General features: G+C 41.3%; 3 protein-coding genes and 1 long non-coding RNA gene across 11 annotated transcripts in view; 1 reads left to right on the forward strand and 3 right to left on the reverse strand.

Annotated features, from left to right (window-relative positions):
• dph6 (diphthamine biosynthesis 6) overlaps positions 1 to 540 on the reverse strand; it is a 56452-nt gene extending 55912 nt beyond the window's left edge. For both annotated transcript variants that reach the window (XM_004540357.4, XM_076877475.1), the window contains exons 1-2: positions 409 to 540; positions 1 to 47 (exon numbers count right to left, since the gene is read on the reverse strand). The exon at positions 1 to 47 is cut by the window's left edge and continues 45 nt beyond it. In XM_004540357.4, the coding sequence (XP_004540414.1) occupies positions 1 to 47; positions 409 to 431 (70 nt within the window). In that variant the 5' untranslated portion in view covers positions 432 to 540. The remainder of the gene's footprint in view (positions 48 to 408) is intronic.
• An 11722-nt stretch (positions 541 to 12262) lies between these two features.
• Positions 12263 to 93988, reverse strand: LOC105941153 (uncharacterized). The gene is made up of 4 exons (XR_001167777.3): positions 93943 to 93988; positions 93744 to 93810; positions 93219 to 93348; positions 12263 to 13526 (listed from the first exon to the last, which is right to left on the reverse strand). It is a non-coding gene; the product is annotated as an uncharacterized LOC105941153 (long non-coding RNA).
• Positions 93989 to 94082: 94 nt separating this feature from the next.
• On the forward strand, positions 94083 to 144893 carry cdin1 (CDAN1 interacting nuclease 1). Of its 3 annotated transcripts, none has more exons than XM_004540358.2 (12): positions 94083 to 94189; positions 94465 to 94565; positions 104489 to 104534; positions 105550 to 105614; positions 106421 to 106481; positions 109505 to 109577; positions 116748 to 116827; positions 117204 to 117253; positions 118677 to 118744; positions 120002 to 120067; positions 120229 to 120334; positions 143557 to 144893. In XM_004540358.2, the coding sequence occupies exons 1-12, from the start codon at positions 94187 to 94189 to the stop codon at positions 143723 to 143725; spliced, it is 888 nt and encodes a 295-aa protein (XP_004540415.1). In that variant the 5' UTR covers positions 94083 to 94186; the 3' UTR covers positions 143726 to 144893. The 3 variants fall into 3 exon arrangements, with proteins under 3 accessions (XP_004540415.1, XP_004540416.1, XP_076733728.1); XM_004540359.2 differs by having other exon boundaries at positions 94083 to 94169; XM_076877613.1 differs by having other exon boundaries at positions 94118 to 94260.
• Positions 144894 to 158555: 13662 nt separating this feature from the next.
• Positions 158556 to 238046, reverse strand: meis2a (Meis homeobox 2a). 5 transcript variants are annotated; one of them, XM_004540365.4, is made up of 14 exons: positions 237892 to 238045; positions 236739 to 237590; positions 236010 to 236236; positions 234275 to 234416; positions 233939 to 233989; positions 233495 to 233545; positions 232831 to 232980; positions 224587 to 224701; positions 204278 to 204423; positions 184397 to 184473; positions 165879 to 165937; positions 164095 to 164184; positions 163555 to 163652; positions 160283 to 160423 (listed from the first exon to the last, which is right to left on the reverse strand). In XM_004540365.4, the coding sequence occupies exons 2-13, from the start codon at positions 236748 to 236750 to the stop codon at positions 163594 to 163596; spliced, it is 1179 nt and encodes a 392-aa protein (XP_004540422.1). In that variant the 5' UTR covers positions 236751 to 237590; positions 237892 to 238045; the 3' UTR covers positions 160283 to 160423; positions 163555 to 163593. The 5 variants fall into 5 exon arrangements, with proteins under 5 accessions (XP_004540418.1, XP_004540419.1, XP_004540417.1 ...); XM_004540363.4 differs by having other exon boundaries at positions 164095 to 164205; XM_004540361.6 differs by lacking the exon at positions 163555 to 163652 and having other exon boundaries at positions 158556 to 160423; positions 164095 to 164205; positions 204278 to 204420; positions 237892 to 238046.
• Between the last annotated feature and the right edge of the window lie 6288 nt (positions 238047 to 244334).

The raw sequence follows: 244334 nt of genomic DNA on the forward strand, positions 1-244334 counted from the left end.
CAGCAGCAACACACTGCATCATGTTGTAGCAGCTGTCTTTGCCCCCACTGGAACACAACATAATAAACAGACACAGAGGCTAAGCTGACACACACATTATCATGGGTGCAAAGTTTAGCAATGTGGGAATGTGGTGCACCATATTTAATATCCAGGGTTGGAACACAAGGTTGTGGATGTACCGGGTGAGTTCTGGTGCACTACTCTCACAGCATGTTACAGCCACTCTATGCCACTCTTTCATTCGTCTTCAAACCCTTAGGCAATAATTCTACACCTGCATGGGTGTCATATTCTTGGTTTGAATTAACTCATATAGATACATCAGCATCCGTAGCTTACTGCTCTGCAAGCACAAATCATCAGTGACAGACCTGTGTGACGGTTAAAGCGGCAAGCTGCGATTACCTTATTAACGCAACCACTTTCATCCTGTTAGATTTCGTTTTTGAGCCTAAAAGCACCACAAGTATTGAGTACAATGTGATAACACCGCTTAGCAACCGGCGAGCGTACACAAAAACATGTGGAAGCCAGACTTCCGGGTTGTTAAAGGACCCTCGTCATTCGACTGAGGTGCCCTCTAATGTGCCTGACAGAAAATCCGTAACACCGCTCTCTTTCTTACTTACATTATTGAAATGTAAGGTTTGTTAACAGTTGCTCCTTAATAATTCAAATCTTTAAAAGGAAAAGGAAGTATAACGGTAGTTGTTCAACCAATAGTGGATAAAAGATATTACACTGAAAGACACCAAGAAAAGAAATAAATAAATAAATAAATAAATAAATAAATAAATAAATAGATGTTATTTATGTGCTTAAAGTGCTTAAAAGAGGGTAGTGCTGAGGGATATTACCAAGCCTGTTGGTCAAAGGTTTATACTCTGTATGTTCAGTTAGTGCTGCATATTCCCATCACAGTGCAAAGACATGCAGCAAAGACTTACTGTTTCACTGTGTTAGGTGCTTCCAGGGTGTACATAAGTTACAAAGAAAGAGTGTGTGTGTTTTTTAAACATATGTGCAATGGCATATTATATATATATAAAAAAAACGAGTTTGACACGTCTACTTTTTTAAAGATATAGCTGAAAAAACATTAAAAAAAAGGTTTATTTACACTGTTGCTACTGCTTGCTGTATTATAACGTAATCAAAGTGGATAGGCACTGCAACTCTATTGACACGCATCCTTTGCCTCTTGTGTCTCAAGAGAGGGCCTAAAGTCCATGCACTGGTATTCACACACAGGTTGTGCTTTCCTCTGAGGGAGCCCTATTTTGCTCAGAGGAAAGCCTTTGATGCTCCTTTTGCTCTCTGTTGTTGTGCCAGAGCAGAATAATTGCACTGCTTTTGTGTGCTTCCCTCACCTTCTACCCTTAAGCAGGCCAAAGGCAACTGATTCTGTCTGAGTGTACAAAATTGAGAGAGACGTCTCTTCATCCCCTTGCTTTTTTTTTTACTAGGTTCCCTCTTTTGTTTTTGTTTTTGTTTGGCTGTATTCATCCTGAATATATAGCAAAATCTACAACCTGCAGATGAGCTTCGTTTATGTTGGGGTGCAGACAGTATAGGCTGAATGGAAGGATTTGTTTTCTAATGGAGTAATATTTTCTTATGACATGTTCATTCGATTGTTTTGGTTTTTTCCCTCTATATTACATAAGATGATAAAAGATGTAATATTTGGTCACTTAATTTTTTGTAATTTCTTTCCTTGTCCTTTATTTATTTATAACAATAAAAAGAATTGAGTTGTATTCAAGATATAATATAGCTGAGCAAGTTACTCAGTCCCCAGTCTAGTGTACCAAAAATATGCACAACAAACAAGTGCCTGTATATCTGTAGAATTAATATTTCAATATTTTGATCTTATAGGAAATTTCAGTTGAAAGGATGAGTGATATGGTTTTAAAAAATGTTCCTTTGACATGTTTGTTTGAAAAATGTCCTCCTCCTGGCCTCCTGGAGAGCCAGTCACATCCTTCTGAGTCTGGTTGTCCTTCAGTTTTGTAAACTCATTAATACATCACCTGTGTTTTCCAATTGTGCGGGTTATATTTAATATTAAAAGTTCTCAGCCTGTGGTAATTTCCATTAAAGCCCATAACATAGGACTAATGCAAATTTTGTCGCTTATCACTTTTAATTTATGTCGTTTATTACCTAGACAAATAAAGAGGTGTGTTGTTCATGTTTTATTTGTGGCAGCATTTTGCTGACGTAAAAGAGCGTTTTATGTCCATATTGTTGGTGTGATGGGGATAAAAAGTGTTGATGGATGGCCCAACTGAGACACAGCCAATGGACGTGAATATGAGACGCATAAATATGAAAGCAAGGCAGCAGGAATCAAATGACACCCTTGGCCTTTTCTTAAAGGAGCATGTGCATATGACAGGTGATTTACACAGACACACAAACTAATTTTTGTCGCACAAGGACACAAAAACTTTGGGTGTAATGAGAAACTAAGGCCTCAAATCACAGGACAATAAATTGAGTGTCAGAACAGGCCAGCCAAGGTTGCAGGCTGAGTGGCCAGAATACAAACACACAAACACACTTGTGCACCACATCATGTATGGAAGCAGAGAATGCTTTTTTTTTTTTTTTTGAATAACAGTTGCTGTAATGCTTGCAGGATATTTATGCATTACATTGAAAATAAAGAAAATAAATAAATTGTACATAGTAAATAGTAGTACATTATATTTATCGATAAAATATTAAGTTGAAAGGTAAAAATGTAAGTAAATGTAATGTAAGATTAGATCTTACCAGTAAATGTTAACTCTAAAGAGAAAATTGGTTTTACTGCTGACAAAAAACACAAGGTTGTACAACTTGTGAATAAATGTGCATGTAAGTGCCATGATAGCAATAAAAGGAAACAATAAGATGCAATAAAATACCTAAAAAAATAATAATAATTTATCACACAATATAACAGTTATTGTAATCATTTATACTCTGTATTTTTCAGATGTAGCGCAAAAATACTGGATTCACATGCTGTTGACATCTAAAATTAATTTTAAAATGACATATAAATTCTGTTATGTGAACAAGTATTTACAACACATCCAAAGTACATTCATCTGAGGGCCATGTTTTGTTTTGTTTTGTTCAGTTGGTTTTATATCAGGGTTGACTCTTTTTAAAGAGAAATTAAATATTGGGACAATTAACAAAACCTGTACTAATGACCTTAAAACAGCCTTAATTTTAGGTTCATTTTTTTAGAGGCCTTTAATAAAATAAAACCGTGTGAGCAATGTTTGGCATCGTTCTTCTCAAAGACAACTTTCTGTTTCAGCTCAAGAAAATCGACTTCTCTGTTCTGACTCTACACCAAACATAAATTGGATGTGAATGTTACTGTAATTTGGAATTAAGTTTCAACTAAGCCACAAACAAAGTAGGGCACAAATGAAGCTATTTGCTTGAAACATCCAGTTTCCTCACGTTATTCTAAACTTTTGTGAATTAACAACTACCCAAATGTCAGAGATTTATTTAAGTCATTCTTCTCTATAGAAAACTCCTGTTACGTATAGGTGAAGTTTAACAAGCACCGGTGGCCGCCAAATGTTTTAAAGTACTGGTAAATTTGCTCTCAAGTGAGCAATGGTTGAAAGCAGTCCTGTGTATTCTTAACTCTACACCACTCTGGTGTTGTCTCCATCAGGGGCTCATTTTCCAAAGAACTATCAACATAATGATACCTCTTTAGGGCCTAACCACATCCAAATCAGTTAGTAAACAACCCAAACGGGGATCTGTACACATTTTTACAGACAATTAACTGTTATCACGAGGGGCCCAAATGGATTAGTAGGCTCATTAATGTCTGAGGCTAATCGGTCCTTGATTGGAAATGCGAGAGAATGTGAAAAAAAAAAGTCACGGTTTGATCCAAATCGTGTTTGATCATGACATTGTCCTGAACAACCCCCCTCCTCCAGTCTGCAAACGCTAATTGAGTTTTTCCCCCAAGTCTCCCAATGAAAATTTAGCTGTTACCCCTGTTCCATTTGGTTTCTACATGACATAAAGCATTAAAATGGTTGAAACATGTTTTGCCCAATAAGATGCTGCACTTTTGTGAGCGATCCAAGATCATTTTGCTTAGAGCTGTTATTCGGTCTTCAAAATAATAAACATCTTTGCGCAGAAAAGTGGCTTTCACAGGCGTTTAAAGTGGTGCTTTTATCTCATATCTCAACTCAACCTGAATGCAGTAATATGTATATAATGCTTCACAGAACAAAAATAAATAAATAAAAAATAATGACAGTTATACTCCTAAGAACCTTTACTGCGTTTTTAAGGATCATTTAGCAGCAACAGAACTGCAAGTTCAGAAATTTGCTGTTATATCGTCACAGTTTATATTTTTATTATTATTATTAAACAAGACAACATGGCTAATGTGGCCTTTATTTGGGGCATAATGATGCTTTCAGTTAGATGGTAATGTTTTGTAATGGCATGGTGATTTTTAGTAATGTTTACCTTGTTCAGCGTGTTAGTCTAGCTTCTTGAAACATGAATTCCTAATTAGCACTGAATACATACCAAAGGAGCATTGTTAAAGACTAATAAATAGTGAACCCTGAAATCACAGCTCTCTTGTTAGGCCTCTACATTTATCATCATTATTGATCTGGGTAGGCTATTTAAAAATAGACATTATACTTGAGTCTGGATGTATTTTTGTATTAATCAAGGGTTAAAAGTAGATGAAAAAAAAATCACTATCCCCTGATCCATGCAGCCCTGTAGAAATGGAAACTTTCCAATAGCCAAACCAGCCAACCATCCCTAAGTACAAATGTAATTTCCTGAATATTTCTCCTTGATTTGAAATCGTCTTGCCCTACTTATAGCATCCTAGAGTCAAATTATGGCTTCAGTGGTTGAAACTTGTGAAGCTTCAGCCAAAAGGATGTGGCCCATTTAAGTATACCACCATTCAACTAATTTTGAAGCAGCCAAAGCAAACTGCACATGCTGCTATCACCTGACTCTAATGCTGCCTGGCAATGGTCTGCATATGGGATCTTCAGCCTAATGGTTCACAGAAACTATCTCCTCCTAGAAATCAAAACCAGGGGACATCAAACCTTAAAGCTGTGCCATACAAATCCAATATGGATATCCTGAAACAACAAACAAACAGATAAATATACTGTTTTTCTGTCCTTATGTTATATATCGAGGTGAGCAAAACATATAAATTCTGTTTTTGTTGCTGGCCGGTGTGTTACTTAAATACTAAACTGTGGATGGGATGCTATAATTAGCTAGTCTGCTCTCTGATATACAATCCTCAGACAGTTTCCATCTCAGTCGACAAACATAATCCTAATCCAGGAAATATCCTGCAATCAGAGTATTGGAGTTGACATCAGAGGTAGCCACAGAGGCGATTCCCACACACTCCTCCCATAGCTTCAAAGGTCTTCCTGGGCCTGTTATGGGTTTCCCTCGTGATGAAGTGTGACACTCCACAAACACAAAAGCCCCAGCCCTCTCGTGGGTCTGCTTTGCTTTTCTTGGATCACTCCAGTCAGACCAATGCCAAGTCAACTTGGCGGTTGTCAAAACTGGCCTCATATCTCTGTGGAGTGTGCGTGGTGCCTTGTGCTGTCTGCATGTATGCGTGTGGTTATGTGTTGAGTGTGAGTAGATAGCTTGTCACAGTGGCAGGGCCTAGTTTGCATGTCTGTGTGTGGTTATGCGTGTTTGCTTCCACCTTGAAATGATGTAATGTGCAATCAAAACCACCTCTAGGATTGCAGTGGGAGTTGCTGGTTTTCCAAATAACTCCATAAGACTAGTCCTTGAAGGCAAATTTTCTTTTGGCTTTTCTTACATTAGAAAAATCAAATATAACTACAAAAAAATACACAGACAAAATATTAAGCGGTTCATTTTTATCTCAAAATAATATTCTATTGTTTAATGTTGGAAGAAAATGTTTGGCATAGAATAAGAATGGTGTTAGTGGAAGGCATCATGGAGAAAACATCTTTAAAAAAATTGGGAAAAATTATAGAAATTAACAGGATACTCCAAATTATCTCTGAAAACTGTGGAATACAATCTAAGAATAAAAGGCACTGTACATCAACACCAAAACATCCCCACCTTGAAGCACGTGTAGGGAGCATCATAGTTTAGCTTGAGCTGCTTTGCTACCTCAGGGCCTTAGGAATGATAGCCCTTATTTAATATGTGCTCAGGAATGATCTTACCTTTTACAAAAATGAGTGTACACTCAAAATCACCATCAAAGTTTTGACACCTGTACACTGGCCAAGTTTGTTCTTACTGCCACACATTTGTTTAAAATCTGCATAAAATCTGCATACAGCCACACTGCCATTTCTTTATATGGAAATACCCTTTCCTGGAGGTGAGGTGCATAGAGTGGTGACGATAAAAAAAAACCTACACTGTTGGAGGCAGAAAGAAAGAAAGTTAGACTGGAGAAACTTTAATAATGTTGTCTGAGGAAGAAGCGAGAAAAAATACAAAAAGTTTCCATCGGAGTGGCAGGCGTTTAAAATAAATAAAAGATAAAGTAAAAATGACTTGGGCTTAAATTACAGGGGTACTAAATATTGTTTCCCCCTGATATATTCACTGTGGCTCAAATACTTACCTGACGCTTAGGAGATGATGGGTGATGTAACATGACAATGACCTAAGGCACACAACTAAATCAACAACAAAGGGATTTAAAAAGGACAAAACTAATATTTTGAAAAGGCCACGTCAGAGTCCCGACCTCACCTAAACTCAAATGTTGTGGTGGGACCTCACGAGGGCTGTTCAGTCAATACATCCCAGAAATACAGATGAACCAAAACAGTTTCATTGGAATAGATGGTTTAATATTTCTGCACATTGTTGCTCAAGCTCTCATAAAAAGCTACAAATGATGGAGGCTTTTACCTCTATATGTTATTAAATTCAAGTGTTCACTTAGCTTTTCTGCACTATGAAGAGTAGCTAAATGTATTCAATAAAGACATAAAAATATGAAAAATGTGTGTGTTCATAAATGAATGTGTTTAAAAACACCCCTCATGCTTGCCGGTTGCCTTTCCTTTACATTTTGTTGTCTTACCTTTCAGCAAATTTCTCTCTGCTCTCCTTCCATTTCCCTCTGTCCTGCTCCCATTCTTTAAACTGTTCCCACATTTTTATTCATCCACCACCCACCTTTCTTCCTTGCAGTAAGATGTCATTCGTGCTGAATGGCTGGCCTCAGCTAAGTCAGACCAGGAAACTCGCTGCCAGAACACAGCGAGCTCTGATCTGCCATTTGTCTTGTGGTTTTGAGTCTAGGATATTTGTCTAACCTGCTGTCCAATGTCAACACTCACTCTAAATACCCTCACTGCTGCATGAAGTGGACTTCCTTAGGGAGGATAAGGATTAATGTTTGGTTGGAGATGAAATTGAGAGGGAAGAAGAAGAGAAAAGAAGACAGAGAGGACTACTACTGAGAAAAGAGGCTCATCAAAGCAAGGACTGAAATGTATGGCAGATGACAAGAAGAGCCATACCACTCAATCAATCTGCAGATAAAAAAGTTTCTGAATAAAAACAAAACCTGTTATATAGTAGTAGCTTGAATTTTCTTTGTTTTTTCTCCATTTCTCAGACACCCTGTGTACACAGGGGGTTAACCAATTTAAAGCCATGACAGACTGAGTGTAAAAAATAGCCTCCGATCATTCAGAACCATTTCTAAACCTGCGACTAACCATAAATAACAAACAAAATCCAAGGCCTCCCTCCAGCATTAACGCCAGCATCACCAGATGAGAAACTGTCGGCTAGATAGGAGATGACCTCAAGTTTACAGCCTAAAACCTGTTGATCCTGAGCGATTGATTGTCACCCGTAAGCAAGAGCCAGCGCCTCCATCAACCACCATCTCAGCAGGAACAAGATGAATTCTAGCAGCGATTCTGCCATGAGAGGCACATCAGTGGCCTGTGCCTTTTCTTTTACGAGGAGAATTCCATACACTGGGCCCAATATTCCTGGTTACTGGAGTCTGGTGATTAAAGTGTATAAAAAAGGGGGCAGGCCCACTAAAAGGCAGTGATTTAGTGAGCTGTCACCCCAGTTCAGATGGGGCAACAAGTTCAAATCCTCGCAGGAGGGTTGTAATGAAAATGAAACAAGGAATGAGACAGTGTTAGAGGGGAGAGGTTGAATGGCTCGAGGGTTGAAGGGTTAAGGAGTCTGAGGTGTTGGTAGGAGACATGCGGCCATCTGGAGGCTACTCCTGAGCAACAATGAATACTTGCGTATGCAGGTTAACTTCAGTAACATAGTTAAAGTTTACGATAGGATCAAATATATATATATATTTTTGCAACATTTTCACTGATTTACCAGCTCTATCTATTTTACTGTGGTATAAACATCAACAAACTAGTGTCATCATCCTATGAAACTACACCAGCTGTTTTAAAGAAAATAATGTTGACCAGTGTTGTTGACATATGACCACATTAGTTTCTTTTCTTAGTTGGCTTACGTTTGTACTCAGTGTTGGATTTTTGGCATAATTTTGTATTAATGTAATTAGTGTATAGCTGAGATATGACACTGATAAACATTTTTGACTGAATACAAGTCTTTATATAGCCAATACATGTCTACAAAAGTGTATTTTAAACCTTATGCTGTGATTTGGCATGCAATACAGAATTGAATCTAAGGACCTTTAAAGGAAAAGCTCTGGGCACTGCATAATACAGTATTCATACAGCTGCAGCCAGCAGCCTTGGCGAGATAGTGAATAATAATAAAAAAAGGTCTACCTCCATCTTTGTGTCATTTAGGCCTCAACCAGTGTTAATACACAATGTGGTATCTCACCCGTACAATGGTGTTAACACAATTCTAACATCGTAGACTGAAAAGAAGAGATTACTGAGTTTCTGACCTTTCGCTAACCTCATCCTGACCTTGTAAAAACCCTGACCCCGTCATTTCCACCCTTACAGGATTCATCTGCTAGCTGGACTGCCTGCCTCTGGGAGTGACGTTTGATTCCTTCAAGTACCAGCCAGCTATAAAAGACACATCCTGATGGGCCTTCCTCTGTTGTGTTTAATAGCTGTCTCTCTCCCCCTCCTCCTCCATCCTGACCTCCGCCACCACACCCACCCTCAGCCTCTGCTCTGGCCCTTGGCTAACCTCTTATATTCAGGGTTCAGGGTCAGGGCAGCAGACTCCCAGCCAACTGGGCGGTTGCCCAGAGGAGCTGATGTAGCCGTGAGCAGCAAGAGAGACGTAAGAGACCCAGGGACCCCTCTGATGTTCCTGAGAGTTTCCAAGAGGGAGCGGCTGCAGTGTGTTTACGACATCTTAAAGTTAGGGAGGGAAGGAACGCTGCACAGGCTTAGACAGAGAATGACGAAAGCGCAGCGCAGTGTATAAATAAATGTCATGTAAAAAGAAGAATGTGACTCTTGTTGCAGTCAGACATCTGAATGAAGGCAGACAGAAGAATGACACACAGTAATGGTTTCCTTGATGTAGTTCAGCAAAGGTTCTTTTGTGCGTGCATTGTCTTGCTCTTCATTGCTGTCACATCTTTATTTGGAGCTAAACGTCTAGAAATGGACACCAAAGATAAACAAAGAGGTGACTGTTCTTCAAAATTCCTGGCAAGGTGGGCAGATTATTTTCAGGAAGCAACTAAATCAGGGCATAGTTATTCTTATGAATCTAAGTGTTGTGCTAACTCCATAGCAGACTATGAACACTCTGCTTTTACTCATTTCCACTTAAGGAAGTCTCTTCTGGCCTTGAGAGCACCAGCTTAGAAGTCTGGTTTCTGTTGCTTTCTAATGCAGGACAAAGGGAACACAAATACGCACACTTAGTCATCTAACACTTTTAGCATTACGTGCGTGTGAATCTTTGACATTTTCAATTCATATTTACATTTCTTTTGGTTCCTCTGGATATGAAATATAGCCCTGCTGTTGTTTGTACTTGTAACCCACTTATTTCCTAAGTAACTATTGCACAATGGACTACCGTAATAGATGTAAATCAGTAAAGGAATGTCTTCAAAAGTAAAGATGATGACAGTACAAACAATAACATCCACAAAGCCTTCTTGCCAAAATGAAATCTTTGGAATAACAAATGTTGGCTGCTTATGGCTCTCTGATGGCTTCATTTTTCACTCAGGATAACGTGCTAATTTTTACTGCTCAATGTCCTCCACTCAGCTTGTGTCACTAAGTCATAAGCCTGCTGCTCCTGGCTGATATATGGGTCCACAAGATGATGTCAGCGAAAAACACTTTCAATAATTGCTATGATTAATATTCTCAACCTTCCAACACCTTCCCTTTTCCATCCAGCCACATATCTCCACTAAGGTTCATCTATCAGTCTGCTCTCAATCTGTTTAAGTCCTCTGAGTGATGCATAGCATAGTGTAAATTCTATGTTCCAGTGCACCTCTGTTTACATTTATTCAAATTATGAATTGATGATGCTCTTGTGTGCAAAATTGTCAATGGTTAAAGGTAGCAAAGTAAAATATTTACCATTTAATTGTTTTTAAAAACATTTGTAAAAGGAAAATTTCCCTTCTTCTCTTCAGGTTTCACGTCCCCTATTATTCTTTTGCTTAAAAACGTGTAAATTGCATAGATAGGTGAACGTTTGCCAACACTTATTTTGTCTGTATACTGGATACAGTTGCGTAACATCATGCAGCTGGCACTAGCAAGAATAAGTGTGGAAAACAAACAGGACGGGTTTCCTTTTGGCCGGCTCACTAATTGTTTAGGAGGAAAAAGGTGAAAGAGATATGTATAAACAGTGTAGGGCTTCCAGGGAGTTGGGAGAGGCCTAGAGGGCCTGGGACAGTAGCTGACCTGTAATATTCACTATATACACTGAGGAGTCAGGTCTGCCTTATTCTGTCTGGTGGCGTCAGAAAAAAATAAACTTTTGCTTCCTCATTGGTGACGGACAAATTTGTACTCAACTGGGAAACACTTCCTGTAGATACTGGCTTTGAACATCTCTGGTCGTCCAGAGAATACACTGTCAACTGCCAAATTAAAGGAAAGCCCGACTTAAAGTGTCTCAGTAAGATATACTAGCTGCCAGAAAACTGCTTCTATATACTTTGGCTTAGAGTCTATGAGCCTCGGAAATGATCATTACTACTTTTTGTTTGTTGTTTTGCGTTGACATGCTTTGTAGTACATTTATTCTTGTGCATTTTGCTCCCGTCAAAACAAAACATCTTGGCCTGAACTCCTCCATAAGTGTCAAATTGGTGATTTCCAGGGCCACATATGACACCCAACCAATGATTCACTGACCTCTCATTCCCCATAGATGGGAGGCATTGTCATTTTGGAAAAGACCACTTACATCAAGATATGTTTTATCGGGATAAAAGGCGATCCCTCAGGGCAACTTTGTATTGATTTGCAGTGAGCATCTCCTCTAAGGAGATAAGTGAACCCAAACCACGCCAGTAAATTAGTCCCCACAGAACAACAAAGCCACCAGATCCCCTCACTGAGGATTTTTAATTTTAAAACTACAGGGTATGTGTGTATGTGCGTTCACTGTTTTATCCTTAAATCGTCTTGCATACTACTTGTTCATACGCTACTTCATTGTCTTTGTGAATCCCAAAAGTGATGATCATAAAAAAGTAATATGGTCATTGCTGGAAATGTGTCTGCTCCCAGTATGAATAGGATCTTTAGACAATGATGTTCATTGTAACAAATTGATATGAGTCAATTAAACATCTATTATTAACCTCCTATGGTTCACTGTCAATTATCTGTCCCATTAACTCTGTAATACTGTAAGCAGTATGTGTTTAATACTAAGGAGATCCAGTATGGCTCATCTAATCACTTATGAAAAAATAGCCTTAAATAATGACTTTTAATGTCAATTCAATTTAATTAGATTTAATGAAATAGTTAAGGTCTTTATAGCTCTGTTCCTGGTTCTTAGATCATTTATTTGAATAATAAGGTACACTTATATCGATTAGTCATAAATTTCCAACTTTTACTCTAGTGTGTTAAGAGTCTTTTTAAAGATAATATTATTGCCTACTTCAAAGATGATGGGGAATTTCTTTTAAAGGTATTTCTTAAATCGATGAAGTTAATACAAAGGGAACTTGCTGAAAAGCACCACAATCACCGCCACGTGGGAATAAAGCATTTTTATTGCAAGCAGCATGTGCAAAAATGCCTTGCAATTTCTTCCATGCTGCTTGCGTGTCTGTTGCATGATGCCAGTTCCTGTCATGTTCTTCTTGATGTTCATCAACAAACCACTGTGCTTGTAACAGGAAATCATTTTACAGCTCCACTCACAGAGTCCTATTTACACAAACTCCCCCGAAACACTTAAGGCAGGATATTTGATTGTGAGTAGACTTTTCCGTGCTGTTTTCCCAGACCTGCCTGTCACCATGGGTTAAGACCTAAACACTTAAAAAAACACAACTTACAGAACTGCTTGCATAGTTCAATAAAAAATAATAAATTTAAATGTTAATCATAAAAACCTGCTAGTCATGAGAAACAGCTCTGATGTAGCATAATGCCATTGTTTTTTGGGGGTTTTTTTTCCAGCAGTGTACTGAATCATGTGCTATACCTAGTGCATTAAGGCACATTGCATCGGGGTTCAGGAAACAGGCCACACCGTAAAATATTCACAACACAATGATATTCAAGGATATTATGTTAAGATTCAATTCTTTTGCTATTTGGAAATGAAACCATGCTAACTACAGAAATCCCAAATACTAGCTAGTTTGTTGCTGGCATCAAAGTCCTGGGCTGCCAGGGACATGCTGTCATCTGACTCTGGTGAATGGACTGCAACTTGTAACACTTGTGTCTATAGTTAGTGCCTGGACATCCTCTGTGTGGGAATAGACTGGCAATGTCCCTGTGGCAAAGTCCCTGCCAGCCATTTTCTTCCTAATGGCCCTTCCCTGAGAGATTTATGATCCACAGATAAAGAACAATTAGAGAAAAGGAAATACAAACATTTGTAGCTCTCCAAAGAAAGGTTTACACTTACAGAAATACCATTTTTGAAACTGAAAGTCTGATTTGAAACTGCTGATGGTCTTATTCATTAGATGACTCGGTTGCACGTACAATGCCAGGTTCATTCAGGTGTCATTTAACAGGTTGCCTCATTACATCTTTTCCTAGTCTGTGGTTGTATGCTGTGACTGACATGTCCTTTTTTGTTTGCTCACCTTTGTTTATCTGCCATTAACGCTGACATATCTAATAATTGTGTCACTTCGAGATATATGGCATTATGGCAGAACATGTTTGTTACAGAGGTTACCACCCCACGAACAGTTCAACTGGGGCCTCCGCATGTCTGTCCACTCAGGAAGTGAAACAGGATATACTTGTAGTCATCCTCCAAGACACCAGGAACCTGAAGTCCTGAAACACAGAGAAGGGACATAAGACCACGTAACACGGAGGGTCTGAAGTGAAGGGGAAAAAAGAGGAAATGAAAGAAGTTTTTGTGAATAAAATTATAGATTCAAGATTAAATCCACAGTATGTTGTCCTTTTTGGTAGACAACATCAAAGAGCATGTATTAGTCATTGCTTATGCTCCTAGACTGTAGACATGCCACTAGAACATTGGGAATAGCATTTATATAGCATTGTTGGCTACAAGCCACATTTAACAGTATTCATACAATGCTTTATTCTATATACCTTATCTATCACATACCAAAAGGCAATTTACCAATGGTTGAACTGATGCCAACTAGTGAAAGCCTGCTAAAGTCGATGAGCTTCCTGTTGTGCAAAATAGAAAAAGGCCACATAAAATTCAGCAAGTCGTCCAGCAGTATCATACAAGACATGATGTCAAGAACTTATGGACAGTAGCAGCCTTTGGCCTTGTGATTTTAGTTGAGACTGGTTGGATTTCAGTCATATTTTTTTAGTGACCACTTACAATGTATTTGTAAAGACACGTTTTTCGTGCACAAGTTCCATGTGTTGGATCTTATGCACAGCATTCACCGTAATCAGGAATTATGCAGATTCCCATAATGATACTAAATTTGTACTAAGCCCTTGCATCTTTTACTCCCTTTCCTCTCTGTGTTGGCAGTGTCTGACATATTGCTCAGCGATTGTGTTCTTTGATTGTCCATGTTTAATGGCAGCCTCCATCTGCCAGCCCCGTGTGTCTGCAGGGTAGCGGTCCGCGGTGCCCCACATTAGAGTCTGTTGGCGTGGGCCCCAGGCACATTCCGCTTCTGGAAGTGTGATTATTGAGGCCTGATTACAATGTCTGCGACCACGATAACAAACCAACACTCACTGAGTTCTTGGCAATCTCATTGCCAAACAAAACGGCTGGAGAATTAATGATGCTTCAAACTCGGACAGGTTTTTTAGTGCTGATAATCTGGATCCAGGGTAATTTGAAACAATTTGTGGCATATGGTTTGGTTTTACAATTGTCCAGCAACAGATATGAAATCTGTTGGACTGAGAATGTTACAGCACCCAATAATCAGATCCATTCAAGTTAATTTAGGGTAACTGGATAAACAAACACAGCAGTTGCACAAATGAATAAAAAGTTAAGAAGAAGAAAATAAAATGAATGAAAGGAAGATAAATTAAAAGAAAAGGATTATAGGAATTTCTAGGATCAGGCATTCATCAAAAAAACAGTAGATCTGTCTGGTTTGGATTTTGTGGAGGCTGTCTGTAGGGTGGTTAAAACACACTGCTGTGGAGAGGAACCGGAGAACAGAGAGCATGCTGCTTAGTGTTTGACACACACCTGAAAGCCCCTCATGTTCTCCTTCTGTAGAAATGCCTGTGGTGGTCTCCAACTGCCTGCTAGGTTTTGAGGGGTACTGATTGCCTCATCCCTGCCTCCAGGCAAAACTTCGTCCTTATCACTACCTCCTCTCTTTTCTGTTTTTCTATTCTACTTCTTCCCTCACTCATCAGCTTCCTCTTTTGCTCAGTCTACTCTCACTCTCTCTTTTCTTCTCTGTTTCTCACTCTCTTCATCCCCTCAGGGCAGCAGGTTCAGGTAGAAGTCTATTGCGGCGATCACAGCTGATAACCTGTATTCTGGACAGGCGGGCCACATGGGGCCACACCTTGCCCGAGGATAGGTCCATCCATGCTGGGGGCAACATAGGCACGGGGGCCGGGGGGCTAAGGCCGGGGGCTAGGTCTAAAGTCGGGGTTGAGAACTTGAAGTGAAGCAGGAGCAGGGGGGAAGTGGGCTGGATGCTGGGATGGCAGCTGCAGGAGCCTGAAGGCCAGGGCAGGCGAAAGGGAATGCAAAGAGGGGTGAGGGGTAGAGCTATAGAGCCTGGACAAGAGGAAAGGGTCAGCGTTAGTGACAGGAGTTTGCGTGGTCTATCTGAAGCACTACTGAGGCATGGTCGAGCGGAGCTGACAGGTGAGAGAACAGCACCACCCCTAATGATGCCAGTCAAGGTGCCGGTTGGTGTGCACTCCACTGTGAGGTGAACTTGATGGGCTGGTAGAGGCAAGAGGTGAAAGAAGGTGAAGTGAGAGCTGGATACTGTGGAGAATTACACTTTATAGCTTATAGCCTTCTGTGTGTAAAGCTTTTGTTTATATTGATGTTGCTTCAAATCAGATCAATTGGACACTTCAACCTAGCTGTTTTTGCAGTGAAGCTACTGCGCTGTAAAAGCACCGTATAATTATTACTAACTGCTGGCATTACAATCCCTTTATGAGCGTATGTGCGAATGCGCACGCATTCACATTTTTTTATTTGAAAAAACTGCAAAATCTAGTCCTGGAGTTACAAAAATCTAATCAAATCACTAGACGGTCTCTAGTGATTAGATTCTCCATCCACAGAGTAATAATGCGTTTTTATTCACTTAGCTGGCTCCACAGGATAAGACAGCAGGCCATGAGTCTGCTTCCACTATGGTCTTGAAAATAGTACTATGTCACTTTAGTTAGAGACCACAAGCTGAAGTAGCTGGTCAGAAGGTTTTGTGTGCAATCCTATTTGTGCCTTTGTGTACATCTTTAGGAGCGCACACGCGCGCCTTTGTTTTATAATCATGCGTATTGCAGATGCAGGACTGTGTTGCAACGCTCCATCTGCTTGGCTGCCTGGATTGCCCTGTCTGTGCTGCTCTGATTCCATCACCTTCAGTGGGTTTGTGGGTTGGAGAGAGTGGGGAGTCGATTGGAGGGGGGGAAGGAATGGCGATGGTGGAGAGTGTACACAAAAAGTCACCCTGAATCTGCCAGCTGATTAATCAAGGGTGATTCGGCAGCAAGTACAGCCTACCCGCTCCTTCCTGGCTAGTCCGTGTGTATTTATTTAGAGTAACCCGTGGCCAGTCACGCCTGACCTCAAACCATCAGGAACAGCCACGGTTGCGCCCAAGCATAAACAAAAAATGCGTAATGAAAGTAAGAGGACAGGGGACGGGGTGGTGTGGTGTGGGGCAGAGATGAAGGGGAGGGGGAAAGAACGGCGGGCAGGCTCTTTTTCTTTTCTCAGAGATAGGGATCTTAAGCTTCACAGCAGAGCTCATGGGTCCAGACACAGAGCTGAAATAGCTGCCTGTGTCCCGGTGTTTACTTCTCAGCTGACATGGGAAGGGAAATCATTGACCTCTGTCAGATCAACCAAAGTCCATCCATCTTCCAGGCTAAAGGTATTTTTTTGTTGGGTATCAAATAGCTGATGGTGAGTGGGAAACCTTCCCTCTTGCATAAAGACTTAGTCTTAGCTCCACAACTGGCTGCATTTGTGACAAAAATACACAAGTTTGCTGTGCTTTTCTGCTCCCGTTTCTGAATTTGCTCAAGTTCATATTGGGTTAAAAGCATCAAGTTTGATAAATTTCATCATCTTAGCTGTGATGTAAGTAGCAAGGCAAGCAGGAGAACAGAATCAAACAAACTCCAAAGATGGAGCCTCTATGGAGAATTATTGATCGAACATGAAGGTTAGCCAGAAGTCTGAGAAGGTTGGCTCTCAGTGGTCCCAAGTGGTGCAAGAGGCCCAAATCTCTCTGTCTTTAAGTGCACAAAACATAGAAAAGAACAAATACAGCGGATGGGTGAGAGGAAGGGGAGAACAATATAACACACTCTCAAGTCTGAGAATGTGTGTTTTGATGAAGCACATAAAGAATAGTTATTGTTTTAAAAAGTATTTCAGAAAGTATCCCAAAATTCATTAGTGCATATGATTTAAAATCATTCACCGACTCTGTGTTTACATTGTGTTTACATTTGAAGTTTTCAAAGTTATTTTAAAGGCACACTGGAAGCACAAGTCAGCCGTGACAAGGTCAGCATGTTTACCAACCTCCTTGTCCTCTTTGTCTGCCTCTTTGCCTTAGTAAGTAATCTGCATGGCACATGTTGATCGTCCAGGGGAGGCAGAGTGGCATTTCAGCTGAGCAGGTGGAAGCGGGCAATGCACCACCTGGTGCTAGGAAAAATGGAGAGGTGAGAAAGAGCACGGCCTTCCAGCACAGCTTGTTGGGTTTTGACCCACTACAACTCTCAATCTCCTCGCCAGAACATTTTTTTTCTTTGCTGCCATCACATTCAGATCAGCCACACAGCACCTGCGTTACTGAAGCACGAGGGGGCCTGTCTCCCGTAGAGATAAACAGAGAATGGGAGGATGGAGGATGAAGGGAGGGCAGGAGAGAAGGAACATAGCGGTAAACAACAGCACCTTTGGTCCTGCATCTGTCTGAGCCTGGCATCCTACAGTGTGTGACAGTTAGAGATGCACGTGTTACATTCAACAATCCCTGGCATAGATGTTGAGTCATCCCAGATGGCCATCACTTTTTTCCTCCACTCTACTTGCTTCTCTTTCTCTTCCTCTACCTCAACATTGCTTTTACCACCTACTGTCAACAAGGGACAGCCACTGAGGTGTGATTTTGAGTTTTGCTTTGGGTAGCATAACTGGTTATTGCAGAAATTCCAAATAATGTTTTTTGGCATTTTATGACTGGAGGAAGATAAAAACCTGTGCTTCAACAGAGGGGACAAAGAAGGATGATTAACCCTCTTTAATAAAACGTCTGACATAATCATGCGCATGCCAGAGGTAAAGAAGAATGCACTGTCAAAGTTAATACCCCTGACAGCTTCTCAGCTCTCAATGACAAAATAGAAGAAAAAAAAAAGAATAACCCTTTGACTTTCGACAGTTGGATTTAGAATTCGACTTGACAGATGCTATGCTATTCCCCACATATTGAGATGGGGAAAAAAATATGAAAATGCATTATTAATTCCACAATGCGAATAGCCAGTATACACAGAGTGCAAAGGAAGAGTAGGCAGGCAGGCAGGCTGCCGAATGTGCCAGCCAACGAGTGAACGAGCAACTCTAACCTTGAGCTTTCACCATCACTGTTTGACATCTCTGAAAACATGTTCTCTTTTTTTCCAAGTGTGGGTTGTCAGTAGCACTGTCACTGGCAGGGAGAGGCGACGTTAAGTAAAGAAGGACACATGTGGCTCCGTCAGGAGGAGGGGTCTCTGTAAAGTCACTCACACAGCTCCTGTCACGGTTAAGTAGACAGGTGCTTACTGTTAACACCCCACTAATATCTTTATGCATATTTATGAATCCCCCTCCCTTATAATACTTGCTCGTTAATGTCACAGCTGCCAAATATTGACTATGACTTTCTTTTAAAAAGCGCATAAATAAAACAGCTTTTAAAGATTCTGACCTGCTTAAATACATCACTTTTCCTCTCCCTTTGATCAGTAAGCTTTTCATTATTTAAACCTCTGTGCTGCTTTATAGTTTTGCCACTTCATCTGCTGCAAATATGCAATATATCTTCATTTAGAGTGGGTATCTATCCCTTCATCTAACGTACCCACATTTAATCCTCCCTCTTTTCGCTGCGTATAAGTGTGGTCAGAGACGTCTAAGTGCTCTCATTATGGGAAAAGTTTGCAAGAGGGGCAGAACTTGCTGCTGGGTCTCATCAGTGAGAAAGAGGGAAATGGCTTTTTGGTCTCTGAGGATTTGTATGCTGATTGCTCTTGCTCCATAAGCAGGCCTTTCTATTCCCATGAAAACTTGGCCAAGAAATGCAACGTGCTGCGTATGGCAGGAAGCGCTTTGACGAGATGTCTACTAAACTGGACAAGTTACTGCTTTGCTGTGAAATCCTAATCCAACCCAAAAAAAAGGATCTGAATTTCATCTTCCTATTACAACTTCTTTGGGGTTCAAACAAAAGTCTTGACTAGAAACTCTGTATGGAGAAATTCACCTATACCCATTATAACCCACTAAAAAGCCTTTTCTTGCAGCAGAAAGGTGTGTTCTTTTAAAAGCATCAAAAATGTAAATTTAATATTTTAATTCTGGATTAATGTATGACATAAAAATCCTGTTCGGATGTCGTTAAAGACCATTATTTTACAATTTCAGTCAATGGCTTGTTAGAAGTTTTTAATGGTGCTTTTAAGACTGCTATGTGGGGACATGCTCGCAATGTCAAGTATGGGATGTTACTATGTGCATTCTGGCAATAAAATGGATACATTTGATGTCTATTACCTTTCCAGGTGATTGGCTGTTTGCCGAGTTCCAAGCATTTGCTTGAATTGTGAACTTTTTTGTCTCTCCCATTGTTATCCAGAGTGGGTGTTCAAGAACAGTCTTTCAAGTTTTGCCAAGATTACTAAACAAAGGATAGATGAAGCAGCCATACCAACAGCCTGGTACTTCTTCTTTGCATCACATAACCAATGAAGAAATATGAAAGATCACCCCACAACCACTGGCCCTCATGAGGACCTCCTGTTAGCAGTTAACCAGTGACAATACAGTAGCATAATAACATCACCAGCTCTGACACCCAGACAACATGGACAGAACTCGGCTCTGTAAATCCTATGGCACATTTTTAATCTAGCTGGGGTGGATTCAAATTGCCCAATTAAAATCTGCGGTCCTCTTTTAACCAGAACACTTAATAAGCAATCCGATTGTTCAGTCTGACGTCACTAGCCGTGTCTGGGTCTAAACTCCGCTGCAGGTCCATATATCAAACGATCACTGTGGCATTACTGAGAGTTGAAAAACTGTCTAAAGTCTTTCATCTTTAATAAAATGATCAGCGTTCTGCTCTACCAGGTGTAACAATTGAGTTTAACATCCAGGCATCCATGAAAACGGAATTTATGACATTTAACGGAGTTAGAAGTTAGCAGGGAGTTAGCTCGCTAGCTTCTATCTAAATACAATATAGCATGTCCTGGCTGCGGGGTTTTGGAAACAAATTCAAACGTACAGCTCTGTTATCACTTCCAGCATAAATGAAGACAGAAAACTAAACAGCAGTGACGTTTGTAGGGTTACTGAAGTTGGGCTAGCTGGTATATAATGATGTGCTACGTGACCGCTAGCGACACAGCCATGTTAGCATAATATAAACAAGCTAACTTTTTTTCCACTCGATAAAAGTTAACGTGAGTGCTCTTGGTGGTCAGGAACAAATGTAATCGCATGGCAGGATGCTGTAAAAGGACCAAACTTCAGCCAGGAGAACAACTGAGATAATCTATCCACAATACGAGGTTAGTCATTCATATACTGCTGCATGGGCTGGGCTGTAGTTACATCCTAAGGTTTTAAAAACTGAGCTTAAATAAATGATTAGTGGTAATAAAAGCCGAGGGAGGTCAACAGGGATCACTGACTGTTTTAGGAGCTTTTTGAGATCAAATAGAAGAAAATACAAAACATTAAACATGTTAACAACACAAAAGCCATATTAAACGCAGACTACTTTAGACCCGGAAGTAGGATTCATCGCGTCATCACTGAACAACCGGATATTAAGCATTTGTAAACAACAACATATCAATTGTTTGAAAATGTGCAAATTTAAGACTTCCTTTGGGATTTATGGCAAATGTGTCATGAAGCTTGGTTGATTCAAGTAATGATCAACCAAACATGAAGCCTAAAAGAACAGACCATTGATCACGGATGGATAACCTACCGTGCGATATATTATCATGCACAGAGTGCCCATATTCAAGCCCGCACTAATTTAAATTCTAAAGGGATTTTAGTTTGCCTCTTCCTGTCTCTAAAAGTAAACAAATTAGCCCTGTGGAGCCATGGGTGGGGTCAGAGGTCAGGCCTGACACGAAGGCAGGGTGTGACAGGCTTAGGCCACTTGGACTTCTCGCCCGAGGAACAGATGTTAGTGGCGGCAGTGTGATTATCACCACGGCGACCGAGGAACAGGAGCAGCGGCCCTTGGATGGATGCTGGTAATTACCCAGGCTCCCCTGGGAAGGAGATGACACGTGCCCGCCACTCCTGGAGATCACAGGGGCGTAATTAAAGCCGCAGTACCAGTTGTTAATAGGGCAGCCAGTAAAGGTAGCAGAGGATGAGGGGAAAGAGAAAGCAAGAGGAAGGGAAACGAGGGGGGTCTACTAGAGGATTGTCTCTCTTTTGTCCTTTATCTTGCTTGTTTTGCACACTGTGACCTTCCTGTATGGCATTGGATTCCACAAAAAACTGTTTATTACAATAAGGTTAAGAAAACCTCACCAAAAATATATGCTGAGCTTAATAAAAATTTCGCAATTTCGAGGTGAACAAAATGTTATTTTGTGTCCTGTTGACCAAAAGGAAAAATGGAATACATTCCAACACTTTGCAAGAATATTCAGCAAATTCACTTCTTTTTCAGAGTCACAAAAACAAACTTTGTGGCACAGAAAGAGCTATAGCTTCAGTCATGTTCAGCCAAAGAGAACAAAAAAAGGTTTACTGTACAACAAAATTGTCACAAAGTCACCCCAAGACCTCTGCTGGCATGCAGGAATCGCTTTAAGTGCAGCCGTAGTGTTTGCTAGTGACAGGTATGTTTTTGTCTTGCTTGGCAGCGTGTGATGCAGAGATTGCCCACGCAGAGCTCTTAAAAGCACCATACAAGACCCCAAGTGTCAGAGCACATCACCACAGCCTTTTAGAGCCACAAAACCCACTGACAGCACCAAAATGGCCTCTCTTGCTTTTTTTGTGCTCCAGTCGGCTTCTTATAAATGACCACATTCAACCCCTGTATGGCTCTTGACAGCCCTATGAATTCTTCTTCCAGAAAGGACTGGTTCCAAAAAATACACATTGCTTTGAGGGCGTGGGTTGGGGCATTCTGTAAGTGCGTTTAGACTTTGTGTGAACAACTTAAAGGGTTTTCATCTTGATAGTAAGTTCTTCTTTGGATGTCAAAGAGTTGAAAAATTGTTAAATTGGAAATTGTTAGGGCGGGGTGGGGGGGGGGCAAGTGCAAAGTTGCCAAAACATTATGGCACACTCCTGAAACATCCAGTGGATGAAAACTGGATTTCAGTGCTCATAAATGACCTGATACAAATGAAATGTGTGATTCTAGGCAGCTTCTTTAATTAATTACACTCTTTGTGAAGTTATGCCTGTAGTTAACATGAAGACCTAATCATCTTTGCCTAACGTACCATCTCTGACCATTCAGAGAGCTCTCCACTGGCAGAACAAGGGGACTGTGGCGATAATATGTAAGTTTGCCAGTCAAGTCTGTCTTCCATAGCAGAGGGGAGTCCCAGAGAGAATTAGCCATGCTGAGCTCGACACAGAGTACCCCCACAGATAAATGGCAAGGTTCTGGCAGGACATATTTTTGGGATCAACTCACTGACCCCAAAAAAGTGATGTCTGCAAAATGGGCTCACCAGGGACAGGGGAAAAGAAGTAGCCATTTCTACACCTGTTAGAGCCAATGTCAGCCAATGAACCATGATCTTTCAATTACTGTCGTTTAGCTCAACTCAACTCAAAGAGAAGAGATCCACCAGGGATTGTTTGTCTAGCAAGAAGCTGCCAAATCATACATATAGCTTGCCAAGGCAAAGGTATGGATAAACCATCTTTATTCAAGCAAAATGAACAAATCCCTAAATATAATGTTCCAATCTTTATCCTAAATAGTTTTCATTTTCATTTTATTTTTCATTTTTTATTTAGACCACCACTGATGTTACAATGGAAACCCTTTCTCTTTTTCTCTTGCTGTATCTCTCTCTCCTCTCTTTTCTCTGCGGTAACATTCACACATCACACATTGCGAATGTCCACATGCTTTTTGTTTCATTGAGTGTGGTGTTGTCAGTGTTTCATGACTTATTCACTCATTTTGTCCCACGCAGAACATCAATATTTAATAGGGGATGGAAGCAAGTATTCCCTTGGCTTACTAAAAGATTCGGTGTGCATGCACAACAAAAGCACGCACAGTATGTGAATGCATATGTGAGTATGTTGTCTGCTGGGGCAAAACTGCTTATGTTCTCTGCTGTCTTCCTGTGGTGAAGAACAAATATTGTCTATGTTTTCTTCAGGATACAATATTTCAGTCTGTGGGAAGACAACACAAAAAGCATAAAAAGTAATAATCCAAATTTATATAAATTGGTAACTTTATTTGCTATTAGATGTGGATTTTGACACATTACATATCAACCAATTGGACCTCTTATTCAATTCAGGGTTGCATGGGGGATGAAGTCTATTCTAGCTGTCATAGAGGTGGGGTAAAAATGCAAGTTACATCTGGACCGGTTACCAGCCTATCACAGTAAACTAAGGGCAAAATCTAACCTCAATTATTAGACACTTATGTCACATTTCACATCCTGTGTTTTTTATTTCTTCATTTATTCAGAGGATTTGACACAGCTGCCCATTTCATTTTGGTGGCCAGACCACACAATACTGATTTTTCAAATTACCTGTTAACTAGAACAGTGTATCCACTTTGCTCTGTTTTCTTCCCCTTTGATCATGTATATGAAGGTGTGCCTCAGGGTTCCGTATTAGGGCCACTGCTCTATATGCAGGTTTTTGGTTAATTTTGGGGGGTATTTTAAAGGCATATTTATATATTGTTCATCCTCTTTTGTAGCATAACCCCTTGAGTTTGCTTTGATAGCTTTTCATCTATTTTAAGTTGACTTAAGTATTGTTAAATGAAGACTAATCCACACTAATTATATGGTTATTTTGAATCTTTCTGAGAAAAAAACTGCTCAGCATATATAAGTATTTAGGTATTATTACTGTGATAGACCCAGGAAATGCCTATTGCAAAATGGAAACAGAGGTTTTCTTTCCTGTACTTGAATATCAAAATAACTTCTAATTATTACTATTTTTATTTTTAGCAATGCCCTTAAATAGTGGTTATTTCAAGGAACACAAACAGAAACTAATATTTTAATTCCAAAATGATTGCTAACTAAAGAAATTGTGAAACTATAATTACTACATTGTCCACATCTCCTCAGACCTGACATGGGCTGCCCACATTCAGGTCCAGACCAAAAAGGCTAGGCAGCGCCTGTATCACCTACGACAACTGAGGAAGTTCAGGGTCTCTCCAAAGATCCTCAGGATTTTCTATACAGGCGCTGTGGAGAGCATCCTCACACAGAACATGACATCGTGGTTTGGGAACAGCTGTGTGAAGGACCAAAAAGCTCTCCAGAGAGTGATCCGTACAGCAGAACGCTGCTGCAGGATTGCTCTCCCCCCCGCTTCAGGACACCTACACCAGGAGATGCCGGACTAGAGCAGCGCAGATACTGAAGGACCCGTCCCATCCTGGCAACAAACTGTTCCAACTTCTGCAATCTGGTAGAAGGTTCCGCATCTTCCGGGCAAGGACAGAGAGACTCAAGAGGAGCTTCTATCCCCAAGCCATCCGGGCCCTAAACACACACACCCGCCCTCTCACATCATCTATAATTGACTGAGACAGGACACTCTTCCAGACACTAAACCAAGGCACAATGTACATTTCAAATTCCTTTAATTTTAAATATGTTTATATTGTCTATCCTGTAAAATAGTCAGATGTCTATTCATATTAAAGTACAGAATTCACCTGCTTGCTGCTACTACTGCACATTCACCCAATGTATATATATATATATATATATATATATATATATATATATATATATATATATATATATATATATATATGTTCTTCCATGTGACAAATAAGGAACCTTGAACTAACCTGTCCTGTAACTGTGTATGTGAACACTTTTCAGCATGGGGACTCTTTTAAAATTCATATTATGTATATGAAACACCTATAAATAAATATTTACCTCCACTGGTTATCTTCCAGTACAAACTTTAAAAATTGAAAAGCAGAATTTTTAAAAATTTGATCCATCACTGGGTTTAGTGAGTCAAATCAGTGCGTAAAACCTCATCTATTCAAAGGCCAAGCGTGACGGCATTAACATACTATGTTACTTGATTAGCTACCGATCGGTAGAGTCCTACAGCTATATCAATTCCACAGTTAACACTCATCAAATCTAATCCAGGCTGGAAATCCCTGTGCAACTTGCTGTCATATACCATTGACAGGTTGCATCTAAACTGATTTGGCAACCTTTTGTCTTCCCTAATCTGGTCAAATCAATGGAAACATCCACCCTTGATCAGCATAGGGGGCTGGGATCAATATAAATATTGATCAATAAGTGGTACTGGATGCACTGGGAGGTCAGCCATTCCAAGTGGGGTCGAGGCTAATCAGTTTAAGTTACCCACAGGCAGAAAACGAGGGCTAAGCGAAGTTTAAGTAGTGACCTGGCCTGCAGAGAGGGTCCCTGGCTCCTTCTGTGTCATGAAAGCAGGAGAATGAGGGAGGATATATGAATCAAATGAAAAGACTTTAATGTAATATGTCAGATTATTTATGCATGGTGCCACTTTTACTCTCACCTGTGCTTAAATAGCTGTTGTCCCTGTCTGTATAAACCACCTAGATTACTTCTTTTAAAAAACAAAACATCAGCTTGTCAGATTCTAAAAACAGACAGCACTTTCATTAGTGTTTAGGTAACGCAGTTGTCACCCTGACAAAATCTAACGAACTTTTTATCTATTGGTGAAGCGCATATTAATTAGCTACCAAAACACTGAAGCTTTTATTTTCTAACCCATTCATCCATTTTCTATGACAACATAAGCTGGCTCCTTTGTTTGCTTTAGTTGACTACTTTGGCCTCTAGAGGGCTTTGGCCCTCACATTCTTCCTGCCTGATTATATTAGTAAAAGATTCATACTTAAAAGCACAACACTCGCATTTGGAGGAATCTGACACACATTTAAAACCTGATGTGTATAACAGAACACAGCGGCTATAGTCAGGCTAACAGATTAGATGTGGCACTGATGAATGAGACATGGCCATGGTGTCGACACACACAGAGACACACACAAGCCTTCGGGGGGGTAATTAACACAGGGTTAGTGACTCTAACTAAAACCTGTTCCTACACAACATGCTTTAGCAAATTCTATGAGCTTTATATTTGTCTTGAAGTGATTGTTTTACAATCACTCACCAAAAGTCACATGACATGAATAATAAAGTGCCATATTCTTTAGAGTTAAAACACAAAGACCTTATAAAAGAAAAAGAAAAAAAAAAGATGCAGGGACCACGAGACAGACACAGAGGTATTAGTGAGGAGGAAAACAAGAGCATGGTGAGTTGTGCCAGAGCCAGGGCAATAAATGACCTTTTCAGAGAAAGCCCCTTACGCAGTCTTGGGCCAAGGTACACTTTTATTTATAGAAGGTATTTATAGAAGCGATTTTCCCGAGGTTATCCTGAGCAAAATGCCAGTTCTCATTACCAGCCGGGTCCTGCCTGTGCCTCATTTTACGGCTGGATGAGCCCAGGCAGCGGGGGACCCAGCATGCAGCCCAGGGTCACCTATTAAATCCTCATGTCCAAGAGAGCACCGTCATGCACTTCTTGTTCTACACTGGGTGGGGCTTTGGAGCAGCAAGAATAGAGTGAGTAAACGGGTGGCCAGGTGTGTGTACGCAGGTGTGTGTGCTTGCTATTGTGCAGAGAGTGATTTATTAAGGGAGTATGCCATTAGTACTTGAGTTTGCTGCTATGTACCTATTGCATTTTTTTTTAAGGTTCTGATGATTGCATTTGAAATCTGCCACATGTTTTTTTATGTTCAAAATGTGTCACGCTAACAAAACTAGTTAAATATATTTTAATTTAGTTGCACTGGTTCACAAAGGGTATCATATCTGTCTACAAAAAATTAATGAATTGCCAACAAGAAAACATTTATGCACGCATCTGTATCCATGAGCCTGATTCACTTCCTCTGCATTGTTTCTGAGTCTCCATGAGAGTGTATGTGAGTGTCAGTGTAAATGAATGTGTCTCTCATCAGAGCAGCTATAAGTCACCCTGGCGAAGCACTTCAGGCCCTTCTGGTGGGGCCTGGGAGCCTCAGCATGGGGTCATCACAGCTCTGGGGCATAGAGAGCATTGAATGTCAACTCAAAGACATGTACAGGTTCCAGAAAAAAGAAAAAGAAAAACTACACTGATGACAGTAAAGAACGAATGCCAAATTATATACTGTCAAAACAAAAAGTTGGAAGCTAACGATTAAGACTTATTGACCAATATACGGAAGGATGACACTGCCAACAAAACTACTTTCATATTTCTCAGTGTGCTTCTTTTTCATGTAAAATAAAACTACAAAATAGACGACACAGCAAAAGAAAAAAGAAAAAAAAGAAAGAAAATAGTTTAACACACCTGCACATTTTTCTTCTCATCTGTCTCTGAACGAGAGCAAAAGAGTGGGGAAGGTAGAGCCTGGACAGATACGGTATGGTACATGGACAATAGAAACCCTGGGGAATTGTGCAATATTCACAAAGAGCAGCATCAAAAGAATCTTCTGCCCCCACATTTTAGTCTTGAGGGATTTCAGTGCTGCAAGAGAATCAGATGTATAAATCAAATTACTTTAAAATTCAGATAGAAAAACGACCTGCTTACCTTAATGCGTATTTCCTAAGACATTCTGTACTTGGTGAAAATGTATTAATAATGCCTATCTACTGAAGACAGCCCCCTCTTTACTTAGCAATAAATAAAGAAATCTGATACTTTATCGGTAGAATCATAAACAGTGTAGGTTTTCTATCAGCTGTATTTTCTCCTAGAAAATAAAAGTTATTCCCATTTTTCCAGATATTACAGTCCTCAGCCTCACACATGTGCTGCTTATTTGGTGCAGAGTTGTGAGGCTTTCAGGTGACACACCATTTCACTGGATCATGACAAGTTAAAGCAATGATGGCAATGTAGAGGACACACACAAAAACACTTGTTTTTTGTTTTTTTTTTACCATTATGATACCCAGAATTTTCGGTGGTCCCACTTTGTTAAAAAAAAGCCCCAAAAATACAAAAACTAAAATGCCATACAGGTAAAATCAAAGAAATTAGAATTACAAACATCATTTAATTTTATAAACAGTATTTTTATTTTTATTTTTTTTTATTTGTTAGCTTATCCAACAATGTTGGAGTAGAAAAAAGGAAGTCAAGTAAAAAGATTGAGTTATTTTTACATACGCTTCGTGTGGGACCATACAATGAAATGTTTCACTCTGTAGACATCGCCTCTTGTATTAAAGCCTTGTGGAGGTTTGTGTGTAGGAGTGATCAAGTCACACAGATTCAGTCTGACAATGGGACCAACCTAGTCGGTGCAGAGAATGAGCTGCAAAAAGCTGAATCTCTGAATGGAACCAAAATAAGATTCAGAAAGCGATGCTTAAGTGAGGAGTTTGAAATTGCGTTTGAATCCTGCAGCTCTTGGCAAAGTTTGGGAAAGACTTTTGCTTTTATTGGATAGTGGAGCAGTGAAGATAGACAGGAAAGTGTGGAGAGAGAGAACGAGCGAGAGAGAGAGCGGTTGATGACATGCAGCAAAGGGCTTTGGGTCAGACTCAAACACAGCCTGCTGCACTCTGGCCATGTGGCCTGTGGTCACCTGGTCACCCACTGATGTAAAGTGCCACCCAACTAAACAAACAGCTTTTAGTATGTTAATCTGCCAATAAGCTAAAAACAAACAAAAACAAAAAAAACCAAATAAAGGCTCTAAAGATTCATACTGTAATGCATAATTTACTTTCTGTAGTCATGGCAAGCTACCACTTACTTCTTACATAAAAATTCAATGTTTGATTCACTGTAATGTAAATGGTTGGTGATAGAAAATACTCCACTTTAGTGCCATAGGCTAACTCCCTGTTTATTCTTCAATAAAATTATCACATACCACCTAGCCAGAATTATAGATGACCCTATTATTTACTTTCGACTGCATTGGCAAGACCATCACCATTCTCAAAGTCACAGCTAATGAAAAAAGATAGTTATCAATCTATAGACTAAGTAATAAAGTTGTAGGAATTTCCATTATTGTGCTGAAAGATGTGTATAACTGAACGCTTATTTTTGGTACATAGTTTAATTTTATTTGAAAAAGGTTTTAAATTTATTCATTGGTGTTACCATGTTTGGAAGAGTGTACTGGTACCACTTTTTCAAAAATAAGGATGATGTGCAAAGCTTTAGTAACTACAGAGAAGACATATAAGACGTATCATGAGGCTATGGGAAAGAGTTGCTGAAGCTAATTTAGAACTGACGTGATGATCAGCAGGCAGCAGTATGGCTTCATGCCGAGAAAGAGCATTATGGATGTGATGCATGCTTTGGGAGATAGAGAAGTATAGACAAGGTCAAGAGTTGCACTCTGTTTTTGTGGATCAAGAGAAAGCATCTGATAGAGTGCCAAGAGAGGAACTGGTACTGCATAAAGAAGTCAGTAGGGTGGTGCAGGACATGTATGAGGATAGCAAGATACTGGCAGGAGTGAGAGACAGGTTCAAGATAGGGGTGGAATTACATCAGGGATTGACTGTGAGCCCCTTCTTTTTTGCAGTGGTGATGTACAGGTTGTCAGATGAGGTCAAACAGGATTCTCCATGGACTGTGTTGTTTGCAGATGACATTGTAGTCTGCAGTGAGAGTAGGAAGCCGGTGGAAGAGAGTCTGGAGAGGTGGAGGCATGCACTGGAGAAAAGAGGAATGAAAGTCAGTAGAAACAAGACAGATCACATATATGTGAATGAGATTAAGAAAGGTATAACAGTGAAGATGTTAAAGATTTCAGTTAGGAGTGACAAGGATGAATGAGATTAGAAACGAATACATCAGTGGGCCATCACAGGCTGGGCAATTTGTAGAGCAAGTTCGAGAGACAAATCTGAAATTGTTTACACATGTGCAGAGGAGGGACAGTGTATTCGCTGGGCAAAGGATGTTGCATATGAAGCTACACTATCATACAGAAAGAAAACAGGAAGACCACAAAAAAGACATGCAAAGTCTGCTAGGGATAAGGTGAGACGGAGGCAGATGATCTGCTGCGGTGAGCCTAGTGGGACCATCTGAAAGAAAAAGAAGAAGCAACAATACCCTTGTTTCTTCTGTCCTAGCAAAGACATTGCCAAATGGTAATTACACACTTTCAGAAGTGTGGCATTGCACAGGGGGCACTGAAGAGCAAACATTAACACACACTTCACTCACACATTTACAGTTCTTGCTATCTTGTGTACCAAGTGAAAACTGCAGGAGGCACAAGCACACTTTTGAGTCCAGGAGACTCTTGAACTTGTTTAAAAAGGAAATGTATTGTGGAGGGGCCTTGAATTTGGACTTCACAGAGGAGTTGCTCCATATTATTGGTTTTCTCCCTGGACCCTTCAACATTAGAAATATAAGTACACACACACACACTCACTTTTGTAACTGTTACAGATGCTTGATGGGCAAGAATCAGTAAGTTTCAGAGTTGGTTTCAGGCCTCTCTTAGCCATTTTAATTCTTCTGGTCATTTTGCTTGTGTGATTGTGATTGGATGACTTGCACAGAAGGACAGAAGGAGAGAAAGAGTCTGGCCCTAAGCCAACCTATATTTCAAAGCTTTATACAGATTACAGTAGAAGATGTCTAATCTGTCAGTTGTCATTTCCTCCCACTGAGGAAGAAATCTGCCCGGATCAGATCTTATTTATTTCACATGGGGGGTGGAATTCAACCACACATTTGACATAATCTTTATCTTACTTCTTGGCCTCATCATCTCACTGGTAGGACTAGATTGGTGCTTGTCAGAGCTTGGCTGTTTTCCCATAGTTCTATAACCCCCCCAATGTCTGATTGGCTTTTAGGCTTTACTGTAGGGTTGTAATTCTTTCCATCCCACAAGGCTATACAACACTTAGCATGAATGGAACAGTTCCAGAGGAAAGATAGTTCATGTGAACTTGCCTTTGCCAGTTCTAATACTTGGAAGAAAGATTTTGCCAGCCAACGTTTAAGCAAAAAAAAATGAGAGCGAGGACATACTAGATTAAAGACTTGGTTGATACAAAATGTACTTTTATCTTACAAAATGGGAACTAGTTTCAATAGGATTGCACCACAATTCAATAGTATGTTTGTTAACCCATTCACACACATGTCCATACAGTGTATCATCTACCACATTCACACACTCACATACCAAATGACATATCGGGGAACGTCTGGGGTTCAGCATCTTGCTTAAGGATGTGAAAAGGAGAAACTACGAAAGACTCACAAGCCTTTAATGCCCTATAACTCCAAAACTACAGCTATCCATTTTCTTGGCAAGGGCATTGTTTTTATTGGTGCTCAATCTAGTTCATCACTATCTTTATTTTATGCTAAAAACTTGACATAGATCCTTCACTGATTCATGAATAGTAGGTGTGATATAGCGATGAGTTATTGACCATATCTAAATACAACAGAACTAGAATTCAGTCTCAAGAGATGGAGCTTTTTTTCTCTGGCGTTTAGAATGAAGAAAAAGATAGCTATGCAAATTGAATCCCAGACACGTGGTCTGAGAGTATGGCTGCTGCTCTGACAATACATTATATTGACAAAGCATGACATCTTCATTCATATGATCCTTCCTGTGAGTCTCACAGAATTAGTTAAAATCTCATCAACCACCTCCATCATTTGGGTTTTTGACCATCAAGGACAGTCCCTGAAGGTGAGACCCACCTACCAGGATGTGCACCCAAATACCTTTCCATAGCCACATAATTCCAGGCATTCCCAGTGTTTGGAAGTGAGGGAGCAAGGTCTGTCCCCCAAGGCTGTTTGCCTGCCTGTCTGACATCATAGACTGTGGCATCTTCTGATCCGCCGGCGCAGAGAGACGATCTGACAGGCTTAATTTACAATGTCAGGCCTTTCAAAACCATTTCCCCCTCATGCTGACAGCAATCCTGCATTTATAAATTAGCAGAAACATTAACCTTTAGACTGATTATAACGTGTTCTGAGGGAGGCAAATTAACTTCCATTTGTTAATGTCAGATTTGGGGTTCAAATGGTACCGAAGAAAATGAAGTAAGGAGATTGAGAAGATAATGTGATGCACTACGTGTCCTAGAATGAAATGTTTTGTCAGCTTTTGATGATGAATATGATATTGTTTTTGAGGTAATGTGAAGCGTGTTGCAGATAGGTGAGGCTGGATAATTGCAGTCACGCTCCCATCCCATGCGGCACAAAGGTCTTATTGTTTTTAGAAAACACGCAAATATTTTTTCATTTGACAAGATTTGACCTTATGCAACCTTAGACTGAAAATGCAGAAATTAAAAATAGAAAATGTGCAAGTTAAAGAAAGACTATAATTCTGCAGATGCGATCCACTTCACGGGAACAATGCCAAATTAGATAAATATGGAATCTTCTGTTCGTTATTAAAATGGTGCATTGCTGTTCAGTTACATCAGTGTAATTGCTAACTTGTGCCTATCAAACCCAGAAAAGTCTTCACACATTGGCATGTAACAGCTTGTCATGAGAAACTGTTGCAGTAATATTTGCGGCTATTACCCTAATTAGAGGAAAGCACACAGATGGTGTTGTTTCACAAACTCACAGACTGAGAATCAAAATGTCATCACTGCCAAAATTAGTGATGGTCTGAGAAAAAAAACGACATCGCTCTTTCTCACAGCCCAGTTTGCATTTTCAAAACTTCTTTCTTCTCTCCAAGTGAAGCTGACATTAAATGGCCTTTCTTCCATGATGAAAAAACAGGGTCTTTAGTGGTGAAACAATGGTACTTTGGTACCATATGCTGCATTTAAACGCTGTAAGACAGCTGTGAATCTGAGTGTTCCTGGATGTGGGCCAGCTCCCAGAAGAAGCCCTCACTGGTTGGAAAATGTTTCCAGTGAGAGCAGGAAGAAGCCACTTTTCATGGAGCAACTTCCAGATGCAGGACACAGAAGATGAGTGTCTCTGTGTGTCTGAAAATTTTTCCATGTGTGCTCCAGTAGTGTACCACATTGTAGAGCACTTCTACGTTGATATCTTTAACGAAGCAAGCAAAAGAGGTCCATTTTTTTGCAGGTGGATAATATAATTGATTTGATTTTACTCATTTACTTCACATTTTTTATTTTTTTTTTGGCTGAAGCTTGTGAAATCTGATCTCTTTAAATGTTACTCGGCTTTGCCTATGCTTAAGTATCAATCACTTTTTAAAAACTTTTTTTTTTTTTATCAAGAAAGTGCATTTTTCACCTTTCAGAGAAAACTGAAAAAGAATATCTTGTATTTCTGTTCAGCCACACAGGAGGGGGTAGGCAGTTATGCTGCTGTACTGTTTCTGACTCTGACTTTATTACTTACCCCCACAGAAACTGTCTGTCAATCAAATCATGCTCCTTCACAGACTAGCCCAAGGGTAGAGTGCTAGTGCACCTTCACAACAATGTTACATTGTTCACTACATATAGCATATCTACCACAGAGAGGCACAGAATTCAATAAGGAGACCATAAGGTAAGATGATCCCCTTTGTTAAAAAAAATGCTGAGGATTTTATATTGGTGAGGTGAGCTTTTATGTGATGCTTGAAAATGGTTATGATGAGGTGAGAAGTTTCCAATAACTGTATTTTGCCTTCAGCAGGGATTAAACTGAATCTATGCCCAATGCTGGAATCTCAGATTACAAATCCCGCCAAAGGGCTTTTCAACTCATCTCTGTCATTCCAGAATAATCTCCTCACATAATACATGTTTTTCAGCGATTTTATGTCTTAAACATAAATACAAGGCCTTTTTTTTACTAGACATTTTGCAGTGGCTTGTTCAATAGTTTGGGATTTGTGAGAGGACTTTGTGTGAGATATTATCAAGTTCTGACAATTCTCCTTATCTTGTTTGGAAGACATTTGTGTTTGTTTGTTAGACAACAAAAGGGAGGAATTGAGGCACTTCTACCACCTATGAGCAGAAGGTCTAATAAGTAATGCTGCAGGTAGATGGAGAATTAGAACTGAAAGAGAAAAAAAATGTGTGAAAGAAAAAGAATGGGATATTTTCACTGGGAAACAGGTTGACATCAGATTCACTCCTCAGAGCTTTAATAAAATGTGCTCAGTTAGCCCCTTCTCATTACTATACTATGAGTATTGACTTTGGCCTAGAGTCATGACCAGATAAAATGGTGTAAGGCCTTGTCCTAAGTGATTACTCTGAATTACAAATCTGTCTGCATGTAACCCAATACGACCTGTCTGCTGAGCAGTTTAACTGGCAAAGAACACTTCTTCTACACGTACATAAACACTTACAACTTGAACCCACTTACAAGGGGTGGCTATTTAAGAGCATGCATGGACACGAGGGCGTCATGTACACCTTAGGACACTGAAATACACACATCCTGTATACAAACAAAAACACACAAGTGGCTTGAGGAGAAAAGGGTTTATTCATCAGCTAATGATTGCATGAGCACATGAACACACACACACTTTCTCTCTGCTATCTCACAGTCACACTCAGTCACCCAGTGTTGGTATAGTGTCTGGTCCTGACAGCTGAGTTTTAATTGGCCAGGGTGGTGCAGCATGGGCCGCTGTCATGCAGCTGGCAGTTTGAGGGGTTGTGGGACAGGCCCCACTGTGGGGGCTGTCAAACGGCCCACGGTCTCCACGGGAACCCCCACCGTGGGTGTCCCGCCTCATTTAGGAGCGTGCAGACAAAGCGCCAATTAAGAAGGGCTTTAAACAATCAAACAGAGTTCCTCAGGGCCCACAGACACTCCACAGGGCACTAAGAAAGACAGACAGACACACATTTCCACGGCTGATAGTGCACATACACACCAACATAGACAAAGATTTTTTTTTTTAAAAAAAAGGTAAAAATAGACTGATCATGACTTGATCTGAAGACATATTTAATGCTTGTTCACAGGACTGTGCAAGAGAACCTGTGCGCTGGCATTCCTCTGAGGTAAGCTTGAAATGAAATGGGGCTGACAACAAATTAATCGAATTAAACTGAGTATTAAAATAAAACGTAATAGTAGATGTGTTCTGCAGAAGGCCTCATAATAGTCCTTTTTCCTGCTTGTAGAATATTTTTTACATTTTCAAACCCAGTTCATAACTCCAAACAATTATTTTGGCAAGAGAAAACTTGCTCGAATCACAAAAGGACAAACTCTTGCATCTGGTTGTGTTTGTTTGCCTCCACGGAAGGAAGCATCACTGACTGATATTCCCCGCTAAACTGATGAACCCTGCATTTTTAAGAGCAAAACAGTGTCTTTAATGTATATCTCTGTCACTCCCCTCCTTTTGCCCCATCCTCTACTATGAGCTTCCATATGCCACTTCCATATGGCCCTGCACCCTCTCCTGACAAGCCTATGGCTAAAGCCCATCCATCATTCTAGGGAGTGCACTCACTTGTTATCAGCTCAGGCTGGCGCTGGGGAGTAGGTAACACAGATGAGAATGGGGTTGGGAAAAACAGAATTCAGGCAAAATGCCCGAGTCCCTCCTAAAACTATTTTGTCTCTGAACAGAGCATCTATTGGCTGCTGATATTTCATTTAGGATTTTTTTTTCCTGCCCCCTCTGGTGATTTGAAAGACAGATTTCAGAATTTGAGGATGAAGATGGAGAAGGAGATGTTGTGCTCCAACTGCTGCTTTCTCAAGCCTCAGTGTTCAGGGAGAATGGGACCATAATGCAAGTTGTCCTGGAGGGGGAGATACAGGCATGCAATCGAGCTGGAGCGCTACAGAACACTACACCATACTATGGTGGAGAAAAGAGCAGAGACATGGTCTGCACCTCAGTAAAATGAAGCGTATGCTTGCATATTCTTTTAAAAAAAAAAGAGTTGATATTAAAAATAGATTATGGCTATATTATCGACAACAATAATAACAGTAGGAAGACGAAGAAAAAAAAGAACTAAAGGAATCTGAAAAAAATAGATCACCCTTCCTAAACTGTAGAAAAATAAACACTGTCCTTAAGACCAGATGCTGCCTGAATTCATGATGTTTATCAATGCTAGTATAAACATGGACCACAGACAGTTTACATTTCTATTAGAGAGAGCATGTTCTGCGCTCTCTCAGTATTAGAAGAAAAATATATTTTCAAGTGCAAGTGGGTAGAAATTGAAGCCTGTGTCTGCATCATATTTTAATTATAAAAACATTTCTGGAAAAAGACATCATAGCAAGAGTGGGATGTTTATGAAAAGCACAATATCCAACACACAAAACATTTCTGTATTTTTTTTACATGCGTGAGTAGTATTTTTTATTTTTTTTTAACATGAGTCAAGTGGGGCTATAAGTGTGCCTGATGCATATGTTCCAAATGAGAAAAAAAAACATCTGGAAAGAAGATAAAGAAAAAGACATCTCAAGAATATGAGCACTGGTGGCCGCAGGTGTAATGACATTCAAACGCTGATAGAAATCAGCAAACACTCTGCAACATAAAAATGAAAAGCAGCTCCATATACAGGCAAACAGTGGAGGAAAAAAAATCTATCGTTCTATCCTCTGGTGACAAACAAGCACCTTGAAACTACAGAAAAGGTGTGGAAAACAAGGGAAAGGGTGAGGAAGACGATGCAGAGATAACAAAGATGACAAGGACGAGGTGGAAGTGGAGGCATAGTGGCCATTATGTGGTATCAGTGGTGCCAGACATTCTATCTGGAGGACCACGTAGCCTCCATGTGCTTGTATGCCATGTATGTGGTCACACTAGTAGTCTGCAGGGTAGCAAGATGAGTAATTTTAAACCCCATTAACAATCACCATATTTATTTATGAGGCTGGGGTTGGCTTGGTATATATTGTTGCCCACACTTTCTTACTTACAATGAGTCCAGAGGACAGATGATCCTTGTCTGAGGCTTTCTCAAAGGAAGAGAAGCCTCACTTCCTTGTAGACACTGTGATAGCATGAATTATTGAGTGGGTGCAAGGAAAAGAAGGAACTTAAGTGTAATATGTGGCCTTGTTATTGGCTTCCACCTTTTGCAACCTTTCAGCTTTAATTAACATTGTGGGGATAACGTGGGGGCCGGTGTGGAGAGTGCAGGTTGGCAAGTAAGTAGATGCCTGACAATAGCAGTGTTAGCAATGCAAAAAGCATGTTTGTCTATGTGGGTGTCCACGAGGAGTAACGATGTTCTTTTGCTTTTATGTTTATAGGAAAATTGCTGTCAATAAACACACATCTGGGGATATTCTCTCCATATTTTCTGCACGTTCCTGTCACTACTTCATATCAATTATAGGGTCAAAAGGATCATGGATTAGCTCATGTTTTTATGACAAAGGATGGTTCTTATCCCAAACATGTTGTTGAAATACGCCTGTGCCAAATACCTCTGCATCAACCCGATCATAAAACAACAGCCTCATGCTCATCCTCTTCTGCTGTTAAGGTCAAAAACTTTCCCCAGTCAAACACTCTGTGCCTTATTCTGCCCATGTGTCTCCAACAACAAGTGCTCTCAATATGGTCACCTCTCTTCACGCTCCCTGGGTGGGACATTGTACCATCGCCCCCCGATAACTTCAAAAGAACCCATAGCATTGCGCATAACTGACAGTCGGGCAAAGAGGCGGCCTGATGTAAATAAACACGAAGGCATTTTACCATCAAAGAGGCTTAACTATTGTTGTGGTCAGTGTCATCTCACGTGTCATGTCGGATGATGTGAATGGAGTGCGTTGGTTGTTTTGATGTACAGTGGTGCTTTTTATGACCTCTTAAAGGATTGCGGAGAAGGGGGTGTGCGCTCAACCACACTGCTGAAACTCAGTCGATCAAAGTCAAGTGTCAAAACAGTTGGGTGATATGGTATCAGTGAGTGTTTCTCTCCTTAAAACCATAGAGAAAAGCTTTCGATATATTTTAGTGGACTTTTATTCCTGAGAACCACAGATAAACAACATACTTATATTTTTTAGCTGGTCCACTGAAGATGTTCAACTGTAAAACAAAGTGTGGTAATATAAAGTACTGAAAATACATGATAAAAGAAGCAAGAATAAAAACGCACTCACTTGGATCTCGAGTCAAAGTAGAGAAACTATAAGATATACACAAAACACATTCTACGGCATTCAAGTTCTGAAAGCACGGTCCGGGCTTCCTGCTTTAGGCTGTCATTCAAAGAGTTTGTATTGTAAGCAATTTTTCTTTTGCCCTCTTCCAGTTTTCTTTGTGCGCCACTGGCGACCATCATAAGAAAACACCTTTGTTTATGTTTTCTCTCGCGCAACCGCCTCTTCTCCCTTTTGCCCCGTTTCTTCAAAAGATGTGTCATCTTTTTTACGTGATAGATCTGGACCTGCAGGAAAGCCCTCCCTGTCCAGCTGTTTTGTTCTGCGGGCAAAGTCTGGGGAGAGTGATGGGGGGTCAACATGGGGGAGAGGGAAAGAGACAGAGGGGAAGTTAGAGCTGTGTTTGAAGGGCTTCTCCTTCTTAGCTCCTATCATGTTAGCCTGTGTGTGTATGGGAGGGAGAAGGAGAAAGAGAGAACCGGGGTCTGAATATTTCCACACGGCCCTCACAGCAAAGGCATTTCCATAGCAGGTGGTCTGGCTCAGCCGCCATCTGGAAGCCTCGATGGCCAGATAACCTTCGCTATTTACAAACCCCAAACTTTGTTTAGACAAACCCTCTAAAAGCCATGTGATGGCCAAAAGAAACTTCAGGCTCACTTTTGTTTTTAACCATTGAGACCTGGGAAAAGAGAAAGTCATGCTGAATTTCCCCAAGACACAAAGAACTGGGAATATGTAAATAAATAGTGAATTAGAATAAGATTCTGTAGATACCTCTCAGATGTCTTGCATACCAGAAATCAAAGCCCATAAAGTGGAAATTCATGGGGCTGCACATGAAGTAGTTTCTTATTATATCCCTGACAAAGAGTAAAAATAATCATTTAATTTACATGCTATTACATATCAGTCTTTCTCTTCCGTGATATGGGAAATGATCCGGCAGGGAAGTTAAACAAAGAAAAATCTGTCATTTTTAAGACGGTTTTCCTAAATCTGAATTTCCTTCTGTTCTATTTGCATGTCTTTCTTATTCTGAGACAACCTGGCAAGAATGCAACAGATCATTCCAAATTATGGTTAAAAAAATCTCCACCTCTAATTTCACTGCCAGATCTCCCTACGCAACAAATTATTTTCATAGACTACAGCAGGTGCAGAGCTGGTTCAGGAGTTTTGTTAAAAACTAGGTCATTTGCATTGTAGACAAACCTGAGTTCAACACTCTTTGAATTTAGTTTGCACATTTTTTCCCCCCATGCAGCACTCCTCCTTCCCAGTGATTGGGAGTGTAATACAGGCCGACTGCATTAAAGCCATTTCCGCTAAGTGAAATATGTGTCCCATCAGTGCGGCTCATTCATTATTTATCCGTTTGCTCACATCTGAAACAAACCTGGAAAAAAACAAAGCTGTTTATGGCCCTGTGGGTTGGAGGAACACTCACTGATGTCATCCAGGGGATGTGCTGCATGCTGATTTATTCGGAATGTTATTAACCTTTCCCTCCCTGGAAGGTTTGCATCACCTCGAAGTAAGCAAGAAAGGTAGAATACTGAAAGAGGAAAAGTGAATCGAGGATTGGGTTGCTTCACATTGTTTGGGTCAATCTGGGCAAACCCTGTTTTTTCAAGTTCAAAGCAGATAGCATGTGGTTTTTCACTGTCCTGTGAGTAATTATGGATGGTAAAATAAAGTCACTATGATATTGTCATAACTGAGCAAGCAGCTGTGGATGATTTCCAGATGTCCTTTACGCACAAATGCATTTGCTACAGCAATAAAAATACTTTTGATTATATTTTCATTTTAAGAATAGCTGGAGCTATCATTGCAACTGGAACAAAGGCACATGAAAAGCCAGAGGAAGATCAGAGGGACATGATCAGAGGTCGGGATTCCAGGAAAATGGCATTATTGATAGAATTTTACTACGGGTAAGAGAAAGGGAGAGCTTGAGAGGGAGAGAAGGACTTCGGCTCTCAGTGTGCTCAGAATTTATCGCCTGATTGCAGGAGCAAGCAAGGAAATTAAGCGATAAGAAAATCAATTGAATACTCCTGGATCCATATAAATGTTCCTAATGTTCAAACTTCCCAGTAAAAAGCACAGAATGCAGCAGGAGAGGAGGGGTGGGGTGTGTGTGTGAGGGGGGGACTTGGGAGAAGTAAAGGGTTGCAAGAGAGGATGTGGGTGGGTGGGTGAGTGGGGAGGGGTCGAGGGGCGTGGAAGAGAAGGTCATCAATCACATCTGGGTGACACACAATGAAATCTGACCGCAGCCCAAGATGTTTTAATACGGCATCCATTAGAGCCCTCAAATAAATTGCAATTTGGAAAACAGAACATAATACCAGCCAAGTTTTCCTCATCCATCTTGCAGTGTGTCATGTAATGTAATTGCGTTGTTAATTTATCCAAGAATTTCCTTGGTACACCATTTCATCCGCATTGGTTAATTTCCCTGTAGAGTATATTTTCTCCCTTTCCCTCAGTCAGCCCTCCCCTCCTCTAGCTGTATAGCTAGCGGGGCAGAGTAATGTTTCTGCTTAGCATGGCATTAGTCGAAGGGCTAATCAAAGCACTGAAGTCTGTGACACTTTATCAATGCCTGGCTGTGCGCCGGCCAACCTTGCTGTAGTGCAGATCCAATCAGGCCTCCACTGCCTGTCATTATGTCTCTGTGACAGCAGGATCACTCAAAAATGCCCGTGGATTACATCAATATTATTGACAGAGTCTGGGGCATTTAAAGCTGGGCAGCAGCAGCAAATGCATAGCAGGGGGCTGACACTTCCTGTGTTTGGGCCGAGGCATTACGGCAAGCTTGGGGGACCGCGAGAGTGGGAGAGATGTATGAGCAGAGCCAGAGTAAATACAAAAATCAATGCAATGCCTAAAATGAATCAGAGGAATAAGACAAACAGATGGTATAATGACCCATTGTTAACTTTGATATGTAAAATTGCAACTTCCCAAGCAGATCTGCCATGCTTAAATGTGCCCTTCCCTTTATATTTTGAATAATTCCCAATAACAATGACAAGACAAGCACCTGGGTGGTTTAGCTGTCAGTGGTAATGGGCTAAAGACTTGTTAATGCAACAATAAAACCCTAGAAATTTTCTTCATTCCTAAAATGGTTCAATCTTGATAGGGGATTGGCAAGTTTTGACTTCACTTGACAGATGCGTGTCATAATATCCACAGGTGTGGACCCATGTCTTAGTTAGAAGGATGCCGCGGATGGTGCACGGAGGGAGACTAATATAGGCCTTCTTGTGTCTGAGAAAAAACTTGAGTGTTTTCATACCTCCTGTCACCTGAGTGAGGGTCTTGAGGGGAAGGGGCTGGGAGGTGACAGCAGAAATTGCCCTGTGGGGGGAAAAGGACTGGTGGGAGTGGGATACCTTTGTCTCTCTCCTGGCAGAGTCCTGTATGTATATATCTCTCACATCAGACCTATAAGGGTAGACAGAGAGTAAGGAAGAGAGCACGAAGTCTGATATGATCAAAGGATGACAGGAGAGTTAGAGGAGGAGAGTCGACCAAAACAAAGGCTCATTCTAAAGTTCCCTGGTGCTGGGTTCCTTACTATCTGACAGAGAGGGAGAGACATGGACTCCACCCCTCAGGCAGAACTCATTTCTACTTGGACACATCACAGGCAACCCTTATTTGATTCATCTGCATATTTTACAGACAAGGAGCATTCACTCAGGTCCAAAGTATGCACATATGTTCTGAAGAATTGCAAAGTTCCATGAGTTCAGGAATTTAGACCGTACTTAGAACAAGTAGAAGTTCAGTTATGTACACCCATTCAAATGCTGTAAAGTGACCCATTTGAGTGTAGAGTCCCATTTTGAAGTGTCAGTTTGGCTCATCACCATCTGTTTTAGGTTTTTATTCATATTTTTAGAGTCAGAAATGCCTTAACCATAGGTGGCCGAGTGCCACATTGCTAGCTTACTTAGCAAAGTGCTTTGTATGAGTGCATCACAAAGACCCAGATACCTACTAAGTAGTGATAAGTTACATCAAAATAAAATGTTCATTAATTTCTTGGATGGTCTGTCAGTACATGTAACCACACTGCAAGCCATAAAAATTGCATGAAAACTTCTATAGAAGTGTTTGTAAGTTACTAATAATAATAGAGGGTCTGGCACTTTCAAGATCCAGAGGTTGCTGCTTGTACAGTATATAAAAAATCTTTAGCAGCTATAGATGCATATAATTCTGTCAGGAGAATATTAAGAACAAAACAGGAGGTCAAGGAGGAAGGATTATTGGACTTGCATTAATCGGGTGGATATAAATAAATGCCAACTGCTCACTAGTTTAACACATTATTTAAATAACAAAAATATTTCAGTGAAACTGCATTTACTAACTAACTATGTGGAGGAGTATCGGGTACAAATTGTACCACTTCCTTCTAAAATGTTAAATAGAAATATCAAATAAACAGAATAAAACACTGAAGAAAGTATTACTTTACGACCAGTGGCTGCACAATCAGAAACATGCAAAGAGTGAGTGTGCAGCTGATCTGCTGATGTCTATTTAACTTGAAATTTAAATTCTGTTTCATAACTCACTTCATGGTTTAGCTGAGCTGTCTTCCCCATGTTCTACAAATATATCATTTATACTTCAGTGGTTTACACAGAGAAAGTCACTATTTTCAGATAAATCAGTGAAATAATGACAAAACCTTGCATGCATGTTGAAAAATTGCAGCCCTCCAACCTTACAAACCTCAAAGCCAAGGCTGCAGAAAGACATATTTATTTTCATGGTTTTGAGACATATAATCTGATGTCATTGTGTGGATTTGGCTTAACCCCTGGTAGAACCTCAAAATCCCATCCTTTCGTGAACCTCGGGACCAAAAATGGTCCCGCCCCAAAAGTGCTCTAAAAATGTTATATATCAATATTTTTTTCTACTTTAAATTAGTCAATCTTTTAAAACTACTTCTGCTTAAAATATCCATGTCAAGTTTTAATTATATTTTCATTGTTTTAACCCTTTAAATCCCAGTTTTATTACATGAGCGCCCTGTTTTTTTAGCCCCAAAAAACAAAAAACTTGAATATTTTCCAAAAAAAACATTTGAGGTAATATTCAATTGTTATTATAATTAGGCCTTTAGATGGACTAAAGATTGGCACCAAGAGTCATTTCGATCGCCTTTTATTTTTTTTCCAGGAGCGCATTTCATAAAATGCACACTATCGACCACGCCCAAAAAGTGCAATAAAAATATTAAATATTAATTTTTTTTTCACTTTAAATTGGTCAGTCTTTTAAAACTACTTCTCCCTGAAATATTCATATAAAGTTTTAATTATATTTTCGTTGTTTTAACCCTTTAAATTACAAAAAAACTAAAAAAAAAACTAAAAAACTAAATATTTTCCCAAAAAAACATTTGAAGTAATATTTGATTGTTATTATAATTAGGCCTTTAGATGGACTAAAGATTGGCACAAACAGTCATTTCGATCGCCTTTTATTTTTTTTTTCAGGACCAGAAAATGGTCTCCAGGCGGCAAATGCTTCTCCTCTAGCCCGGAATCGGTGCATGCTCCCGGGTTGACTCGCGACGATGACCGGGGCATGTTGCGTCGGACCCCTTTTTCCAACACACACATCCGGTACCACGTCACAACAAATACGTCATTTCCTGTTGATTAAAAAAAAAAAATCCAACCTCAAACGGTCCTGGGGCCGAAAATTGTCCCGCCCGATCAGCGGGCGAAGCCGCTGCAGCACGCCGGAAAAGAGGCGTCATTTCCCGCAGGTCTCTTTAAGCAGCCCGCTGTTTTCCAGCCCCGGGTCAAATGTGGAGCAAGGGCACCACCCGGTGGACAAATAAAAAAATTACAATTCTAAGGCCTCTTCTCCAAAACAAAAACGAAACCTAAGCCATCACCCAGATGTTAACGGTATAAATCCTGCAGTGAAAAATAGCGTTTATAAAGGGTTTCAATGGGCCACAAATCGGCCACGAGGTTCGATAGTGGATGTATGCCTTTTATTCAGCCATTTAAGCTCATTTAAAAAACTCCGACTGAAATTTCAAAATAAAATGGGAAAAAAATACATGTTAGAAAATTTGGCTATACTCCATTAAACACAGTGGAAATGGCGTGGAATTAAAAAACGCAAAGGCCACGAAATGGTCCCAGGTTCTACCAGGGGTTTAACCGAACATATACATTAGAGAAATGGTTAGACTTTTGAAATCAGCACTGAAACACATGGAAGTTTTCCTTCAGAGGCCTACATCTCGGCAAGGAACTGCAGTGTTTAGGCAGTAATCATTTGATTCAGTTTTGATTTTGCATTGAACTAATTTCTTCCGGAATTAGATTTTACACATTACTAGAGATCAAATACACATTATACTTTTAAACTGTCACATCCGGAAGATTTAAAGGAAAACCAGAACACCAAACATCTGGTTTCACTGATTTAGAAGGTTGGATGATTTTCTTTAGGTTTTTTTCCCCCCTGTTTGCCAGCCCAGTATTGAACATCATCTTTCCTGAGGTGGAGAACTGTGAGAACTGAGACTTTTATATCCAGCTACAGCTCCGATCACTTTTTCTTCCACATTTTTCTTTATAAGAGTAAATGATGTCTCAGGAGGAAGAAAACAAGGAAGAGTTACTTGGCCCTCCAAATCCCACACTCTCATACGAAGCATACCATTAAGAGGTGTGGGGTCCTTAAAATCTGCTCTCTGTCTATTTCCTCTCACAGCCTATGTGGCTAAAGACGTCAGAGGGGCAAACAAACCCTTGTATGTCCGTTTCCATTCTGACAGGTAAAATAAAAAGTTGACAGCACTGAAATCAAGCTTGGCCCTGAGACAAGGTATCCTCCGCTGTTAGTCCAGTCTAGGGAAAGATGAGACATAAATTAGTAATAGTTCTTTTTGTGTCAACTAGACAATCACTCCTGGTTGTCGACCCATTGGTGTGTTTACAGGAAGCAAGTGAAACACATTCACCGTCAGTCTAAAACTTAACAATATGCTCAAAGTGGTTGGATGAGGAAGGAATCAATAAAACTTGCTCACTTATAAGGCACCAAGGTCAGTGGCAAACTTCACGTGTCTGTCCACTGTTACACTGCTACATCTACTTTCATTTGTCTTCTTCCTCAGTCTGTTAGGTAAAATAAATGGGTCTATGTTCTTCTTAAAAGAATACTTTATAGTTGGACTCGTATAAACTCAACAGTACATTTTGTTTCTCAGCTATCGACTGCTTCATAGATGGAGCTATTTGTAATGCAGCATCCGTGGTACATTTTGTTGGCCTTTTGCAGGCTTCATTTTTAACCATCAGGCTTTCATGACCCCTTAAATCTTTCTGTGGAATTCTACAGGCTGGTAAAATTGTTATGACCTCTTTATCTGTTTTATGGACTCCCTGGTCATTTCAGATGGGTAAAAATCAATGCCATTTTTGACCGAAATCAATCGAATTTACTGGTGGTAATTTGAACATGTAGCCGTGTGATACAACAGAATTGTGGACTAGAAGACCATTGATGGGGCGATTTCAGCCCAATCAATAAATACTATAGTTGAACTTTAGACTTTAGACCTTCTTTACCCTGAAGGTCCCTGTACTGAGAACAGAGACACAACTGCCACTAGCTTTTAAATGTTACCAAGTATGGACAATCAGTGCAAAGGCCATTTGATACTAACTTTGAACTGATTGTGGTGATTTGAAATCTTCAGAAATTTGAGAAAGAAGAACAAGGGCTTAAAACATTTTAAAGGAAAAGATGCTAAAAATAGCTACAACCTTAAAAATCTTCATTAAAAGAATACAATTATAAATATGTCTGAGCTTATATTTAATGATAGTTTGCTGAAAAAGTCATTTAATTTGGATGTACTGCTTCATAGAAGAAGGAATACAGCATCTTTTCTTTGACAAGACATCACTGATTGTTTTGTTGTGAACGCCACATCCTGGTAATCCCGCTCTACCTCTTGCCGTCACTGCACTGTCTAATGATGCACAGATTGACACAATAGCCCCTCCTCCTTTCCTTTCCCCCTCTCTGCCATCTGCATGAGAGATCCTAGCACACAGAACTGCTTCTGCATGTTCTCTTAAATGTGTCTTCCAGGCTGGGAGAATAAGGGATTAATGAGATAGATTTATCTTTTCTGGTAATACACTCGCCATTGTTTTCTCCATGCATGTCCTAAATGCATCTCAGAGTGGCTTGGAAGAGAGCTGCATCATTGAGTCCCATAGATCAGCAGTGAGGCTTTCTTTTCCACATTCCCATATCCATTTTTGAGAAATGAATGTATCTACGTATACATATAAAATTCACTTAACATTTAACCTGTTAAAATATAGTGCCTTTTACACAGGGAAGCTAATAATCTACACTTTTATAGTGCATTGAAGTTGATCCAATATGTATAATTACAAGAGACAAATTACATAGTTGTATATATCTATTTGCCAATGTGTTAGTATTAATAATGGAACGTATCCTCTCCTGTTCATTTTGTCAGTCACTGCACTTATTAGAAAGAGCATAAATAATTGGATACAATTATAGAGAAATTAGTTTTGAAATGCTGTTCTGATTACCCTTCAATCCATGATTGTACAGTTTACTGAGACTACACACATGAACTCATCAAACCGCAATCTGATACAACCTAGAGCTATATACATATAGACAATTATATTGTCCTTTGGAGAGTAGTTAAAAAAGGCTAAGAGTCAATAATGACGTACATGTTCTTATTTGGTTTCATCAGAGCTTTTGCCCGCACTTGGAAATTGTTTTGCTGCACTGCCTCAAGGATGATGTAAATTAGGTAAAATTTTGCATTACTGCCGCACAGATGAATATGCGAAAGCTTTATCTTGGGGGACAATTACAGCATTTATGTAGATTGTCAGTGCAGTGCCCATTTACACTTAGAGGTATTTGTTTTAGAAAAATGGTAAAAATTTTATTTATATTTATCTTTTGGGAATCAAGATTAGCGTTATAAGTATTGCATCAAAATGCAATTAAAATATAAACTCATGTCCACATGTCACAGTCTATCAACAGAAAAGCACAAATCCTTCTTAGGGCACATAGCATCTGTTTGAATGCCGGTAGTCAGCTGCTAATAATAAGAAGACATGCACTGTAATTATCAAGGCATGAATCACACACACTGTCCTCCCACTGAAATGCAATGCTGCCTGGGTGGCAAACCAGAGCAAAATACACAGTGACCCCAGAAACTAGTGGTTGATCTGCTAACAGGTGAAGACCCAGCTTTCAGCACACCACAGATCAAGTTTCTGAAGAAACCTGGGGTGGGTGTGAGAACACTGATGGGTGTTCAGGCTCCACATTCAAAGTGTGAGTATTTTTTTTCCCAAACTGCAGTGACCCAGGCCAGATCAGGCACACATTTAGTCCATGACCTCACAGAATGAATGGCAAATGTTTTGGAAATCCACAGTGGATGATTGGGTCATATTTAAATGCAGCTTTACAGTTAACTTTCTGAACATTTAAAGCAGTGAAGTATGTAGTTGTTGGTATTTTGGTGTCCTACTGGAAGCTTCCTAAGTGAGTAGCTAAGGGTTTTCATAATTATTGAGTTGGAACTTGGCATTTGTTCTTGCCCTTTTTGTCAGACTTTAGAGTAAAATGAATGAGACTGTATAGACTGTATATCATTACAGCCCCCTAGACTTGCAGTCATCTGAAAATCATATTTACAATGTACGTTTTGTTTATTTTGTCTCCTCTTTATGTCCTATAAGCTTGGTGTGGAAAGATAGCCATGTTCCTGTTTAATCCCTTGTCTTATGTTTTGAAGGTGAAGAGAAAAGACAAGGCTAAACCTGCAGAACAAGCAGCTACCACAGAAACAAATGAGCGATCACTCGACTTGATGACTTTAGGCCCAGTGTCACAGTAATGTGCGCGGCTGTCTTAACTTGAAATGGCAAGGCAACTGAAGAGGGCTTCCTCCCATGAATCCCTTGCTCCACTCCACACATGCACAGCCATCAGCAGGTTAATTAACTGTGAAAGCTGCTCACTTGAAACCTTAAATCACTCATTCAGCGTTCTGTCATGAGCAACCAGCTTAGCCACGCTGACAAGGGTTCCGCCTTGTTTACCCAACACTGGAGACAGAAGCGTGGAGATGGGGAGGGTTGAGATTTAGGTGGTGTGGCGAGGTACTGCACGACGGGCATCAAATCTGGATTGTAATGATGGAAGTAAAATGTCAGTGAGTGATCTAAAACCACATGCAGAAATATACCCCTGGGTGTGACAATAAATGTGTTGCTGCTGTTTCTCATACTCTCCCGGGAAACCAGGAATATGTCTTCTAGTTTATTTTTCTTTTTTGTGAGTTCTTGCCTATTGTGGGTAATAAACATGATTATTATTTAGACATTTGTAAATCTGATTTTATTACAGATTTCAGTGCTTGGTTAAGTACTTTGCTGTCAGAATGAATCTAGGAGTTTGTAATTTGCAACATCAAAGAAGTGAGTAATCACACAAAACATCAAATTCTTGCTCCTGTTTGACACCCTTCTTGCTGTTTGACTTTCTCGTCATTGCTGATTTTTGTACATGGATCTTTTATTTTTGTTTTTTTGTACCAAACATGCCCCATGCAAGGCCGAGGTCATCAGCACTTGACTATTGTTGTAGCATTTAGCAATCTTCCAAGGACTGAAAAGAGTGATGAATGATGAAATGTTTCTGCCAGTGAAAATGCTTTGTCCTGATGACTAGAATCAACTTTCTGGGATTTCCTTACCTGGATTTCTTAACATGCAAAAAATTATTATTGAGCCTCCTTTTTCTTTTTCTTCACATATTGAGATTAGTCTCATCTCTCCAAAGGATAGGATATTTTTATGTACAGTGCAAGTCATAAATAGGGGTACTGCTTTAAAATGCTATAACACTAAGAATTAAATACATAAATACAGTAATAGTAAAAAGAAATTACACCCCCTGTTAGTTCTATTATGTTCTGATTTGCTTATCAGAACATAATAAATAATCTGGTGTTTGATTGGCAGTTATCTTGAAAAAAATGAAGAGGGCTGCCAGTCTTCCCAGGAGTGGACATCCCAGCAGATTTTCCCAAGATCAATCCCCCGAGAAACTGCAAAAAACCCCAAAAGCTACATCTCAGACTCTACAGGCCTCATTTAGCATGTTAAATGTTAAAGTTCATGACAGCACAATAAGAAAAAACGACTGAACAAATATGGCCTGTTTGGATGGACTGACAAATAATCTCTCTAAAAAGAAGACAGCAACTTGACTTAGGTGTGCAAAGTTGAATCTAAACCAAATCACAAGACTTCTGGAATAATTTCCTTTGGACAGATGAGACCAAAGTGGAAATGTCTGGCCATAACGCACAGCACCATGTGAGAACCAAACATGGTAAATCAGCACAAACACCTCATACCAACTGTCAGCACAGCAGTGGAGGGGTGATGATTTAGGCTTGTTTTGCAGCCACATGACCAGGGTACCTAGCAGTCACTGAGTTGACCATGAACTCCTCTGCATTAAGTATTTTAAGCCCATGTCTCACATAGTTGAAGCTTGGACAGAGTTGGGTCTAACTTTAAGACATGTCAAGGGCCAGATTGTCTTTTGTCTTTGGACAGTCTTACAAATAGGTAAACACAACCTGTATGTATAACTTTTCCAAATCATTCTCTTTGTTGCAAAGAATGGTCTGGTAACACAATGTCAAGAACTTCAGAAATACCAAAGTAACTGTAATTTCTTGGGTGGTGTTGGTCTTCTAGGCATCCATCCCCAAGCTGAGCCCTTTCACACCCTTCAGGGTCTGTATTATTCCTGCCTCTATAGGTCATCCATTATATTCAAATGTGTTTGCTTAGGGAAAACTGTGACATACACCTATTTTCCCCCATTAGTCAAATAGCCGTGGCCGTATAGGACGCTCTTTCAGAGCAGACCCAACAGAGAGGTTGTGTTCTTGTCTGCTCATTTCTCCTTTTAACAGGTTGGACATCTCAGAGGCACGGGTTCATTTTGTTCTCACTGCAGGGGTATTGAACTGTAATGGCACCCTGGGGAGGACTGGACTAATATGTAAGAGCTTTCAACAAGAGCAAATATCTGGGACACAGATTTGGATTCACGTGTGCCATGAACAAATTCGTTCATTAATAAAGAATAAGATGAGCACAGAATTACATTTTGAAACGCAGCTTACTGCTGAAGTGATGATAGCACTGACAGGATGACCGGCCCCAGTGTGAGAATTCTTCCCCTCTGTGCATTAGCCTGCCTTTACAATCCTCTGTCCTTTCTTTGAAGCATTACCGTTGAATATGACATCCATAAATCAACTGCCATCCAAATAATCTCATAAACTAGTTTACAGCGTAATTCATGCTCATCAGCATTCTTTGTTTAACATTTATGTTTATTGATAAATGAAGATAGGTTTAAATAATTCAAACCAAACATTAGCTATGAGCAGAGAGATTAATAATTGATGGGGTGTGTGAAGGGCTTGGCCACTCTGGGAATAGATAATATTAGCTTAATGCAGAGCTGTGTGAACAGGGGAAGTGTAATGGACCCGCCGCCTTTAACTGATGATGGTTATTGTGGCCTGAAAGTTGTTACAAAAGGGGAAAAGGGGTCTGCGTCGTGCTGAGGGGGGGAGGGTTGCAGTTTGGCCATAGATTTGGCTCATAGGAGCTGACAGTGCAAATTGTGGTTTTAATAGCAGGAGGTTTACACATTCTACCGAGAGGCCCTAATGGCCAGGCCTGTGCTTTGCGTAAAGGGAGAAAAATGGCCCTGCGCTATTAAAATGAAACTTGAGAAGGTCCTTGCTCTTAGTTTGGTGTTTTCCTTTTTTCCCAGTCATACTCTGTCTCTCCATCACTCATTCTGATCCCCTCCTGTCCATTTCCTGCTCGGGCTCTCTCTTAAGTTTGCCCACACACCCTCAACATGGTGGCTTGCAAAGTGATCTAATGCACTGACCCTGTGTGCGGCAGACAGGCTCATTTTACACAGAAAACTAAGGACCAGACCAGGTTATGTATAAGACAGCCTGAGCCTGTGTGGCAGATGATGCTCAGAGAATGATATCTCATAGATATTGCATTAAATAATAATATATGAATGTCTGAACCACGAATTGGAAACATTCTCTGTCTAAATAAAACCATACAGTACAGCAGTAAAAGGACCCGTTACTGCATATACAATAAAACAATATCATTAAGACACTCTTATCTCTTGTACACAAAAGAAGAATGCAGCAATGTTTGATATTACCCATATGCTTATGTTAATGGCTGCTCAGTGCCTGCAGGTCAGCCTGCAACAAAAGGGCCTTACTCTCCAAGGGATACTATGCTTGTTGTGCCGGGCTAGTAAAAAAAGATGCCGAGAGATAATGTGTATCAAAGGCAGAGGAGGACCCCTTCATTCCATATTGCTATCACAGCAGCATATTAGCATCTAAACAAAGGAAGCAGAATCCCCTGCAGCGCAGCGGTGTTTCATGTGGTCACTCACTGCTTTTATTTATTTCTCAATCCAACACATTTTATGCTGAGTAGCAGAATTCAGCGCACTCCCCTCCCACCCCCCCACCCCTAAAAAAAAAATCCTCTTGTGTTTTCAGCACAAAAGTGTTGAAGTTGCTGCTTCTTCTCTTTTTCCTCTCTCCTTCTCTCTGCTCTCTCACTCTCTCTCTCTCTCTCGTTTGACTTTATTGCACAGCTATGACAGCTGTCATCACTCCTCAGCAGGCTTCAGATCTGCATTTCAAGGTTTGCAAGTTCACAGGTTCACCAGGTTCTGCTTAGGCAGACAACACAGGCAGCCAGTCTCCTGATGAGTCCCTCCCATAAACAATAGGTCATGCATACACTCACAGCAACAGGAAATGCATATAACATTTGCCCAACTATTTTTGGCTCCGTATTTGCAGTACGCTTTCTATTAGATAAAACAGTTTCTGCAAAAGAAGCTAACATGCATTCATATGGCAGTGATAGGTTGCATTATGTCTATTAATCAGGAAGATACATCAAAGTAGAGTATGAGAGAAGCAGTATATTAATAGAAAAACATCTCATATTGGTAGGAAAAAATACATCTTAAAGGATCTGGATTTGAAAGAGGACAGTGAGAGTGCAACTATTAACAGACAAGATTATGAGTGCTGTATTACCTAAAAAATTATTAAATAACATTTTCTAATCATCAATACTAATTAAAAATAAACTTCATGTCAAATTAAGAGACGGTTAAAGGAATTCCATGCATATTTGCATTTTTTGCATACTGCTGCGGTCTAACAAGAGAAAGATTGGTGATTATGCAGTACAAAATAAAAGATTACTGTGATAACATTAAATGCACCTTTGCATTGCACATCAGTTCTTCAAGTTCTTTAATTTTCTTGTCCCATTTTGCCTTTTTCACAGCCAAAATAGGACAAATACATGATGGTAAACTGCTAAGCTCAGGTTAATTAGATCAATTATGTAACAATGCATCTCTGGTGTTGCTGCAGAAGTAATGTAGCAAGTAGTGTGACAAGTTATTTTTCTTAAAGGTAACAAGTAATACTTTAAATTTCGGGGGAAATGTTCCAAAAACTGGTAACAAAATGTAACGATAAATATAAGAACGAGGCTTTTTGCAGCCATAATCACACAACACTGCTATATTATTGGTTTTTTTTTAATTCTATATAAGAAAGACATGTTCATAGTTATATTTTACCAAGCACAATGGTTTCCTGCAGGCTCTTTTGTTTAAGATCCTAACAGCAAATTGTAGGTTATTGTCATTTCCTTTTCAACATTAATCAGCATCTCTAGCTTACAACAAAAGCTAAAGTGTCTCAAAACTATTTCTAAAAGAAAATGTTGCATGTAGCATACAAACATGACAACCACATTTCCAGTTGTTTTAAATTGTTAGACTATTACTTTAACATACTTATTGATATATCTGTGACTTTAATGCTCACAGTCCATCCTAACCAAACTAAACCATATATCTGTTCAAACTTGTACGAGGAAGTGCTTTAAAAATTGATTCCTCTGGGTTTTGGAATGAGCAATCTGAAGCAGACAAGACTCTGGTCTCTTGTTACAGCCTTGACAGACAGACCTGTTTGTTTTTGACCCTGGCTGCTCTCCTCTAATGCTGTCACTGTCAAAACTGAAATGCCCTTTAAGACAGATATTTGACTGGTCAGCTGGTGACCTGCCTTGCAGCTGCTGGATGGATGGACAACATGCTAAGACCAACTCTGCAATTTGCCAGATCTAGCTTTGACAGCAAATTGAAAACGATCAATAATAACCTGTCAGGAAGAGGCAGCGTTTCCCTCTCATTTAGTGATAAAGGTGAGTTTGTGTTTGATGAGTTGCAAGTGGATAGACAGGAGAAGAGCGAAACAAGAGATTGGACACAGATGTAGTTGGACAATTTTCCACTAAATTGGTATAAAAAAAACACATAAAAGTAGGCCATTTTGGTTATATTTCTGTGGTAATTCGGTTGTCCAAGCAAAAGCTGTCTGAGTGATGCCATCATTGTCCTAAGGTTGGTGTATGACCTCTGGGCACGAGGATGACTGTGCATATGTAACCAGGCTAATTTAGACAATGCTCTGAGCAAGCTTTACTCCATAATTCACAGGCTTGGGGTTTTTTTTAACCCCTTTTCCCCCCATCAGACAAACCCTAGGTCTGCAGCCATCCACAACTTCTGCTCCCCAGCTCATCTGGATAGCTGGAGGCCTAGTCAGAGACAGATAATGGACCAAAGGTACAAAGGCGCACATATCTCAATACATGCATGAGAGGAAAGTGCTGGGTCGTTATGGTAGTCTGAGATAGCCCCAGTCTCATCACTTTCTCTGATGTGTGTGTACATGAGTGACATGTCATTGTCCTCACATCGGCCTAAAGCAAAGCTCCTTTGTTATCATCTCTGAATGCATAAACCTTTCTAGTCTGGACCTCAAAACAGAGGACAGGGCAATTAAACACCATGGTGTCGCTTGAAAGAATTTTCTGTGCATTTTTTTCCAGTCCCTTTTAAAAATGATGTCCCATAAAGGAGAACGAATTGCTCCATGGAACTGATGCATTTATTTATGTTTTATTTTGGGGTTGTTGTTTTTTTTAGCTTTTTTAAAAAAATAATAAAAAACATTGATTGTTATAGAAATAACTTCTGAAGCACATTCATTACAAATAAAAATGATAAATTAGACTTCAAGGTAACTATTAATAAAAACCTCTGTACAAAACATGCAAAATACATCAAAGTATTTATTTGGTCTCTCAGCTACAAATGGGAGACTAAAGAAAAAAAAGTCTTGACATGGTATTCCAGACTAAAAGCAAAACTAAAATTTCAGATCACTTCAGCGAGCCTTCAAAACAAACTTCACTGCCATATCGGAGAAATGCTACCACGGTTCCTCTGTTCCTCTGTGATTGTGATGACGAGTCGTTCTCCCAGTTCAGAGCCCTAATGGTGTCTGTGGAAGGAATGTAGAACTGAGTTCCAGGCTGGCAGGGACGTGCTTAGAGCTGCACACTTGTCACAGTATATGATATGAGCACTCCTCTGAACTACAGCCGTTAATAATTTCTTCAAGATCCAAAAGTCTTTTTCTTTTTTTTCTCTCCACACTGTCTTTACAGAACTAGCCACCAAGTCCCTGTAACTATTTCAACACTTGCAGTAGAGAAAGCAAAGAGATGGAACACTCTCTTTGTTTAACTGAAGAAAGTTTGCAGAACCGGTCTCAGAACTTGACATGAAAAGAAGAGCAGTGTGAGCAGTCAGGCAGACAGATAGTCAGGGTGGCAGGCTCTGAAAGGAATTCTGGGTACCAGTTAGCTTATCTAATTGCAAACGAGCACAGAAGTGCATGGACACTCATCACACGCTTGTCAAAACATAGCTGCCCAAGATTTTGCTCTGCTGTTTGCTAAAGATTTTGTTTACATCCAGACAGGCGTTATCTAATTCCACTTTGAGAGGACAATTGTAGCAATTACTCTCAGATAGGTTTGGTACAGCTGGAGAAACAAAAGAATGAAAAGATTTATCAAAAACATCTCTTAGAATTATTGCATCATCCCTGGGCTTTATCTGGAGTCTATGTGCATCAGCTTTGAACAAAGACTTGAAGATATGTGTTTTTTTCCTGATAGTTTAACATCTATGGTAAAGATTAACAGGCTATTAAAAGTTGTGTGTTATTGATGGAATATGATAAAAGAAAGTTGTTAAAGGTTCAATTACAAAAATGAGCCTATAAACACTGAGTAAAATCAAATGATTTCATATGGAGAGAAGTTAATGTGTCTTTGTAGTTGTAGAAAACAAATTTTAGAAAACAACAACTGCTATACCAACCGGTCTGTAAGGCTTCAATCACAGAGACCTAGAAACAAATTGGTGGCTTCAGGGGAAAAATTTGTATTCCTTTGAAATGTGTCTGTGAGTGTTTGTTGGCTGACTCGTCAATCAGAGTGAGTGTACGTGACATCAGTTAGCACTGGGACTTTGGGACCTGCCGGTAAACTTCACCAAATACTTGCAACCAGTGAGGGAACACACATTATTTCCTAGCGTCCCGTGGTTGCTAGGTGCTCGCTAACCATATCTGATGACGGATTCAGTCGTCTGCAGTGAATCTTGGTAGAACCTATGATGTAATCTACGTAAGTGCTCTACACTGTTGCCAGTAGGAGGTGATAATATAAGGTAACATACATGCGAATTATGCATCAGGTTACGCTGAAGTTTAGAGTGCTCTGTGGTTACAATGTAGCTATGGCATAAGTCTCCAGTAAACCTGTGTAACATCAGTCTCCTAGCCTGCTCCCAAGGTCAATACTGACATGCTTTTCGAGCCACTTCAATATTAATACCTTTTTTTAAAAAATTTTTTTTCTTGTTTTAGTTTAGCATACTAGCAGGGTAACATGTTCTAATTATCAAAACTAATTAAAATAATTTTAAAATCACTAGTTTGGAAGTTAGCCTGGTAGCGCTGAGGAAAACATTGCAGAATGGCAATCTGTGGGACCGTTTGAAGAGAATTTTTTCTATTGAAAACTACAAGTGCCACACTCATGGCTGAACTAGAAGAAAAGACAAGGAAAAACCGAAAAATTCCCTGTTATCCTCTGGGTGCTGTGGATAACTGTACCAAAATTCACGGCAAGCCAGTCTAACAGCTGTCAAGACATTTCAGTAAAAGCAGAACATGTCAACCTGCTGGTTAAAAGTTGCTGAAGTATTTCAGTCTGGAGTCTGAAGTGGCCTTCCCTAGAGCAATCCCCTAGCATGGGTAAAAAAAATGGTGACAGGTGTCTTACTTAAAGGAACACTGCTGGTAGTGAGAACTAGAAGAATTTCTGAAAGAACAGGAAGATTAACACAAACACTGAACTTAAGTTGATCTTATTTTCACAATGCTGAGGGAAAGAGAGAAAAGTCTCCTTACACAAATATTCAGGATCCCCTTCTAACACTGCAACTGAATCACAGCACACGTCTTGTGGTTTTTCCAAACATACAGCGCATTAAGTAGACATGTTCTTTTGAATTCAGTGGAACATCCTCACTCACCAGGTGTCACTAGCTGAACGGGGGTCAAAGTTTAAGGAAGGAAGAGGCCATTTTGTTTTTCACCATAGACCTGAAACTGCTGATGGATGCACTTCCTATGTCTTTGCATCCACACACACATACTGGAACAAATGGTGTGACTGTATGCTAATGTTCTTGCTTGTGGCCATGCATTATCTGCTCAACAGAGCAAAAGATTAAAAACAACCACAGATCACTTGTGTTTTGAAGAAAAAAAAAAATATTTGTTCAACAGCATTTTGCACTTCTCTCTTAATGCCACAAGGCATTCGTGTTGAGTAATGAGTCAGACTAATCCCTCATTGGTTTCTGTGGCTTTGAGCATTAGAACATGATGCGTCTCCTCACTTCACTGTAAATGCCTGTGGACCTCTTAATGTAGCCAAATGCCCTGCTGGGTTGGATTGACCGTAATGGATTTGGTCCAATGACAGATATCCCGCTCTCATAAATTGATTTGATCTCAGAGGACATAAAATTAGAGAATTTTTACAATTGAAACATCAATGGGAGATAAACCACAATGGCATGAAGAAAGTCAATGCCTGCTAAACTGGCACTGGAAGAATCAAACATGTTACTCAAGTGACTGGTTATTAAATACTTCTGATCTGCTTTTATCTTAATTTTGTGAGGTCGCTGATTTGTTTAATAGATGAAATACATCTTTCTAATTTAAATCCAAAAGCAGCTGCAACTAGTAAATAAAATTTCTTCCTAACTTTCATTTAAATTATTGTCACTGGAATGTTTTACCTATGATATGTGGACTAAAAATAACATGATGCTAATTCCAACTCCCTTTTTTATTGTTAATGCCGGTATCAACATATTTTAGCATGAAAGATGTGTAATCTATCACAGGGTCTATTTTTAAAATCAGTCACTCAGCCAGAGTCCGATCGCTCATAAATTCAGCATCGAATAAAGTGATCAGATTACATTTAATGCATTTTTTTTGTTTCCGCGGGCCTCGGCTATAAATTAAAACCATCTGAAAGCGTCTAGAGTGCATTTCATTTTGCCTTGATTCATGCGCTGTAATATAACCCCTCTCCGATTCCCTGTGTGGCACAGGACAGCGGGGCGAGTGAGCTGAGTGCGTCAGGAGATTAAAACCTAACCGCGAGATTGGACTCAGGATGTAGGCATCAGATAATATACTAGAGATATAATGAAAGTGCAAACAAAAACCTGGCACAAGAGAAACGCCTGCTCATAAAATCTCTTCTCTCACCATTGTCTTTCTGACAAAAGAGATTCCACAAGCCTGGCGCCCTGCGAGTTATTAACAGTTGACTGAATTACATACTTCAGAAACTTAAGTGATTTGAGTTTTGCCCTAGCTTTTCCATTGCCAGACAGTGTGTGTAGCTGTCCTTATGAGGGCTAAGTACACAAGGAGCACATTGTATGAATGTGCATGTAATTGAAAAACTGACCCATCAATGGAATGAAGGTGTCAGAATATTGTGTTTCCTACACAGACAGGGAGGTCAATGAAGCAACTTTAGCAAATGCAGTTCTGCGAGAGGAGATCATGACGTGTAAAGCTCTTGCACTCTGTCAGTGCAGTGCTGAGCCCCTCTTCTCGACAGGCTTGGTTTACACCTTTGTGTCCTTGTGTGCCCGGCTGCTGTAGTGATAGATTGGTCGTCGCTTCCACGTTGGGAGCAGCACTGAATGAGACGCCTGCCGGACAGCTGTGCTGGCACACACTGCCATCCTTGCTGCCAAGTCGCAGAGCCTTTTTACCCCCTCTGCTCCCTGAACACTGCTCAGTGCTTACCGTCAGCCTCTTCCCTGTCGTGCTTCAATGACAAAACACACGTCAGGCTTTAACAGCTCACTTTGCACTAGCTTGGCGGATCCAGGCCAGCTTTTGTGTTATTGGCAGGGTCGCTGTCTGAGGTGTGTGCTGGGCCAGTGGAGCATACAAGGTCATATTTGGTCTCTGCTGTTCATGCTAATATATTAGATGACTGAGATGATTAGTGCAGACATACGCAGGCTGCAATTTCCCGGCCTTGTGGGAGCTGTTATCATTTTATTTAAAGTCTAAAACAACTTACATTAAACACCTTCCTGGGAGAGGCATTACAGGAGAATCCTGAAGTACCCATCGCTGTCAGGTTCTGAAGGCCTTGAATTGAGATGTACTTTTAGTTACAGTAATTGAAGAAGTTAACATGGAAGATGTAGAGGGGTGTAATATGTGATTAGCATTTTGCTGTGGCACCAGACTGCATTAATAAGAGATGATGAAAAATCAATAGCAGTCATTACACCACTATGCAGGATAAAATATTAACTAGTTTGGAAACTGACCTGAGGAGATTTCTTTTCCTCCAGCAGAGAAGGCTTGATGTGGTTATTGGTAATAAACACCTACAGGAGTGCAAAAGCTAGCCGAGGAAACATCATATCTACCAAAGAAAGGGAAGATGAGCAGTTAACCTTCAGCATAATTAGATCAACCTGGCCTCGTATGTGTTTTTTGCATCAGTCAAGTAAAGGAAGGTGAATGTATTTGAGCAGAGAGAATGATAAGTAATACAAATGCACACTGGCAAATTCAGTTCCTGCATTTGTAGGCATGTATTGACTCCAGACTTCAAAATGTATATCATGGCTTTGTGGAAACATCTGTCAGTGTCATTGTACGGCTTCCCAAATGGCTTTGATCTCTCCAAGCTACTTCAAGTGCGAATGCAGAATCTCTTTCTAAGGCATGTTATGATTGTCTGTATTAAAAGCATAAATTTTAAATGGGAAGCAGATGATGTTATTAACCAGATCCTCCATATTGTTGTTACCATTCTCACTGAGGACTGTAGTCTTCCTCTTTCTGTCTTTTCTGAATAGATTCCCAGTGGAGGGATCGACATGGATTTCACAAACAATTTATCCCAAATTGCAGGAAAATTGACTGCAGATCTTACAGAGAGGACAAGAAAAAAAGAGAGGAACGAGCTTACGATGATCCACAGGGTATTTATTCACCAAGGCTCTCATGGTCGTTCCACAGGGTTCTCTCCTTTCAAAATAACCCACGGCCCCCTTTTCAAACCACCCTCCAACAATCACCACCCCCACCCATTCGTTCGCCGTTTCAAATGTATTAATGGGCCGGAACCTTCCTGGATGATCTTGGCCCTCTCCCTAATGAAAACACTCTGTGGCTGGATCCCAGTGCAGTAATCAGGATCTGGCCTCCAGAGCACTGGAGCATGCAACATGCAGAGCAGGAAGAGCCCCCCAGTGACCCCACACTGTGTCCTTCAGTCACCCCATGTTGCCCTGCGCCCTCTCTGGCCTGGGCCTCTTCTCTTCTAAAGCCCTCAATGCCTGAAGCCACAAGCCAGGACCTATACAGTTTGAGGAGTTTGATAGGCTAGAAACAGCGCCCATTACCGAATTTACTGTTTATGTAATGTCAATGAGGTGTAACGCTCTGCAGTATCACAGTTTTGTAGGCAATTAGAGTTTATGGATATTCAAAAGATTTTGAGTATGTGTTGATATATTATTATCCCGTGGTAAGCTGTTTGTTTCGAGCTCATTTCTAGACAAAATGTTAGACAATATTTACTCTGACATGTATTCAAATAATCTCAGTATGTACCTCAGTGAAGAAAAGTTGTTGTTACATGTTTCAAAATATTACATCATCTTTAACTGTGAAAGCTGTGTATACTGTGCACTCTGCTTTGGGCATCTCTGATTCATCATCAAATCAGAGCCCTCAGCTACCATAAACAGAAGCTAGCCGCATATTGTAAACGGTGAAATAAAAGCCTTCCACTTCCAGGGGAGGTGTCATTTTTAAAGGCTGATCGGGACAAAACAGAAGCAGAAACCATGTCTTGGGCTCTCTCTGTGTTTAGCCTGTCGGTAGCCAGAAAGACTTTGTTTGGTCTGCTTTGACAGGCCTCCTTTAGTCTCCACTCTCTGTCCCCCCAGGCCCCAGCCTTCAGCCTCGAGGTAAGCCCAGCCAGATGTGGCGACCCAGGGTTCTTTACAGCTGCACGTGTAGAGGGGCACTAGAGTGATGGTGCAGTCGCTGGGACGTGCATCATCTGTTTTAACTTGTCTGTCTTCCCTGACAGACCTGCTGAGTGCTGTTTTCATTCCCCTTGGATAATATCTTTTACAGTTTTGCGAAACTGTCAGCAACCTAAAGCGGTGATCCCCACCTACCTGTACTGTTGCCCATCACCCCTAATGACAACCAGACACCCTCAAAGACAGGGCACTAAGGTGCTAACTACCCCACAGAGCTACAGTACATCTCACACACTTCCCAGCTCACATTTTCCAGATAGAATGTAAGGTTCAGTTTATTTAGCTGAAATATCTGTTACGTGATTTTACTGTTGTCTTTTACTTTTTAGTGGGTAGTTTTTCTTTTTTCTACTAGTAAACATGCACCATTTCTAATATTGGCTTTAAAAAGAACTTTGCGCATCGTAGGGGTGTGATAATGTAATAGAGGGTTGATGTCACTCAAACTCAGCGACACTAGATAAATTCTGGGGACCATTTTTGCAAATTGTGAAAAATGCCCCTCTTACTTTGGTTTATGCGAGAGACATTTATGTGTGAGCACTTCTTCAGGGCAATTTATTTGAGAATAAAAGAGGAGCCAGCCTTCACATGTGTTAGTGGAGCGTGTGACAACTACACTATGGTCTGCATTTGTTTTTCTTGGGCTCTTTCATTCTCTCCCTCTGACCTTGGGGGAACAAGGACCAGTGGGCAATTGTCTGGTGTCTCGAATAGTTAAGTCAGACATTTTGCTGCTCTACAAAGAACTGCAGGCCCGCTAACTACTGAAGAAATTATAGAGGAAAAAATAATGAAAGAAAATCTGTCAGATATGAAGAAGTCTCAGCTTTTTAGTGTCAATGCTCAGCCAGGCATAAAATGCTCCATTTAGACCCCTGTTCCAGAAACAAAGCTTTCTGGCACAGCCTCACAGGTAGTGATTGTCTGAGAATGTACAGAAAGATTTCCATGTCTCCCTTGCCCCCTCCTTTCTCCTCCGCTTCCTCCAGCCCTCCCTCTCTCCTCATATAAGACTGTAGCGTTCAGCAGCTCAGCTACGAGTTGTGAAGCAAACTTGGTGAAAAGCAGCAGGAGATGAATCTCTTTAAGTCCCCTTGAACAACATAAAACAGTCTGGGCTTCCATTATTCAGGGGCCTATGCTGCTTGTTTACAGTAGACTGGGCCCCGGTGCACCTGCACTCCGGATGGCCTGACAGCTTGATGGGCCCTTTAATGGTGATTCACTGGCCAGATATATGTGGATAAAAATGGAATTCTGGGAGAGCAATCTAATAAGAAAATAAAGCGCTGAATGGTTGCCATGGCTGTTGGATGAGCTTGTTGGGCCCTGTTCACCAGACCATGCTGGCTGGAAATCAAATCCAAACTTTGATCTTGGGGCTTTATTACATGCTATCACCTCAGCTATGGGTCCCTTCAAATAGAGTGTCACAGGGTCAAGTAGATGGTACTTTAGTTTTACCTTTTAAAACTCAGGCTTTAACCTTGATGCTCTGTAAACAGGAATTCAATCCCAGCGTTGAACATTATTTGGGTGTCTGTGGCAGTGTGCCCATAGTAAACTGTACAGTAAATTCTACACAGAAAAGAAATAAAATATCAGGCTGGTATGGAGCTATGCCAGAAATCTGACTCTAAACATAGCACTCAGAAGAACAGAACAACAAGCCTCACAGAAATCAAAGTTTACTAACTTGATCTCTGGAGGAATATTACTTTCTAAACAAGCAACTTAAAACACAGCCAATTTTATTGTAATTATATTATTATATAATGTATATGATTACATTATAATCTAATTAGTGGATATGATCTTTTGAAGGCATCTGACCCTGCTATTCCCAGCCTTTCGTCAGTGAGATATAAGGTATCCAGAGGCAGTCCAGTCTCTATGATGTTCAACAGCATGTACCCATTAAATACAGAGTGCATGACATGGTGCACGCACACACACATGAAAGGACACACATGAACGCATACAAACGCTCGCACTCACACGCAAACACATATCCAGGATTCTAACGTGAGGTGCATTGATCTCCCTTGTCATATATCATTAATGAGGGTATTAAATCCATGTTTAGGAAGCAGAAGGCTGGCTTTAAGCTGGTTTTGCTGGAGTAATGCAAAAGACCCTTGCAGAAATCTCCCCCAAGGAAGTGCCGAGCTCTGGCTCTCTGGCTGAGGAGCACATTAATGGAGTGATGTCATGGTAGCTCATATAACTTGCTCTGTCCAGGGACAGGGAGAAATTTCAAGTCTCTGACCCATAAAGTGACCCTAAATCAGCAAATGATAACGTGCAATTATTGAAAGCATATGTTCATATAAATACCAAGACCAAAAGCTGGAAACGTTTCTTTTTTGTGAGAAAGAATATTCAGATTGATGATAATGTAGGAAGCAAATAGCATATGATGCATCCTTATAAAAACCTTGTCATACTGTATACCAGCTCTATTGATCTGGCTAAAATTCTCCCCTGCGTGCCTCACCCCTGGGTTATCATCGCATCATTACCATCCGGAGTTTGGAGAGATGCTACAGTATGATATGGCAAATGGACTCACTATTGATTTTGTCAGAGAAAGACAGAATGGCAGATGGAGAGGAAATCAAGAAAGAACATCTGGAAGGGGACAGGGAGAAAAGGGTGTACAAAGGGCCTCAGATGAGAGATGATACAGGAGGATGGGGATTCGCATAATCCTGTTGAAATTTGCAACTGTGCAACGCAGAACAATTTCTGTGGAAGAAATATTTAAAGTCAGTGGACCTAAAATAGGCAGGATATGTTTGTTTCACACTCTTTGTACTTTCATTACACGTGATTTAGAAAAAAGAAAGTCAATTTTTTATCTTGTATTAAAGGAAAATAGAAGGCTGTAGCACATTAGAAAATAGCAACTTTTCTCTGACTAATCCCATTATAAGAGGGAGTCTTCGCTTTGGAGCAAAGCTGAGGTGTTAATGTGATGAGCAGCATGAATGCTGAAAAAAATGGGACAATCCTTCCTTTCGGGAAAGGGATATCCTGAGGCACAGCTATATAGACCTTAAGTGCTGACAAAGAAGATATTGTATTTTTCCAGTAATCCTTTTAAACACCACAAGGCAGAAGCATACAGTTCATTTCAGAGTAATGCTTTTAAATTTCATTGAGGAAAGACTTCTTTTGTGATTTTATCAATCATTTATTACAAGCCTGGCAGAAAAAGGTGAATATTCATATGCATAAAAGTCACAGTGTGCTTCTACAAAGAGAAATACTAAGAAAATAAAATAATCGCAGCAGTTCCTCCTGAATCAGGTCATCCACACACACACACACACACACACACACACACACACACACACACACACACACACACACACACACACGCACACACACACACACACACACACACACACACACACACACACACACACACACACACCAAAAGACCAGTATTTTTTTCTCTTTCTTCCCACTGGCTTGGTTTGTTTTGTTCTGCTTGATTAACCGAGAATGCTTGAAACTGTATGTATTGTTTCCGCACCATGAGCAGTGTCTAAAATATTTGCTGTGCATTAAATACTTTAGCAGACAATCAAAATCCTTTCAGCACTCCCCATTACTGTGAATAGGCTTAAGGGAAAATAATGGGCTGGGCATGCTGGTTTCGGAAAACATGTCAACAATTTATCGTCAGTAGAGTTTCTTGCTGTCAGGTGGAGCTTACTAGGGGCTACGATTAGTGCGGATTTGTGTGATGCACCATAACCTTGACACTGAACTGTAAAACAGCTTCACGCAACATTCCAAAGCACCTGTCAATCACCTCACACCTACAAGGATAAATATCCATCTGCTAGGGCAGCGCTTTGAAAGATGTGTTAAAGTGAGTTCTGTGTAGCTGTTTTAGTTACATCGGGAATATGTTTTAAGATACATTCTTGGCTGAACTTTCTGTTTTTGCACAACAGCGGACATTGTGATGTGCAAAGATCCACTAAATACTCAGGAAGACTGTGTGGTATAGTTATACCTTGAGATGGTACAGCCAGTTGCATCGGATGTTGCCAGGTCCCCAAAGCGAGACTTTCTGACCAGACAGTCTTCTCATTATGACCAGCACAGGTGGATCCTTGCTCTAGTCTGCTCTATTGTTCAGGCTTTGGACACTATGAGACAGTAGAGGTTATGTGAAATGTGAAGGTGGGAGGAAACACATTTTTCAATACATTAATTTTTAGGAAGCATCTTTCACAAATGTCTCTGCTATTAGCTGACCTGTGGGAAGCTGCTGAATGAGTTTCACCCAGCGTTCAAGGTAGGATGGCAGCTTTTAGGAAGGGCAAAGGTCAGAGAGCATTTGCTTTCATAAAACTGGTTTTAATCACTCCTTTGCCACTTACTGCTTAGACTGAACTTTTGGAGAGTGCATGCATGTGTGTGTGTCTTTCTTCTCTACCTGTTCAAATCTGCTAGCTTCATTTGCCCTTTGAAGATATAAAGAGAACTTAGTTTATTTATTGTAAAGTCACTATCTACAGTAGCCAAGGGGACAGCAAAAAGAGCATAAACCACTTAGCAGCTAGAAGTCTTTTTGAATTTATTGCAGGATTTTTAACTGGTCATTTTCCTTGCCAACAACTGCACATACTTTATGCAACATCTCATGGCTGAGAAATACAGGAAGTCTGGCGGCTTTACCGGGGGAAGCTGGAAGTGTTGCAGGGCATCCCACTGAGAGGAAAGATGGACAGAGGTGTGGTGGAGTGGCCAGGGCACCTCACAGGAGACCAAAAAGGATTTCACACCAGTTGTGGCCAATTGTTTTGGCTTATCTCAGAATTTATCCCAACTCCACCTCAGAGGCAGAAATATGGATATAAGAAACCAATAGTTCTACATAACACATCAGGAAGTAAAAATATGTTAATTATTCAAGCTCGCAGCAAAATAATAATAAATGAATTCTCTGGAATGCTTTTATTATTACACTGATTACCATTTGTGTTGTTAACAATAACGAGATTAATACACCGGCCTCACCCCCTGCCATTCCTCCTGGATTGTGGTATTGGCTGGGTGGTGAAGCTGTCAGTCACTAACATGTCTGGACGCATCAACCCCTAATCATCAGAGTTTTAACAAAGTCCCTCACTTCTAACAGCTTAGGATGACTGATACATCACAGGAGCGGGCACCACTGCCTCAACATGCACCTTAATGCAGTATAAGTCTTTCAAAACCGAAACAGGATGACATGGCCACACTCCTAAAGCATGTTTTAGAGACCAATCCTCCTTTGGGTAGATTAAAGAATATATTTTCCTGGTTTGTACCTTGGATTCACAATGTAGAGTTTGACAAAGGCTGGCATTCCCTTTGACATCCCTTCATTTGGTCTGTGGCTCTGTGCCATCAGGCCTCTTGAGGGTGGGAGATGAGTGGCATGGTGAGGTCCAGTACACGTTTGCCTGCTGGTGTGATGCAAGGGCAGTGTTTATGCGACATCATAAATATGCATGTTGCTTTGTGAAGTGCAGGGGCATTTATGACAGTAGAGTGACAGTATTTGCACTTTCAGAGGTCATTTACCTGTCATCTACTGTGACAGTGGGGATGAACAAGGCAGAGGACAACTACGCATCACAACTGATAGGACAGTTTGAAAGGGTTTAAGTGACTAAGGGGACTTAGTTTTAATTAATTATTATGATGTAATGTAACATTTCCCCTAAATTATAATTGCTACCTTACATGTAGCTGAGCTGATCTGCATGAGATGAAGTGTACTTTAAGTATTTATAAAAGAAATCGCAGAAGACATATTAAGACATAGTGTTTTTCTTCTTTGGTCTTTGATTGTTCTTTCTAGCTTGAGGACACTTTTCATAAGCTGATTGGGGTTAATACACTAGCCAATAGCACAATGCTGCACTTCTGTTCCACTCTGCTATTTTTTGGGGGTGTTGCTACTTTGGAGTGTCTACATCAGCCCTAGCCTCAAAATAATGTTTCCCAGACCTGAACACTGGCCCCAGCATGTGGTATCACTTTGATGGAAGATTAGCAAGGCTGATGTCATCAGGCCTTGTGACCTGATGCTTGTCCTGTGGCTGTATAAAAACATTATGAAGATGTCTTGGCTGTGAGGTTGTCCCAGAATTTCTTAAATAATAATAATTTCTTAAAATAAGTAAAATTACAGAATATATTAGGTGAGGCACCCTGAGGTAATGTGGCATAGACACTTGGGCATAGAGACATTTCCATTTACAAAATTCTAATTTCAGACTAGAAGTTGATGAAAAAACATCAACTGTGTGATGTCATCTTATAAGTAAGATTAGGCAGCAATGGTTGAGTCTTTTCCTGGAATGACACGGGGTTGGTCAGAGGAGGTGCTCATCAGCCAGGATAAGCTCTGGATATCTACGCGCCCCCACCTCAGACAGATCACGCGATGTGGAGAGCTATGTCCAAATGAACACAGGTGCTCTGATTCGTCCTGCGTGTTCAAACACAAATCCAGGCCTCTAGGGAACCATGCTATCCTTCCCCAAAGAGCATCTGCCTCGAGGGATCTAATGTCAACAATGAGGGGATGTTTTGGAGCTATGGTGCATTTTATAGTTCTGAGTCAGATGTGTATGGGGTATGTGTATGAGAAAAAAGAGCGCAGGAAAGGGGCATACTGGACACTGGATAAGCATTCCTTTTAAATCACTAAAAAGGTATTTCACAATATTTTTCATGAAGTAAACAAGTAAAAAATAAACAATGTTGACCAAGGGATATTGAAAGTTTTACAAACTGAGTCCTCTAATTTAGACATTGTCTGCATAGATAATGTGTGAAGTTATAACAAGAAAACAGCCAAAAGATTTGCACAAACCACAAAATCATATGTGTCAGTAAGTTGAGAACCTGATAAACCCCATCAAAACCAAACCCTGCTGTGCCGGGACTCACAATAGCTCACTATTTCCCGTCTTGGATACAAGTCTCAACAACCTCCTCTCACTGGGTCAAAGTGCTATATGGCACAAGTCCAAACACAGGCCTACAGTAAATAGAGAGTGTTTCAGAGTGCATAGAGTCTTGCTTCAGAGGGACAGTGTTTGGATAGGCCCTCCTCTGTCTCATGCACATGGACTTAAGTTGAAATAATGTGCTCACATGCTGCATGCTAGATTTATGTACCTGAAAGTGCTGCTCCATCTCCGCAGCTTAGTGCTCTCGGGTCTTTCACCAACATGTAACCTCACATTGATAACTCTGAAGCAACAGCAAACAACTGCTGGGGCACTTGTAACTTGAGTCCATGACAAGTATAAACATACATGATGTTGTTGCCTTTTTTGTCAGTTTTCCTTCCTTCCGTGTTTACCGAGCTATAAGATGAAAAGTGTTAGCCCCTGGCTTTTCCTTGGAGTTTGTCCATTGTCAGTGTGTTATAAGCTCACATGATTAGTTATGTGTGCTTAAATTACTAAAATTCAAGTAATGACAATGCCTATGGCAGAATGAAGTAATATTTATGCATAGTGTTTACTGTACAAAAATATGCAGGGTGGAGGTGGATGCCAAAAAAATCAAAACAAACCTATTTCCTACTTTCCTCTGACTGCTTGGATCTGGGCTGATCTGTCCCTGGCATGAGCCCCAGGCACAGAGAGTGAAGATATACTCCCTAAAATGATCGTCCTGTGCAAGTCTTACACGGCTCAGCTAAAAGATTCATTTGGGCTGGAAGGACAGAAGAAAGGCGGAGGAGTCTGGGATGTTGCAAGTTTGTTTGCGTATGAGTATGTGTTTGGGCAGAAAGGGAGTACGTATGATCAAAAGCAATGGGGAGGCAGGAAATGATGCAAGGCTGTAAAAAAGAAAAACTGCTGGTGGTGCTTATTTTCACTACACTCACCACTAAAAATGGACCAAGGTCTGAGGGCCTGAAAGGTTAGGGCCGATGCCTTGGAAGTGACCAAGCTCTACAAATAGCCCCCCTGCCCCTGTCTAAATGTCATTGTTTGAATTCCATCTGGAATATGGATAGTTCCTACAGGGTCAGGATCCCAGGAGATGGATATTTCCCTCTTGTCCAAATCTACAGAGGAAAGGAAATATTAAACAACTCCACTGCACCTTGATGTTTCTGCAGACCAATTTTTTTTCTGACAGAAATCCTTCATATTAAGGAAACAGACAAGATGCAGTGCATGCTCTTACCATCTCTAAATTCTGCACTGCAGCATTAAAATGACACGGAGAAATACAAACTAAGAAAAATAGAGGATAGTGTAGCTGCACTCTCAAACAGGAAGGTAAGGGGCAGTAGACATCAAACTGTCACTGTCAGTCTATATGCGGCATCTCCATAAACTGCTGGATACAGACTGGCTCAGCATGAGGCCAGGGCCCCCATTCAGCAGAGCGTTCCACTAGAGTGAGCCCAGGGGAGCCCTGGGCCAGGTAAAGTACTATCCCAGTGCCTGTCTTCTGCATCTAGAATCACAGCCCATCTAATGAATGAGACAGAGCACTTCCACCACTGACTCTCGGAGTCATTAACAACCTTCACTCACAAAGATTTATAACTTCATGATAAATGCATGTGTGACTAACTACAATAAAGACACTTCCAAGGATAACAGTTTATTTTTGGTCAAGCATGTGTGTGTGTGTGTGTGTGTGTGTGTGTGTGTGTGTGTGTGTGCCTTGTGTTTGGCAACAGCGGAAAAAAAAAATCGCACCATTTAACAAAATTTGAGACAAAAACAAATTTTGCAGATCATTTCCATTTTATAATGATGTCCTTTGTAGTGTGCACTTTCAAGATAACTTCAACAATTTTCCAAAACTGATATTTCTAAATACATATATTTATATTTATAATATGTCAATCTAATATGAATATATTAAATGTAATCTGTGCTAACATATGAGCTACACCTTGAAATAGAAATAATAGAAATAGCCCTCTACTGACCGTAATAGAAACCCATAAAGTGGATTATATGCAGAATGCATGTGAGGTTTAAGTAATCTGATAAAACCATCAGTTGGAGCAAATCGCCAACAAACTTAAACTGTGTGCAGAAACACACACAGCTGCACACGGGAACAGACGCACGGCACTATCTGGTAAAGAACACAGCAGGTAATCTGAAGCAGTTCCAGGACTGTGCTGCTTAGATGGCTCCATGCCTTGAGGGCCTGCTAAACACTACTCCCTTGGCGAAAGCCCCATAGAGGAAGAATCAAGGAGAAATCAGTGTCTGAGATCATCCAGGCCTACAGCACAGAGAGCTAATAGTAAAGCTAACCCTCACCTGTCCATGAAGACTCCCACCTCCATGTGTGCCGTGAGTGTGTTGTGTGTGTATTTTGCATGATGGAATTGGGAGAATATCTGTGCTTGTGTGTGTGTGTGCCAAGAAAGTCCTTGCCAAAAGCACAGCTGCCTTCACTGTGACGCATGGTTCCATCCCATCTGATCTATCTATCCAGAAAATGAAAAACCCACTTTTTTTTACTCTGATACCACTCCGCTGCTACCTCTCTCTTTCTTTTAATTTTCTCCTCCTTTTTTTTTACTCCATAATTTCTTCCAGTCATGCCGTCTGAATGTTCTCTCCAGACTCACATGGCAGGACAGAACCTGGAGCCCCAGCTCTCCTCTTGGAATGTCATTAATTCCAACATTCCCATCTCTGTCTAAAGTTAGATGATTAGACCGCTCACTTGCTATGGAGTTAAAATATTGTTCTGATGAAAACATTCTGCTGTCTTGTCCTCCTTTCTTTCGCTGCTAGTGTGAGCCAGAGGTTGAGAATAGATCCAATAGAAAGAAGGTAAAACTTGTTTAAAAGCACTCTTTTTATACCCCCAAACATATGCAAACAAATACATTTTTCTGCACATTATATTTCTAATGATACGTATGCTGGACGTTAGTAGAGAATGTTATGATGATACTACTTGAAAAAAAAAACTATTATTGTATAAACTATGATCTTTGGTGCAAGAGATTTGATTGATCATATGCATTTAAGTCTGCAAAGTTGGAAAGAGTGCATACTCAGGATCAAGTGAAGAACAAGTCAGTCACTTTTAAACTCTCACAGGGAAACCAAGGTCAATACAGCATACAAGTCCGATGAATTCGACTCATTGAATATTGATCAGAATGGGGGAAAAGTAAATGATCGATGGGAGAGGTAGAAGACTGCTGAAAATCTGGAGGTCCTCATCTACTGTGAAAAAGATTCCCAGATTATAGAGAAAAGGTGAGAACGTGGTCGGACGGCTCAGGCTACAGATGTTCGCTAATGTATTTCTCAAGCGGCCTTTCATTTTTACTTCTACTACCTTTTTTAAACCTACATAAATTAAAATATGGTTTCAAACAACTTTATTAAGTGCATTCACACAAATTAAACAGTGTCCTTCTGACCAAAGGTTGTTGTGCAATCTGACTCAGGCCAAATGAACAAATAAAAGCCTTTAAAAGAACACCTCGACTCAATTAGGCCTTTTAACCAAACCACGGCAAACAAATCACTTTGTTGATCAATCTCTTCAATAATTAAATGCCGGGCAATAGCTTTTGTGTTTGGCTGCTGTCAATACAACTGAAATTTATTTCTCACTGCCTGTACAGGAAGTCAATTTTTACAACCTTTCGATTTTTGACTGTGAAAGCAAATAATCTGAATGCAGCAGTGAGTGGGGTATTAAACAGTCAGTGGTGTAACTGCAGACGATGATGTCTTTTAAGGGTTTTTTTGGTTTTGTTTTTTCCTGCTGCAACATTAATCAATAGATGAATTTAGATATGCCCTGCAGTGCTAAATCCCATGCACTATGCTCGAGGAATTTTGGTGCACAATGCCAAGATATACAGGATATGAATATGATATAACCATCCAGTAGTGGTACTATCCACTGCAGTAATCTAACATGATGAAATACATCCTCTGAAAGCATTTCACAAAGTTTTCTGCAAGGGTTTGATTGTGTCTCATGCTGTAGTCTCCCTCTGGATGAGACTGTATATCATTATTTTTTCCTAACCTCGGGCTATTTACTACTCTTTACACTGACGAAATAACTTACTTTCAATCGGCAACCCTTGCCCTCTTTGTAAGGTAATTTCCCTGGCTGAGAATGGAGCAACCAGAGGAGGAAGCAAAGGGACAAATTACCCTCTGTGTCTAGACAGGTACATGGGCAACAACAAAGGCTAACCTCTACAGAGAACAGATCTGAAGAAAAGACAGGCACACGGTCAAATCTCTAGGCTGCAACCCAAGGTTTTCAGAATGGCGAAGCAATGTACAGTATTTTTAAGTGCACAAAAGTAAATAATTATAACAAACAGAAATAAATAATAAAGTTGTCAGCCAATGGAAGGAAGAGTACGTGGGGAACATAAATCACACAAGTATCACAATGCAGCACCTCCTTTAGCACAGTCCCTAGAGAGAAGGTCTGGGCAGACTTAGATCCTGGACTCTCTCACAGCTATGTAAATCATACCTGCTGTATTAGACCCTTCAATAGACCCCAACAGCTCCCTCCAGACACTAGTCACAGGTCCCCTGCTCAACTGTTAATTCAACCCAGAAATCACTACAGCCACTGAGCCCGTTGCTCCAAAATAAGTCTCAGAGGAAGTGCTCTAACCCCAACCACAAAGCTCCAGACCTCTAACCTCAGATCCTCCAGGTACATGAGCTCTTAGCTTGAGTCACAGTTGTGATGCTATAGTGGTAAAGTCCATTTTAAAGTTATTCTCAAAACTAAAAATAACATGACGACAACTCTCAGTGCTCAAAAAAATGAGAATAAAGAAACTTGCTGGATTAAAAAAAAGGAATCATAATGATAATGGAAGACATCCATGTGAAGAAAGCCAAAAAAGCTGTTAAAAGCTTCACTTAAGAGGCCATATTTGATCCTTCCAGACACTTCATTGGGAGCCCAGCAGGAGGAAAAAAAAGAGCAGTTGATGGAATGCAGCCATTTGTTTGACCCCGTGGCCGTCTCGGGGAGGAAGGCCGGAGACAGGTAGATATATGGCTAGTTTGTTATTGTGAATTCCAGATCCTGTGATTATCTCTGACTCTCAACCTTCTGGAGTTTTTTAATCTGGGGATTCTTGAGACAGTTCACTTGCAGCCGCTGACGTCGCTTCACGCTCACCTTTTTCTGACCCCCTCTTCACTATTTTAACACTGCACACACAGCACACATATGCAAAAGCTACAGGATTCCCTGTTTAAGAGAGAAGAAAAAAAAAAGAAGTGGGGAAAAAAAGCAGTACCTTACAGAGTCCAGGGCCAGGGTCAGGTTTCGTTTTAATGTCCATGGAAGAGTGTGGGGTTAACAGGAGTTCCCATTCTGCACATACAAGCCTGCTGATGTCACACACCGCTACTTGGAAGCTGGATGACGAGTCGCAGCTTTTTTGCTGCCACTTAAATCGCTTCTCTTACTGCTGATGGGGAATTGGAAATAATGTTAGCTGTAAAAGATGGTGATAGACAAGACAAACAGGAGACCCCCGATAGCAGAGACTTCTAGACAAAAGGAATCAAGTTTCTGCGCCTTTCTCCAAATGAGAGGTGGCTGATTGAAACCAGATAAGGTTAAAATGGAACTGTTAGGTCCAGTAATGAGATTCCCTGAGTGTATGTTTGGATTAGGTGATTACAGAACTTGCCTTCCTCCTTGCAGTCACTCAGACATGCACACTGACACAGTCTGTATGTACAGACACCTACACGTATGCAGGCGCACACTGAGCACTAGGCTATCATGAGGGTAAGAGTTCATGAAAAAGGTGAAATACAACTCTGTCTTCCTGTTTCTATACTATAAGGAGGTGTAGCAGAACAAAAGGGAAATGGGTTATGAAAATAGACACAGCTGGTAGAGCCTAAACAATGGGCCAGCTGGTTCTTTTTGAAAGTAATGATCCTCATGACTTCTAACACTCGTGACAGGGTGTGCAGAGTTACCAATAAAAGTAAAGCAGAAGATGAAAAGACAAGCAAAACTCAATAGAACCCGAGCGTCAGACTAACACCTGCCTATATGCAGGTTAATGTCAGATTTGGGATAAATCCAATGCAGACTGAAGCTCAAAAAAACCCAAATTAACAAACAAAAAAATCCCAATTTTATTTTTCTCCATCTGTGGAAAAATCTGTTCAAATGATCATTTTTTAAATCGCATTTAAGTTTTCCCCCGAAATTAAATCTTTCATTCTACCGACGCGCCTGTAGTACGCAGGGACTCTAGCGAAGTATACTGACATATGTTGAAAGTTTGTTGGCTTAAGTATTTCGATAAAAAATATGGCGTGCATAATTAGGTGATGTTTCCATTTTTTAACTGCTGGGACAACACTGTCAGACAGGCTTGCAGCCGCTCACTTCAATAACGGTGTGTGTGTGCATTGTTCTTTTGAAAAGTTTGTCACACTGACAGCGTCACCAGGGTTTTTGACATCGCCTGTCATGCTGAAGATCTCTGCTGCCTCTGTTGCTGTCACTCCTTATCAGCACTCATTTCTTAAGTTTATGCTTGCAAATATTCAAAAACCATATTACCATACCTAGAGCTGCCAGGGGGGCAGAAATGAAAGGAGGCAATAATCTCTCTCTTTCTTTATCTGCAAGCTATCCTTCAGCAAAGTATTCTGAGCTAAGAATTTTCAGCAGGCTTATATGACTGAGAAGGATATTAATGTTTTGATTGTCATCTTTTTTTTTTCTAAAATGATCCAGCTTGTGTTCTCTATGGCAAACACTCTAAAGTTATTCTTTTCTAAATTATTCTATTTTACCTCAGGTTAAATGGCAATGTCACAAAAGAGCGTATATAAAATTATTAAATACGGCACACAATAGTTTGGGGAGTGTGGGGGTGGCTTACATGCACATTTAATTGCATTACAAGACAAACACTTAGCACCATAATGCAAAATCACAGCAGTACAATTTCACAGTGCTTCCACACAAAAACATGCTGCCTGGCATGCATTTTGGCATATCCATCACAATGCTCCTATCTGCAAGGTGCAGGGTAACCTGATTTAAGGGCAACTTATTGGATTTGTGGGAGGGACTGAGAGGGGTGGAAGGGAGAAAAGAAAAACAAAAGGGAAGGATTAATCACGATGCAGCGGGATGACAGTGCCTACAAAGGCGGCCATGAAACAGTTGCTTGACGAGAGAATGATTGCAGCATCTGCAAGTAACCGGCTGCCACTGGCGATGTTCTTCCTCCAACTCAACTTGTCAGGTGTAATCATTTTGTTAAGCTTAATGTTTTATGCAAATGCACTTGGGGAGAGTTTTGTCAGGGGGCTGGTTGTTGTTTTTTTTTTGTTTTTTTTCCCTCAGTGTGTGATGTATGTGTGGGTATGTATTGTGGTTAAAAGTGTGTATGATGTGGCGTGTGTATGTGAGCATGGGGAGTGGGGTGGAGGTGGTCCATATTTGGCAATGTGTATGTGTGTGTGGTATTGTTTCTTAAGCACTCTGAAAATATTTGCATTCCTCTGAACCCTGCCTGTGTTGCCCTGATTATTTCCTGTATGCATCAGGGTTTTCTCTCACAGAGATCACACAGCTCAAGTCACATCACACATGACTGAAGAGGAGGGAGCCATTGCTCACGAGTGCCTCTGCACTCTTTCAATAGAGAGGAAACAATAAAAGGATCAATGAGGAAAGGAAAGAACTGATATGTTTATACACTTCCTTGGATGTAGATGGCAGCTGATTTTCCACAATCTATAGACTCAAAGCTGAGTATACTGGCATGATGTCGTTATATTGAGTCACATGACCTATTTTTATATTTTGGAAAAAACAGACTTTCAAGGTCAACAAGACAATTCCAACAAATGTCTCCTTTGTCCTTCGTATTAACTGAGGCAATTTTCCAATCACTTTCCATAAATTCAAATAAGACTTTTCTTCCCCATTTCTGTTTATGACAACAGCAATGACAACTATATTGTACTATACTGTATTACCCCAGTCTGTAACAGTTAATAGGTCATACATCTTTCTTAACGGACGCCACTGTAACAGCCTCATGGGACCCGGCAGACACAAACAGCCAGCCACACTAACTCTCCCAAATCAAAAAATGTTTCATCTATAAATAACTAAGGTAATCAGCTCTAAAAACCAGCAGAGGGAGAAGAAATGCATTGGGATGGACCAAACCTAACATGGCCCCCAGGTATGCTTTATGAACTTGCACCTTTTTGTACTTTTATTGAGCTATATCATTTTTTATGGTTCATCACCATCATCAGAGGATCTCATGTGAAGAATCAAAGTCTAATGTCAGTGCAGAGGAAGGAAAGAAGTCGGGCTGAATGCGGTCTTAGCCCGGGGTTTCATTTTCAATCGTCCTTTTTTTTTTCCCCACACATGCCTTAATTCGCTGCCAGATGCAATAAAACGGATGTAGCCTGTGGAAAGCGGGGTGGCTGTCTTATCTACAAGATGATATTCACTGCCTTGCCTTTTTCTCATCACCTTTAAAACTCCCTCACACTTTTACACAGCTGCCTGAATCCTACGGAGCAGGTTCACTCTTCCACGTTCTCTAGTCAAAGACAGAGGAGAGATTGAAATTTACCCATGCTTTAAAACCTCACTGCTTTGAATGAAATTTGACAAATTGCTCATTTTAATTCCCCAAAGAGTATATGCCCCTAAGCTTTCACCCCTCAAGTTTGGGTTACATCTTTTTCATCATTGTCTTGAACTGAAACTGTTTTGGATGGGAAGCTGAATGTTGATGATTCGTGACTTTGAAAATTATTTTTGTGTCCAAAAAGGGAAAAGGCTTTGTGACTTTTAACCTCTGGTTCTGTAGTGCATCTCCCATGTGCATACAAGTCAGAGTGAAAATATTTGAAGATCCTGTTTAAACTGACATGACCTACAATAGGGAATAATAGCACAAAGAGGAAAGGGGGAGATCTAGAAGCTTCGTATAGTTTAGAACTATTTTCACAGCTTTTTTTTTTTAACAGAGAAACTATATCTGGAGCAACCAACTTCCAACTTATAATGCAACTCTACAATAATCCAAATTATGCTAAATGCTAACAGAACAAAAGCTATTTGTTGTTCGGTGAAAATTGATTTAGACATTATTTCTGACGCAGTTTTGACTAACAGCCACTGGACCGAAAGCTCCTGTAAATCTAAATATCGCCAGTGGAAGTTGTGGAGTGCACACTGTTCTGCTTTCTCTTTGAGTTTAGCGATAATATGAGGGTTGTTATGGAGGAAAGGCAACCATGGCAACAACAGATGGCCTCCACGTGCCGTTTGTCTGTCCATTTGTCTTGTCGGCATAGCTCGTGGGGTTTTTCAGAGACTGGACTCAAGGGAAGCAAATCAACCAAGTAAAAAGACATTCAACCTCTGGAATCTTGAATGTGCACTTCTTCTCTAGGCTCCTTGTGTAATCTGTGATGTAACTATAATTGCCTAATGGTTAACTCCACTGATTGTACCACAAACTTTGTATAAAAGATAAATATCGCCACCATTATGTCACAAATTGGTTTGAGGACTGCCGTTTTGAAGTCGCAACTTACCCATTTTTAAATTTTTTTATAAGCACAGAAAAGGAAAGACGGGATTTGACTGAGAACTTAAGGAAAGTGACTATCATGCATTGAAAAAGACCTTAACCTAGAAAACAAGACAAAAACTTTCATAGGAAAGAAGGGTAATTTTTTCAAAGACTTTGACGTAATCAGACTTCTTTTTGCAACCAGACGGTTATTCTTCTATACTGGTAATTAGACAACACAGATTTAAGGCACTGCATTGGATTTAATTTTTAGATGCAGAAGCTAAGCCCATTTCACGATAAAGTCTAAAGATTAATCTAAAGATTAGGACATTAAAGGTGGCTGAAGAACACTGCTGTGAATAATTCTTTTCTAGGCTAAAAATATTGGACAAATTGGACACAGAAAGTCTTCAAAGTGCAATGCAACACTGGACAATTAGTGGCATTTTGGTTGTTTTTTTTCTAATAAAAAAAAAAATGCTAGCAATGTTACAGATCTAACACAGAAAAATAGACAACTTATAACCAATTTAGATCTTCCAATTAACCTAATCCCAGGAATGTTTTTGGATTCTGAGAGGAAGCAGGAGTACCTGAAGAAAACCCATGCAAGCATATGGAGAACATCACACAGAAAGGCCTGGCTAGCTTGTGGATTCAAACCCGGGCCCTTCTTGCTATGAGACAACAGTGCTAAACACTGCACAGCCATTGTGCCGTCTGCTCATAAGTAAGCCAAGGAAAAAACTTCAGTTTTCAGTAAACACTGAATAGTGTCTTAAAATACAGTAATGTGTGCATTTGTGCATCTCTATGTGTGAAAGTGGACCACCAAAACAGAGCAGAGAGGACAAGCAATATTGCAAATGACAACAAAGGACTTCAACACTGCTGCACAGGCAACAATAAAGTGGCATCCATGGGTGCAATTACAGAATTACTAGAGTGGTGTAGTAGCTCTTTCTCATTAGAATATTACCTCTGGCTCCCAAAAAACAAGTTGAACCCCATTAAGATGACCTTCACTGGTACAGCGCTCATTAAAGAATGCTGAAATGCTCTTTTTCATCTGTGGCCGTAATGAGGGGACCGGTGTACATATCAATATTGAATTTTATCAAGAAGGACCCAGGCAGCAATTATAAGGACCTTTTTGAAAAGTTCACTTCTATTATGCCCCTCTACCACTGGTAATGACATTGTGGCCATAATCGCTCCCCCATGTAGTTAATATCAAATATGAAACCAGATATCAGGGGCCCCAGAGACTGTGAGTGCATGCTTTGTGTGTGTAAATGTGTGTGTGTGCCCGCATGTAAGCACTATCACAGTGTAAGCAGGTGCGTCCTTCATTGCATTGTGCCTTTAATCTTTTGATATTACAAGCCATTCATCATTTCATCCTGACACCTTCATAAAATAAAACATACAGTAATTAATTTTGGTAGATGCAGAGACAGAAAAAAAACGTAGACGAGAGGAAAGGATGATGAGAAAATGAGGAGAGGGTTATAGAGACAAGGCTTGAGAGTCCAAAATAAAGATTAGATTTATTATATTTTATGTGTCACATTCAGTGCACATTTTGGATGTGTCAAATCAAAGGAATAGAGCTAATGGAGTTTAACAAAAATTTAATCTACTAATTTTATGCTTGAATCCAGAAATACAGGCGATTTCTCTTCATCAGTATGACTGTATAAGGCTGTGTGACTGCTAGATTCAACCACTGATAAATGTCAGTTCAGAACAAAGATACTGCAACATCCACTCTATTACTTTACATCATTCTCCCCAACACACATTTTCAGGTTCATACTGTAGGCATCTGGCTTGTAAGTAGCTTGATACAAATTTTAGATTAACTATATCAACAACCTTACTCCTGGGCATTAAAGCTAGACCTAAATGTAAATACACAAAATTTTAACTTAAACTGACATTTTTGGATTCTGATACACACATGTACAGAAATAAAAAAGATAAATAAAAGAAAAAACTGCCAACAAAATTTACAATGTGGACCCGCACACTGCGTGCAGTATACAGAATTTTTTTTTTCTCCACAAACTCATTACTCCATTGCAACTTGGTTCTCCCTGTCAGTCGTGGTCTACACATCAGCCTCTATTACACACAACTACGCTCTGAACCCTCTAACACTGCTGCAGACAGTGAAGATGGATGCTTACACGGTGGAAAGTATGAAATTAAAAGGAAGAGTCTGATAAATTGACAGCAGGCACCTCAGGATAGAGAAGCATGAGATGGAAAGATCGACATGACTTGAGTGTGGAGCGTCGGGCCGCTGAGGAGAGGCTGATGGATATGCAGTGGGGTAAGATGTTTGGCTGTGAAATTGTTGCTGTGTTGTGTGTTCTTTATTTCATTTGAGATTTGCATGTTTTTACTGCATACACTTTCTTTTCCACTAGGCTAGATATTCTTCAATAAATAAATAAAGAAACAAACAAACATAAAACTGAAATGCCTGCAGAAATTGCCCTAACACTTAAGCAAGTTTAACCCTTTTTTGATACAAAAGTAAAGAACACGACAAAAATATTTCATGCCACTTTAACACAGTTTTGTAAGTAAATTATTTACTTTTTATTTATTGTGGTTGTAGTAACTTCTGGAAAGTCCTTCCTTAAGATATTAAAAGAGTGATTTTTGATCAAAAAATTATTTATGGATTAAGTCACATATTTCCCATATTTTTTCCCCCACCATTACAATTTTTTTAATGGTCTTCACTAACTAGTGCTGTGCACACTCTCTTCCAGGCTGAGACTCTGGCTCACTTCCCAGCACATGTGTGTTAAAATTTAAGTGGCAACAACCAAGACATTACTGTAACTAATTTCCTTCGACCTCCACTTCTCAGAAGCAAATGTTGAGGATGTAGTGGCCTTTCGAACTGGCTTTATACCTCCCTCTTGCCTTCCCTTCCTCTTCTAACAGTGGTAAAGTCCCTGCACCCCCCTAACCCTACGCTGCCCGGCTGCTCACCCCAGCACAGGTGTTTCCCATTGCCAGTCACAGTCTCTCGCCCCAACACCAACATTGTTTTAAGGCAGAGGACTCTGGGCTCCTTCCAGAGACATCTGACAAGCCCATGTTTATCTGCACGCATAAAACCGCATGCATCGCAGTGTCTACTCGCTCAGCCTCCAGGGACAACATATGGTTTCAACATTAGTTCATCCCACTGAATGAAGTCAAAGAAAAGCTGTAAGGCCTTTGGTGGAAGAGGGCTGAAACGTGGGAGAGAGGATGAGTGTTAGCATCATCCACTGTATACAGTAGCTCTTTCACAAATGCTATAGAGAGCAAGTGCAGTGCGATTAGGCTGTTACGATACCTGCGTTAATGGGGGCGGCATGCATGCAGTCATCTTGATAATTTAATTTGAGTGTGCCCTGAGGTGGAGCAATCTTTATTTCATCAGCTCAAAGCAGTTTATTTCATTAAAATGTCTTCTTGTCCATCAGTAAGAACCTGTTCCTTTTGAGATAAGCTGGCAGAGTTCATCATAATTGCAAATGTTTGCCCATAATGTAAAGACCTTGTGGGGTCTAGTATTCTTTGAGATGAAAAAGGTTGCCATGCATACAAATCAGGACAAGTGACAGTAATTCCTGCCAACATTTTCGATTAGTTGCAATTCATAAAAAAGTGTCAGAGTTGCTCTCACCTGCGGGGCTTTGTAATTTGGCCGCACAGTTTCCTTTAAAACTCTGCTTTCCTCTCCATATAGTTTTCTCTAAAAACTCCCAAACAAGTCGAGTTCATTTTATTGAACTTAAAACAATTAGGTATGAAAATGAGTCCCTTTGTGCCATCATCTGTAATTTAAGTTTCATACTTTTCCTCACTCCCACGCATTTCCAGTATGTTAATATACACTCGTACGAGCACACGCTCAACTCTTGCCTACACCCCTCCCACACATCGCGGCGTAGCCGCTGAGAGGGACTAACTGACAGAGATTGCTGGTAATTCAAGCCAACATGATTGACTTTGTGATCACTTTAAAGTCCCAACTGGTCTTTATGCTTTCAAGAAATGCCAAAAGTTTCCAGCACAAAAGTGGCAGGGAATCAGGCATGAAGGAAACAAGAGGTAGAGAAACTGTACAACTGCTTTCACTTCAGAGCCCACCTCCCTCATTCCTTCTTCCCTGACTCTTTCCCCCCTTGGTACATTTAATGGCATAAAATTATGGGCCTGCAAGAGCGACAACAACTGTCTAGGTTTAAAGCATAATACGTTGACAGATGTGACACGGCCATTTTCTCCTCCTCCATTAGCGTTGAGACGTGGCCACCTCCTTTTGCTCTTAAAGAACCAACCACCGTGGCAGGCTATAGTTGTCAGACGTCACTTCCTCTGTCATTAACCGCCGACACACTGACTGCTGCTGCTTTCATACTGACAAACAGAAAAAAAATATATCAAGGAGTCTTAAAGTATTTCAAAAGTAGTTTCTCCTTATTGTTACATAAATTCACATTAATCACAAGGGGGACGTGATTTCAAAACCGTGCCCCCTAAATGCACAAAAAAAGTATGTTTGTTACTTGGGAGGAGTGCAGAAAGGATCCCGACCATGAAATCTGTCCACAGAACAAAGGATTCAGATTCTAAAAACTGCATATCTCTTATCCAAATATGGCGGCCACATTCTGTACACTGTGCCTCGGAGAGCCAGAGAAGAGAAATATGATTTGGATAAACAGGAAGAGGATTATCATTCATAAGCTTCTGAAGAATCTCAGTGGTGAACGCCAGGTTAGCTGAAACCATAAATAAACAAGATCTGTACAAACAGAGTTTTGGTGTCGACTGTGCCTTACATAATAGCTTCGCTATTCTACAACTGTGTCGAAGCCAAGGTCTTTGTATAACTGATACCCTGTGCTGGTTTCTGACTGGTCTAAATAACCTATGACACCTCATTAGCTCTCAAGTTGGACACTCAGCATCATATTATTAATGGTGACATTGAAAATAGTAGCCATATTAAAGACCTCGCACTTAATGGTGCTGGTTTTGATTAACATCGCCTAAACTAAAGTGGCAGTGAGGTTAATGGGAACTTTGAACACACTTTTAATACACACGCTTTAATACGACATGCTTATTATTGGCCTTGCACACAAACATGTATACACACACACACAGATACGCACATATTTTCTCTATCTTTGCTCATATTGTCTTGGTAGGGGGGGTTGGGTGGTTATCATAGCATATGTATTATAGCACAGAAAATAAGTCTGAGGGACTCATGAAGCTGCCGCTGACTTGTCTGTATGAGCCTCATTAGGGACATTGATGGATGGGCTATTGCCACCACTGGGCTCACCAAGAAAAGCTCTGGGTATTATTAGTGTTTGTGTGTTTCATAAACTGACACTTAATTACAGGTGCAAACTCATACAACATACATTAATGAGTGTATGGCCCACTGAGTTTAATGCAGCCTGGATACTTAAAAGAAAGAACAAATGCAATTTAACACTGTGATGAAGAATTGGCCATATTATACAACATAAGGAAGGACAAATTATTGGTTTTATAAAATTGTAAAATTATTAAAAGAGGAAATTAACCTAAAATGCTTACACTGGAAAAATGAATAGCGCATAACTAGTTGTTTTTAAATATATGATAAGGGTTCACCTTGTGTCTTGTGTCTTGCTTTTACCTTCCAAAAACCACAGAAAAACTGTATAATTTAATTAATTCTATTAAAAATCACAGTTTAAAAACTAGATCACTGCGAATATGTAAGAAAGCATTAACTTAAAAATAGAATTAACTTCATAAAACAGTGTTTTTTCATTTACTTATGTTGCAGTGAACTCAATTCTCTTCTTTTTCACACACGCAAAACTGTAGTTGTGTATCAGATTTACAGCTGATAGTTTACTTTTATACCAGAGGAGGTCATACGATATGATATTTTCTGTTTCCCAAAATGGCTTCAGCCAAGAGCCCAGACATATAAAACATACTCCTGACAGCGATACATTTCATGTGATGACACTACTCTGAAACAATCCTGATATTGCCTTTCTCTGTCATAAACAAAACCTGACCACAGTTCTGCTTGCTGGTGTGTGTTTGTGCACTGCTGTCAATTTGTCCATCCGGTGTACGAATGTGTGGAAGGGGAGGAAGAATAGAGGAAGAATGGCAGAAGGACATGGAAGGGAAAACTCTTATTCTCAGTGGCAGAGTAAGTAGATGGGTTCACTCTGGGGAGAGCAGTGCGGATGGTTGTAAAATGCACAACTCCATGGTAACTGAAGGAGATGGTGGCTCTTCTGAGAAAAGAAACAAAGCGAGAGAAAGGGAGGGAGACAGGAGTGAGCGAGGAGCGCTAAGAAAGAAAGGAGGAAGGAAGAGTGAAAGAAGAAAAAAGAAAGCAGGAGGAAGGGAAGTGAGCAGACAGACAGAAGGGGATGGAACAGACATGGCGGGGGGGGGGGGGGGGGGGGGGGGGCACTCTGGCAGGTGCTTCATCATCTGCTGAGGCATTGTCAGGCCGCCCGTAAACAGTCATTGGGCTTCTCGAGGGAGCAACCTTCTTCATAACTAGCACAGGTATAAATCTGCCTCTTAGCCACTAAATTAGACACATTCTTGAGAGAGTCTCACTCTGCAAGTGCTCCACAAACCTGAGGGAAAAGGGAAGACAGAAAATTAAGGTAATCCACCGAGAGCAGTAAACGAGGTGCATGAATAAGGTATAGCCTGTGTGAATTTAACCAGATGGCCACTTTGATCCATATGAAAAATTGTTAATGTTTTCTCAAGCAAAAGCTGTTATGAATAGATTCTTTACACTGAGCAAGAATTAATTTCCCCACCAACTCAAAGAGCTGTCACTGCATCACATGTAAGTGCCTGCTGAGGCTCAAAGCCCAGTGCCAAGTCCAAGTCTGCACTCTGTCACTTCTTCACTGTTTATCCTTCATTAAAACTCTAAAAACAGTGACACACCTTTTTTTTTTTTTTTTTTTGGATCAATGAACTTTTTTAACCTGTAACGTGGTGACACTTGGATATCACTGGCAGGGATTAGTAATGGGGGGAAAGGTCAAGACAAATGAGCCTTCTGACCATATAAAGTGTCTACTCGTCTGTGAGAATCCCTGTCATTCATCCTAAAAATAGCGGGATAATATTTATATATGCCCATATTTCATTTGATAAAAGGCAATATTATTAAAGTCTTTATCGAGAACAATAATATCCTTTAACATAACATGTAATGCTCCCAGCTAAAAGGAGTTTGTTGACATGGTGTACACTTACATACCACGTCTCCTCATCGGCTGCTTTGAATGAGTTTTCTGAAGTTCAAATTTGTCATTGGGAAAAACCCTGCAAACACGAAACTAAAGTGTGTTGCTATGTGTTGTAACAGGATACTAATCTCCAAAACACTCCATATATATATTTGCTAAAACATTGCCTCACTCGCAACGTGTTTGCTTAAATAGCACTTCACTTAGTCATGTTTTCAAAGGGTATTCTATGAGTCAGATGAAGGGGAAAGTAGGTTAATGTTAAGACATTTCAGTACAAAATAATGAAAATGTCATTTTAATAATCATGTAATTTACTATAAATTTGATAAGGAAAATTAACTTTTTTGTAAAATGAGTATAAACAGGAAATTAAACAACAAATGAATAGCTTAATAAAAATTTGGGGTATAAAATTTTTTTTATACATTAAAAAAAGGCTTAATGCATGATGTAATTAACACTTTAACTACAAAACAATGCATGAGTCTGTGTTTGCAGTCTCAGCCAAGGCTTTGTCAATCGTCCAGTTTAGGGTAACTGTTTTACTAGTTCCCCTCTCACTGAGCTCTCTAAAAAAATAAAATCCCCGCAGGACTTTTTAACATTCTAATAAAACGATTTTACAGAGTGGCGTGGGTGTGAATTTTGGGGATGATGCCATGAAAAAAACATGTGAGCACAGGATTGTTAGTGACTGAAAGGAAGAATAAAGGGAAGGTGTTGAGCATATTTAACTCATAAATCATGACGACACCGTATCACACAAGCAAGTTACATTTAGTTCAATTATGCAGGGCAATGTGAAAGTGATGCACTCTCTATATGTTAAAACTGCTCTGCATTTGGTTAAAATCGTTAAATATATTGTTGTGAAAGTTTTATATATATTTATATAAACTCTAGAATTAAGTGAAAAAATTGTATTTGATGTTTTTTTTTTAAATTCACATTTCGTTTTTAAGATTTATCCTTTTGACAAATCACACAAACAAAAGTGCATGCTAAATTAACACAGCCATAATCAACCTTTGATACAATAAGCCTTGTGCTGACAGAAATAATCCACTGGCCACTTTCTCAATGAATAATTGATGCCCATCTTAACGGACTAATGAATGAATGTGGTTTGGTTTTGAGTGATAGCCCACTCATTGGAAAGCTATCCCAGGAGGGACGGGGCACTGGAGACGGAGGTGCCATCCTCTATAACCTGTATAATTGGTCATTTGACATGAGTGACTTGACTGTGTGTGTCCATGCACTGCCAGTGGAGGCTGACCCCTTTACCCTATTGTTTATTAGCACTGTTCCAGGTTATCACACCAATTAGAGCTGGAATAACAGTGATCAAGAAAGCAAAAACAAAAAGTATAAAAATGCATACTATTATCTGCGGGAATAGGAGATCAACTCGGTGATGGCAGGCATAAGAGAGTACTCTTTTGACCTGACTAAAAATAATTCTAAAACAAATAAATAATCGAGGAGTAATTTTAGAATCATGAAATAAGCGACAGATGCAAAAAAGGGTTTTTGTTCTATAAAGGTTCCCGCTGCGTTGCTCACTTTAAAAACAACAGCGTGGAAAGGTGACAAAGCTCCAAGGCTGTTCCCTGTATGCATTTGTGCTGGGCTTGTCCAAACAATCATACTTACATTTTAGCACTATTATACGCACACCCGATTTCCACAGGTCTGATAACATTCTCACTGCCGTTTTGGTGTGGCACTCTGACTAAACAATACCTTATTGACACGAGCTCTGGCCTCACAATAGCCACAAAACATCAGGGTTCCTGTTTTTGTTGACACTGTTTGAGCCCTCCATTGAAAGCAAAGTCACTGTGGACACAGCAATGCATAATTGGAGCTCCCTGTCATACAATACTGCAAATCAACCCTTTAAATGTTTGAGCATGATAAGGCAGAGAGAAGGCACACAGAAGGGGAGCAGGACAAAGACAGGGGGAAGTCAGGTGAATGGAAGTGTGGAAAGTTGATAGAAATGGAGAGTTAAGGGATTGTGGACTCGAGCACCACTAGGGGACAGTAGTAAGTCATGGACGGCAGCAGAAGCGCGCGTGTATGTGTGTGTGTGTGTGTGTTTGTGTATGCATGTTAGTGTGTGTGCGGCAAACAGTGAACAAAAGACTTTCTTTGTTGCACTCTCAAATAATAAAAGAATTCAGAAATAGCTACTTGACTGCTTTAGAAAAGATCTTGACAATGCATTGGCCCATAATGCACAGGAACAGCTCCAGATTTACATAATCATATGTAATGTAAACCACTACGAGGCTCCACAGCCAACAAACAAACTGACTGGGGAGAGGGTGAAACAGAGAGAGAGAGGGATCCACTTTCCCCTATGGACTTATATACTCACTTAAAGTACATTTTGCTTCATGCGCTCACAACAGTAGCACAACGTTTGCAAATTTTGTGGACACGTGCGCTGATGACAACAGAAAATACGCTTCTTGGGTAAAAATCACAGACAGCGAGGCAGCTATTTTGTTTGCATTTTACTTAAAACTATTTAATCATTGCAGTTTGCTAAGAAAAGAAAGACAGTTGAGTGTTTTTTAATCCACTGCAATAACAGTTAAAATAACACAAATTATATCTGTTTAAAAAAAGTCTGTGTTTTAAAGGCACATAAAAATTGTGGAACCTTTTCTTTGATCACGTATCCAGATGAATGGCCAAATGACTCGATGTCATTACTTGTGGTATACCTACTTATATCTGGTTTCTTTGTGTGTTAAAAGTCATTTGTTTGGTAGCTGGTTTAAACTGGAGAAGTTAACACCTCCACGTACCTCTGACGTTAGATATAACTGTCAAGAGGGAGCCTGTGTTTCTTTTTTGCTATGGTAACCGAAGACGTATATTCAAAACACGCTGCCTCCTCCTCCTTCTTCTCCTCCTCCAGCAATTAAAAGCAGAACAATAACAATATTCACAGATGACAGTGGCGTCTGTACAGTAGTTATGCCCTTCGTTAGTCTCAAAATGTTCCTCATGAATTAGTTAAGTCTGTTAATTGCACATTTATTGCACTCAAGGCCACGGAGAGAAACACTAAACCGCTCTCGAAAAAAAATAGCAGTTAAACACGTATAGGAATCATGAAAAATGAATCAAGCTTTTAAATTAAAGCTTAACATTGTGTGTGTTTGTATTTTGTTTTTTTAGTCCTACAAATTTAATTTACTTGCTATTTTATCTTTCAGGATAAAATGGAAAATTCTCATTGATCTAATCAAAGGGGCTACATTCACAATTATCATATTTTACTTTATTAAAGTTAATGACGTTATTAAAAAACAAGCATGCTTCACTGCTTGAAAATTAGCGATGGATAAACAATAAAAGGGAAATTCTGGAAACTTTATTTTGAAAGAAAAACAAACAAAAGTAACAGGCCTAATTATTCCAGTGCCTACATTTTGTGTTAAGTGCTTCCAAAACATCACGGTTACGATCATATTTCTTCAGAGACAAGAAAATAAGGCAAATATCAGAATCATCCGGCAGCATAATCTCTTTGTGTTTACACTTTATCATCGCCTTTTCTGATCTCTGGCGTGTTTCATTATGGAGTGATGTTTGAGTGACACTGTGCCGGCTGTCACAGCCATGTGCTGAGGTTCCCTCTCATTTCCAGCAGCAACAATAATAATGACTATTCTAGTGCTAGCCCCACTGTTTGTGTTATTGTTGTGGGGTGTCAGACACAGGCCCTGACGTTTGCTATGCTATCAGCAGGAGTGTACAAATACAAACACATTTGCCTGAGTTATTGACCTTTATCTCCCCACTTTCTTGACAGCCTTCTCCAGTTATTGACAATACAAACACATGGGACGGCGCATAACCTTTCATTTACAGAGCACTTTCTCTCTTTTTGTCTCTCTCTCTGTCTCCCTTGTTCTTCCTTTCCCTCAGTCTGCGCCTCTCTGCACTTGCAATTTGTTTAGATAAAATGGGGGCAGACAATGGTACTGCTCATTTCTGCCATTTTTCTTTCACTCCAAATTTCAGAGGATAATATCATTAGACTGATACAATGGCTGCTATTCAGCCTTAGATACACAGATATTTCAAGTATTCAATATAGTTTTGACATGCTGACATTAGGGGAGATTGTTGTTTCCCTATTTGTTTGCTTACAATGATGTTGATTCCATCATAAATCTTGGGTACCTAAAGCAAGATGTTTGTCTTTATGATGTTCAAATTATCAGTGAAATATATGTGGTCGGTAAAGTGAAAACACAAGGAATAAGCAAAAAGATGTACAAAAATAAAAACTGGATTTGAGAAACAAATATTTACACTGTAAATAAGGAACGTTAAGTTTTTACACTGAAAAGTATACAGTGAGCAGTTTTATTAATGCAAAATAAAAAACAACATAATTATTCTGAAAATTGAACTGAATCCACTAACCCATAATAAACAGTACAATTTACTGCATCTCAATACAGCATTGAATAACAATGGTCATAAAACCACTAGTATTCCACTAATGATTCTCCTCCAGGATTTATTGTGTTTTTCAATGTGTGTCCTCTTGCATTTCAGCGTGAAAAATAGCGTACATAAAATACGGGTGTCCCCACCAGTCGGCCCTCTGCAGGTACTTCAGAGCCCCAAAATTAAATTTTAAACAATCCAGACCAGTGTTTGGTGACCATGGTTAATCATCAAGAAACAAAGACATCAAACAATATTTGATAATGAGAAAAATGCCTCCAGGATATTAGGGGATGGGGGGAGAGCACAGCATGAGCCTCGTCAGCAGAGCTAGGTAGAGAGGCCAGACCAGACACAAGCCGCATTCACGTGTCTGTGTGTGGTGATGGTGGGTGTCTGTGTGTGCGTGTGTGTGTGTGTGCCTCATACACAAAAAAACACTTATGCACGCACGCACACATCATGGTGTGTCGCACACACCAACGCTTGTACACACACACCTCGTATGGACTAGAAATAAAAATTTAAAAAGCCACTTTTTTTTTTCAAAGTTCCTGACGAGATAATTAGAATTCAGTGTATGGAGCCATTGGTGAGATTAGAGCGTTGTGAAATTGTGCTTCATTTTGAACTTCACTGCATCACGCCTCAACCCAATTATCTACAGTTAAAATGGCTTAGTGAGGCTCCAAACTGTGACTGACAAAAATACAGAGCAACCTAAAAAGTTTTCTTTATAGATAAAAGTAATTACGTTGCACCATAAAAAAGCTAAATAGCTAGACTTCTATTTTCTCTGAAAATACATGCAACGTTCAAATCACACTTTGACATCTATTAATATACATTAAGAGGTTAGTGATGGAAAAATATTTTATTATTTTAAATATTCAAGTTTTTTTAAATCGTATATATTTTTTTAAATTAGGAATTTATGCTTTCAGTAATAGATGCAGATCCAGAATGGCTTCATTTTCATCAGGCCAGTATAATTAGTCCTAACTAAAATAAGAAGTTGGGTAGCCAGGAAGAGGGAGGGAGGGGAAGTGGTGTTGGGTAATGAGAAGAAAATGTTTTTTCCCCTCTTCCTCTGTCATACTGTTATTGGGTTATCCTTGATTGACGCAGCGTTAACGGCCGGGCCAAATCAAGGCAGATCCAGCAACCTAGGCCGAACGGCAGCATGTGCAGCCACCTCGGTCATGCAAATTGCACTCGGGCAGCCCGTTGACTATGATTAATGAGTTTGGGCTGCAGCCTTTGTTTCCGCATGCAGCCGTTTAGAGTGAAATACAATCCCAAAATATTATGAATCTCCTATTAATCCAGTAAATTTGCTCACATTGCACATGTTGTTTTGGGCGATTTACAGATTTACAGCCAAATGTGTGTGTGTATGTTTGCACATATGTGTGTGTGTTTGTGTTAAGGGGATGAGCACAATTGTATTTAATTACATGTCCTCTAATTAAATTCATTAAAAGATAATAAAATAAATGAAAGAAACAGCTTTGAAAGCTTAGGTGAAACACATGTGTCTTGTCTCCCATGATGTAAAATATGGATGTGGGATTTTCAGGGGCAGTCATGCTGTACAGGGGGGATGTATGAATCCGATACCTTGCTAATACTACAGGCATTTCCTGGTTATGGTTTGCCTCATGTTTAAACTGTGATTTTTAGAGCTAAGATCCCAGACTCCCTGAAGATTGGAGAGCAATTCTGTGTTGCAGGGGAGTGAAGTCACTGGCTTCAGTAATGGAAAAAAAGGAACATTATGACAGTAATGCTGACGATCTAGTGTAACAAAATGCTCTCTTTGTAACGTGAGTAATATCACTAGATATGGTAAGGAGGGACTATGTGTAAGACATGGGAGGGCTTGCAATTTCCTTAAACTATGTGATGAGTAACGGAAATTACACAGCCTCACAAATCTTCAATTCATTGTCAGATACTGTTGATAAAAAACACTTCTTATGCATGCACGCATTTTCCTCTTCTCCACAGATACACACTTTCCCTCTGCTGCCAGCAAAATGTAAATGTTTTCCAGGCATTAAGGTATATAAGTGCCATTAGTGGAACAGTGCTTAGCACTACAATGGTGTGCCGAGAGCAGTGGAGCAGAGATCAGTGCAGCATCTCCTGGATATCAGAGGGAGACATCCTTTGTAAATTCATCTCCTACTGTGAGACGGCTTCACAGCTGGTTAGCGACACTGGGTGTACAACTGCCCTGTTTACACGCAGTCTCCAAAGCACTCATCTTTCACCCGGTATCTTTTCCCTGCATCCTCTCCATCACCTCGCTCTCTCTTTCAGCTCTAATCACAGCCTGCTGTGGCTTTCTTAGCCATCAGTAAATGCATACAGATATAAACTTATTCAATACAAAAATGTGTGCTTACACACACACATAGGAGTACATAGAAGGGCAAGAGTAGACACCTGCAAACAACAAAATCTCTGATCCCCTAGCTTTTGAAGCCATTACAATACACAGCCTTCCAACCCCTTCTCTGATTTTTATCATTTTATACCATTGCATTACACTGGTCCTTTTATACCTATTACACACACGGCTCCCCACCAAAACCCCTGATCCTCTGATACCTAGATGGGTAAACTGCTCCTCCTGCCCCTGACCTCAGCCCTTTGTAGCAATCAGACCAGACTTCCTCAGTTGCCCTGATCTTATCTAGCTATACCAATCCCACTACACAGCTCCCTTTTGTAACAGCTACAGAGCGCTGAGCCCTTTCAGACCCAGGCACTATGCCGGTGAACACAGAGCCTAAGACCTCAGCTCATCTCAGACATCATACTACACTGCCCAACAACAATGACTGCTATTTTCTGACACAGCACAGGTCAGATAGAGCCTTTCTGCTCACTGATGCATTGTTCACTCAGAATGCAGAAAACCAAAAGAATGTTTGACTCAGCCATAGAAGAGACTAATATAATTATACAGGCATACAGGTGATAATACAGATTAAAAATAAATAAATAAATAAAAAATACACATTTTGAGTCCTGTTATTTGTGACAGCGATCATCTTTCATTTTTTATTTTTTTAGGAAAATAAAAATCAAACAAAAATGAACTGAAGAAGACAAAAGATTTAAAAGAAAATCTATTAGTGAATGAGCTTTAGCACTATTCCACAGAGACTAATTATACAGTAATGCCATTGTAAAATTATATTGATCTCAAGGGATGTATTTGGTCTTAAAGAATTACTCCAATCTTACTGTTGTTTAAAACAACCAATTTTTAACTGTTAGATTCATAATCATTAAAAGACACACAGCTTCAAGTTAGAAATGTTACAGAAAGCAAATGTTTATCCTTCAAAGTTTCACAGTTGTTTCTTCTATACAGCAATCCATTTGAATTTTTTACGTCTAATTTATGTCGTGCAAATTGAACCAATATACCTTTACTGCTGAGAGAGGATGCTGGTGGATACTGGGGGAGCCCAAGACTGGAGATGACCCACAACATTTCCCATAGGAGGTAATTGTGGAGTCAAGGGGTAACAGATGTCATATGACTCTCATTGAACCACTATAAAAAGGTGAGAAAATATATTTAGACACTTTAATTTCAATTACTGCGCTAAATACGGAAAATAAGAATTTTTGAAAAACGATGGACTCAGCTATAAAGATACTGCGTCTTCAGTTCTTTAAAATGTAAATAACTATTTTTAAAAATAAATCAGAAGTACAAACAAAAGAGCCATGTGTCTGAAATCGCTGCATGAACCCTTCGCTTTACATGAGACTGAGTGTTGCGGTACAAAATATAAACTTTATGGTCAAAGCTAAAAACTATTTGTTTCAGCCATCGTTTTTTTTTTTCATCCCCAGTGAGTGCCATAAATGTAAACGCAGAACCAAAACCATGGCTAGAAGTGTGTTAAATCTGTCACGCTATTAGTGAAACTGTAGTTCACATACGCATTAGGGAGGCGTTCCCTTATTTCTCCCAGTCACCGTGCCTCTATTTCTCCATTACAACCTTTCCCTTAAAACAAAAGAACAAAAAACATAAGCGTTTTCCCTAACAGCACAGTTCATGTATTCCAGAGCCGCTGGACTGCAAAATACTTGAAGAATGTAACAGGAGAGCCTGTATCTTATCATTACTAATACCTACTCGTTTTTGCGTGCGTCGTTAACAGCCGACGAGAAGGCAGTTCCAGTGACCAACACGTCTTAGCTAGGCACCGCCTTCGCGCTACAAAGTAACCAATCATCTGTCGGCATACTCAGCTCCTTGGATTCTTCTACCAATCAACTCGGTGTTCACATGAAAGTAACCCCCTTCAACTTCCTAGCGGGAAGCAGCTATCGGGGACGGTACTAGGACTGCAGGAATTAAGAGTAAAGATCCCTTTTTCATGGTATTTATTGCTTTTGAGCTATTTTTTGCAGCATGTTGCACACAATAGACATGAAGCCGACTAATACCTTGGTGAGACCGAAGGTTTTACGTTATGATATGCCCTTAGTGTTTCGCAGGTGTAACATAAAGCTAGGTTTGGTTAGCGGTGCAGCTACTAAAACAGTAAAACAGCTGTTTTTGACAGCTGTCAATGACCTGACACCCTCGCAGGTCGCGTTGTCACAACTTTGTGCAGAAGCATGTGTTGATCAGATTCTCTTCCCCCCTTCAAAGATGAGACTGTCCCGAGCAGAATATAAAGAGATAGTGCGATGGACTGAAAAACTGAGACCTACACGCCGATGCATGAAGATACTGAAGGACAAGTTTCCAAGGTGAGTGTGTACACACTGGATTGCATTCAGTGTGTGTTTCCGTTGCATTTGCCAATTGACTGTTACTGTACTCCAAGTGCATATTAATGTCTGACATAGAAAGTAAACACCAAACTGCTGCGTATGAGCATCAGTTACCACACATTATAAAACAATGAGTCAAGACCAAAAGAAGCCCAAACAAGATGTCTTTGGATTATTGGAAATTAATTAATGTATCAGAAAGCTTGTTTATTTAAATTATATTGTTATCATCTGAGTACAGCTCCCCATAGCCAAGTAATCCCCCTCCCCCCCTCAGTTTTATCTCCTATTTTTCAGCATTTGTGATCCTATTTAATTCACTTGTTAAGATCACTAATTAATTCCACACAGGTTTCTGTATTGGCTTCCACCACAGCATTAGCCAGCGTTTTGCCATGCAGGTCCTGCACATCCAGAAATCGAAGAGAGAGGTTAATGGTTGTATTTGCCTTTCTCCTTGACACTGAAGGCCCTCCTGTTATTGACTGTAACATGTGTAATCCCCCAAGGCCTCCAGGACAGCATGGCTGATCCCGTCGAGGTCACTTACAAAGTCGCATGTATTTGGAGCTTCCTACTTCCATTGTGCCCTAATCACCAATCTAGAAGAAGGTATCAGGTCCCCAAAGGGGATGCCATGGAGTTTCAGTTTGCCTTTGTTCTCACTGTCAGCATTTTACGGAATATGTCATGCATATAAAATGCATCCAATATTGCTCATGTTTAAGCACTGAAACACTGAAGTCTGTCTAGCGTTTATTTCTTTTTTGTATTCTCACTCAAACTGCCTTTAACAAACATACCAAATGCCATCTTTTGTACTGGAGTGTAATAATTAAATGAAAACACTGCACCGTTTTCATTCCAGTAATTCTTCACAGTCTTCCTCTCCCAGAGGTGCTTGCTCTTTTGTTTAGTCTTGCTGGTTATTATTTTTACGTTCACTATAACCAATCTCGGGGAGGCCCTTGCTCTTTAAATCCCTGAGTCTCGTCACTGGGCCTGACAGACAGGCACGGCAGCAGTGTTTTCACAGTCTGCGAAATTATTCTGGTTGTCCAATCAGCTGAGCTGGGCTCTGGAGGGTTAGTGATTGGACTGGCAGGAAATCAGGCTCTTAAGACATAACATATCGACTAGGCCATCCATCATCTCTTAGCATGCGCTCAGGCACAGCAGTCAGCCACCCCCACCCCACACACCCCCTGTCCCCTTAGACTGTGTGGGAGCCCTGCCATTGCGTAAATATTGGCCAGGCTGGGCCTGGCAGTGGTTGGGTTGGAGGGGGTTTGGGGCTTTATTGTGGACAGGCTTGGACTAAGGGGATGGGCAAGAGAATTGGTTATTACAGTCAGGAGAATAGACAGTTGCATTGATACCAAATCATTTTGCAATATACTATACCTGTTTTCCAGGGGATGGAAACTGTTGAATAAATTGTAAATTCATGTGTTGTTTACAAGTATAATAGCAGAGGCATGAAGTTTATTTAGATAGTGATATTATTTTGCTACCCTGTAATTGTATTTTATTCAGGGTTTCTCTTTGGCCAACATAGCCAGAGCCAGCACTGTAATAAATATATATATTTTCAAACCTCATTTTGTTAATTGCAATATTATTTACTCAGTTAAAATCAATATTGAGTAGAAATGGCATGAAATGCACATATTTCTGTCAAAGAAAGTAGCACAGTCAGTGCCTTAATTGTATGCATGTAGTTAACCACTAAAGGTTGACTTTGAGTCAGTAAACACCATATAGTTTTCTTTTATGCTACATTAATCTGATTTATCCAATAAGTATATGAAAATACTTCACAGGTGAGCGTAAAGGCATCCTACTGATGTAATATATTTAGGTCTAGGGAGTTATTAGTTACTGACTTTAGGTGAAATCATAAATGATTTGATGGTCCTCTGTGGTCATTTTACAGTTCTGCTCTGGCTGAATTCATTTTTTTATGCAATTAAAGTTAAAATGTATTAATAAAAGGAGTTGATATAAAAAGGATCTTTCATCATATATTATAGCTACAGATCTACAGTAGATAGATGTTGACTAGGTTGAAAAAAATCTTTATTTGTTAAATTTCTTACAGTTCTTTCCCCTTTAGTTGTTTTTTTTTTTTTAAATTCTGTTAAAATAATCATTACCCCAAAGGATCTGAATGCTGTATAGAGTTCAAAATCATTTCATAGTCATTGCTTTTGATTGGGAACTTAAATGGAAGAGAATTTAAACTTGGAACAAAAAGATTGTTATAGGCCATTTCAAGGTAATTTCCACAGAGAGTCTGTCGGTCTTTTGCTTGTATTATGAAAAGCGTTTGTGGGAGGAGAGAGGGAGTGTCCTATAGACAGACAGAAAGAGAAAGATTGTGATGTGGAGTCCCTCATCTGTAACGGCTGCATAACACAGATGTTGGGAGTCATCTGTCAGCCTGGCCTCTCTTGCTGGGCCCGAGCTGCTCTGGGGGGAAAAGAATTGGACACGGTGCTGTCACTTTTTACCCCCACTCACAATGGAGGGACATGCAAATATCAACCCCCGTTCTTGCCCTCTCTTCTTTGCCCTCCTCTTAGCCAGTCGTGGTGTCCTGTCTACTATCTGGACTGTGGCTAGGCAGAAAAGGGGGATGGGGGGCCGATCGCAGGCTGGTGTGGGGGGAAATGTGACATCAGTCCCATCAGGTCCTTCTCTTGCCACATATTAGAATTGGAAATGATGGGCTGCTCTCTCAGGCCTTGCCTGTCTTCCCATGGGTCTAGAGGGGACCCCAGTCCTTCTACCACTTGTCCCCCGAGAGAGTTGGTGCAAGAAGGGCAAGATAAAGAGGGAGGGAATGTGAGAGTCCTCTGTGTCCTTCTGTGCTATATTATGAATGAATTGGGATGTAATGATCACCCCCCTCTTTAAAATGCCATTCAGCTCCTTATATGGCTTTCACAGTGATGAAAGTAAAAGAATGAGCAAAACGGGGCAGATGCGGCTGATTTGCAAAAAAGAAAAGCTTAAACAGTAAAGTGTGAAGCATCTTTCCCCACTAAACACAATCAGCACCTCTCTTTTATTCACACACACACATACACACACGCACAGACACAGTTCCCTGGTGAGGAGTCCCTGAACGTTTTTCGAATCGGGCCCTAATGTGCCGTTTTCATCAGCACTGAGGCGGGCTGCAATATGGTGCTGGAGCTCGCTCTGGGAATATGAATGTTGATTAAGCATGCGTTCAGCCTTTTGAAATTCTGAAGAAGTGTCAGAATAATGGATGTTGAGCAAATGTCAAGCATTTGTTAATTTCTCTGTTATTTGGGGTTTATCTAGCATGATCTTTGGAAGGAAAGCGCAGGGCAGGGTTGTTGTGGCATGTGCCATTGATATGATGATTTCTTGGCTACACTTTGTTTTTGATGGTAATATCTCAGCTCAGCATGAAGCTCAGGGAATTGCTCATTGATTATTTATTGTAGTCATATTGTTTACCTCTTTACATGGCGGTTAAAGTTAAGGATTTGATAACAGGTATAATATGGTGGAGAAAAAAAACATTAAATATCGCTTTTTTTTCCCAGTGTGTGGTATTTATTATTTGTTCACAGCTTTCAAGGGCTCATTGCCCACATTTTAGGTATATCAAAGTCTTGGCATATATGTATTAAATTCCTGGCTTGTTTCTCAGTTTTAACTTTGATTTCTATGATTGTCCCTGTGGAATCAACTGATTTTCTCTTTCCAGCTGCTGTGCTGTGAAGGTAGAACTCCACAAGTATTTTGTAGGCTGGAAGTGGCAATGACATTACCCAGAGACTGATCAAGTGCAGAGCCTGTGGGGCCAGCCCCGACAGCTTCCAGTGCATGGCCTCACACTTCTGGCTGCCCATATTGAACAAAACACAAACTGGCAGTTGGGGCTTAGGGGTACAACCCTTGAAGGCTGGCTAAATAATTCCACGCCTTTATGTGGTTAGATGAGCACTGGAAGGGTGAAGGGATGAATGAAGTGTTAGCAGAGAGAAGGTGTGGAAAGAAGAGAAGCTGAGTATACAACTTCATGTCAGGCTAAGGAGTTCATGAATAATAGATGTAATCAATTACTTGATTAGGAAGCAAAGGAATGGCTACTTCCTTCTCATATCAGAGGGATGTTGTCCAAGCACATTCCATAGAGTGCAAAGCCTTTTTGGCTCATTGGTCTAAAAACAAAGAGGTAAGCAGCTTGTTTTTGAGTTAGGCCTGATAGAAATTACATGGTCCCTTATCGTGAAGGTTAAAAACTGCATTTACTGGAGCGATAGACTGAGTAGGTCAATATTAGTAGAGTAAAACTATTGATATGGTACTCTAAGAATAAGAGCAGCATCTGCTGTACTGTATGCTAGTGTCAGTAGTAGTGTTGTCACTGAACCCCCCCAAAAAACATATGTACTCTGAGGGAAACCTACAGTTCAGCTGGGCAGTTATATCAGAGTCTCTAGCCTGGGGTTCTCTTTGCATACTGGAATCAATTGCAGACGAAGAATGAAACAAAATTGCCCAGAATGGTACAAGTTCCCCAGCTGCGCTTGGGGGAATAGGCAATTGGTCAGTGTAATGTGTTTCTTTGCCAGACCAGTGGACACTCGCCACTTGACGGATAGCATGAACCTCATTTTCTGTTTTCCATGAGAGCTTGCAGAAGCAGCAGTGACAGTAATTATGCTTTAACAATGGCAAAATACTATAGTTATAGCACGTCTTTGCACAGACGGAGTGGTGAAGATCCCTTGCTTTCAGGAGGAATCACAATTAGAGTGGTGATTGTAAAGGTTTTCTTGCTCTTTTTACCGCCATTATATAACAGCTCTGACAACTCAGGGCACCTCAACAGACAGAAATTTTAAAGATTGTAATAAAGTAAAGGAAGCTCAGTAGGGGTCATATTGTGCCTCTGCTAAAACCATTTCTGTCCATGGTCCCCTACAGCCTTGTAGGTTTGTATGGCCTGCTGCGGTAAGATTGTTGGGGGTGGGGGTTTCTTCACAGTACAAACTGGTGAGTCTTCCTTCAGATGGAGAAATATCTTGAAAATATTGTTTAAAAGTGACAAAAAAATTGCACAAAAATTTCTATAGCTTTCTAAAATGCAACAGTCATTATGTTAATTGTGCTTAAAAGGAAAAAAAAGCCTTTATACTTGTTTTTGCAGAACAAAAATTGCAAATATTTAAACTCTAAACACGTGCGCTCATTGTGCAAGTATTTGTTTGAAGCTAAATGACACACTGAGATTTGTGTTTGTTTCTATCCGTTGTCAGAATATATCACATTTATACATTAATGTATAAAGATTTTTTTTTCAACTCATTTGTTTGGCTGCTGATGACGCTAGGCTTAGCTGAGAAACAGATGTTAGCATTTTGCCTATCAGCATGTGTAATTAACAACATTTGCATATCCAGCGTTTTAGCCCGTATTCAGCTGTATAAAATACTGATCTATAGCAAAGTAAGTGCTTCATATAGTATTGTCAGCACTCTTGTCTGAATGAGGTGTTTTGATGGTAAATAAACCTAAATATGTGAAAAAATAATGGAATTAAACTTCAATAATAATGTAATGTAGTATAGGTGTAGAATTTAAACTAAGCCTTATCCTCTCAGATTTCCTTGCACAAAATATTTCTTCCATGTCATTCCCTTCTGAAAATTGTTTCATCGCCAGCAGTAAAAATATGTGCTATTAGACAGTTCCATGCCCTGAAGAGTCACACCATTCAACACACTCTGCATGCAGATCCACCAAATGCTAAATACTGTCGCAGCATATGATACCAATGCCATTAGCCAGGTGGCTTTCATTACCCAAATTACAGCTATTGTTTATAATTAATTATTTGTAAATAGGAAGTTTCCAAATATAATTGATAGTTTGAATTTCCCTCATCTCCTATTAATTAGGTTGATGGGAATTTCAAGGCTTTTCACTGTGTTCGTGTTTAAGGCAATGATACAGCCTGAATGCACAAGAAAATAAGTTAATGCAGCACTCAAACTTGAATTTATCAGATTCACAGCCACTGGGTAACCTAGCTTAATAGAGCCTGAAGTACTGACCAGACAGCCATACCAGTTCAGTGACAAAGTGAAAGTCCCTAATTGTTTTTAATTTAATCTGCTGCTTTACTATTTTGGGTGCCAGTGCATATTAATGCTCTGTCTTATGTTGTAAGGAAGGGTAATTAGGTTGAGAGTGAATGATTCCCTAACCACTCTTCTGTCTCCCAACCTTCTGTTTCCCCATGTTCTAAATTATATCCGAAAGGGCAGATTTTTTATTTTCTGCTTTTTACATAAAAGCCACTGTAAGTGTGCACTGCAGTGTCACAGACTCTTGTCCGTGGCTCTTCAAATTATATTTTGTGTGTTCTTTGTTTGATGAGATTGATTTTTTTTTTTTTTAAGTAAGTGAAACAGCGATCAATGAACCCATATGTTGACCTTGGCAAGTGCATTAAAAAATAGCTTTCTTTATTTACACAATTCACAAAGGGCTCACGACTTCCTAGCTTTAGTCACAGAACTGTTTTAGGCTTCACTTTAGGAAGACAAGTGTCTAATATATGTTATTTTAAATATTCGTAGTCATTGTCAGTTACAACCACATCACCAAGAGATATTTAAATATTAGAAAAGGTGGAAAACCTTGTTACCTTATCATCTTATTTCAAAAAAATGTTCAAAGCTGTTTTATCATATCCTAACATTTCCATGTGTTGCATATTGACACTAAGCATTTGGCTGTGCGTATCATGTGTGCAATTCATAATAAAATGCAAGCTACAGGATTTGTTTAAGGCTAACAAAATACAGTCAGAAATGCAGCTGGTTTTAGAATAGTTAACAAATTGGGTTCATTTTTATAACCACTGAGACAGGACAGAGTTTCACAAATGCTTGTACTGTGTGGCAATGGGATACATGAATTATAGTAAAAATGTAATACTCCTGTTCAGTAGGCAGATCAAATCCTCGCTGTAAGATGGCAATTGGCTACATATTTTAGCATAAGGTGAGCTTACTGCGCCCAAGAGAGGACAGGCTGGATATACATTAATGTAAAGTCTGCAATAACTTATTGTTAATGTCTGTTAAATAAAAAAAGGGGGATTATAGCAGCATAAAACTTGACAGACTCTATAAAATGCAAACAAGTCTTGGTTTTAATCCAGATATCTGCATTCAGCTCTTCATTTTGCCCCTTTTTAATGTTTTTCCTTTTTTTTTTTTTTTAACTATTTCTTCACATCTCTAATTAGTTTAGTTCGAGTCTTGTTTTTGTGTCAATCTGCTTGAGGTAAAAATGAAAACACAAGTCCCCAAAGTTCTTAGTGTTTTTGAAACAGATATGTTTTCATAGATATTAAGCGTCGTTTATGTCCCTTTAAAGTTAACAGGCTATAGATTTAGCAATTAAGCAGTAATCATGCTCATTATAGAGAGTAATCCATTTAAAACGTAACAGATGTCTGGTCCGACAGGGGGATCATGATGGTCCCATGCCAACAATAAGGCTGTAATACTGTCGAAATGCTCAGGTGCAAGGTTGAAGTGTGGAAGAAATTTTTTCCCTCCCTTAAGTGTCCACATGTTGACAGTTGACCATTTAATGGCCCACTTAATTGCGGTGGCCCCTTCACCCCTAAGCATCATTATAAATTAATGCTGAGGGGGTAGACAATTTTTCCCCTCACACTCTGAGAACTTCCTTTGTCGTCTTCTTTACTTTTGTAACTTTGTGTGTGATGAGAATCGGGCTGCTTTAACATGTGGTGCTCGATTACACCAAAGTCTAGTATGTTTGATATGTGTGAACACTGTATACTGCCCCACGGGCATGGTACGATGATTTGTGTCCTGCTTCTTGATGAAGAGCCAAACTTAGGAGTGCACGAGACATACTTGAGTATCGTGTGCATCAGATGAAAAAATCTGTATCAAACACATGAGATGAGGTTTGAAGGATTGCACGACTGTGTGGACCGTCTTCATTTGCACACCCAAAACAAAACCACCAGTGACGTGAAATACTGCTCAACTTCGGAATACTTCAATAACATTATCAAGTTGTTAGAACTGTTGTGTCAGTAAGATTTGGTGCATGTTTTATTTTGCATATGGTGGTTGGGAAATAAGCAGGGAATTGAGGGGGGGGGGTCGCAGTTGTTCTTGGACAGTGTACAAATTAATTGTACCTAATGTGGAAGTATCCTTAGCTGTTCTTCAGCTACAGGATTAAAATTGTTTAAAAGTGGTGTCTAGGGATCCCAAGAGGACTTCTTTGGTTCATCATAACAGGCTGAACTATTCCAATGGTTAAGATGCTTTCTTTAAAAAATGGTCACAGACAGACATTCCAGACAGAAATCAGGATTTGACATTCTTCTGGCTTTGTTTGCATGTCACAAGGGTATTTTACGGTTTCTAGTGATTGATGTCGGTGTCCTGTGTAGACTCAATATTTTAATACAGATTGGAAGCTTCAGCTTCTCATGAGTATTTACATACCATTCCCAGGTGACTTGTAATGAAAAGTCCATTAAATTTAACAATCAAGTGTACTGAGTGCAGTATATGGAGACATAAAACCACTTGTGAAAATTACGGAGCAGTTTGTGGGTGTGTGTGTATGAGAGCACACATGTTTCTTTTTTTTTTTTTTTTTGTGATATGCAAGCTGAAGACGTGCACAGTCCAACTCCTATAATTTGTGTCACTCATTTAAATATCTGTAACTCTAAGGACACAATGGCAGCTAAGGTGGGTATCGAATGGGCTGCAAGTCCCTGTTGGAACTGTCTGTTTTCCGGGTTTGCCTCTTTGCCAGGTGTTTGACATTGACTGGAGCTGGAGATAAATGTAGCTTATGGCAACCCATGGAATTGACTGACTCTCGGGAGTCACATATAGTGAAAGTTTCCATTTCAAAGCCCATCCGTTGCAGTGGGAATGATATAGAACGGTCCATATGCTATCAAAGAAAGTACTTTTTTTTTCTTATGCGTGTCTACATGTTGTCATACACAAAAAAAGACACTCACAGTAGTCATCCACTTTGCACATTAAAGTAAAAAGCATACACTTGGGTCAACATGTTTCTTGGAGAAGAAGAAGATTTTCATAAAAAATGTTTTTACACCACAACAATGGATTCACAATAAGACAATCCAGATATGATTGTGTAGCATTTCAGCTTTAATTTCATGGGTTTACCTAAAGTATTATATAGGAATTACATCCACCATTTCCACAATTGGTCATTTTTCACAAGCTCAGAAATTTAGCATTTGGTTATGTCCAACTGTTCCAGCTTCCACATATTTATAGTCATGCTAGTTTATCCACTTACTTTTAAACCTATGAAAACTATGACTGTAATTGCTAGTGAATACCACGCTTTACTCACTAGTTAAATATTGATCTGTGTCAATTATTTGCATAGATATAAATTTCTCTTCAATTTTGTTATCTTTAGATTGGTTGGAGTTTTCTTGCCATCGTGTTACTTTATAATAGCAGACTCTGCACTTGAATTAAGATTAGTTTAGCACTTTCCTGGAGAGACAAAGGATAGAGGAAGATGCTACGTATTAATGACTAAATGAAAAAAACAAAAATGAGCTATATTTTTCTCATCTTTCATACCCCACACAGCCTCCCTTTTTTTCTTCCCCCACACCATCGTAGCAGGAATCCTTTTGTCAGAGGTGTTCATCTGGAACAACTTTGCCACACTTGTTTTCATGTTCTTTTAGATTACAGGGCAGCTGGCCCCAGCTTTGAAGCTCCCTTCTCCCTTTGTCTCTGTGCAATGCACTCTGGTAATTAACTTTGTCCTTCTTTTATTTGTTCCAGTCACTCGCAGTCCACTCTTCTGAGCATCTTCTCCCTGGAGTACCAGGTTAGAAGTTTTCTTCCTTTGTGAGCCCTGACAGGTGCCTAATTGAATGATGAATGTCCCTTTATTTCTTTGTAATTGAACTGCCAGCTTTCTGATTGGTTTGGAGGATGTCCCCCCCTCACCATACCCCCGTTTATTTCGCCCCACACCACCACCCCCTCCTCCTTCTCACGTTCACGTTGAGGGCCTTTGCCTGCCTGAGCCTCAGTGGATGTCTGCCAAGCCTTCCCATCCATCTGTCTAATAACATCTAGCCCCTGCTTATTTGGTGGACCTGTAATAAATTATGCTAAACCATTATTATTCTGACAATAATAATTTCCCCGTGTAGTGCGGCTGTGTGTGCTAAATGTTTGCTGACTCGCACTGTCACTGCTGCTTTCCACGGCTGACAGTGGATGATGATAAATGGCCACTGCCGCCAGTGGCAGAAGGCAGCACAAGCAGAAAATGGAGTCATTTATCATCCCACTGACAGGTGTCAGTCACACTGCCCGTCTCTGTGGAATTACATTTTTTTGTGTGTAGTAGTTTTTAAATAAGTTGTTTTTAACCAGTGCTCTTCCGCTATATCCCCTGTTCTCCTTCTTCTCGGCAACGATGGCAATTGAATTGCATAGAAATGTCAGGGTGTGAAATGTGGAATAATGTCATTGTTTGATCAAAAAAGGAGAAGTGAATACAGGGTTTGAATCAAGAAGGTAGATGGAGATAGCTGGTTTGAACGAGAGTGCCTTGGCACAGTTTGACCCTTACCAATATCATTGAAATTAAATTGCTGCTGCAATTGTTCATAAAGAATAGAGCATGGAAGAGAAGCCAAGGGTGAACAAGTTAGCATTTTAGTCAGGTCAACCGGAAATGGAAAGCACTTTGTGCCTAAAAATAGTACTAACTTAAGAGCTGTATCTATGCCTATGTGTATGTATCTGTGTGTACGTGTTAATTGTTTTAGCTATTATGATTATTATGCCATTAATCTTCATTTTTCTTCATATTATTATTACATTTAAAGAAATGGATCAAAAGGACATTCTCAAGACACCATGTGCCGGATGTTATTGAAAGCTACTACCAAAGGTATTGTGTTTCCGTGCTTTATATTGTTTTGTTTTCTTCTGTTTTCTTTCTAGATCGTTCTCCTTCTTTATCGTTTTCTCATCTCTCTTACTGTTTTTCTTCTTCCTTTAAATTGTTCACCGACCCCTGTGTGTGGCCTCCATGACAATTATAATCTCTTACAAACAAATCACCACCCACAGGATTCATTCCCGACCCCCACTTGCACCTGCTAGGCTAAAGCTCTGTTCTCCGTGTCAAACTGAAAGCAGGAAAGTAAATAAATAAACCAACCATTGGACATTTGCCTTACACACAGGCTTATGATGGGATGATTATCTGTAATTCAATGAGCATGGTTAAATTTAAAAAAAGAAAAGAAAGAAAGAAAGAACTGAAAACAGACTGTATTGGGAAAAGCCTCTTTGCATATTGCAATTAGCCTTTATCTAGCTTATTAGGCCACTGTTCTGGAGAAAATAAAGCTGGATAATGCACTTCTAATCTACTTACAACAACAAACCTCTGAGATGATCTGGGTAAGATCTGAAGTGTGTTGCAGGTTTAGCTGGCGAGGGAAAAAAGGCTTTTTGGGCGGCAGGGGTTAACTAACTATCATATGCTTGTCTGGCTTCTTGGAAATTTGAAGCCCTTCAAGCAGTGCTGTTTTAACCACACGGAGCCTGCCATATGCCACCCAGGGCAAAGTCATCTGGGACATTAGCATGTCTTGGCTAGCCCGATCTAGCCCCCTTCTACCCTTCTGTCTGCCTTTGTGGGTCATGTTTTTTTTTTCACTACTCTTGTTATTCTTTGTTATAATGAAGGTATCTGAGTGAAGCCAAGGCACAGCCTACTGCTCCTGTCCTGCTTGAATTGGCCAATGAGGTAATGGCATAACTTTTTTTTTTCTGTCTTTTTACTTGCCAATGAAAAACACATCTGAGTTTATCCTTTATTTTTTCTATAAATGGATAGATAGCAGTTGGCTGCAGTTTTTGATTTTCTTCCTTGTCTGTTAGTCATTATCAAAATTGGTAAAATGGTTGGCTCAATTATCAATTATTTAATGTAATTAGCGCTCGGCTCCATTAAGCAGATGTGAAAATACTTTTTCTGTTTTATTATGTAATTTTCCAAATTGCAGTTGAGGCAGAGTTGATACAAACTGCGGACAGGTGAGACTGGGGTCATTAGTTAATTCCTCTCTTTATTATTTGATCTGTTATTTTCTTTGCGAGTTCAGTGAAGAATTTGTAGTCTTGTTGATGTAGCAGCAATTGTTTATGTGCAGCTTAAATCCATGTCATTCAGTGGTACAAAACTCAGGTAGGTTGGAAATTCATGCTGTAAGAAACCTGTTTCTTTCAGAATTTAAGTGATCACTTATATTTATTATATTTTAAACCTAGTTAGTAAATGTTTGCTATTTTTAGGGTAATGCCAAACTCTTGTTAAGTGTTCCAAAATATAAATCCAACTATACTATAGTCTCAATACACTACATCTTAGATGGTTACATTACTTCTTACTGAATGAATGAAAATCTTTGCATTCATTTTTTGTAAGTTCACGACATTTTTCGTCTTACAGATTATAAAGGAAGAGAAAAGGCCCGATAACCTTTTTAAACATTTAAATTTGCATTTGAATTTTGATTGGCGCGTGCACTAGGCAATGAAATTCGAGGGTCTCTTAATCTAAAATCACAGTAGTTCACATGCATCAGTGGTACCTCAAAGCCAACTGCCATTATTCATTCTCCGTTTAATTGACGCTTGATTTTTTTTTTTTCTTGAAAGGATCCAATTCAGCTAAGAGATAACTGTCTATGAACCATTTAACTGTCATCTTAATATGCTACTTAACATTTAAACCAAGCACTCATGGTCTCCCAGACTGCTAATTGATGTAGTTTCATGTCTTTATGAGACAATATATCTCCAACAGAGGAAAATGATTAACAGTGATGAAAACTATTCATAGATATTTTTTTGCCCTTAGAAGAAGCTCATGAAACAGAGATGGACTCAACATTCACTGTTTCTATCTTTATGGGAATTTTATGCAAATATTACTTGAATATGGCATTAGAACAGGTGCAGTTGTGCTGCACTGTGCGACCCATTTTGGTTTACAGTTTGATAAAACCAGAGTTTTAATAAAAACGAATTCTTTTTAGGCTCTGTGATTCTTAGTCACATGTTAAACTCATGAAGGTATGTGTTATGACCAGGGAATGAAGATGGACTCATGATTAATATGAAAATTAGGGAGATGCATGTACCTCAACTAATCAGGTAGTCTTTATTCAGGCTGAGCCTGCATTGGTAATGTTGCCATTTTTCATGTGTCAGCTCTGATGCAGGTTACCAAGAATCTGATTTTCTCTGGTTATTCAGGGTTCGATGGTTTGAGTTGTGAGCCGGCCAGGAAGCACAGAGAGAAAGGAGGGAAGGGAGAAAAGAAAGTGAGGGGAAATTAGAAGAATTAGAGAGAAGAAAGAAAGCTACTGTAACTGCAGGTTACAAATGCTAAGTCAGAGTCAGTACTATCAGAGGTCTTAATGAAGATGTAAACTCTTTGCTCACCCCTTAATTATTATAGACATGTTAAGCTTTTTTTTTTTTTTTTTTTTTTTACTAGCTGCCTTCTTAGTGCAATATTATGGAGATGTTAACAAATACTACTGTGGGTAAAAAGACATTGTTTAGACAGAAGCATCTCTGCTCCCAGCGTTACAAGGAAGCATCACAGAAAAGATGAAACACTCCATTCTCACTGCAAGCTGAGGGCAAATTCACTTTTGGTCCCCAATTATGCTAACAAGAGGAAAAATGATCTTTGGCTGGAAGAATGTTGTTTCGTAATGAGCTGGCTAGGAATGGCAAAGTCTTCAAGCAATGTTTTAATTCCCTCTATACTGAGTAAGCTGTGAATTTTAGTAGTGAATGACTTAATGCATCTTCTTTTATTCGCCGTATATTGTTTGAGCATTGGCCAAATGTAGACCTTGGAAAAATATATCTTATGCTAATGCACCCATATATATTTTTTGTCATGCTGTTCTTTATAATAACTGTTGTATTTTTTTAATATGTTAATAAAACATTGTAATAATAACAACAATTTTAGTATGTAGGAATGTATTGCACTGATCAGAGAGACACATTCACCATCAGTCGTTCGTGCTCTCTTACCTGTCAACTTTTCTCCTTGCACTCGACCATAAACACTGCTCACCTCTAAGGTGTGTTTGTGTTCAAAGAGTGCTGCTGCCATAGGTTCTTTCCTTCCTATTAAGGACTACATTCCCACCATCCCTCAGGTGTGTCCTATTGGTTCCTATAGTTTTGCCTTGGTGATCATTCTATGATTAAAGCTCTCCATTGTCTCTTGCCTGGGCACAGTATGTGCTGCTTTTTCTTTCAAGATGAGAGACTCAGGTTGTCTGTTTGACAGAAGGAAAGGCAATTCAGCCAGGTAGCTTGGCTGTGTAATAAGCGATCTCTTGTTCCTGTGGGAAAGGTTGATGCAAAGCAATGCTTTCAAAGACCAATTTGCACGCGGATTGTCAAAAGTAAGGTCAAGGTTTTGAAACGCAATAATATAATTTAGAGCCATTACGATCATTATTATCTATGTGACATCAGCCAAAGGTAAACTGGCTGTGCAATTTCAATGTCGTAAGTCTTAGGCTCTTTAAAATATGTTTGCACTTCCAGCTGGATATATGGGATTTTTTTTCTCAAGCAATTCTTCAGAGAGGAATATAAATTCCACCATCTTTTAAGTGAATATTAATTCCTCATTGATAGTAAAGTCTGTTTTTATTTAAGCTGCTTGTCTTTTCTGTTGATTTTTTTCTTTCCTTTTATCTTTTTTTTTTTTTTTTTTAAATCTGTGTAAAGGTGGATCTGTCTCCTGCGCTGATGGCTCGTATCATCCTGGACAGGTTTCTTCAGGGCCAGGATGGTGGAATGCGTGAGTAACACTTTTCCATTTCTCACTCTGTCCTTTCTATCATTCTCCCCATCAGTCTTAATTGTAGCACTTTGTCTTTTTAATCCCTTTCTGTTTGAGTCCCAATTCCAGTCTAGCTGCTGTATTTTCAGCCTGTCAAACCCTAATGAGAGATAGACCACATTTAGTAGTAGCTGCATCCCAGGGCACATGACTGGCAATTAAGTACTAGGAGGACCACCCACCTCTCAACTGCAGTGTGGATCAATGGTAGCTCACCTCATCAGTGTTATTTATAACACCCCTGATTTCTTCCCTCAGCCTCCTTCATCCCCCAATGCATCCATCTATCGCTAGCATTCTCCTCTTCTCTCATTCCCTTCTCTTCCTCGCTGCCTGCTGGGGTCTGCAGAGGAAATTGAGTTGAGGGAAGACTGTGGCAGAAAAAGCAAACCATTTCTAGGTAGTGCTGATGGACACACTGTGGGAGAACAAAATTACAGACACAAATATTGTTGTTGAATGTGTCAAAGATCTTTTCCAGAAATTGTGGGAATTGTTGCCCATGTGTAGTCTGGTTAGTGTCTTTCTCCTGTATTTGTCCAAAATTCCTGCGTTTTACCAGTTTTAGTCACATTGTTAATTTATAACAAAAAATAAACAACTCCCCCTCCTCTCCCCTCCCATCCCCACACTCTGGAACTTCCAGTATCACACATATGCATATTATTTTAGTGGGTCTATCCCGAGGACTTTCTGTCTGTGCAGTAGTCACTACTTTGAGAGCGAATCACATGATGTCAAAAAGACGTGCTTCCAATTTAATCAAGAAAGAGATTAAAATGGATGTGTGTTATTTTCAACTTCGCCACAGCACAGCCATTTGTCAAAGTCAAAGATGTGATTGCTTTGGACCCACCGTTATCCGCTGCCTGTCAAAATACTAGTCTGAGCTGCTTGTAGAACAGGGCATTCATCCACAAGCACTATGTCTCAGATAATGGCACACTGCATCTGTCCATCTCCATACAGTGAAAAAATGTTTTATTATTGCTAAGAATAGATTTGTACCAGATGAAATGTTCTAGAAAATCCTTGTTTAATTTTGAGCAGAGTTACAGGCGTACAGCATCTCACTTTTTTGGATGCTAGCAAATAATATCATGCTCCTTCAAAGAATAATTTCACATGCAATGCATGTTGTAAATATTTGCATAATATATTATCTAGTGAAATAGATAATATAGATAATATATATATTTAATATATATATATATATATATATATATATATATATATATATATATATATATATATATATATATATATATATATATATATATATAGTGCAGTAATTTGTTTCCACAAAGAAACAATGCAAGGATAATTGTCTTTCCTGACAATTAGCTAACAGGTTGGTTCAGTGCTATTGGCAGGCATATCTTTCATCCTCCCTCCAGCCTCGGACAGATCTCCAGTGTGCTTGTGTGTATTTGGGTGTTTTAGTCAGACTCTAGAGGAAGGGCAGGCAGGCTCACTGCAAAGATCAATAGACTTCTAAATAAGGGACATTACCTCCAACAGGGTGAGTGGCTTGCCTTTGCCTACCATTGTCATTGTTTTTTTTTTTTTTATTCCTCTTCTCTTTCCCCTTGCATTTAAGAGACACATGAATGGGGCCTTTGGGACTATGGAATATATGTACAATCACTAGTGCCGGATCAATACAGAGTTTTAAATTGTTTTTGTACCTTCCTAGTGTGTGGGGTTTTTTTTGGTTTGCTTTTTGCTTGCTTGTTGCAACCCCCTATCCCCCACCAATCCCACATCGTCCTTCCCACTAGCTACCCACACTGCCACACCTCAACATGACAACAGCACCAGCAAACTCCATCCCCCTTCCTTGAAGCAGAAATATTGGAGAGTGTTTCAGTCAAGCAAAGTGAAAGACTATCTGGTGATGCTTGTACATGAATCAATACAGTCAAAGCAGTTTTATTATGTATTGAATGCAATATCAACATCCATAATGGTCTTTGCTTCTTGTCTTTTGAAGCTGGGCAATAGGGAGGGTCACTTGTTCACCCAAATGACACAGCTTTAGTATATACACCAGAATTCCTTGCAGGGTAGTACTTTCTTTGTTTTTCTTTCCAGACTTGTATCCAGCTTATGTGTCAGGGTTGTGAATATGATAGAAAAGTTTTATGAAACTATTAATAAATTTAAAAAAAAACTTTTTTTAAGTCAAGTGGTTATTATAAGTCTTTTTATTGGTTAAATCTATGTCTGTGTTGTTTATATAAATATACTGGATACTATATTTCATTTTATGAAAGTATACATAATGATAATAAAGCAAAATTGTATTGTTTTTAAATATTCAGTAATCTTGAGGAATACATTTTTAAATGATTACATTTTTTGTAAATATTTATACATTTTCAAATATTTCAAATAAGTGATTGAAAAAAAAAAATGAAGATAATAATTTCACTGAATTTCAGTGAGCATGAATGTGCCAGCTCCACACAGAGAATCCCTCGCTGGCTGATGGATTCAAGTCGAGGACCTTCTTGTGAGGTCACAAGGGGTCATGCCTGCCAGTGCATGGGTCCTCTCATGTACTCCAGCTTCCTCTTACAATCCAAAGATGTGCATCTTAGAGTAACTGGTGATTGTAAATCGGGTATACATGAGAATATGAGCATGAATGGTCATCTGTCGCTGAGTTAGCCCTACGATTGACTGTCAACCTGTCTAGGGTGTGCCTCATTTCACGCCCTGATACCTGGGATAGGCTCCAGTCCCATCGCAACCCTGAATTGAATAAGCAGAAGAAGATAAATGAATGTGTGGATGGATGGAATTGCAGTGAATCCCAATAACGACAATTACTAGAGCTGAACTAACAATTGTGCATTTTAAAAGGTTTGCATTAACAGGAGTGGTAGGGACAGATCTCATGAAAACATTATTATAGGCACAGCTAACACATCTCAGCCCAATGAAAAGTTCTGTAAATGAAAGTATAACACTGCAGAGAGCTATACTGTCATTCCTATTCTGTATCATTAGATACAGGATGGTCGTATCTAGTAGTAGATTCAAAGTCACAGCAAAAACACTGGGGGAGCCAATGCTCTGTCTTCTCCCCCTCCTGCTATCTCTTCATCTTTCTTTCTATTCCTCCTTTGACAGGAGTTGATGTGCCTCTAGATTTAGACATACTTTTTGAGGAGGCAATTTTGCTAGCTATTTGACCTTTTCCATTTTCCCAAGGCCCAGCTCCAGATTAGATTGCTACTCCATGTTTTGTAACTATGTGATTCGACCGCCTTTAAGATTTATTGTCACATTCCTTTACAGAAGCCTTGTACGCAAGGTTATAAATGTCCCGTGTTTGATGTTAACACTGTGAGAATCTTAGTGTCTACTATGATCCTTTGGTTACTTGACAGGATTTATAATAACTTTAATGTTTCTCAGATAAAACGTGTTGATAACTGAATATTGTACTGGGTCTTATCGGAGCAAATTTTCAACGTGGTCGCTATGACTGTTATGGTCCCTTCCCTCTTGTGTTCAAGTGCTCCTCTCTTCTCTGTTACACCTCTCCAATGTGCAGAGATGGGGTGTGTATATGAAGCCTTTTTTTTTTTCCAAATAATGAGAGCAAGGGCACTTCATTAGCAAGACGGGAGGGAGTAAGGAGGCAAAGACAGCATGAGTGTTAGTGTGTGCATGTGTGTATGCAAGGGGGCGGTTGCGAGGGAGGTAAGCAGCACCGTGGTACTTCACTTGACATGTATACTAATTACTCCTTTTCAGCAGAGAAGCTCCAGTCAGCCTCTGCCACAGTCTAATGGCCTGACCTGGGAAGCCTTTCTCCATAGCAGTGCCTCCCCAGATCTACTATTACTACACACACACGCACACATACACAGAGAAATGTGGAGTCTCATCTCACCGCTATCAGAAGGAATCAGGTGGAAGCAGATCAGTTCTGCCCCAGTAACCTCTTCAGGGACCGAGTTCCTCTTGCACAGGAGATACCACCTCATATCATCAACTAGCACCTACACACCACCACAGATAGTTTAAAAAGAAACACATACCCCCCACCCCCTATCTCCCACTCTCTCTCTTTCCCATCTTCTGTTTTTTTTTTCTTTTTTCTTTTTTCTCAGTGCGGGGGGATAAATTTAAAAGGAGTAAATTGGAAAATCAAATGAGGGCTTTAGGCAACCGCAGAGATTTGCAGAGCTGTCGGCCAGTGTTGGAGAGCCTCATCCATCATGTCCCACAAGTAGTCAATTCCTCTAGTATCTGTAAATGTTTTCAGATATTAGCCAATTTATATGCTCCGAGATTCATCATGGAAAATCAGCTTTAGCGGTGCACATTATCAGGACCTGTCTCTCCCTTGCTCCATGAAGTTTGATGAACGAGTGCCCCTCCACAGCTCAATGGCTTGCGCATGGGGAGTGTGCGGGGGTGTGGGCATATAGAGGAAATGGGTAACTGCCCACCCCCACCCGTGGAAAATAGTGGGTTTTTTAATTAATAAACAAACTTACAAAGGAGCTCATCAGTGTCAGGGGTAATAACAATCGTCATCCGTTATTGTTTATTACAGTCCTCCCTCAACAAATGTTGCTATTTAATGAGGTTTCTCTCTGTTTTTTTGTGTTTGCGATAATGACTTTTTCACCCTAGTGGAGAAAAGAGGAGTCCCAGTAGTTACAAATGAAAGAAAGTAAGCAATGAGAAAACATGCCAAGGTTCTGTTGCCGTTACCTTGCCTTATATAGTTTATCTTGTTTTGGAGTTGCATATGAAAACAGGTCTGTGATTTGTTTACACTGGTTGTTTTCTTTAGCAAATCCCTATGGAGGTGTAGCGTTTCACATCTATTATTCCCCTCTTCTCTGTTCCTTTTGTTCAGATGTTGACGGTGTGATATGGTGCCTTAGTCAGAATTTATACCAGCATGGGACAATTACAGTAAATTTGGTGAATGTTTACAAGGTGCAAAGTTGTGCTGCAGGGCTTTGTTCTCCGTGTCTAGTGTTCTACAGATTGTGCTTTTTATTTTTCTGCACGCATTTTTATGTGTGCCTCTGTATGTGCTTTGAGCGTGTGTATTTAAAGAGCATTGCTTGTGTGTTTTTGTTTCTGTGTGTGTATGTTTGCATATAGCAGAAAGGAGCTCAGGGTGTTCTAGAGGTGTGCTGCCGTGCAAGGCGGGGGCGTCTTTAATAAATGTATGCTGATGTTGGAGGCTGCAACGATGCGAAGGATGCAAGGGCCCTGTTGTTATTTACTGCTGTGTTTGTGCACAGCAGCGAATCCTGGGCCTGCAAATGGCATTACAGCCCGTGATGAATGAGCATTAGGGTAAACTCATTTTAAAAGCATCCTGATTTATTAGCAGCCTGGCCTTCCATTTTCATCAGGTCAATGCTTGGCTGAAATTCCACAATGTCAGCGCCAAGGTCACCTCTTTATGGCTATTTTTAACCCCATCCCTCAAAAAGCGCAGACGAAAGAGATCCTGGCACTTATTATGGCCGTCGACAAAAAAATATCAAAGAGCTTGAGAGACAGGGAGAATTCTAGTCCTGAAAGTGTGTGTTATGTGAGAGACCAAAATGTGGTGGTGGTCAACCTCCAATTATGAGTGCTAGTAAGACAAGAGCTTTAATGGCTAACGTTTGCCTTCAGGGAGGTTTATTACACACTACTGTTTTGCAGAAACAGCGTCAAATCTATAAAAAGACCATTAGGAAGAGGGAAAAAATCAATCAAAATGCCATTAAAGTGGAATAAGTTGCCAATATTGCTGATGTGGTTGCGAGTCCTTTGATTTTCCTTCAGATTATTAGGCACAGTCGAGTAGTGACTTTGTTAAGGGAAACCAGTGTTGTTGGGGAGTAATATGTCTCCTGGCTTCATAAAGTTTGCTGCCTCATATTTCCCACTTTATTGATTATCCATTATCATTTGTCATGAGGTGTCCTAACTCAAGGGGAAAATATAACCCTCTTTCTTCACCACCACCCGCATTGCACAGGAGCATGGTATGGATCTGCGTGTGAAGGTACCAATCTCTGAGAAAAATGAGCAGAGAAATAAAGCACTGCCCTGTGCCTTGCAGCTCTAAGAGGGAGTGTGGGGTTATGGGATGGGCTGGGGGAGCACTGTAGCTGGCTGGGAGAGACTAAAACAGAAAGCAGGTTGCACAAAACAAGAAAAAAAAGCCTATGCAGGAAAAGATAGAGACGAAGAAAGGAGGAGGCGCTTTTGTTCTTCTTCCACCTCCTCTACTTTTTATTTCATCATAAGGTAGATGAGGGATCATAGCAATGGCTATCTTGTTTGTGGTAGTTTCCCTAAGTGTGTAGGGGATGAGAGCATAGAAAAGAACAGCCCGCCTTTCTGTGGGTGAAATTTATCTAACAGAGGCCTAATGATCCAGATGGCTATCAATTGATTTATTACATTTTTTTGTAACTTTTTTTTTCAAAATTGTATTAATTTTTAAATAAGCCATCGTGTCTATAACCGTTATATACTGTGTGCAGTTTCCTAGATGCGCTTGAGAACTTCTGCGATGTTGGTATAGGCACCATCCATGCCTGAAATGTGAATAGAAACATTCCATGTATTGTCTCTAATGCGCCAAATCTGTCAGGCGCATGTGTACATATATATCACTAAAATGGTGTGCCTCAACCATTTCGTCACACGGTGATACAATCCATTTAATCCAAATCTTTTTTAAGAAATGATTTAAGGAATTTTTTGCTGTTGCAGTAACAGCGAGTCGATTCGCAGGCCTCCCTTTCTGATTTATAATGTTAGTAGAGAAAGAATAGGGATGAGAGATGCAGAATAGTCAGCGTTCATAACATAGATAAACTACATGAAGCGCCTGTGCTTTGGACTGAAACATTTATCTATAGAAAATCTGTACAGACACCAAGCAACCATCTAATAGGCTAGTGCAGAAATACTGTACACAGGTTGGTGGGTTAGAGGCTGTCCGGGCTGGTTTTGTTTATAACACTAACTGTTTTGCTTGGTTAAATCCAGCAGTTAGACATTTTCTTGAATAAAATTATGTGGTCATTATTTTTTTCCTTTTTCTGTCTGTCTCCCTCTCTTCTTTTGCTGTCTTATTCTCAGCATCTAAATCAGTCCTCAACAGCATGCTGAAGGAGCCATCTTTAATTCCAGACCAAATTTTGGCCAGTAATGTCTACCAAGTAAGGGTTTTAAGTTTTGTACTTAATTAACATTTTCCAGAGAACTGTTTAATTGCCTGAGAGAGATAATTCTATTTAATTATATGAAATGTTATTATTTTAAGGCATTTGCTGTGTCTCTACTTAACAAATCGAAAATTGCTTGTGCACAGTGAGTTTTCAAAAAAAAATGGTACTCTACACCTGGCTGACAGACGGCATCAGCGGCTCATGTTTGCTGATGAGGTCACGTGAGAGCCGGCGGTCATGCCTGCCAGTCTGCCAGCATCTCCTGTGTTTTCTCCTTTTTTTTCCAGCAGTGTATGGGCTTCCCTCACCTCCCTTACACCCACCCACCCTTTTGGCATGCCATAATATTTCTTCCCCCTCTTTTCAGTGCACAATAAATGACTGCTGTTATGGACCGCTGGTAGACTGCATCAAACAGTATCCTATCCCATAAAATTTTAAGCCTGAAATTGACGAGGAGCTATTGAAGGGGATGAGATGTGTCTGGCTTCACCTGACATAAAAGTTCTGCTTCACAGAGGAAGTGTTTCATCCTGCCTGCCATCCCAGTATCATCCATACAGGGGCTGGAAGGCGATGGAGGGAAGAGGAGGAGAGGATAGGCTGATCTAAATGCATCTCTATGTGCATGCTGTGAATCAGACCCAATGTTCTATGATACAAGAAAAGAAATATAATTCAAAAGCTTTTTGGAACAGGAAAAAGAGCTAATACTGTTACATACATATTTTTAAATGCATTTTAATTCATTACTATTTACTTCTGATCATTTTATTCAGATGTGCACTACAGAAAGTTTTTACTACATTTGTCTAACTTAAGGTAATGATTTATTATTCATTTATAATTAATTTGTCCACCTCATTACTATTCTTCCCACACACTTTCCCCACCTACACACACCCCCTACTCGTCTAGTAGGACCTTGGCTGTAGGGGCAGAATGGAGCTCGGGCTTTTTTAGGGGCAACCAGCTGGGTAGCAGATCAGCTATTTTCAAGGGGAGGAGAATTATTTGAGTCGGTGTACACGTGCACGTCCGTATGTTATTGTGTCTGTCCAGGCTTTCTTGCCCGTGGTGGGGCTGTGTTGTTCTGTTCATAGCCAGTCAACCTTGTCCCTATACCCTCCTTCCACATCCCCCCCTTTTTTAACATTCTGTGGCAGTCCTCTCAGTGTCAACTTAAAATCAGTTACTCTGCCACAGAGAGTTCATTATAACCACCGCACTGCTATGTTCTTTCAAAGAAGTCATCCACACATTGAATCAGTTGCGTGGCTACTAGTTACAGTATGTATAAATATATATATATTTATGTAATTAGAAACCATTTTGGTTGTTTTAGTTTTTAGAGGGTAATATATTTCTATAAGAGCTTCTTTTTCTCTTTCAAAAATAAAACCATCATCATTGCATATTTCCTTTTATGTGCCTTCAAGCTTTGCACATCCTTAATACAATATGGCATTTATTCTAAAAGTATTTTTTCTTCAAATATTATAAAGTACTAGGCAGAGTATCTCATCTATGCACTTTATGCATTTTGTCAAATTGGCATTTGTTTTTTCTTTCTTATTTAGATAATGCACTTCAGAGATTTGTTGTGAAAGCAGATTTAACTTGACCCGAACTCTGATTATGCTTTACTGTATGTTAGCATGAGGAGAAATGGCTTTTGCTTTGCATAGTAAATCAATAATGGAGAAGAGCAGATTCTTAACTGTAACTGATGGTAAACATGTGCATGTAGTCGAGCACTGAATTTTCTGGTTTCCAGAGAATTTAAATTTAAAAGTCAAATGTATCGTAGTATTGTTGGAATCCTTGACTCGATTCTCAGCGCCATAGGCCATGAGCATGAAGTGCTGCTCCGGGAAAAACTGAAGGAGAAGAACCTTTCCTTTCTGGGTAAGCCATCCTTTGACCTTCTCATTACATTTTAACATGAAAATGAAAACAACTCATAAGTCATATTGGAACCATATGGACATTCTTGACTGCAAATATTTTTTATTTATTTATATTTCTCTCTGCGTAAAGCTGTTTTGGGGGATTTGATGTTTACAGAAAATCAAACAGATTGTTCTCTGAATATCATCTATTTTTCTGATGCTATTGCCATATTCAGATCAAATTAAATGAAGATGGAATGTTCAGGTATGGAACTATAGAATCCCCCCATCCTCATATCACCCCATCCCATCATCATTTACTAGGTCAGATGAGTGATGAAGAATAAGAATCATTCCCACTGTCATTACGGCCGTATCATTTATTTGGACATGGAGTGCTGACCTTTCTTCAGGGCTGTACAGAAGACTGTTCTAAAGCTGTCAGAGTTCGAGGGGCACGAGGGCCACTGAAGCAGCCTCACCCCATCTGATAAATGGATTGGAAATAAGCTACCCAACAGCAGGAATGGACCATTAATTTTAATCAAAGCTGATCTAAAAAAGGCGATCAGAGCCACATGAGAATGTCAACAGCCCAGTGGGTGTGTACAGAGGTTCCCATCCTTATACACACAAACACATTTCTACACCGACATTACAACATCTTGGATGCCTGGATATCTACCACAGTCCTCTGGTAGCCTCGGTGACCTCTCTCTGCTCTCTTTCTTCATCCGTGGCTGATGCTACCTCCTCACCAGCACTAACCGCCACCCTCCATCTAGCCACAATTCTCTTCCATGCCCCATTAGTTGAGCTTGGCTGAAGACAAAGAGGCAGGCCTTTGGAACTGAATGACCTGGTCAGTGAGATTTAATGGAGAAATCAGGTGTTGGAGGGATAATGGCTAGAGCACGCCAGAAGTCAAGGACAATGGCTACAGCTTGTGCAGGCAAGGGTCAGGCTTGCAGAGACTATAATGCCAGCCTTGTCTCCTTTCTGTATATTTTATAAAGCACTGCCAAAGAGAGCAATACTGTAACTGGAGTTTAGAGTATTTTGTGCAGTGACAGCAAATACGTGGCAGATGTAGATAATGGTTTAACTACACTGGCTGTGCTCTACTGCTGTTTTTCTGCTTTGCTCACGCTGAGCGGTTTGTTGCCAGCATCTTTGTGAAAGCAGTTAGATCAGCAGCCTGTGACTGATTGTTCATATAGAAGGTTACTGCAAAACAGCAAGCATAACATTTCTAAACTTTTATTTTCAATAGATGAAAACCACCTGAGAACTATGGGCTACGACAAAACACCTGATATCATCCTGGAGGTTCCAGTTGGTTAGTATTTACATTATGAATGTAACCTCACTTCAACCTTAGGCATCTCTATTGTCAAAAAGTTTTGGGATTTTTTGTATATGACTGAAGAAACAAACAAAACAAATGACCTCGTCTAACTAGTTTTCTTAGATTTGCTGTGTTTTGTTATTTATGAAAAGCTGTGGAAGGACACATTGTACACTGGATTGAGAGCAAAGCCTCTTTTGGAGATGATCAAAGCCATCAAACCTATCTCAATGAACAATTCTGGAGCTATTGGAACAGGTGAGCCCTCTCTTTTTTTTATCTGTTTTGTTTACTTTATTGGCCATCAAAAATTTGCCAATGTTATTTTATCAGTTTTCATATTCTTTATAACTTCTCCTTTTTCACTAGAAACTATGATCAGGTATTCTCAGTTGTATAAAGAACTCCTATCTCTGTCCGCCAATGCTTACCACTTCCTCTCTGGCAAAGGCCACTTTAACCACAGGATTCCACATGCTACAGCTGCACATTACACTACTTCCACATTCACTCATGTTCTCTGAGACCTTTAGAGCCTGAATGGTCTGCCTGTGAGCTTGATTGTTTTGTTGAATAAACACATTGTGTTGGAAGGGAAGCAAGGAAATGGGTGACTAATGCCTGGCCTCTGTAGCATGAGAACTTTTGGACAGGAGCAGGTCCTGACGGTGGCGGGACAGAGGTATATGTGCGCAAATACATTTTTCAATGAATCTTAGAAGTGATAACCTGTAGAACATACTGACCTATTTAATATTTAATTTGAAACCTGAATAGAGTGGACACAAACAAGTGGAGTCCACATCTTAGCCTTGGCTGACACCAGGTTCCCATATCACACTATAGCCCTGATCCTCCACTAATGGTTAGCTGACATGGTGGTGCAGGTTCTCGTCATTGATGCTGTGTTCAGTGAATTATGATAACTTTATTTGTATGGCACTTTTCAAAACACAGAGTAACAAAGTACTCAACAACGGTCACCTTAAGGTGCTTTATATTGTAAGGTAAAGACTCTACAATAATAGAGAGAAACCCCAACAAGTAAACTGCCCCCTTTGAGCAAGCACTTGGTGACAGTGAGAAGGAAAAACTCCCTTTTAATACAAACAAACTTAAACCAGGCTTGGGATGGGCAACCATCTGCCATGACCAGTTGGAGGTTTCTCTCATGTCTGTATGTTTTATTAGAATGTGTGCAGTACGTGATATAATGAGATTAGTTTGAGATTTGATGTATTCATAGAATTAGGTCTAAAAGTATTTGGACAAGGACACAGTTTTTGTAATCTTACCTGTGAACACCACCACACTGGATTTTAAATCAAACAGTCAAGATGTGACTAAAGTCCAGGCTTTCAGCTTTGATTCAAGAGGTTTTTAAAGTGTTGCATTGGACTGGACTGGTTCTTATATAGCGCTTTTCTACTCTGAGTGACTCAAAGCTTTATACTACTAATTCATTGACCCAATCACGCCCATTCACACAAGCTTGTTAAGTGCTTACTATCTAACATTCATACACATTCGCACTCCGATGGATGCATCGGAGAGCAACATTGGGTTAGTATCTTGCCCAAGGATATTTGGCATGCAGACTGGAGAAGCCTGGGATTGAACCACCAAACTTCCGGTTAGTAGCTGATCTGCTCTACCACCTGAGCTCATCGACACTGTGAAATGCTATCTGATCAGTGTTGCAGCCAAATGCTGATCTTTCTGGAATACTTGCAGCTTGGTTGGATAGTTTGTGTTAGTCTGAGCCTTATATATTTGCTCATATGTGTCTTTCATTTATATTCACAAGGCTAGCCTTGTCCAAGTATATTAAGGTACTGACAAAGTAGATCCTATCACGTCAGCCAGCAGCCAGTCAGACAAACATTCTGTGTCAAAAAAAAGAGAAAGAAAAAATGTCAGACCCCACCTTTTTCAGCACCCCTGTAAATTTTATTTGACATTTACAACTGACATTTCAAAATGTGCCCTAATCTTTCTGTTAGACCATACGCATGATCATTTGAAGTACAAGTGTAGTCCCTGATGTTCATGTTTGTGTTTGGAAACGCAATGACACAAAACTATAACCTGTTAAGAGCAGCAGGTGAAAAGAGAACGGTATCATTACCAGCTGAAGGCAAGGCTGTTTTTTTTTTTCTTCCTCTGATTCTGTTAACATGTCAAATGCGGTCTTGGAGACTTTTGTTTAAGCAGTGGCAACAACAAAGACAATGTTATAACAGTCCTCTGTTAGTCGGTCTGGATGTGTGATGTTGACCGTGTGTTAGTACTGCAGCATGTACAGAATTAGGTGTTTTGTTGAGATCCAAAAGAAGGTTGAATTTAGCCATAGGTGTGGGCTGTTTAAATCTTTATCTGTAAGTCCCTACTCCATATACATGATATAATGTCTCGTGTTTTTGGTTTAAGAACTCATTCGCTTTGGGCTAGATAGTGTCTACTTCACTTTTCACTTCATCTCTCGTTAGTTGGTCTCAGTTTTAAACATCAACCAACAGGTTGATGTTTGAAATATTTGTCCATTCCTTCATTGCTCAGTCCGATTTCAAAGTCTAAACTGTTCAGTTTCCTTTTTGACCACCCTAAGAAGGGCACACCAGTGTTTGTAATTACTTCATTGCCTCTGATTGACATTTCCAGTGATTTGCTTATTTTTCATGAATTCCTTCTTTGCTTTAACTGAGCTGGGTTACCCAGAACTGTGTTAATTGTTCTTCACTTGCCCTCAAGCATTACAGAGTAAGGATGTGTTTTTGTAGACGGATAGAAAAAACATAACTAATTTTCCCTCCAAAGCCCTCACCAACTGCATTTATCATCCAAACAATAGTCTTGCCAACACAGTAACCCCATAATGAACCCCTCTTCAGTGGAGTGAGGGGTAATGACGCTTCACCTACAATGCTCCCAAGAAAAAAAGGGAGAGGACAGAAAAAAATGGAGAGAAAAAGACAGTCTTCTGCAGAATCAGACAGCGTGTTCAGGCCCAGTGCCTGGATGAGATGGTGAAACAGCAGCTATTGGTGTCTTCCAGCCATCAATCTTAGCTGGTGGCGTTCCAGAGCCAGTGAGCCCTCTGCTCTGACGGATGTTCAGATAATTGAGTGATCCATCTCGCGCAACTATCAGAGTTGCATAAAAATTATTCACCTGCTGGTGAATATTAAACACATAATGAGCCTCTTGTGTGTTTTAGGAGAAGTGGATAAGGTTAAACACAGCATGTAATGAAATATGGACTCTTATGTGGTAGCACCTTAACTGCCCCTAGTTGATTATGGTGTACTTATATCAATTACGCTTGGCAAAGTTCCTTCCATAACTCTGCAAGCAGCAATTCAAATTCTGCTCATGCATTTGTCTGTCTAGGTGATCTCATACTTTAACCCAGAGACCATGGAGATAATTATTATTTGCTGACTTCTTGATTATTTTTGCACTCAAATATTGTTGAAACATTTGCCTAAGTTATGTAGCAATAGAGATTTGGGTTTTTACCATTTGACTGAATAATAGTTGACATAATTGGATAATTAAAAAAAAAAAAAGATTATAGTTGCTTATTAAACCACTTGTAAAGGCTACTTTTTTAGAATGAAGGACAAAAAAAACTAAATAAGTTTTTATACTTGATGGAGCTAAAGTTTAATGACTGGTCCTTATTATCAGGAGAGCAGAAAACTGTCAAAACTACAATATATCCAGGCTCAGAAACCTTATTGCATGCTTATTGTTAACCCGCCAGACTTTTTAGGTTCATTGAGGTAGCTAATTGCCTTTATTGCAGCATTTGTGTACCAAAAATAATCAATCAGGTAAATCAGAAAATGCAGCAACCAAGAAAATAACTTTTTTATCGTGTTTTAGTAGATTAAACATGTAAATGTGGGTATAAACGAGTGTAATTCAGAGCTCATTCATCACTTTTCAGCTCTTTCCCTTCGTTCCCTTTCCCTATTCCACCCAGCCGAACACAATGAAAAGCCTGTGTGACAATGAGCGTGGACGCCAGCTCCCCTCCTCCCAAAGTAAATCAGCTGTGCGATTCGTAAACTGCAAATGTGTCAGAGTTGAAAATGTTAGCACTCTTAATGGAGGCTTGAAAAGGTTAGATCTGATAAAAAGCTGTCAGACGTCCACAAAAAATGATTTATAGCAAAATAATGGGACAGTATGCCTCATTTCTCCCTCATATGAAATGGGGGTTAAGACTTTTGGGTTTGCTATTATACATCATCTGGCTTGACCACTTGCAAATTTAGTGAGACTTGAATGCACACACACGCATTATGTTTCATCTGGCTCCTTTGTTTCAGTAATTTTGAAGGCCTTGTTGTAATGCTGATAATTTATGTCCCCACATAATTAGTAGCATAAAATTCTCATGCACCAAAAGCACTCATTGATCTCCATTCTTATCTGCTTATGTGCGTCCTTTGTTACACTTTTGTGATGGAGGAAATGGTAAAACTAATGAGAAAGTCATAATTCCAAAGTCTCACCAGACCGTTCCTATAACATCAATAATCTGCTTGCTGACACATTACCTCATAAATAGACATACCTAAGATTTTTGTGATGTTTTATATTAGTTGACACGACCACAATTAGAAATCTCCAGTTCTTTGTGAACTTTTTCTAGTTATATCAAGGGCTGCATGCTGTAGGTTTTACAGATGAAATTGCGCATTAAGCCTGTTAGTCTCAGAATGTCAATCCATTTGCGACATCAAATTAATTTCTCGATTCATGATATTGAACATTGCCATCCATTTTTAATGGACATGTCCATCATTTTTGTTGAACTTTCTAAAGCCTTGATAACAGGAATGCCTAATTAGTGGAGTGGAGTGTAATGTTACAGTGGGTGTTTGATATGCCCTATTGAATTCATCAGCTGGTACTTTTAGCTTTAAAATATGTAAGGCCTTCTTCTAGATATTTGGATCCATAAATGTAGTTTGTGTTCACTTAAATAACTGTTTATATATGACTGAAGCTGCTCATATTTAGAAATAATGTTTTGACCTTGTGTGCTTCTGCACATGTTTTCTCGTATAGTCCCAGTTAATGCAGTGGCATAAGAGTATTAAAGGCCTCAGCATCTAGGACATCACAAAGGAAGAGCAGATAGGGGATGTCACCTGAGCGAGGGAGCCCAAAGGCCGTGGCTGCCACTGATTCAATGAGGCTGGACATTACAAGGCCATCCCTGAGGACAGGTACTGGCGCTTCTGGGGTGACAGTGTGACACCTCCAAGACCTGTGCCCTGCCATACCTTACCTCAGGTTCTTGTCATAAATGTGCAAGACAAAGAAAGGGGGTGAAAAATAAATAAATAAAAAAGTATCAATGGCAATATTAGCCTTTAATGAATAGCTGATAGTCACTAAAGTGACAGAAACAATATTTGAATAGATTCATTATAGCACCAGCCAGCAGTCTTTTAGTTTCTCAATTAATCTATTCTCTTGTGATGTTTAAGAAAGAGCTTTTTTTTTCTGGCTTACAGTTTTTCTTCTGTTGTGTAGTTTTGGGCACTTAATATCAATAGAAAATTCTAGTTGTTTTGTGGGGGGGGGGTTTCTGATAAAGCATAACTGTCTCCGCATAGCCTTCCTGCTATTTATAGTTATGGATGCCCCATGCAGTGCAGGAACGTGGCCTCTTTTATTGTTTCCTTTGTTATGACATCCTCACGTAGAATATTCCACAGCAAGAAAAATAGCCATCCACAGTGGTGGTTCCTTTAGGGCTTCGCAAGTGTTTGTTTTGGGGAACGTCAGCCCACAGAAGTGCAATGCTAGCCCTCACAGAGCAAGCTACTTGGAATATTAATGGTAAATGACAAGTCGGCCGTGATGCTTCAAGGATTTCATACTTTTAAGGATGCACATTTGGGTGCATTGTTTAAGACGTCTGGGGTGTAATCCGCACTCTCAGGTCTCTGGCAGCCTCAGGATTTAGCTCTGGTTAAGCCCCATGTCTCCTATTTATGTTGGTAGGGTTGTATGTGTGCATTATCCAAATTTGTCATTTACCATTGAATGTGAGAGCAGCTTTGACATCGCGCTGTGTGTATAAACGAAGAGCAGGACAGAAAGCGGCACCCCAGCGATATATACCCCTCCTCCTGTCTTGCTGCTTGCCTGTGACACTGTGAGATGGAGAGGAAAGCCTGAAGTAAAATGAGGTGCAAGCATGTCTGCTCCATGAATTCCTGTTTTGGTATGGAACTTTTTGAAGATGAACGTACATTTTTTTTGTCAGCTTTCACGATGTATGTCATCACACTTAAAAAGACTCACTCCTCCCCCCCTCATTTTCTCAGTCTCGCCGCCTTCTTCTCCTTCTTTTTTCCTCTACATTGACCTTCTGGGTTTCAATCCAGGAAGAAGCCAGCAGCATTTGTCAAAAGCACAGAGAGACTAGTGGGCAAGGAATCGAAAGGCTTTTTGTAAAAGTCAGTCTAACAGGAGAATTTTAATGGCTGTCTGACCTCTAAAGGACATTCAAATCTACATTACCCTCAATGTGATGTTAAACCTGCAGTAATATTTTCTTGACAGCGGGACAAATAGATTTGTCACACACTACATGATGCTTTATATGCATCACACAAAGGCCTGCACACTCACAGGTGCTAAATATCTTCACTTCTATCTAGATAAGTTCTAGAGATAATGCGAGTACGTGTGAGTAGTATCTGTTATATTGATCTAGTTTTTTCATTTAAAGACCTGCGAGTTCTGCTATAAATCGGTCATGGCGAGAAATTAATGGTTCAATTAGGCTAATTTAGCATTAATTTATGTTGGTCAGCATTGTCTTTGTGTATTTGCTGGCACGGAAACGGTAAACACTTTTTTTTTTTATTCCAGTCCAAAAATAAAAGAATTATTTTTTAACAAATGACAACCAAGGAAACAATGCTTCATATTTCTGCCTTTTGTGTTTAAAGAGCAGCACTGTGTGTACCAGATAATGTGCTGGTACTCGTGGTCTGTAGAGGCCCATCAGTCACTGTGTGAAGCTGGTCGCTTGTGATAAGTGGTTCCTTATAGATAACCTAGACAGTAGGCTTCTTTTTATAGACACACTGTCCCTCACATAACCTTGTTTTTTATTGTTGTTGTTTTTTCCCGCTCATTCTTGTTTCCTTTTCCCCTCCACACTGACTTCAGCCTCTTATTTAGCTTCCACGCTTTTAGCTTTGTATCTTTTTTTCTCGCTTAATCAAACAAGTAATGATTGGATTTCTGTAACTAATATTACCAGCAGAATTCTGATCATATACAGTGAAGAAACACACACACACACACACACACACACACACACACACACACACACACACACACACACACACACACACACAAAAAACCGTACACTTGCAATACATGTGCATGTGTGTACTGCAGTTTTAAGTGCTTTCCTGGCTCACATTCATCTGTGTGTGTATGAAAGTTAAAAAGATCCTGACAAAAGGCTCTTGGTGATTTATACCTATAAAAAGCTTTTGATATTCTAAACCAGGAGGCAAAGTTCTTCCTGTTTTCGTTATATCTCACAAACTCTTCTCTGATAATGCAGCAAGTAACAGAAAGGATTTTAAAGAATAAAATAAATTATATTTAAAAAAAAAACACCAGTTGGCCTCCAAATGACTTCAAAAGCAGCCATGCTATTTTAAATGTACTCTAAGCATTCTCAACTGCAGTTAAGAAGAGATTTCTATTTTTTATCATTTGTCATATGACCTAATTTCTATTCAAAAGTACATTTGAATTGCTTGTTCTCATATTTAAATCCTATATCCGATTGTATCCAGTAGCAGTCATTGTGACTGATGTACCAAAAGTAATTTAGTTTAAATACCATATGAAGAGATATTTATTTTTGAGAACAATGTTTTATATTTCAGTATTAATTCACTTCTTTGCATTGTTGCCAGAAACACTGAAAGAGATATAAGCACATTTGAGTTTTTCCCCTCACTGGCCTGGCATTTGTTAAAGAGCTTCGTCAGAACCCTCTTCCCCCATCTTTGTTCCCAGGCAGCCCTTTCCTTCTCCTGTCTCTGGTTTGAGTTTCACGTCTCTCGGCGGTCTGATTGCCTGATAGCTTAAACATCTCTGCCTGCCTATCCTTTAGTGGGAGTGTGTAATCAAAGACACATGAGGAGCCTGTGTCCAAGTGCTGACCTTCTGCTTTCGCTCATCAATTCTTGGGGTTAATGTACAGGATCTATCAGGTCAGCAGATTTGTCTGCACAAACTCTGTCAGGTCTATAAACGATTGGAAGAAAAAAATGCGTCTGGCTGCTGGCTCTTATGAAAACTGTGTAGAATAAAATGAACACAAGAAAATTTCTGCTTATATATTTTTCACCACATCTTTGATGGTATCAGTATTTCTGTTCTGTGTTTGTTTTTTTATGACTGTTTTGAAATAAACTTCGTTGAGGAGGTCTATATGTGATTTTGGAACAAAAAATCCTGTAACATTTGTTGATGTGATTTTTCACCATAAGCCGAAACAGATGGCACGCAATCCTTTTCCTCTAGACTGATGCAAGTTAACAGGGGCATATATTTCCGAACAAGTGAAATCTAAACTCTTAACAGAGTTTGAGGCTTTGACCCCACCCCCTTTGAATGGCCGCCATAGAGATGTCAAAGAAATCTATTTCTCATTTTGAGTGATATCTCTATCAGTTGGCACATTCGCACCATGAGTCTATCCCAATGTTAAACCCCGAATCTGTCTCTTCAATGACGAGTGCGCACGTCTTAAATGACCACTCGTATCTTTTTGTTATGTGTCTGTGAGGTTAAAAGTGAACGGGCAGAATAGAGCTGTCTGGTGAAAGGCCTCTGATAGAAAGTGCCACTTCCATTTGAGCGCAGCTGCAGCAAAGCCTCTGCTGGCTCACTGTCCAGCCCGACACTTCACATTCTCTTCTCCTGCGATTGGAATGGATTTGAAAACTGTTAACTTCAGACAGAGTTTTGGCTTGACCATTTCTGATCTCTTCCCATTTTTTTCATTGCTTATCTCCCACTTGTTTTGTCAGAACCAATGACTGTCTCAGACGCTGTTTTCTTTTTGTTTACTTAAGTTTTCTGACTGCGTTCCTTTTTTTAAAACTTGGACTCAAAGTTGATTCCAAACCAAAGTTGGTACTCCTAAACCCATGTAAAAAATATTTCATATACAGTTTATATTTAAATATATACTGTCATGCACCGTTAAATTACATCTTGCATAACTTTTTATTCAACTTTCCATTGGACATACCATTAAGCTCCAGAATACACCTCCTAATTTGGTGATGAGGGGGTTTAACGGTTTGAGGAACTCTATTCTCAGACATGCTGACAGTCTTCACCCCCTTGGGTCCCTGCTAAGGATGGAGTTCGTGGTCGGAGGGAATAAAGTGAAAAAACCCTGGCTGCGTTTTAAATTCTCATTGTGGTTTGAATTAGAAAGGGGATAAATGCTCTGAATAATGATCAGAAAACATTTAGCTTCAGCTGCCCGGGTGAAACAAAACACACTCGAGTGAAACTTTTGAACTTTTTTTTTTCCTTCCCCCAGCCGTTTTGTTTTCAAATTTTAGCACTGAGTTCATGGGAAACTCACTCGGAGGTTACCTGCGCCTCTGCAAAGTGATGGAAAAAAGGATTACGTCTGCAAGAATGTTTTTACAGTTAGTTGAAATATTACTAACCTTGTCAAATGTCATTTTGAATGAGAGCGCAAACATATTTTAATCAGGGTTTTAAAGGCACGGCTTTTCAAACTGTGACTCTAAGAGAAAGGGGTCAGTTAATTGCAATGTTTGATGTCATATTTGGTCTCTGGCTCCATTTTGATGCAACTGCCTGGAAGCATGCTCGCTCTCCTGCCTGGCTCTGTGTCTTTCTCTATCTCACACACATACTTCATCAGACACAGTCAAATGAAAAACTATTGAAAGGTCTCAGAGTTTGTAGTGCTATAATCTTCATAAAGTCGACTTCTTGTCAGCCTTTCTTTCAACTTTAACCTTTAGCCTCTCACTGTGTACATCACCAGAGTTTGGCCACTTTCCATGGATCTGGCACTGCTGACATATAAGAGTGTTATTCATATTTTTGTGAATGAAACCATGAGTGTACAACAGAACAGCAAAAGTTACAGCAGCCTGACTTTTTCACTTTTCTTGTGAAAATATGAGCCCTGCTCTGACTTGTACTCAAACCTCTCCCAGCATACTATAATGGGCTAATCATCCAAACTCAGTCCCAAATCTCTTTGGTTCCCATAATTACTCTTTAACAGCAGTGGGAGGTAGGGGGTGGGGGGTGAGGAGGTAAAGGGATATACATTGTAAATTATGTTTGACAAGGTGGGGTTAGTGGTTTTGTCGTAGCTTGTCTTTAGTTATTACTCATACTTCCTCCTGCCATAGATAAGGCCTGCTGCTGAACATACCAAGGTGAGCACTGGCGCAGGGCTCTTATCGCCAGCATTGATTTAGGGCAAGAACTTAGTGACAGAGGTCATTGTGTAGTAAAGCTATCCGTCATTCAGGTTTGATTTCTGTTCAAACTTGTCTCCAAGTTGTCTACGCATAGGTTTGTAGCTCACAAGAGGTAGAGGCCACAGGAGGGTTGGACTTGGGTGGCTAAAGCTAAGTGCGTGTTAAGAGATCACAAAAATGTAGCATTTTGCAACAGTGACTACTGGTTCAAACTGCTATTTAAAACATAGCTAATATTGTAAATCTAATTCAAACCTCTTATTATCGTATGAAATCTGAATCCACAATCATTCGTCTTATGTTTAAAGCAGACATTACAAAAAAAAAAGTAGACACATTTTTTTCTCCAGCAGCAATCTGATAGCCTTACTTATAGAGGTATACTTACAGAAATTCCCCTTGTATTCTGTTTTCTTAGTATGTGTGTAAAACTATTAAATTTTCCCTCATTTAAAATTCAAGGTAGTTCTCAGCCTGTGGTATATACATTTGCAATCATAAACAGAGGAGATGAGTGTTTTCCCCTGTGCAGGGGTGTTTTTTTAGATGTCTGGTGATGGGTATTTAGTACCGTTAATGTTGTTCATGGCCTTCATTTCTAGACTTGTAACTTTTGGCTTAAATGTTCTATTTATTCTGGCAACCAAGTGAGGAACTCATACTTTCAAATATGCTCTGAGTCATATTATTGATTGGTCACGAAGATTATTTATTGCACTTTCTCTCTAACTTTTGCAAAAGTTGGAAGGCGACTGAGATTCTCCTGGAGTGCTTGCGTGTAAATGGCTATAAACTGGCTGTGCTGAATCCTGAGAGGAAAGGTACTCCCGTAGAATGTAAAGGTCTCTTTAGTTATGCTAAAATATCTAGCAAGGATGGTGGTGCTGCTCACTCCAACCTTCTACGGGATAACTGAAGTGGCTAATTACACTTCATTCTGTAATCAAACCCATGTCAGGTTGTCTGAGAACCTGGATTTATATGGTGGATTTCGGTTAAATACAGGAGCAGCTTAAACATTTTATGGTTCTCTCCTCAAATTAAAGTTTTTTTTTTTCCCCGCAATCCCCTCTAAAATATGTCATATCCCATTACGCAAATTTGGATATGGTAAATTAGTGAGGAGTGTGCTTACACTATGAATATGTTGACTTTTTTTGTGCCGTATGCAGAGGGTTAGCTTGCTGGGGGTTGGGGGTGTCTTTAACTCTAAAAAGTTGTCTTGAATTTTCTCCCCTTGGAAGATGATGTGTTTTTGCAATTCAAATATTTGCTCATTCTCTTCTCCATTGCAAAGCTCCCTTTGAAGCAAGGAGTTCTATCAGGACCAATGACAGTGTGAGTGTGCAGCGTGACAGCGCAAGAGGCAGTGCTGGACTATTTCTAACTGCATATTTAAATAGCACGGAAATCCAAAATCCAAAATGTATGCAAATGACGGCATGTTTTGCATGCTGATATTTTCATGATTTGGGGCTTGCATATTCAGGTGGTGCTCAGTACGTGCCTAGCTTTAGCAACATTAATCAGAATTACTTCGTGTCTTCCCCATATCCTTGATCTCTTTTTAACCAACATTTCTGTGGGTGGAAGGCCTGCAATTTGGTAGATTTACTTGATTTATTTTTCATGAAAGCTCTGCTGAAGGTTTTAAGACTGTTTTTAAGTGAAAGGACATACTAAAAGTCTTATATTTCATAGGAAAGTGTGTAACCCAGAAATGCTTAATATTTACTTCTTAAGAGTTTTTTTATTTTTTCCCCCATTTACATCCTGACTGCTATGTTTACTCCCCCTTTGTGTTATGTGCACATGGTTGAATGAAATTTTTAGATAATGTTCATTAAATCGAGAGCATATGGAATCTGAAGCTGCCTTTTAGGTTTTTTTTATATAGCTCTTTATGCAATAAGCACCATATCAAGACAAAACCCTTGAAATGGGCCTGAGGCCTGTCTGCACTTCTTAAGGTATAGAAAATACAATATAAAATAATTAATTGAATTGTCATCTGTATGAACGGTTCTTGCTCTTTGCACCCTATAATTCCCAACCTCTTTCTCCCCATTCCCCTCACCACATCCCCCCCCCCCCCCCCTCTTTTTTTTTCCTTCTAAACAGCAATTAATCTCATTTTTAGTCCAATTTCCAGCCCTCTGCTAGTGTCAGAGCGAGTCCCCTGTTTTGTTCCTATTTGGCTTGGTTCCTCTGCATAGTCATTAAGGGCCCAATTAATGTCACCCTTTAGCTGAAGAGTGCTCATTTTTATTGGGGAGCTGACAGTCACCGCCATGAGTGCCGCAGTGTAATATGCATTAATTGCCCCGTAACACTGGTAATTACCAGTTCTTCAAGCCTCTCAGTAAACTGTCATGCCCAGACACGACTGCTTTGAAATAGATTACTCATTAGGGGGACCTGCCCTGTTTTCCAATGGGGGCTCACTGGGTTGGCATAAAGACGAAAAAAATCTGGTGCTTGAACAAATAGTTGCCAAGAGCAATTTCCTATTACAACTTCCTGGTGAAGGCTTTTCTCTCTTTCTCTCTTTCTTTCTGCCTTTTTTTTTTTTTCCTTGGATGGTTTTCCAGCCGTCACTTGAGTTAAGGATCAGAAGTAGAGTTAAAGGTCCATCACAGATCTTGCTGATAGCAGTTGGTTTGTCTTCATGTCCCAGTTTGACTCCTTGAATGAAAATGTGCCTTGGGATTTCACTATTCAGATCACTGCGTTGTTTTAACTTTGTTACATTTGTATTTTGTTCATTTCTTTTCTTGCCTTAAATTTAAAGAAAAAAATGCCCCGAGACCAGTGCTGCATTGAAAATGTCAGAGTTTTGCTTGACGGGGGGCATTTCAAGGCCTCTGCACATAAGATCAAGGCAGTGTTGATGTGAAGTTCTTGTTCAAATATTGATGCTAACTTTGCACAACGCTCGTGTTTGCAAACTGTGGAATCTCCGTTTTAAACATAAGCTTGTGTTTCACAGCCCCTTCAACATGTTCCACGTCCCTGCAGAAACTTGTATTGATAGAGAATGCAAATAGATAAAGAAACGTATAGAGGACAAAAGGCGAGGATGCAGTGTGGGTGCCACCTTTGCTCGGCGATAAGATATTATAAAGGAAAGACCAAATCAAACAGCGTTAGCTAGCACACATCCTCTGCACAGAAAGGTGTTGGCCTGTTTAGTCACGCTTCAAATAATATTTAGATTTCACCACAGCCTTGTAAATGCTCCGAGTGTGCTGGGCCGATTCCTCTCTGGTACCTTTCCTTTTTTGTCAAAAGCACTTTTGTGTCATTACCCATTTACCGCAGCAAGGAAAAGAACAGAATTTGAAGACCAGGGAAAATTCTCTCACATACACACACAGATGGAAAACACACGCAGCCATGTGCACACCGAGCCTCACAAAGGTGCTGCTTTTGTTTTATCTCCCTTATAGCACCTGCTTCAGGCAATCTGCTCCCACTCGTCTCAAATGAATTTTGTCACGGCCTTTCAGATTCTCAGTCGGCGATGTGCTAATGAAAGGAGATGGTACAATTTGAACTGACCAGGTAGCAGCCAGCAGTGCACAGCTGAGAGCAAAGGATGGGGACACACCCCTCTTTGAAACAAAAGACAAGTCAACCGTCCACTGATATACCCATTACCCTTCTCATTAATACCCTGCAGACCTTGGTGTGTGAGCGTGTGTACTTTGGTGCGCTTGTGCGTGCGTTTATCTGTTTGCGTTGGTTGAACACTTATCGAATTGTTTATGACAGGCCTAATTGGGCTAATTGAAGACATTAAGATTACCTGTCAGCTGTGTGTATCCAGTCTCCCTATCTGTCTGACAACTTCTGACAAGTGAGGGACCCCGTAGCATCCGTGATGATGGAGCATTGCCGGGCCGTAATAGGGACAATAGGGGCCTCTCTAATTTGATGTGGGCAGCATTAGTTGTGACTATCCTTTGTGTGTGTGTGTGTGTGTGTGTGTGTGTGTGTGTGTGTGTGTGTGTGTGTGTGTGTTAAGTATAAGTGAGAGTTAGCTAGGGTAATGGAGTCCCCTTTGGCAATGTGACAAAACGATGAGGTAGTCTGAGGGAAAGAGTGGAAGGGTCTTCGAGTGTTTAAGGACATGAGAAGGAAGGTGCTTGAGGGTGATGGCCTTCACAGACTGACAAGAGACGAGCACTGACATCTGAGTGTCTGTGTGATTGTGGACCATTACCAGTACTGCTATATCAGGGATACCCATACTTTTTGACATGGAAAATGATCAAAATAGGTCCTGAAGTTCCACTTTGGTCTGATCTAATGTCTGCCATCATAACATAAACAGGTTTATAAGAAAAACCATACACAGAAGTATTTAGTTGATAAGTTACTGTATTTATTTTTGATTTTCATAACATTAAATTAAACCCAGACTAAAGACTCAGTTGAATGGTCCTTTTTTTGTCCTCCTGAATTTTTATTTTAAGGTGAGCGGAGCATAGTCCTATCTTCTGAGTCTTAAGGAATGTGCCTGTGCATATCTGTATCAGCTCACCCTCCCTCCTTTTTTCCTCCTCACTCGCCTCTCCTGTGTGGCCATTCTGTGGGGCTTTGCAGTGTCATCGCTATGACAGATCAACACTGTCAGCCCAAGAGATCCCTCTGTTTGTTTGTTCTTCTCCAAAAGGGGTTAAACTGTCAAGTTGACAACTCACGAGACCCTTAGACTGCCCTACTGCCTCTCCTCGTCTCCCTCCCTCCCATCCACATTCATCCCCAAACGAGTGAAAATCAATACCAGATTGCCTGAGGACCACTGTTTGGTGTGGGCTTGACCCCTAGATGTCCCCCACTCTGCTTCTTTCATTACATGTAGCCCAGTATTTAACTTCCATCCTGATCCCTTGCCTAATTAGTTTCGATAAGCTCAGAGTCTCTCTTTCCCTCCCTCCTTCTCTGTATCTCCCTGTCCTACTCTTACAATTGCATTCACACACAAACACAGCAAACACATGGACTTTTTGCTTTCTTTCACTTTGAAGGGACACTGTGGGCTGGGAGTAATAAAAAGACAAATCCCGACAGGCACACAGAAGCCCTAAGCTATTCTTGAGCTAGGATTATTGTTTTGTTTGCTTAGCAAATTTTTTAAAACTACAGTGAAATTAGATTTGCACCCCAGATTGTCAGTACAAACACTGGGGATATCCTGTGTTGTCCAAAACTAATGGCACTCTGCTGTGTTGGGCCTGTTGGCCAGTCCTGTGGTTTTCAGAAGGCCTCGTTGATATCGCGTAGCTCTGTTTAATCATTTTACAAAGCAGCTATTGATATTGTGTGGAAAATGCAACTTCACCTTTAGAATTCCCTAATAATAACCTTAACCTTGATAAGTGATGCAAGCAGGTATCCAGTGGTTTTTCTGCAGGAGGTATATCTGTGTGTATATGTATATTTACCACCCAGATGTCCAGGTGCCGCCACTGTGCCGGCTGGCCCGTGGAACACTGACAAGCCCCAACAACATGTCGGCCCCCCCTGCTTTACTCCCCCCAGGGGCTAAAATTACCCTCAGGAATGTAAACAGACTGCCGAGTAAGCACACAGATTTCTGTGGCCCTTCGCCTGCATCCCTCTCCACACTTGCCCCCCCTAAAGTGGGACAGTTCCATTTTGGACACAGAAGCCAAGGTTGATGCGGAGGCTACGGTAACCCGGCGCTGGCTGGTTTGCTACAGTAGTTTTCTGATTGAGTAACAGGACAGTGATAATCATTTTTCCTAACTGCAAATATTTTTTGTAACACCTGAAAGACAAATCTACTTTTTTCCCACCCTTGTACTCCTCATATCTCCTTTCCCCCATTTCATTTTAGCAGACAGATAGGCATTCACACCAATTCATTAGTGTGTGGGGTCGCTGTAAGCAGTGGAGTTTGGGTGAAGAAGTTCACTGGGCTGGGCGCTGACATGTTGATTTAGTGGTGGTAACACCACTGCACTTCCAAAGGTGCTGACTTGGACGAAAGCCAGGCCTCTTTCTCTCACAGGGAGACATTAGAGACCACACTCTAATTTTGGGGCAGGGTTGTACTCATGGACGCAGAGGCCAAGAGGCCTACACAACAAACATTCGCACCTGCCTTTCCATGACTTTTGATTCACTGAACTGGTAACAGAACTTACAATGAAGTACTTATTCTTGAACCTGATGGAGACCTTGGGCCAATGGATAGCATGGCTTTTTCAGAATGGAAGAACAATGAGGAGCAGCCATACGAATTTACAAAGTCTCATTTAAAAAATATACTTGTGGCTTACATATTATATATTTCATGCAACTTTTTTTGTGTTTCTGTGGTTTTAAGTACAGTTGCATGTGGATATTAAATGTTTTATTTCAACAGCTTATGTCGATTAAAAAACAGCTGAGTGCATGGCACACATCCCATGACCTCATATGCAAACATGATATCCATAAGTACACACGCATGACATTGTTCCTCCGCTGGATGCATTAGATGTGCCGGCGCTCGTTCAGACTGATGTTGCCCTAGCAAGGGTGGATAGGGTTACAGTACAAAATGTTGTTGATTAGGGGCTGTGCCTGTAGTGGGGGATCGTCCTAAATTGAAGACACATTAGCTACAGGGGTTAAAGGCAGGATTAGGTCCAGATCTGTGTGGCATAAGGAGCAATGGTCAAAGAAAAATGCCTGTCCCAATGCTTGTCTTTGACTGTTTCCCCAGGGACAGGTGGCAATTATCGGCCAGGGCTGCTGGGAGTTCACAATAACAGGTTAAAGGAGCATGTATCCCCTTGACAATGTGGTTTTCTCTGTCTGCACAGCCTCCCAGCCCCCAGCCTTCTTGCCCACTACCATGGGGAGCTTCTTGTCTCTAGGCAGAACTCATAGACACGAGGACTCATCAAAGGCCCGAGGGGCTTTCAACTGATCTCCAAATTAGCACTATGGTCAATGTTTAGTTTTTAGAACTTGGAGCATTATCTAAAAAAAGGGAAAACCTCAGATGTTTATTTTTTTAAGTCATATTTTTACTTAGATTATCTTAAACATGTATAGGAACTCGATTAAAACCGATAACAAACAAAATACTGGCACTCACTGATAAGTATACCCTTTGTTAAAAGGTAAAACAAACTTATTCTAGCTATAAGCCGGCATCAGCTTCACTGGCATTCCAGATGACAGCTTGTACCTGAAACTATATATACTCAATGTTTGCTAAAACATTAAGTATATTCATCCCCGAGCGCCGCTATTTTGTTTGTTCTTATAACTACATTTAAAATGTATTTACATAAATCAAGATTCCCAGACAAAATTACTACCCGCTCAAGATTTCAGTTCAATATAGTAGAGACACTATGTGCTGTCATCACCATGAAAGAATTCATTAATATCAGCATTAACTGTTAATGAATATCCACTCAGTGTGTCATAACTGAAGAGATCAAGCCATTTTCATGATGTACAGTGTCATTAAGGAGTGTGAGGAGTCGATATCTGCGAACAAAAAAAAAAGATCAGGTGTGCTCTTAGTTCCTGGACGTTAACCCTTTAAAAGCCGGAGAGACCGAGACGGACATTTATTTTTCTTGCATTTATGTTAACAAGCCTGTTCAAAACAATCCTTTTTGCAAAACACTAACACACAGGACACTTTTGTCTGAAGGACAAGTTTTGGGGGTTTTTTTTATGATTATGGTGCCACCACAGAGCTGTCGTCATTAGGCCGCTTTGTTGTATGTAGTGTACTCTGCGCTGCTTGGGCCAAATTCTGAACACTGGAAAGACAAATCTAGAGCCAGACCACACCTTGTTTAGTTTTGCTTCACATCCAATACAGACCAGAGTGTGTCAAAGCGTGTTGGACCGTGACACCGTAGATCTGAGAGGGAACCCGCACACATTACACACACAGTGCACACTTGTTTCTCAGATATGTGTTGCTAATGTGGTAGGCGACATGCTCAGTTAAGGGACTTAACGAGTTCAAAACACTGATTAAGTCTCCTCCCTTCAGCTGGAGAATGTTTTGGAAGCATGATATTGAGCGAATGGTTTCTAACTGGGACCAAATGTAATTAAGTTGGATATCTGTAAGTTACTATTGAGCCAGCAAATAAATATAAGGTTAATGCTTATTTGCTCATTCACATAATCATGTGTTAGTCAAGGTATCAGTCGGATGTCAGATTGTGTATCTGTACGGTGATAAGGTTTTGGTTATTGTGAGAAAGTAGCTGAAGTGATAGGAGCTTGTGGGAAATTTGAAGCCAGAAAGTGATAACTGATCAAATAATTAACGGGAGAAAAAAAAACATTTTACAATTATGGATGCATATGTTTAAAAATAAGCAGTTTTCTCTATTTATCATATAGAAAAAGCTCTAACCTTAGTTTTTTGTGTGCACAAATCTCTCCAGAATCTTTAAATTCCCAAATTCTTTGCAGTATTACACTTTGTTCTCAAATTGCTGAACCATTTGTCCATATAATCTTTTAGTAGCATTATTGGTGAATTGAAAATATAAAATATTAGTATATTATTTTCCCTATTTTACATTTATAGTTAATGAGCACAAAGTTCACCTTTTGCATTTGTAGGACGGGACTGAAATGTTGCTAAAGCTGAATCTGGTTGACCATCAACTAATTTTGTGATCCCTTAAAGGGCGCAGGCTACATCCTGCTCCAGAAGTGGTTGCTGTGTTTACCAAGTAAAGCTCTGGAATCCTCTTGTCTCTGTTTTGGTATTGTTATCTTGCATTAGTGAGCATAAATTATCTCCTACTACAACATAAAACTGACAACACACTGAGTCGACCTGACCTCCCACATCTCTCATACTCTCATACTTACACATTCCACCTCCACACCTCTAGCTTAAAAACTACATATGCATATGAATATGACATGCTCTTCACTGGTGACAAAGATTAACCGCATTCTTCTCTGTTCCTCCTTAATTACGACGCTTGCGTAGGTTTTGGTGATAATAATGTACAATCGTGTGCTGCGGTTGCTTTATAATTGTGTTTTAAGTACCTAAGTTGAATTAAGTTTTTTTTCACCGCTCAATGAGACAAAGTAGGGGGTGGAGAAAGTAAAAAAAACCAAAACAATGTTTTCTATTCTTAGCTATGGTCATGTTAATAACTTGTCTGTGGGAGGTTAACTCTTCCATTCAGTTCCTGTTATTTATGGACAGTCGGATGTATAGTTTGTAGCAAGGGATTATTTACCTCCCTGTTCGAGGACACCCCTCTGGGTAGAACCAGCCTTAAAATATCCTACTTGTGCACAGCAGTTTTACTTGTCAGGGGCGTCTTCATCATCAGTCTGGCTGAATTGCAGCAAAATGCACTACAAAGTCATTAAAATACACAAGCTGGGTACAGTATTCATGCAAAACTGTATCACCTGCTGACATGCAGGCTCTGGGTCACTGCCGTCCCTGTAAATTTTCGCAAATAATAACGCATCACAACACCAGTATCTAACCTTTTTTTGTTTTTGTTTTTATAAAGAAAACTCTTATAACTCTTTGATAGGTGAACATCTATCAAAGGGATCTCAAAAGAATAGTCTTACTTTTACACATTTATTCTCTGTCTTTTACTACATACGCAGTTCGTCAGACTTCAACACAGACATTTTTATGCCTCTGTACTTCTCTCACAATCAGTCTGAATGCTTTTTGTCTTAAAAGAAGTTGAGCGGGTTCCATTACGGCATTTGGGAAAACTGAGAAAAGACTGACTAACACTAATGTTTGGCAGTGCTTTAGCTGCCTACCTTGTGACCTGATGTATGGATGCTGAAAACAAAGAGGTCTTTGTGGAGAGACCTCAGAGACATAGACTTCACCCTCAGGTGAAGGCTTGCACTGTCTAAATCATTGCTGGGGTGTTTGTTTAAAGTGGACCTGTGCGGTGTGTAAAATGAAGTGAGGGCATTTTAAAGTCGAGCATAAATTCATCTCAATTTTATTGATAATTCGTCATGTCATGTAATGTACTTTGGAAAAAGTGATTGAACCCGAGTTGTGCTTGAAGCTTCTTCTTTTTTTTCCACCAAATGTAGCAAAGGAAGTTAACCTTGATCTGCGTGTTGAGCAGAAATGTTCAACTCAGAGATTTTTGAAAAGGTTACACTACCTGACCTCCCATGCATGGATTACGGGCTTTCAGCCATGCTTTCATTTCCCCCCCAAAATGAGAAAAGCAAGAACTAAAATCAAGAAATAAGTCTGCAAATTATTTGAAGGGTAGAGTTGGTATATTTTTACGCATGTGTTTATTATATTCCGTATTGCTGGCTTCATGGCATGTTGTGTGTGCACAGGCAGATACTAATAACACTCCCTCTTCTCCATTCATGTTTTTTTTTCTATTTCTTACTGCCTCGCTCTCATTAAGCTGTTGTAGTAAGCTGCTTGGCACCTGCTTTAAAATGCGACCACCAGCAGCTCATTAACACTAACGAAAGCACGGCTGGCAGCCCGCAATCCACGCCCAGGCTCGTCAAGTGGCCCTCTTGCTGAAATTAGCTACATTTCACAAACAATTTCACCAACTCGTTACATAGCGAGGTGTTTATTGGAAGATGGTTGACTCTGACTTCGAGGTGGTGTGCGTAATAAGCACATGCCAGCTTAAAATGAGCCAGCCCACATAATAAACCATAATTTGCCTACAAATTTAAACTGAACTTCCACTCACTTCCTCCGGCGTTCCAACACACAAACTTCAGAGGAAGTATATATATATATATATATATATATATATATATATATATATATATATATATATATATATATATGCGCAGTAGTAGTGCCTAAAGCACCCTGCTGTGTATTTTTACTTGCTTTCTACTTAGTTTTAGACTTTTTCACAAGAAAATCATGCTGGAACCATCAGACTTAGTCTTGACCCCCTGACCGTTCCCTTCCCCCTTCAGTGTTATTGTTACTATTCCCAGTCCAAGATTTTTACCTCAAGGTCCCAGTAGTATTGACTTGTATTAATCCTGAGAAGGATTCAAACTCCATTTATTTTCTTTACGGTATGGAAAGGCCTTGGTGACATGGCTCCCCAGTGTTTATAATTTTGCTTGTTTCAATTTGTACTCAGCCTCCCTTGACAGACCTGGGACATGATGAATCGTGCACGGCTGCCTTATCTGTTGATGTGCAGTTTTAACCTTTTCAGAAGGTTGCCTCTTTCCAGTGTGTGCCGACCAGTCTGCCCGTTCTACGCTTCTCACCCTCCCCAAACACACGCATACATCCAGAACACAGGAAATACAAAGAGAACGGCGGCAGAATAAAAAGAAGCACATAAGCCCTTTTCTGAAGCCACCTAATGTAAATGTTTAGGTTTTGTTTCCAAAACATTTCCATATTAAGAGTTGACGGCCATGTGCAGCAGTGGAGCGTGGAAATGGCGAGAATTTGAGTTTTGTGCAGTGTTGAGAGGGTGAGCTACGTGTGTGACACTGTGGTGAACTTAGAGCGTGCATCTGCAGGCTTTCTTCGGGGCTGTTGGCTTTGGCCTGTTTGCTCACAGATACAGCACCGTAAATCACGCGCTGTAAAACGCAGAATGCAGGGATGGGGTGTAGGAGCATGTACACTACTGCGAGGGCCGCTTAGAAGGAGGTGCACATATCTTCATGTACATGCGTCTGTCTGCACACGGGAACTGTATGTAGCATGCGCACTGCCTCGAGACCAGTCATTATAACAAGACATATGTAACAGCTGGAAAAAGAACAAAGGCTGAGAATTTATTGTTTCTGTGGTCACAATGCAATCTGTGTGTTTACAGTAAATTCTTAAATTGCAAACTAAAGATTTCTGTAAATACAGCATCTATAATAGTTCTTATAGTCTAACCAAAATGTCAAAAGATTTTATGAACTTTACCTTGAAGCTGAACTTGTACTGCTCTCTGTGGCCCTTTAGCTAGCTTCCTGTCTTGGCCTCCAGAGGCCCCACAACAGCGTTAACTGTCCAAGGATGAAGAGCAGTACTGTCAGCCCCCTGAATCTGCTCTAGCATCTAGCAGCTACAGTGCTCTCCACTCAAGAGTTCAACTGTGACACGTCTTTATGCGTGGCAGCTAAGGTTCAAAGAAGAGAGGGGCCACTGGTGGCTCTTTGGGGGTTAATAAATATCTTGAAAGCTGCTTTATTTCCTTTTTGAAAAGAAATAATAAAATGTAGTTGCACATTCCAAGTGACGAGTTCCTCTGTTTAAAGCGTTACTGCATCTTTCACATCTTTAGGGATACAGTTGCTACAGGTTCTACAAGGAAATAAACAAAAACATCCTATATCTAAACACTCCTAATTTGAGCTCACATTTGCTTGGAAAGTCAATCTTTATTGCCGCAGTGCAGATTGCTTTCCCCCTCAAAATGAAGGTAAATGAAACAGCTGGACACTGTTTGACTAGCTAACCTTAACCACCATATGCAGTGTGTTGAACTCTGCATGCTCTCTTATGCACCAAAGGCTTCTGATGTCAGGATCCGGAGGCCTTGGTGTAGTGCTTTGTTATAGATAGATTATTGTTATTTCACTGCCATTGTAATGTGATTGAGTGTGTATCACCCTGTCAGAAAGATCTTTATCTTCCTGGCGGTGTTTTTGTTTGATTCAGCACAAGTTTCCTGGATGTGATCAAAGGAAAAATACCTAAGCCATCTTATCGCTCATAGATCCATCTCACTAGTGTCCCATCTTTCTATCTCTTTACTAACCTATTCCTGATGTTTTCTGTATTTCCTATCCAAAGTCAATAGCATTTTCAGATATGAATTTGAAAGTCTATCTCAGTATTTGCACACTGAGAACTCTTGAAAACAGCAGCGGTAATGTACTAACAGTCTGTTTTGTTTTTGTGCACTGCAGGTTTGGTCCAGGCCTTGTGATCTACTGGTATGGCTTTATTGGAGAGCTGGATTGCCAGAGAGACAGAGGTATCCTACTCAAAGACTGCTTCCCTACAGACATTGTCACCCTGTGCCATGCCACGCAACAAGACCGATCACCTGAGAGCCAGAATAAAGACAAAGAATGAGAAAAGATCAGAAGCAAGAATAAAACCAAAGTACAGATGAAAGAATGAATGGGAGGAAAGAGGGATGACAACAAGGAGGTGGGAAGGGTACGAACACTGAATTTTGCAGGGGTGGATACCTAGATCCGGAAGCAATTTGGCTTTCCTGCAGTGTGAGACTACTGGCAAAAAATCTGCCCTGAACTTCACCTGACCCTCATTCTCTCTCTCTCGCTCTCTCTCTCCCTTTCTTCCTCTCATTCACTGCTCCAAAGCGGCCGCATGTAAATGCACACCAGCATTCTCTATATATCTGACGTCACTCATAGTCATACCTGTAAATGAAAAACATGATCTGGGAGGCTGCTCTGGTCGTGGTCAACACCTGGCCCTTGGATGGCCTCTTGCACTGGAGGCTACGGTGCAAGCCAGGGCCGAAGCAGGACATAAGGGCCTTCCTTATCACGCTCAGGCCCTGGCCTTTGTCACTCCTTCCTCCTCCGTTCCATAGGCAGATAAGAGAGGTGCGGTCTAGGGGCTGGGTGACGCCTGTCTCTCACCTGCGTCACTCAGTGCCCTCTCAGTCACTCTCCAGCGGGATAAACAGGATAGTTTCTGATTAAGGTTGGCCCCTCAGTGACCCTTTTCACATTATAAAATCTTTTTTTTTTTGTTAGCACATATGCTTGACAGAACTGTTCATGCTGCTGTCAGTGTTTATTTCTTAACTGCGCAACTAATATTCAAATTCAAAGTTCCACTAACCTAATTAAGAGCAAATTTTGATACATTTACAAAAAAGGAATTTTTTTTTTTTTACATTTGTTGGCTTCATGTTTACTGTAGAGTTAAAGTTATTGATAGAATTTCCAATAGGTGTGAACAAAATTGAATAATTTTCTATTTTTTTACGTTGAATATATTAATAATTTTTCACTGCATAATGTCATAAAATAATGAGCATAGCCGTGACAGTTTGCCTAAAGCAAAGCCATATTGAAATTGGGAGTAATGTGGTAGCCTAACAGTATTCACTTTAAAAGGATATAAAATAAGTGAAGAGCTTATCCTCGCATTTGTGAACCTACGTTTGCTTGACCAGTGTGTTTACTTAGTAAAATATCAAAACCAGGAGCTTTTTTACTTGTTTCACAGTAATAAAAAATAAATAAAAAGACTATTAGAATCAGCATTTGTTGCATTCTGTCCCACATTTAACCTGTAACAATTTAAAGTAAAACTACTGTACTTCCATGTGTTATTTTGTACATGTAAATATTAATAAATGTGTTGTGTAAACTATTTTTAATATGTTCCCACGTTACTGTCAAAATCATAAACTTTATATATCAGGCACGTTTAGGCAAGTGAGGTAAAAGACAGGTACGTAGAAACACCTGATTACCATGTAAAGGTAAGTGACTGTCTAGTAGTCGTCTATTGCACATCTTTATAACCGTGATACATTTTATGAGTGGATACTAATGGAAGAAACACAGCCGGGCTAGGAGAACCAGAAGTGAACATAAAGTTGAGTGATGGCTTTAGAGGCAGATATGCACTGCCTATAGGGGATCCCTGTCCTGCCCCTTTCTTTATGGCACACAAAACGATAAGAGGAAAGAAAGTGAAAGGGTGAAGAACATGCTGTCACCTCAGAAAGTACATTCACAAAGAACTATTTTTGTTCATAGTGTGCTTTCAAACTGCAGGCTTCACGTGTTCTTGTGCATAGAAATGAGTCAAAACAGACCTCAGGTGCAAAGTTAGTGGAAAGCTTTTGTCTTCAGTCTATTAATCACCAAATCCGACCGCCTCATTTTCTGTTATTTAAGACAACTTCCCCATATGAAACAAAAATATGTGTTCCTATGTTTGGCCTGCATTTATGCACTGTTCAAACAGTTGGAGAGATATGGTATGTAGGGGTTAAATACCATTAAAGTGCTGCTTGATTTGTTACCCTTAAACCTCTAACCTTAAGCCGACTCCCTATCTAGGCCCTGATCCCCTCCATGAGGAGGCCACTGGGTCACCACTGGGTCGCCAGGCGTCCATGGCTTCCTCTGTGCCCCCCCCCGCCTCTCTGCACACTGTGGTACAAAACAACTGTCCCCATGTGTCCAGTTAAACTCGGCGCGAATGCCTGGTCATGGTATGCTTAGACATCACTTTATGGCTCCTGTTGGACAAAAAAAACAGAGCTATTTTACTCGGGGAGGGAAAATTCTCCATTCAATAAGAGCAGAAAAAAAATTGAAAAGAGCAGATTCAGTTCCTCTCAAGTTTCAAGCCTTCCTGCCATTGTTTTCCAAGGTGGTTGTTGCACAAAAGAGTAGCCAGGGTCAGCTCCTATAAATTAGGTTCTGCACACAATGTGCACTAAATAAAGCTTTTTTTTAAAACGGACTTCAAAGGCGAGCCACGGCATCAGTGTCAGGTGACCAGATTTCCATGATGTGAGTGCAAATATAGAAAAACTAGTTTCCATCTGATGATTTTTAAGAGCCAGACGTCTGTATTTTGTGTTTTCTCTCCCACCCCTGTTAGAGTCATTGTTCCTGTCACAACAATGGGGCACTCGAGTGCTCTCCAAATAAGGCCAGTTTGGAGAGGTCACTTCCAGGGGCTGGTAACACCCGTGTTCTGGAGAAATTTGATCCTCAAGTGGCATACAGCAAAAACAAAACTACACATTCTTTATTTTTTGCACTGGAAAAAAACCCATTGACAATATATAGATTATTCAAAAAGTTGTAAGTTGTAAGTTTCCAAATTTTCTTAAAATTAAAATTAATAGTTACTAGTTACTTATTTATTTGGGGAGGGGATGGGGGGGTCTCTTCTTCCTGTACTCCAAGGTAAGGTAATACGAAGTTTTCAAAGTAATTTGTTAATTTGTGAAAATAAAAGACAAAAATACTCCATTAGCATAGTAAACTGGAACTGTAATACATCAGCCTCTATGAGGGGTCTTTGAGATGCTCCTAAACCTGACTGGAATCCACCTAACGCCTCACAGAACTCTAATTCACCAAAATGAAAAGCACACCTGTTTATATAAAGTCCCCCAGTTGACTGTGTGTGTCAGAGTGAGAGCCAAGTGATCCAAAGAATTATCAATGGGGTGATACATTCTAAAGTGTGTAGAGCAATTTGCCATAGAAATATTTGACATGATTATGTCAAGTGCCCAGGAGCTCGGTGGAAGAAGTTTGTAACCACCAACAGTCTCCCCAGACCTTTCCACCCATTTGCTTTTTGAAGATGGGAGTAGCTTAGTGCAGAACAGCTCTCAGTGCAGCACTTTATCAATTATGGCTTTGTGGTAGAGTGGCATGATGAAATCCATGCTTCACTAAAAGACACATGACAGCCCACTGGGAGTTTTCTAAAAGATAATCACCAGGATGAGATTCTGCATATGAATATGTAGAATCTGTAGGTAAAAGTCAAGCAGTTCAGGAAGTTTTCTGGTAGTCCAGGGGCTATTGACTAGACACATTTGAGCAGGTTTTGCTTTCAAAGAGGCTAGTGGTCCATGTGAAAAGTAAAAGGGTCGGCATTTGTAACAATTTATGCAAAAACCATCACTTGTTTATACTGGTATTGCTTGTTTTTTGCATTTCTAAACAGTGATCAAAGGATACAAACATTTCCCTCAGAGGCTAAGCCAGCACACTTTGTGTTCCCAGATTTGCCAAAAGGCAGTTCGACTTCCAGACCATGAAAAAAATTTTGATCTTTCTGTTCTCAGTTCTCAATGGCATAGAGGAGACAGGCCACTGAGCATAACCTCATTAATATCATCTTACAGTCAAACACAGTAGTGGTGGAATTGTGCTATGAGCGACTAGTCACGATAGAGGGAAACAGGGAAACCGAAATATATAGCTCGATCCCAAGTGCTCAGGGTCTCAGGTTACCAAAGGTTTCATTTCAAGAAGATGACCCAAAGCATAGCACAGAGAAAAACACAGCAGTGGTTTTGGGAAAACTGTGTGAAGTCTGCACCTGAACCCCAAAGGAGCATTTATAGACCTGGAAATGGCTGCATAACAGCACTCCCAACCCAACATAATTGACTTTAAACAATTCTGTCAAGAAAGGGAGAAAAGAGATTCCAAGTTTGTAGGATCTTTCCCACGAAGAACGGTGGCTGCAGTTGCTTCCAGTGGTGCTTTAATCAAGCACTGAGCGAAGAATCTGAATACCTAATAAAGATGTTTTTTTTTCTTTTAATAAATTAACAAAACACACTTAATGCTCTCAACACACTAAAAAAATAATTAAATGCATTATGAGAAGACCATAAAATGTGGAAACCTCAAAAGTTTAAAAACCTGAATACAATATATGCACATGTTAATAAAAAGTTTAAGAGGAAAATTGAGATCATATTATTCATCATTTTTTGCTGTTGCAACATTAAAAAGAAATGATGTGTAAGGTGATTTAGTTACACCTTATTATAATACTGGTTACAGTTCTTAAATCTGGGACTCCCATGTGTCAGATTAGTTTGATGCAGTTCACAGCATCCACTCTGTCTGGTCTCAGCCTGCAGGCTATTGGAAGTCCACTATCCACTCAGATGTACATCTTGGACCAATCTCTTCCACATCCTGCTGTTTTATGCTTCTTCATCCAAGCTCATAGATAGACCACTGAGACACAGAGAATGAAAAAAGGAGAGAACCTGGAAGAGCTGGTTCTATCCCTCTAGCAGACCACCAAAAGGACTTTCTCCACACTCCTGTGTTATTTATGTGAAGAGAGCTCTGGCCTGTTTCTGCCGCAGGCAGCATAGTGCTTTTAGTAAGGATCCTCTCAGCCTCCCTCAGCCAGCCAGACATCACAGCATGGAAATAAATAAAATTATATCCAGGAAGAGTCCAAACAGCCAGTATGAAATGTAAAAAAAAAAAAAAGAAGGAAAGAAAGAAAAGAGAAAACAACAACAACAAAAAAGATTTTACATTTTTTATTTATTTTTTTGTTGTGAGGGCTTGAATAACAGCACTGGGAAAAAGCGGTCTCTCTTCTCTGAGCCGAGGAAGACGCGAACAGACTTCATTTTTATTTTTAGGAAGCTCTACCCGCTAATCAGAGGCTGTTATTTAAAAACAACAATAGATCATGAGAAAAATGGTTGGGGGGATTTTAAATGGCAACGCGGTGGATTTTTGATTGACATGATGGAGGACAGATGGTATGTTTGAGGGAAACTGAACAACTATGACAAATAAATCCACACTGAAGGGTGGGGGAGGATAATTTAGTTTCCTATGACTCATTGGCTTTATGGGACAAGACACGAACGGGAGCTTTAAAAAAAAACAACAACAACAAAATTTTAAAGCTCTGCACTGCCTGCAAAAATCAAAGATCACATGCAACCAATGTCTGGCCAGTAGCTTTAAATGAGCAACTCAACATGCTCTTAGTTGAAATGAGCAGCTTGGCAATAGAAATGGTATGCAACAGTATTTTAAAGAGAAAGCTGTTGACTTGGCTTCTTGCTGATTGACGTATTTCATTTAGAGCTAAGCTCCCATTTGTGAAAACAGTGGCACTTGCTGCATAACCCGCTGCATTCAAATAAATCCAGGAAGCATATCTGGAGTTCCTTCTACTGAGATCTGATATACCATGTGTCTGCAGCTAGCACTTAGGCCTGTCACAGTCCTGAGCTTAGCCAAGATGTCATACATCAGCTATTTTTGTTCCAGCTACATTCATGCGTATTATTTTAACATGTATAGCAATGAATAAAAGAGATAACGGGAATACAACCGAATGTGCGTTTGTGGTTGGAACCACAGGGGTGACAACCCGCATGGAGTATGCCTGCTCCAGCATCAGCCACTAGAAAGGTCAGCCCCCCCCTTGAATGGCATTTGGTTTGTGACAGAAGTGACCCAGAAACTGTGATATCTCCTGATCACAGCGAGGGTCCAGAGGAAGCCCGGTAACAACCCCAAAATCAGGTTCAGGCCAGCATGGCGATGAGCAGGGGTGAGGAAAGCAGCAGGGTAGAGGAAAGGTAGAAGAGGAGCAGACAGCAGAAAGGCAGCAGTAGATGTATGATCACAAGTGACATCCTAAAAGATTAGAGCTGCGTGGTCGGAAAATACGACTAGAGCTAGTCAGGGGGAAAAGGTTAGTTGCATGAGGTGGAGAGAAAAAAATGATTCGGTCAAAACAACCTTGGCTCACCCTCTCCCTTGTCTTCTATTTGTGAGCATTATGGCCTGATGAGAGCTGTGGCAAGCTTGTTATTATGAAATAAGTGCACTTGGGAGGAGGTGGGGCTACTGTACGGATGAACGTGGCTATTATGGGATGCACGGACCGCAGGTTTTGATTGGTGCTGAGAGCAAAAGCTTCCAGGGCATAATCAGAGCCACTAATCCAGCTGATAACAGTGGGTCTGGCCCTGCACACTGTGCCAACCCCTCGCTCATTCAAAAGTAGCATTGCATTTGTCAAAACAAGCCTTATTGTCATTTATCACCCTGCAGTAAATCCTGGCTTGAAATCCTAGCACACAGATGAGAAGACTTCTCTATTATGTACAGACTTAGCTTAATTTGGGAAATATATGAAAGAACAGATGTGATTGGGTATTTTATTGAATTGTTGCCACAGGCAACATAATATTTTTGCGCTGGGAAATTATGAAGAGCAGGGATGGAAGCAGTCGTTTGCACGGTGAAGACAAGAACAGAAGAAGGCACTGGCTTTTTTTTTGTGATGTTTTATGAGTGTTTCATCGAGCCTTTGCTGCGCTGAGCAATTAACTGTTTTGCTTAAAACACAGTGCCAACTGCAGTGCTGCTTCAGTTAGAGAATTGTAGGCCATTTGTCATTTTTACAACTCATTTTCACCCCAAAACACTCCACGATGTGGCTGGATATAACCTTGCTGGAACCATGTCCTTGAGTTCCCACTGGCAGGTAAATATACACTTCCATCTAAACACACGTCTCACATTGTCTGCCTTTGACTTATGGGAGGTCAGCCTGAGAGGGATCGATGTTGCAATTCAGTTTTAGAGGCCTGATGATGTCACGTTGCAGTGTACTGTGGCTTATGGGACCAGGAACCTGTTGATACAAGAAAACCACATCACCTCAACGGTCTTGACTCACATTTAGTGACAAAGGATGAGGGCCGCATGTGTGCTGGAGTGGGTTTTTATGCACACTTGCATGGGCCAAATCTTGCACATGCTCTACTGTAACTTCAACACATCACTCCACTGACAACATCCCAATCCCACAGGGATCATCATCAGGTCACACAAGAGGGAAGAATGAATAGAGCGATGTGATGTTGTCATTCAAATGCAATGGATCACTTGAACTCCACTGCCCTGTTGTAATGACCCTGTGTAAAGACCTGTAATGTGGTTTTCCCATTGGGTTTGAGGGAAACCCTATTCCAGGCCATTCAGGTGTGCAATAAAGTGCTTTTCACTTTCTGAGGACTTCCTGTCTCCAGTGGCGTTCTCCATTAACTCCTCACAGACAGACAAGAGCCTTTCTATTGGCCCAGGCACTCTTTATCGCAGCAGTTATTCCCCTCAGGTATGGCGCTACCTGACCCACAGATAAGATAGAAAGCCGGCTGCCTGTCATTATTGGTAGATGAAGGCTATCTGAATATTGACAACAGTTTACACTCCTTGTTGTGAAACAAAGTTGAACTTGTAAGACAGTTGAACACAAGGCTTTTATTGTGTTGAGGAGATATGAAAGCTCCCTGTGGCCACATACCCAAATACCCTTATGTCATGGCTTGCAACCCCTCCTCTTCAGTTGACTATTTATTCCCACCAGCTGTAGTGACGTGCTAAAAAAGTTCTTGACACCAGCTATTGCTTTTCATCACTGAAGCTTCCCTGCTAACAGGGAACAAGTTAGCGTTTCTTGTCTCCCCTGTATTCTGTGTGCTTGTGAAAATGCTCACAGCGACCGATTTTAATGCAAGACACCGCATAAAATGGGTCCTTGAATCACCTGCTATTAGAGTGTTGTGCAGAAAAACATGACTAATAATAATAACAATAATACGCTGACGTGGATGTTGTGTGAAAAAATTTTTCGCACATGCACATTCCATGTTTTTTGCAAGTAAACTCATCTTGATAGTTTAAAATAATTAGTTTCGCCCGATTATATAGTTTAAAATGACCAAAATAATGTTGTTTGCGACTGAAAAAAAGTAATCTAAATTTAAGACGTCATTTTCCGCTTTTCACTGGATAAAATGATGATTATCCGAAGTTGTTGGGCTATTTGTAATTTGAATAAGAGCAACTTATCCGGTCTTAAAGTTTGTGGAAAATATTTTAAATAATATAAAGCCATTTCCACTTTCCACTATTGTAAAGGCAATAAAACGCATTTCAGTTCATATTTAAACGAAATTAAATGATTACTTATTTCAATAACAATGTGATGCTATTAAAATAAGAAATCATCAATGATCAATTCTGTGTGAAAAGTTATTATTATTATAAATTATTATTAATAATAATAATAATAATAATAATAATAATTAAATAAATTGCGGTTGGCTGTGCTTGGAGTCTGTCGTCGCTATGTTTTATAATCATATTAAACCAGTCTGGGCTAATTACGTGGAGCACCGTTGACTCGCGTTGACGCACAGCCTGGAACTCCATCCCAGTGTCACCAGACTCCCTCTCCTCTTTTTGCCTTCACTTGTCTTCGCTCCTTTTTCTTCTTCTTTTTTTCTCTTTCGTATAGATGCCTGCATGCCATTGAATTGTCGAGGTTTTAACTGCCATCCGAGACGATAATGGTTACCGATTCTATACTTTCAGCCATAATCTTCAAGTGGGCCGTGATTAATGATGTCAGAGTTAGCAGGGTCCTTCGGGTCCCCGGCTGGATGACTTCAGCCCTGCTGCCCTGCTCTTCAAACCTCCTCTCTTTTCTTTAAACACAGACGCACAGCCACCGGCGTACACAGAGCTTGCAGAGATGGTCGCGTATGAATTGCTCATTTCTCTCTCTCTCTTTCTCTGTCACATACACACACACACACTCAGGAATGGGAGCCGGGCAACAAGTCCCCAGGTGCAAAGCATTATATTGACCCTACAATCCATCTTTATTGATTTTACCATCAACGTGCTCTCCTAATACATGCATAAGGAGCCTTTTACCTGTGAGTAAATATGAAACGAGAGTCTCTGAGGTCACATTTACGGCAGCAGGTCAGGGTCTCTCTCATATGTTGAAATAGCCAAGGTGGGATCCCAGTATGTAAACTTTTGAGGTAAAGGAAGAAAAAAAGTAGGATATCCGTATTTGTATATGTACATAAATATACACGTCTGAGTATAAACTTCAATGTTATTTGCAATTTTTAACACAGAAATGGAAATGAACGAATGAACGCTGATGTCTCTCAAAGAGAAAGACATAGAAACCGCTTCTTCTTCCTCTCTTTCCATAAATACATTTACTCTGGCCCCCAGAAGGGGTCGCCATCATGTAATAACACTGCGCCCAAGGGTGTGGTGGGGAGGGGGTCTCCAGATCGCGCTCCTTCCCTCTCCCTCTTTTTCTCTCTCGCTTGAGAACATCTACATTATATTGAAGTTATTTAATGGATTTGAAATGCGCATCGTGCCTTTAGAAATATGCACATTAATCAATAACCCGGAGAAATTTCATATTTTACAAAATCCACTATGTGTGCGCATCCACGCTTCTCTCCCCCTGCTTCTCCCTCAGCCCTCTTCTGTTATTTACAGTTCTTGTGAAATGTCTCACTTTGCTGCCCTCGGCCTCCCGCAAGATATTTCTAACCATTTTTTTAAGCTCTCAAAATAACCGAAGGAAATTAGGAATAAAAAAAATCTACTTACGAAAACAACCCATAAATTAAGAGAATCGATATTTGCGCCACTCAGTGTTAGGACTTTCGTTTCATAATGGAATAATGCCATATTTATACCCCAATCTTATGGGCTCTCAAGCCATAAACCGTGATTATTTCACTGAAAAACCGGTCAAACGTTGACAACCTTGGGGCCATTGTAACACGGTGCTGGAAAAGGGAATATAATGAGGAGGAGGAGGGGAAAAAGGAGGCCAGCGGCTTGCCTAATTAAATCTTAACTGATTGAAATGAAGGTTTGAGTACCTCAAGGCTTGACTAAACTTCGGCTATTTCCCTTTTTATTGCGCCTTATTTATTCTGCACTAACATGCCGTCTTTTCTGCCTCTCCAGCAGCCTCAGCACTGGCCATTGCAATTTTCAGTTTCTGCTAATTCCAACCCCCCATAGCTATGTTATTTGACTATTTATAACATTCGCATCATTAAGATTTCCTTTTTGCAGGGTGAGTGTGCATTGGAGAGGGGTTGTGTATGTGTGTTGAGGGGAGTGGCAGTCACTCTTTTTTAAGAAGACAAGTATCATTGAAGTGTGAAAAAAATCGCCTCTTATTCCTGTAGCGGGCAAGCAAACAATCGTGAATATCACCCGGACAGTTGAAGATTTTTTTAAGGTGGTCCTCATAAAAATATAAGCCATGATGCTCTTTTTTTATTTGCATTTTTTTTGCAGCAAAAAATATATTTATATAAAATGCTATGTTTAATTTCAATATTCCAGAGATTTTTATTTATTATTTATTTATTTATTTATTTTTATTTAAGACAAAAATCCAAATTTTCTATTGATCAAAAATGCCGTCGAGTAAATATCGCAGAAGGCCAGTGAGGAGTCATCAGTGGGACTATCTGCGGGCGCGTTTCTTCTCCTATTGTCTGAGGAAATAGTATCATAAATGATAAATAGATAATGGAGCTGTCTCCTGCAGACACGTTCATCAGCGGTAAATGGGAGCTGGCGCAGAGCACCACGGAGAATTAAGGCGAAAGAGTTTGCAACATTCCTGCAGGGGATAAGTTGTTGACAATTAAAGAACACACACATATACACACACACACACACACGAGGAGAGAGAGAAGGAGAGAGAAAGAGTGGTGGGGCGGAGAGATGGGGACGGGGAAAGAGGTCAGAAATGCATTTACTGGTTGTCTTTGTTGGTTATTTCTGTTTGGTTCCGTGTGCTAATTTTTTTCTCTTTTTTTGCTTTTCATTTGAAGACTTTCTCCTCAAGGCTGGCTTGACTTTTACGCCATATCAGGTGTTGCTGCCATTTGAGCGCGTGTTTTGCTTATCCAACACCCAGACAAAATGCATTACACGAAAAGGGAGGTGTATGTGAAATCACAGCTCAGTTCAGGTAGATGGGAGCATTTGGTTCTTAACGCAGCCTGACTTTTGATTAATCGCGTAAGATATGAATGCATGCGTCTTTATGCGCCATTCCCCTGCTAGTTGGCTTGAAAATTGAGTGGTTTCTACATGGTGAGCTATTTCCTGGTGTGCAAATTCGTGTATTTTTTTATTTATTTATTTTATGCCAAAAGGAAATGCTTCACGTATAGGAAAATAAAATGTGAAAGTATATCACATCTCAGTACTGAGAAAAAGGGGGCAATAAGCATTAGAAGTTAAAAACACAATGTGAACTCGACGGATAGATGAAGTTTGGACTCACACAGTTGCCTTTGCTGAGTTTGGATTGCAAAAAACAACCAAGTCTTCTTTAAAAAAAAAGGGGGGGGGGGGGGGGGGGGGAAGCCACTGCCGTGAGACTGGGTTGTCCAGAAAGCCTTTTCGGTGGTGCTATAATAAACCATTTTCCCTGGGCTTTATTGATCAGTCACTCTGAGCTAATGTAATTATCCTCATCAATAGGGGGACTGCAGGGAGAATCATTATGCGGTTGACATTGATAAATGATCAGCCAAATGCGGTCCTTTTCTCCCAGGGACCCCCGCCTCTGACCCGCCTCGCACAGGCCTACATAACGTAGTCATAGAAACACCTTATGGCAAGAGGAGAGAAAACTGCTGAAATGTTAAAAAAAAAAAAAAAAAAAAAAAAAGGAAAAAAAGGAGGGCAACACACAGACACACACATGCGTACACACACTCATGGGCCTACACACACAGAAAACTGAAACTTAAAAAAACAAAAAAACAAAAAAAAAAACTGTCCCTGTCCCCCAGAGCAAGCCATTTTGGGGAGAGCCAGCTGCACAGCGAAGGACACTCAGTCCCTGCGTAAGCGTTCATTTTTACGACCACTATCCAAATCAGCAATTTGAAAGAACAACAAAGAAGAAGCAAAACTTTTCTAACGCGCTCCCCCCCCCGTCGCTGCCAGCAGATCCACTTGTGTATCTAAAAATATATATTTGCAGTCGTCTCTCTTAGATCATAAACCCCACTTTACCAGATGCTCTGCAGGAAGCGCGCACGCACACATATACAAACACACACACACACACACACGCACACGCAAACATATCCAATAACATGAGTATTATTAACATGTTGCCTCTGTAACGCACTCAGTGTTTCTAGCGGGTGAACTGGGTGTGTGGACTTTTAATATTGTTGCACGGGAGGAGAGTGTCTTCCAGAGGAACGGGCTGCATTGTGCAGCAGTGCAGAGGGAATATATTCCTTATTTTATTCCTGCAGCAGCGGCCCGGACTGGCTTTGACAGGGAGGAGATGAAGGGGTGGAGTTGTTTAGCTCGGCTGGATCATCCATCATCCCTGTCACACCGAATCGGCAAAAGGAAAGCAGCAGAGGCAATCTACCTTCTGTCTCATCGGGGAAGAGGGGAGGGAGGAGGAGGAGGAGGACGAGGGGGGGGGGGGGGGGGGGGGAGGGGTCGGGACGGGGGGGGGGGGGGGGGGGAGAAAAGAAAAAAAACTATTAATATTAAAATCCTCTCCATCCACAGTAATCCTCACGTTTTCTCTCTTTTTCATCTGATAATCTCCGCACAAAACGAAGGGTTTCTTCCTTCCGTTTTATCCACAGAATAATAGACCACTAAAAAAACAAAAAGGGCTTTTAGGTTTTAAATAGTCGACAAAAGAAGATACACCAAACTAGACTTTGGTGTAAAACTAATAATTTTTTTTCTTCTGCCTGGTTAAGGCCCAGCATTCCGAATTGGAAAAAAAAATATTGTTAAATAACGATTATCTCTTCAGGTATGGTGTCTGCAATTAAAACAATTTTTCACCGACAACCTGGGAATCGTTTAAACCAATTAAAAGAGGGGGGAAATACCTAAAAGGAAATATTGCTTTTGGATTGTCGTGCAGGCCAAAATATATGAACGATAAATAGCTAAACAATAATAATCTGTCAATGCTGGATTTAAATAAAAAAAAAAGGACTTTCCATGCAGAGAGTGGAAATATGCGATGTGCAAAACCGGAGAAAATACATAATAAAAAACTAAAGTCAACAGTTAAAAACCTGTTTAGGCCTGCAAATGCGTCACAAACAAACAAATTTAAGCAATAATGTATAAAAAAAGACCCATCATTTTTTTTACGATAAATTATAATATCTGAATAAAAATAAAACGCAAAAAAAGGCTCGGTTAATATTTAAACCCACAAAAAATAAATCGAAAATCTTAAAAAAAAGAAAAAAGAAAAATCTCTATAACAACGACAACACAAAAAGAAATAAAGAATTAAAAATTTAAAAAGAAAAAAGAGAATCCTAAGCCAGTTTGGTTAGTGTGCAAAATAAACAGTAAAATTCAATAATAATAATAATAATAATACCTATAATTTTCCATACACTATATTTGTTGCTTCACACATAATAACAAGATTAAAAAATAGTTTGCAATGATAATTAAGAGAAAACAAATGTAGGAGTTGAAACATACTTATAGCCCTGAATCCAGTGCAAGAAAGTAAAGGACAGAAAATGTTTCAGCCAAAGTTATGTTGTCATTTCTGGTTTAAGGCTATGACTTGGGTGGCCGCGGGCGAACACCGGCGCAGGGATAGAGACAAGAGAGAAGAGATAGCCCTCAAAGCCCATCTCTGTACTCCTGGACGACATTGCCCGATTAGACCGACAGGCGGCGCTGCAAAACGGCAGAAATTAGCACAAAGCACATACAGAGGGCCGCCATGGTTCTGACCGAAGAGGCAATTATTGTGGGAACAAATCATTGCTCTGTTGTTAGAATAAGTAGGAAGACTTTAAAAGGTGAATCTATGTGGACTTTTTTTTTTTTTTTTTTGGAGGGTACAGGGAAAACCCTGGCTTTTTTATTATTTCTATTTTTACTGTTTTTTTTTAAATATTTAAACTAATTCACTTCCACTCAGTTCATAGTCACTTTCCTCATGTTGGATATCTTTAGAAAAATAAATAAATACATAAAATAAAAATACATGCCCTTTAAAACGTTTTGTTTATGCTTATCAATAAGTCCAGGCCACTGTCAGCCTTTTTTCTTTCTTTCTTTTAAATGCACCTCCACTTAACTGCTAATAGCCTTCTAAGTCTGAGATGGGCTGGTGTTGAATTTGCTCTGCAATTTGCACACTTTATTTGCATTTGTCAGTAATTTATTACGCGGAGGGCATATTTGTGTGCCTAAATAAATGTCCATGGGAAGATGTATTTCAACCACAATTTGTTATTGTCAGTTTAAGAGGGCACTCAAACGGGCAGTCTGGTTAAAACAAGCTATTGCAAACAGAGTGCTGGAAGAAAGTTTGAAATGGTGTATTTTTATGACCATTTGCAAAAATAAATTCAACAGGCAACAATATATATACAAAAAAAGGGTTTCTGAGTTATAATAATAATAAACCAATTAATTGTGTTCTGTTAAAATGGGTACGTGAATTAAGACTTGTATGCAACACAGTTAATCACACAAAAAGCTAACAAAAATCAAAAATGAAATATTTATTACAGCATTTGTGACTGAACACCTTTTAAACATTACGTCACAGTCCTCATACAAGTATTTAATGTATTTTTGACAAAGCTTAAGGGAGACGGCATCTTATCATCTAGTGAGGAACACGTGCTGAAAAAGGAAGGAATTCATGGACATACAATATCAATGCCACAGCAGATCTGAAACTAGCAAAAACATTCTTTTTCAATTGAGGTAAACACATAGAATATCTAACATGAAACAATTAATAGACTGAACTCTGTACGAAGTTTGTTACAATATTCTCTCAGCTTTTTTCTCCCAAAAGCATTGAGTTCATAATTTAAGTTTTTTTTCTTTTCTTTTCTTTTTTTTGTGTGTGTGTATGCGTGTGTGTGTGTGTGTGTGTTTCAGGTTTTTTGGTGCATCAACCATCAAATGCTTCTCCAGTGCCACAGAATCAACATTTGTGTCAGCATTGTCCTTATGGCAAGAATGTTGATCCACAGATAAAGAAGCGCTGCAGGATGTTGCTTTTCCACTATTAAGCTTCCTTCAAAATGCTCTTCATCAATGAGAGTCCAGGGTACAAAAAAAATAAAATAATATTAAAATAAAAATGTATAAAACCAACACAATCCAGTGCTTGGGCAATTCAAACAACGAACTCTTTTTTTCTTTAAAACCTACAGGGCAACATTCATTCATGAACCAAAAACAAGAAAAAGAGAGAGAGGGGCATGACAAATGTTCAAACTGAATCTTCTGGAGAGATCCGGTGTCATTTAGCAGCCTTTTCCCATCATGCCCTGTTCTTATGGGGGACAGGACCTGATTGCCCTCTGTGGTTTGAAGCCTTTTTGAGATGTTCCATCTTCTTATTTTTTTTTCTTTAATAGTGCTGTGCTGCGAGACAGTTTCTCCTCCAGGAAGGAGCACACACAGTGTGAGAGAGAAAAGGTTAACCTTTAATTCTAAAACTAGCTCAGGAAACAGAAACCATGTGATCAACAAAAAAAATGCACAAGTTTTAACTTATTTATCTATACTTTTATACTACAGTAGTTATAACTCTTGGAGTCTTTCTGTTGTTTCTTTTTTTTTTTTCTTCTCTTTTTTAAATCTTCCAGAGTGATCTTATAGAAGCGTTTGAGAGCATCACATGAATGTGTACTGAACGTGTTTATGACGGTGCGTGAGTGTGAGAAAAGTGTGTGTGTTTTGCTTTTTTTCGAGCGGGTGCGTCTGTCCGTTCTTTGCACGCGTATGTCAAAACATCCTCTGTTGATCTTTACCAAAAGCCCAAGACTTTACAAAGTGTTCTTGTCAGCTTGGTCCTCCGTTTGGATGAAAGTAACAAAATTGACAAGTTAGAAAAAAAAAGAAAAGAATTATCACAGCTCATCTGGAATTCTGTTTCGTTCGTGTCAAATTCTGGTCAAAAGGGTTTGCTTCTTATTCTTAAAAATAGTCTCAAAATAGGATTTATTGTTGGTTGCTGTTTGTTTGTTTTTTATTCTTATTGGTTTCTTGTAGTAGCTGCTGTTGTCGTGATGTCGTAGCAAAGTTCCCTTATGCTATTGGGCATGGATGTCCAGGCCTTGTCCTCCAATACTGGGGTCAACGGGAGAAAGCAAAGGGGGTCTCTGTGCAGACATGGTCATTCCTGGGTGCGACGAGGGTCCTCCGTGCATCAGCATGGCGTGATGAGTGTGGTGGACGCGGGGATGATCGGGTAGGTATGCATGGAAAGGGGGCCCGTGTCGGAGCTGGGAAGGGTGAGAGGTCAGCTGATGATGGTTGGTGTAAGTGGGTGGGGTCATGCTCATGCCCATAGGACCACTCTGAGGTACGTACTCCCCTGGCATGCCTGACAGACCTGAGAAGAAAGGCAGAAAGACGAGAACGTATTTACACAGTCACTAAAACTGTTTTCTCGCCGCAGCTTTGACACGCTCCCTCTCCATTAACAGACCTTAATTCAATTTAAACTCAACGTCTCCAACAAAGAGCTTAACAGATTTTATGACACTGCGCCTGTGACTGCAGCGCTTTTAGCTCCTACAAGTAAAGAGAGACATTATTGCAGCAGACTATTTTAGGCGATGGTGAGTGGTTTACAATGCCCAATAGCGTTGTGGTCAGGTCTCAGGTCGGAAAATGATCCTCAGTCATCCACAGACACTGTAGTCCTGGAGGATGTGAGGAAAACCAAGCAGGCGTATTGATGTGGAGAAGTGCTAATACTTTTACAAGTGGAAGAGTCAATTCCCCAGCTGAATTTAGTGACTAACTGAACAGGCATTCTCTCGTGGGGATGTGCCTTTGTGCACATATTTGATTTAGAATCTCTTAAAGACATCGTTAAATAATTTAGGTCTCGGTTAGTTGCATCACCAATATAGAGAACATTAAAGGCTTGTTTCCGCCTCTGAATAAGAGCATTTCAAGCAAAAAAAAAAGTACCAGTTGTTCATCAAACAGCGGCAAGGCAGTGTAACAAAGACAAAAAAAAGGGGAAAGAGAGAGCAAACGGAAAGGCGGTGGCTTATGCTGATATCTCTTAAGGTGGACTCCACTTCATATGTGTAGAGACCTCAGCATGCTGCATCTCTCATACTGTGACACGACCCAGGACACGGGGCTGGCTCAGCAGTGCCACTGTTTGGCTTTTCGCATTGCTGTTTGTTGTAATCAGCAAGAAAAAAAAAAGTCAAATGTGGGGGTGTTGTTCCTGGTGCCTGGGACTGGAGTATGGGAACAAGGCTGGTCCAGAGGCCTGGACCTTGGGGAGAAACGAGTGAGCAGGAGGTCCCGCTGGAGCCAGGGGGCCTGGGTCTGGGATTGGGTCTGGGCTGGCCTGCTTTGTAATGTGAACCCCTGGGGGATTAGAAGCTGTAATAGGAGGGGAGAGGTCGCTGCAAGGTCACTAGGCATGCTCACTCTCTGCATTCCTCCACCTTAGAACACTGCAATTAAGAAATTACACTGGAGGACCCCGGTGAGGGGAAGAGGAGGAGGACAGAAAGGAGAGAGGGACAGCAAAGGCCAAGATTAATGGCCAGTCCGCTGGTTGAAAGCTATGCCATTCTCTAATGCTCCCTTTCCATGTCAGTTCATTTGAAATGCAAGTGTTTGTCAGAACAGGTCTCTTAAAACCTCACTACTCGGGTCATAAAATAAATAAATCATTCAGGGTGTTAGTAGGGTATGATGGATGCCCTCACCTCCATATAATCCAGGACAGCTCCTGTTAAAAGGCCCAGCAGATGTTTTTGACACTGTAAGCTGGTAATCTCTAGTCTTGTAAGCTCCAGTCATTCCGTTAAGTAGATCCTAGACCCCCCCACCCCTTCTTTTATTAACAAGAGTGGTAAAATCTGAAGACAATGACTGAGGACAGACTGGGCCTCTCTCCCTTGCCATCTCTGCATGCCTGCCTCCCTAGCTGGCTGCGCACTTCTGTTATGGCACAGTAGTCCTGCTCAATGGCTGGCCATAATTAAGTACCAAATATACCATATTGTGTGACTGTGTAATCAAATCAAGAGAGGATAATATTGCTCTGTATTAAGCTATTAATGTAATTGGTCATGAAGCATAAAGTATGTTACGTAATTAAATAGTCTCAAAATTATATAGCCCTATATTAAGAATTAGCCAACCTGAGCAAATGTTGTCTCTGTGTGGCTGTTTTAGGGAACATTGCTTCCTGATTTTCCCTTCTCTCTCTCTCTTTTTTTCCCTCCTGCCATTAGCAAAGACAGGAGGGGATGAGATAAAACGTGCGAGAGGCAGCGAGAAGCAGAGGAAGAGAGAGAGAATGCAAGGACTGGAGGGGTGAAATGATCTCTGTCGGCAGAATTACCGCTGTGACCCTTTGGAAAATCCAGTCTCCATTTACATATAAAGGGTTCTTTTAATCAAGGTAAGTGTTATTATATTGTGCCTCATTGGGCAAGGGAGTTTAGGTGTTAAATAAAATTTCATCTGCCCCGCCGCCTTTGGGATGTTATATGTCTTGATTTTTCAAATGTCAGCACTGTGGCAGAATGGCCAGCTTAATCAGACTGCCGCCATTTAGCTATAGAGGGATTGTGTGTGTATGTGTGTGAAAGAGAGACAGAGACAGGAAAACAGTGTCTCGGAGAGGCCGTATCTGTATGTGTGAAAAAGACCCCCTCCTTTTGGACAAAGTGTGCATGCCTGTGTCTTCTACCTTATAAATTTATCTCAGTGTCTCCCTGCTCTTGTCTGCGAGTCTCAGGTCAGGCCACTCACTGCCTCCTCCCGCTCCCCAAATCGTCTCCCTCCAGTAAAAAATAATCAAAACACACAGCCCCCCCACACACTCATTCCTCCCTTTACACAGCTCAAACCAAACCCCCAGTGAAGAATCGGCCATGTCACCCGCGGCCCGTATATCTTGCTCAGGGGCCGTAATGTACTGCGGTGTTCCCGTCTTTGCATATAAGATAATTTGGGCATCAATCCTTCCCCAGACAGATTTATGTCACTCGGAGGACAGTTTCACTTCTCCTTCTTTATCGCTTCACTGGAGCCTGCTTAATTTCTCCCTGTCAGGCCCTTCCCCAGGAGATGTTATTTTTTCCCTAAATGTCCAACATTTGCATTGGCTGTCCAAGATGGGGAGAGCGATGGCGCTGTTGTGATAAATAAATTTGTGCATGCCATGCCAGGTTGTTTCTTCCCCCCCCTTTTTCTGTTGTTGTTCATGTTGTCTGGCGCCACAAGTCGGGTCCTCTCTGTCCCAGGATGATTACCCCTTTTTCTCAAGTCTTCAATTTATCCTCTACATTTAAAGCATCTTTCTGGCTACCTAAGTTGTTGCTGGGAAGGAAGGGGGCCCAAGCTTGCTGTAAAATTCTGCCCAGTGTGAGAGGACATTGTGCTGGTCAAGTGAAAGGGAATTGGGAAAAAAATAGCATAAAAATAAAACCCAGCAGCCCCAACGTGTGAAAAAAACAAGGAAAAGAACCCAGTACTTACTTCCCCCTTTTCTTTGCTTTTTGAGTTACAAGATGGAGGTTACATGTAGTGCCATTGCCCATCCATGCCCATATTCATCCCCATTCCACTCATAGGCCCTAGAAAGAAGAGATAAATGCCAGAAAAAGCATCAGCAGGAGTTTGAGTCACAGCGAGGTCAGAGACGACCAACTAGTAGAAGGGATGAGGTTGGTTAGCTTTAGATGGAAAATGAGGGAAGAGGAAGATGTGAAGAAGTGGTTTAAGAGTTTACATTTCTTGCTGGTTCCCTTAAACCCATTTGTTGTGATTATGAGATTAGAAAAAGCACAAGCAAGGCAGGCGGGGGGGACTTTTAAAGACAAGCGTTATCGTGGTTGAGGTGCACACTAGTGTTAGGTTTATGCGACTGACTTGGGAGACCTTCTCCATGCTGAGGTTACTACATTTCATGCTGCAGACAGTGGGGTCAGTGTCATTCAGCTCTTTGGTAACTCTTGTGTGGTAAAGCAGGCATGGTGGAGGGAAGACGGACGAAGGAAAGGAGGCGGATGGACTTACCAGCTGGTCGGATCCCCATGTGTTGCTGACCGTCCAGCACGAAGCTACCCATTGGCTGGCCCTCCGGACTGTACGCTGCTCCTTGGCTCACTGAAGGATCAAGAAGAAAACCTGATTGTAGTCAAAATGTGGACATGAAAAAGGAAGGGGGGAAGAAGAAGAGAAAACACACCAGACAATCAGCAATTGTCCCAGCTCCAGCCCAAACATACTGTAAGACATTGTGCTCATGTTTGTGGACAGCACTGACTGACGCGTGGCATGCAAACATGCATACAGTGGGTCCTTATGCATGCAAGCACACACGCACACACAAACACTTGTGCGTACACGCAGCAAGTGTCATTCAAAACCACGCTCAAGGGAGACACATTGTTCTCTAACCGAGAGAAGAAAGCATGCAGTTTGACAGGATGGGAAGAATTTATGCCATGGCAGGCAATTCATCCAGACTCAGCCTTCAAATATTTTGTTAAATCCATAGCACATGTATATGTTTCTTTTCTTAAGAAGAACATAACATACAAATTTAGATAATCCCAAAACTGCCAGATCGTTTAATATGTATTATGGATGAATTACCTGATTAGCTGTTATAATAATAAAGAAGACAGAGCAGCAATCTTTGCTCAGCTGGATCTTATTTTGTTTATTATTAGGCTTATTGAACTAATGCATTTTGGAGACTGCAGAAACCATTGCATTCTGGGACTATAACAGAATTATCTTGGATAATCTGTAATTCTCAAAGATTAGAGGGAGATGTTAGTCATGCTGTGTTAGTAGAGATTGCTGATTGGCACACACTGGATGCAGGCTGTCAAATACTCCACACAAAAGAGCAATAAGTATAGAAAGAGGCGCCCACATTTGTAAGTGCATCTCATTTTAATCATGGCTCGTGTCGGTTTGAACAATCTCCATCCCTGAGTGTAGGGATCTTCATAAAACGAGAATTACTGTTTTTTTCTTCTTCTTTCTTTTTTTCTTTTTTGGTAATGCCAAAGTCAATGAAGCTTAGGGTGACTGAAACATTCAGCAGGATCACATAGTGGCATACTTGCTACTACTAGGTTGTGCTTTTGGAAATCTGAACACATTAGACATGGAAAATCAGTGTGTTATGATTTACCAATATAAAGTGTTCCATCTTTTTTTAAACCAATGTAAATCTCTCGTGCATGGGGGATAAATCAAGACATAATGGTGGAATCCATTAAAAAAAATCAGAGAGGTTTTGATATTTGCAATGCAGTGAATGACTACTTAAGATCAAAATTAAGAAGAGTGATTCTTGAGGGAAGGAAATAAAAATGCAGCAGAAAAATTCAGGGGAAAGCCCCCTACCTAACTGAAAAAAAGGAAGAAAAACAAAATAGCCTAAAAAAGAAGGGAGATAACTCATAAATTGCTGCTAGCGTTTTTGGCACTCCTCTTGTGTCCAATTAGTAATTCACAGAGAGACTGCTAATATACCTCTCTTGCCACTTAGACTGGGAAATCTCCAATTAGAGTCAATCAGCAAACAGCCTGCACCACTGCTGAACACATCTCATTGAGAAAATGGAAAAGGGAATGAACGATGGAAGAGGAAGAGGAGGGAGTAGGTGTAGGGTACCCCTCTAAAAATCTGGGCTCCAGGCATAATGTGCTTGCCAGTAAAGGATTTGGAAAGGGTGTCTTCATGCAGGGAAAAGAAGCCGTACTCTACTGTAGATTAGCTGGATTGTCTGTTTGGGTTTTTTCATTTTGAAATTTTTGTTTGTCTTTTCCTTTTTTTTTACCTGCTCGATTTGACTGATCGATCATGGGTTGTACTATTCTTCTCCTGGCATTGATAAACCTGGCAGAGGAAAAAATAAACACAGAGAAGAGAAAAGCAAACGTTAAATCACGCTGCATTCACACACAGAAAGATTCATCACGAGCCTCCACAAAGAAAAAACAGTTTTGCATGACTTAATGGCAACATTAGCCACCGAGTCCTTGAGAGAGGCGCTCACGACACAACAGCAACAAACAAAAGGGCAATTGTCTGCTGACTTGGGAACCCAGTGAGGGATACTTTTAATGTTCCTTATGATCTATTCCCCCCTCTTTTAATAAAGCTTTTGATTACGTTTGGTTGCTATGGGCACCAGGGAGACATTCCTCAAGTATTAAGTGCAACTTGGGCACAGAAGAACCCTCAACATGGCACATCCATTCCTCTCTCCGTCTCGCTTTCTTTTTTCTGTCACTACTGCTATAGTTCTACCCAACGCTCACCAACTCTATGTAATGTACTGCATCTTCTACAGTTATTGCACCAAAATGTTATTTTTTGTGGGGATACTTGAATTTCAAAATGAACTTTAAGTTCAAAATGCAGGACATAAATGGTTCCTTTCATTGCACCCCCATCTCTTCCCTCCCCCTCTGTGGGACCCCCAACTCTGGCTGCATTGTAGGGGGTTCTGCTCCCCTTCCAGCTGTCCAGAAATGAGGACCAGGCATGGGCCACGCCGTGCTTTCACAAGGTATTGTTATGTCAGTGAGCCCATCAATTAGGCTGTCTGAAGTTTTATCACCACCACAGCAGCGAGTAAGTGCACCTCCACAAAGCCTCCCCAGCCAGTCTTGCTCCTGTGGCTTTTCCAGTGTAGAGCCGGAGGTCATCTGGAGGTGACTGCCAGCCAGGGGCAACCTTTTTAACTTGGAATGGGATGCCTTGGGTTGTGTCAAACACAATCTGCCCACTAAGGCCAAGGAAGTTCTCCACCTTTATATCTTTCTTTTTACCTCTGTTGCCACCTCTTTTCATTCTGACTTTCTCTCATTCACTTTAATAAACCTGAAAACATAGCATGGACCTAGCTCTAGGGGTACCCCCATGTGGTTGATATTAAAGTGGGGTTTCAAATCACGTTGGAGCTGTCCAGCATGGAGTCTTTTGCTAGTTCCAAAAAACACAGTGGAGGGAAGAAAAAAAAAAGTCTTTACTGCCCTCTCCTAACATACGGGCCAAGGCACCATCAATATGGCTAAAGAACTGGTCATTAGAAGGAAGGGAGAGCTGGAACCAATTTGGGTTCCTAATCCCCCATGAAGCCCTGATACCTGCCCTTACCTTCTCCAATGAACTTAAACGCCTGTAATCTGCCCGGCTCAAAGTGACATGGTTAAATGTACAAAATGCACAGTTGGGAAAAGAAAGACGCGGTGCTCATTTGCCAGGGGGCATCCAGAGTGCAGGTACGCATGGGGTACTGCAGGCCCCTGAGAGAAAAAAGATGAAACAAACCCACATGAGAATAAGGGAGAATGAAAGAGGAAGATGAGAGGTGGAGTGGAATGGAGTGAAGGAGAGAGCTGTATTGGAAATTATACTATTGTAACGCATGATTTGCAATTTAAGGGAGGAATAAAAATGAACTTTTATTAACTCTGAAGTATTTTTGAACAAAGGGGACAAAACATTGCGCGATAGCTATGCTCCAAGAAATGCCCGAGGTGCTTCAGGGAGAAAGACGGTTCCAGCATCGAAACCAGCTGAGCAAGAAAACAGTAAGACATTCCTCGTATCACACTCCCCTCTTTAAGTACAGAGTGTAAGGCTTGCCAAAATATATGTCCTGCTTTCTCCCTTTGTGGATGCACCAACAGGCTCAAAATCACAACCATGTGCATTCTTACCTAACGTATTCTGGGTCACAGCCATAAACACATAATATTAAGAATGTTCTTCCCAGGTGCTAAATTCAACCATACGGTTTCTAGTGACTGCAGAGGAAATACTCTGTGCACTGGAGAGTACTCAGTAGGATCAAAGTGTCATTTTCAGATGGAAAAATAGTTGTTTATATTTGTGTTTTTCCATCTTCTTACAGACAATATATAAATGTAAGCATGCCGGGAAGCATTTAGCTGCCAGTGTTTACTAATTTTTAGTACCCAAACAGCTCTTGGGGTATGGAAAAATGTGGATTTTCAGATATTTTCCCAAATGGACCTGCTTCTTGTCAGTGTTCCCTGTTGGCTAACTGTCACGATAAAGATTCACAAAGACTATTTTTGCACACTAAACAAGTTGCCACAGTAACCAGCAGGCGACGATGTGCACCGAAAAGAGTTGGGGGGTGGGGTGGGGAGTGGGGGTGCCTCTTGTGGCCTTAGAGCACCTTTTATCGGTCTGAGTAAAGTCAATTGAGATTATCAGAGCTGGGCCAGATAACACTGTTTTCCCTCCACCCGTGAGCTGCTAATGGAGTGTGCTTAGAACAACACAACCAGGAATCCTCCAGAGATGAGGACCAGTCAACTCAGATGGACAGTCAGATGGATGGATCAGAGGACCCAAAGTCCTGAGAGAGATACAGAGGTTGACCACAGGGATTTAGAATTCCTAAGCCACTTGCTAAAATGTGTATGTGTGTGTGTGTGCTGTAAATCTACACATCAACACCATGGACATAACCACAACCACCGCCAGTGTGTCCATAGGCTAACCAGAACACAGGAGGCTCACAGGGGACACTAGCTAAAAAACCTCCAACCCAAAGCCCATGTTTTATTATCTACATCTGGTGGTCTAGCTTATTATGGCCTGCCTCTGCTCAGTGTTAGAGCACAGAAACACCGACACGCACACACGCACACATGCACACATAGTACACAGAGTACCTCTCAGCATGGGAACTCTGTGCTGTCTTCAAACAAATAATTAAAGGCAAGGTTAGGGGGTCGTGTGGAGGTCATTCATTGGGATACAGCTCAGAATGTGTACAATACCCCAGGAAAAAGTGGGCTGTTGGGGGCTGCGGCCCACTGCTGTTTAATATTAGCAACTGGTTTTGTCCAGCCAATAGGCCCTAAACACATTTTCAAGCTGCGTTTCAAAAACTGCACTCACAGTGCTAAGTACACTTTAGAGCTTGCATGTTAATATGTATGCACATGTCAGTCAATATGTGTGTATAATGCATGTCAGCACATTCTTCACATACTACTGCCAGCTGGCTCACAGAAGCACTTTTATTCACTGAGATGGCGTGAAAGACGCACTTGAAAAGCACAAGCTTGTGTGCAGATACAATAATGCATCTCCACAGGAAGACCTGGTATCCATCTTCCTAATGATATAAGAAGCTAAACTTACTACGGCTGTTAGGAGTTGAACATAGTGGGCAGATATGAATGATGGAGACAGGCTAGCATGCTGTGTTTTGCTATAGCCTGTAGTTACTTGAGTGTGGGGGGACTGAGATTAAGATCTGGTCAGGCACAGAAGAAGAGATATAGATGGACTAGTGAACTTACATAATCCTAAAGCATACCACGAGACTTTATTTTTTAAGTAGAGTCCTTCAATTTTACAACGCTCCCCTTTAATGCAGCAAGCCAACTGCATCACAAGCATAATAGTATCAAAGGTTACTGGAGGTTTGCAGATGTAATCACAGCAAACCAGTCTGTCTCACTCAGTGTTGTCTTAAATTTTTTTCTTACTTCCTCATCTCAGTCTGTCAGAAAGGCCTTGTTTCTAGTTAACTGACTTGCAGCCACACCTGGTAACTCGCTCCTGTTGTCAGCATTCCTTCGCTGAGAAATTGTCATGCCAAACCACCCTACCCTGGAGCACAGCCAAGAGACGGAGAGCGAGAGGGAGGGAGACGAGACAGAGAGAGGCGAAACAGAGAGTCTCAATGCTTAGTTAGCCAATTGCGGTGGAGATCACAGGAAACCTAGCCAATCAGGAGTGGGGTCACTCGTTTGACGAGTTTGTGATGAAAGAAAGAAAGAAAGAAAAAACAAGACAGAGTGAGACACGAGAATGAAATGCAGAAAACTGAATGTGCCTTATCTAAAAAATAAGCACAGGACTACTCCAAACATAGCGCTGTACAGTGTGCAAAGCATTTAAACAGTGTCACAAAAATCGTTGACAGTTTATTGCCTTCATGGCTGACCTACACATGCCCATTTTGGAAGCTCATATACCAAGTGAGAGGGGGGCAAGTTTCCGATTCCTGGGCCCCTATTCGTCTGGCTTTGTAGGAAGATTAGATGCAACACAATCTGTACAAGAACATACTGAACTCAATCCATGATCACTGCTTGCAAACATGACTGTCCTCTGGTTCCTATTAAAGCTCATTGCTTCCATACTTCCGCTTCAGACAGAAATAAAGATTCCAAACCCCCAGCGATTGAGTCACAACTCACTAGAATCAAAGGAGGAAGGCTTTAGTTTGATGCTCTTCCACCAAAAAGAAAGGCAGAGAGACAGGAGTGGAAACTGGATGTCCTTTGACCGGGAAGTGCATGCAAATTAACCCCATGAAGAGAGTGTGTTTAGTATAAGCAAACACTAATTATGGTCCAGTCAGACACAGGGTAGTCCAAGGCTACTGAACTTCTAACACTGATCCACTGTAGTGTCAACAACGGTGATTTAATCAGCTCACATGGTCCAGGCAGGCCCCTGTAACAGTTTATACATGGCTTGCCACCAGACTGAACCTACAGTATCTGTGGATTTATCATAAACTATCACAAAGGAGCTTTTCACTCCTCTAGGATAGAGATAAGTGACAAGGAGGTAGGAATGGGGAAGCTTTCTCAAGCTCATCAGCGACAGAGTTTCCCTTTTCTATACCTTCTTCGCTTCTTTAAGTTAAAACAGGAGTCGAGAGACATGTGCCGGGCGAACATTACCTCACCCCTGTGTTTGATTTAGTGCAGATGTGAAGCAGAGCAAGACAGGATCATTTTTTTAGAAACGTCGGTGAGGGCCCGCGTTTAGGGCAGCCACTGTGTTTACATAGTTTTACCTCTGTCTATCTCTTCCCCTCTCTCTCGCTCTCTTTCTCACATCCACTGTGCCTCCATATTCCCACCTCCCACGCCACCTCACCCCCCCACACACACTCTTTTGTCTGCCTCTGAAAGGGGGACTGTTTCACCTCTCCTCCATGGACTTTCACTGACCTGTTTTTCTTTCCCTTTTTATTACTCCACTCATTGCCCATTTGTGGCATCCCCCCCCTCAGTCCTATATGACTAACATTTGCATTGCTCTGTCAGTCTAGCGGCAGAAGTCATTTCTCTCTGAAACCCGCTGAGTACGAGTCATTAAGACTCCAGTGGAAAATCAGACAAAGAATTATATATTTGTGTTGCAAACTGACAAGATTTAACGAGGAGCTAATTAAAATAAATCAATAGCACTGCGGCATGCTTGCTCTCTGTCTCTCTTTTCTCACTCTGATTCTCTGTCAGCACCAAAGAGGTGGAATACTGCAGTGTGGAGCACAACGCTAGGAAAGTAATTGTTTAGCCTTAAAACCAGGCAGCCGTCATCCATGCATTATGAAGAATAAGTGGGAACTGACTCACTCATCACAAAAGGGTAAATATCTGATAGAAATATGGAACAATAATCCCAAAAGTCTCGCTCTAAACTAAAACACCAAAGCAACACACACAACAAAAGAAACAAACATAGACATCTCTCCCTCTATTTACCCTCCCATCTAACACCTTCTCCCCTCTTCCCCCTGTCCAGTGACGGTATGTCACCTCTGGGCCTTGCAGTCCAGCAGCCTGACCCCTACAGGGCGGGCTGTACGGCACCAGCTGCTGACTGTCCGTCAAACACCTCCAGAGCAGCGTTGGGCCAGGAAGACCACGCTTGTTGCCCCTTTGATCCGGCAAGCAGCAGCTGCTGCTCCACACAGCAGCACTTTGTTCCTCTGTCTCCTCACCACACTCTGTCCTACGGCACAAAACACCAAATCCAGCGCAGAAGTGGGAAAAAAAATGTGGGGGTTATGGGGGTGGGGGCAAAAACGAAAAAAAAATTCCTCCCTACAACATCAACAAGCTCTGACAACGGCAGCGGGGGTTTTTTCTTGGCCCCAACAGAGCTCTTAGGCATCTACTTCTTGACGCTTCACCCTCCCTTCTCTTTTAAAAGATACGATAGTTATTGTTCAAATCAGCCAGGGTGAATGGAAGGGACTGAGGCCAAGCCCGCCCCAGGCGTCAACACACCTGTATGAAAGAGACCTTATTGTAGCAACCCAGCGTTACTAACTTGCCCTAGCACTACCAGTTTTCTGAAGTAAGAAAGAAGGACCAAATCATCTCATCTGAATTTTTCTATCGACACAGTCTCTTAACATTTTCCTTCATGTATAATATTTCCTTCATTAACTTCCTCCTTTTTTTAACCGATTGCCACTCGACAGGGGTAATACGAAAGGAGTTGATCCCACAAATCTCTTGTTAGCAAGACACCCCCCCTCCCTGCTCCCACACCCACCTTAAGACAACACCTTATTAATGTGCACAGGTGTACAAAAGGTATTTTCTGCCTGCACAGGAGCCGAGGGACCAACAGCTGCATTTTTTCTTGTTTGAAGAGCGCCTGAAAACAACCAACATTCTTAGGTCAATATTAGCCCTCGTCAAAGGCTCCAGTACATAGCGCGTGACAGAGGCCGTCAGCGCTGGAAGGTAACGCTCATTCCTCATAAGCCAGCTTCTCACCTTTTGGATGGGTGAGGTTTTCCTGCTTTCACGAAGGACCAGCAAGAAATAGAACAGATACACAGAACACATACTGGCAGGCTGCCTCTCTCTCTCTCTCTCTCTCACACACACACACACACACACACACACACACACACACACACACACACACACACACACACACACACAGCCAGGCAGGGGGAATAGAGAAACTGACTGCAGCACTATCATTACCCCAGCCTACCCATCAGCTCTCCTGAGATGAGTGGGTGTGCTTACAAGATCACCCCAATTTCACAGTTGTGAAGAGTGCCACCCCTATTGCCCACATTCGCTTCTCTTTTTTTCCCCCTCCACTATGCCAGACCTGTTGGACTCCTTTTCATGTCTTTGCGAAGTGGGCAGGTATAATCTCAGTTTCCTTCCACTTCTTAGTGCCAACATAGAAAATCTGTGGCTTTTCTCGCTTCTCTCCCCTGAATTATCTTTCCATCTCTTCTTCTTTCACCCCGTCTTTTGTCTCCCCGCTCTCTCGTTTTCTGCTCCCTTTCATTCTCAACCCCGTTTTCTCTCTCTGCCTGGTAATCGAGTGAGAGATTCCGTGACTCTGTGACTCCCCCTTATTGTCAGATATCAAACAGTGCGGCTTTGTGGATTACCATGAGAAGCTGATAATGACATGATAGAGGCGTGATATTTCAAACAAAATTGAGTGTCAATTGCCTGCATCGTCTAGGCAACACAAGTGTCTGCTCTGCGGCAGCCAGACAGGAAATAAGGCCAATCTATTTCCTTTGCTTCATATCAAACCTCTCTCCTCTCCCCCTTTTATAAGACTGTAATGGGTTCAGCTCAAAGAGAAGAAGAGAGGGGGCCTGCCAAGAGCAACAGTTACATTCTCTCTCTCTCTCTCTCTCTCTCTCTCACACACACACACACACACACACACACACACACACACACACACACACACACACACACACACACACACACAATGTACATGTATTCTCACATTTGCAGACAGCTTGCACTCCTGAATATAAAAATGTATTAGAAGGCATTAAAAATAAAAGGTGCCCTCATCTTACCACCCCGTTCCCAAACATATGTATACATTCATATTCTCCCCCTGCTCTTGAAGTTTTTACTCCTCATGCTGGTGTGCTACTAACCGTGAATTTAGGGCAGTGAAAATGCACTGCAGTTTGAGCAATTAAAAAGTGACACCTAAACCTAGTGGATCGACCAGTGAGATTCTCTAATGCCTGGCTTTAGGTGCCGCTGCACTTGAGAGTCTTTCAGAACCAGACTACTGCAGAGTACAGGATTCAGTCTGTGTGTGTATATTTGGGAAGGGATTCTCCCTCCCTCTGGGATGTCATCATCTTCTCATCACTGGGTCTCTGGCGTGTGACTGAGTGTTTCCATCGAGCACGTTTCCATGATGTTGTCTGAGCGAGCGAGTTTGCGTCTAGCACATATTAGTGACCGCGAGAGAGTCACCGGTTAAATGTTGTCAGCTTGCCTCTCACTTCCCTATTGAATAATTAATCTGAGTTTCAATTGCACATAATCGCTTTGAAATACACACGAGTGAACTCACAGGCACACAAACACACATGCGCCGGCACACTCAGAAGCAGAGTTTAGGGCTAAAAAGTCCAGCAGCAGGCTAGTGATATAAATAGCTGTTGTTTGTGGAAGGGACTGCTGGCAGAAGCAGCAGTGACACTGTGGAGCAGACCACAGGGACTCTGATGTGCTTGGTGGCCTGAAGCGAGCCCTCTGCCTCTCAGATCAGCTCTACCACCAACTGTGTAAAAGCTTTGACTGGCGTCCTTCATATGTGACAGCCTTAAACAAATACAACAAAGCCACATTCTATTAAGCCTACACTGCAGAAGATCCTTAAAGGTCCTTAAACTTAAGCCTCTGAACTGACATGTGGGATGTTTTTATATGACACGTCTAGTAAAAGCCCCAAAATACAGAAAACTCAATTCTCAGCCATCCGTGTTCTTTAGATTTCAACTATCCAAATACATTATAAAGAATGTATCTCATACAATACAAATGCATTACCACATCACAGCAGCCCTACCCAGCAGCCTTGACCCACACCAGTTTGCCTACAGAGCAAACCGATCGACAGAGGACGCCATAGCAACAGCACTCAATGTAGCATTAACACATCTGGAGAGGCAAGGAAGCTATGTGCGTATGCTCTTTGTGGATTATAGCTCGGCATTTAATACCATTCTTCCATACAAACTGGACGCCAAGCTAAAAGACCTAGGGCTTCCTCACAGCACCTGTAAGTGGATCAATAGCTTCCTCACCGACCGCAGACAGAGAGTGAGAGTGGGACGTTACACATCTCCAGCCCTAAATCTAAGCACTGGGTCGCCACAGGGCTGCGTGCTTAGTCCACTGCTCTACTCGCTTTATACACACGACTGCACCCCCGCCCACCAGAGCAACGCCATTGTAAAGTTCGCAGATGACACTACTGTGGTGGGGCTCATATCTGGGGGAGATGAGTCTGCCTACAGAGATGAGGTGGAGCGGCTGTCTTCATGGTGCAAGGATAACAACCTTCTCCTAAACACGAAAAAGACCAAAGAACTCATAATTGACTACAGAAGACACAAGACAGAAATCCAACCACTAATCATCAGCGACGACTATGTGGAGAGGGCGGCAGACTTCCGCTTCTTGGGAGTCAGCATAGAGGGAAACCTATCCTGGAGTGTGAATACCTCTGAGCTACTGAAAAAGACACAACAGAGACTGTACTTTCTGAGAGTGCTTAGGAAGAACAACATCACACAGAGACTGCTGGTATCTTTCTACAGAGCCTCCATCGAAAGCATACTAACGTACTGCATAGGCATATGGTACGCTAGCTGCACAGTGGCTCAGAGGAAAGCACTCCAGGGAGTAATCAACGCTGCCCAAAGGACAATCGGCTGCCCTCTCCTCAAACTGAAAGACCTACACAGTTCCCGCTGCCTCAAAAGAGCCCATAACATCATAAAGGACACCTCACACCCTGGACACTCCATGTTCGAACTGCTGCCTTCAGGTAAACGGTACAGAACAACATACACAAGGACTAACAGACTCAAACACAGTTTCTACCCAATTGCAATATCATGTCTCAATGCTACTAAAAGTAGATGACTTTCATTGCCCCTGTTGTCATTTGTGCCCTTGATGTTGGAATGCTTTCAGACATGTTTTGTTGGATGCGCTAACAAATTGACTGAGTGATTGATTGTTTGAGTGATATATCAACTAGGTCGTATGTTGAGTGTCTGTATGGGGCCTTAGGCCTGGATTGCTTGGGTGTATTTACTGTATGAGAACACTGTATTTTATATGTATTTCTATCTTTTATATCATATCTATTATAGTTTTTAAGTATTTATCTTTCGTGATGTTGCACTGACCGGAGACATCTTTCAATTTCATTGTACTTGTGACAATGACAATAAAGAATATTCTATTCTATTCAATATAACAAAAGGATGATAAAGCAGGCATATCTTGGGTGCTTGACACCCTCTACTACCAGACTGACACCCCATTCCACCTCACGTGCTCACAGAGTCCCAATTGAAACATCATCACCAGTAATGGGAGGAATAAATATTCATAAGGGTGGGAATAGAGAAACCCAAGATTAGGGTAATATGCCTTTCATTGTTCTTTCCCTTTCCTTTTGCCAGCGCTTCCTCTATATCTCTGTATCTTGTTATGCATGTTATGGTGTTGGATAATCTTGGCTAATTCCTCAAGCTACCTCTGATAACTTCATCAAAGTGTGTCTGTTTGCTTGCAGAGAACGTGGCAGCATGCTACTCTGTTTATTTCTCACTTCTCCCAAATTGCAAATTAGCAGGTTTGATATGTGCAGGAGTTTGGGCCACACTCCAATTAAGATTGGATTGTTTTTGTGAAGAGGCCCTCCCTCTCTCCCCCTCCTGCTCTCCCTTCCCTTTTCTGCTTGGCACCAGGTCTACTGATATCTCATCCATAACAGGCCTGAACTGGGGCAGAGCATGGCTTAAACCAACAAAGGACTATATTGATTTATAGGGTCTCCCGTGATGGGCTTATTGGCCTACACCTCAAAGCCACAGAGGGCACAGGGCCATGAATCACAGCTTCAGAAAATACACAAGCGCACAACAGGTAAGAATATTACACTGCAGTGTTGCTAACAATGTGATTACAACTCTCTCCCGTTTTCTGTCCCAACCACATTTACTTTCATCACGTCTTAAAGGACGGAGTGGGTGGTAATTGGAGCTTATTTTGAATATGGCACCACAGAAACAAAGCAAAGACAGACGAACATGCCTATTTACATCGTGTTACCGTGCACCCAAACACAAGGACAGAGGGAATTGCAAATTGTGTAAGGAGGAGGTAAAGGAAAACAGAGAGTAACAGAAAGAGTGAGAGAATGAGCGTGCCTGGACAGAGAGAAAATACCTTGGTAAGGTTCAGGGAGTTTAAAGAGCTCAGCCAAAGAAGGAGCTCCTGTCCTCTCTGGCTCCAACACACACAAACACACACATACACGCACATATACCCTCAAGGCCATTCTGTTACACCTGGTCACCTTTATCCCTTTTAGTCCTCTACACCCCACCCCTGCTTTTGAACACACACACCAAAAACACATACATAACATCCATTCTCCTAATTCACATCACCACCAAGGCACACATAGCAGCACCCTGTGCCTAACACACAGCTCCGCTGGCTATCTCCCTCAGCAGATAAAACTAATTATTCCAAATCTACTCTGTCAGGTTGTCTGATCCTCTGGGGCCTCAGTTTAATTCTCTCTCTCCCTCTGTCTGTCTCTCTCCCTGTGTGTCATTGGTTCGCTCTCAGTCATAAGCCACAAAAAGACCAAGAATCTGCGCCAGATGACCTCCCAAGTAAAAACATAAACAGAGCGACTACCCATAAAAACACATATAGCATCACAACAGCTGAAGTTCATGACTTTCTTTGTGAAACCAGACTATTCAACATAACTGCCAAAATGTAAGTTCGATTTTTAAAAAAAAATGCACAACACAATAAAAATCGGGGATCGAGCCTTGCGCTCTGAGCAACTTTGAAAAATCACAATTATTGCATGACATCATCCAGCATACAATCCAAGGGACTTATGCACCTATTCAAATGCTTAGTCCCTCTGTTGGCACTTGATGTTGGCACCCATGTCAGGCTTTAGAGCTAAATAACAGGCCAATATGCCAGGCTTTCCAGCAGCACACCCTGAAAGCCTGTGGAGAAACTATTCGTCCCAATGAGCTCTAAAGGCAAATGGAAGCTCATAAACAGAGACTCGACTGTATAGACTTTGCATTTTATCTTTCAGCAGTTTCCCCCTTTTATGAGCCAGGGATCTCTATAACAGGAGGGAGAAAGGGAGGGATAAGCAGGATGAGAGGATGGCAGAAAGAGTGAGAGAGAGAAAGGATGACAGTAAGGATGCAAAGAAAGAAGATGATGGCAGAAAGAGAAGAAGAATAAGAATGAGGTAGAGGTTGGGAGAATGAGATAGAGGAGTGCTGGGGTCACAAATCTTGCTGCTATTCTAGTACGTGACATCTTCGCTCGTTTGCGGCTGCTCATTAACAAACAATACTGCTGTGAAATTGGTTTAATGACAAAGTAATAAAATTGCTATTCTGCTCACAGATGGCCTCAGGCGCAGGGAGATTCTAGCAGGCTTACTGTGGCTGCCCGTGTGCATTAAGCTGCTTGTTCATGAAAACAGCATCCTACACTTTCTTTCTCACTATCATCAACCCTTTTTTTCTTTTTAAGTTCTTTCTCTTCTTACAAATGAAATAAATTAACCTACTTTTCTGCCTTGTTTTCTCCTTGAATTCTCCCTCTCCCACACTCTCACCCTCTTTCTCTCTCTCTAGTGGATTCTTTTCCTCGCTCTTTCTCTCTCTCTTTCTCTCGATCTCTCCCCAGTTCTCACCCCTAGTACAGAAATTACCATCTTAAAATAAAAAAAGGGGGGCCTGCCCACGCAAACGCAGCTCGACTTCATTTCAAAAGCAGAGCCCTTGTTATTAAACGACCCACCAATAAAAACCAAGCCGTTGAGGAATAAAAGAGCCAAAAGGAGCAGAGAAGTACAAAGACCTCCCTCCTCCCATCTCTCTCTAATGCTTTCTCTGTAATGCCTCTTTTAGCTCTTTGCCGCTCTATCTTGCCTGGTCCGGCTTCGTTCTTCTTGCATGCCGTCTGCGCTTTGGAGAATCTTGAGCTTGCAATGGGAAAACAAGTTAAAAAAGGCATTCGTTTTCGTGCACGATCAGCCGACATTGCCAGTTTTTGTGAAAGTACCACCTGTTTTCCATAACTCATACAGAGGTGGGCACTGGGTTGCTTCATAGCCTCGTTGGGTGTCCATACCATGCTACGAGTCAGCGTGCCCCCAGTGCCTGATAAAAATGTTAGTGAGCCCTGTTAATCACAGTGAGAATTTCAGCAGGGCTAATGTACTCACATATACTGTGAGAGCACGGTGGCACACATTAGTGTCAGCTGTTTAAGACTCCCATGGCTTAAACTGTGAGTAAAGCATGTGTCTAGATGGTGCAGTTAACAGATATTTGGATCTGTAACAACCGCTGAACAAAATGAAAAAGAAAATGAAACCTGCTACGAAAAAAGAGCCCGTTCTGTTCTAATCTTGCCAATAGTGAGAATATGTTTTTCTAAATGTGTTTCTTCCTCCAAAACAGATGAAACAGGATTATTATTACAGCATCAAGAAAGCAGCCAGATCAAATGAACTTAGCGGGTAGAGGGTGTTGGTAGGGGGGATGGCACTTGGGATCCGACAACAGAGTCAATTCTGCTAATTAACTGCCAATTAGCGGTCCCTAAATGAGAGGGATCATGATGCCTGTGTTGGCAGCACCCCGATAGTCTCTCTTTTTAGTTAGACACACATATACACTCATGCTTGCACACACAGATACACCAGAGAGACACACACACACACGCAGCCACAACCTCTCCACACTCTGGCTGTATATTTAGAAAGCCAGGGGCATGAGATGGCCACTGCTGGGAGTCCCTGGTTGCAGCCAAAAAAAGGCATGACATTTCCATCTGGGTCAAAGTTAGACAGATAACCAGCAACTTCAGTCAACTAGCCCACCAATGTTGTAGAAAAGAAGAGATAGAAAAGTAGGGAGTGGGCAGTGAGCAGAGTACGGGGTGGGGGTTGGGGGGACCTCAAAAGCCTCTGTGTGAGATTCATGAGACGTAAATACTTATAAAGAATGTGGAAAAACAGGCGGCTAGACCAGTTTCATAACTTTATGTTACATTTGGAAAATATTAGTTATTATTTTGCATTTCATAATGGGCGTCGCTGCCAAACCAGAGAATCATAAAATCGTATAAAATCGTAAAAGGCAGTGTTCCTAAGTGTCTCTTTGGCCCGAGAAAGGGGGATGGAAAATGCTTTCTAAGTGGAGGAACAAATTTGCTTTTGCTTTTTCTCTTTCGTGTTTTCAGACACCACAAACAAATGTTAACATTTTGCACATGAACCTTCAGTGCAGCCACTTTGTATCGCCGCCGAGTGATTTAAAGTCTGTAAAATCTAGAGGTGATCCAGGATGAGTTGATCTGAATGGGAATGGGGAACCTGCTGTGAAGAGAGCTACAGATCAGTCAGTTTAGAGCCATCTAAATTCAGTTTATCTGCATGCTGTGCCACAGCAGAGCACAATCGGGGGTCATAATCGGGATTCTATATAGATAGGCTAAAGTTCAAAAGGCATATAATTGTAATGACTTTTGATTTTTTATTTGCTTATTTATTTAATGTATTTTTTATTTTATTTGTAGCATTCTTTCAAGATCCTGTTTCAGTCCTGTTTAGCTTATTTCCCCAGTGCACCTGCCTGCTCAGTTACTCGACATATGAATGACATTGGTCGCACATAACGCAGTTTGCTGGCTTAGTCAGAGCACATCCTTCTGTTCTTAAAACAGAGTAATTAAACATATTATTGCTAATACAGTACATGTACAGTTATTTGTTGGCGACTGTTCAAGGTCAAAAAAAAAAAGAGAAAACAATCAGTGCACCACACTCCACACTGAACTGCCACAGAGATTGAGCCTATTTCATCTCCTCAGTGGGCACAGGCTGCTTGGCGCCGTTGTCTGGCGGATATCCTTCCCTTATCATGTGACCTGTGCTCCGACAGGGGGCAAAGGTTGGCTGCGATCCGCCTCTGTGTCTTAATAACTCACTCATTGTATTCCTTTCTGCCGCTAATTGGAGCCTCTCCTCACTGTGTGTGTGTTTGTGTGTCTGTGCATGTAGTCTCCCCTGGGCTGTAGAGAGGAGGCAGACAAGTAAAAATAGAGTGTGGCTTAGTGCCCTCTTTATTGTTATTAGTGGTCCAGTGGCACAGCAGTCAGTTATCATCGATGCCAACAAATGACATATTCGCTCTCTGATTTGTTCTGCACCCCCACCCCCACCCGACTGCAACCCAACCCCCCCCCCCCCCTCACTCAGCCATGGAAATGGCCAACTGGCTGCCTGCGAGATGAGGGAATAATGACGGGCCGATTTCCTTCCTTTTTTTAGATGCCATTTCTTTCAGTCATCTGTCATCGGCATCATCTCTCAGGCCCATGTAATAACCCTGTGTGTGTAGTTACATGCCGCCTGTGTGAGCGCGCGCGTACCCGTTGGTGCTGTGGTAAATAACGGCAGGACAGTCGGTGTGTGTGTGTGTGTGTTTATGGCAGAGAGCGAGGGCACATCGTGTTGGGTGTGATGCTGAGACATGAAAGGATTCGGTCAGGCTCCATTTAGTTCAGAATGATAGCAGGACACTGGGAGCTGCTGAGGAAGGCAAATTTGCCGCCAGACACTGTAAACTCTAAATGCTTCTTTAGCTTATGAACACCTGTCTGCCATTTCACCTACTTCGCTATCCCAGAATGCCATGTGTGACATGGCCCTCACCTTTTCCTGCAATCTTAAACAAATGCAATTACATATCAGACCACTCCCACGTTCTCTTAGCATGACGCCTGCTGTCTCAAATGTAAGCAGGGCAAACAAAACCCCACACTATCTAATGGTCAACTAATGGTGTCCTGACACACTGTATACTCATACACATCTCTGAAGTTCCCATTAGTAATAATGCACATACAAACACACCTTTGAACGCAGGGGAAACTATTAACAGGATAATCAAGTCTTTCCTCTCATAAGCTCAACACCAGAGCAATGAGATTGTGGACTTTAACCCTTTCCTTTGCCCTTATTAACATCAAACAGCTGTTGGCATGTGGGCTACAAACAGGTGAGGCTGTTTTCTAATTATATATTCTCGAGTTAGACTCCGCCGGAGTATCAGAGTGTGGCGCTGAGACAAAAGGGTTTAAACCAGTTGAGTTTTGCTTTCTGCCTGCACAGGTGAGCTCCAGGTAAATGTAAAGCTAGGTGTCATTTGGAGGGGATGGTGCTGGGAGGTTTGATGGGGCAAAAGGGGAGAGAGTGAGATGCACTGTCTATTGACTATCACACAGTGCACCGTTGTGCCCTCGCTGGGCTGCGATTGTGCCGGCGGACAAAGCCCTGATTCAGCACATCCTTTCCCCGAGGGAGAGCTCTGGAAACCGAAGACGGCGGCCATCCCCTCCCTATTCCCCCCAATCATCCTTTGCTTCTTTTCCCCCCTGTCTGTCGCTATCTCTCTCTCGCTCCCTCTCTCTGGTCAGTAACATGGCAGTAACCATGCATCAAAGGGAATAACAGAACAATGCAAGGGACCAGCCAGGAATTTGAGGGGGTTTTTTTGAAACAGGAATTTCATATGGCTAAGTTCTGTCATATCTGGGGTGAATGATCTGAGCAGCCACTGGACCAAATATCAAAGAGAAAAACAAAAAGGTCAGACATTTAACTATAACTCGCTACCTAGCCTAGATAGTAAAAAGTGGAAAACTTCTGCACCTTCTTCTCACCTTTCCCTTACTGTAACATAGCCAGTAACGTGGCAGAGTCACCCAGGCCTCCCGACATCAGCCGGGATGCACCACAGACACACTAATGGACTCCAAGCCTCTTCAGTAACTGGTATGTATTTTATAAGAGGCCTGGTGTAAAGTTAATACAGCTCTGTGATCATCTGTGATTATGCATCTGTGTGCGTATGCTCAAGGATGTTACACAGTGCAAGATGCTTTCAGACCAAATGGATGGCTTGAATTTCATGGCCAATGAGAAGGCAGGGACTCGTCTCAGATCTATCTCTGTCTATGTCTCTGTCTATTTCTCTCTCCTCCCAGGTTAGCAGAGTATTTCTGCATTAATCACCATGACACAGGCAAGGCAACTCAATTTTCTGCTCCTGTAGGTAAGGTGCATGGCGTCCCGAAACGGTGGCACGAGGCATGAAACAGGCAAGCGGGGGCTAATCTTTGGTTACTAGTGTAATTGAAATGCTATCCACACTGTAGGGTGCATTAAAGTCTGATAACACCGGTTCCTGTGGCCAATTTAAGTAGCTTGACTTCCCCTGGCTAGAAGGGAATAAAGCAAAGGGTGAGAAAGAAGGGGAGAGAAAGAGAGAGGGAGCGAGCGAGAGAGAGAGAAACGAAGGAGACAGAGTATGTCAGATAGTGGGGGGGAGCACGAGGGAGGGGGCTGATAGATAAGGCCGACAAACCAGGCTAATTCTCCAGGCATGTTTCTCATTGTGATCCAGGAAAAATGAGAAAAAAATGAATCACAGAACCAAAAAATCAATTGACCCTCGGGTGGCTTGTCAGGCTGCGAGTCTGATAAACCTAAAAGCTTCGTTAATGTCAGCCTGCCTGTACCCAACAGATAGAGCACTTTGTAAATGAACCCGCTTTGATAAATATATTAAGGAAAGCTGTGAATAAAAGGCACAGACTTGTCATTTGTAAATAGAACCCCCGCTACATGGAATTAGAATGATAAAATGGGGTTCCATATAATTAAGTTTGTGTAAGACCTGAAATCCGTGCAAATACCTTCCCGGAATTTTGAAAGGAAGCTGTCAGTTCAATTAATCTGAACATCACCCTGAGAATGTACTGAACAAAATTAAGCTGCAGATAAAACCTGGGCTAGTATTTTGATAAGTAATTCCTGTATCATTTCTTTGCTTCTGTGATCATTTTATTTAATCCACCACCCCCAGTTATGTGCTAAGCCATCTACAAAGGCCCTGCTGGCCAGGCCACCAAAACCTTAATCCACCATATAGCTGGTGTAAAATGGGGAGGGGGTGGAAAGGCAGTTTTGCCTTTTGTGGGGGCACCAGTGGCGGTGGTAGGTATGGTTTTGGATGAAGGGGTGGGGTGGGTGTGGGGGCTGTAGGGGTAGCTTATGATCAGTGCCTGTCTCCCTTAAATATATCCCAGTGAATACATGTGCATCAAACCACAAAGACCACTGACTTAGCCGCGGAACACTTTACAGATAACACCGGAACATCCTGGTAGCTTACATATAATAATGTTACAAAGGTTGTCTGTGTGTATGTCTATGTGTGAACCTCTGCATGTGTCTGTGAGCGATGGGGAGGGATGTACATAAACGGTTTTCACACTTTAGGAGCATTAGCCGTCTTGGCTGATGGGGAGAGGGAGGCGAAGGCTTTTGAAAATAAAAGGCAGAGCGATGCTGGTGGTGGAGATAGGGCAAGCGGAAATCTTGACTCACCAGTTGTTTACTTGCAAGATGGTGAGGCCCGTGTCTTGGGCTAGCTGCTTCTTCTGCTCTTCAGAAGGGTATGGGTGCTGCAGGAGCAAGCAGAGAGAGAGAAACAAACACATACATGAGCCTCTTTGACATACAGATTAGCATAAATATCCATGCATGTAAGCACTCGTATAGCGAAGCGCTGGAAAACGAACACGTGCTTCGAGTCAAGTTCATGGCTGTTGCTTATTACTGTATCTATTCAATATGTTCCTGTGTTTGTTGCATTGTGTAACTTAAGACTGGACCTTCTCATGACCTCCACCCAATGCTGCCTCTTGCACATTATAGACATTCACACCATACACGTGTCCACACCCACGCATACATACACACACACACACACACACCTACACACACACACAAACATACACGCACAGTTTAGTGCAAAACCTGTAGGAGCTGGCCAAACAAGTTTGTTAACACTGTCACCAGTGATAACCCCCATTCTTTATCCCCACCCTGCCTACACAAAAACAACATATAGCACACCTCCAGAAAGAAAAGACACTTATGACCATACACACTTTGACAAACATGACTTTCCAGTAGGCCTAAGCCATATATTGTGGTGTCTGAGAATCCTTTTATAACATACCGGCACAGCAACAGATTGAGTGGGTGAAGATTTGTGGAGAATACATTTATCTTTCCTTGAATGTCTGACATGTATCCCGGTGGTGGCTCTTTCATAGAGAGCAGCTGAAAAGAGACTAATGCTAAAAGAAGAGAATGCTGTGAAATGTGCTCCACAGATATGCCAAGATTTTTACCTGAAAATGTAATTCTCCAACAAGGTCTGCAATGATACTATTTGTGTCAGGTCCAATCTAGAGAACATTGGCTGATATAAATGGCAGACCTTGGGCTGCCTTGCTCCCCCTGGGCCTGCTATGAAGCATGACAAAACAACAGTGATCGCTGGTGACAGATGTCTTTAAGGGCCAGATTAGGAGTCGGGGCGCACGCAAACGAAACAAATGAGACACTATGTATTTCATTCAGCCGGTGTAAACAGAAAGCATGCATGCACACAAGCACGTGCAAACAGAAATGCAAATAGACAGATGAAAATTATTCATAGACCTGACACCTACAAATCAAAACACACACACACAAATCCTTTTTGAGGTGATGTTTATAACTCCCCCTCCCCCCAAAAAGAAAAATACCTTAAATCTTCAAAACTTTAATTTGATTGTTTCAGTTCCTTTCTGGGTATATGCTCATTGAGCACATTTCACAGCTGGCAATGTATGCCCAGCTCGTGTTAATTGAATTGAATTTTAACTTGAAATGATAGCTGTTGCTCAAGAAGCATTTTCTCATTTACCGCTGTAATAATTTATATGAGAAGTCATATCAGCAGAGAAGGAGACTCCTCCTTTCAGGTAGCCCTGCCTGTTTAAATGTAGTCTGTTTTAATTAAAGAAGGGATGAAAAAATGGTTTGAGGAATGTGCACAATTAATAACAAACAAGGCTGAGATTGGACAAATAATGACTCCCGGCTGCAGAGGGGGATTAATCTGATTTGTACTTGTGTACTTAGTCCCTTTTAATATGCTAAAATCATTAACAAAGGAAAGATGATAATGCTTGCATAGAAATACATTTTTTGATTGCCAGGTGTTGACATTTCCTTGGCTACCGGAGACAGAGTTGCCAAGGTATTGTGTGTGTGTGTGTGTATGCACATTTGTGTGTGTCTCTGTGTAAACATTTTCAAGAGAAGCCACAGGGTGCACAAGATACAAGCTCTATTTTATATATATATATATATATATATATATATATATATATATATATATATATATATATATATATACATATTATATATATATTCTTTTTTTTAATCCATTTTTCCTTTTAAGTATACACTATATAAACCTCGAGTATGCAAATGCGCCTAAAAACCTACACAAGTAGAGAGCTGGCTAAAGATGATGTCGTATGGAAGTGTGGAGATAGGAGCAGCCTAAATTGGAAATGGGAGTGGGTCATTTACATTGTATTAAGGCTTCCTCAGCCTCTCAGCCCCAGACCCGGTCATCAATCGCCTACTGTCAGCCAGAGCGCGCTATAGCCTGGTGATAAATACGCTGGCCAGCGGCACGGCTCGTCCAACAGCCACCACGTAATGAATGGTTTGAACAAACAAGAAAGATGTCTCATCAAGGAGAGTGGGGATGTTAAAGCCTCCCTCGCACACAAAACCCCTGAGTAAGGAGATTTACTCTGACCGCATAGACAAGAAAAAAAAAATCCTATTTCGTTCAGCTCATACCTCTTCCCCTCCTTACTTATACCTCCCTGTGTCAGATGATCACCCCCTGCAATCTTAATACTTGTAAGCATTCGCCCATAGGCACTGCTGAGCGTACACACAGAGAAACAAATCTAAACGCAAACAGACTGCAACATACAAACAGCATGAGTACATAATCAGTCTCTTCTCTTCATCTCTGCTCGGCATTCTTTGTCTTGCATTTGTTGCTGACCCTCCATGCCCGACATATGTGTGATTTTTTTATGAATTAGAATGCAAACCAGACCTGGCGACACACACACACACACACACAAACATAAACACACAGACATAAGAAACAAGCTGACATGGTGGGCCTAGTGGTTACAAGTCTGGAGTAGCTGTGAAATTGGAGAATGGTTGATTGTTAACTCCCACAAAAAATACATATATATATATATATATATATATATATATATATATATACATATGGCAAAATCTTGAATGCAAAGTGATTGGAAAAAAAAAAGTCCAATGTGTATCTTCCTGGATATGTCCCTCTCTACCATCAGGGGACGTATGACATGAGTATTTAATGGAAGGAACACAAACACAGTGGAAGATCAAAGATGGTATTGATAACTTCCCCACTGGCTTTGGAACCACTCAATATGTTCAGTTACAAACACCACAGCCAATATCCTTAAAAGAAGATTGACCACAAAATGTAAAGCAGTCTATAAATAATTAGAGGCAGACATGAGCAGTTTCAATTTGTTGTCCCGGCAGCGCGAGTCTCGGTTCGAAACAACCCCGTTAATTATTCTGAAACCTGTTAATGGAACAGGGCACATTATCCTGATGGGCACATGTTGTCTAGCTCCTGCAGTCTGACCTTAAAAAAAAACCCCACTCAGACAAACATCAACACAAACACCGATGCATACGCAGGTGGACCAAATTCTGTCTTTTCCTAAGAATTGAGCTGTGCTTGTACTTCTGTGTGTGTGTGTGTGTGTGTGTGTGTGTGTGTGTGTGTGTGTGTGTGTGTGTGTGTGTGTGTGTGTGTGATCGACTGCTGGCTAAATTACAGGGTTTGATGTGCTCTGTGCTCTCTGATAGTGCTGGATGTAATGGCCCCTGTGGTTGCTGAACATTACAAGCTGAGGTAGCTCTAGCATCTGCTGCGTACGGTCCTTGACCCCACCCTCACCCCCACCACCACCACCCGCCTGAATCCAGCTTAGCAGCTTGGCATTTCATTGTATGCAATAACCACATCTACCGCTGGACCCGTCTTAACTTGACACCACACCTTTTGCACACCTATCTACTCATCCAACATCCAGTTTGTCATATATCACTTTTGTGCTCTCCTGACACCTATATGCACCCATCATCAAATCCCGTGGCCCGGTCATTATCCCGGCTGTTCCGTACAACCCCCACCACTTTTCCTGCTCTGCGGCTTTCACTCTTCCCCCTGAACCTGCAGCTCCTTGCATGAGCTGCAGTTGGACCCCATTGATGAATTACATCATCAGTGTGTGACATGAGTTATAGAGGCAGGTCACAAGGTTACAGTGGCTTGCAAACCAATTCCATGCTAATGACTCACAGGAAATCAAAGGCCATTGGCTGTTTACCCTCAGTGCAATGACAACACAAAGAATATACTCGGGATCAATGGGGTGATTTAGCTTAACCTCTTTTTGATTTTCATGGTAACTTTAATTAATTTTTTAAAAAAAGCATTTGCTACACAGATACAGAACTTTTTCATGTGTTGGAGCCACTGGTGGACTTTATTGTGACTCTTCTGTATCTAAATTTACGGAAATATTGCATCTCAATATTTCCTTTCATATACGCCTTCCACACACTGATTGGAATCATATTTGTTTTTAATCAAAGTGACTGGAGGATGATAATAATATTCACTGTCAGAAATAAACGCAATCAAATATAGGAATGACATTTTAATATGGATTTGGCATTGAGCTGGGGTAAGATTGGCACATTTTAAATATCAAGTTGGCGCTGTTAATAATGTTACAATTGGCTTCTTTGACAAATGACAATGAGATTGAATGCATATCAGCATTACTGAGAGATCAAACAGATATGACAAATAAATCCAGTTGGAGTTTTTGAATCCTCGCGAGTGTTTACTATGCACACAGCCTACCTAATGGTTGGCTTTTTAGTCGCAGGTTTCTGACAGGTTTTGTGATTTATATTGAAGAATACAGTTAATTACGTCCATCTGTAGACATCAAATGGACGGGCACATGACAATTAAAAAGAGAAGTGCGTTCTATTTCTGAGAAATCAACTTTTCAAATTTGTCTGAATAAATGCAAAAAAAATTATTTGTGGTTGAATTTGGTAATAGTGAGTAGAAATTTGCAAGAAATTTGCAATTGGTAAATAATCCAGCTTTACTGTTTAAAAGATCAGTTTATTTATGTAACTGATTCTAAATAACTGTGATGTTTTTAATGGACTCTGAAGTAAGAATAGCAAACTTGGGTATACATATGTGGGACTTTTGAAAGTTAAAAAAATGCTGTTGTCCTTCCCTACGTTCAAGCTCATCTCCAACTTTCTCTACTCTGTTCTCTCTTTCTCCCTGTTTTTGTGTGATTTGAGGGAAATGGAGGTGGGAGGCAGTTGAGGGTTATTTGGGTGTTTGCTTTATTTCACTGGGAACTACACTGCTTCCTGACAACAGTCTGAAAACAGGCAAGAATGCCACATGACTCAATGACTCAACCCTGCTGGTTTCCCTTTCTCTCTCGCTCTTGCTCTCACTCGACTACACACACAGGGATACTGCCAGCTTATAAACAGAACTCACATGACGCCAAACAACAAACCGCACGCACTGCATGCCAACCTCTGATAACAGCAAATAAAAGTACATCCATATCTACACCTCATACGATCTGCATTCAGAACATACCACTACACTTGTCTTGCTCTCGCTGCAAACTCCAAAGCTTCCACAGTAAGTATAAGGGCTCTCAGTGGACTGCCCTCTGACAGTAAAACAGTGATGATTGCAAATACAAGGTGGACTGGTGAGGCCTGCGGCATCTATTATAGAGCAAAAGGGCCCCCAGTCTGTCTGTCTGCCTCTCTGACTGGCTGGCTGGTTGGCAGTGTATCAGTACTACTACTGCTGTTGCTGCCACGGCCCCCCACAACAATCGCTGGCTGGGCTCCTGAAGCCAGCTCCTGGACCTCTGCCAGCAGCCTGTTTGCTCTACACCATTAATTTATGTTCACTGGAGACAGTGCAAGGTTGTAGAGAAGCTCTACGGCATAACTGCCCCGTTTGCCTGCCAAGCTCCAGCAAGAGTAAGAGCGGAATGAATGGAAGAGAGGGTGAGGAAATAACCCTGGAGGATGTGAAAGATATAGGCATCTGATTGTACCAAGCTCCATGAGGCTAAATAGCAATCACTCCCACACAATCCCAATGCACCTCCAGACTTAGCGATCGACCAACAAAAAGACTGCGATGTTTTAGGGTAACACCTCCAAATTCTATCATGCATAATGAAATGAAAGATATCATTTTATCCAATAGAGGAGATAAAAATGTTTTTAAAAAATAAATAAAAAAAACCCCTGCTCATTATGTACACAGAAATCAAAATGAAACTCCCAGATGAGTTTCTGTTGAGCTCAACCACAAATCTATTAGTCGTTGCCAACAGTTATATCTACAAACTGCATGTGTGCTGTGTTGCAGACCCCGGTCCACTTGTGGCCGGGAGACATAACACAGAAATGCGCCTGTCTAATCGTCAGATTGAGATCATGGCTTATTTTTTCACCGCATGGCTGCCCCTGTGCTTTCAAGAGGAGGAACGCGATCCTTCCATCCTTGCAGTGTGGGCCCTGGTTTTCTATCTCTCTCTTGTTTCCTTCAATCTCTCCTTCTCCCACTGTACTCTATAGGTCCCAACAGCAATACTTCTCTTGCTATACTCACTAACCCCTTTGCCCTCATCTCGTACCCTCTTTAGTTCACCTCATCGCTTCTCCTTTCCTCTCATCTCGTCTCGTCCCCCTTTTTCAAAGTTTCCGCTCAAGCTTTAAGCCAGGTCCTAGAGGGCAGGAATTTGGCCTGGTTTTTCAGTCCAGGCTGCTGGCTTTGTTGTGGTAACTGCCTGCTCAGGGGCACCCAGCTCTGTTCTGCTCTCCTTTCTAGCTTGCATGATGTCAACACACAGCCACGCTCACTACTTGCTCTCAAGAAATCTTTAAAACATGTTCTTGCAATGACTACAGCCGAGCCAAAGGATCATCCTACAGAGGGATTTGTTCCTATTAAAACTTTATTGGTATACATTTTCCAACCTTTGGTGGAATTTTTAAAAAATAATTCTTAGTAATGACTCTCCTGTTCCATTTTGTGCTATGATGTTGCTTGTTAAATTGTGAAATGACTGGTGTTTTGCCTTTGCACGGTACTTTTCAAACCTATGAAGAGATCATTAGAGGTTTGCTGGGTTGGTCATAGCAGTCGATCCAGTCACTTTGCCTGCATGAGACAGCTCAATATTCGCACCACGCGTTATTGTTGCCAGTCACAAAGTCATGGCAACGTGAATCTCTGAATAAACATCGGCACTGGTTTAGTAACACGCAGTGTGCACATGCTACAAAGGAAGCAGTTGTTTTCTGGGGCTGAAACATGACATTTTTTTTAGAAACTATGAGCAACTGATTTAAAAAGTAATTTGTAATCAATTAAAAATACATTGTATCAAAGTACATTTCAGACGAATGTATACTACAGGAATACAGAGTGTTGGAAACCATCCCATAGAAATGTCAGGAAAACAGGGGCTGGTGTCAAGACAGTAAAGCACTTACAACTAAGAGCTTGTTGGAAAAAGTACTTAATATTAACATACAGAGTCGCTCTACGTTTACCCTCTTACTCTATTATGTTCCTTACACTTTGTTTAACTTCCTAAGTCAAAGTAAAGTGGGGCTGATCTTCAATTGAAATAGAAACAGATTCATTTGGTAAGATGGACAGATTGAGCTACAGAAAAAAGGGGGGGGGGGTGTTCGCTCTTCAAATAGAAGCTTCTGAGAGTTTCCACTTGACGGATCTCCCTTTCACTGTGAATTAACTTAATGAGAATAAGTATTCAAATACACATCCAGCACCTCCTTTAGCTCTATCCCTCTCTCTTTCTACTCTCTCCCTCTGTTTCTTTAAGACTCCACATTCTCAAGAGAAAGGCCAGTGCGTTCTAATAGTAAGCCTCAGGACACAACAACGAGAGCACAACCACTTACAGAGGACAAACAAGAAACCCCCAGGGCCCACTGTGGAATGTCAAGCCAATTTGGAAGATATCATAGGACATTTGTAATGTCAATTTTTGTTTTCAGGTCAAGAATCAAAGGCAAACACGGTTGGTAACATTTGTCCATTACATTGCAGTCAGAAACAACCCCTCCCCTACCAAAAAACAGCTGCGGGGGACACTTCCTGTTTGCTAATGATGCTAAATGTGTTCAAGTCAACCATGTCAAATTTTCTCCCCCTCCAAATGGACAGCTGGGGTGGAAAGAAACATTTTATCTCTTTTCCTTCTCTGCCTCCCTTTTTCTCTACCCTCTGCCAGTAAAAGAAGGTCCATGGCAGGAAGACACTTCAGATCACATCTCTGTCAGTGAGCCGGACGAACATAGCCGCTAGTAAGCATAGGTGCATTCATCTGAGATCACAAGTACTTCCAGGGAACAAAGTCAGCCAAGCCCTGATCAGTCACCACCCTGCCCCTACCTGTTGTGTCTGTTCTCTTTTACTGACTACAATTTTTGCCTTTCAGAAATGAAAGTCTTCTGAGCTCCCCTTTCATCTAGGAGTGTATGAGTCAAGGAGATATCTCCTGTCATTGCTCAACACCCAGGGGCGGCTGGCTGCATGGGGCTGTGTGGACTGACAAATGCCCTCAGGATCTTTCACTTTCTTAATGTTTCTCAAAGGAGGGTCGGCATGTGACAGGAGTTAAAATGCCTTTATGAAGTGCTGCCAAGAGGAGAAGAGAAGAGAAGAGAAGAGAAGAGAAGAGAAGAGAAGAGAAGAGAAGAGAAGAGAAGAGAAGAGAAGAGAAGAGAAGAGAAGAGAAGAGAAGAGAAGAGAAGAGGCTTGTGTTGCTTTTAGTCTGGTCAATAGCAGCCAATCTTTAGGTGCATTCTTCCATCCCATTTTCTCCCTGCTTGTAGTGCTCTTAGGCTCAATCCTGCCCGCAGGCCGAGGTGACCTTTGCCCTGGCTGGCCTGCCTAGCTACAGCCCTCTCGTTTGTTAGCCGCTTTATCCACTGACAAAGCAGGCAGGAAGTTGGCAGCCACCCAGCAGCCCCATGGGAGGATGACCATCAGCTAGCTCAGCTTACTGCTTATTACAGGATGCTGGGGAGCATGTGTGTCTGTGTGTGTGTTGGCATATGTGTTTGTCCTTATGCTTATGTCTTATGCATTTATTGCATGTTTGCATGCATGCATGTTTAGAAATGTGCATATGCAGACATGTTTAACTGAAGGTTTTTGTGCAGGAAATTCTTCCATAGAATAGGTCATGTCTCCAAGTTAACCAGATCAGCTATACATGTTTGCAACAATCAGGCAACCTTCCAGTCGCTGGACTCAGGGGACCCCAGCACACTTTCTCTCTCCCTCTCTCCACTCTTTCTTTCCTCACCCTCCTCCTCTCTGCAGCCTGCTCATCAGAGCGCTCAGAACAGCTCACTAAAACATTATATCATAAGACACTCTAGTTTCACTCTCGCCACTCCATAAAAGTCAGGTAATTCATACTTCATTTATATACCTTCCCATTAATAAAGCTGATGAACTTTTACTCCTTAAATCTAATGGGCCATTTTAGCACGACTGCCAGCGCTTGCCGTTTTCTCTTTCCTTTTCCGTCTGCCTCTTCTCTCCCTTCTATTCTATTAGTACTTTGAAGAAGGATAATCCGCAGGCACTCAGGCACTGCACACGTACAGTGGTATGTGGCTGAGGATGCAAAGAGAAGGTTTAGGAAATTTTGAGACTTTTCACTGACCTCTGTCACAGACAAGCAGTGACACATACCATCCATGCGGTTGTTTTGTTTTTTTCTTTTCACTGTTTTCCCCTACCTCTCTCTATCTGGGCACAACAGAAGGTCACTGACCTGCAGGCCTGATGCAAGGCATCATGGCTCCTCAGCTCTGAGGCTGTTGACAAGCGACTGTGTTCTTTTCAACAACTCGTTGAACCCCCCTCCCAACCCCACCTCCCTTCTCAGGAATGTAACACAACCGCTCACTGAGGTAACCCAAGCCCCTCCCCTCTCCCATCCTTCATTTGCGGAAAGAGAGAGAGAGAGACAGAGACAGAGAGTGAGACCGAGACCAACTGGGGGTGTTAGACAGCTGTCCCCCATCTCCCCATCTAACTCTTGCTCACTCTCTATTTCTCTTCCTCTCTTTAGATTTGCTTCTAGCCCACTGCCTGTGGAATAATTAATGATGCAATTGAGCTGAGGAGAGGACTCTGACCAGCAGGGGCCATTCCTGAATGCCCGGGTAGCCGTTTTATGGAGGACCGGAAAATAGAAACAGAGAAAGACATGAAGAGACAGATAGGCAGAGGAAGAGAAGGATATAAAACAGTCCAACAGCGAGAGGAAGAGATTGTTAATAGTCTGTTCCTCAACGGTCTTCTTCCCTGTTTTCGTCCCCTCTAGTCTAATCCTACATCCCCATCCCCCTCTTCTCTCTTCCATCCTCATGGCGGGATTGGGGGGCCTGACCTGTCTGGTGATTGATGGTAATGTCTCAGGAAGTCATTTTCCCCGACAGCACCCCGCCGCCTTTCAACAGGCCTGGTGCAGAGGTGAGCCCATCACATAGACGCTGTTAACTCTTTCCTCACTCACTGGCCCAATCTTTCATACTGATCTACTTCACACCCTCATCTCTGCACCACCTTCTACCAACCCCAACCCAAAGACTTCAAGTTCTAAGACCATGGCAAGGATGAGAATGGGATCAGTGAAAACAAGTCATCTTGACATAAAAGCCACACAGGCCATCTTGAAGTGGATCTGCCAGGCAGCCCCTAATTCAGGTTGCTGGGGATAGATCCCCACGATTCCATTACTGTCAGTGCTTACCACCTCCATTATGGCAATTAGGACATGGCTCTAACACTAGGAATGCTTTGCTATCTTCTGGAATTGCAAACATCTGCCATGTCTCCGCTCCATGTGTCGGAGTGGAGTTGTCGTTTCTTAAACACACATCTTTTTACAGTCACACTCTCCCCTCTTTTTTCCCTCTTGTTTCTTCAACACTGCTCTCCACATTTATTTTCTTAATTCGACTCAAACTGTGCCTTAAAGAGATCCTTCTCTGTTTGAGTCCAAATAACCTAAAATGATCCGTGAAGAGACTTGCGGTTCCTGATTTCAATAGGCTTCATTAGTTTTTAATATCTAGCCAAGAAAAGGAGGGGAAAATGGCATGGAGATAATCAATGGAAAGGGGCTGGTACCCTATTAATCTCCCCCAAAGGATTGTGGGTTAATACACGCTCTTGCATAGGCAAACATGGCTGTGTGGTGAACACATCTGTCTGCCTGGATGGGTTACTTAATGAAACAGCCAGCGTTTGGCTGCTGAGATGGATGTCATTCCCTCAGTGAAAAATGAGTTCTCTCTCCTACTATGCTGAGGCAGAGCCACACATGATAGGACTCCATTCAATTCACTAGAGACCTAACTGTGCCCCTGTGTGAGAGCAGCTTGTCGGGCTGGACAGGCAACGCATGGGCACTCGAGCAAGTCTTCATGGAGATCATATCAGGGAATCCTAATGTGAACAAGACTCAGAGTGATCTGGGAATGAGAGAAGTCACGGAAAGACTAGATGAATGGTATTACAGTAGGAAGATAAAGAAGAACAAGAAAGAGGGGAGATGAAGGTTGAACCACCTGGGCTAGATAAGCAGGCTCAATGTGTGTGTGTATTCTAGATTGTAAGTATGCCTGTGTGCATGCATCTGCCAGTATACGAGTGCATGTCTGTTTGTGCATGTATCAGTGCGCATTCTGACAGTGTTGGAGGTGACCCCTGGTCAGGGAGTCCTGTAACAGGAGCTCACCTCCGGTTCTGCGAGCTCTCCTCTCAGTGTGCTAAACAGCCACCTGAAGACAGGATTAGCTATTGTGACCCAGCCCCAGAGGTAACTGAGATACACCTCCGGGGACAGACATGAAACGCACACTGTCACGTGTTGCAGAGACGCAGCCAGGTGGGTAGAGACTGACACAGACGAAAACAGCCGTTTAAAAAAAAAAGCTGTAAAAGGGAGACAAGATAGGACAGGTGGTGGGAGGGATTGTAGATGCAAACAGGACGCTTATAAGAGGATGATTGCAAGCAGGATACAGTGTAACGTAAAGCAAGTTAGGGTGAAGGTGTCAGTGGTGTTTGCTGTTGTGTAAAGACAACAAAGCTTCAGAGCATAAGAGGATTGGGCAGCCTAACTTACTGCCTTCGGGTAGCTGAGATTTGTGCCTCTGTGGAAATTGATGCCTGTCAGCCTATCTATGACTCAACTCTGACAATATGCATGCATGTGTGTTTCTGTGTGCATGTAAAAGTGTGCATGCTGTGCTATGACAAATGAGCGGTGCCTAATTTGTGACTGATTATGCAGGCTGCGGGTGCCCTAAACCTCTTTGAACTTGTAATTGCCCCTGGTTTCAGTAATGAACATTAAGGAGGATTCAGAAATGTGTGGCTAATTACACATTTGCCCCCTCCACACACGCACACACACTTGCACTCTTTTACATTTCTTCATCCTATTGCTGGAGAAGAAAGAGGAAAAGGAGGAGTTGGAGAAGGAGCATGAGAGCCAAGGAGGAGGTGCTGGTTTGGGAGGCATATACTCCTGTTGTTACCCTCTTTATCTAAATAATTGTACAAGCGGGTTTATTGGCTTTAGAGAGGTGCTTTGTGTGTCAGTTGGTGCAGCCCTGGGGATGTAGGGGACTGGCTTTCCCCAAGATCAATATTAAGAGAGATTCACATCTGGAGCCAAGGCCTGTTCTGCTTAGATTTGGATTTATATATTTGGGGGGTTTTTTTCCTATGTGATTTTTCATTGGTTCTCTTCTTCCTCTATCCATCTGCTTTTTCTTATCAGTGTGTGATAAAGCCTACTTTTGATAGAGAGACTGTTATCTATCACACATGCTCATTTGCTCAGCCTTACATGATCTTGGAGGGACTTGGCTACAGAGAAATCCAGAGTTCTGGAGTGAACTACATCTGCTCTGTGTGGAGAGCAGACACAACACATGGCTCGGTATAAGCGCTGAGCAGAAATGCTTGAGCAATGAAGCATTCTGGGTAAATGGTTGCAGTGCAGGGAAGGTCTACTGTGGCTAGTGGAGGGGGAAGAGTCGGGGAAAGGAGCAACAAATTGACCTGCTCAGCCTGGGTCTTTGATGTGGACTGAGCTCTCTCTTAAAAAAAAAAAAAACAGTCCATATGTTCAGAGAGGGAATAGCGATAGGATATCAATGGGGGAAAATGAAAAGGTGAGGAAGTGGGGGGAAGAGGTGAGAACAAGAGGCATGGCTCCCAGTTATAAGGACCCCACTGTGCAGGAATCCCACTGCCTACCCCTGGACTAAGAGCCGGGCAAAACAAAAGCATGCATTTGAGAAGAGTTGGACGGGAGGGGAGAAAAATCACACAAAATGGCAGGAGTGGGATTTGGTGCAGCTAGGCTCCCATGACAAACCAAACAGTGAAACTCATAGTCTGTTTTTGATTTATACTCCGTGCCTCCATCCATCTCTCTTTCCTTGCCTCCCTCCCATTTTTTAGCCCGGCTTGCCATTTCCATGCCTGTGCTGCTCCTTTTCCCTTTTGCATTTTCTCCTCTTGGTGTGAGATGAATATCAAAGCAATAGTGGGGCAGCTTGGAGGCCTGCAGCAGAATCTCATTGGCCTCCATGGTCCCCAGCAAGCAGCCGCCACTGCTCTAACAGCTCTTGCCACAACCCTGCAATCAACCGCGGGGGCAATGAGACCAGCCTCCCGGGTGGATATTCTGGAAGGGTAAGGGGTAATTTAAGGGAACTAGTTTTAAGACGTCAAACCAAAATCCTCTTATATATTTTGTTTTGAATAAGATAACCCGAAAAGTGTCAAAGGGAGGAAAATCCTACACAATCAGCTCCGACCATCTTAATAACCTTGTTTTTTAACCAGGGGCATGTTCACTATCGCAGACGCTGGGCTCCCTCACTGCATATGATGTCATTCTGTCCCATGTCCCGCTGAGCTGGCTCAGCCAGGTCCTAGCTTGGATCAGTGTTATTACTACATAAGAAATGGACAGCAGTGCTGAAGGCAGGGAAACGTTACTGAACTGGGGTCAATTCTCAGTGGAGCACACAGACGTAAAGAAGCATCCTCCTTTCTCTGCACGTGTGTTCTTGGAAGTCTCTCAACTGTTGTGAGCTGTAAGTTTATAAATCTGAGCAGCCTTGACAGGCTGAGTTCTGTTTGTAGTCTGCTGTGGTCAGGGCATGTGCAGTCACCTCCACAGGGGCCAGTCAAAGTCATGCTGTGCTGGAGCTCTTCGCCCGGGACACCTTATTTAAAACCATTATTTAAAGAAATGCATATAATATCACCTTTCGTGAAACGTGTTATTATTACTATTATTATTTTATTTTTGCTGGAGGATAATTTGTAGGTTGCTCTCTCTTTTTTCTTTTGCAAACACCGTGGAATTTCACGCAACTTAATCACCTCCATGCAGTGGGAATGTACCGTAAACAGTCCCTCAGCGAAAGCACTCATTTCTGCTACTTCATTAAACAACCTGCATTAAGATGCAAGCAGCAGGAGTGAAAATTAACTGGAAGGGATGGAAATGAGAGGAAAAACGGAGGAGGAGAAGTGGTGTGTTTGTGCAGGTATCCCAGCGTTAAAAGATACACAATATAATATGATGCTCATTTTGAGAATAAGCAAGCTATGGGATTAAGAGGGGGGAAAAAAAACTACAAAAAAACATGCCAACAATTTTTTTCAGCGTATAGTGAACGCGAGGCTAATGTGCCACGCTTTATATGTCAGTAGATTCCAAGTGGGGTTAGTTGGCTTTGAAGTGGAACTGTGACAGATCTGGATTAGAGGGCAAAGTGTAAAGGTCTGATGTTGGAGCATGAAACGAATTAGGGTTTATTACATTCTAATACAGCACTAAATCTCTAGAAACACCTACCATTTATGCCAAAGCACTGTAAACAAAGCTTTTGTCAGTCATAAGAGCTGTGACACACTAGCATTTGAAAACAATGCCATAGTTGCTCTGCAATGAAAACAAAAACTTGATTTATTTTACTCATTTACTCATTCTGTTTTCTTCTTTGCAGATTAACATTCTTGAGTAAAATAAGCCTAATTTCTCTGTGAGGGTCTGCCACTGCTGCGTTAGGCCCTCTGTGGTGTACTGGCTGGGGAAGAACAGATGGCAGACTGAGGTGGCTTGTGTCTGTTTTCCAGGGTCGCTGAGCAGCCAGCATTAGAACACAGAGGCTAGACAATAGCTAGGCACCAAACCTCGAACCCCCCACCCCCACCCACCCCCCCAAAGGTCTCTTCCACACTCATTATCAATGACTTTCAATTACCCCTGTGCCAAACATCACCAAACTATCCTGTCATATTGTCACTAACATCTGTTTTGCAAACACACAGGGAGCAGTGGGTCTTGTCACAAAAGTAACCATGTGATGACTCTTTTTCCTGCGTTTTCCACTGATGATCACACATTCGGGCAGTGGCAGTGAACCAAATTGTCGCCCGGGTTGCTACGGGTGACTGGAGGACTGACTTTTGAGCTCCTGAGGCAAACAAGCACATGACAGATTAGTGTGTGGGCCTCCTCCAGGCGTCCACCTCTGTGACCCTTAGGAGTCCCCTCCTTACACCCCCTGCTCTTACCCCTAAAGCCAACCCCTGCCTCTCCTTTGTTCATCCAAACTATCAACAACCTAGAGAGATGGACAAGCAAACAGATTTTTATGTTTTGCAGTCAACAAAAGAGGCTAAAGTTACTTTGAATAATATTTTCAACGTAAAACTTTTTTGTCTGATCTATTATCAAACACAATTTTTTTTTTTTTTATTGAACCGCTCAGTTAAATGAAATTATAGGTAAGTCGACTATTTGTTTATTGAAAAAAAAGTACTGTGCCATGTGTATGGGAAAGAAAAAGTAGGCACCAACAAATATGGAATAAATAGCTTTTGGCAGTTCGATGTAAAAGGAGGAAGGGCTATTTCAAACTGTTTGCAGATGTGTGTCTGCACCAGCTAAATGCTGCTTGTACTGGAACAACACACAAGGATTAGAAGGACTAGAGGAGCTTAAACAAAACTGGGGATACTACAGGGCTGACTGTTTAGTCTACTCAAACAACATGTCCTCTCTTTTTGAGGAATGGACTTGTACACTTGTTTATCGTATGGAACAAACATCCGTTGCCAGGTTTGGCCGTGCCTGCATCCATGTCTTGTGAATGACCCTAGCCGACTCTTTTATGTGCGTCTATAAAGGGTGGCAGAGAGAGCAGCTCCCATAGGAGGGCTCGACCTGACGATGACACCCTGTCGTCATGGAGACTAATGCTATGTTGGGCTTGGATCGGGAGTGTGCGCATGTGTGGGTGGGGCAGGGGGGATAGCTACTGTCACTAGTGTACCTAATGATGTTTTCAGCACAATGCTCTTAACTCTAAGACGCTCCTCGCTCTGGTGAACACCTGTGTTATCTGCACTGGTATCTTTACTGTTCTCGTAGGTACATTTCACTTTTCAGTCAAAACATAGCTCATTAGTCAATACTTGTACTGGTGTTACATTTAGGATGATAAAAGCCAATTATACTAATAGCTACATTTAAATACCATCTACCCATACATAAACATTTCAGAGCTGAACATTTAGTTCTACTTCACAGTCCAAGGACTCTCTAAATGACTAAAGGATATATCACTTCCCTTTCAAGGAGCCCAGGGGACCAATACACCTGGCTTAGCAGCTTAACAGCATTTCCCAAAACACCCAGGCCAAAGGGTGGCCCAGCACAGAACTTGAGACGCTTGATGCTCTAGTTGGCTACCTACTTGCTCGTCTGACTGACCGCTCTCCCTCTCTCCTACGATCCCTCACTCCCTTGTTTGAGTGCACACACTTAAGGAAAACTTTCAATTTGGCCCCGATTGCTCCTGAGGTTCCTTATTTATTTTCATAGGTGTTGGAGACTTTACACTAGTCAAAAAGACAAGGCCAGAGCCCAGAGAGGTATCTTTGCATCTGAGTGCTTCCTGTTTTCATTGCTAGGCCAACCCTTGTCTTTACAGGGGTTAGTAAGGGTTAGCGGGGGGTTAGCAGGGGTTGAGAAAGAAGGAAGACCAGGGGCGCCAAGGGGCTAATTGTAAAATTTAAAGTTTGCTTTTGCTGAGCACAAAAGGGCATTACCATTGCAAAGGTAGGAAAAAACTCCCATCACTGCAATTTTACAAATCTGACACGTTCTCTGAAATCTTTCTCTAGCTACTTATCTGACTCTCTCTTCCTATCCTGAATTCTGTGGTCCATGCTTCTGAAGTGCAGCAGAACATTTTACCCCTAACAGTGAAGTTTACCTTTCTGATAACATAATCTCCCTGTAGTATTGAAAAGCTTATACCAACAGTCTGGGATTTCCCTTCCCCTAATGTAGCTGGAAGACATCCAGAACCTCATGGTGAGGGAGGGGGGGTATTAGAGAAAAAGAGTGGGAGGGAAGATAGAAGAAGGGAGTGGAGAGACAGTCTGACCCTCTTCTGCCAGCTAACACCAGCTGATCTGTTCAACACTCTGCCAATTGCATATGGAGCATTTAAGGTTGCCAGCTCTGCAGTCAATACGCATATGGCCTCGACATAAAAGAGATCAGGGTTATCGCCGCCTTCTCTGATTGTGCAATTGTGAAGAACTGTCTCTGAGATCAATATGGTGCAAAAACTGTACTTTCCCCTTGCCTGGGAAATTGGCATACTGAGATTAGCGGTAAATATGACTTCAAGTGAGGTTACTTGCTATATATGACCGTCATGAAGGAAACAATCTTGTGAGTTCTCCCATGAGAGTGTGAGGTCAGAGTAAAGCAAGGGAGGGTGGGAGGGGAGAGGCAAAGGGCAATTTTGTTATACTGAATCTAAAAGCCAACAGTTGTTACTACTGGCCTGTGTTGTTTTTTTGTGTTTGAAGGGGGTCCTGTCCTTTTGAGCTTTTCAGAAGATGTGACAATGGCTGGATGTTGAGAACATATGTAGAGAGACCCCTGCGGCTCATGGAAGAGGAGCTCCATGCTGGCCCCTCAGTTTGAGAAAATACAAGCCCGCTCCTTTCACTCCTCACCCCTCAGTTAATGAATGCGTGAATGGCAGAATGCCGCTATAGGCCATTCAGGGGCCAAAGTCCCCAAGAATTCACCTTTGCACAAATGCATCCAGCTATGGCAAATACATTTGCTTAACAAATTAAAAGAAAGAAGAATGGTTAATGGGTGTGAGTGTGTGTGTTTGTGTGTGTGTATGTGTGTGTGAGCAAGAGAAAAAGAGCGAGAGAGTTTATGGGTGGGAGAAGTGGATGGTGAGAAGAGAAGGGGGATAATTCAATTAGCCGTCTTCCTCAGCAGAGAAATGAAGGCAGGTTAAAAGGGAGGGATTATTATTTGTACAAGACTGGCCAAGGCTTTGCACAAAAGAAACAAATAAAGATTGGATAACATCTACAAGCAGGGTTTGTGATAAAGGGGTGAGAGGGAAAGGGGAAAAAAGAGGGTCTGAATTAACCAGCGTTCTGAAAAAATGTGCCCCTCCTTTGCTCACCGCTATTTCAATTCAAATTTAAAACAATTCTAAAGATAATTGGCAGGGACTCTTCCAAAAGGTCTGTGCAGAAGCTGTATGGGGCTTTCATCAGGAAAAATGACCAATCTTGAGAGAATTTCTAGCCTTACCATAAAGCCTGTGTATATAATTTGTTATTTTGTTGTGTTTTAATGACACAAAAAAAACAGGTAATCTTAACAGTATTTGAACATTTTTCTTTCAACTAACAGTTAGTGGTACTCAAAAGTTTAATGTCTGATTGAAGCCTGGTCTGTAGCATTTGGTGAGAGGTCTCCAGTCAGAGAGCGATGGGAGCCGCGAACAGCTGTGAAGTCATTTTGATAATGATGAGAATAATAAGCGTGCAGACTGGCGTGGTGGAGCCGCTAAGGCCTGCGAGGCTCAGGGCTTTGCTGTTGCAGCTTCACTGCTCCTGAATAGATAAAAGTGATTAAAGCACTCCTGATTATCCCTGACCAATATGTAATGGATTTACAGCCCTTTCAATTAGGCTGTATTTGCTGGCTGCTTATTACTTGGGCTTTTGGTTAGGTAATCAGGGTACGGGGCTTTGAGCTGGGAGTGGGCACTGTGGTGGTGGTGGGGGCTACAGAGTGCACAAAGGGCACATGACCCTCTTAAATGTGCGGATGTTCTAAAAGACTCTAAACTAAGGCTCCTTTACTTTCACATTCTCTCTCTCATTTCTTTTTTTTATTTTCCCCATCCCCCTAAACTGTCCATCCATCCCTGGAACGGGGAACCGCAGCCTCAAGCAGCTTATGTGTCCCGGCGTCGCCACCTCCTTCTGAAATCTGACCTGTGTTGCAAAATCAATACAGCCTGATGTTCTGATAATGTCCTGACATTAGAAAGGGAGAGGGGACATGTGGACCACCCCGTTTCACTAAGAAACATACTCACGGGAAAATAACGGTTGTGATTTTACAGTTTACATTTAAATTACTGTGACATTTAGACATATGATCCAAGACTCTGATCAGTCATTGTCAGAGATTTCTGACAGAATTGTACGGTAAACACTTTCCTATGGAGCTATGGAGAAGAAATAAACTAACACATGTCAATTTTATCGAGAGATAAGTAGATTAAGGTTCCCTTATTCCACAGAAAGACTGATTATGTAAAGAGGCCTTCAATTCCACATCCTACTTCTTTACACAGCTACACAGTCACAGTCGTTCTCTTTTATTCCCCAGTTGTTTTTTTTATCATGCTGCTTGTTCAGGCCAGAGCTGCAGTGCATCTCGTACTAGAATAAATGTCTTGGATTGCTGGGTCTTTTCTTTCTTTCTTTCTTTCTTTTTTTTTTTTACAGAAAGTGTGCTGAGCAGAGTAAACAGCCCAAACTGATTAGATTGACCTGGTCACTGTGTCCCTTTGACATGTGGCTGACAAGTGAGCATCGCAGCAGCACCATCACTCTCTCCCCACTGCCTCAGTAGCTACTGTGTGACAGGTGCGTGTGAGTATGTGTCTTGAATGTGAGTGTCTCTAAATGTTTATTTGGTTTGTTGTGTGTTTTTTTTTTTAAATAATATAGACATATCTCCAAATTATAATGGTTGTGCTTACCGTGAGATGCTGGAACAGCCACGCCCTCATGATGTTTGTGGCCACCTTAGGGAAAATGCCACGCTTTTTCTGCCTCTTCTTATCCTTGTCTGGATCATCGTCATCCCCTGTGCCAGGCGATGCAACGCTGTTGTCTAAGCCATCTCCTGGACAGAAACCAAACCCAGGGTTAAATAACATCCCCGACCACACCACAGGCTCAGAATACAATAGCAAAAAAAATGGAACAGAGGTATACAGTCAAAGCTGAGTTTAAGGCTCATGAAAGATGGATAAACGGACAAATACCACAGATAACTTTGAAAGAACTGGAAAGTGCTGCACTAAGGCCAAACGAATTTCCACAGCAAAGCCAGTGTTGTGTAGTGAATATATGGAGGTAGGGGGATTTAGATGGCCTTAGACGAAGGGCTGTACAGAGACTGAGAGGTTTACATGGAAGCCTCGCAGAGCTGCTCTATACCCCAGAGCACGGGAGGGGAATAGGGGTTAATGACTCTAATGTTATGGTTGGACGCTGAAACACTGGGTTCCTCATTCCATTTTTACAGTAGGAGGAGATGGAAAGAAAAAAAATGGACACAGAGCCTTCAAGTACAGAAGAGACATGGACTCATGTCATTAATTCAATTAAATTTGCATGCTTGACATAATGTAGAGCATTTTTTCCCATCTTTTGATGAGGGCCAAAGGGGACAGGATGGAGTTATGCAGATATGTACTGTAACACACAGAAATTCATGAATTTAGGACATCCAGTTAAAGTGCGTGGAAGTAAATGTTATTTGGGGTGGTTCATTGTTGCACTTTGATGCACATAATGGACTCTTCATCAGCTTCCCGAAACCCTGAACAACCCCACCCCCAAGCTTCCGCCACGAGATTAGCATGACCGGCCAGCGGCGGCTTTGCCTGCATTAATGTCCATCAGCGTTTGATTTCACAAGGGAAGCGTGCACATACCCGGGCACGATTTCTCCTTTAAATTGAAGTTTCCATCTTTGTCCCTTGCCTTTTCCTTGTTCGTCTTCCTCGGCATTAATTGTGCATTAGCAAAAATGATTTACTTTTAACAGTCATAGTTATTTTTTCTTGCCCCCGGGCACAAATGCCTTGAAAGCCTTCCTTGAGGGCATCTAAATTATGTATCTGAAAAACTCCTCCACTAAGGAAGAGAAGGACCCTGACATTCTCAAAATTCAGACTCATATGTCCTCCTGTTTTTGGAGAGGCATCAATCACAGCCACCTATACAAGCCTTAATCTCGCATAAATATTTGAACTAATAACATTAAAAAGGGGGAAAGAAAAAGGATCCGACTAGTGGCGTAATCTAATGCAAAATAAATGAAGAATACAAGGACAGCGGGGGCCCGCACTAACTACTTTTCCCAGTTTTTTTTCTTCCCCTTGTTTTTGCCTCTCTTTTTCTTCTCAGTCTTGCACAGTGTTTTCCTTCCAGATCATTAGTGGAGAGCCACACGAAAGAGGAAAACAGAGAAGTGCCGACTTTGCGCTCCCTGTGTGAAGTTAAAGAAGCAACAGTCCTTCTGAAGGACACATGGGAATGGGGACACAGGCTAGGGGTGTTGTAATTGTAGAATGGGCATTCATTAGTGGCAAATGCCATAAATCCCAGACTAAGTACGAATCCTTGTTCAGGAAAGCTTAAAACAATAAACTTTGGTCTGGCCATAGCCCTACCCTGACTGTGAGGGGCTTCCTGAGAAATGTGACCCAGACGGAAGCTAAGTCTAACTCCCTGAGTTTGCTTCCAAACTTCAATAAAAACACAACTAGTGAGCTGTGAATTTTAACCAACTCCCTTTTGTTTCACTGCTTTTGAGCTTCACTGAATAATGTTGATACACAGTTTGCTGTTTGTTTGTATGCCGCTAGGTTTTGTGTTGATTTTCGAGCTACTCTCCAAATCCCTCTCCTGCTGTGAGCAGTCAGGCTCATCCAATAGAACCACACAGTGGCCAAAAGGCTGGCAGATTAATTTTATTGACGTTTCCATTTTCACTGCAATGCGATAGCCTCCCCCCCGGACAGGGCCAGAGCGACCCGTGCGTATTTACAGACTGACCTGTCACTTCATTACCCAGCATGCTCGCTGCCTCCTGCCCTAGCCCGCAAGGATGAAACCAGACTCCGGTGCTTTTCAGCTCCTCTCTCTCTTACATGTGCACGGATGCTGACATGTGTCCACAGATCAGGCATGTGGCATTCGAGCATTCATTCTGTGTACAGTTTAAATACAAACTGTGTACAGCTTTTGTATGACTTCAAATATGTGAAAATGTGCACACAGTAAATAAAGAATAAAGAAAAATCAAATGTGGACAGAACATGAAAAGAAAGAGCAAAGAAAGAAGAGAAACAAGAAGACGCAAGAAAAAAAAGGAGTAGAAATAGAATAAAGAAGATCCAACTTGCACAACCTCATTACATCTAAAGGAGGGCTGGTGCTTTGCATCCACCCCCACTCCTTTCTTATGAGCGAGAGAAGGAACGCTGCAGGGCAAATTGTCCCAAACGCTAATGGCTTCTGACTGTTCCCTGGCAACTCTGCCATTCTAACCTGTGTGGATGTGCACTCTGAAAAAAAAAATCAGGAAAGAAAAAAAAAGTGCAGAGCAGGGGGATGAGTGTCCCATCATCTGGCCATGTGACACAGATGGGGGTTGGCTATTAGGAGGCAGTCGAAAGGCCTAGGGGAGCTGAGGTGCTGGAGTGTAGCCCCAGGCACTTTTGGAAAAGCAGCGCCCTTGGAGACAGAAAAAAGACAGCCCCCCCCCCCCCTCTCTCTCTGTCTTCCCTCAACCTTTCCTCCTCCCTCCTTTTCCCTCGCTCACGCTATCAAGATCTTGACTTAAAGTGTCTGCAATGAAAGTTTCTGTGCAGATTTTCAGATGCACGCAAGTGGAGAAGGTGTAATCAGGCAAGATGGAAGACAATGACCGGACGCGATCAGGGCGAGAGAGTGAATGAGTGAGCGCACTAGCAAACAAACAAGCACAAGTCCAAAGCACATTACGCTCGCACACATTCCCTCTCTCATCACCAGTGGGTGGTTATTAAAAATGCATTCAGATATATCTCCTTGTGAGTAAATTGGTCTCAGGGCTGAGCTCATTAACGGGTCGGGATAGGACTGTAAACACACTGCAACTTGGCTTATCTAATGCTGGCACATTCAGGGTCACTTCAGGATTTCTTGCATCGAAAATTGTAAAGTACAAAGTGTCCTACAGTCTCTGCTTAGAATAGGGCAGACTTCAGTGGACTTTTAATGACTTTAGAGCAAAAGTTGTATTGTGTCTAGTAGGTATCCTGCCCCTTAGGGACCCACTAAGGTCGAGTCTGTCTTGTGTATATGACCATGAGTAACATATACTGCAGCTATCAGTATAACAAGAATGCCCTCCCTCTGCTGCTTTGCCGTTTTCATATGCGTGAATAAATAATGACTTGTCAATAGCTGGAAAACACATTCAAATCCAGCCATGTTTAGTTATCACATAACACTCCAGAGTGGTCCATATACCATTAATAATAATACCGTGGAGCCTCTAGACAAGCTTTAGATGTTGTGTGTGTGTATCATTGTAAAGGCTGTGCAGTGATTTTGCACTAGGAAGTCTGGGCGTTTATTTCAGGGTAATGAAGCAAGAGTGTAGAAGCAGTGGCTTATGGAAGCTGTGGTTAAAGTGACTAATTACAACAGACCCCCCACGCCCCCTGTCAGCCCAAACTAGTGAAGCGTGTTCACCCAAGCTCACCCAAAAAAAGGGGGGGAAGAGAAAAACTCATGAGGAGAGTTAGATGGAAAGAGGAGCAGATGGATACCAGAAGCTTGGAGTTTTGCTGCTTTAGGAGCTTCGCTGGTCTTAGCACACCATAGTGACCGGGCCCTACACCTCTCCCTCCAACACCCTCCTATTACCACCACCTCTATCCATGCAGGCTTGGCCGCAGAGAATGAAGTGAAAAGAAGAAGGGGGATTTAGAGCCTCCCTTTTCCCCCTTTTTCTCCTCAACTTTTCAGCCAACATAAGCGGCGTTTAGCACATTCAGTCCCCCAAATGGCAGCGAATGAGAGAAGCAGTGGGGGCTCCTCTTTTGTCCGTCTGGTTACCCCTTTTATTTACTCTGGATTTACGGAGGGGTCTTTGCTGGCTCTGGGACCACATGCTCTTGACGCACACACAATCTCTCACATAGGCACATACACAAACACATAGAAGCTCTATTCACACTAGTGGAATGGCTATTTCTCTGCTTCTCTGTGCCGACTAGGGATTACAGATCATCTTGCTATAACTGCAAGCTAGCAATATGGTTTACATTCATGTGAAACACAACGCAAGTGCTAACAAGTAAAACACGACTGCCATACCGGTTAAACACACACACTCAAACTTCCAACTTTTAGATAAAAGTAAAGCATCTGTGAATTTGTGTCTTCATGTGACCACACACCACAGACGCCATATGGTTTACTGCACTCATTCAGATCCATACAGTAGATGAGGGCTCTAAACTGAACTGTTTTAGTGTGGCTGCACCACTGCAGCCAGTGTTTTACGCTGATTATTTCCTGATCTGTGCTTAAACAAGCAGCAGCCCTTGCACTGGACCATAAAACAACAGCTTAGTAAACAGCAAGCATGCTGACAAATTGGTAGCGCTCAGGCCGGAGTCATTAACAGCCTTAAAACCTGTCAGAGCAATTACAACAAACTCTCTCCTTCAGCAAGTCCCCCTGCCAAACTCAGATGTCACCATCCACCTCCTCTTTACCACCCCCCGTTACTGCCAGGACACTGGCTAAAGGTGAATTAGAAAGCACTACCATTTTTCCCCTCTCTTCTTCTCCAACAGCCATGACACCCCAGAAAAATGAGAACAAACCTCCATCTCAAACACAGCTGTATCTGCATCCTGGGGGCTACAACTGAGTGGTTCCTTTTGCATGAGAAATAATGTGTAGTTGTCTCCCCTGAAAAACACATCATTAAGTGTTCCCTTAAATGAAGTGGAATAAGAGCTTCTAATTAGATGTTTTTTTTTTCTATGTGTGGGGAAGCGAGGCAGTCAGGCAGTAAGAAAGGCATGGAGAGAAGGAAGGAGGGAGGTGGGGGCGGGAGGAGGGATGTCAGGGAGCGGTTGCTCAACAACTCCTGTACCTCTTCCCCTCCCTCCCATCTCTGCCCCCTTCTCCAAGCCCCCTAACACTGCCATCAGGCAGATATCTCTCTGTCATCCCTGGAATGCTGGAGATAACTATCGCCTCTCCACCGATAGAAGGCCTCTCTCCTCTCACAGGCAGAGAGTTGACCCTACTCTGCACATCCCTACCATAGAGGGTGAAGGCTGAAAAGGGGGGGGGGGGGGTAGGTTGGGAGGTAAAACTTGTTTTTAAAAGCCAGTTAGACTATTTTACCTTTTAACCCAAAATATGGGCTGTAGCAAAGCCATTCCAAAGCCTTTTCAGCCTTACTTCTATAGCCAAGGAATCATAGTTTGTCCAGAAGCAAGAGGTAGGAGGTGGGCCAAGCTGCCTGATTACAGCTTTTTTTTTGTCTATATTCGCTGCTTCCAACAGTTTTTTATCATTTCATAAAATTCCAATCTGTTGAGAATGTACAATACAACCTGATACCTGCAACAACAATTAACTTTTTCCCTCATAAACCGGGACTGAGAATCATACAAACAAATTAGGCCTCCCTCCTAAACTCTTCAAGTTCTCTGCATATTTATGTCTATATGAACACACAGCAAACATGCTGCCTTTACATAGATGTGAGTTATATATAAAAGAACGCATGTCAGCTGCGACGAGGCTCTGCCATCCAAATGGGGCTTTGAGGAGGAAAAAAGATCCGAAGAAAAGAGATGGAATAAAGATGTATAAAAGAAAGGAGGCAGGCTGTTGCAGATGTCAAGACCCAATTTGCATGAATGGCAAAGGGCTAAATTGCAGGGGATGGGGGGATCTACCCTCCACCCCCTCACCCTGCTTTTTTTTGGGGGGGGGACTAAAAGGGAGTTGTGATGCCCATGACTGCCCCTCACTCAGCAGACAGGGATCAGTGGCTAATGAAGGGCTTTGGGCCTCCACCAGATATTTCACACTCTCTGCTTCTCTGACAACTCCACCCTGCTCCCCCCTGCACTCTAACACTGCAGAAGAAACTGCTGCTGCTCTTCCCTTACATTCTGACTTGAATGGGGCTAATTGGTCTCACAGGTAATCTCGGTTCATCACTCGTTTCTTCATAAACAAATTTACAAACCTGCCACTGCATGAGTCCAATTCTCGCTTATGTCTAACCAGACTGCTTCTGTCTTATCTTCTTCTCTTATTATGATACACTGAAGCTATTGTTAGTCTTGGGATTGTATATATTGACAGTGCTCAATAATTTATCATTTATACAATAGGATGCACCCAGAGAAGCATACCTGCATCTCAAGATTTGATGCAGCATTAAATATTAAAGAAGAAGTGTTTACCAAAAGTAATTAGGGTACAGTGAATAGAAACAAACATGAACAGTAGTAAAATGAGGTGCCCTCACACATATGCTTCCTAAAAAAATTACTAACTTGCTCTATTTTGGAATTTAAAAAATTTAAAAGCAGGGGAAAAAATGAGAAAGAGCAAAATGAAAAAAGGAGGTGGAGACAGTGCCGATACTTCATATGGCTCTATCTGCTAGTAAAGAGTAAATGAGTAAATGCTAGTAAATAGATTTCTAATCCCCTCTAGGAACTATTGTATATCAAAGTCTTCTACATAAACCGCAAAGAGCAGCTGTATGCTGGTTGCCAATTTAACTGAGTGTTTTTCTTTCTTCCTTTCTTTTTGTTTTTCATTCAGAGCAGCTTACATCGTTTCAGGCAATGCATGATAACAGCATAAGCAGTGATTCTCTACCCTCAATTACAACTTAAAACCAAACAAACTTGCTGTTTTTAAGCTGAAGAGGAGGTCAAGTCCTTGCCACACCTGATGGACAGTGGCATCAAAGAGTTCAACAAAGATTGGGGGGGGGCTTGTCTATATAGAGCTGGGGGTGGGGATGGAGGGTGGAGGGGTTGGTAGAGTAAATGAATTAAAAGGTTTATAAATCAACAAGTCAACCATCAGATTGCAGCCTCTGCTCAGCAGCCCTCTCATCAGCCAAATGCCAAGTTTTTTTTTCTTTCCTCCTCGCTCTCTTTTTTTTTCCACACAAATGTCCTGGAGGCAGGGAACAAAGCGAGCAGAACTGATTACTGCACTGTTGCTCCGCTCCGACAGTCTAAACTCTGTTTGGCTTCCTAATGAGCTCACTAAAAACCCAATTCATCACCCATAACCCCTTCTCAACCTGCCTTGAAATCTCCCATTATGGGGAGTCAAGGACAGTCCGTTTACAGGCTTTGGACCAGGGTCAAGGGCTGCGATGGGTGGATGTCAGTGGCAGCGACGGCAGAGCTGCCAAGATTATTTTGAAACAGGGGATACTTCCTGCATGGCTCCTCTTTCCATACACCATTCATTTCATTCTAATTCACCTTCTCCTTTGATTTTTATTCTAATGTTATACACCAAAAATATATTTTTTAAAATATACAACAAGAATGTGGTATGCTGTTTTTCAAGTCTTACACCAACTTCTCCCATCTCTTATTCCCCCCTCCCCATTTCACAATACCAGTGGTGTCTCAGTCTTAGTAGAGGAATGTCCGGCTTGATGGCTGCAACAGCGGGAATGTCCCGTTCTAGTCGGCTTTCGCACCAGAGATTTCAAATTTAATACCCTTTCGTCCCATCCCTGCAAAGACAGGAATTTGGTGGGAAGGGAATGTAGTGGGGTAGGGGTGGGGGTATAAAAGAGTGCAATACAGTCAGTGTATTAAGGGCAGGGAGAAAGGAGTGAGATGAATATTGTAGGTAAATGACAAAGAGCTGAGAAGGTAAGGAACGGGGTAATAAGGAAGCGTTTTGGTTGGAAGGAGGGGTCAGAAAGAGAAAGGTGGAGGAGGAGGAGAGCAGCACAGGGCTGGGGTAAACTCCCACAGTTCCTCATTACATGGAGCTGAAATGATCCTCCTGACACCTGAGCTGTAACCAAGAGATTACAGAATTGATGAATCCTTGGTTTAAAATGCAGCTGTTTTATTCTGCTTTAGTAATTAATTCTTTTTCCGATAGTATATTGATTAAGCGTAGCCCCTGATAAAGTTCAAACCGAGAGAGATCCCTCCAGGGTTTTGGGTTGGCCTGCTCTAGAGAGCCAATGAAAACTTCCTCCCTTCACCTGCATCTCTCTTTCTGTCAGAGCAGTTTACCCTCATAAATTAGTCAGATCTTTGTGGAGTGAAGATCTCGCTAAGTTGATACTTGCTTTGTCTGCCTCTTGCTGATACTTCACTCTTGTTATTATCCAATCACACCAACACAAATGCAGATGCCCTTACAGACAAGTATATATTACACAGCTCACCAAAACGTTAATTTGAGAGTTATCTTGTGCCGTACTGAGAGACAACACCTGTCTATTGATTACTTAGGTTCATTTGCCCTCCTTCCTTGGCTCTCACTCTCACCGAGCGAGGCACTCGTGGCATACTGAATGTAAGTATTTTTTTGTTTTGTTTTTCACTTTTTCGTTTTTTCACAAAACTACTCTTTGATTTTTTTTTTTTCATCGCTGCATTTTCCATACAGCTGTGAGTGAGAGTGTGATCAACAGAGGGTAGAACGGATCTCTCCGGGGAGTCAACTAGCAGAGAAATCAGATACAGCTTTACAAGAGACTCAGCCGCTCATGTCTTGTCAAGACCCCTCACCTAACGGCTTCTTTACAAGTCAATAACCAGGGCCTAGTGTCCTCCACTGGGCCTTGGCACACATTCACCTCATCCTATAGGAAGCAAAGGTGGGGAGGGGGAGGGGGGTAGTTTCAGAGCCTTTTTTTATTCTTTATTTTTTGCAAATTTTATATGAATAATGCTAGATTTTCAATTTGAAACTCATACAGACAGATGCTGTGGTGGAACATAAAATATAGACCCCCTCCCCCCAGACAACGGCGTAATAAATAGTGACAAATAATTGGTGATCTCACGAAAAAAGAACAGACAGAATCCTTTTTTTTAATATTAAGAACTAATGAATGACTGAATGAATTATGTAGGGAGGAGGGAAAGATAATTAGAAAATGGAAGTAGTGCTTAATACATTTACAGACTATTTCCTTTTGTTAATGGGACCGCAGCACGCGCAGAGAGGGTTTTGACGAGGCTAGTACTGACTGTCCGCCCTGCTCCTTAAGGTAAATCCAGCAGGTCATTTCATTAAGGCCCAATTCCATGGTGCTAATTTTGATTTTAGGGGCTTGACAGCTGTTGGAAGTGGAAATTGCGATGGTACGATGGTTGAGAGAGGAGCCTATTACGGCAGTGAAAAATACAAATTGCAAAGCCACTTCAAATTGGTGCCAATCTGCAACGCTGACCCACCAAAAGTCGCACTTCATCACAGTCTACGTGATGTTAGCTGCGTGTAAAGACAGAATAAGAGCCAATTACTGTTTTTTTTAAGAACCCCCCCCCCCCCCCGAGAAAACAAACAAACAAACAAACAAACAAACAAAAAAAACCCAACCTACATATACTTTTCAACAGTAATGTTTTCCTTTGTTCAGTAATAGTAATAAGAAAGGCATCAACATATGTATTTATTGAATGTGTGTCCCACAATTTTGACATATAGGAACTGTCACAAACTATAGCTGCAGGAATTACTGAAATGAACTACTATCACAATTATTGCTGATTCAGCAGTTTCATAAAGGTAGGGTTGTACTACAGTGTTTACGCGCTTTCTATTTTCCTTGAAGCTCAGTGCATACTTTTTGTTTACCTATCAATTCTCCCTCACATAGCATGGTCAACAGATGGACGTGACACATGCTTTGAGCTCCTAATTGCCTTGCCTCACAAGTTAATATGCAGCATCAGAGCTCCAGAAGGAAGGAAAAAAGCTCTTCGTCTGATGCTATTAATTAGCAGTGTTCTATAGCTCTCAGCTTTTTGAAGCTCTCCATCTCCTTTTGTTTTGCACTCTTTTTTTCTTTTCTTCTTCTTTTTTTTGTGGGGCCTCGCTATTGACTTTTCAATTTTCCCCTCACATCCACCCACTGCAATAGCAGTAGCGCCAGTGCTTCTAGTGTGGTAGCCAACCCAACAATACCCCCAAGCCTACTCTCCGAGACGCTGGCTGGGGAGCCCTGAGAGCCGGGCCAGGCCTACAGCTCCCACCAGCCCACCACTCACTCCCCATGAGACCAAAATCAAAGAGAGAGGCCCTTAAAATATAACTATGGGTATAATGAGGGTGCTCCAAAGAACAATAAGCATATACACCAAAGGAAAAATGAGAGTAGGAGTACAAAAGAAAGATGGAGAAAACTATAGGAATGTTGGCTCGCAAGTGTTCTTGAGAAGTGAACAGCATTGAGAGGATGAGGGGGGGAAAACACAACGCGATAGTGTGCTGTTGGAGAGAGGGCAAAGGGCCACAGCCAGTGGTGATGGTAGCCGGGGCCACGCATCTATCCAACCATGTATCTGAACCCGAAACAACAAGGGGGTTTGCCGCATGCCTCTGGAGCCGAAGGGAGCCAAAGGGAGCACGACTAATTTCTGCACAACAATAGGGCTGGATGAGCGCCCACACAATGGCAGGTGCTTTGAATAGCAGCAGGGCCCTTGCAGCGGGGATCTTCTCCTCTCTCACTCCGAGGGCTTGGGCTCTGGCTTGTGTAACCTTTCATTTTCAACCAGGCTTCCTTTTGACTCATAAAGGATGAAAATGATCTCATGGGGGGCCAAAGGAGTAAGAGACAGCCAGGCCTGTGAGGCACTATTCAGACCAAGTCCATCTGTGTTTTCTCTAACATCTTCTCTGCCTCTTGTTTCTTTCCCTCCCTCTCTTTCTCGTATTCAGTTCCTTTTTTTTCCAGCATCCATCGCTTCCTTACTTGTTAACTTGCCTCAATATAAATCACACTTTTTTTCTGCCTCATTTTCTTTCTTATTGACTGTATGTTGGGTTGTTCTTTTTCTGTGGTGGTTGTGTTTGTTGTGCTGCTCCTGGGCTGTCCTGTAGGCCAAGATGCAGTGGAAAAGGCAGTTTTACCCCCACCTTAAGAGCATTTTTTCCAAGGTCACAAGGTCAGGCTTCACAGATGTCTCCTGCAGACACTCAGTTGTCTACAGACTGTATCCCTGGGAGTAAGCATTTGTGCTAAACAATGCAGCTTTCCCTTCACTTTGGAAAATATTACAGTTCTTTCCTTTTTGTCTTGCTTTTTCTTGCCTTTCTTGTTTTCATTGTTGTATTTTTGAATGAAGCACCAAAGTGAGTGCAATTTTTTCCAAGGTGGGGGTTTCTGTCTCGAGATAATGAACCAAAGCACTGGTTATCACAAGATAGTGGTGTTTTCTTGCTGCTTTCATTCCTTTAAATACTCCCCGTCTCCCTAAGTTTCCTCCAATTGTTCTAATGGGGCCTTAGTCATCCTTGCCTGATGGCAGAGGGAAAGATGCTTTTAAAAGTCTTTTTCTTCTCTTCGTATGTGTTGCCAGGAGAGAAAAATGAAAACATGTAGTAACTGTCCTAAAATCCACACCGATAGACAGATACAAAAAAAACCCTTGAGTAAGCAGGGTTGAAGGCAAACAAAGAGAAACCCTAAATGAACAGAATGACAATATTTGAACTAGAACATCTCTGTGTAGCCTCAATCTTGCAAGAAAAAAAAGAAAATTCCTGAGCTAAACAGCTTTCATTAAAGTCAAATCAGCTTGTGCTTTTTTTAGGGGGTGGAGCGTGACACTGGTAAAAGGGAAGCGATTGCACCATTTACCATGCAAGTTCTGCCTCAGAACATGGAACTGTGTGTAATTGGAACAACATTTTAAAAATACAGGCACTGAGCTATCCTTGAATATCTCACTCCTTTTCATCTCGCTTTCCCTTGTTCCTTTTTCTGTTCCTTCGTTTGATATGGTGTTCTTGCTTCCCCCTCCAAACATCTCCTCTGTATTCTGCAAATTGATAACCCTCTAAATGAATTATGGTAAATGCATAATGAAGGTTTTCTCAGCTTCAGCCCTGCAGCCAGCCAGGATGGAGCATCTCGTTTGGCATGTTTGATTCGTTTTGTTGCGCATTTAGCCCCAGTGTTCCTTCGGAGTGTTCACTGCTTGGGGCATGTAAATAAGAAATTATCCTTGCTGACTAACATGGCTAATACCTCCTCTGGGGTAATCAAAAATTATTAGACGCTTGCTTCCAATAAACATTAGGGCTCATGGCACTAACCACTGTCAAATCACTCACCTCCGCCTGCTCCCCAATAGCCATAAAATGGGTGAACAAAAGTGATCAGGTGTGGAAAAAGCACCCTGGCTACACGGAAACTGAGAGACCGCAGGACTGCTATTATGCCTAAAAAAGCAGCCCTTGGCTTTAAGAGTCATTAAAGCATGTACTAGAGTGGGAATCAGACTAGAAAATGAGCTTATCTTGCATAAAGCCCTCAAAAGCTTTGCATAAACGTGAAAGATGTGTGCGTGAAAATCAGCAGCAGAGAGGAAGAACTCGGATTGTAACACACTTCCTTTATCATCCTCCCACTCTTTTGGATGGTGGCAGCATGGTTAAAGCACTACCTGTAGGGTATAGCTGCTTTGCTCGGTTCCAAATATGCTTTAGTGTCTAAACCCTGGTTTACGCAAGAGAAAAAAAACCACACAGCAAGTGAACAAGCTTTAGCTAGCCTTGCTAAGCCACTCTACTCAACCATGTGCTGTCTTTTGGAGGGACCTTTGCTGTGATGTGCAGTTTTGACATCAGGGGAGGAGAACTGGGAGGGTGGGGGTGGTGAAAGAGATTAAAGAGCCAAGGGAGGCAGAAGAAAGAAATGAAAGTAAAAGAGTGCAAGGCCCATTGGTCAAACACAAAGGGGAAGAGAGGGAAAGGACATTTGAAGTCGGGGTTAAACTCCAAATAAGCACACCTTAAACTGGCTCATGTAAGCTAGCAGTCAAGGTTTTTGGAGTTTCCCTGCAGGTGTGCCTTTGACAGACTTGGCCCCCATAACCTCTCTCTGATCTAGAACGGGGCCTGGGGTTGGACACAGAAACTAGTGGCATCTTGCTGTCTCTCTCTCTCTCTCTCTCTCTCTCTCACACACACACACACATGCTTACATTCTCTATAAACACACACGCACACACCAACACACCGCCAGACAAGGGGAAAACAAATCTGGTGAGGACTAAAGCAATTGGATTATCACCTCTTAAGGGTGACTTCTTGGCTGACCCCCTTCAGGCTAGCCTGCTGAAACAAGACTGAAAATTTCCTGGGAAAACACTCTCTCCCTTTAAAGAAACGAAGCACTGTCGTCCTCATGAAAATGCAGCAGTGGCAGCATTAATGGACATGGAAATGCCCTTTGGGGCATGCGCTCAAATCCCTTTTAGCCATATTACATCAGACCCCTGTGCACTTCTCATCATCACCACATGCGCTGGTGTAATCAGCAATGGAACCCACTGTATAATGAACTGATACAACAGCATTGCACTGTCTTTGTTTTTGCCTAAAGCCTTTGGGTAAAAGAATTTAAAAGCCACTCCCCTCCTTTTACTGGAGTTCAATCCTGATTACTTCCCTGCAACACCGTTTCCTCTGTGCTTTTTAGCTATGCTCAGCTCACTCCCAGTTAAGCTGGCCTTCATCTACTTCTCAGAGAAACAGAGGAAAAGAAAGAGAGAAAGAAAAATCTCCCCCAAGTTTCCCCTTAATGGCGTGAAACAGAAATTCTCCTCAGCTGCTGTCAGAATAATCTGGATAATTTTTTCCCTATGTTCTCCAAACATTAGTTTGCACATTAGGCTGACACAGTAAAGACGTTTTTCCTGTGGCGTAGGCTCAGTACCTGGCCAGGTTGGGCTGGGCCAAGTCACACCAGAGGCCTGTTTGTGATTATGGATCAGAGTGAAAGGAGCCAGCACAGTACTGAGGCAGAGGTCAGTGGATAGAGGGGAAAAACCAGAAGGAGAAAAGAGATGCTAAGAGAAAAAGGGAGCATGGATGGAAGACCAAGAGGTGGTGATGGTGGTAATACTGTGGGAAGCCTATGTTACTGGAAACTGGCTGTATTGACAGTTTTTATTCTTTTACATTACCTTTTTTTCCAGTCTTTTAAGCTATAGCACAGGGTCAGAAGAAAGACAGAGAAACCCAAAAAAAAGAACGAAGAGAGAGCGGAAGGGAGGAAGGAAAGTGGGAGCTGAGGGAGCTGATCATTCTCTTTAATCACATTTTGGATGAGGGCCAGGTAGTCTGCGGAACTGAGAGCGAGACAGAGAAGGGTGAGTGAGGAGAGGAGTACGAGCGAGTCAGTAAGTGAGGGAGGGGGTGGGAGAAAGAGAAGAGGAGAGAGATGGAGGAACAAATGGAAAGAAAGGGGGAGAGAGAGGATGGGAAAGGGACTTATGGAGAGAGGGGATGAGCCTGAGAGCAGAGACCCTTGAAACAGCTTGAAGTGCAGCAGTGCTTAGGCAAGTGTGCACATATGCCCGCACATTCTATGTCTATGTGTGTGTTTGTGTGCAAGAGAGAGTGACAGCCATTCCCGTAAATGCCCGCGAATGCTGAATCCAGCAAGAATCTGGTGTTAGAGCCGAGGCTAGGAGAGATCCATTTTAAAACTATGTGCATTAACTATACTTTTCCCCATAGATTAAGCACTCCACATGAATAATTTAGTCTCTTTTATGCTAATGGGATCATGAAAGTATCCCCTCTGTACCATGTTTTCTCCCCCCGCACAGCAACACTTCTCAGCTTTCAACAATGGCCCTGCCCCTTCCCAACAAACCATCAGACAGACATGTTGCACTCTTTCCATAACAGACACCTGACTAACATGTGACTGACATGCAGTGGCATGGCTAAAGCTGAGCACCATAGCTCATTGAGAAACATTGTAGCATTGTTTGTTTTGTCATTAAGCAAGTATACCATTGGTTTATGTTAAGTGCGGGCTACTGACTGAGATATAGCAAGCTGTATGCGCGTCATGGCTGCACATACTCATGTTTAAGTTATCTCCCTGCTGATCTGGTTTTGTAAATGGCCACAGAGCCATATTACTCTTAAACTTTCTTTGCTTTTTCTGTGGTTCTCTGTTTTCTTTTGAGAGAGGAAGTGGACATATCCTGTGTGTTTATGTGCCTTTTCAGCCCTTTTTGTTCAGCCTCTGCCATCGCACACTAAAAAACACCCATGCGCACATGCGAAAACCTTGTTGCTTCAGTATTGTGTTGTGGTGAGGTGGGGGCAACTGTGTAAAAGATTATCAGTGCTCCAACAGCTGGGAGTGAGAGCCATGAAACAGCAGGGCTTGGGCCTGCATTATTGTTTATCTGTTGTTTATGGGCCAGTGTTCAGCTTTAATTACTACACTAAATTAAACTCTAACAGGCACTTAGAAGAAACCAGCTAACACATGCACATGCATACAACCTCCACCCCCCAACCAAATACACACACACACACGCAAATTATGCATTGTAAATACACAGACACACCTCAACGATCACTCCAGAGCTGGAGTATACGCTACTAAAATGCAACAAGGTTTCCATCTTGTGTTTACCAAAGATTGCTGTGTTTTTTTCTAATGTGATTACATGTTCTTTCTTTTTCTACCTGCACATTTGCATCTTCTTGAGCCCTGAGAAATACTGTATTTAAAAAAAGCAAAGCCAAAGGTCTGGAAACTATAAGATCCAACAGGGCTTGTTCATGCTGGGACACAAGGAGCTGAGTCCCCAACAGAAATGACCTCTTTCTAGTGAGCTCAACCACAAAGACCTTGCTGATTGGGGCCCCTAGCCAGGGCCAAAGGAACTCACCACACTCCCTACACATACACATATACACACACAAACACAATCATACCACAACACCATCAAGCGCAACGTGCTCCCTTGGAGCTGAACACTCAAGCTCTCCCTCTCTTTCCTCCCTTTCTCTCCATCTCTGCCTCTCTCAGTCTCTCTGGGGAGTCGGTCTATCCGCAGAGCGTGGGGATTGTTCAATTGCTGAGAAAATGTACAAAATGCTTTCTCCTCTCTTCTGTTGAGCCTTGTCCATCTACAGTAGAAGCTTGGAACAGTACAGAAAGCCCCTTTGCTCGGCACTCAAGATGTCAACGTGGATTTGGTCTTCATGCATAGCTAATAATTACAAGTGTGGACTGGAGCTGCGGCATGCTCAAACGCACACACACACACACATATGCACATACAGAAGGAGGACAAACGCATTACCTACCATGCTGAATCAGTGTTGGGGATTTACTGTTCATGACTGAGTGCATTTGACTTTACTGTGTTTGGTGTGGGCAAACGTGTAGAGTATTTCATCACACTGCTCCATCACACTTTGGATGCTTACCATATAACAGACACCTGCTTGGAAACGAGTGCTATCTTAAGGCACGCACATTCATCAAGTTTACCTCCCTGCAACTGATGTCTATGATGTTTCAAGATAAGCTTGGAAAAGCTCCAAAGGACTGTTAATCAAAATGATGTGAATGCAGAGCCAGTGTAGTTATTGTGTGTTACCTTCTGAACTGGCTCCCCTTGTATTTATTTATCTAGCTAGAACATAGGGAGTCACTCTCTGAGAGTCAGAGCGTTGATTTTGCCCCGAGGGCGATAACTCATATTTCCTTTTTTGGAGGGAAATTCTGAGAAAAGTATTTTTTTTTTAAGTCTGTTAAGCGGAGGGATTCGGGTAAGGATGCAGATCTGAGAATTGTACAGAAAACTTTTTTTTTAATATGTGTCAGAACCTTAGCTGGCACTCTTTACTGACAGCTACGAACATGCTTCACCTTGGTTTTCTGCTTGACAATAAATTATTCCACACGAGGGATAATACATATTTGCGCACTTGTTAAATTGCTTTTTGGCGCAGGTTCAGAACAACGCTCAGCACTGAGATACAAGCCAAAGACTTTAGAAGAGGACTGTGTTCAAAGCGACCCTCTTGAGTCCTGTATGACGGTGCTTACAGCACTTTAAAAAAAGAAAGAAAAAGAAACGGTAAGCAAGTGATACAGACGTTTATTCTCGTGTACATCCCCTAACAGGGAAAGGCAAAAAAAAAGCAAAGTGGACTTGGTCACTGTCAGAGATCCTTTGATATTTCTGGGACAAATGGACTGGTGTCATATTTCATGCAAGGATGTTTCTAGATTAAAATTTGATTTCAGTGTTTCTCAAGCACGGATAGAACACACCTTTTAAGAGGAAAGACGGCAAAAAAAAAAAGTTGATGTTTTTCTTGGCAGCCGAAACCTAAAAGCGGCGTGGATCTCACACGCTCTTTTACTGTGCTCCTCTCTCACTTTCTCCCATCTATTCTGTCTTCCTCAACCGATCCACATTGTCACCCCTTTTAACAGGGGCCAAGCTGTTAAAGACCCCATTACTGAAGTGAAGCCCACATTTCACATTTTCTCTGTGGACTTGAGAGTGCGGACTACAAATTTTATGTTGAAATGTATCGAGATAGGAGGCGAGATCATGCATGGAGCGGAGTGAAGGAGAAGAGAGTCGAGGCGGGAAAGGTGGAGAGGTTGGAGAGGGAAGGCTCTGTCAGAATGGAAGGGCCAGAGTCGGGAGTCAGCGAGCGCTTCAAGCGTTAACGTAATTGCAAGAATGTGAAAAATGAGGCAGCGGGGCTCCCGAGCGAAGCGAAAGGTCAGAGCATGCCTCACACAAAACAACTGGCTAGAGGACGGCCTCATTAGACCATTAAATCAGCTGCCCTTGGTCTTTTTCCCTTTTACTCTCTTAGTCATTTTTCCTCCCTGATCCTACTTTTTCACCTTCTCTGCTCTTTAACCTTTGTACTTCTGTGGTTCTTCAGCTTTGTTCAAATCTCCACTTCTCTTCTAAGCTGCTTAGTTTGTGTTTTTTCTAGCGGCTAAATATTTTTGAGCTGGTGGATTTTGCATTTAACACTGCGTGCAGGTCAGGCTGTGGACCTGATCTAGTCTAGGTCTATCTTGGCCCAGAATGCGGTGCTATACCGTAACTGTCTTTGGCCCGTATTGATTGGCTGTTACTGGATACGGTGGGGAAAGGAGTCGATAAGTGCTCTGTGGATTACAGGTCACTTGTACTTATGTGTGTAAGATAATCAATAGGCAGTGCATTTCTTTCTCTCATCCCCTTCCTCTTTCGGTTGCTCTTCATCTCCCGTGCTTCTTTTGCAATTACAAAGAGGAGTGCAAAAACTCTACGTGTGCTCTGTCCTCTGATCTGTCATGCTACGTTTTTAACTAATACTATGACTTCAAAGCAGAAAATCCATTTAAATCACAGCAATTTCTTGGATTTTTCTTTTCTAAAGTTTTAAGTATAGTTCAACTCATACATCACTTGGCCAGTAAAATCGGCCTATATTGGTCGATGTCGAATATATTAGTACTGTCTGATATATACGTATATTTTTTTGCATAACATAATGCAGAAAATGTCATCACATAGTTTGTTGACAGAGCAGCTCTGTCTGCATTGCTAATGCTCTCAGCACTGTCTGCGGAGCACATGTAGCAGATTAGCATTAGAGCTGAGCAGACGGTTTTGCAGAGTAAGTTTCCACCTAGTTTGCGGTTAAATAAATAAACAACAATGTCATCATTTTCAATATAACCCTAGCATACTGTACGTATACCTACGTGTATGAAAATGAAGTATGTCATTTTCAGACAGATACTGTATTTGTATGATCCAGTATCAATCAGGTCCTAGTTTTAAGACATTTGAGACATTTAAGACATTTGTTGCATAACAAAATGTCCTGTTTATGCTGTCTGTGAGCATGCAGGGCACTCTGTAGTGTCTTTAACCAACAGATAGTTCTGCATCTGTCACAGGAAGAGGAAAAACAATGCCTAAGTAGATTTATTAAGGGTCGCATTATGATCAAGAATTCTTTCCTTGAACAATGTTACTGAGACATATCCTATTACTTTACCAGTCTTAGTTATTTTTCCAACCAGGCTGTGATTCAACTAGTTCTGACACAACTGACCACAGATGTCTGCTGTGGTCAGTAATGTTTCAGGGGCTTCCGTCTAAGGAGCAGGAGATGATTTAAATAGCCCCACCACAAAGTACACATCATCAATACATTTGACTGCTTATTGGCAAAATGATAGCACAGAACAGGCAGAGCGAGCAGCTTTGCTCTGTGAGCGAGCTGGTATCGGTGTGTATCTGAGTCTGCTTCTGTGTTTAGACAGCGTGATGAAATTTCATGAAAAACTCTGGACACTGCCAGAGGGCACCCATGGATACAGAAGAGACCCACAAAAGCACACATCTCTGGTGCATTCAAAACAAGATGAAGACAAGAGAAGTGGGGTCAGGAACTCTTCATCTGCTCTCTCGGTTCAGGCAGCAGATTTCACTTTTAATCGACTTTAATTTTACACGAATTTAACGCTCGCTTTCATATAGAAACTTACCTAACAGCACGTACATTTGACAATTTTCATGTCAAAACTGATACCGACCGTGACAAAAATACGAGGCAGGTCGCTGTGACTCAAACACACTATCTGTATTAAATTCAAATGCATTTGTTTTGAAATGCATTATAAGTGTTTGGCAGGTCGTGTAGTAGATAACACAAGGCTCAGTGAGACATAATTAGGGGCTGTTGTGCAGGCAAAGTTAATATGGTTTAAATTCAAGAAAGAACTGGCAGAAATATACTATTAATCACCAGCTTTTGTTCAGCTCTCTAAATAGCAACACTTTGGAAAGCCTTTTACTAGGTTGGTATGGTATTCCTGTGGCTGTTGCTGGTATTTCAGTGCGAGTACAACAGTGGATAAGCATGTTCATTTTTAGGTGTGACTGTGTTTACATGGATGCCAGTCAAAAAATTGGATAATCCAAAGTGCAAAAGGAAAAGGACTGGGACATGTGTAAAGAGAGATGTGCCACCTATTCACTATAGAGCTCACATTAGACAGGGTTAAAGTGAAGAGTTGGCAAATCCATGTGTGATGATTAATATGTCCTGCATAAATCTATGTATGTTTATGTGCTAGGGCTTGAGCGCAAAACTAGACCAATGTGTGCGCATGTGTTACGAATGTGCATGCATGTGCATGCCCATTTCTGTACTGACTCACCTTGCTCACTGCTGTTGTCACCGCTTTGTGAAGCATGTCCCCCGCTGGAGGGCCCCGGTGTGCCGGCTGAGTGTGTGGAGGTGGCGTCATCGTGGTCTCTCCAGGAAGCTGGGTTCTGAGGTTTGAAAAAGGAGAAAGCGAGCGTGGGATCCATCCATCCATCCGTGCATCCAACCACATTCCCCATCCAAACCACAAACCAGGAGCAGAGAGAGAGCAGGGAGGGGGAGAAGTTGGAGGAGAAGAAGATAGAGAGGAAAGGAACACAGAGAGAGAGAGAGAGTTCATATGAGAATGCTGGAAATGTGAAAGTGACATCTGTAAGAGTCTAAATGCATCGTGAAGGTCCTTGGCCTGTTTGTTTCCGCAGCTTTTTTTCTCCTTTATTTCCCAGCTAGCAGATAATCAAAGTAGCTACAGTGATTGAATAGAAACAAACGAATACACCAACGCAACTGGCTATAAGTCAAAACGCTGTAATCAAAGTGTTTCATTAATGTATGAGGGCAAAACAAAGCACCGTTAATGTGGCATTTGATTTTGAACATTGCAAGTAGAGCGCTTGTGAGTAATAGTCTAAACACATATGGCGGAGCCCAGTGCAGTTCATTTGTACCATAACCAATTGAGACTTCCGTGTCAAGTGAGAAATATAGAGGTAAAAAGTCCAAACACACCACAGCCGCCATTAATCATTACCACTGTCAGAAATGAAAATAAGATATGACAGTGATTCTCCTGCTAATCTGCCAAAAATGTGTACACGCCCACACTGACATACACACACGCCCACAGAGGCTTGCTGAAATACACTTATGCACACATGCTAATGACATAATAGAGCAAGAAGTATAAACACAGATGCACGCACACTCACTTTCATATATACAAAGGCATCGTGAAAAGAAGTGTTAAAATCCCTGCTGGCTAACTTCAAAGAAATAACCATAAACAAATTCATAGCTTTTAAGTTGACTTTATTCTCTCCTGCCCTACGTCCAGCTCAATTTCTCGGCTCCTCTTCTCTTTCCTGGTCATTCCCACTCCCCTGTCAGTACACACAGGGAAACAGGATTTTCTACTGTACAGGAAAGGCTTTATCAGAGCCACATGAAGGCAGACTAGAGCTGGAATTTCCTCTGCCATTCAGGCAATAGAGGGACAGACTGATCACGTCATATACTACATCTGTGCCCACAAACACAGACTCAATCGGCTACGCACTCCAAACAGCCTCTCGCACAGAGTTGATACGACATCCTAGCTCACGCAGCCCTCGCTAGTCTTTCCCAGTTTAACATGTCACCTGAGTATGATGACAAAATGTTGGCAAACTTGAGCCTAACGTTGTCTGGGGCCCGAGAGAAGCAGCCCCTTGAGCAGAGCCCAAGCCAAACAAACACAGGCCTGCACCAAGGCTTCCCACAAACCTCAACCCACTTCTCAGTTCCCGCTACGTGTTTTTTTCTCCCTCAAACACACATAAACACATATACATACATATGAAAGTAGAGGGAAAACGTACATGCCACAGTATATTCCTAGAAACAGACCGTTTTTACCATTTTGTCCAACTTGAGCAGAGTTTCTGATGAACTTTTCCCTCAGTCCCCACCAGAGAGGAGCCTGCCTGCTTGCCTTTGTGCCCCAGTCAGAGTAAGCTGTACTCGAAGAGGACAGACAGGATAGAGCCTGGAGACTAATCGAGGTTCGCAGGGAAACAGAGACTAAAGACACGCCGCTGCCGAGGTCCCCTGGGCACACAGTCCTGATGTGCTGGTGCTTGTTCTGCTGCGGAGGCGAGGCTGCTGCTATGCCTGTAAGCGAGGCCCTTTTATCTGCTAAGTTTTTTGGGGAAGGCGGGCTGTTTTCTCAAACAGCTTGGAGCTGAAAACAGCAGACAGAAACACACAAGACCCTTCAGACCCCGCGCTCCACTCAAGGCCCTCTCAGCGTCAGCTGTTCACCGGATGGCAATCAGATAAAGAGCTCAGAGAATTACTCAGAAGAGGGGTAAGAAGACAACGTGAACAATAGCCCGTGCGTGGGTTTTAGCCCTCCAGAGTGAGTGAAGGGGAAAGTGTCCCCGTACTGAGAGCGATGGATGATTACGATGTGTTCACTCTCTGGGCCACTGATCAACACATGGAACACTTCATGGGAACGAGGTCTGTTGTTATAGTAATTCTCTGTTATTCTCAACACAGCGCAGGCTAAGTAAAATCCCTAATGTGGGAAAAGCCCATCAACCCCCTGAAAGCAGTCTAATTTTGTCTTTGTCGTGTTCAACACAGAGGGAAGGAAGAAAGGAGAGGTAAAAATCCCAGACTCCCAGAGTGAATAGTGTGTTTAAGCAGAGCTGGGCTCTGGGATCTCAGAACGGGCTGTTGTTGTTCCAAGAGAAGAAAATGACTGGGTTCTACTTCCTCACAATGAGACACCCACTGCCGGCGAGACACAAGACAGACCTGAAAAACTGTGCTCACTGCTCTCACACATGCCTGCTCTCTCATTCTATCTCTCCCTTTAACACTTGCCAGCCACGGCCACAGCCAGCTATCGTTTTAATGCAACAGTGGAATCGATAGGACTTAATTTAGCTATCATTGCAGAGTAATGTGTCATTTTTAATGGCGCTGGCACTAAATTAAATTCAAAGACACCTCATCTAATGGTGTAAAAGGGAATGATATTTTGCTGTGATTTGCTACCCTGTGGATTTAATGGGCCTTTATGTGGGGATGTAGATAAAGCTTTGTTAGTTTGGCTCTTACAGTGGAAAAAGAAGACTGCAGCACTTTATATGACCTAATAATAATAATAGAGTGCACACAAGACCAATGCATATGCAGTGGAGCGCACACTTCTCTTTTAGTACCTGTAAGTCACCGCTCATTCATAAGCGTGTGTACAAAACAAGACAACGAATATCAAAACAACAGTGTTAACTTTCCACACTCAACAAGGCGACAAAAGCAACAGCCTTTCCTCCCTATGAATAATTTAGTGGGTCTCTCTAAGCTATGGCGGGTGCATCATCAGACACTGCGCCGTGCAACACAAACACACACAACCATTTTGCCACAACCCCTGTGGGTCTGATAAAGTTCAAACAAGTTGCAGGAAAAAAAATCATGTCACACAAACAGTCTTCAACCTACACAAAAAGTGCTCGAATAAAACAGGGGAAGATGCAAAAGAGACAAAAAGGGCCTCCAGCCCATGTGACTATTCCCTAAAGCTGGGCATAATTAGGAGTCAAACACGGTTCACTCCATGATCCTCGCTAATTGTGTTAAAGAGCAGTGTTACCAGGAGGAAGAGGAGAATGCCAGCAAGCAAACACACATACATGTGCAGGAGGAAACGCGCACACAAATGTACACAGCAGGACTAGATAGAGAATAAGATACAAAAGAAGAGGGGTCTCTAGAGGCAGCCTTTTCTATTTGCTGGGGTTAGCAACTGGCGGCTGCTAATACAAGTTGTAATTAATATAAAAGCAGGAGACAATATGGGAAGGAAGGCTCGTAGTGCAGCCAGGCCGCAGGAGAGTGGGAGAATGCTGCCGTCTCCTCTGCCACTGTCCCCTGTTTCTCATTTACAAACACCTGCCTGGCACAATTTCACTTCCCTCACTGCACTCTGCCTACATCCCTAGGAATTTCAAATAAAATTGATTTAGCAGCATCATTGAATTTCCCTCAAAAATTCCCCAGAAACCTGGAGGGAAAGGGGGAAATCTGGTGCAGTAGCAGCAGTGTAACACAGGCTGAGAACGACTAACCTTGTGAGTCTGTGCGTGTGTGTGCGTGTGTGTGCGTGCGTGTGCGCGTATGTTGAGCTATCAGTACGCGGAGCAGCTACAGAGATCCTGTGCCGAACATGTAAGGAATCGCTGACGCACCAGAAACACACGGCGCCGTAAATCATGAGGCGATGTGACATTTCAAGACATCTTGCCACATGGCATAAACAAAGAAAGAGAAAAACTTCTCACACATTTCTGTTGCGTTGAGCTCGTAATTATATACAGCCACTTCAGAAAAGTGTAGGTGCACTTCCATTGAACGGCTAAGCATTTACAACCCCCTCAATTACCCACAATATAAAAAGTCCTTAATTTAGCAGCTAATAATTCACCACAGCATGTTTTAACAGACAAGGAGGATTGTCTGATTGTATTTATGCCTGAAAACTTTCTCTGAGGCAAAAGCTGTTTTACTCGCTGTAGTACATTATGTGTGCAAAGAAAGAAGAGATTACGTTTTTTTTTAAAAAGTGATTCATGGGTTTGGCACAGCTTAATATGATATATCCCAAAAAAATCAAATGGCAAAAAAAAATGTTATAAACACTTGTGCTTTCATTCATTCCTTTAAAATAACAATGTACAAGTTAATATAAATCTCCTGATCACTGCAGTCATTTACACCATGCTTTCAGCCAAATATAGGGGAGTGCGGAAGATGCAACAAGTTAGCATAGCCTCTCTTCAGCCACCATACCGATGATTAGATATGCCTGCCAACAAGGCCCTGCCACTGAACACAATTCAAATAGGAAATGTAAGGCCAGACATCCCACCATCACAAAACAATTGCGTAGAACAGACAGAGCGTCCCAAGTCAACAATGCACTGTTTTCATGATATCCAAACGTAGTCGGCCCTCGAGGAGGACAAAGCTAGTAGAATTAGAACACCTCCAAAACTGAGAAATTGCATGGTTCAGCAGGCAAGCTTGGCCTGAGGGCTCGCTGTCCACAGGCAGAGGGCTGCGTATGCGCTGCACTATGCATAGTGACGTACAGAAATAGGACAGGATCTTCCTGGGCACGCACCTCCACAAATACACACACACACACTTATGCACAGGCTCAAGATGAGCTATTGCATTACTTGATTAAACCTGTGACATCAGTGCATTTGACCATTGGTCTACAGCGCCCAGAGCCTTTATCAGAGCTAGAGACCTAAGCAGAAAAGGCTTTTCCTCCTGTTTTCTACAGCCAAGCAAATTGCAAAATAAGCTATACCATAACTATGAGCACTTTCACTCCTTGAGGAAAGATCTCCAAAACAAAGCAGTGGGATCTTTGAATGCAACAGAGTTTCTGTCTGGCAAATCTTAAACTATGCAGAAATTCTACTGCAGTCGCAGCATTATAATGCATATGCATAAAAGAAATGAGAACCCTTCTGCTAATAGCTTGACTAAAGAAGCGGCACAATAGCACAAGAAGACACAAAGGCTAATTCATTAGAACAGATAATACTCAGACACTGTTAATTCTATTTGTCTCCCTAATTGGATGTAGCATAGAAGAGACAGAAATTTTATTCATTAATTAAAAGACGAGAGCAAACCAGTGACAAGTGCACACACATACACACACCAACCTTTTGCAAAACTACACCACTGTGTGTGTGTTTTTTTTCCTATCACCCTTCATGTGTAATACAAATTCTATTTTTCCTTTAAATATGATTGAGTCAATCTGAGGAGGGGCAATGAGTTAGGAAACACTGGGTGGGCTACATGCTTGAGATAGTCACCGCAAGCGAATGAGGGAAATCAACAGTGTCAGTGAGGCCTTATCCTGATATATGCTGTAAGCCAATCATCTCTAAGACCACGCTGCATTCAAATGTAAATACAACTACACTTTAAAGCTCCGCAGTAAGGTATGAGGAAGGGACGGGAACGAAAAAGAAAGCGATAGAAAGGAAGGGGTAACACAAACATGCACACATAAAAAACAAGCTCAACAGGCTGCCTCCTCACTGAAGAGCCTGATCTTCTCCAGAAAAACCGACTTTCACCAAATGAGATGTAGCCCAAGGCTATATATTAAAAATGCATATCAAAGCAAAGAAAAATGGACGTGTGAGATTCTAACTAAATAAATTAGCATATCTAACTATCAAGCCGCCTTCCTCTCCTCAATGAGATGCGAGGACAAAAATGAATAATAAAATAGAGCCCAATAATAGAAGTGAATAGATAGAATAAATAAATCAGGACAAGAGTGACAGAAATTGTTTCCCATCCATCGGCACAGTTTGGCAGCCAAATGCCTTTTTTGGGGGAGGATGGGGGGTGTATTGTGTCCAAATACTGAAAACACATTTTCGGCATGCAAAGCTGGACGCTTTTCAAATAGATGTGGCAATGACTGCTAGAGCAGTTAACTATTTATTACAAGGTTTTTAGATCATGGCTGCACTATACTGTAGTTTCGCTTTCTTCCCCTTTCTGCAAATATTATTCCCACTTAAGCATCATGAGGTGCACACATGTTCTCACACACTGCCCTGCACCTCTATTTATTAAAAACAATAAGCTGGAGTATGTATGCTTCCATAAATTGTAGCCATTATTTTAAAAAAAATCCCTACTCTGCACAGACACAGCTCTGAAAGCAAATAAGGAGAGAGAGGAAAAGAAAAAAAGACTTTCTCCTGCTTTAGTAAAATCCAGCCCAGCAGTTAGGTATAATAAAAAGTTCATTGGTGCCACAAAAGTGAAATAAATCCCTCAAACTTAAATAGCTAATGAGGTGGTCATTTCAAACAACCCCGAGATAAATGGCTTGTCATGCAACCTTCTTTGTTTATTGCTGCTCCTGATTTGCTTTATTGGCATATTTAATTTTCTAATTATCAAAATATTTCTTACAAGTGGACTGATGACAAAGCTGGTGTCTGAGCACTGGAGGCACCATTGGAAATTGGCTTGAGTGCCAACCATCTGCCATGAAACTAAACAGGCTAGTTTATCTAATCTCTGCACTTTAAACAACAGCATGCCTCATTTCTACACTTGTGTTGGAGGGCCACAATGTTGCCGTTTTGACCGTTTCTCAAACCAGCATCGGCATCTTCGGGCTAAACACGCTTCGCTTCACCTTGTGTGACGCGCTGCGTGGCCCTGCACAGGCGACGGGCTTTCAAAGGGAATCCACTAGGCCTATAGCCAGACCCAACAGATGCAGCGCAGAGACTTTGCATAACACTTAAATCTGCTTTAATTCCTAATAGGCTTGGCCTTGTGCTGCGCAGATATTAACTAGTCACTTTGTTACACTAGCCGATTTCCCTCCCAGCCCGCCACCCCCACTAAAACATTAGCTTTATCGCAGACATAGAAGACGCAGTAATTCACAAATATGAACTTAGTACTACACTGTCAGCTCTATCCATACTGCGGAGGGGGGAGTTAGAATCTGTGTTTATTACGCCGAAAATGTACAATTTAAAGCAGACAATCGATCTTCAAATTTAAAGCTACTGTACTTCAGGTGCATATAATTGAATTTAGCATTATGGAGCCTCCAGCCATAAAGGGGGGGGGGGGGGGGGGGTCACAGAGGAGAAAGCAACTGCAGAGCAAACCACACGGCAATCAATACGAAACAATTAAACACATTAACATCAACAGCAATGGAAGGCCTCCAGACGAACCATCATATGCCTTGTGAACTTGACATTGATGGTAAGCCTTTAGCTCTGAGATCTCTTTCAATAGGCTACCACTTTCTCCACCTCTGCAGCAAAATCCACAGCTTTACGCGCAGGCCATATTCAGCTCCCACAGCCCCCAAATATAAAGCCTTTTTCTTTTTAAATATTGGCCTAAAGCTAAAGCTTACCGTTGATACCCTGCTTTAACGTTAAACCTGCGTAACAGATAATTGCCTCGCGTTTTTTTTTTACGTCTTTTTTTCAGCGTGCCACTCTCCACGAACGCAGGGCAGCGATTTGCACACGCGCACGCGCACCCTTTATCACGCGCACGTACACACCCACTCAAGCCTCCAGCACGCAAGCAAGCACGGACGCGTTATGCACACATGACTGCCCCTAATCAAAAGACTAAAACAATAACTCACTCTATTGTATCACATCTAGCTTTTGACCTTAGAACATCGATCGGCAGATTTTCCTTGCAGAACAGAGCATGCTCTATTTACTGATGGCACAGCAGGGTCACACACACTGAGCAGAAGCTAAGTAGCCCCCAAAGTTGGCTCTATTAGATAAATCAAACAATGTGATTATTATAAAATTATTGTTTTAAATATATATATATTTGAATATGGTCGATTGCTACTCAAATGCATTGTTTGCTGAAAACTAAGGGCTCATGTGTCCCTGGTCTTTTTCAGCAGCAGATGCGCATGCAGACAGACAAAAACAGCACATAACAAATTACGAATACAAAAAAAGCTCGTGTTACTCACGTGATCTGCAAGATTGGTCGACGATCCCGAAAGTTCTTCGTGATCTGATTTTGAGCTGCCATCCCGTTCGTCAATAACTAGATCTATTGGCATTTTTCCTTTCAAACAACTGATGTACCGGTGGCAAAAATTGTCGCAGAGCTCGTGCACCTAGAAAGGGGAACAAAACACCTTTTCTCAGGATGGGGAAACGCTTCAGCCAGGTCCAAGAATAACTTCAATTAAGAGGCATTATCGGCGGCGAGGAAACAATAGTGAAATTGTTGCAGAGCTTATTATTCTCCTGAGGCCGGAGCAACAAGTTGAACGACGAAAAGAAATAATAATAAACAGCACGCCGTAAGCTGGCGAAATAATGAGTAGCTGAAACCAAATCTGCAGATCAATAACAATGAGCAACGTGGGCAAAGAGGTTCTAACATATTTTATCAATATCCACTTCATCTGCATCGATAGTTGGCTAAATAAAGCAGCATATTTTATGAAAATGAGCATCATCAGAACGTCTCTCGGTGCATTTATTTTCTTGTTCTTTTTCATATCCGTGATATATGTACAGCAGTGATTACCTCTAGAGCACATTTAGTGATATCGCTTACACTGCAGTCATATTGTGCGTGTGGTAGGTGAAGTTTAGAGAGCGTAAAGATATATAAAAAATTACCTTTTCTAATTCCAAGAGGTGAAACCGTAATACTTGTATGGCTTGTATCATCTGAGTGGAAAAAGAGCAAAAATAACAATTAAAATTACAAAACTGACAAGATTAATGTATATGTACATTTTTTCGCCTCGGAAGTGAGAACGGGCTGTTGTGTCATAAAATAGTTATGAGTGCACGACAGTCAGCGAGAGCATGCAAATATTATATATTTTTTAACTTCTTACACTTCTAATATGTGATTACACAGTGGTCAGCTGGGTAAGTTAGATGGGAAGATTGAACAATGACAGCGGCCAATGTGGTCACACAGCCTCAATTCTAAACTGATCTGACATCAGTGCGGAAGTCTAAATCATATGTTCACATATTTACTTCGAGATGCTGTGGACATTTCAGTATACCGACGGAGGGAACTGGAAGTGGGAGACAAAGAAGTGCGCTTACCAAATTGTCCAACTCTGGATTTGATGAAAATAAAGGTTTTTCTGCTCGGACCTAAAACAATACACCAAATGTCAAAGTTAGTTTAGCATGAAATGTGTGGAATGTGGCCCACAGCTACAACTTTAAATTGAAAAAAAAAAAAAAACAACAACAACAAAAAGCCAAAAAAGAAGAAGCAAAAACTTGTGTTTTAAGTGAAAATTCTGTAATTAACAACAGTCACAAATAATTAAAAAGGGAACTTTTTATTGTAAAAAGAAAATAAAGCAAGCGGGAAACTATTTGCCGTGACGCAGACACACCATCCAAAAATATTTTTTAAACTGCAAAATTGACCTGTTTGGCAAAGACTGCAATGTCCTCATTGAAGGAGTCTGAAGAGCAGACATCGCCGCCTGCTACGCCGGGCTCCCTCGGAGTACACGTCGCCAACTCGCACTTCTCAAAAACCAGTGCGAGGAGTGGAAATAAAGGGTGACTGCAAGAGGGGAAACACGGCCTGAGTACAAACAGCACACCGGCTCTACAATGCCCACTGTAAAAAATGTCCAGTCTACCTGCGTATTAGTCGGCTCCCTGCTCTTCAAATTCTTACTGCAACTAATAATAACAATAATCATAATTAAAAAAATATTTTATCTCGATTTTTGTTTTTACTTTTATCCCGCTGTCTAGTTGTTTCTTTGTTTTTTATTACTCTACTATCAAAACATGTCTTAAAATATGTTAAAAATGGACGGCGACAATTAAAACAGTGTGTCTGATTTTAGAAAAGTCTTCTTAGTCGTTTTCTAGTAACACATGCATGTGGACAACCCCGTTTGGTACATTTTCTTTTACCAATTGAGGTCTCATATGTTATTAATCGACTCGAGACAGACATTTCTTGCAGTGCGAAAGACAAAAGACTGAGAAGTGAACAAAACTTCAAACAAAACACAAAGCTGACTGTCGACAGATTTCAGTGGAATTTTAAGAAATTATACGGTCGCCAGGGATAAAAACAAAAACACAGAGTTACACTTAAGACGTCGTCACCGAAGACTTTAATATTATTATCACTGCTGTTTTAACACAGGCCTACATCTTCATCGTTTCACAGAGGTGAAATGTGTAAACTCTATCTTCCAGTTGTTACAGTCATCCAACATCTTGAGGCAATCGCCCAAATCATTTTAAAATGCAGATTATAATTTCAGCAAACTCCTTATTTCTATCACCAGCGATAACTGGATAAATCTGACAATGGCTTTTTAGTTAATTGTGATAAGTATATATTTAGGTATTAAAGAGAATAGAGTCAATTTCCCATATGAAAACGCAAGAAAAATAGAAATGATGAGCTAGATTTACTCTACACCACATCCCAGATTATATCGGGATTATAGCACTTACTGTGTACGTATTAGTGAGCATTATCTGTAATCATTTTTTTTTTTAGTTTTGCCCTCAGTAGTAAGTAGCCTGCCAGTTCTTACATTATTGTAGATTAATGTGATAAAATTATAAAGACATTTAATGTGTTGTAACGCGCTGGCTGTGTATGTGTGTGTGTGTGTATGTGTGTGTGTCACTGCAAACTATTTTTGAAACCCTTTACAATATATTTGCATGCAGGAACAAGAACGTTTTAATAAGTATAGCCTGTGTTTACGATGGAGGAATATTAGTGTGCAGCGATATTACAAGGCACACTTTGCACTATGGAGCAATTGCAATGATGTTAAAAAATAATTTTTTATCATAATTCTTTGCAGTCTCTGTATTTGGAGGTTGGACTATGAACAGCGAGCTTCCATGTTATTCTACAGCTTGTATTTCAAGCTTAAGGCTCATACTCTTACTTACTGCAGGCTGCTCGATGCCTTGTACAATGAGTGTAAAATTACACATCAACAAAACTCCCCTAACCAACAATAGAGGTCCAAAATTGCGGTCAAACCTGCACAAAACACTATTTAAATTTAGTAGTGGGAGAGAAACTCCAACAAAGCAAACTTAAAGAAAAGCTGCAAAGTTGAGGGGGGGGAAAGGTGCGTGAGCGCGTATAAGATCCGTGTGTAAACCTTACCCATAAATTTGATCTTTATCCCTCTTTAAAGCGTCGTTGACAGCGGAGCCCATGCTGGTGGGCATAACGTTCGGATGAGGAGCGTGGGCTCCGTAGTGCTGGCTGGCGTGCAGCGGCGGTCCGTGGTTCAGGTGGTGGACCTGGGGAAGCGGCCGGGGAGCATGCGGGTCCCCGTACATCGACGCCGGGACTCCGTCCATCCCACCATAATGGGCCAGCTCATCGTACTAGGAATTAAAATTAGAACAAAAGTCAGCCGACTTTCCGGTTAAGCTACTTTTTCTTTTCTTAACAAATGTATAAAGTAAAGCATGCCGTGTCATTCTGAACAAACTCAAAGAAGAAAGTAAAAAAAAAAAAAAGCGTTCGCAGTGGAAAATTACGCTGCAGCCAGGGCAGAAAAGTGTGATATATTATATCTGCTACTCGGTGTGTCATTACCAAAAACATAATAAGTTGGGAGCTCCGCGGAACAGAGTTTGGTGGGCGAATAGATCGAATTAGTTTGGAGTCCTCTGTGAAACTGCTCCACGGCTGTCGTGGAGGCTGTCGGTAAAAGTAGAGGCTGTCACTTTGCTTGAAGAGTGAGAGCGCTGCAAAAATGTCAAATATAACTGCTTTGATGGGAATACTTTGTAAATTTGCCACCACCCGACAAGAGGTTAGCGATACGATGGCCTCCCTACAGTGGATTTGAACAGGTAAGTGTAGCAGATTTAAAAAACCTACCCTTTGCGCCATCAGGCTGCGCTCCAATAAACTCCTGAATCTGTCGTATATTTAATATCCCAGTCCCGGTTAGAAAGTGATTTAGTGGCAAGATTCCTTTTTCAACCAACTTTGCGAACTCTCCTATTCGCCAGTGTGGTTCAGTTGAAAGCGTAGCATCAGGGAGTTTTGCAATTTTTCTTGTTTACCCTCTTTCCTGGAAAAAAAAATAAAAAATGCGCCAAAGTGAAGGTTACAATCGGCCCATCAACAACCTGCATGTAACTAAACTGTCGTGTCTCATGGCTTTTTGCCACTCCAGCTGTCAATCAAAGCCAGAGGTTGTCAAGGTAATGAATGAATGACGGTTGGTGATGATGTTCAAGAGAAGGACGAATCTTTTTAGTCCGTTTTCATCCCGCAAGTCCGCGTCTCCTTTAATGCCTCCAGATCGCTATCTTGTTTTATTATCACTGTAAAAAAAAAAAAGAAGAAAAAAAGAAAAAAGCAGTCGAAATTAAGAGATTGCGATTCAGATCTCTCCTTTCTTTCCCCCGTAGGTATTTCGTCTATCTGGCGAGACTGAGATGAGTGAGTGTCAGCGAGTGTTGGCAGGTTGGCTGCTAGCTTGCTTATAGAAACAGAGTCAGTTCGCAGCGCTGAGCGGTGGGCGAATGAAATGACGGATCCCGGAAGTAGTGGTGGCCATAGCCAGTCCTACAGCAGCTCCAGAAAAGAGAGAGGAGAGACCAAATCTTGTGATATGCAGAGTATATGCGAGGCACAGGGACGACTTCAACTCCACACTGGGGGTAAAAAGCCAACGCAGAACAGCTCCAACTCCCACCCAATTCTTCTTCGCCGATATGCGTCCTAAAGAAACAGCAGAAAAAGGTTGAATGAGAGAGGTTTACCAGAGCGGGCACTTGTAAACACTTCGGCTACAAATGCTCCGAGCTGAACTAAACATAACACCGACTGAATGTATCTGCATGAATTATGAAAATAATAATAACAACAATAAAATGCTACATTTAGAGCAGAATTGCGCACTACGAGTCCAAACTTTTACGCACGGCAAAATAAATATTTTACGTCTTTATTTTCATTGATAGAAAGCTATTACAACGAGATCTTATGAATGCTGACTTTAATATATGAGCACGACGCTTACTTGTTTTCTGTTTTGTGGTTATAAGCCGGTGTGCATACTCAGTATCTCAGTAATACCTCCTAATCTCACTGCTAATTATTGCTCTGGTCTTTTTAGCAATTAAACGGCGCGCAGCACCCCTCTAAGCCCAGAATGAACTTTTCCAAGCGGAAAAAAAGCTTTTGTGGAGAAAGTAATTTTGTGTGTTTCTTTCGTCCAATCCCGTCTCTTGATAGAACCTCGTTCCTTACCTCAGAGTAGTCAATTATCAAAGCTCCCCGAGATCATCAATCATGTGTGGAGATTGAAGTTTAGAGGAGGAGCAACGCTCCGGCCATCGATTGCAGTGAAGCCCTCTTTGGAGCCTGAGCACTTTTACGCTCAAAACAGAAGCAGGCCATCTATCCCCTTTAATATTTAGCTCCATCAGTGCTAATATGGCATCATGGCTGTATTGATAGGTTCTCACATAAAGGCTCCATTTATTGCTCCGTGACATTTTTTGATGGTGGGAATTAATTATTCACAGGTTAGGATTAAGGTAGACACACGCTCAGGGAGATAGGCTGTGGCTACTGCTGGAGGGTCAATAAACTCTCCCAACAAACAAAATACAAAGCAGAGCTGTTCAGGGTCGATTACGGAAATAGAAGGGTTTTTTAAAAAAATGAAAAAGATTTAATACATGAAAGCGTGACAACAGTTATGTTTGTTGGCATAAAGGGGGGTGGGAAGTGCAGGACTGCAGGCTTTGACAAACGGCTGTGTGGACATTTCAACGTGCAATACCCCGGGAAGGAGCAGCAGAGCAGTGCGCAGAGAGCCAAGGCATTCACCGTCTCCAAGTCTCTCTCACACTCTGTAAACACAACCAGCCCGGCAGACTCTGCTATTGAAGACTGATATTTTCATAAGCTAAATATTGTCGTTCATATTGATTTGTGCACTAACGCTTGACTTTTTTTTCATCCTCCTTCTTTGGACAACCATGGTAAGTAGCATAAACCTTATTGTATCTACTGCTTTGTTGTGAGCGCGCGTCCTTTCGGGGCGCAGCATGGGGAAAGTTGTGAGGCTGGACTAGACAAATGCAGACAAAATTCTTTCTTTTTAAGCTTAGGTGACGTTTGCACTATACAGCTTAGCAAATCCGAATCTTATCGTTATTCTTTTTTTCCTATTTGCATACTTTTAGATTTTGCGAATTTCATATTTTTTGTTGTTTTTCCCCCCACATTTATTCAGCAAAATATGTGATTTGCCCCGGAGGAGAGTGATGTAAACACCCGAAGAGCGTGTGAAAATAGGAGAAGCTAATTATGCGTGTCCAATGTACGGCTCCACAGACACACATCCTTCCCTATAAAACTTGCGGCAATGACTCCCAACGACGTGAAATTTTAAGCTCTTTTCTTCTGTGATAAATTTACTCGAGTAATTAATGAAAGCTATAAACACGAGACTTCATAAGTGACAATATTTAGGTTATTAAATCTGCTTAATAACAACTTTTTTTATGTGGCATTACACAAGTCGGTGTTTAATTTTCCAATTTCATTTTAATCATCATTCACTCAATGGTTAATTAAAATTAATTTTCCTCATAAACAAGACATGTGCCAACCTAAACTCCCCAGCTTATAACCTGACGGCGTTTACAAGGAAGATACCTCCAGGAGGACACCTAACACAGACAATTAGACTTTTTAAAGTAGTTTTATGTTTCTTCACGTTAAAGCTCTTTTCAGGTGCACAACTCCCGCGCGTTTGAGGGAGAAAAGAAAATCAGTAGATGGCATTAACAGGCGGTAAAATTTCATCTGGTGGTGTCAAATTGAGGTCAGTTTAGGGTTAAAGCTCTCGGTGTCCGTGTGGGACATGGCCAGCTGCGTTTGGATTCATTAGGGGGGGAGAGGATCCATTTCAAGGAAAACACTACTGTGACAGTCACCAGGCTAAAGATCCACTGCATGTCACATCCCAAGGTGCACCAGGACCGCCTGCGCGCCACCCGAGCACCAGCACTCCAAGTCCCACTCCTCTGTTTACTCTTTGCGGGACTTACAATCCCTCTCCCCCTCTCCTGCCCTGCAGGGCTCGGTTGTTCACACACACAAGCCTGTTGCTAAATATGGAGAGAAATGCATTGTTGATTTAATTCCCTCAAAAAGATCACTGATATGAAACGAGCTTCAAATCCTCTTAGTGACCTTAAACACTCCCGAAAAAACAATTGGCCCTCAACCGCAGGAACAAATAAAATCGCCCTAATCTTGTTTGTAACTTTGTTCTTTCTTTGGCCCACTTCAGTATTTGAGATTATGCAAATTAGGAAAGCTAATGTATAGAGAGGTTGAGATAAGACAGGCTCATGGACTGACTGAAGGAGGAGCGCGGAAAATAAAAACCTTGCAGTGTCTTTTTGTTTGTTTGCACCAGTTCCTAAAAATTATAATAATAAAAAAAATAATCACGTAGTTTGACAGAATTTTACTTCAGCATTTAATTTTGCGCTCAATAAAAACAAGTCAGTTCGACATTTTCTTGATGTCTCCAATTCCACAGAAGACTGTTAATTAATCCATAATTACCAGCTCCATATACTATACGTTTATTTATTTATTTAATTATTACATATTTTATAATATTTTATTCATCATTTGTTTAGAATATTTTGCCCCCTTTTTTGTTTCCTTCTTTCACAAAACATTACCTCAGTCCTCTGCGTCTGAACTCTTTATGACCCCGGAGTGAAATGTGACTATAGGGTTTCAGAAAGCGGAGTGAGCAACTCAAATACTTGTAAAAGTTTCGCGACTAACTGTAAATTCTTCAGCTCCAAAGCCTCATTTTCCCCTCCACCGATTCTCGGAGCCTGGTGTCAGAGGGTTAGTAAAGGGTGGAGGGGAGAGAGAGCGAGAGAGAGAGAGCGAGGAGACCAAGACAAAACGTAACCGCGGCTTCCCCCCCCTCCCTCCTCACAGGCTCGGTATGAAATATGCTGCCCTCTAGCGACACCTGGCGGCCACAGCGAATTCCGAGCCGTCGAGAGATTTGCCACAAAGGCAAGAAGGCCCACAAAATACGCCAATCTTAATTAAGCACATTAACACGAAATAAATCCCCAGAAAAATGACCACGCAAATGTGTTTTAAAATTAAAATTAAAGGTAGCTCCATTAAACTGTTTATTCTTGAGGTACCGGAGGTCATAAATCAAAAACTGAACTTTATAAAATGCCTTGTTTTTGTTTTACTGATTTAATCTAAATAGTGCACGCATTTTTTATAATCTGCCATTTGTTTTCTTGTGGTGCTTCAAAAATAAATTAAGTTCAAATGTCTGCGCCCTTTATATTTGATTCTATTATAAGACGGTCACTGTGTGACACAAAAGAGGAAAAAAAAGTTGGCCTTTATCAGCCCTAGCCTGCATTTAATTTAAGGCACCGCGTATATTTTGTGTTATTGAGTTTATCTGATTTTTTATTTGTTTCTTTTTTTTAGCCAATTTTGAAATCAATTCTGCAGCCACATAAATCTAAATAAACTGGACAAAGAAAACCAACAGCACTTAATAAGAACGCTCACGTGCTTATTTTAATAATAATCTGAAAATCCGGGTTTTTTCTGTTATGAGCGATTTTGAAATAAACTAATAAACAAATTCAACGTTTTACAGGCTTTTACGCAAGAAAGGCACAAGAAAGTCAGCAAATCGATTCACATCACGATTCTGGAAACAACCTCAGCACCTAAAAAACTATTTATAAAATATTAATGCTGGAAAGTGATTTAGTTTTTATTCTTCTTTTTACAGGAAAAAAAATCTTTCACGTATAAAATTATATATTGATGTATTTCCCCAACGCATTTTCCCCATACATTTATAAAAAAAAAATTCCTTTCCCCCCCTTATCAAACTACCCAAACTACTAATATTTCCCCTCCTCAGTGCGTGCAGCCGCTCTGCAGAGAGAGTCTCAGCTCTGCTCGGCTGTGACACAGTTTGAGCAGGTCACTGCCGAGATTAGAGCCCGTCGTTAACGCCTGCTCGGATACACCAAATGCTGATTTAATGAGCTTGCATTGGGTGTTTGTCCAAGAATACCTGGTGTGCATGCGTTAGTAACGCCACAGACCGTAATCCCTGTGTTTTCCCCTGAACACGTGGCTTTAGGGTCAACCTAAAAACACTGCAAAGATTTGACTATGATTTCTTTTTCATTTCTTTCATTTTATTTTATTTCAGTCTTCCTGAACAGGTCGAAGCCTCTAAGTCCCGTATCCAGCCACATTACCACATGTAATTGAGAGAAGTTTAAGTGGAGGCCGGGAAACCGAGGAGTTAATAGCGGTGACCCTCTTGCTGTGCCTCTGTCGCTCATCATTTATCAGGCTTAAGGGGCTTAAACAGGCGACGCAGACCCACCTTTTATTACATATCAAACCCTCTCTCCCTTATCTGCATTATAGGAAATACATGCATCGTTGGCCGTTATGCGGATTTGGAAATAGAAACACGTCCAATAAAGTCGCCCTCCTCCGCTGATCAGAGGAAACGTGTCTTTAGGCGCCACAGAGACACCCCAGCGGTTTAAGTCTTTATTAAATTATCTTAATTCCCCTCTCCACTTTGAAACGAATATAAATGCGGCTCTTCTGTTGTTTGTCCAGCGCGGAAGAGAGGAAACGTGAGTGCGGAGGTCCGCCACGGTTCAAGATTAGGAGGCGAATAAAACTGTAAATGCAGACTCCAAGCGCCTGCAAACCTGCCCAGAGCGGATATAACGCGCACGACGTTAAAACTCGAGTGTGGCAGATTTTTCTCTTTCCCTTTTTTAAATTTAGATGTCAAAATATAAAATATCACAAATATAAATATATATTTGTGTGTGTGTGTGTGTGTACACAGGTGGCAGCTGCTTTATTGGAAAAATTAATTAAAGGTGAGAAAAAGGCAAAAAACTTCCCCAAGACAAGATATATTTAGAGGCTCACGTGACTTCCGTCATTCTTCTTTATTTATAGCGAGCTTTAATGAATTAGTACACAGGCAAACCATTACAATACCTGCTCCCTTTATCCGGTCACGGCTTTTCTTGAGATTTGTGGCGCGCGTGTGTGTAGAAAAAAAATGCATTTATTACTTAAAATTCTACCGATAAAAATCCTCTTTAATATTCCGGCATCCCTATAGGAAACGGATTAATTTTTTTATTTATTTTTATTTTTATTTATTGCTGGCACAGGCTTTCAGTTAAACTTCAGGTCCATGCCTCAGTTGTCTGCTGGTTTCCTCTGAGGAGAGCTCAGTTAGTCAGCCTGAACGCAGCTGCATTCACGTGGTGCGAGGGGGTTTGATATTCCAGTCACACAACAGAGTAAACACTGCTCTCTTATTCAATAAACATCATTGATAAGGACCCCATATCAAAGCCATTTGAAATACAAAAACTAAGCATCAGCATTTATTTTTTACTTTGTTAATGAAGACATTGCATTTATTGTTGTTTACACATATATTTTAGCCTGTATCATAAATAGCCTTTATTAAAAAATGTTTTGTTTTTTTCTCTGAAAATAAATGTATTGTGTATTTTGTGATTCTTATGACTTAATTATAAATTCTTGAATCTAAATGCAATTAAAATGTTTCAAAACTCTCATTTGATTCTCTATCTTTTTAAAAAAACATACTTTCAGTAAGTTTTCACTGACTCATTCCCCTGTCTGGTACATATAGCAAATGGCTTGCACAAGTTGAGTTTTGCTCTGTTGCCCAAAGCACGTGGAGGGGCCAGGGATCGACCCTCCAACCCCGGGATTAGCTGACACCCCGCTCTTCCCCCTATGCCACAGCGACTATAACGAATCAAATGACTCAACCCATGAGACAGCCCTATTGATTTGAATGGTGGTAAGCATGCACTTAAGTGCATCTGTTTGTAACCTGCACGGTCTGACCTTTTGCTTACTCCCTTCACAGTATGGGCCAGCCCCACTACAAAAAGCACTGCTGGACAATTTAAAACCAAATCGGACTTGCTTAACACAACACAGTTCAGCTCTTACGCATGCCCCCCCCCCCCCTTGTGAAACAGTGCAGGTAAACAAATGCAGATGGTTTGTTTGTGTTTGTGTGTTTTGTTTTGGTCCCCCTGCTTTTTTTCTGTTTATGCATTGCCATTTCCATCTTCTCTCACAGCCCAGTACACCCCCCTCCTTCCCAAAACTCCCTCTGTTCCTCGCTCCCTCCCTCTGCTCTGGTTCTGCAGGAGTTCACATGATCAAGCAAGGTACCCGAGTAATTACCTGGCATTGTCAAATAAAGCGACCACTGATTCAAATGAGGAGTGAAATATCAAAGACCGGCATTGCCTTTGCAGCCACTACTTATCCGCACAGGAGACAGAGAGGAGATCTGAGAGCTCGGGGACCTGCAGGGAGGCAACAACAACATTC

Source organism: Maylandia zebra, linkage group LG19 (genome assembly GCF_041146795.1).
Source record: "Maylandia zebra isolate NMK-2024a linkage group LG19, Mzebra_GT3a, whole genome shotgun sequence".
NCBI lineage: Eukaryota > Metazoa > Chordata > Actinopteri > Cichliformes > Cichlidae > Maylandia > Maylandia zebra.

What these genes read in the sequence shown, in the direction of transcription:
- cdin1 (XM_076877613.1), top strand. Translation starts at nt 94,222, where the DNA reads ATGTTGCACACAATAGACATGAAGCCGACTAATACCTTG. An exon ending in TGAAGCCGACTAATACCTTG is followed by an intron (nt 94,261 to 94,464) that starts GTGAGACCGAAG and finishes CCCCCTTCAAAG; the next exon opens with ATGAGACTGTCCCGAGCAGA. An exon ending in TGCTTGAATTGGCCAATGAG is followed by an intron (nt 106,482 to 109,504) that starts GTAATGGCATAA and finishes ATCTGTGTAAAG; the next exon opens with GTGGATCTGTCTCCTGCGCT.
- meis2a (XM_004540360.5), bottom strand. An exon ending in GATAAAGATCAAATTTATGG is followed by an intron (nt 234,417 to 236,009) that starts GTAAGGTTTACA and finishes CCCCTCTTGCAG; the next exon opens with TCACCCTTTATTTCCACTCC. An exon ending in CGATCAGTCAAATCGAGCAG is followed by an intron (nt 164,206 to 165,878) that starts GTAAAAAAAAAG and finishes GACTACAATCAG; the next exon opens with GTTTTCTTCTTGATCCTTCA.